Source organism: Astatotilapia calliptera, chromosome 3, assembly GCF_964374335.1.
Source record: "Astatotilapia calliptera chromosome 3, fAstCal68.1, whole genome shotgun sequence".
In the NCBI taxonomy this organism is placed as follows: domain Eukaryota; kingdom Metazoa; phylum Chordata; class Actinopteri; order Cichliformes; family Cichlidae; genus Astatotilapia; species Astatotilapia calliptera.
In genome coordinates, this window is record NC_137424.1 from 5,041,807 (window position 1) to 5,330,164 (window position 288,358).

The 288,358-nt window shown below is 42.4% G+C and overlaps 7 protein-coding genes and 9 long non-coding RNA genes across 32 annotated transcripts in view; 8 read left to right on the forward strand and 8 right to left on the reverse strand.

The window, feature by feature from the left end:
* Window positions 1-713: 713 nt before the first annotated feature.
* LOC113033045 (phospholipase D1-like) lies at window positions 714-15,626 on the reverse strand. 7 transcript variants are annotated; one of them, XR_013905546.1, is made up of 7 exons: window positions 15,238-15,626; window positions 11,909-12,103; window positions 11,651-11,756; window positions 2,977-3,093; window positions 2,105-2,687; window positions 1,922-2,015; window positions 714-1,583 (listed from the first exon to the last, which is right to left on the reverse strand). XR_013905546.1 is itself a non-coding variant. In XM_080297823.1 (6 exons), exons 2-5 carry the CDS (start codon window positions 11,666-11,668, stop codon window positions 1,962-1,964), a joined length of 438 nt encoding a protein of 145 aa, XP_080153949.1. In that variant the 5' UTR covers window positions 11,669-11,756; window positions 15,238-15,621; the 3' UTR covers window positions 714-1,583; window positions 1,922-1,961. The 7 variants fall into 7 exon arrangements, 3 of the variants coding, with proteins under 3 accessions (XP_080153949.1, XP_080153944.1, XP_080153939.1); XM_080297823.1 differs by lacking the exon at window positions 11,909-12,103 and having other exon boundaries at window positions 2,439-2,687; window positions 15,238-15,621; XR_013905548.1 differs by lacking the exons at window positions 2,105-2,687; window positions 2,977-3,093; window positions 11,909-12,103 and having other exon boundaries at window positions 15,238-15,522.
* Window positions 5,816-8,653, reverse strand: LOC145424586 (uncharacterized). The gene is made up of 2 exons (XR_013905669.1): window positions 7,275-8,653; window positions 5,816-6,949 (listed from the first exon to the last, which is right to left on the reverse strand). It is a non-coding gene; the product is annotated as an uncharacterized LOC145424586 (long non-coding RNA).
* Window positions 15,627-18,908: 3,282 nt separating the features above from the next.
* On the forward strand, window positions 18,909-23,015 carry LOC145424889 (uncharacterized). Its single transcript, XR_013905732.1, has 2 exons — window positions 18,909-22,192; window positions 22,343-23,015. It is a non-coding gene; the product is annotated as an uncharacterized LOC145424889 (long non-coding RNA).
* LOC145424620 (uncharacterized) lies at window positions 22,896-25,614 on the reverse strand. The gene is made up of 2 exons (XR_013905702.1): window positions 24,648-25,614; window positions 22,896-24,025 (listed from the first exon to the last, which is right to left on the reverse strand). It is a non-coding gene; the product is annotated as an uncharacterized LOC145424620 (long non-coding RNA).
* A 41,447-nt stretch (window positions 25,615-67,061) lies between these two features.
* LOC145425139 (uncharacterized) lies at window positions 67,062-68,687 on the reverse strand. Its single transcript, XR_013905807.1, has 2 exons — window positions 68,555-68,687; window positions 67,062-68,272 (listed from the first exon to the last, which is right to left on the reverse strand). It is a non-coding gene; the product is annotated as an uncharacterized LOC145425139 (long non-coding RNA).
* Window positions 68,688-79,022: 10,335 nt separating this feature from the next.
* Window positions 79,023-121,812, forward strand: LOC145419314 (uncharacterized). The gene is made up of 10 exons (XM_080299655.1): window positions 79,023-79,708; window positions 79,805-79,900; window positions 88,598-88,845; window positions 100,808-100,886; window positions 102,862-103,066; window positions 103,218-105,015; window positions 105,511-105,684; window positions 114,493-114,666; window positions 117,803-117,849; window positions 117,998-121,812. Exons 1-10 carry the CDS (start codon window positions 79,379-79,381, stop codon window positions 118,525-118,527), a joined length of 3,681 nt encoding a protein of 1,226 aa, XP_080155781.1. The 5' UTR covers window positions 79,023-79,378; the 3' UTR covers window positions 118,528-121,812.
* A 4,068-nt stretch (window positions 121,813-125,880) lies between these two features.
* Window positions 125,881-163,015, reverse strand: LOC145424914 (uncharacterized). The gene is made up of 2 exons (XR_013905735.1): window positions 162,339-163,015; window positions 125,881-126,455 (listed from the first exon to the last, which is right to left on the reverse strand). It is a non-coding gene; the product is annotated as an uncharacterized LOC145424914 (long non-coding RNA).
* On the forward strand, window positions 130,474-131,476 carry LOC145425129 (uncharacterized). Its single transcript, XR_013905797.1, has 2 exons — window positions 130,474-131,148; window positions 131,242-131,476. It is a non-coding gene; the product is annotated as an uncharacterized LOC145425129 (long non-coding RNA).
* Window positions 163,016-169,402: 6,387 nt separating the features above from the next.
* LOC145426132 (uncharacterized) lies at window positions 169,403-195,474 on the forward strand. Its single transcript, XM_080299656.1, has 9 exons — window positions 169,403-169,497; window positions 169,585-170,184; window positions 176,560-176,638; window positions 176,800-176,986; window positions 177,115-178,915; window positions 179,829-180,002; window positions 187,744-187,917; window positions 194,441-194,487; window positions 194,636-195,474. Exons 1-9 carry the CDS (start codon window positions 169,403-169,405, stop codon window positions 195,172-195,174), a joined length of 3,696 nt encoding a protein of 1,231 aa, XP_080155782.1. The 3' UTR covers window positions 195,175-195,474.
* Window positions 195,475-205,033: 9,559 nt separating this feature from the next.
* LOC145424487 (uncharacterized) lies at window positions 205,034-212,841 on the forward strand. Of its 3 annotated transcripts, none has more exons than XR_013905585.1 (3): window positions 205,035-207,324; window positions 207,680-208,059; window positions 208,165-212,841. XR_013905585.1 is itself a non-coding variant. In XM_080297858.1 (3 exons), the coding sequence occupies exons 2-3, from the start codon at window positions 207,730-207,732 to the stop codon at window positions 208,267-208,269; spliced, it is 444 nt and encodes a 147-aa protein (XP_080153984.1). In that variant the 5' UTR covers window positions 205,035-207,324; window positions 207,680-207,729; the 3' UTR covers window positions 208,270-212,841. The 3 variants fall into 3 exon arrangements, 2 of the variants coding, with proteins under 2 accessions (XP_080153990.1, XP_080153984.1); XM_080297858.1 differs by having other exon boundaries at window positions 208,156-212,841; XM_080297864.1 differs by having other exon boundaries at window positions 205,034-208,059; window positions 208,156-212,841.
* A 5,177-nt stretch (window positions 212,842-218,018) lies between these two features.
* The window catches only part of LOC145424529 (uncharacterized), a 192,386-nt gene continuing 122,046 nt past the window's right edge, over window positions 218,019-288,358 (forward strand). The window contains exons 1-5 of one of the 4 annotated variants that reach the window (XM_080297933.1): window positions 218,042-218,135; window positions 221,147-221,287; window positions 223,269-223,394; window positions 223,479-223,580; window positions 225,916-227,404. In XM_080297933.1, coding sequence (XP_080154059.1) covers window positions 223,306-223,394; window positions 223,479-223,580; window positions 225,916-226,129 — 405 coding nt within the window. In that variant the 5' untranslated portion in view covers window positions 218,042-218,135; window positions 221,147-221,287; window positions 223,269-223,305 and the 3' untranslated portion in view covers window positions 226,130-227,404. Of the gene's footprint in view, window positions 218,136-220,170; window positions 221,288-223,268; window positions 223,395-223,478; window positions 223,581-225,915; window positions 227,405-288,358 lie in introns of those variants that run through there. The other 3 variants (XM_080297936.1, XM_080297927.1, XR_013905619.1) reach the window with 3 other exon arrangements.
* On the forward strand, window positions 235,116-251,976 carry LOC145424159 (protein NLRC3-like). Its single transcript, XM_080297132.1, has 6 exons — window positions 235,116-235,190; window positions 242,767-242,962; window positions 245,324-247,118; window positions 248,036-248,209; window positions 248,486-250,983; window positions 251,132-251,976. Exons 1-5 carry the CDS (start codon window positions 235,188-235,190, stop codon window positions 248,679-248,681), a joined length of 2,364 nt encoding a protein of 787 aa, XP_080153258.1. The 5' UTR covers window positions 235,116-235,187; the 3' UTR covers window positions 248,682-250,983; window positions 251,132-251,976.
* LOC113011587 (phospholipase D1-like) lies at window positions 255,995-268,506 on the reverse strand. 6 transcript variants are annotated; one of them, XM_080297802.1, is made up of 6 exons: window positions 267,161-268,506; window positions 266,903-267,008; window positions 258,253-258,369; window positions 257,714-257,962; window positions 257,203-257,296; window positions 255,995-256,864 (listed from the first exon to the last, which is right to left on the reverse strand). In XM_080297802.1, exons 2-5 carry the CDS (start codon window positions 266,918-266,920, stop codon window positions 257,243-257,245), a joined length of 438 nt encoding a protein of 145 aa, XP_080153928.1. In that variant the 5' UTR covers window positions 266,921-267,008; window positions 267,161-268,506; the 3' UTR covers window positions 255,995-256,864; window positions 257,203-257,242. The 6 variants fall into 6 exon arrangements, 3 of the variants coding, with proteins under 3 accessions (XP_080153928.1, XP_080153925.1, XP_080153922.1); XR_013905535.1 differs by lacking the exons at window positions 257,714-257,962; window positions 258,253-258,369 and having other exon boundaries at window positions 267,161-267,338; XM_080297799.1 differs by lacking the exons at window positions 266,903-267,008; window positions 267,161-268,506 and having other exon boundaries at window positions 255,995-256,860; window positions 258,253-259,246.
* On the reverse strand, window positions 262,015-263,788 carry LOC145424594 (uncharacterized). Its single transcript, XR_013905676.1, has 2 exons — window positions 263,378-263,788; window positions 262,015-263,052 (listed from the first exon to the last, which is right to left on the reverse strand). It is a non-coding gene; the product is annotated as an uncharacterized LOC145424594 (long non-coding RNA).
* Window positions 272,844-275,395, forward strand: LOC145424688 (uncharacterized). The gene is made up of 2 exons (XR_013905710.1): window positions 272,844-274,608; window positions 274,759-275,395. It is a non-coding gene; the product is annotated as an uncharacterized LOC145424688 (long non-coding RNA).
* LOC145425116 (uncharacterized) lies at window positions 274,303-277,663 on the reverse strand. Its single transcript, XR_013905782.1, has 2 exons — window positions 277,059-277,663; window positions 274,303-276,434 (listed from the first exon to the last, which is right to left on the reverse strand). It is a non-coding gene; the product is annotated as an uncharacterized LOC145425116 (long non-coding RNA).

Sequence of the window (288,358 nt, forward strand, 5' to 3'; positions counted from 1 at the left end):
GAGCGCACACACAGAGAGAGAAACACAACTGAAGCATCTGTTTGCTGTTTCTGCTTTCATCATCTCTGCTGCTGTGTCAGGCTGGGGTCTCTCAGTGACGTGGTTGAGGTGAAGTATGACGAGTATCCCTGATTCAGTCCATCGAGACAAAGGGCAAAGAAAGCTGTTGTTAACAAACTCTATGGTGATGTGGCATTTAGCTCTGACTCTACGCTCTGCTGAATCCTTTGAACCTGCTGATCAGTAAAGCTCTACGTGCTGCAGCAGATTGACCTCATCTGTGTTCACAGGTGTGGACCTCAGCGCTGAGGTGCAGGAGACTTTCATTCAGTTCTCCCTGCAAACAGCATCCAGCCTGGAAATACTGTCATCTTTCCCAGAAACGGTGCTCTTATCTCAGAGAAGAAGTCTGATGTAAATAACTGCAATCAACATAACTGCAATCAATAATGCCAACATGATGACTGTTCATAGCTCCTGCTTTGAAATACTGAACTTAAACATTGACCTGATGAAAGATCACAATTCACAGTGGCCCACTGTCAGAATCATTCTGAATATAAACTCATCGAGTTAATCTGAACCTTTCTCAAATGTGCTGTGAATAAATGCTGCTGCAAGCCACTGTGGGAAAGCTGTGTTATTATCATGGAAACATCTGTGACACATTCACAGAGGACGAGGACACAAAGGGACGACACGCAGAGGCTGTGTTAAAGTCAAAAATCCAAATCTTTAGTCCTAAACAGGCAGTGGTTACAAACAGGAAGACGAGCAGTCCATTAAACAGTCTACAGGGTCAAACATACAGAGAATTCAAACAGCTATTAAAAACAAATAACTGGACACTGAAAAACTTCAGTGATGTGTGAGGCACCAAAGGGAAGCAGCTGAGTATATTCAATGAATTATCTTCAAATACAAAGACAGAAACTCCTACAGGCAGCATGCAAACTGAGCAGGATACACAAAGATCAGAGATTACAAAATAAATCAGAAAAGGATTTCAAACTTACTGAGAGCAAGGCCTCTGTTACAAATCTGTCTAATAGAAAAACATGCTGTACAGATACAATACGCTCAGTGTTCATGGTCATTTAAAAACTGGCTCTACCTGAACCACTTCAATATTTTATGAAGTCACTGAGTCGACCATTTCTACAGTTTGTTTCCTTCATTGCAGTTAGAGTGCAGCTGGTAAGGATGAAAACACACACAGAGCGTAAATTGTCTTTGTTAGTAACAAACGTCAGCAAAGAAAAGACAAAACACACAAACACTCTCATGATATTCATGAATCATTAGAAAGCATCCAAACATTCTGCTCGTGGACTTTTACAGTCTTATTTGCACTCGCTCATCTTCATAATCATCCTGATCAATACATGACAGGGGAGGCTTTGAGGTAGGCGGGGCTCTCTGCTGATGTCAGCATGAAAGGCAGGACCAGCGTCTGCCACATGTTGGTGAAACATCACAGTACACTGGCGTGGTTTCCTTTCCAGATGTTGGACGTTTGACACTTCAACGTTGAGGCCAACAAGAAGACACAGTTTTGGGTCGGGTTGCTGCAGGGTTTCTAACTGAGCAAAAGCAGAAGCACACAGACCAACAGGGATCAGATGCTGAGTGTTAGAGGAACATCTGTGCTGATCACTGAATGCTGCTGTGGTCTCTTGTTGAAGTTGGCTGGTGGGACAGTCTAATAGTGATATCCTGCCCATCGGAGGAACACTTTTAAAAACACATGCAATACTTTGTTTGTATTACAGTCACAGTTTATCTTATTTTTGTCCTTTAAAAGTGTTGCTGTACTATAAAGTCCTATAATTTGAGGCTAAAATGGCTCAGAGAGTCTCTCTCTCAGAGGATCTCCTTTGAAAGTGGAGACGGCTTTATCCGCTGATCCACGTCACTTTACCTGGATGTTTTCTTTGAAGCTGGATGAAGACTCCTCTCCCTCACTCCTGCTGCAGCTGTGTGGTCCAGTTGGCCTCTGAGGTCACAGTCAACATCTGTAGCAGAAGAGGGGAAATAAAAGTCCAGGTCACCAAAACTGGGAGCTTTTCCAAAATAGAGCGTAACTGGACTTTTTCAGCCTTACAGGCAGATAGTCGTCTGAAGCTGCAGCTTTTTCTTTTTAGCTTTTTCCAATCTCTGCTCTCGGCTTTCTTTGAGAACAGGTCTGCTTTCTTGGCATGGGTCTGTCTGCTGTTGGTGAAGAGACTAAATCCACATACTCGCTACTAAGATCTCCTCAAGTAGTCTCAACCAGATTACAGTTTAAGAGTAAATGTCTCCTGAGAGTTTCACCTTGGGGAGATGCTGTCTTGCTAACATGCAATCATGAGCATTAATCTATGAGGTGAAAAAGTCATTTTAAAAGCTCCAGCCACAAGTTTTATTTCATCTGTGTTTTGGTCAGAGTCCCATCAGACCTCCAGAATGGTGTCAGAGTGTTTTCTATCCACGTGATGAGCACAGGCCTCAGGTCCAGACCTCCACGGGCACCATAGCCTCTTTGGAGCAAATAGGTGCAAGAAGGTTTTGTTGGGATAGGAACTGAAGAGGAAACTGACGAGGAAGGCAAGGATCTTCTTCAGCTCCTCCGAGCCGGGACCTCTTTGTGTAGGCCAGCATTGGCCAGGTAGCCCTCCAGCATCGCTGGATGGCCGACAGTGGAAAACCTAGAGGAGGAGGAGAGAAACAGCAGCTTGGAGCATGTCTTTATACTGTTTAGTTTTTAGAGCCACAGACTTTCTTTTAATGTCATTGTTCAGGATCTATGACTGATTATGTATTTATTGTATTCCTCCATGACTGTGTGACAGCAAGTGGAAAAAACCAGCTTCACCTTTGTTGATATGCTTGTAATTTTAATATTGATTAAATGGCCATGAAATAATAGAAAGCTCATATATGAAAATGTATTTTAAGAAGTAAAATGTTAATCTGAGTACAAAGGAGTACACTCACCTTCTGGTAGATGGAGGTGTAGCGAGCGCTGGTGAACATCCAGGCCTCCTCGTAGAACTGATCACTGATTGGATCCAAAACATCGATGGAGGATCTGTGTAAGCGCTGAGGATCGTCCTGATGGACAGAACAGAAGGAGAGTGAGACAAGTGAAGATATACTAAACAACACTGTGACATGAACTGAGCCACACACAGTTTGATTCACAGGTGATTGACACATTATTTGACCACGAGCAATCTTTTCTGGTTTGACGCCGTCTTTGTAGCCAGAAACCAGCTCTCTCCTCGGCTTCCTCCACTACACGCTTCCCCCACGCCAGTCTCCTCCGTCACTATAAAGGGGAGAGTCATGAGCTCCATCACCCTCACCTGTGCCGTCCAACGTCCCGCCAGCAGCCTCCACTGCAGCAGGCCAGAGACCACACCCCTGCCACAATAAGTAAAAGTATATCCTTGCTGTACCCTTAATGCTAAATATGCTAAATTAACCGCTGCCTTTGCCCCTTTGGGATTATTCTTATGTCACTGGGATGTTGACCTTTGACCTTCACATTAGAGAGATGGGCAGACATAATTAGTGTATGAATTTTAAAGTAACAGGTAATAAAGAGAGTGTAGCAAATGTAGTCAGGTTTATTACTCTGTATCACACATGAGTGCCCGAGGGAGGCGGGGCTGACTGGGGAGACACAGGAAACAGAGAGACAGGGCTGACTCGACATGAAACGATGAAACGTGGGACACGGGAACAGAAACTAAACACAGGCTGAAATGAACACTGAGGGAGGGAGAACTAAGATTACTGAGAGCCTGATAAATAAGAAGAACAAAAACCAAGAAAAACAAGAGTCAAAGAAAACCAAAAACACAAAGCATTGGGCCAGGACCCACTGCTGTGACATTTATATGTGATAAAAACATTAAAAACTGCTCAGATGTTGAAATCTTTCTACGTATACTTTAGGTTCAGCTCTCCAGCCTGGCATTTGGTTAAGCATGATTCAAACATTTGATTTTGTTTAACTGGTTTTAATTATAGTTACTTTTTGTGAACATTTGTTGCAGCATTTAAAAATACATCATTTATTTTCAAACTTTTATTTGATTTAGAGCATCATATTTGACCAACGTAAATGTTTTAATTTCATATAAAATAACTGAAACAGTGAACTAAATATCTGAAATCTTTCCTTCCTTAAAAGTTATAATCCTACTTAAGTTATAGTGCAAACGCTTAAGCAACAAATATACTTGATGCTAATTAATTCATATTTCCCTTTGATGTTGCAACTATGCGGTCTCTTCTGTCTTTAAACAAAATAATATTTTCCAGTTACAGAAATCATAAAGTCCAAACTAAAGTGCTACTGTTGCTATATGCATTTTATATAAATCATGGATGATGGTCCTGACATGAAGGAAGAGAAAGTTACAGGTTGCATCCTTTGACTTTGTCTCCGTGCCTTTGGGCGATTTTCAGAAGGACAGATGTTTCTGTTCAATTCTTAAATCAATTTTTTCAAACACAAACACTATTTTAAAGCTTCTAGAGAGTAAAATATTAATGATAATTATAATAACAATAATAAAAACAAAAGCTCTCAGCTCCATCAAACCAAGCAGCAGAAAGAACAATAACTGAAGAGAAAACTTTAACCTTGTAGACTCCATTATGTTCCAGCTGCTCTACAGACGCTGTGACCTCGAACTTAAGCAGGTCGTAAAGTATGTGCAGCTCAATAACTTCATAATCAGACCCTGTGGTATTTAGGCAGCAGAACAACTAAGAATAACAACTACAAATAATGTTTTTAGGTTTCTGTTGTACTGCAAGGTTCTGTACAGGAGAACCAAACCAAGAGCAAATATTACGTCTCATTTACACCTGAGCACGAAGAGCCATCAACATTTAGCAAATTGAATCATCTTTGTTTAGATGCAAGAAGAATCATATAGAAATGAAAAAGTAGAAATAGAAATCCAGAGCAAAGATATCCTCTAATTCAGCGTAGCACATGTGCAGCTGCTGCGATTCACGTAAGCATTCGGCTCGTCGCTGTTGCAGATTTTTCTCTCGCTGTTCTGGCTCACAGCGCTGCAAACACAAAAATAAATATCCCCAAAGGTGTGAAAGGGAGCTAATTAGTAAGAGTATTGTTACTCTCCGCAGGAGTAGTCCAGCAGTAGAAATCAGTCCAATAACAAGGTGTGTAACATCTAGCAGGGTGACAGAAAAACCCAGGGTAACTTCTAAGGACCTCAACGTCTCTCTCACATTGTGTTTTTTAAACATGCTTCCATTTGTCACTTCAGTCTTTACTCTGAAATACAGGAAGAGAAATTATGGCTGAAACAATTTCTCATGAAACCAGGGGTGTGGTCCAACAGTCAGTTTGGTGAGGAAGGTTCCTAACTGAGAGAAGTGACCCAGAAGTATCTGTGTAGCAGCCACAATGAATCCAGATCATGAGCTTTATTAACTGATCAAAGTCTCTTCTTTCATCTTCTGTATCATTTAGTTTGCATTGGTAATGCCCATTATTGTAATGCTTTTTTAAGACGAGCAAAACTTTATTTCACTTTGGGTTAGCTGGGATAAGTGATGGATGGAGGGAATTTTACTTCAGCCACAGAAATCCTAAACAGGAAGGAGGAGCAGAGTTACAGTGGATCACTATCCAGCAGGGAAACAAGGTTTATTTCAATTTCTTGGCCATGAGTGAGATTTACTGAGTGGGCAAATTAGGGAGACGACACCATCAGATCCCGAGCCCTCCATGTGTTAATCAAGAGACGGCTGCTGTGCTACATCCATAAATAATGAATAAATTAGGAGCTAAAGCTGAAAGGACAGTTTATTTGTACCATCTTCACGTGAACACATTCAAGAACATCACAGATGAAGAAACATTAAAAACTTCCACACTACATAAAGCAAGAAAAATAGTTTTTCTTTCAGGTGGTTTCAGAAAAACAGAAACATCAAACATCTCCAAGACTCTCTTTGAAAGAACTAAAAACCTTTGTTCTCATGGTCCAATCATGAGTGAACTCCCCGATGAAGCCTTGTGTGCTAAAACATGTCAGAGTTTTAAAGGTTAAACATGAGTTTCCAAAACGTTTTGCTGGAGAACAATGAACTATTTGACTGAGTTTCAATCATTTACAGACGAGCAAAACCAGGACAGAGAAAAAAGGACAAAACTGACTCAGTAAAAAACAGAAAAGAAGATCCCATGTAGATCTGTATTATGTAGAAGTTCAGCCCAGCAACCAGTTCAGTTCAACACAAGTTTAAATGATTCTATCTGAACTCTGTGGAGCCTGATCTCAAGCTTTTTGAGTCTGACACAGAAACCAGAGGATCTTTCTGTGTCTTCAGATTCACTGTGATCCAGTGATGGGAGTGATTTCAGCCCTGAGTGATCGCGCTGATGTTTGCACAGAGCAGACAATGAGGTGAATGTTTGGGCACATTGGTAACAGTGAAACAGTTTATTAGTAACGTGGGATCGTTTGTGTGCAGAGTATGAACTGAGATTCCTGAAGCTCTTGTCACACTGGTCACAGCTGTAGTTTCCTTCCATGTGTGTACGTTCATGAAGGTTACGACTACCTGACTGTGAGAAGCTTCTCTCACAGTGTCTGCACTTGTGTGGTTTCTCTCCTGTGTGGACTCGTTTGTGTGTTTTAAGGTCCCTTGCAGTGGTGAAGGATGACCCACACTGATCACAGAGGTGCTTTTTAACCCCACTGTGAATCAGTTCATGTCGTTTTAAGTGATTTGTTGTGGTGAAGCTTCTCCCACATTCTTTGCAGTATTTCAGTTTGTCTCCAGTGTGTCTACGTTGATGTACTTTTAGGGTCTTTTGCCGACTGAAAGTTTTTCCACAGAGGTCACAATGAAAGTCTTTCCCACCACCACAGTGATGACAGGGTTGAGAACTGGATCCATCTGTGTCGCTCTGCTTCTAAACAAAGACACAAAGACAGTGTAAGTCAGTCCTTCAACATTTGTATCCTGAACGTCGCCTGAAATAAAGAGCATCTCTGCAGACGTCCAACTACATTTGACTGTTTCAGTTAACACACTCAGTTTACTGGGCTGCAATAACTACAATACTACCACCATAATACTACAGTAACACTAAAATCATAACTGAAAGGAAAATCTGAATAATCACTCAGAGCTGCTTTTCCATGCAGTAGAATTGCTAACATGCTAACACAGTTTAATGAGCAGAGTTGTTCCAAACAGTCAGGCTAAAATGACAAGATAACAATATAAATACATACCTCACAGTAGCTGCACTTGTAGAGTCTCTTTCTGGTGTGGATCTGTTGGTGTTGTCTCAGGTGATGTGGAGATTTAAAAGTCTTCTCACACAGGTCACATTGATAAGGTCTCTCCTCAGTGTGGGTAAACATGTGTCGTTGTAAGTGTGCGTCTGTTGTAAAGTATTTGCCACACTGTTCACAGCAGTACACATCATGTCTGGTGTGAATGCGTAGGTGTGCATTTCGGTACCCTCTCCGGCTGAAAGTTTTTCCACACTCGTCACAGCTGTATGCCTTAATTCCAGAGTGGGTAACTAGATGACTCTGTAAGTGGCTACTTTGAGTAAAAGCTCTGCCACACTGATCACAGCAGTATGCCTTAATTCCAGAGTGGGTAACTAGATGCCTCTGTAAGTGGCTACTTTGAGTAAAAGCTCTGCCACACTGATCACAGCAGTATGGCTTAATTCCAGAGTGGGTAACTAGATGACTCTGTAAGTGGCTACTGTGAGTAAAAGCTCTGCCACACTGATCACAGCTGTACGCTTTAACTCCACTGTGGATGAGTTGGTGTTGTTTTAGGGAACGCTTCCAGGAAAAAGACTTCCCACACAAGTCACAGCTGAACGGTCTCTCTCCAGTGTGGATGACCTGATGCCGTTTTAGTTTAGCCCTCACAGTAAAACCCTTCCCACACTCGTCACAGGTGTGTTTTTTCTCTCCCTTTCTTCTGTGAGGTTTGTCGGCCTCCTGAGAGCGCTGACTTCTGGCTCCATGTTGGTCCTGCAGTGACAGAGATACAAACAGAGGCAGTGAGTGAAATGCAGTCGTGGAACAAACTCAACCTTCAAACTCCATTAACACTAGTTTTAAACCTGAAGGTGGAGCGTGGCACCAAACACCTTAAAGGTCTCTTATCCCCACCTGCTGGTAGTTCTAACACATTACATCCAACCTGCTGTTAAAGATAATTCATGACTGTTCAAACACTAAAATCATGCACACACACACACACACACACACACACACACACACACACACACACATTATTTTATAATTTAGATTATTTTGTTGTTTCCTATTACATATTTCTATAATTTGTATAGATTTATACAGAATTATTCAGTGATAATAAATCCTATGTTTGTTTATTCTAAAGGAACCCCGTTAGCTTCCACAACAGATGTTGCTCGTCTTCCGTCAAATACTCACATAAAATATTACACAATAAAGTGGATTCAAGATATCCACATAATTTCACTCTTACATCCACAGTGAGGTTTCACAATTGTTCAAATATAAGCAATCAATAATAATAATAATAATATCAATAACATTGAGGCACATTACACAAGTTTCAAAAACAAATCATGTCTTACAATATTTACAACAACTAAAAGCTCTGTAAATCGGCTTTTAAGTGTTCATTGAAGTTTTGAATAATTCTCTAATTTTTTAAGGCAACTTATTCCACTTAAAAGTTGCTCTAAATGTAACAGTTTTACAAAACGTTACTTTTAACTCGAGCATTTACTAAATTGCAGCTTGTTGAAAACTGTGTAATATGATGATGTATTTCATCTGGATACTGCAGCTGAGCAGAATAAATGTGGTGTGTTTAACAGAATTGCTTTCTTTAGAACTACAAGTAAGCCATAGAATATTTTAGCCTGTACAGGAAGCCAAGAAAGGTTATTATGCATTTGATCAATATTAGTATAGTATGAACATCTTCACACTAATCTGGACGCCTTATTCTGGACTAACTGAAGTCTGTTAAGATCTGTCTTATTAGCTGCTGACCAAATGATTGAACAATACTCCAGATGAGACATTACTAGTGCATTAATGACATCTTTCATAATGAAGAAGTGATACACAAAGAGCATTTCATAGCCATAGCTATGCCTTGTCGGCAGAGTTATGTGACATTAGTGATGTTTGTACTTTCAGCGTTAACTTGGTTTTAAAGCCTTTAAAATATACGCCGTTCAATAGTCGACCTTCATCTGACAGAGAATGTGATGATTTTGTGGATAATTAAAGTCAGTCATATATCCACAAACACAACAAGCTGAAAGTCAGTGATGCTGCTCGGTTTGCAGTCCTGAACATCACGGCACAAGCAGGATTCACTGCACTGTTAATGTTAGCTGTGTTATATTGCTGCCTCTGTTCGGCGCACTTTAACGTGTGTTTGAACGAGCTGACGGTTCACTCGTTAAGCTGAAAGAAAGATGCTTTAATCACAGCAGTCACACATGTGTCCACTGCACCATCTGGAACTCTTCTTGTTTACACTCGTAATAACACAAACACTAAATCCTGCTTCTCTGGTGCTGTTGTGTAGCAGTGTGTACACCTGAGACTGTCACCTGTCTGTCTGTCCTGCACTCTCTCTCTGTTTCTTTCTCTCTGATTGTGGAATAAAAGTATGAACATGTGTTTATAAGTTACACTTGTGTTTGAATCCTGCAGCTTATCACACATTTGATTTCCATGTGTGACGACTGCAAGTGTCCAGAGTGAGGACAGACTGAGGGAGCCACTGCTGCACATCATCTGTGAGGCTTTGCAGCCCTGATGATCCACCAGGACAAACTCAGCAGTGTGTGAGGAAGAGGAGGAGGAAGAGCCAGCAGCAGCTGACAGATGGAGAGAATAGACAGACTGTTCCCTGTTTGTGAAGGACTGCTAGGAAAGTTTAACATAACTGTCTGTGCTGAATCAGTCTTATTAGGTAATGTTCACATAATGTTATCATCCCAGTGTTTCCAGTGTGGGAGAAAGTACTCAGAGTACTCAGGGCCTTCAAGTTACACACTATGAAAGGCAGCAACAAGTTTAATGTTCAGAAACCTAAAGTCTGTATCAGCAGCAGAATGGAGCTAAAAATAAATGTTGGTTTCAGTTCTATGAAGCTTTGAGTATTTTGGATCAGTAGCTGCTGTGTTTGTTGCATCATATTGCTGTAACTGTTTATATGCTTTATATATTCTGAGCTAAGTTGATCTATAGTGTTACATCATATTCTATAAGGATGTTATGTGTTTGTAGACTTTCTGCCCAGTTTGACCCATTTAGCAGAAGTCAGCCTGTTTAAGGCTCTGATATCTATTCTGTGTGACTTACAGCAGTTATGACATGGTCTGATTTTCTCACCCAATAAAGGAATATTTCATATATCAGTCGACTCTTCATTCTATCAGACACAGTTATCACAGCTCCTACATTTGCTTTTTACACATATATGTAAGCACTGAGCCACATTTAGTACCAACATATTAAATGAACAATATTTGTCTCTTATATATGATACATCTGTATACACACTGTCACAGATACTTGTCTGTGAGTGAAGTGATTAATATAATAACTATAATATTGGCCATATTATATTTACATTACCACAGTGAGGTGACTTTAGTCTCATGAACAACATCAGCTAATTGTTATTTACAGCTAATCTTAAACGACTGTTCAGCACAGAAATGAAGCCCAACAATCATGTTTCACAGTCCTGTGGTCTCAGCCTCAGATACTCATCAAATCACACAGAGCTCATGTAGAAACAAATGAACTAAATATGTTCTCCTTCATTTCTGTCAAACAAAGCTGTATGAAACGTTTCCAGCTGTTAGTATCATGGTTGCTAGGCAACCTGGGCAGCGCGACGGAGGCTAGACGTCCCATTTCACGAGCCTACGAGCCTCGCACTTCGGCCTTAGCGGTCTTTGAGTACGCGGCCCTTGAGGACTTTAAAGCTGCAGAACCTGAATCGGGATACAGCCATGATGATCTCCAGCCTCGTGCTCGCCAACATTCTCACCTGAGTTAAGAAGACGATCACTGAAATGGTCTCAGCAGGTCCTTTGATGACAGCAATGAAATGCAGTGGTAAGGCTTTTTGGGGATTAAGTTCGTTTTCATGGCAAAGAAGGACGATGCAGTTCATCTGATCACTCCTCATAACATTCTGGAGTGCAGGCAAAATGCTATTATAAAAACTTAAGCAGCAACTTCTCCAGGTTCCAATATTTATGCAATTCTCAAACCTTTTGGCCACGACTGTATAACCTCTTCTGAAGTTTAGTGGATATTATACATGGTTATGCTCAGGATGTGTCGCCCAGTTTCCACTGGAAACGCCTTTTGGTTAAACTGTCAGCGAGCAATTTGCATTTGCACTGTTACATTTTTATATAACTTTAATGCACATAAACAACAGCTGCTTGTTTCAGTGAAAATACATTGATGGCTTTTTAATAAAGTTGTGCAGCTGTAAAGTATTTTGTCTGGTGTCAATTCTATCGTCAGCTACATCGTTATGGCAAATGTTCAAATGTATATGGTGATAAATATCTTTGGTCATATGGTCCTGCTCTGTCTGTCACCTTCTGTGTTGAGCTCATTGTTTCCTCTGTAGTGGCTGAGCTGAGTCCAAGTAGCTGAAAATGTTCCTCTGCTGCTCCGTCAGACTCTCCTCCTCCTGCTGATCAGCTGGGACACAAAACAGATCTTTGTTAGGCTCCACACTGCACTGAAGAGTCAAAGTGTCTCATATGTTCATCTGACAAGTAAAAGAACACATTTTTGTTTCCCGAGGTGGGCAACTTGTTGGAAACAAACACAAAAGCTTTGAGCACTGATACCTGCCATTGCTGCCATTGAAAGATGCAACGCCAGCAATGTGGATTGTCAAGACTCAAACCAATCATCAAGCAAAGACAACAGGGATCATTTGTTTCTGTTTATTTAGCATTCACAGCATTTGTAGTTGCCTTCTGTGCAGGGGAAGTCCACGCACACTGTGTGGTACCGCCATCCGCAGAAGGTGCATTCAACCTCTGTAAGAGAAACGAGGTTGTCTGAGACTGAAATGATATTCACTAAAGAAGTGGTGATTTGTAAAACTTCAAGTGTATGATAAGGTGAAAACAAATACACAACTGCATGTCATGTAGTTGAAGGTTTTTTTTCTTTTGGAAGACCGGAAAACACTGAAAGTTACAAATTAGTCCTTTATTTATCCAGGTAAAAAAAAATCTCATTGAGATTAAAAATCTCATTTCCAAGAGAGACCTGGCGTCATGGTAACACAAGTCACATACCACACAGGTATATAACATTTAAAACAAACACAATATCCCAACATGTGTAACAAATGTATTGTGCTTGAAACAAATTCAGAATAGGTGATAAAGCAGCTGCACATGTGTGTCACGAGTAAATCTGGCTGTATAACAAACAGAAACAAGTGATCCTGCTGTCTTTGCTCAACGGTTGGTTTGAGTCTTGACAATCCACATTGCTGCCATCTTTCAATATGTTGAATGCACCAGTGTAAGTGCAGCCACTCAGACTCAATGTGTTCATAGAAACAGGCGCAGATGTGTCACGAGTTCATCCAGCAGTAGCTATGGCACTTGGCCACAGGGGGCAGCAGTGGACTGACCTGCATTCGAGACTGCTCCAGCTGCTCTGTGACAGTCAGTAGATCTGCTACAAATTGCAGATCATATGCAAGTTTTGGAAATGACATTTTAAATATTCTTAACTTAGCCACGGCAGCATTGTTGATGTATTACCTATATACTACAAATTATTCCACCTGCTGAAAAGTGGATCTAATGTGGGCGGACTCACACTTAGCAAATAAACTTGTGATGTGAGAATGTAATCAAACTGTTGATCAGAGGCAAAGTAATTTAAAGTTTATGATGCTATCGTCTAATGTTAGCTGACTGTTGATCATAATATCCTATTAGAGCGATTAGAACATGCTGTAGGTATTACAGGTACTGCACTGCAGTGGTTTGTATCATATCTATCTAATAGACTCCAATTCGTGCATGTAAATGGAGAGTCCTCTTCACACACTGAGGTTAATTATGGAGTTCCACAGGGTTCAGTGCTAGGACCAATTCTGTTTACATTATACATGCTTCCCTTAGGCAGCATCATTAGAAGACATAGCATACATTTTCACTGCTATGCAGATGACACCCAGCTCTATCTGTCCATGAAGCCAGATAACACACACCAATTAGTTAAACTGCAGGAATGTCTTAAAGACATAAAGACCTGGATGGCCGCTAACTTTCTGCTTCTTAATTCAGATAAAACTGAGGTTATTGTACTCGGCCCTGAAAATCTTAGAAATATGGTATCTAATCAGATTCTTACTCTGGATGGCATTACCTTGGCCTCCAGTAACGCTGTGAGGAACCTTGGAGTCATTTTTGACCAGGACATGTCCTTCAACGCACATATTAAACAAATATGTAAGACTGCTTTCTTCCATTTGCGCAACATCTCTAAAATTAGAAATATCCTGTCTCAGAGTGACGCTGAAAAACTAGTTCATGCATTTATTACTTCCAGGCTGGACTACTGTAATTCATTATTATCAGGATGTCCAAAAAACTCACTGAAAAGCCTTCAGCTAATCCAAAATGCTGCAGCAAGAGTCCTGACAGGGACTAGAAAGAGAGAGCATATTTCTCCTGTTTTGGCTTCCCTTCATTGGCTTCCTGTTAAATCCAGAATTGAATTCAAAATCCTGCTCCTCACATACAAGGTCTTAAATAATCAGGCCCCATCTTATCTTAATGACCTTGTAGTACCATATCACCCTATTAGAGCGCTCCGCTCTCGCTCTGCAGGCCTACTTGTTGTTCCTAGAGTATTTAAAAGTAGAATGGGAGGGAGAGCCTTCAGTTTTCAGGCCCCTCTTCTGTGGAACCAGCTTCCAGTTTGGATTCGGGAGACAGACACTATCTCTACTTTTAAGATTAGGCTTAAAACTTTCCTTTTTTCTAAAGCATATAGTTAGGGCTGGACCAGGTGACCCTGAATCCTCCCTTTGTTATGCTGCAATAGATGTAGGCTGCCGGGGGATTCCCATGATGCATTGAGTTTTTCCTTTCCAGTCACCTTTCTCACTCACTATGTATTAATAGACCTCTCTGCATTGAATCATATCTGTTATTAACCTCTGTCTCTCTTCCACAGCATGTCTTTATCCTGTCTTCCTTCTCTCACCCCAACCGGTCGCAGCAGATGGCCGCCCCTCCCTGAGCCTGGTTCTGCCGGAGGTTTCTTCCTGTTAAAAGGGAGTTTTTCCTTCCCACTGTCGCCAAAGTGCTTGCTCATAGGGGGTCATATGATTGTTGGGTTTTTCTCTGTATCTATGAAGCGCCTTGAGGCGACTTTTGTTGTGATTTGGCGCTATATAAATAAAATTGAATTGAATTGAATTGAATTGAATTGTTAGCTTGTAAACTTATGTTGTTGTCTGGGTCTCATGTCTGATCTGATGATAATAACTGTGACAACACAGAGATTAAATAAAGGACGTTGGTGGGACTTCTTATGTTAGAACTACAACTTCAGTTAAGGAGTGAGACGTAAGGTGACAAGGAGAATGAAGAGAATGAGAAAGAAGTAACTGGGAAGAGAAAATGAAAACACAAATTTGAAATGATCAAATTTGTGTTAACAGATGATGGTGATTTTAAAAATTCAAGTAATTTAAAGGTTTTATCCTATTTGTTGTTGTTTTTTTCATATTCTTCTATTTGCAAGAGGTTATTAATAAAACAGGTTCTCTTTCTGGTTTCTCTTTTTGGACGCACTCTCTACAGCTTATCACATCCAAAATGGCAGATGTCAAGTACAAAACCTCGACAGAAACAATCAGCAAGAATTTTAGCATCAGTCCAAAATAAAACTGTCCAACTACAGAGTTTTAAAATCCAACTAAACTATGAACAGAGATCTTTTACAAATAGGCTATTGATGAGATGACAGTGGTAACAAAAACATACACATCCGCGCACACAGACAAAATGGCGGGAGAGCGTTTAACGGTCGACCTCATGAGTCCGTTACCGTGAACTATGGAGCGGCAGATTTGTGCTGGAACTGAGCTGCACACAGCTGATGTTAGCCAGGAAACATTACACACTGCTAACGTTACCTTCACACGGAGCTCCACACGGAGACGATCAGCGTCAGGCACAAACACCAAGTTCAGAAAAGAGGAACTTTGAGCAGGAAGGAAAGAGTCAGAGCGGCGTTTGAGGACACGTTTACAACCACGAACATCAGAATCTGTCTGTGCTGCATTCAAGTGCAAGTTGGAAACTCACTAATCTCTGTCATGTTGTCCAAAGATGATTTATTTCTGCTGGTTTTCTTGTTTGAAACACAAACATGTGTCAGCACTTTGTTGTTCTTCACCCTGCAGCATTTGAATATTTCAGGAGTAAACTGATCATAAATTCATGAAGTCATGAATGAAAGTGCAGACTGAGAGTGGATCACATGATGTTTGAGGTGTGTCATGTGACATGTTCAGTATTGTCACACATGTCTAGATTGTCCCTGATATCATAACTGCTCAAACACTGATGATTATATTTGAAGAATTATTCCTGATGGCAGCAAAGTTTGAATGGAGCTCTCTGTCTGTGCTGATTTGTCGCCCTCTGGAGGTCAACGCACAAACTGCATGATGTCACTGTAACCACCACGGTGACAGGAAGTGTTTTTAAATGATGAAATATGTCAGTGATGCTGATAGTGTGTTCATCACAGACGTTCAGGCTTCGTGTTGACATGAATCAAAGTTAATGTCATTATGGACCAAGGACAGTACTCTGGGTCTCCTGCAGAACAACTCGAGCTGTGATACCTGAATGAAGAGCCTCTGCTGCTTTAAAGAAGGAGGCTCAAGGCAGAGGTGAGGTGCAGACCAACCAGCTTTTATTCAGCAACTTTAACAGAAGGATGAGAAAAATAAAACTATACAGCACAGTGATGCTGACTGAAGCCACAGCATTAAACTAAACAAGCATCTGATCATCTTTAACAACATCTAATAAATAATGACAACTATTTAATCCTGTATTTCCTACAATAAAGCCTGTTCAGATATTTGTTGCTGATGGAAATGTAAAAGGCTCCCAGGAACCAAAGGACAAAAACAGAGGCAACAGTCACAACTGCAAAGGATCCCCTAACACATAAACTGGTTCGAAGATATTTTCTAGCTCTGCAGAGGAGCTTGATTGCACGGACAGTAAAAAGTGGATTCAATAACAGCAGCGAGCGCTGAGTGATATAACGGTGCTGCGAGCAGCAGTGCAAAGGCTCACACAGAGACAGCAGCTACACTGTGTGTGGATGTGATCCACAGTCACAGCTGTGGGTTTCAGTCAGTGTGTCTCTAACTTCATGGTCACATTTCAAAGCTTATTGGAGCCAGAAGATGTCCAAGTAAAAGATTTATTGCTGTACTCGTCTACCAGGATAACAGGAGGTTCATAAAGCTGTGTAATACTTCAGCTTTCCATCATGGAGTAGTAGTTGTGTCCCTTTGTGTTTATTAGTGTGTTCACACGTCTACTTTAACTTCACTCTGTAATGAAAGGATTCAAATCCCTGATAAATACATACATGCTGACTCTGAGTCTCAGTGAAGGAGGAAAGGATGGATGAAGGCAGCCTAGTGTGGGTCATGTGTGTCCAGCAGTCATCCAGGGCCTGGATCCATCTGTAACAGGAAGACAAAGTCCAGCCTGTAATCATCCTATCAGGCACAGCGTTTCCATCCAGCATCCTGACGACGCTAACAACCCGTCAAACGTCTCCTCTGGTCCACAGAAGTCACACTTCCTGTGTCATGTTTACCTTTTTAAGTGTGCTATTCAAGCCTGTGTGACCAACTCTGACTCTCCAGATTCCATCCTGGTCTCTGCTGCAGCTTCTTCTACACGACTGTTTTCTGTATAATAATATCTGCCTTTCCCGTCTCTGTCCCAGTGTGCCTGCCACTCGTCCTTCATCTTTACCTTCATTATACTCTTCACCTCACTTTCACTGTATTTTATAGTCAAACCTGCACGACTTCTTCTTGCTGCACCTTTTTAAACTTATCGTCCTGTTCATTGCATCAACACCGATATTCACAGGGAGCCATAAGAAATCCACTAGCACGCTGCTAGAGTCCCAGCAAACCACATACCTCCATATTAGTGCGTCCTCCACCCAGTTCAAGCCAGTAACATCACTACCAGCTCCCAGTATAAACTGCCACATCATCTGTAATTCTTTTACTCATCACCAAACTTATTTGTGGGAGAACAAATGCAGCAGCCGTTCTTTTATCTGACAGTGTTGACGCATCAGTAAATATCCTCACATGACCTGAGGACTTTCCCACTATATGAACCTGCTTTTAGTCGCCCCTCCTCCCTCGCCACAAGCTTCCTTTACAACATAACTTATAAAAAACAACTTTATTGACAATCAGCAATAACAATTACAGACAGTCTAGAAGAAGAATCACATGATCAAGGAGCAGAAGTTTATGGTTTTAATAGCTTTTACATTTTGGGAAAGTTTTAAAAACATTGTTTGGTTTTCTTTCTAAAGCGTTGAAAGGACGGCTTTGCATCAGAAAAGTAAGATCAGCAAATGAATCCATTAAAGTTCTTTTGCCTTGTTTGCAAAAGAAGCCAAACAACATTTGTGTTACAAAGAGAGACTTCAGAACAGATCAAAGATCACAAACATCAGGCACTGATGGAAACAGCCAAACACAGAAACAGAGGCACCAGCAGGTGAAGGAGGCCTGTTGTAGAAATGACTCTGAGTGCTCAGGTAGAAACGCATGAAGAACCAGTGCGTCTAATATTTGGAGACCAGTCTGTGTTTGAGCGTCCTGGATGAAACACAGATCATGTTGCAGAGCGAGGACGTCGTCTTTCCTCCCGAGTGTGTAACTACAGGACGTGTGCAGAAGGTTTAATCGTCCTCCTGACAGTTACTGATGAACGAGTCCTTCAGGGAGGCTCCAGGATCACTGTGGCTTTTACCAGCTGCTGCTAAACTGAGAGGTGTTGCTGCTTCATGTGTGAAGATGTTTGCATGGCTTTAACAGTGCAGACGTTCCTCATGTGCACCCATTTCATATGTGAAGGAAATTGCCTTCCCGGGTTTCCTCCGTGGCGTGAGCGATAAGCAGAGTTTGTCCTTTCCTTATAAGACTCCTAATTATTCAAAGTAACACTCAGGTATGCCGTTCAGCGGGGTTAGTTACGATATCGGGAGCAGCTAGGAGAACAAAGTGATACAGAAACTGTTCAGATTGCTTTCCCAGAATCAACTCAAAGGTTTATTTGATACACAGCAGTTTATATAGAGAAAAAAAAGGTTCGTGTGTCAGCTTTCCCAGTTCAAACCGGTACAGACTAAATAAGGAAACGTCTTCCTGCCTTCTGAGCAAAGTATCCCTTGTGTAGTTTATCAGTTCAGCTATAATTTATGATCATCCCAGCAAAATACACTCCTAGACATAAAATACAGAGTTCTTTCATTAGTGAATTCTGAAACAAACCACCTAGCCTTTAACGAGCCTTTTCCAGGAGATAAAAGAAAAAGGGAGGATGGGAGTAAGGAAGTGGTCTCATCTCTGTGGTGTTTTCGACCTTGGGGTACCAGCTCGTGAGTCCTACACATTGATTCTTGGGTCACAGAGAAAGAGAAAAACAACTAGTAGATCGGCCTTATTGAGTAACAGTTTTCCTGTATAAAACAATATCCTGTAAATGCTTACCGTGGTATCAAAATATCATAACAATATGTTTTATTGTGATGTTTAGTAACATCTGCTTCCCTCCTTCAGGCAGACGATAAAGTGAGCTCAGCCTTAAACATGTGGAGAGAACGTTTGACCGACAGTCCTGGGACGACTGCAGAACAATGGTTTGTTTTTAATGATAAAGTTTCATAATGGAAATAAATGCTGAGCCTGTTTCATGATGTTGGCCCTGCAGCATCAGGCAGGATTAATACTGTAACAAACGTGTGTCACAGTTATAATGACTTTAAATGAAGACTTGGGTTGGATGGAGATGTCAGCTGGATTTGTGCTGACTGTCACTTTAAATGTTTTCAGTTCAGCTTCTAAATCTACTTTTGTATAATGTTTGCTGAGTTTTGCACTTCATGACGCTTTTAAGAAGAGCCAATAAATCCTGACTTTACACAAAAATAAAGGTTTAATATGTTTAGTGTGACAGTGGAGGAGAGCGCACATAATAAGAGTCATTAACAGAATGGTGACAATTATAATCTGTCTCATTTTAGGAGCAGCTCACAGGCACAACAGACTACAGAGCAACCAAAGCACCAGTTAAACGTCCATGTGACCGGCTTACAGCCAATGAACAATCAGTCCCCACTGTCCCCACCAACATCACTGTACTGGAAAGACTGTGCTGCCATGGTCAGAGATGAACTGGTACTAAAATGTAAGGCAGCTGATGTGTGTGGCCTTAGCAGCACAAATGCATCACGGCTGCAACGCTGCAGTGTGTTTAAACATTTGAACATTTCTGTGGCTTCAAACCAGCAGCTGCTCTGTACTCAGTCGTGTTTGTGTGTCTGTCAAAGTGATTGTTGTCTTTAAAAAGCCTTTTGTGTTGAGTTTTGTGAGCCGAGCTTCTCTGTAGTCTAAGCCGAGTCGATATATTTGATTCCATGTTTGGTGTGATTTTCAAAGTCAGCAGCAGCAAACCCATACGGTAAAAAAATACATTTTTCCTGGCCAAAATATATTTCAAATATATGGTAAATATATTTTGTATTTGTGATGCTCCAAAAAAATATATTTTTGAAATTGAAAATATATTTCTTTCAAACCAAAATACATTTCAAAACATATTTTAGGGTGAAGAAAATACATTTCCAACCTTACAGTAGAATGTATATCAAAGTATCCTTTATTTAAAATATATTTAGTGCAATAATGATGATAATGATAACAATACTAAAAGTAACATGTTTTATGCACATCTGCAAAAAACAGTTGGATTCAAACAAAACAGAGTCAAAGGTCTATCACGAATTAGGTTGTTTATTCATTTGCTTACAGTATTTCACATTACACAATATCTCACTATAATGTAGCGTTCATTGACTTTGAAATTATCTGTCAGTGATACAGTAAACAAGATACAACAACTGCTATGTACACTTTAGTTTTTGACAATATATACAATTTAGTACTTAAAGGAACACACTCCACTGTTTTGGAAATAGGCTCATTCTCCATCTCCCTCAGAGTTAAAAATGCAGCGTCTTCTTTTTTTATTTTTTATTTTTTTATTTTTTTATTTTTTCCTAAATGACATCAGAAACAGCAGTATGCAACATTACGTGATGGCAGAGCTTCAGTTCATCCTTTGTCATTTTTTTATTTTTTTATTTTTTTTTAATAAATAGGACAGGGGGAATGAATGAGAGAAAGAGGGGGAGAGAAAGAAAGAAAACCAAAGGGGAGAAGAGACGGTGAGAAGGGGGGGGAAGAGAGAGAAAAAAAAAAAAGAACTCCTGGGTCACCTGTATGGAGAAAAAAACGAAAAAAAAAAACAACAAACAAAAAAACAAACAAACAGAGGAGACAGCAAACAACAAAGAGCAACATAATAATAGAGAAAACAAAGCACCATCACAATAAACTAGCTAGTCATAGATATCAATATTTACTAAGTAATAAACGATATTGTGCAGCACGCAAGATAGACAGCGCACAGTGTGCTTTGAGGCAGCAGCCAAGAAAGCTTTAGTCCGCGTCTGTGAATACCCATGTGTGCATACCTGTGTGGATCAGCATGCTTGCATTCCAAAGGTTTCTCCATGTAATGATCTGCTAGGGAGTGTGGGGGGGCCACAGCCCCGTCCTCCAGGGTGTGAAGCGGGTATGGAGGAGATCAAAACTCCAGACATCCAGAGGCCCCCAGAACACAAGAGACCATGGAAGACCAACAGAGGGGCAGCCGCGCCACTGTCCCAGTAAGAGCTGAGGAGAGTCCCAGATGCAGCGTCTTCTTTCTAGATCCGTACGTTAATAGGGCTCTGGAGCGTGATCTTACGGGATGGGGCGTAGCCAGGATTTTTGGTCAAGGCGCCATATTAGCAGGCCAAACAAATGCTTGCTGTGTGGTCGGTTGTAATGTTAGATTGCACTACCGACAAAGGAATAAGCTTGAAAACAGGCTCTCTTTTCATTGTTTCCTCACCTGGAAACATCATGAGGGAGCTTATGTGTTGGATGTTACCAAAAGAAGGCGTCTAGCCTGGATAGCAGCTGCGAGACGAGCTGATATTCAGTTCTCTACCAGCCACAGATATCTGTTGGTGTGCTCCAGTATTTTCATTCAGGTAAGTTCTAAATAAGTTCATATTATTATTTATAGCCTGTTAATTTTATTTTCAATAGCACAAACTTAGAACAAACATGCAGAACTACCTTCTATTTATAGAGTTGCTAATTATTTGGCATTATTGCAACAAACCAGCCTATGAAATGAATGAAACAAATCCTGACTGGGTTCCAACACTACACATGGGGCACTACGAAATCCCTGCTTCAAACTACATGCTACATACCACCATGCCAATCAGATTACTTCTTCCATGTGAGGGTAAAAAGGTGACCTTCCTGGATAAGATGGCAAAGGTTTGCTGCGTTTTGGTGAACATGTGCCCCAGTGTGGTAGTAAAACCAGGGAAAATGCTCTTGTTAAATACTCTTAAGTCTTGTGCTGTTTATGTAGTGATAAGTTTTCTTTTTTTTTTTTTCCTTTTTTCTCTTCTTTTTTTTTTCTCCTTCTCTTTTTACAGTTGCAGAAACATATAGGTGATTGCTGTAACGTATGTTTTAATTTTGAAATTAAAGCAGCCTTTTTTCCGTTAAAAGGTTCTTTGTGAGGATCAATCCAGACATGGGAACAAAATGCCCTGCAAAACTTGGTACAAGCCGCAAGACAGGTCGTGTCATAAAGAGGAAGGTTACAAGAATCAGCCCTCGGATCACCACCTTCCTCCAGCTGCTCTCTGAGTTTGAATGGAGGACTTCCAACTAGGTAAGAACAGAGATGATAATATCTTTTACATAGCTGATAATTATATACATACTGTACACACATCCATACAACAGTATGAATGATCTCAGACAGATGTGAACAAGTGAATAACCTGAGCAAACATGAATATTGATGATGTGTCTTTGACAGGTGGTGATAAAGACTACGCTGAACCCGACCATCCTGGTAACGGAAATCTAAATCCCATGTCACATTCTATTTCCTGGGACCCACTGATAATTATTACATTTTGTAAATGAGTTTTGTTTTACAATTGTAATAGTTTATTTAATGTTCATGCTGGTGGGTTTGTCCTGTTTTTAGTGGAATGAAAAACTGTTTTCCTTAAAAAAATCAGACAGAAAGGTGAAGGACTGTGTAGTTTTCATGTACGCTTCTATTTATTTTGGTTATTGGCATTGTTTTTATTCAGTTGAAAAATGTTTTTCTTGTTAAAAAAAAAATCAACAATAAATGTTGGTTTAATTCACTATTCTGAGACTACTTTATTATTATTTTTTTTTTGTCCCGTTTGGATCTTTAGCCATCAGAATTGTTGTCTTGAGGCCAAGAAAGATGGCAAGCGGATTTATTTTACCAAGTGGATCATCATGGCCTTGCCATATTGGTCCATTTGATTGACCTTTATTATAATTATGAATTTATTTTATTTTCAGTTGCAAACGGGACAGACATGACTGGGGGACAGGACAGGGGGAAAGAATGAAAGAAAGAGAGGGAGAGAAAGAAAGAAAACCAAAGGGGAGAAGAGACGGTGAGAAGGGGGGGAAGAGAGAAAAAAAAACAAACAACAAAAAAACAACTCCTGGGTCACCTGTATGGAGAAAAAAAACAAAACAGAGGAGACAGCAAACAACAAAGAGCAACATAATAATAGGAAAAAAAAAGCACCATCACAATAAACTAGCTAGCCATAGATATCAATAGTTACTAAATAATAAACGATATTGTGCAGCACGCAGGATAGACAGCGCACAGTGTGCTTTGAGGCAGCAGCCAAGAAAGCTGTAGTCCGCGTCTGTGAATACCCATGTGTACACCTGTGTGCATACCTGTGTGGATCAGCATGCTTGCATTCCAAAGGTTTCTCCATGTGATAAGTGATAAGTTTTCAAAAGAGACAGTAAATTACAGAATGCTAGTAGTGGGTGATATTATACAAATGCTGTCATGATTTTATGTGAACATTTTGTCATTTGTAAACTATACATAACATTTTTTCTACATTGTAACTGATGTGATGTTCGACAAAGTGCTTTTAATTAAAAATAGGCAAACATTTCTTTGTTTCTTTATTCAACTTTTGAACAGTGGTATTTAGTAAGTACATATTCAGTAAATGCAAAGTATTTACATGGCCCCCTAAATTAAAACACTATGGGTTATTCAGAACAGAACTATGCTTGGAAAAATATTGTCCCATCAGTTGATCCAACTCCTCCACAGTAGCAGGTGGAACCTTTCTTTTTTGAGGATGGCTTCTTTTACCTGTCACTACAGATGGTCTGTCTATGTTTTGATCAAGAACCTTTTTTTTGGGCAGCTGAAGAGGAGAAGTCTATCTTATGGCCAACCTCTGGCTGTATCTTGGTCATATTACCCAGCAAAACCCAGTATGCAGGTTCATCTGTAACAGTCCTTGTGCCACAGATCCTCACTGTTGCTTCTACATTAAACAGAAGAGCAGTGACATGGCTGCAAGTCTCCACGACTCTAGCCATACAGCTGCAGTGGGCGGCTTCAACCTTCCCTGTGATGCTCACAATGACCTGTGGCTGCAATGCTGCAATTCAGTCTTTAAGAGTGCAGGACCTGAAACACACACAAAGTTCATTTAAAGACAAGAACTTTAATAAGCCAAGGCCGACACAAATGTGTTTATCTACTTTCAAATCCATTTATCATAAATGTAACAAATAAAGTGTTTTTATGTATCCATCTATAGAACGCTGCATGTTATATTCTAAATCTGCATGTTTCTTTTTAGAAACCTATCAGCAAAAAATGAACCTAAAGTATGTAATGCAAGGATGTAATCACTTTCAAGAGGGAGAAAACATAAAGTTCGACTTTAAGTGACAACTATGGACACCTAATATGACAAGCAGATTCTGCAGGTCATTAATCAATGTATAAAACTAAAACAGAATGTATTTTTAGTGACACAGGACACAAACAAGGAAGCAAGATGTGTAATTAGGATTATTTATAATAAATATGAATTAATTAGGGCAATTTCTTTAACCATAAAGAATAACTAAATCCTTCAGGACAATGTCACATCAATGCACTGAACTCACTATGTTATCCCTCTAACAGAGCCTCTACATGTTCTCACTGTAATTTCCCCCTCACGAATGAATTTTTGCTAGCACTAATTTGAATGTTGGGGGGAATCAAACGCATTTTACTCGCAGTACTCAAGCTGACTTACCTTTGCTTGAATGACGGCGTACTCACAACGTGGAGGCTTAAAAATAGCCAAATCTTGTACCCAGTCCTTGGTGAATTGGATGTGCGCCTCCAGAGATTTATAATTGCGAAATTGGTGCGCCGTGTATGCTCTGACTCCACAGACAAGGTATGAGAGTAGATCATGCTAAGTCAATAGCGGTTTGGTCTTCAGGGTTTCTACTCCACGGCTATATTTCATACGGGTCCACATTTCAACAATCAAGTACCGTCTCTTTGCATCTGGACAGAATCTGTCTCTATACCGTCATTTTCTTTTGAGCTACGTTTCAGAATGGTTCGTAGCAATCTTGTTTTGATTCGTGACCTGCCAAGATGGTGCTGCGCTCCCACAATGCATTGCGACATTACGTCAACTCCAAAGCCCTTTGCGTGCAGGAGTGTATGCGCATGCGCATTGCCACGGTGGTTTAAAAAATAAAGATATAATGAAAAGTAATTAATAAAAATTAAATATTTAAACATTCCCACAAATGTGCAATGAACGTGCAAAAACTCTCTTTAGTAGTTGTTGCTGTTTCTTTCTTTCTTCTTTTTTTTTTTTTTTGAAAAATAACGACGTCTCTGAGGCGCGAAATCTGACAGCGAGAGGAACGGCCGGATACAGGAGACGGGAAGAAACAAGCCGATTATGTTCGCGTTAATTAAGTGGTTGGAAGATGTAAAATTCTCAATTCTGCCAACTGAACATATACGAGATTTTAATGAGGATGAATAATTAGCCGGCATGGAGGAAACGGACCTTTATTTCATGGAGTGGCGACAAGAAGCCAAGGCGGGTGGCCAGTCTAAGAAGCCTCCATCATCAAGCTAGCAGGTGCCTTTTCCCATATAATATTACTTTATTCTCGTGTATTTGGAACGGAAGCGTAGAGCTGCCACCCAGGCAAAAGAGAAATATAAGTATATCACGTTATAACGTGAAAAGTTTATCGTTCTAACAATATACTATCATGTTTGAACAACATGTTTGAACAACATTGTACGAAAAATGTACATAATTATCACGTCCGTACAATATTGTGCGAACGTGACAATTATGTATATTATAATAATGTGATATTATATTATACCAGTGGTTCTTAACCTGGGTTCGATCGAACCCTAGGGGTTCGGTGAGTTGGTCTCAGGGGTTCGGCAGAGCCTCCGCTGTGACGTGCACGGCTCATTTTGTGCACCAGTAAAAAACATATCTACGTCTAATTTGAAAAAAAAACACACTTTATTTTTCACTAAAGAGGGGTTCAATGAATGCGCATATGAAACTGGTGGGGTTCGGTACCTCCAACAAGGTTAAGAACCACTGTATTATACAAACATGAAAAGCATAATGTTAGAACAATAAACATTTCACGTCATAACGTGATATAGCTCTATTTTTCTTTTGCCTGGGTGGCAGCTCCACGCTTCCATAATTTGGTAATCAAAATATGTAACTTAATTAATTATATTGTGACGTACTTTTGCCTTTTCTTATTATTCTGCCTTCTCAATAACTATCAAAGCCTATTCACATTTAATTTGGCTTTCACAGAAATCCTACCTCTCCTTCTGGCTACAGAGTACTTACCAAGGTTAGAAACAAAGAACAGTTATGCTTTATTAATGTTCGCTAATTACAATGTTCCACATTTCCTTGCTTTTTAAGTCATTTTTAGGCTTTTTAGAGTTTTTGTTTTTTATTTTTTTTAGCAGTAATGTTTCTGCCTATTTATTTCAGCCCATGAAATCGAATGCAGATCTTCCTAATGTGAGATTTACATAAATGTAAGTAATTTTGTTTGTCATTGTCATTAATGTTGTTGCTGTTGTTGTTTTTGTGCAGTTTGCAATCATATAAACCTAGCAAACATCAGTCAGCACAGTGACTAACCTAAACAGATTCTTGCTTTATTCACATATATTATATGTAATTATATATACCTGCACATTGTACCTAGGGTTGCAGCCACTTGGCCCCACCCCATTGTTGTGACAGCCCTGATTGTACTTATACACTGCATCTGAACAGGGAACAGTCTGCCACATTAATGTATTTTTAAGTGACTTGTTTGTAATACATGAATTTGTTTTTTACAGATGTCAAAGTCTCAACCTCATGCTGCCCTCCCCCATCCTCCTAAAGTAAGTATTTGTTGTTGTGGTTTTTTATGCGGTGTCTGTGTCACATGCTAATCATAATTATTGAAATAACTGTTTTCTAACAGATTTTCCAAAACACTAGTTATGTTTGTTGTCATTCAGACCAGTACTACTGCTTAGACATTGTTTAGTGGTCATGCATGTTTGACAAGCTCGTTATGATACCAAAACAGTAGGCCTATCACAATAATCGATATATCGACTTAACACACAGTACATGTACATGACCTCAGTAATTGTTGATGATGTAATTTATGTGCCATTATATTTACAAAAATAAAATATAATGATAACAAAACAATAACATTAAATAACATTGTTTTCTATTTGTTAGAAAATTTACTATTTATTCAAGTTTTTAAGGTATCTAATATTTTGATTCCTAATTTCAATGATCTAAATACTTTAAGAATTAGATGTCGGTTTGTCAATTGAAAGTGTGTAGATCTTGCATTATTATGGTGTTATATTATGATTATACATTCAAAGACATAAAATGGTCTTAAAATGACAATGACATAACTTGTCGCAATTGTTTATGGGGCAATATACCGACCAACAAAAAGTCGTTATCGTAACAGGCCTTCAAAACACACAGTTTTATGATTGATAAATTCAAAAAATAAATACATTTAATTTCTCTGAGATTCTCTAATATTCAGTTACAGTTCACAACACAGTTACCCGTACATGCAGTATTATACTGTAAATATAAATCTCTGCATTTAGCATCCCACTAGAAGCGTCACAGTTACTGCCTCTTTTTTTTTTTTTTTACAAATACCTGTACTATCACTAACACATTTACTGTTTTACTTTTAGCCTGTGGATACAAATGCAGATTTCCTTAATGTAAGTTGTGCATTTTAATTACATCATGTTATTTTTATTATTATTTATTTATTTATTTTATTTTACATTCAAATATTTCAAGCTTCTTGGTTAAAGAAGCTTGATTGCTAGTAGGTAAAGAATAGTTCACCTATAATTCATATTCCCAATTAATTTCTCACCTCTGATTGAATGCCTTTGTTTGTTTTCCTATAACAAAACATTTTTGCAGGATATATATGGTGAATTTATATGCATAGATACAGTCGTAGTGCTTGACACATGCAAACAGCAGTAGATGTACTAAAAAGGAAATAATTACAATCATGATGTTGATTGCTGATGTCAGTATATATATTTTAGAGGAATGTTTTGTTTTTCACCCAAAATAACTATATTGCTTCAGAAGAGATTTATTACCCTACCGGACTCTTATATATTGTTCTGTTTTTTGTTTGTTTTTGTTATTTTCAGGTTCAATGGTGCGTGTTCTTCTAATGGCCGCCTTCCCACTGGAGGTTTTGATCCACAGCAATTTAAAAGGTAATCAGCTTTGAAAGTCAGTTCAAATGGTTAGCTAATAGTACTTTAAAAAGCCTACAACTCTGTCACCAGTTTCTTTACCAAAAATTACCCATAAAAGTATCGCTCAATAGCATATAATTGTAGTTCAAATGTTTAGTTGTACAAATATCAAATTTTTGGAAATCTAAAACTAGTCAAACACTCAAATGTTCATGCTTTTTATAGGAGGACAGAGCAAAACGGACATCGGCGCAGAGTGAAGAACTGCCCTTGATAAGGACACTATGACAGCCATATATAGTAAGTGAAGACTTTCTGTGTATCTAAAATTGCATACACCACAAGTAACTTACTTTGCAACCATTAAAATAGGTTGTAAAGTAAGTTACCAATACAAATAGGTGATGATGCATTGTAGTGGTTGGTCTCAGACAAAGAAGGTCAACAGATTTATGAATGCTGGAAGGTAAGGAGAGACGACCAAAAGGGGTGTTAGCATTACTGTAATGTGAACTGGATAGACTTCCCATCTAGGAAAAAAAAGAGGTAAAATTATGCGTAAAATATATCTGTATTAATATCTGTATCTGTATAAACAGAAATATCTGTTTGCTAAATGAAGCCAGCTAACATAAATCACATTTTTATTTTAACTCTGATAAAAGTAATAGAACTGTGACTTTTGTTTGTTACAGTGGCGGTAAGGAAGGGGTTTCCCAGCGTGTCCAGAAGGGCTTTGAGGATTGCCGTGAAAGCTGGGGGAACTGAGACTGTGTGTGTATATATATATGTATATATATATATATATATATATATATATATATATATATATATATATATATGTAACGGTGGACCCAAGAAATACCAGCCGGAGCGACTTTGACAATGCAGAACTTTTTATTAAACTCGGGGTTGTACGTGGACACATATACTCCGCGCTCTCTTTCTCTGCTGTCACCTCCGTCTCCGTCTGTCACTGCCAACATATAAAGAGACACAATCACTGTCAGATCCCAGCACACCTGTTCACCCCGCCCCTGCGCCGCCCCGGGAGCTCACTGCGTCACGCCTCCTCTGCAGCTGGCCAAGGACCACACCCACGCCACAATATATATATATATATATATATATATATATATATATATATATATATATATATATATATATATATATATACATATATATATATACACACATATATGTATATGTGTGTGTGTTTCTTTTAGAATGTTTAAGTATGTAATGAGAATAAACTTATAAAATGAATATTCCTTGCTTGACTGATATGCTATATGTATGTTTTAAACATCAAATAAAGATTTCTTTCAGATGTTACATGTGAATGTGTTTTCTTAGAAATATATGAAGGGTTAAATTTATATTTTTTTGAATGATTTTAAATACATTTAAATTGTATTTTGAAATATATTTTATTAATATATTTCAAAATATACAAAAAATGGCCAAAAAATATATGTGCTAAAATACATTTTAAATATATAAATATATTTTAAAATGTATTTTAAAATATATTTTTTTACCGTATGGGCAAAGCTACACCAGAGGGTTGTGCTGTGTAACAGGTTGGTGCAGGTGGTGTTATCTACATTTGAACATTAGGCAACAGTCTCATGAAGACACTTTCTATTGTTCACTAAAGACCAACAATAACAGAGACAAAGGGAGAGCAGCAGAACTAGTGCTAACAATTAGCACTGCTAGCCTGCCCACCAACACCAGCTAATGTTCTAAAAACGATGATCAATGATTTTGCTGTAACGGCTCCAGCTGTCTGTGTCAGGGACACGTTGGAGATGAAGTGAGTGATCCAGTGACAAAGGTTTGGAAAGCTGCAGTCAGCTGAGACTAAAGGAGTCACCTGACCGAGAGACCAAATGTTTCACTGAGAACGTCCAGATGAACAGAATCAACCTTTGGGATAATCTGTTCCACACATCCATGTTTCACTTACTGCATTATATTTCCTCATTGCTGTGCACACAGGCCTGTGGCTTATAACCAACTCCAAGTTCAGACTCAGAGGCTGCTGAAGCTGTTTTCTGGAACAGAGACGTGTTGGATATAAAAGCAACTCTTCTTTATGTGTCAGCACTGAGGAAAGGAGCAGCTTCGTTTCTAAGTGTATGAAGGACTGTAGCAGTGTGTGTGTGAGCTTTATTTCACAGACAGAACCATGTCAAAAACACAACTTCAGGTAAAAACAATACAAAATCAAAGAGTCTGATCAGAAGGATTAAACAGAGGAGTGTGGGACTGTTTTTAACAGACAGCAGGTTAAGCCAGGCTGGAGGAGTAAACTGAGCCTCGGTGTGAGCAGCAGTGTGTTTGACAGGAAGCTGAGATAAACAGTCTGGAGCCCATTTAGTGCTTCATATGAAAGTGTGAGGATTTGAAAGCAAATCTAAAATCAAGCAGGAGTCAGTGTGAGAATGATTTGTGCTTTTCCTCAGTCAGATGCTGGGAGTTTCAGTTCATCCATGTTCAGCGTGCTGTGCTTTGTGTAACAGGAGAATATGACAGTATAAATCAAGTCTTCATGTCACTGAAAGCCTCCACAGTCTGCTATGGAGGTGCATCAGTTTGGATTTACAAGAAGAACATTTCTTAAACCTGCCACAAGATGGCGCTCCAACAGAAGGGATGTCCACAGTGTAACACAGACACACACATACTGTGTGAATGTGTGAGTGAATGGGCTTTCAACACAAGGCTTCTGCTGCTACCTTTAATGACATAATTAGCTAACAAGAACAAACTGTTAATTACCACCAAAGAACGGCTCCAGATTTTAGCTGCTGACCATTTTGTGAAACGTTGATTACATCAGCTTATTGTTGATTTTTCAACCTTAATATCAGCTGCTTTAAAGGAGCCTCGTTCTCTCGCAGTAACACTTTTCTTCACTAGATGCAGTGCAGGCACAGTCTGTGTTTCTAAACTACACACTAATGTTCATTGTTGTGCAGCTAAATCCTCCCTCTGGATGGGAAGAATCCCTGTCAGGCTTCAAACACCTGGCTTGGTGTTCTGGAGCTAATGTGTCACCTGTGAGGACTCTGAGATGAACACACAGCAGACACTTCAGTTCTCCGTCTGTGTGTCCTCAGTTTCCCAGCATGCCTTGGCTGTGGTGGTGGAGGTGAATGAGGGGGAACATGCTGCTCTGTCAGCACTCAGGTTTCATACCTGGTGATCTCAGAGGACAAAGCGGCGTTACAGCAGCGCACGTTGATGAGACCTGATGCTCTGAACAGTTCAGACTTCAGCCTCACTCTGAGAAAACAAACGACTGACTGTCAGCAGCAACTACACCTGCTCCATCAGTGACGGAGAGAAGAACTGAGACTGAGAGACATACAGCTGCAGGTCAAAGGTCAGAAACGCCCGCTCTTTGTACGGGTCAGGAGTTAGTACTGCAGAGGTCAGAGGTCAGCTTGCTGACAAACCATTTGAAACAGTTTGGAGCTAAAAGCACAACAGCAGAGGAAAGAAGAGACACTGCAGAGATGATGCAAAATATTGTGTTTTGTTCTCAGCTGTCAAAAAGTGTAACACACGTGTTCCAGCACAGCCTTTGTGTACTTTCACTTCTCCATACTGTCCATTGGAAATCCTGTTTGTTACTTTTTGATTTCAGTCCATGTGTCCAAAGCAAACTTCTGTCCCACACTTTCTCTGCTGACTCTTCACCGATGCTCAGATGATCTCAGATGATTTCACCAGAACTCATCAAAATTCGGGCTCCACAGAAACCCAGACGTCACTAAACAAGCGTAACAAGCAAAGTGAAAACTGGTCGTTCAGCTTTATTGACCAAAGATAAGCTCACATGTCACCTCATGACACAGACACTTATTTCCACAGCATGCACGAGGACTGACAATAAGTGTCTATAAAGCCACTTCTATCTGCCACACCTGTGCTTCTGTCATGGTTGCTCTCCTCTCACTCTGTCATTTATCCACAGTCTGCCTCCCTCTGCTCCGTCAGCTGACGTCCTCTCTACACCACCTGCTGTGTTTTATCCTGCAAAAACACATTTAAGAAGCGTTGCACCGAGTAACGGGAGGAACTGCTATAAAATCCATTTAAAGGAGGTGGTGCTGAGTGCTGTGACTGGGGTCCCACCACTGACATCACGGGTGGAGGACATGTTGGAAAACTGCTACAAAGTGCTGTGCAGCCAGCAGAGCTTACAGTCTGTCCTGTGTGTCATACAGGCTCTCACACTTAGTGTTTCTGTGACACATTGAAGAGAAGTTTGTGTTGTTCACAGTTGTGCTTGTACTGAGTGACAGCTGACATGACCTAACAGGAATAATGTGTCTGTGCTGAATGAGAAGTAACACACAATGAAGTCTTGATGCATCTCAATCATCCAGGAAAGTGAGTCTGTTGCTTCTGTTCATCTGGACGCAGCGTTTTGTGGGAGAAACGTGTCGTCATCATCAGGTGACGTCTTCAGTCTCAGCTGCAGGTTTCAGTCTTACAAACAGGACATTTGCATAAAGACTGAAAGCAGCTGCAGGAACGATGGGCTGGGAGCTCCGTTCCTTCATCTTAATTATGCAGATTCTCAGGACCATTGATCAACAACCACTGATCCATGTCCATGAGTCCCATTCACAGAGATGTGGGAATGGCTGCAGTCACAGCATGTAAGATGGAAATAAATGAGAAGTATTTAGCTGAAGTGGATTTGATTTATGTTACTTCTTTTTTAACTTGTAGTTCTACATTGGAAGATTATTGTGATATTGAAATATAAAAATACATTTATATTCTATTATTTTCTCAAAATAAGCGTCACACTCGTGGAAGCCGGTGTAGCCGCCGAAACGCCTGCATTTATGGAGACTTTCAGCCCCAGGTAGGCCAGTTATGGATCTTGGGATCCACATTATGTCAGCAGCTGTTCTCCACCGTGAACTGTGTTCAAACAAACACGCTCACGCCTCACAGACGACAGCTTACAGTCCTGTAGAGATAAAGTGACTTCGTACAGCCCCGACCTGCAGACGCTGTGCGCAGAGGTTCAGGAGCAGAAGTCCCGTTGTAAACATATCACGGCAGACCCGACGATGTTTGCATGAAGGTGCTTTTTTTAAAAGTCAGGTCAAGGCTCCAAAAGCCCAAAGGCGATATAACAGTTTGTGTTTGCTACATGGATCATTGGAGTTCAGCTTTCCTTTGTTATATTTCTTTAAGAGCTCAAAATGTGTTCATTACATAAATAAAATGTAATGTAATGTAAGCTCAATGTCCTTACAGCGTAGCGTCTCTTTGATAGAGAAATGCCCAGAGTTACACCATCTATCGTTCACAAACACAGCCAGACCCCCTCCTCCCTTCTTACCACTCTCCGCTGTTCTGTCATAAGAGGCTCAGCAGCTAAAGCAGCACACCTGGGTCTCCCAGCCTATTAAAAGCAGCCCTTTGCTTCACCTGCTTCACTAAACATTATTATTTTAAGCAGAGTGGTGTGATTTATGTAGGCATTGCTGTGTGACAGGATGACTTTTCTTGCACACCCACCAAATGAGGGCGCACATGCTTCCACGCCCACTGGTGACTGCACACATCCTTTCAAGGAAGCATTTCATTCATCCCTAACAAATGGAACAAAACACTGTGCAGCGTGTTCAGGTTTGAACGTGGCCCTGGCCTCTCTCTGCATCCACCTGGCACATGCAACACACATCCACTCCCTGCTGAACTGCTTGTATTTGATGTGTTGAAGTTTTGGTAAAGTTTGAATAAATTCCACTTTATTTATAGGAACATTTCATCTGTGGACTCCTGCTTCCCCTCTCCTTGAGCCAGTTTGTGACGGGAACATGACATAAGAAAAGTAATTTATCCCTTTTTGATTCTGTGTATCTGGCGCTCATCCAGTGAGTTCACACTTGGCAGAAACAGACTGAATTTGTCTGGAGAACTTTGGCTTCAGCCAAGTTAGATAAACACACTGTGTCTCTGTCAAAACAGCAGTGTAGTTGTGGCACCCCTGTGAGGGAATGACCACATGAATATTATTTTGTGTAAAACACTCATGTAACGGGACATTTTTCATTGCTATATGTATTTATTTTCAGTTTCTTTAAGAGGATAGAAAATCCATGTAACAGGGATTCATTTTATGTTAGAAAGCAGTGAGGGCGGAACTTTGGTGCTTGCTCCGGGGTTTCGGGGAGCAGTAAGTGGAGCCCACCTTCCGCTGCTTCCTCAGACACGTTCTGGAGGAAAGCAGAGACGCATCGTGTCTTCCTTACTCTGCTCTTCACCTGCTTTTACAGGTCGGTACACGGTGCTCGCACCGAAAATGTTGTTTATTGTCACCATGGTTACCCACGTTAATGTGAATGGGAGAGTTAAGGCGGTCCGCCAAAGTTATTTATATGTAAACACGGGAGAAAACCAGAGGAGTGTCCCGCGCGACCGCACCGCGAGCCCGCTCGTTAGGTGGAGCGCTCGTGAAGCAGAGTCAGTGCGCTCCTATGCTCTGTGCAAACGTGTTGTAATGCTCCAATCAAATCAGTTCTGTGAGATGTGAATGTTAATAGTTCTGTTAAAGTGACTGAGTAGATTAGCTAGTGTAACACAAGCACTCTGAGCAACTCTGTGTAGCTAACAGAGGCATTCATGGGTTGATTCAACAAGCTGTGTTTCATGATGCACTAAATAGTGATTTTGCCAGTAAATTACTGGAGGGAACAAATGTAATGTATTTACCAATGCTGTTATTGAATAGAACTGTTTAGCCAGTAAGACACTGCAGAAGACAATGTGATGTGTTTATTGATATGATAAAAGGATGTAGCTGTTATGGAAAGAAGTGTGAACTTGAGAAACTGAACCAGTTAAAAAGAGTATATTTCACTGATGTTGTGAAATAAGTAAATGTCATTGATGTGAATGAGGAACCAGCTGAACAGTATATTGAAAGCTCATGTTTAGTGTTTTATAGCATTTATTTGTGTGAAATAAATCAGACTCAGACACGTTCTGGAGGAAAGCAGAGACGCATCGTGTCTTCCTTACTCTGCTCTTCACCTGCTTTTACAGGTAACATATTTGTCATCGAGGTCTTCATCCTTGGGACCCGTAACATAGTAACTTCTTCATTGTTATACTTCTATAGTTTTCCCATTTTGTGAGCTGTGGATGTGGAAAGTGTCTCAGTGACACATCCACATGAAAACGGCGTTACCTTCGTTCATTTGCACGTCAAATGAACGAGCTGTTTGGACTTTAACGTCACAGCTGATGCTTCGATACTCGAACTCAAGAGTTCAGCTTCCACTCAGAGGTACAAGTACACACAGCAAAGATAAACGTGTACACAAGGTGGAACCCACAAGTGCACAGCTCCAACCAGAGATGGGCAGTAATCCCATTACTTTTTTCAAGAAACGAGTAAAGTGAGGGATTACTATTGCAAAAAAGGTAATTAGATTACTGTTACTTTCCCGTAAGCACGCTGCGTTACTGCGTTACTAAAACCGCAGCTGTGTGCAGATGAACAATGGATAATCTATCGAGTGTGGAGAGAGTGTGAGCGTGCAGCGTTTAAAACGTAGACGCACTGACCTTACTTTGAGTTTGACTCTGTAAAAAGTGACAAAAACATTAGCGTCCGCTGTTCACTGCGTGGGAAGACAACATGCTCACTCACTATGTGTTAATGGGCATGCTTATTTATAACTTTGATAAAATGTCATAAAAATAATTCCATGCCAGCTCACCATTGGTGATCAGGTAGTTTCTGTTCCAGTTCCAGTCCCATAAATCATGAAGCTTGCTGCCAGAAAAGCTTCAAATCTCCTTTGAAAGCTGTTTGTGGTCTTGATTGTGGGAGCTTCAGTTGTCTGACTCCAGCTGCCACACAGTGCTCACTGATATCATTTGCAAAAACCCCAGTGTGACAATATTTATCAGTGAAGCAGAAATCAGGAAGTGACGACTTTTCTTTGAACATTTGCTCAGGCTAAGCTGTGCTTTCTACCACAGTTGGGAATTTCCTGGTTTACAACAAATTATTGTGTCAACACCGCATAAGATTTCAAACTACAGGAAAATCACTGGAGTTATAAGAGGCAGACAACGACACACACACCACATGCATGCTGTTGCTATTTATTGTGGATTAACCTGTCAAGGGCAAGAACAAAAGAATTCTGCCTCAAATACAGGAAATCATAGCTTTCCTGTATTTCCTCCATTGTTGGCATGCTGGTTAGTGCTGTTGCTCCACAGTAAGAAGGTCCTGGGCTAAATTATCCATGAATGTAAACGGCTGTGTGTTTCTATCTGATAGACTGGTGAGCTGTCCAGGGTGTACCCTGCCTGGTAACCTATCACTTCAGGGTTATTTCCCAGCCCTGCTGCAACCAGGATAGAGATAGGAGGATGGTAGTTGTTGTAGACCCATTCAATTTCAATTGAAGGATTAAAATGTTCCAGGAGCTCAACTTACTCCATCTGAACATGTTTCAATCGTGTTTTATGAACACAACATGCAGGTTTACTGAATATGAAAAGGTTGTGTTGATTTAACTCAGTTGTTTAAGTTTCTGCCAAAGCAAAACCTTTGTGTGCAACCAGTGTCCACTATTGAATCAAGTCAATCCAACATGTTTTTGTCAGTGCAAAAGGAGTTACGGTGCCTGTATTCCTGCACAATATTGTCCCGGGAGGGAGGAAAACTTTCTGGTGAAGTTTTGGTTGATTTTTGGGTTTTGCTTGACACTAGGTTGATTTTATCAGTGAGGTTTGGATTGTTTTCTTTCTCTAAGAGAGAGAAAGATGGTTTTATGCTTGGACATGTTTGCAATGGCCCCCAGTATTTGTTACTTTATTAGTATTTTATTGGTTGCGTTTGTTTGTGCTTTTGTTACAGTGCACTGAGATAAGAACATCTGAGAGGTGTGATCCACCGGTGGTGATATTTTGGTATTTTGTGAGTTCCCGATTTAACAAATCAGCTCTTTAATCCAGACCTGAGAGGTTGAACTTTAAAGCGCTATAAAATATTCTTACTGGAAACAGTCGCAAAGTGTTTTTCTCCATGATTATAATGGGCTTGGGAGAAATTCACTTATATGTGACATTGATCACATGAGAAGTCCTGAGCCTAAAAGGATTGCAGCGAGTCAATCCAGTCCAAAAACAAGGAGCTGTTTTCCTTTAAAATGATGACGTCATCTTGCTGGTGATGGAGGCTCGAATAGGCTGCGCGTGAGACTCCATTATCAGCAATATCTGGTATGAATGTGTGTGGATGTATGCATGTGACTGGACTGTGACGGACTGACGACTAAAAGTTTAACTGACTTGATACTGAGACAAAAACGGTGCCGACTTTAGGATTAGTGAATGTCCACAACAATTCACCCAGCCTGTAGAAGAAGGGTGGAGGTTTTGTCTTGCTTTGTTTGTGCAGGAGCAGAAGGATGACAGAGACTAAAGGGGGAGGCTGTAGCTTCACATGAGTGTGAGCTGCAGACTGAACCCTTTGGTTGCTAATGTTGAGTCACTGATGTTTGCATTAAGAAAATTGTGTTTTATTAGCCTTGTTTTAATTAAGGTATCACATTATATTGTTGGGAATGTTAAATGCTAAAGTGAAGAAAAGCTTTGATTTCACTCATGACTGAACATGTTATTATTAACCATAGCAGGCCACTGTAAAGAGTCAATTAACTGTTATAGAGGAAAAAAAGGCCAAAAACTCTGTTAATACCTATGAATAACAGGCAATGATAGACTTGTCACATTCAAAATAGAGATATGTAATAACAAACACGGGTCCGTGTCATTTAGGTTCTCCATTGAAATAGTCAATCATTTAGAAAAGTAGAATATATATATATATATATGTCTCAACGCTGTTTCTCAATAATATTAAAAACCTAAAAACTATTGTTGTGGAAGATAGAAGTCACTGTGACAGCCCTCTGACTGTGGAGGACGTTTGTAATCCTATTTCTGCACTTAAGGCCAACAAATCTCCCGGCACAGATGGTTTAACTGCAGAGTTTTATGAATCATTTTCTAATCTCCTGGCTCCGTTCTTACTGCAGCTTTTCATAGGAAGTGTAGAGAATAACATCCTCCCTCCTACTCTTACTCAGGGTCTCATAACACTTATTCCAAAGCCAAACAAAGACTTACTTCTTATTGATAATTGGAGACCCATCTGTCTGCTCAATGATGACTATGAGATTATGGCTTTAGTACTTGCTAACAGAATGAAAGAGTTCTTGGACACAATTATCGATGAGACACAATCAGGCTTTATGAGAAACAGACACCTTTCTAAGAACATGAGACTGGTTTTAGATCTACTTGATTACTCTGATTTGGTATCTGACTATAGCTTCATTCTCTTCCTGGATTTTTAAAAGGCTTTTGATACAATTGAACATCAATTTATTTTCCACTCTTTGGAAAAATTTGGCATTTTTCTGTAAAGCTATCAAAACCTTGTACACGAATGGCAATAGCTCAATTAAAATGATTAAGACTCCACCCCGAGATTTGACCTGTTATACAAGGAATCAGCACAGCTGATAAGGAGCTCATCATCACCCAGCTAGCTGATGACACCACACTCTTCTTGAAGAATGCAAATCAAATCCGTCCAGCCCTTAGTGTTATTAGTGATTTCTCTGAGGCATCTGCTTTATGTCTAAATCTAAAAAAATGTGAATTACTAGCAATTAAAGGCTGCACTGCAAATGCTCTCTGTAACATTTCTGTTAAACAAGAAGTCACATACCCAGGACTGTTAATATCCAAAGACCAAAAGTCAAGATGCTCGTCAAACTTGTCAAACAGTGTTGGGGAATTCTCAATGGTGCTTGGTGCCATACCCTCAGGGACTTTAATGTTATATAAAAACACTGACAGCTCAATATCTGCCTCAGTCACTCTCCCTGATCCAGCTGAGTCAGCAGTGGGAAAAATCTGCTTTTCACAGGAACTTGGTAACAGCAATAAGAGAATACGTAGTTTATTCCAAGAAGATATCATGTCTCTCCCATATATAGAATATCTTACTGGAACCGACATGTTCCAGATATCACCTGGAAGACAGTCTGGATGATCCCATAAATATCTAATTGTGAACAAGGTGAAGGAAATCTCATATAAAATTCTTCATAAATGTGACCCAGCCAGTCACTATATGGTAACATTTAAAAGAGACATAAATACTAATTGAACTTTCTGTGGGGATCATCCAGAAACTGTGGCACATCTCTTTTGGTTCTTCTACACAGAGATTCTGGAAGAATTTAGCAGTTTTGTTATTGTCCATATTTTAAGGGAGTTTTCTTTACGATGGAAAATGTTTTATTCTTTTTCTTTAAGTTCCCCAGGAAGAATGATAAATGTTTTTTTTTATAAAATATTTGTTAATACTTTTAGCTATTTTATATCCATAAATGTAAGTTTATTAATAAAACACCATATTTCTGCCTTTTTATAAGGATATGAATTGTACATACAATCAATTTCAGACTCAACCAACAAAAAGCCTCTCAGAACAATATTTATATTGTAACAGTTGCTATTGTAATGCAGTGTATCACCACATGGCGGCGCCTCCTGTCTCACGACTGGTGTCACCCCCTTTTTGTTCTTCTTCGCACTCCTCCTGTAATGGATGCTCCCGTGTGTACGCGGACTAGTGTGCTCTTTAGTAATGTGTGGTAGAGGTAGCACTTTTATTTTTGATATTGTAAATAAATGAGTACTTTTTGGAAAGTCAGAAGCTGTTGCTCATTCGCTATCCACCTGCACACTGCGGCTGGCTTCATCTCCACTGCACGTTACAACTGGCGCCCGAACTTTTTCCCCTTGGACTTCAGACGATTTTTGCATCCCGCCGAGGATTCTTCTCTTCTAGCACGTGAACTGTCTCGGAAATCCCCCCAGTTTTGCGGACGCTCGGACGTTTTCTCCAGCCATGGCCGCAGCCTCAGCTCAGGTTGGACCCGACTAATTTCTGGATACCGTGATGTGCCGCTGCTCCGCTTGGGAGAAAGAAAAAGAGAGAAGCTGACTCCGCGACGCGAATGGACCCCGTGGATTTGTTATTTGTTGTTGGTTTCGTCTTCTAAGGATTAATTCTTCTGTGGAGAGCCTGGACATGAACATTTCTGCTGGCTTTTCATTCCCCTTTCCCTCTGCTGAGACTGACTGTAGCACATGTAAGTGATAGCTTGGCCGACTACAACCGTTGGTGCTGGTCTTCGGCTCAGTATAACGAAACAACTTAAAACTAATCTTGCATTGAGCTCTAGTGTTGCAGACATGCTATTGTAATAACATGGTTCTGATCACTCCAGTCTAATTTCAGTTGTTGGGCGAAATTTTATATGTGGTTTTTCTCAATTTAATCTTGAACGCATTTTTGCAGTTTTGTCTTTCTAGTCTGACCTAACTGACTCTTTTACTGCTATATCAATAACTGCGCTGTGCCCTGGAGCGGCTTAATTTTTTTGAAATCGCAATGGCACACTGCCCAGACGACTCTGACTCAGACATGGAACTTACCTCGTTACCTATGTGCCAGATAGTTGAAAATGTGACTCCTAGCCTTAGCCAACAAGTGGTGGAGTTAAGAACTGAGGTGAATAAGCTTAGTGATTGTTTACGTGACTCACTGAACATACAGCAGTTTACTAAGGCAGTGGGACCAACTCACAACGGGGAACTCTCCCCCTCCTGCAGTCCCACAGTCTCCTGTTTTCCCAATGGCCACATCGACACCTCATGTTCATGTGATGGACAAAACTGAACCCACCAACAGTACCAATCCGTTCCTGCCCAGCAACCCATTTCAACCTACAAATCCTTTCCTCCCATCTCACTCAGTTGAACTCAGCAGCACTTCCAGAGTGATTGCGGCAGCTTTACATCACGCAAAGCTGGAGCCTCCTGTGTATGCTGGGGACGGAAAAGTGCAACCTGAGGACTGGTTAAATGCAGTTGGCACATACAAAGCCTCATTGAACCTAACTGATGGGCAATTGCTAAATGAACTGCCACACTTTCTTGCAAAAGAGCCCTGGAAATTAGGGGTGCAACGATATTCGTATCGATATTGAACCGTTCGATACAGTGCTTTCGGTTCGGTACGCATATGTATCGAACAATACAATTTTTTTCAATTTTTTTTTTTTTTTTTTGTGTCCCGTTTGGATCTATAGCCATCAGAATTGTTGTCTTGAGGCCAAGAAAGATGCCAAGAGGATTTATTTTAAGTGGATCATCATATTGGTCCATTTGATTGACCTTTATTATAATTATGAATTTATTTTATTTTCAGTTGCAAACGGGACAGACATGACTGTGGGATAGGACAGGGGGAAAGAATGAAAGAAAGAGGGGGAGAGAAAGAAAGAAAACCAAAGGGGAGAAAAAAAAAAGAACAATACAAAATTTGTAATTTATTTTATCAACTTTCCTTCTGACGATGCTGTCTGTGTTGAGCGCTCAGTGAATCTGCATTTGACTACTCCGCCTAGGCTCGAGAGTGCAGCCTAGGCGGAGTAGTCGAACGCAGATTCACTGAGCACTCAACACAGACAGCATGGTCAGAAGGAAGAGCGCAGGGCAAGCTAGCGAGACAGAAGTGGACCTCCCCACCCTCATTCAGATCTGGCGTTTGGAATTATTTTGGTTTTCATGTGACGTATGACCCTGAAGGTAAGCGAGTCATGGACTAAAGTAAAACAGTATGTTGGATGTGCCATGCAATGCTCAATTACATGGGTGGGAGCTAGTGTGTTAGCGCAGTTAGCTCGTTAACGTGTTGGCCGTCTAGCCCCTCTGTATAGGGTAGCTCGTTAACGGAGATTTGCCGTGTTGTGGCGTTAAGGTTATTTCAACGAGATTAACCTGAAAGCACTAGTGGGAACACAACGAATATGACTGCACATTTACACCGACATCATCCTAGTGCAAAGACAAAAACAACAAGCATGCATGCTACAAACTTTAGCCGAGTCATTTAGACAGCTGTTAGCACAGGATTCTCCTTATGGAGACCTGATATGTTTAATATGCTGCTGAGAATATAGCCCAGAAGAAGCGGATAGTATAGCTTTTATTTTGGAAAGAGACATTTCTCTGTAATAAACTCTCTTTTCCAAAGATGAGTGATTCCTCAATCAGATACAGGGCTCGCAATATTGCTAGCCCGACGTCCCGGGGCTATCTCTGCCCTGCCTGTCGGGCTATTGTAGGAAGGAAAAATATATGTCAATGCTTTTGCATTCTTTCAGAAATGTAGCTGGGTAATTATGTCATTGGGTGAGCCACTGTCAATATGTGACATATTGAAATCGTGTTTGAATTTGCGCTTGTTTTTTTGCTTTCACTTTGCAATCGCGCGAACTGTGTATAGAGAGCGACAGCACTGATCTGTGAGTGATGATAATTTGTGCACCAATTCCTCTGACATCGTCTTATTAATTGTTAGCTTACTATGCAAACATGACAAGTGAAATCTCCCGCAGCTTAAACATGTGAGAGGTTGATCGCGCAGAGAATCGCTGAGCTTATGTGAGTGCGGCAGGATATATATTTCACTACGATGACCTGGATGACTGAGAACCTTCACAGACAGATATATATTTTAGTTCTGCTGAGCCAAATAAGACAGGTCAGGGTGAAGAAGTGACAGCCAAAGAAAAGCTTACCACAAAACGGAGAAGTTATGACAAATCAGACTATAAGGCAAAAAGAAAGTGCAGCTTTATGGTTTCATGGACAAAAGAATTTCTGTGGCTGCAATATGACGAGCTAAAAAACAACACGCACAAGGGTTAGGGTTAAATTTAAAAACTGTACTTTTGTGTTAAAATATATATTTATAATTTTAATAAATGACAAATTAAAAAGGCATGAACATTTTTTTTTTGTATCGAAAAAATATCGAACCGTGACACCAAAGTATCGAACCGAACCGAACCGTGAATTTTGTGCATCGTTGCACCCCTACTGGAAATGGTTCAAGGCACTGAGCTCCCACATCACATCATGGGCTCAATTCTGTCAACTGTTTAAGACAGTTTTTCTGCCCTCCGACAACCAAGAACGCATCCTGAGAGGAATTTTGGATCGTGTTCAGGCTCAGGACGAGCCGCTCCCAACCTTTGTCGCCCACATGCTGAGTGAGCCCCCCACCTGAAAAAGACAGAATTGACCTAATTAGTAAACATGCTCTCGAAAAATACAGAGTTGCCCTGTATGGAGCTAATGTCACTTCTGTAATGGACCTGCTGCTACGCGCTCATGAGCTTCACTTAGTGCTTGGACCACAAAGACCACAGCCTGCTTTATGTAGCAAAGACAACTATAAGCCTGAACCTTACTGCTTCAAATGCTCTCAGCCAGGGTTCACTACACGCACCTGCCCAAACTGTAACACCCAACCTCATTTGCCACAACGAGCCTCGAACACCGCTAGGCATGGCCCGGTCCAGCCATTGCCAGCACCTGGCCCCTCTGACCCTGGCCATGAAAAGGTGGAATTAAGCAGCACCACATCCCAGCCACAATACAGGCAGTCGGGAAACTACGGCGGGGGGGGGGAGGACATTTCACAGAGGCCAACCTTCCCCCAGTTACTAACGGAGCCTCACACGCCCGATTCACTACAGGGTGGACACAGTCTTGGACACTTGGAAGACAATTTTTCACAAGTCCACTGGAATACCCCACTAAGAACGAAAGTGAACTTCAATGCCTCGACAAACCCTCGACACAGGTGCTTCCCTCTCGGCTGTACGAACAGATCTCATTCAAGTAAATGACTCTTACCCTAGAAACACAAGTGAGTGGAATGGTCCTGCACTTAACCTCGCCAATAATGCTCCCTGTATCCCTGTTGGTGTTATTTGGCTCAATATTGGAGTCATGAACAAGAACTTTTACCAGCGTTTTGCCATAATACCAGATTTGTCCTCTCCTTTCATTCTGGGAATGGATTTTATGGCAAGAGCTTCTGTTTCTATTCACATTCCCACTAGAACAGTCTACATTGAGGACATCCCCTGCCCACTCGCAGACAATGAAGAGGACCTTCAAAATGATTACTCACATTCACCTGGAACACTGATGTCTTTGGACTTGGTTCGCTCAGACTTAACAGCCAAACTGTCTGAAGCAAGTCTCTCAGAGAACAACAAGGATGCTTTACTAAATCTGCTCAGCAAGTTTAGCTCCTTGTTTGATGGTCAACTTGGTCGAACGGCTCTCACTGAGCACGCCATAGAGACTGGCAATACAACACCTGTCAATCTCCCACCCTATCGCACGTCACCTGCTAAGAAACGTGTGATTGAAGAACAAGTGCAACAAATGTTGAAGGACAACATCATTGAACTTTCCACAAGCCCTTGGGCAGCTCCTGTAGTCATTGTAAATAGAGCGGCCACGGAACCAAGGTTTTGTGTGGACTTTCGAGGGCTCAATCAAGTTACCCGAAAAGACTCTTATCCCCTGCCTCGTGTAGATGAGTCTTTGGACTTTCTGGCAAGAGGAAAGTTTGTCTCGACATTGGACTTAGCGCGAGGCTATTGGCAGGTTGCTGTAGCAGAGGACTCGAAGCCTAAAACTGCCTTCATCTCTCACTGCGGTCTCTTCCAGTTTCGGGTGCTGCCCTTTGGGCTCTGCAACGCACCTGCAACTTTTCAGAGACTCATGAACTCTGTGCTTGCTGGCCTCATTTGCAAAACGTGCGCGGTCTACCTGGATGACATTGTTATCGCCTCACCTACCTTTGAACAGCACTTAGTGGATCTTGAGGAGGTGCTGGGCAGACTCCAGGCTGCTGGCTTGTCATTGAAGCTCAAAAAGTGCCAATTCTGCCTCGATGAATTCACCTTTCTTGGGTACCGCATCACATCATTAGGTGTTAAGCCCGATCCGGACAAAGTAAAGGCGGTTAAGGAGTTTGATACCCCAACCTCAGTGAAACACGTCCGTCAGTTCCTTGGCTTGACTGGCTATTATCGACGCTTCATTCAGAATTATGCCCACCATGCTGAACCTCTTCACGCCATCACCAGAAAGGACAATGCTTTCCACTGGGACGACAGCTGTCGAAGGGCCATGGACACTTTGAAGGATCATGTCACATCAGCCCCAATCCTGTCATTTCCAGACTTCAACCATCCCTTTTCCATTCACGCCGATGCATGTAACATTGGTCTTGGGGCAGTGTTGATGCAAAAGGATGACAAGGGTCGTGAGTACGTTGTGGCTTTTGCTAGTCGCTCCCTTCACAAAGCTGAACTCCCCTACTGCACTTCAGAGAAGGAGTGCCTCGCTGTGATATGGGCTCTGGAACACTTCCGCCCATATGTTGAAGGTGTTCATGTTACTATCTTCACTGACCACAACAGTCTCAGGTGGCTCATGTCTCGTCAAAACCCAACGGGCCGACTCGCCCGCTGGTCACTTCGTTTGCAGGACTTTGATTTCACAATAGTGCACAAACCTGGTGCACAGAACAAAGTTCCTGACGCACTGTCACGCAACCCTTTGCCTCTGACCTGTGACAGGCCGACTGATCTTTTACCAGATCATGCTGTTATGGGCAGCCTGGACATTCGTACTCTGCCCCCCGTCATTCTGGCTGACCGTTCACAATTGAGGCAGCTGCAGTTAGACGATCATGTCACAGGTCCACTCCTCAGAGACATTGAAGCAGACTCTCTGAACAGCTCGGACAATGCCACCTTGTTACAGTATGTTGTGTATGACTCTCTTTTGTATCACAGAGAACCCAAGTCCACATGTGCTTTGCACCCTTTGAAAGAGCTGAAACGGTTTGCCCCTACTTCCATGAGAGGCACCTTGCTGGACTATTACCATGACCACCCCACAGCAGGTCACTTGGGTGTTTCTAAGACATTGGCTAGACTGCGTTTTAGGTTTTTCTGGCCCAAAATGGCAGCTGATGTGAAACGCTATGTGATTTCATGCTCAGTGTGCCAACTCACCAAGCCAAGTCAGAAAAAAGCAGCCGGTCTTATGGTTCCCATTGTCCCCCAGAAACCCTGGGAGTATGTGGGTGTGGATTTTGTTGGGCCACTTCCCCGCACCCCCACTGGTAATGCTTATTTAATCATGTTTGTTGACTATTTGACTAAATGGGTTGAAGCCAGTGCTGTCAAAGAAGCTACATCTCAGGTAGCAGCTGGTAAATTCGTCACTGACATTTTTGCTAGGCATGGTACACCCACTTACCTCATTTCTGACAGAGGGTCTCCTTCTGTGAGTGAGCTTTTTGAACATGTTGTTTCTGCCTTAGGCTCGGTGCACAGACTCACTACGGTATATCACCCTCAGACAAATGCTACTGAACGCGTCAACCGGACTCTGAAAACTGCAATCCGCGCTTATGTAGGTGATAAGCACACATCATGGGACAAGTTTCTCCCTCAGATTTGCTTTGCTCTGCGCACCGCCCCCCATGACAGTACAGGTATGACTCCTGCCATGATGCTTTATGGTCGTGAGTTAGACACCCCGCTTGACCTTATCACTCAGCCTTCTACAGCAGGTGTTGATGAACCGGGTGTGCCTTACCCTGAGACTCTGAGAGCCTCCCTGCAGGAAGCTCACGACCACGCCAAAGCAGCTTTGGACTATAGCCATGACAGACAAAAACATTACTATGACTTGAGTAGGGATGGGTATCGAAAACCGGTTCTTGTTGAGAACCGGTTCCCACTGTTTCAATTCCTTGGAATCGTTTGCCATTTTTGCAAACGATTCCCTTATCGATTCCAGTCGCCCCGAATGACGTCACCACGTTGCGGAGTGTCATTTACCTGGCAGGAAACACGGCGCCTAAGCGGCTCAAACGCTCAAAAGTTTGATTATACTTTATGAGAACCGATGACAACAGGGCAACTTGCAAAGTAGATATTGCATTTAAGGGAGGAAACACTACGAATATGCAAAAGCATTTGCTCACAAAACACGCGATGACACGTGTTTTTAATTCCGCTCTGGACTCGTGACTCTCAACCCAGCAGCAGCGGTAACGTTTGCACGTCCTCTCCCGTTAATGCGGCAGGTAAATAATCAACTAACAGTGCATATTATGTTAGCGCGATCTGCCTTATTACAAGACCTGCCATTACTGTACATGTAGGTGACCATGATGAGAGAGACAGACAGAGTCTGGCTAGCGCTCGCTGGCAGTTCTCGCTGCAGTCTACCGGTAGCGTCTCCTTTCAGGCCAGGATAGACGAATGTCACCGAGCAGTGTCTAAGTTTGTGGTCAAAGGCTTGAACCCATTTGCCACAGCAGATGCCCCCGATTTTTGGTAAGTGAATGTGTTTAATTGTAGGCAGGGACATTACTGGATATTCTTGTGTAATTGCCACAGAACAATTTATGTTATACTTTGTTATTGCTACAGAAGAATATTTATTTTATTATTTTACATTTACAATTTTTTTTCCTGGGGACCCTGTGACACCCCATTGAAGAGCCGTAGGCTGGATCTCTTAAGATCTCACTGTTGGGTTTGTAAGGCCATGTCACTCCTAAATTTCTATCTTGTTCAAAGAGAAGATATAAAACAAAGTTCTAAGCTAATCGACCTTAGTGTTCTCCTTTTTAAAAAATAAAAAAAGAATCGATAAGAGAATCGATAAAGAATCGAATCGTTAAACAGAATCGAAAATGGAATCGGAATCGTTAAAATCTTATCAATACCCATCCCTAGACTTCAGACATCGACATGCCACGTTTCGTGTTGGTGACCTTGTGAGAGTTAAGACGCACCCCAGGTCAGACGCTCAGTCTAACTTTACTGCTAAACTTGCACCACTGTTTCAGGGACCATTGTGTGTATCTCAGAGACTCAGTGATGTTAATTACAGGCTCACTTGGGTGGACTCCGGTGTGGATGCAGGTGTTTATCATGTTGTGAACATGCAACCGTTCCATACCTGGGACTCTCTCACTTCCAAAGAACATTCTGTTTCATTGCCTGCTGAGAGAGAGACCGCAGAGGGTCTGAACTCTGACTCTCAGGCCCACCCTGGCCCCCCTGCAGACACTGACATTGACTCTGAGCCATTCCCCTTTGATTTACCGGACATTGACTCTTCTTCTGGTGTGGGCGCTGTTCCAGAGAGTGTTTCACCCAGATCTGTCCAGCACCCAGCTGCTGGTGGACATTACAATCTCAGGCCCAGACGTTGCCCCAGAGTTACGTCTGGCTGGAGCAACAAAAGATGGACTAATGATTTTCACACAACCAGGCTTGATTTGAAGTGAAATGTTTTGGTTAAACCTGTTTGATGCTGTCTTGTTGCATTGCTACTTTGAGTCATGATATGTAGATGTTTTTGTTTGCTCTACTTAATCCAGTTTTATGGCTCTTTTGTGCGTTAAGGTTCATTCTTGGCATTTACTTAGAAAAAAAAAAAGAACAAAAGAAAAAAGTGAAAAAAACTAAGAAAACTGATTTTCCACTGTACATATTCGTCTTATTTTCACCAATTTCATTTTTAAATGGTCTTTTGCCCTGTGTGTGTGCACCAATCTTAGCTGTAACCTCTATGTATAGGGTACTGTTAGGTGTGGTGTGTGCTTTTTCAGCTGTGTACGGCTGAGGACAGCCTTTTTCTCACCAGGGGGGGACTATGTAACAGTTGCTATTGTAATGCAGTGTATCACCACATGGCGGCGCCTCCTGTCTCACGACTGGTGTCACCCCCTTTTTGTTCTTCTTCGCACTCCTCCTGTAATGGATGCTCCCGTGTGTACGCGGACTAGTGTGCTCTTTAGTAATGTGTGGTAGAGGTAGCACTTTTATTTTTGATATTGTAAATAAATGAGTACTTTTTGGAAAGTCAGAAGCTGTTGCTCATTCGCTATCCACCTGCACACCTCCGCGGCTGGCTTCATCTCCACTGCACGTTACAATATGTTGATTTTTTTCGCCTACTCATATCATAATTTTTTTACTCCTGGTTCTGTATGTTCATGTTCTGTTCTTTTGTAAACTTCATCTGTTTGTATGTTGTATACTCATTGTGTTTCAATAAAGTTCGATTTAAAAAAAGGTACGTTCTAAACGAAGCTTCAGACGTCACTGATCACGTGACTCTGGCCAAACGAATCAAGCCTCGACACGGTGCTTCTGAAGCAGCGCGTTGATCTTTCTGACACACGCACCGGAGCGTCAGCTTCAAGCGGACCATCACTACGTCTCACATCTAAAGGTGTCAAGGTAACTTTGAACTGAGTTCAGTCAATCTGGAGTTTTTCCAAGTTTTCTGTTGCTCTCTGTGAGAGAAGAGCGTTAAAGGCGGGGCTCTCCAGAGCCAGTGCATATTGGGAAATTCATAGGCACCGATCGGTTTTCTATCAGCCATTTGCTGGGAGTAAGGGCGCCCTCCGTTTGCGAGGTGCGCCTGCTGCTGGCGGCACAGGGAGGAGAGGGCAGGGCGGCGGGGAGTCTGGCTGGCTGGAGCGGCATCTAATAACCAACTCGCAAAACAAAATAAAAACAACACAACAAACAGATATTATGATACAGACTTATAATCTGCACCGATGTTTTTTCTAAATTCTATAAAGTGAGCGCGAGAGCCCTCGGTGCGCCTGCGCGCTGCTGAAGTCAAAGTAAACTTTATTGTCATCTCCGCTACAGACAGTCCAGCATATAGAGAGACGAGACGACGAGGCTGCAGTTACAGCGGTGCAAGTAAACAAACAATAAATATAAGAAGAGTAAGAAAATAAATCTACACTTTAGGACTCGGGGTAAAGGATCAATAACAATTTAAATTTATAATTTACAGTTTGATGATTTAAAGTCTCACACAACCCATCAAAAGGGGCGGGGCCGGCTGCTTCCAAGTAGAGCGCATTTCATTTATAATGATGTAAATCCAAGCCCATCATGGATTCACGATCTGAATCCTGGGTTGTGTGAAATCCCAGAAATCAACCTTAGACAAAGTGAATCTGTGAACTAAGGTGTAGGTCTGTTAGGTTAATTGTGCTGATCCTCGGGTTGGGGGATTTGTGTTTGTACTGGAGCGCAAAATTCAAACCAATGGAAGATGGACAACAAAAGTTCAAAGCCATCAGGTGCTCAGGTTAGAAAAAAGAGAAAAGATGCAGGTAAGCAGACGTGTGATTGGATAATGGCAGGTCATCCTGAACCAGTCAGACTAAACTCCAAACAATACATTATGTTACAGATTTTAATATTGTTACTTGTTGATTTGTCCTTTTCTCATTGTGTGACGACTGTTTGGTAGCTGTTATTGTCTCTCTCTCTCTCTTGTTGAAATCTCCCAATTCTTTGAACCTTTGGGCTGAAGGAGGGACAATACTCGGTGTATCAATGCTCAATCAACAATCATTTATTTCCATACAATTCAACAGTCAGAGCATTACAACGTCCGGACGGGAGAGATGCTACCAGAGGGTCAGGCACATGTCTCAAAATGGTGACGGGTTGCTCAGCTTTTTATAGTCTCTAGTGGCCCCCAGCTAGTCGTAAAAGCCAAAACATCACATTCTTTCTCTGTTACAGCGCCCAAGTTATGACCTCGGCAGTTGTTTCTCTGCTTTCTGTAAGGTGGGGGTGTGGAATGTGGTCTATCTATTTCCCCTGTCTTTAGACACAGAGTCTCCTGCTTACAACCTTCTCTTCATGATTCAACAATTAAGCATGTCAAGAAAACAGTGTAACACATTCCCAGCAGATCAAGGATACAGAGTGATGCACATTTATCTAATGAACTAATATGTGAATATGTTCTGTTAACTCAAAAGTATAATGAGAACTAAACTACATACAGCTCACACACTCTATATTAAAGGGTATAATATGATCTACAGCAGTATTCTAATTCAACTACTTTGATTACATATATAAGGTAACATATAATAACAGAATAATCTAACAATTCCCCCTTTTGATCTCTGAAAGAGATCACTTACAACATGCACTCCAGCATTTGCAAGGTCCAGGTCTTCTTGATCCTGAGGCCCTCTGTCCCCTTTAACGGGTTGACCATCTGTGGGATGACCTCTGTGTTCACGCAGTTCAGATGCAAGCAAAGTTAGATTTACAACCATAACAGCAGTTACAGATGACACTCCCATCATTCCCAATTTTCCCACAGCTTTATTTTGGTGCTCCAGTTTTCCACTCCCATTTTAATGCCCCCTTATACCTTTCAAATGTACTTAGACTAGAACCTCTGTCTAAGGAGCTTTTAACCTTCATTTTTATTGCTGCAGCTACCAGTGTCTTCCAGTTGGGTGATTCTCAGCTTCTTTCTTCGACCTCCGGGGTTAGACCACCCTTTAGTCATTGCACAGTTCTGGGGATTATTCTGCCCCGATTTCAAACAAAGATCTGTGTGTTTTGGGGTCACCTCCGTGTCCCCCTTTTTTCCAAGAGCCTCTTGAACCTCGTTGGTCTGGTGTTCCTGGTTTTCGCCAACCCCTTCATGGTTATTGCTGTGTTTGTGGGATCCATCTTCTCCAGGAGCCCAAACGTTATGACACTTGACCCCAGTTGCTGTCTCGGCAGTCCCTACATCTGTCTCTGCTGTGAAGGGTCCTCACATCTCCGTGTCCCCGTCTGGTGTCTGTTCCTTTCTCTGCAAGAGACAGAAAACCAAAACACCTCTCTCCCTAGGCTTAATAATCTAATATTGTTATCCATTGTTCTTCTAATGATTCAAATTTGGTTTAAAATATTATGTTCAGGACTCTCTGACCCAGGGACTTATTCTAATCATAATCTATGTGTATGTAAAAGAAATCAAAAATTAGTGAACCCTTTCTAAGTCTAACACATTATAAGCTTAAGTTTTACCATAGCTAAATTATTAAACACAGAAATAACGTCATAAGATGTTCATAAAACCATTGTTTGATGTTCGGACTCAACTCCCCCTTTTTGACACACTCCCATGTGTCAATTCATTGGAGCTAGACAATTAAAAGAGAAGGTTAGTGACATCATATCTCAGAAAGTATCAGAAATTCTTCTCTCGAGTACCGTTGCTCCAGCCTTGTCATCCCAGAGGATCCTCAATCCCGGAAATTTCCCTTCTCCTCATGTAATAAAGTCTGTCATCCTTCCATGCCCTGGTAACTGGTCCATCCAGAGCTGTAACATTTTGAAATGTACATACAACAAGCCAAACCACACCTTGGTCACACCAAGCCTTTTCTGCCCTGGAGATGTCCAACGCCATCTTAGTCTGGACCAGGGTTGTAATAGTTTTGCAATTTTCATTAGTTTTTATTTTTATTTAGCTTCGACTTCAGATTTTCAATTTTATATCAGTATAAATCAGTTTTTACCAATTGTTTGCTAGTTTAGTTTAGTTTTGATTAGTTTCAGTTATAGTTTTAGTTGTGTCTGCAATAATTAAGTGTAGCAAAATCCCAGTCCCATCATATCAGTCATGCTCTTGTGCTTATTCTTGGGTATTGTGACTATTAACTCTTGCAGCACCGGGTGCTCCCAATTTTGGTTCAAGTGAATTTACAAACTTTGTGAAGGGAATTGACTCCTCTGCACACTGGAATAAACATAATCAACATGATCCACATTTTACTGCGTGTTATTTCACCATCTTATTGATTCAAATGCTCCATCCTTATGTGGTTTGTGACATTAGGTTTATCCACTCCGTCTCTAAATGTTTGAAGAATTTTCAAGTTTGGGGTCAAATTTTAAGAATTTGACCATAAGTGAAAGTTATGGTGTCATCACCCCCTTCGGGGCTTACCTTTCCCAGTTTTGATGATATTCCTCCCTATTCTTTGCAAATACCCCCTGTTGGTGGCGAGAAACTGTTGGTGTGGTCAAGTGGGTGCTATAGAAACAAAAGCTCAGGACAGAACAGTTATCAGTCATGTACTTCATACAAATTTTGCATATGTTTTATTTCGTATTGATCCTCTGAGCATAATGGTACATTTTAATCTGAATTTATCCAAACTAAACACAATAGGTTTTCTTTCTTTACTTTGCTCTTGTTCTTTTGCAGTACCACATCCTATCAAATGTCCCTGTCAATTATATTCTACATCTAATAACTTACTATTTCAAATGAGAACCTAAATCACGTGGACCAATGTTTGTTATGGCATATCTCTATTCTGAATGTGGCAAGCCATTCATAGGTATTGTTAAGGTTTTGGCGATTTTCCTCTATAACAGTTAATTGACTTTTTACAGTGGCCTGCTATGGTTAATAATAACATATTCCAGTCATGAGTGGTATCAAAAGTCTTCTCCACTGTAGCATTTGGCATTCCCAATAATATAACATGATACCTTAATCAAAACACAGCTAATATAGCACAGTTTTCTTAATGCAAACATCAGTAACTCAAAATCAGCAACCACAGTGTTAAGTCTGCAGTTCATACTTATGTGAAGCTACAGTCTCCTCCTCCAGTCTCTCTTATCCTCCTGCTCCTGAAAAAACAAAACAAAACAAAGCGAAGCATCCACCCTTCTCTTGTCGGCTGGGTGAATTGTTTATTGGCATTTACTAATCCTACAGTGGGTGCAGTCATTGTCTCAGTATCAAGTCAGTCAAAGCTTCCAGTCCGTCCATCACAGTCCAGTCACATGCATACATCCATACACATTCATACCAGAAGTTGCTGATAATGGAGTCTCACGCGCAACCTATTCGAGCATCCATCACCAGCAAGATGACGTCATCATTTTAAAAGGAAAACAATTCCTTGTTGTTTTTTGGACCGGATTGACTCGGTGCAATCCTTTTAGATCAGTGTTCCCTATAGGTGAATTTCTCCCAAGCCAATTACAATCATGGAGAAGCACACTTTGCAACTGTTTTTGTAAGAATATTTCATAGCGCTTTAAATCTCAATCTTTCAGGCCTGGTTTAAAGAGCGGATTGTTAAATCATGAACTCACAAAATATCAACATATCACCACCGGTGGATCACACCTCTCATTTGTTTTTCCTCAGTGCACTGTAACAAAAACGAAAACAGACATAACCAACAAAATACTACTAAAATAACACAAACTAGGGCCCGTTGCAGACATGTCCAAGCATAAAACTATCCCTCTCTCGCTTACGAGAAAGAACACAAGCCAAAGCTCACTGATAACATCAAGCTAGCGCTAAGCAAAACCAAACAATCAACCAGAAATTCACAGGAACGTTTTGCTTCCTGCCGGGACAATATTGTGTGGGAATGAGAAGCTCAGGTGCCGTAACACCTTTTGTTCCTCCTTGAATTAAATCTCAATCACAGAAAATGCCGTACTCCAACCTAAACTTACACTATTAATTCATCATTTTCACTCTGTGCCACTGTTCCTCATCAGGGCTGTGTGAAGCACAGCAAAGAATTCAGTCAAGGCCTTGAGCCATAAACAGACATCACGCACAGACATTGTTTTCATAACCAAACCGTTTTAGAGCTTATTCCTAAAATCTACATAAATGCCCTCTGGGTGACATATAACACATTCTAAGTAATCAATGGCTCCTCATAAAAATTATGCATTGGGATGTTTGTGTGCAGCATTTTGCATATCAGCATAAGCAAAGCATTCTTCATTGCACGAGCATGTGTGTGTGTGGATCACTCTTCATTGCACAAGCGTGTGCATGTGTATGTGTGCATCACTTCTCAGTGAATCAGCATTCCAATGTGTGTGTGTATGTGTGTGTGTGTGTGTGTATATGTGTGTGTGTCATTTCTCACTCAACGAGTGCACGTGTTCATGTGTGTATTTCACTTCATTCTGAATCTGTGTGTTTTGAGACGTGTGTGTGTGTGTGTGTGTTCATCACTTTCCTGTTCTGGTGTTCTGGGTAAACCACAGCCTGAAGCATGCCCTGGGGTCCTGCCCCCCTCCTTTTCAGTTTGTTTGCGACCATTGCTGCTGCTGCTGCCCAAAGTTCTGTCCGTCCTGGTTCTGACCCCAATTGGGGCAGTCCTTTCTCCAGTGTCGATGTTCACCACAGGTGAAACCTGCATCTTCTTCTGTGTTTTTTGTCCATTCTGAGGTGCCTTCTGACCTCAGTTACTCCTCCTGTCTCGGTCACGCCCTTTTTGCCGCCCGATCATCCGTGTTGGTCCATCACTGTCCTGCACAGTGTGAATGCAAAGTTATCAAGGTCAGCATTCTTTCGCTCGGCCTTACTTTTCATTCGGGCTTGGCGGGCGTCTCGTCACAGCTGAGCTCTGTCAGCTGACGCAGTCTGGGAATTTTCCCCCGTGTAGTGAAACGGGCCTTAGGTTTAGTGCTCTCCGTCTCGGCTGCATGAGATCACATTCCTGCAGGTCTGTTGACATTCTCAGGTCGTTGTTGTGGGTCCAGCTGTTGCAGCATTTGGTCAGTGTCACGTATGGGGGAGAGCAGGAGTCCAGTCAGCCTCGGCTTTCAGGGCCGGCAAAGCAGCCTGTAATTAAATATGTATAGAATAAACAAAAACAAAACAAAACAAAAACAAACAAAAAACAAAAACAAACGATCAGGAAAATGATGTTGTGTTGGCTGTGTTATTCAGAGGGGAGACAACGGGGCCAGGCCCTGTGTCAGCCTTCTCTCCCCCTTTTTTTTGTTTTTTCTCTCCCGATATAATCAACTCCTAACCCACCAAGTTGACAGGACAACATGCACCTGTTAAAATTCTTAAGATCATGTTTAAAAGCCCAAAAGGAAATTTTCTTTCATTCAGTAATCACTTGTATCAATCAATCAGCAGAAAACATGTCACAATTTGAATCTTTTACCACTAAATTTGTCGTGTCTTCACTGGTTGGTCAGACCAGTGTCTTTTTCTTTGAAGTTAAATTGTTGTCCTGCAACCCAGAGAGTTTATTTGTCAGTAATGTATTTATCCTTTAACAACAGATGTATGTTAAGTTTCGCTGCTTTAGCCTTGCTGGAAAATCTTCACGTGTTCATGAGTGTAAGCTGTTTCTTCATTGCGTGTATGTGCATTTGTAGGCAGGCAGGTTAATTTTATCTTTTCTCAAACTAGGCGTTACCTTAAAAGGAGCCTTTCTCTCAGATTTCTCTGCTTGTGTGTGTTTTTGTTTCACCTTTTTGTTGTGATGCTCCGGACGCCTTCCCAACCTCCACAAGTCCGTTGGCCCCAATTTTATGTGTTAAAACTTCTCTTAATTCCTCCTCTAATTCTCTCCTTGCTGCTGTCTGTTTCACAGCTGCTGATTCGTGCTGGGTGTGGTTCCCATTACCTATAATTTTGCTTCGGCCGCTGTGCTTGTGGGGGCAGTTGGTCCAGGTCCGCAGCTTCCTGTATTAACACACTAAGAGATTTATTTAATTTCATTTTCATCACATGTTAAACAGATAAGCAGGCAACCCGCCTACCTTGACAGCGTAAACTGTACGCCAGTCTCCCAACACATTCCTCTCTGTACTCCTCCATAATTCTCCACTACACACCTCTTACTATCTCTCCTTTTTATTTTTATTACACCACAGAGTAATACACCCAATTATGCCCGTCTATCTCTATGTGGCTCCAAATTCCCTCTTTATTTTAATTTCACACTCGTCAGGGGACAGGCACACAACAATTTCAACCACTGAAACAAGGAATTCAACCTTTTTATATTTCTTTACTAATCTAGACTCAACCTTTGTTCGCAAAATGTGTCTTGTTCTAGTCCGGAATAAATGTGAACCCGCGATTACGCTGCGGTCCCAGTGTTATTCCGTAGCTATGCGGGAGTCCTCAGTTCCCAAGTCGCCACCTCGGCACTTAACCTGCCTGCACGTCTACAGACAGGGGGGTTGCCAAACCATGAACAAAATTATTTCCACAGGTACACTAGGCATCAACCTTTGATCCTAAAATGTGTCTTTGCTCTAGCGTCCTCCTAATCAAACACATCAACCGTCACTGTCACTGTGTTCAGACTTCACACACAGAAACACACTCAGCGCGCGCCTCACCCACAGCCAGAGCGCGCCTTACACACACAGCGCGTTACACACACAGCGCGTTACACCATCAGTGTGACACACAGAGAGCGCCTCTCATCAGCAGAAATTTGCACAGAAACCTCTGAGCTCAACTATTAGGTCTTCTTAAAGCACACTGCACCATAGACCAAAATACCCCTTTCTCTGCGCTTATGACCACCACAACGGGGCAAAGTCGCATCATAAAAGTGATGCTTGCATCCCCGAAGTTATACCTGACATCATAAACCAGGTTTTGCTCTATGTACTTCTTGGCAAGTAAAATTTTACTTTGTTTTATGACCGCAGCCCTTGAGACTCGACTGATGCCACAAACCACCGTCAAACCTCTATCCAATGTACTAAAACTAGCACCAACCACTACTGCACTCCACGGCCGTACCACCGGAACACGCCGTATCATAAACCAAACCTACGGACGTGTTTCGCTTCCGCGTTGCCAGTGTTCAACTGCACCATGAGCCAGCATCTGCTTTTCCTTAAATCAACTTCTATTTCATAGCCGGCAAGAGCCAGGACTTTACCGACACCATAAACAACTTCAAAACCTCGACTTCAATGTACTGAACTAATGGCCGCGTCTTCAGAAGAAATTCTAATGTATTATTGCTACAGAAGCCAGTATTAGACAAAATTAAATGTGGAAGGTAAAGTGGCTGCAACTAGCTCAACGTAGTATCTTATTAGTTTCTCGGTAGAAGCAGTTTACTGCAACTAGCTCAACGTAGTGTCTTATTAGTTTCTCGGTAGAAGCAGTTTATTTAACACACTGGAATTCAGCCTCAACTTATGTTGTTAGTATCTTGCGCCAAAAACCAGACACCGACAAATTTACTGTGAAAATACATGTGACTCAGCGAACAGATTAATTTGGAAAGCCCAATATGCACATTTGGTATTTATAATACAACAGGCTGTGCTTACCTTTCTGTTTTAGGCCGGCCTTCTGTTCACTTTGCCCCACGATCTCACCAAAGGCCAAATCTACACCTCCTCAGCACACCAAAGATCCGGGTCACACGGCACCAAGTTGTTGAAATCTCCCAATTCTTTGAATCTTTGGGCTGAAGGAGGGACAATACTCGGTGTATCAATGCTCAATCAACAATCATTTATTTCCATACAATTCAACAGTCAGAGCATTACAACGTCCGGACGGGAGAGATGCTACCAGAGGGTCAGGCACATGTCTCAAAATGGTGACGGGTTGCTCACCTTTTTATAGTCTCTAGTGGCCCCCAGCTAGTCGTAAAAGCCAAAACATCACATTATTTCTCTGTTACAGCGCCTAAGTTATGACCTCGGCAGTTGTTTCTCTGCTTTCTGTAAGGTGGGGGTGTGGAATGTGGTCTATCTATCTCCCCTGTCTTTAGACACAGAGTCTCCTGCTTACAACCTTCTCTTCATGATTCAACAATTAAGCATGTCAAGAAAACAGTGTAACACATTCCCAGCAGATCAAGGATACAGAGTGATGCACATTTATCTAATGAACTAATATGTGAATATGTTCTGTTAACTCAAAAGTATAATGAGAACTAAACTACATACAGCTCACACACTCTATATTAAAGGGTATAATATGATCTACAGCAGTATTCTAATTCAACTACTTTGATTACATATATAAGGTAACATATAATAACAGAATAATCTAACACTCTTCATGTGTGTTTCTCTGGTGAAACAATAGTTTTGTGTTAATGTTAGGGCTGCACGATTTTGTATAAAATGAGAATCACGATTTTTTGGCTTAGAATTGAGATCATGATTCTCTCATAACAATAAATAAACATAAAACAACAAATGTCTCACGTTTTGTTGTTGCAGCAAAATGTTGTCCTGCTTGAAATTCCGTCTCCACCGTTGCTCGACGCTGCGTGTACAGAGCAGGTAGTGCAACAATGCGGGACGGCACTGTGTAGCGTTTGTCTAGGGTGTTGATCGTTTTCCTAAATCCCTCGTTTTGCACAGTGTTGATGGAGCCATATCTTTGGTCAGGTGATAAGTGATAGCCTCCGTAATGTCTTTGTGCCTGCGGGAGTTCGACGTGTATAGGGAAGCGCTGTATAAGGTTCCCGTTATTGATGTTTGGGTGGTTGACCGGGACGGATTTTCTCCTGTCACTTTCTCGTCATCCCTGACGTGCTCTCCGTTGTTTTTTCCCTGCTAATTTTAGCATCACACGGCTAGGGCTGAACGATATATCGCATTTGCGATAATATCGCGACATGATCAAGTGCAATTTTCTAACCGCAAAGGCTGCGATTATACTCTGGACATGTCCAAATTCATGGGCTGCATCCTCCTGAGGCCGCATTTGTAGACCGATTACGTCACAGCGACGCGCCGAAGGCTGTCCAAATTACTACCATATCCCAGAATTCATAGCGCGGCCCAGCCAAACTCCAGTTTCCAGCAATGGCGGCCGCTACTGAGTTTTAAAATTACTCATACTAATCTTTCTGGGTCACAAAATAAACTTTTAACATATTTTCAGGCGAGAAAGTAGTTGTGTAAACATCAAATATCTGCTCGGTTTATCAAGATATCCCATATTTGCAAAAGTGCTTCGACGTTTTCAGAGGCGTCTGCTACCCACCAGCTCGACAGCTAGCGGGAGCTCGAGGGTTACTGATGCGGCCGAGAACGGCACAACTCCCGGCACATCATTTTCAGATCACCGCGGAGTTTCGCTGCTCGGGTTAAACGTAATATATAAGTCACTTAGACAACCTAAAAATGTTATTGTTGGGCTTTTTTCAGTGTTTTGTTTGTTCGTGAGTAAATCGGTTTGGCTGAGATTAAAGTTATTAGATTAGATAAAATAAAACTTTATTAATCCCCGGGTGGGTTCCTCCTTGGTTTTCACACAGCTGACTAAACGTCAAACAGAAGACTTATTAAACAGAAGTATGAGACAGTCGAGAATTTACACCAGTGTCTGGTTATATTTTAGATAGCAAGAAGCAGACGGCCGAGTTTATTAAACTCCACCGAGACAGCGGTGACGCTAATCAGAACTAGCCTTCTGATTCAGAAGGCTAGACCGTCCAATTTCACGCCTTTAAACTTTAAAGGCGTGTTTGTGTGTGTGTTTATACAATTGCTATTATGTTTGCACTTTGTGTAATGTTACTGACTGCAGAGATCAGTAAGATGTGTGTATTTTTTATTTATTAGTTTTATTTATTTAATATTATTTTTTAATTTAATGACTGTCTAGTAGTTCACAGATGTCGAAAAACTGAGTGTGGTAAAGCCACTGATTTTTTTTTTTTTATGTATATTTCTGCAATCTGCACATTGTACTGACTTTCATTTTAATGTTTACACCAGGGTTCCTTGTCAGCACTTTATGCTCAGATGTTTGTAAGCTAAAAATAAACTATTGTGTATGTTCAAATATACTGTTGTGATTGAAGAAGTTAAATAAAAATGTCAGTCATCAATTCATGCATCACCTCATGTCATCATAACAGAGGTCTGTCTTCCAGGAAAGAACAGTTTAAAATTAATGTAATATAGTATTGGCCATACTATATGATGTATTGCTTGTCTTTGTTTAATAATACAGAAGACAAAGACCTTAAAAAATAATCGCATATCGCATCGCAATCGCAATATTGGGGGAAAAAATTGCAATTAGATTATTTTCCATAATCGTTCAGCCCTACACACGGCACAGCTTCTGTATCACGTGGTATAAGGCTCCGCCCTTGTCATTTGTTGAGCAGGAAGAGTGAGCGCTTGTTTTCATGCAGAGTACGTCCCGGATCAAAATGCGGTACATTTGATCCCTGTTGTCTTTGCTTGATGATTGGTTTGAGTCTTGACAATCCACATTGCTGGCGTTGCATCTTTCAATGCCAGCAATGGCAGGTATCAGTGCTCAAACCTTTTGTGTTTGTTTCCAACAAGTTGCCCACCTCGGGAAACAAAAATGTGTTCTTTTACTTGTCAGATGAACATATGAGACACTTTGACTCTTCAGTGCAGTGCGGAGCCTAACAAAGATCTGTTTTGTGTCCCAGCTGATCAGCAGGAGGAGGAGAGTCTGACGGAGCAGCAGAGGAACATTTTCAGCTACTTGGACTCAGCTCAGCCACTACAGAGGAAACAATGAGCTCAACACAGAAGGTGACAGACAGAGCAGGACCATATGACCAAAGATATTTATCACCATATACATTTGAACATTTGCCATAACAATGTAGCTGACGATAGAATTGACACCAGACAAAATACTTTACAGCTGCACAACTTTTTAAAAACCCATCAATGTATTTTCACTGAAACAAGCAGCTGTTGTTTATGTGCATTAAAGTTATATAAAAATGTAACAGTGCAAATGCAAATTCCTCGCTGACAGTTTAACCAAAAGGCGTTTCCAGTGGAAACTGGCCGACACATCCTGAGCATAACCATGTATAATATCCACTAAACTTCAGAAGAGGTTATACAGTCGTGGCCAAAAGGTTTGAGAATTGCATAAATATTGGAACCTGGAGAAGTTGCTGCTTAAGTTTTTATAATAGCATTTTGCCTGCACTCCAGAATGTTATGAGGAGTGATCAGATGAACTGCATCGTCCTTCTTTGCCATGAAAACGAACTTAATCCCCAAAAAGCCTTACCACTGCATTTCATTGCTGTCATCAAAGGACCTGCTGAGACCATTTCAGTGATCGTCTTCTTAACTCAGGTGAGAATGTTGGCGAGCACGAGGCTGGAGATCATCACGGCTGTATCCCGATTCAGGTTCTGCAGCTTTAAAGTCCTCAAGGGCCGCGTACTCAAAGACCGCTAAGGCCGAAGTGCGAGGCTCGTAGGCTCGTGAAATGGGACGTCTAGCCTCCGTCGCGCTGCCCAGGTTGCCTAGCAACCATGATACTAACAGCTGGAAACGTTTCATACAGCTTTGTTTGACAGAAATGAAGGAGAACATATTTAGTTCATTTGTTTCTACATGAGCTCTGTGTGATTTGATGAGTATCTGAGGCTGAGACCACAGGACTGTGAAACATGATTGTTGGGCTTCATTTCTGTGCTGAACAGTCGTTTAAGATTAGCTGTAAATAACAATTAGCTGATGTTGTTCATGAGACTAAAGTCACCTCACTGTGGTAATGTAAATATAATATGGCCAATATTATAGTTATTATATTAATCACTTCACTCACAGACAAGTATCTGTGACAGTGTGTATACAGATGTATCATATATAAGAGACAAATATTGTTCATTTAATATGTTGGTACTAAATGTGGCTCAGTGCTTACATATATGTGTAAAAAGCAAATGTAGGAGCTGTGATAACTGTGTCTGATAGAATGAAGAGTAGACTGATATATGAAATATTCCTTTATTGGGTGAGAAAAAATTTTGCAGATGATGTGGTTCTGTTGGCGTCATCGGGTGAGGGCCTCCAGCTCGCACTGGAACGGTTCGCAGCCGAGTGTGAAGCAGCGGGAATGAGGATCAGCACCTCCAAATCTGAGGCCATGGTTCTCAGCCGGAAAAGGGTGGAGTGCCCTCTCCGGGTCGGGGATGAGTTCCTGCCCCAAGTGGAGGAGTTCAAGTATCTCGGGGTCTTGTTCGCGAGTGATGGGAGAAGGGAGCCGGAGATCGACAGACGGATTGGGGCTGCAGCTGCAGCAATGCGGACGCTGCACTGGTCAGTCTTGGTGAAGAGGGAGCTGAGTGTAAAAGCGAAGCTCTCAATTTACCGGTCGATCTACGTCCCTACCCTCACCTATGGCCACGAGCTGTGGGTAGTGACCGAAAGAACGAGATCGCGGATACAAGCGGCGGAAATGAGCTTCCTCCGAAGGGTGGCTGGCCTCTCCCTTAGAGATAGGGTGAGAAGTTCGGCCATCCGGGAGGGGCTCAGAGTAGAGCAGCTGCTGCTCCACATCGAAAGGAGCCAGCTGAGGTGGTTCGGGCATCTGACAAGGATGCCCCCTGGGCGCCTCCTGGGCGAGGTGTTCCAGGCATGTCCCACCGGGAGGAGGCCCCGGGGCAGACCCAGGACACGCTGGAGAGATTATATCTCTCGGCTGGCCTGGGAACGCCTTGGTGTTCCCCCGGACAAGCTGGAGGAGGTGGCTGGGGAGAGGGAGGTCTGGGCCTCTTTGCTTAGGCTGCTGCCCCCGCGACCCGGCCCCGGATAAAGCGGATGAAGATGGATGGATGGATGGGTGAGAAAATCAGACCATGTCATAACTGCTGTAAGTCACACAGAATAGATATCAGAGCCTTAAACAGGCTGACTTCTGCTAAATGGGTCAAACTGGGCAGAAAGTCTACAAACACATAACATCCTTATAGAATATGATGTAACACTATAGATCAACTTAGCTCAGAATATATAAAGCATATAAACAGTTACAGCAATATGATGCAACAAACACAGCAGCTACTGATCCAAAATACTCAAAGCTTCATAGAACTGAAACCAACATTTATTTTTAGCTCCATCCTGCTGCTGATACAGACTTTAGGTTTCTGAACATTAAACTTGTTGCTGCCTTTCATAGTGTGTAACTTGAAGGCCCTGAGTACTCTGAGTACTTTCTCCCACACTGAAAACACTGGGATGATCACATTATTTGAACATTACCTAATAAGACTGATTCAGCACAGACAGTTATGTTAAACTTTCCTAGCAGTCCTTCACAAACAGGGAACAGTCTGTCTATTCTCTCCATCTGTCAGCTGCTGCTGGCTCTTCCTCCTCCTCTTCCTCACACACTGCTGAGTTTGTCCTGGTGGATCATCAGGGCTGCAAAGCCTCACAGATGATGTGCAGCAGTGGCTCCCTCAGTCTGTTCTCACTCTGGACACTTGCAGTCGTCACACATGGAAATCAAATGTGTGATAAGCTGCAGGATTCAAACACAAGTGTAACTTATAAACACATGTTCATACTTTTATTCCACAATCAGAGAGAAAGAAACAGAGAGAGAGTGCAGGACAGACACAGGTGACAGTCTCAGGTGTACACACTGCTACACAACAGCACCAGAGAAGCAGGATTTAGTGTTTGTGTTATTACGAGTGTAAACAAGAAGAGTTCCAGATGGTGCAGTGGACACATGTGTGACTGCTGTGATTAAAGCATCTTTCTTTCAGCTTAACGAGTGAACTGTCAGCTCGTTCAAATACACGTTAAAGTGCGTTTGGCTCGACACCACCGAACAGAGGCAGCAATATAACACAGCTAACATTAACAGTGCAGTGAATCCTGCTTGTGCCGTGATGTTCAGGACTGCAAACCGAGCAGCATCACTGACTTTCAGCTTGTTGTGTTTGTGGATATATGACTGACTTTAATTATCCACAAAATCATCACATTCTCTGTCAGATTAAGGTCGACTATTGAACGGCGTATATTTTAAAGGCTTTAAAACCAAGTTAACGCTGAAAGTACAAACATCACTAATGTCACATAACTCTGCCGACAAGGCATAGCTATGGCTATGAAATGCTCTTTGTGTATCACTTCTTCATTATGAAAGATGTCATTAATGCACTAGTAATGTCTCATCTGGAGTATTGTTCAATCATTTGGTCAGCAGCTAATAAGACAGATCTTAACAGACTTCAGTTAGTCCAGAATAAGGCGTCCAGATTAGTGTGAAGATGTTCATACTATACTAATATTGATCAAATGCATAATAACCTTTCTTGGCTTCCTGTACAGGCTAAAATATTCTATGGCTTACTTGTAGTTCTAAAGAAAGCAATTCTGTTAAACACACCACATTTATTCTGCTCAGCTGCAGTATCCAGATGAAATACATCATCATATTACACAGTTTTCAACAAGCTGCAATTTAGTTAATGCTCGAGTTAAAAGTAACGTTTTGTAAAACTGTTACATTTAGAGCAACTTTTAAGTGGAATAAGTTGCCTTAAAAAATTAGAGAATTATTCAAAACTTCAATGAACACTTAAAAGCCGATTTACAGAGCTTTTAGTTGTTGTAAATATTGTAAGACACGATTTGTTTTTGAAATTTGTGTAATGTGCCTCAATGTTATTGATATTATTATTATTATTATTGATTGCTTATATTTGAACAATTGTGAAACCTCACTGTGGATGTAAGAGTGAAATTATGTGGATATCTTGAATCCACTTTATTGTGTAATATTTTATGTGAGTATTTGACGGAAGACGAGCAACATCTGTTGTGGAAGCTAACGGGGTTCCTTTAGAATAAACAAACATAGGATTTATTATCACTGAATAATTCTGTATAAATCTATACAAATTATAGAAATATGTAATAGGAAACAACAAAATAATCTAAATTATAAAAGTGTGTGTGTGTGTGTGTGTGTGTGTGTGTGTGTGTGTGTGTGTGTGTGTGTGTGTGTGTGTGTGTGGGCATGATTTTAGTGTTTGAACAGTCATGAATTATCTTTAACAGCAGGTTGGATGTAATGTCTTAGAACTACCAGCAGGTGGGGATAAGAGACCTTTAAGGTGTTTGGTGCCACGCTCCACCTTCAGGTTTAAAACTAGTGTTAATGGAGTTTGAAGGTTGAGTTTGTTCCACGACTGCATTTCACTCACTGCCTCTGTTTGTATCTGTGTCACTGCAGGACCAACATGGAGCCAGAAGTCAGCGCTCTCAGGAGGCCGACAAACCTCACAGAAGAAAGGGAGAGAAAAAACACACCTGTGACGAGTGTGGGAAGGGTTTTACTGTGAGGGCTTTACTAAAACAGCATCAGGTCATCCACACTGGAGAGAGACCGTTCAGCTGTGAACAGTGTGGAAAGTCTTTTTCCTGGATGCGTTCCCTAAAAAAACACCAACTCATCCACAGTGGAGTTAAAGCGTACAGCTGTGATCAGTGTGGCAGAGCTTTTACTCAAAGTAGCCACTTACAGAGTCATCTTGTTACCCACTCTGGAATTAAGCCATACAGCTGTGACGAGTGTGGGAAGGGTTTTACTGTGAGGGATAAACTAAAACAGCATCAGGTCATCCACACTGGAGAGAGACCGTTCAGCTGTGACATGTGTGGAAAGTCTTTTTCCTTGAAGGGTTCCCTAAAAAAACACCAACTCATCCACAGTGGAGTTAAAGCGTACAGCTGTGATCAGTGTGGCAGAGCTTTTACTCGCAGTAGCCACTTACAGAGTCATCTAGTTACCCACTCTGGAATTAAGCCATACAGCTGTGATCAGTGTGGCAGAACTTTTACTCGCAGTAGCAACTTACAGAGGCATCTACTTACCCACTCTGGAATTAAGCCATACAGCTGTGACGAGTGTGGGAAGGGTTTTACTGTGAGGGATAAACTAAAACAGCATCAGGTCATCCACACTGGAGAGAGACCGTTCAGCTGTGACTTGTGTGGAAAGTCTTTTTCCTTGAAGGATTCCCTAAAAAAACACCAACTCATCCACAGTGGAGTTAAAGCGTACAGCTGTGATCAGTGTGGCAGAGCTTTTACTCACAGTAGCAGCTTACAGAGGCATCTAGTTACCCACTCTGGAATTAAGCCATACAGCTGTGACATCTGTGGAAAAACTTTCAGCCAGAGATGGAGCCAAAATACACACGTACGTGCACACATGGAAGGAAACTACAGCTGTGACCAGTGTGACAAGAGCTTCAGGAATCTCAGTTCATACTCTGCACACAAACGATCCCACGTTACTAATAAACTGTTTCACTGTTACCAATGTGCCCAAACATTCACCTCATTGTCTGCTCTGTGCAAACATCAGCGCGATCACTCAGGGCTGAAATCACTCCCATCACTGGATCACAGTGAATCTGAAGACACAGAAAGATCCTCTGGTTTCTGTGTCAGACTCAAAAAGCTTGAGATCAGGCTCCACAGAGTTCAGATAGAATCATTTAAACTTGTGTTGAACTGAACTGGTTGCTGGGCTGAACTTCTACATAATACAGATCTACATGGGATCTTCTTTTCTGTTGTTTTACTGAGTCAGTTTTGTCCTTTTTTCTCTGTCCTGGTTTTGCTCGTCTGTAAATGATTGAAACTCAGTCAAATAGTTCATTGTTCTCCAGCAAAACGTTTTGGAAACTCATGTTTAACCTTTAAAACTCTGACATGTTTTAGCACACAAGGCTTCATCGGGGAGTTCACTCATGATTGGACCATGAGAACAAAGGTTTTTAGTTCTTTCAAAGAGAGTCTTGGAGATGTTTGATGTTTCTGTTTTTTCTACATAAAGGAATAAACTATTTTTCTTGCTTCATGTAGTGTGGAAGTTTTTAATGTTTCTTCATCTGTTATGTTCTTGAATGTGTTCACGTGAAGATGGTATAAATAAACTGTTGTCAGAGATTTACAGTTATCAAACAGTTAGGTGAATAAACAACACTGAGACACTTGGAGACGGTTAACGTGCTGCACGGGTGAGGGCTCAGAGAGGACTCACACCGAGCTGCAGTAGTCGTTTATTATTTATAGCAGGGTGAAACAAGTGTAGGAAGTACATAAGCTAAAATATTTTAAGTTGGTTATGAGTAGTTGGGCTAATTCAGAAGATATCAGATTCGGCTCTAGGAGGTGAGTGAAGTACAATAAACATACAACCACAGATATTGTGATTACAGTTATTATTTATAGTGAAAATAAAGTGCAATTACCAAATACCAATATTTACAAATTCTGCAGACAGGGAAAAGATAAAACAATTCAAGCTTGTAAAATATCCGCTGCACAGCGGTGCAGCAACCTCGTCCAACCTCTGGCAAACAATGTCCATAAAGTTTATTTCATGATTGATAGAAGTCCAACGCGTATGACAGTCTAGACAGGTTGAAATTTGAAGTATGATGATCAGCACTAAGATTCCAAGACGGAAATCTCGGAAGTGAGATTTAGGGGACTGAAAACCAAGAGAGGAGAGTGTAGGCCGCAGCAGCCTCCTACCAGACCGCAGAAAGTTGTAGCTGGGGTTCTGGCTCGTTGGGCCTAGCTCGCCATCCAAAGTAGTGGTGTCGCTGTGGTCTCTCCAGGGCACCACTAGCCTGCACTATAATCACAGGACCACTATTAGCAAAATTCATCTAAATTTCCCAAGCTAGCTTTAGTTCCAGTGTACACAATAAAGTTCATGAGAAAATACCAATATACAACAAATACAACCATTGTAATAAATTAAAATAAATGACAATCTCTAATAACAAGACTACAGCCACGTAGAGTGAGAGTAGTAGTAATGTAGTAGGCCTCAGCCTTAGCTATCCCATCATCTAATAGCACTGGCATACTGATACAGGTTACAAATACAAACAGACATTCAGACTCAACTCACCATTCACTACGTGCGATGTCACATACGAGCCCCCCACACATCTACCCACGGCGGTATCAAAGTACTGTTGAACGCAATCCACAATTAATTCAAAGCCAAGCCAAGATAGTAAACAGCGAAAAGCGCTCGCCCCACGTACCTGTTGCTTCCATCCGCTAACGCCTCTCCCCCGCGTCGTTTCGAAGGCATATGATAGGTTTGTAGCATAAACCTATTCGCTGGAACGTTGAAGACAATATAATTACACCGCAAAGCAAGACACAAAGTAGGCGAATTTCTTCATGTTACTCGTGCACGGGAGAGAACCGGACAAACGCCGTTCCTTCGCTTGGCCCCAGTTGCTCTCGTCCATTCTCCCGTACCGCTGCCCTTTTATTGAGGTTACATGAATATGCATAGGTTCATTAACATATGACGTCTACATACACACAAAGAGTACCTTGCTTGTGTGTGTGTGTGTGTGTGTGTGTGTGTGTGTGTGTGTGTGTGTGTGTGTGTGTGTGGTCAAGATGTGACCCTGTGAAGACTCCCCAAAGCTGGTGCCAGGACGTCTAGGTCCATCTAACAAAAGGCTCTTATATTTAAACAGATATACATGCGCTTGCTATACCATAAATCAAGGATAAACTCTCCTAGGGAGTATGTGATTTATACCAAGGACACTCTGAGGAATGTATGCACTCCCTTCTACAGCTACACAGAGTTAATACAGACCTCTTTAGGATGAGACATTCTTTCAATCCACCAATGATTATATACTTCTAAGCATATATGAGTAAATATTTCTAAGCATAAATGACAATCAACAATACAAACCTATCAGCATATAATAGTGCCTCGCGAATAGGATTGGTCATGACGCGTCACGATGCCTTCACGGACACGCTCCGGTTGGAATTTAAGATTCCAATTTAGTTATAGACGCAGTTCTTTTTATTTTTATGTGGGTTACATCCTCCCCGCCTTAACCATGCACGTCCCGTCGCATGTTAAACGCTAGACAACGTGAACAGACGAAGGACGGCTAGCATTATGGCCCAATGCATCGGAAAGACTATGCAACATCGTTTGGACCACGGAAATCAGAGGATTACCACGAGTGAAATAGTGAAGTCGATCAGGTGGTGCTCTTTGTCGTTGTGAACGTCTTAGCCCGTCACTTATGTCAGTGTCCTGCTCAATAACACTAGACTCTTCAGGAGAATCTTCAACAGCAACGACAGGAATGTTGACAAGTATGTCTCCATTTCCAGGTAAGTTTTCAGGTAAGCCATTTCTGTTTTTAGCGTGACTTTCAACAAGTTCAAGTAGGATGTCTTCCACATCAGAGTCAGATTGCTCACCACCAGACTCCACTGCTGGAGGAAGAACACTGGACACAGAGGCTGGTTCTCCTTGCACTTCCACTTCAACTGAAGGATCCAAAATCAGTGGTCCTAGGCTCCCACCGTCAGATGAATCTGGAAATTGATTCTGTTTTTCCACAGTGAAGTGCAACGTTGGAGGATTAACATACAATGAAACCAAGCTTCCTGTGTCCTCATCCTCAACCAGAGGTTCTGTGAGGGAATTTAAATCCGGGTTCTGCTGCCGAGTTCTTGGTCTATGAGGAAGTGATTGCTCTGGTAATTCCAAGTTAATCTCACTGCCCGTGAGGAAGCCGCATGGAAGGAGGAGGTCGCGGTGAAGGGTCCGCATAGGTCCATTGCTGTTCTCAGGTTTTACCTTGTAGACCGGGAGGTCCCCAGCCCGATGGACAACCACATAAACTTCTTCCTCCCATTTATCTGAAAGTTTATGCTTCCCTCGAAGGCGGACATTCCTCACAAGCACACGATCACCTGGTTCCAATGCTGATGGTATCACACGGTTGTCAAAGCGTTTCTTATTTCGGTCGGCAGCCTTTGTAGCGTTACTGGAGGCAATACTGAAACTTTCCTCCAATCTCGATTTGAGTGACTTAATGTACTGTGAGTGACTCTTTTGCTTGGATTCCCGCAGTGGCAGATTGAACGCCAGGTCCACAGGTAGACGAGGTGTTCTACCGAACATGAGTTTGTAAGGAGTAAACCCTGTAACCTCGTTCCTGGTACAATTATAGGCGTGAACCAGCGGTTTCACATGCTCTTTCCACCTTGTTTTTTGTTTTGTCTCCAAGGTCCCCAACATTGCCAGCAACGTCCTGTTGAATCGCTCCACTGGATTTCCCCTCGGATGGTAAGGGGTTGTACGGCTCTTCTGAATGCCTGCAAACTCACACAATTCTTTTATTAGTCTTGACTCAAAATCTTGCCCTTGGTCGGTATGGATTCGCTCAGGAATGCCATAATAAATGATATAATTCTCCCATAGACACTTCACCACAGTTCTTGCCTTTTGATTGGGTGTTGGAATGGCAACAGCGAATTTAGTGAAATGGTCCGTCAGGACTAAGATATCACGAGTGCCACTAGTGTCAGGCTCAAGAGCAAGAAAATCCATACACAAAAGCTCAAGGGGTCGAGATGTTTTTATGCTGACAAGTGGAGCAGCTTTTTCCGGCAGGGCTTTTCGGCGCACACAGCGGCCACAAGTCTTAATCTTCTGCTCAACATCCTTTGCCATTTTGGGCCAGTAGAATCTCGTATGGACAAGGTCAAGTGTACGTTCAATCCCCATATGGCCCATATCCTCATGGAGGCTTTTCAGGACTGATGGTCGCAACTCCTCTGGAAGGACAAGCTGGTATGAAAGGTCTCCATTGTCCCGTCTCCTCCTGTACAGCACTCCATCCACCAGCTCCAACCTGGACCATTCTCTGAGCAGGAACGGAAGTTCAGGGAGCTCAGCTCTTGCTGTTGGTGGAACCCTCTCCCCCGTCTCAAGCTGGTGAATAAGCTCTCGAATGCAGGGATCTGAGTGTTGTTTCTCTTTGATGTTAAGAGTAGAAACGACAGGCAGCTGATGACAGTCCTCGGAACAGTAACTGTCAGGGATGGTATCCATTTGAACTGACAAAGACTCGACAAGTGTGAAGCCAACCTCACCGCAGTCACCCGGCCGTGTGGCTCTGACCAAATGACTTTGGCAGATTGCTCTCACAGTCTCTTCTGGGAGGACATCAGAATCAGCTGTGTGTTGAGAAATGAACTGACGAATGAGTTCATGGTCATTAGAAACTTCATCATTGGAGCAGGAGTAAGGTCGCCGCGAAAGCGCATCAGTGTCACAATTCTGTTTGCCAGCTCTGTACAGAAGTTTAAAAGAGTACGTTGACAATGCAGCCAACCAACGGTGTCCAGTAGCGTCCAGTTTAGCTGTTGTCAAAACGTAGGTCAGTGGATTACTGTCCGTCACCACTGTAAAATCTGCCCCGTACAGGTAATCTTGGAATTTCTCGGTCACACTCCACTTAAGGGCGAGGAATTCCAACTTGTGGGCTGCATAACGGCTCTCACTCTGCGACAATCCGCGGCTAGCATAAGCTATAACCCAGAGTTTCTCCTCTTGCTCTTGATACAACACAGCTCCAAGTCCGGTCACACTCGCATCGGTGTGCAGAATGTATGGGCGAGACGGGTCTGCAAACCCAAGGACCGGGGCAGTTGTAAGCTTCTCAATCAGGGTCTCAAATGCAACTTGACAGTTGGTATTCCACCTCTCACCGAAGGGTTGATTTGGCCCGTGTGTGGATGTCTTGCGAGCTTTCAGGGTCTTTGATCTTTGAACTGGAGAATATCCACGAGTCAGGTCATTGAGGGGTTTGGCAATGACGGAATAGTCTTTTATAAACCGGCGGTAATAACCAGCGAAACCCAGAAAAGACCTCAATTGTTTCAAAGTCTGTGGAACCGGCCATGTCTTGATGGTCTCTATCTTCTCAGGGTCTGTTTGAACTCCTTCCTCAGAGACAATATGACCCAAGTACTTTACAGACTTTTGGAAGAATCGACATTTCTCCGGTGCCAGTTTCAGCCCATATTCCTTCAACCGGTTCAGGACTCTCAGCAGCCTTCGTTCGTCTTCCTCAAGAGTGTCCGAATAGATGATTAAGTCATCCAGGAAAACGAGCACTTACTTTAGGTGCAGGTCCCCCATGCATCGCTCCATCATTCGCTGAAAGGTGCTTGGGGCGTTGGTAACACCTTGAGGCATTTGGTTAAACTCCCAGAACCCAAGAGGAGTCACAAAAGCAGTCTTTGCCTTGTCTTCCTCCTCCATCTGGATCTGGTAGCAACCGGACTTCAGGTCGAGTACTGAAAACCACTTAGAACCAGTGAGTGCTGAAAAGGATTCCTCCAAATTAGGTAAGGGGTATGCATCCTTGATAGTTTGAAGGTTTAGTTTCCGGTAGTCTATGCACAGCCGGACCTCACCGTTCTTCTTCCTGACCACCACGATAGGCGAAGCAAAAGGAGACGATGATTCCCTTATAATGCCGGCTTCCAGAAGCTCACGCAGGTGACGGCGGACAGCTTCGAAATCTTGTGGATGGATTGGCCGGGCACGTTGCTTGAGCGGTGTATTGTCATGGAGTGGAATATGATGTTTGACAGCTGATGTACATCCAAAATCCAAGTCATGATGCGAAAAGACCTCCGAGATGTCATTCAGCTTGCCTATGACTCGCGTCCTCCATTCAGGTGACAGTGGGGAATCACCAAAATCAAAATTCAGGCTGGTGATAGTGTTCCTGACTGGAAGATGGGTCACGCGGTGTTCAGACAAGATACAGTGGTAGGTTTCCAAATCCGCAATGACACTGTGAGGTGGAATGAAGGTATCTTGCTCCAACTCATTCGTAATAACCACAGGAACCTTGTATGGAGAAAGAACTGGGAAGTTGATGAGACAACTGCTGACGCACAAACCCCCAGGTAAGGTGGAAGCAGGATGCTGTAGGAGAACACTCTGGCTAAACAATGGGGTGGAAACTTTGGCAGAGCCCTGGATGACAATAGTGCGGCCGGCCGGAACACGCACTGGAGCTTTGCTTAGTAGCCTCACATTCCCAATGCTGCCATTCTCCTTCTGCTTGTGTGACAGCTGTAGTGTTTTCAACACCGCTCTGTACCCATGAGTGCTAGGCTGATAGCTCGGATGCTGGTTAAGATGCTGTTCATACAGGGGTTCCAGGGTGTTCATCCCAATTAGCACAGTAGCGGGGACGTCAGGGTGTACGTCCGGAACAACTAGAGCCAATGTTGTTACTTCATATTCTTCAACAAAATCTCTGGGGAACTTGACAGAAATCTCAATGTATCCAAGATATGGAATGGTTTGACCCGCAGCACCTTCCACCTGGAGAAGATCATGGAGTGGTTGAATTTGTTGTTCATGAAGATGATTGTTGTAAAAGGATACAGATATTGTAGTAACCTGTGATCCTGTATCAAGCAGGCATTTCTGTGGATGGCCTGCTAGGGTCACCTCTGTTGTGCATCTTGACCCAACTAACCCATGAGGTAGCATTGTGGTTGCCTTCAGACAAGTGTGTAGGTCTACACAGTGAACAATTTCCTCCTTGTTCCTTTCCTCCTTTGCGGGACAATGTGGGTCCTGCACAGTTCCTGTACGTCCCATTACAGGAACGGTATCTAGTTTAAATGTCCAGTTGATGAATTCCACTTCTGCCATTTTGGTTTCCTTTCACTGAACTGTTTGCGTTTTGTATTGACCAATGCGGGATTGGGTCTGTTCTCACACTGTGGTCTAATGTGTCCATCTTCCCCACACCTGAAACAGAAACCAGGCTTGGGGTTAGGTGATATATTCCCCTGTGTATCCGTTCTTTGCTTCTGGTGCTGCTTAGGAGCAGGAGTACAGAGCTGGTGAGACTGGGAGGCAGTTAAGGCGGCAAGTTGCTTTTGTATCTCCGCCATCTGCTGGGTGAGAGTGGACAACGCAGCACAGACCCCCTTTTCTTCTTCTACTGCGAACTGAGCTTGAGCTGCAACTCTGTGTCTTGGTGTTCCCAGATGTTGCTTCATCCTCAGAGTTTTGCTAGCTTCTCTGTCTTCTTCAGTTCTTAATAGGAGTAACAGTTCTGCAAAAGAAGGTGGGTTGGATTTTCTCTGCTTCAGCTGGAGCTCAGAGATAAGGTTACTATCCCAACATCCCCTACAGATTTGGCTGAGCAGGTGCCTGTTCACTTCACCCTGCTTGACCCCTCCCTGCTTAACAGCTAAACTCAGGGCCACCTGAAGTCGCTGTAGGTAGCCGGATGGCTTCTCACCCGAGTTCTGCAGCGTGTCCATGAACTTTGCATAAAGTTCTTCCCCGTCCTGTACAATTCCATAAGCAGAATCAAGATGTTGAATATAAGTCTCTGCTGGTAGGTCGGGGTTAAGGTGCTTGATTATGTCCGCTGCAGGTGGTAAAAGACTATCAAGGATGTGTCTGGATCTTCGCAGTTCTGAAATGGCTGGATCCTTTAAGATGAGATCCACTCCAGAGCGACATGTACAGTGGGGCAAAAAAGTATTTAGTCAGCCACCGATTGTGCAAGTTCCCCCACTTAAAATGATGACAGAGGTCAGTAATTTGCACCAGAGGTACACTTCAACTGTGAGAGACAGAATGTGAAAAAAAAATCCATGAATCCACATGGTAGGATTTGTAAAGAATTTATTTGTAAATCAGGGTGGAAAATAAGTATTTGGTCAATAACAAAAATACAACTCAATACTTTGTAACATAAGCTTTGTTGGCAATAACAGAGGTCAAACGTTTACTATAGGTCTTTACCAGGTTTGCACACACAGTAGCTGGTATTTTGGCCCATTCCTCCATGCAGATCTTCTCAAGAGCAGTGATGTTTTGGGGCTGTCGCCGAGCAACACGGACTTTCAACTCCCGCCACAGATTTTCTATGGGGTTGAGGTCTGGAGACTGGCTAGGCCACTCCAGGACTTTCAAATGCTTCTTACGGAGCCACTCCTTTGTTGCCCGGGCGGTGTGTTTTGGGTCATTGTCATGTTGGAAGACCCAGCCTCGTTTCATCTTCAAAGTTCTCACTGATGGAAGGAGGTTTTGGCTCAAAATCTCACGATACATGGCCCCATTCATTCTGTCCTTAACACGGATCAGTCGTTCTGTCCCCTTGGCAGAAAAACAGCCCCATAGCATGATGTTTCCACCCCCATGCTTCACAGTAGGTATGGTGTTCTTGGGATGCAACTCAGTATTCTTCTTCCTCCGAACACGACGAGTTGAGTTTATACCAAAAAGTTCTACTTTGGTTTCATCTGACCACATGACATTCTCCCAATCCTCTGCTGTATCATCCATGTGCTCTCTGGCAAACTTCAGACGGGCCTGGACATGCACTGGCTTCAGCAGCGGAACACGTCTGGCACTGCGGGATTTGATTCCCTGCCGTTGTAGTGTGTTACTGATGGTGACCTTTGTTACTTTGGTCCCAGCTCTCTGCAGGTCATTCACCAGGTCCCCCCGTGTGGTTCTGGGATCTTTGCTCACCGTTCTCATGATCATTTTGACCCCACGGGATGAGATCTTGCGTGGAGCCCCAGATCGTGGGAGATTATCAGTGGTCTTGTATGTCTTCCATTTTCTGATGATTGCTCCCACAGTTGATTTCTTCACACCAAGCTGCTTGCCTATTGTAGATTCACTCTTCCCAGTCTGGTGCAGGTCTACAATACTTTTCCTGGTGTCCTTCAAGAGCTCTTTGGTCTTGGCCATGGCGGAGTTTGGAGTCTGACTGTTTGAGGCTGTGGACAGGTGTCTTTTATACAGATGATGAGTTCAAACAGGTGCCATTCATACAGGTAACGAGTGGGGGACAGAAAAGCTTCTTACAGAAGACGTTACAGGTCTGTGAGAGCCAGAGATTTTCCATGTTTGAGGTGACCAAATACTTATTTTCCACCCTGATTTACGGATAAATTCTTTACAAATCCTACCATGTGGATTCATGGATTATTTTTTCACATTCTGTCTCTCACAGTTGAAGTGTACCTCTGGTGCAAATTACTGACCTCTGTCAACATTTTAAGTGGGGGAACTTGCACAATCGGTGGCTGACTAAATACTTTTTTGCCCCACTGTGTATATATATATATATATATATATATATATATATATATATATATATATATATATATATATATATATATATTTTTTTTTTTTTTTTTTTTTTTTTTTTTACATACATAGTTTTTTGTTGCCTTATCGTTCCAAGTGCTGTCACCAATCTTTGCATTTTGTTATTATCTCATGACACTTGTTTAATCAGCTACCATCTCTCCTGTGGACTTTTTAATGTCTACAGTCTCAGACCAACACAGCCCTGCCCTTCCCATATTAGATTCTTGATGAATGTGTGTTGTTGTTATTCAGCCTGGTTCAATGTGCCCCTTTTTAACTTTGAGCACCCGCCCCTTTAAACCTCTCTGCACAGCCCTGCACTGAACTCACTATCTTCTCCCTCTAACAGCCTCCACATGTTCTCACTGTAATTTCCCCTCATGCATGAATTTATGCTGCACTAATGTGAATGTTTGCAGGGAAATCAAACGCATTTCACACGCAGTACTTGAGCTGACTTACCTTTGTTTGAATGACGACTTGTACGCGCTGACTCCACAGATAAGGTACGAAAATATATCAGGCTACGTCTTCAGGGTTTCTACTCCACGGCCGTATTTCATACGGGTCCACATTTCCACTGCACGCTATTTTCTGCAAGTACCGCCGCTTCGCCTCTGGACGCAATCGGTCTCTATACAGTCCGTTCTCTTTTGAGCTGCTTTTAAGCATCTTGTAATCGTCGTTCCAACACAGTGTGTTTGTTTTGATTCGTAGACCTCAAAAATGGTGTCGCGCTCCCACAATGCATTGCGGCGTGACGTCAACTCCAAAGCCCTATAGAACATGTTCTTTTTCATTGTCAAAATTATCAGGAATAAAGAATAAAACTGATTCAAAACCTGTGGAACCTGCCAAAAAACACTTTTTACTGCAAAGGATTTCTAGATGTGAAGGTTTTGTGGCTTTTTTCAGTTTCTAAAACAAACTCATTTGTACAGAAGGATATGAGGATGTATATGTCCGGTGGTGGGTTTTTTTCTTCTTGATTTAATGTATTCATTTAACTCTTCACTTAATCTTTCTTTATGTTTTTTTTTTTTGATTTGGCATGAGCGATTTCCGGTCCTCACTCCAAGCCAGTTGGTGGCGGTAATGCACCACATGTTCTATCACAGCTGCGTCCGAGAGGACAGGAAACGTCTGTATGCGTCTGCAAACCAGGTAACTACACTCAGCTGAGCCTCTCTGCTAGTCGTTATTAGTTGGAGGGTTTTGCGTCACTTTCTCTCGGCTTGATAAAGGGCTGTATAGAAATCTCTGGTACGTAACACGTAACGTCATTTTTAGGGAGCGTCGCAGAGAAGTGAGGCTGTTTCTTTGTTTTTGTCGAGTTTTGATTGAAGACATGTTTCCAGTCCGTTTTTTACTCGTTTGTTTTTTCATTAATAACTTTACATTATCACAGAGAACAAGAAGGCGCTTTGTTTGTCACATTCACCTTATGTCTGTGAAGGTTCTCAGTCATCCAGGTCATCGTAGTCAAAGGAGCTTGCAAAGAAAAGCGTCTGGACTTCTTTAAGTTACTTGAAGACGTTTCACCTCTCATCCGAGAAGCTTCTTCAGTTCTAAGGTCAAATGGTGGAGAGTCCCAGATATAAACCTAGTGGGAGTGACCCCCCACAGAGGGACAAAAGGACCCCCTGATGATCCTCTAATCACCTGAGCCAAGGTGTGAAACTGGGTGTGGGTCCCAATCAGCCAGAGTTTCGGGTGTGTTCATTGTGAAACCTGGCCCCACCTTATCATGCGAATTCCTGAGGTCAGATGGCCCAGGATGTGAGTGGGCGTTAAGGCGTCTGGGAAGGGATCTCAAAACTGGATTATAGATGGCAGAGAGTTGGTGTCGTAAACCCCGCCTCTGTTCAAAGATGGTCGCTCACAGTGGACATAGATGCTTCTTTCACTCCTCTTTCAAACCATCTGTCCTCTCTGTCCAAAATGTGAACATTGGCATCCTCGAAAGAGTGTCCTTTATCCTTAAGATGCAGATGGACTGCTGAGTCTTGTCCTGTGGAGGTGGCTCTTCTATGTTGTGCCATGCGCTTGTGAAGTGGCAGCCACTTGGCAGCCACAGTGATAAATGGCTGAGATGGCTGCAGCTGTACGTGTGAGGTACCTACATGTTTCAAGATGAATTTGCAGAGATGTCATGTTTGGTGCTTACAGACATCACACTGCATTTTGTGATTTCGTAGCTATTGTTGTGATATTTCGGAGCTTCCCATGATCACCGTGAGAGTCATTCATTTTAACATAACCTTTCTATTCCTTTCAGGGATCCTCATTTTTTTGGTGAGGAAGATCAGCAGCTGTGTCGACAGGCAACAGGTAACGGCATGTTTTTCTGTTAGTACTGTAGACCTTGGTCTGGTGCTCTTTTTTAGTTTAACACAGTATTTTCATTTGCCGAAGTGTAAAAAGCTTGTTCCAGGAGAAACAAACTTTAGTGAGTTCTGCAAAATGATTCCCACCATTGCACACTCTGTCAGCCTCCAGTGTGCCCTTTTTTTGTCCTTTAACTGAAGAAAGTCGGTAGTCAGAACATATGAGATAAGTGAGATCCTCATTTTGCCTGCTTATTTCAAGATACAACATTTTCACAAACTGCTGTAGGATAACCTTGCTATTTGTCTTTTCCAACACTTCTACATTCATCCATATTTCCTTGTCTGCTTCTTTCCAGGTGAAAAGTACCTGAAATGGGTGAAAGATTTTGTTTCCAAAAACAAAAGCATGTGCGTTCACCTGAAGAAGCCAAGTGGTGCTGACCTGTGGATAGAAGAGCTTGAGAACACCAAATACAACGGGGATGATGATGAAGTTAACGCCTGGGGAAAATTCTACCTTCCCGAGATTGTAAAAATGCAGGTTATTGGTGTGGTAAAGGGCACCTCATGTCCATGTGACGAGCTTGTGCTGATGACGCGTGAGGACAAAAAGCTGTACGGCTATGACGGAGAGGAGCTGCATCTGGTGGCTTCCAGTTTCCTGGAACTATGTGACAAAACGATAGAGTATCCAGCATCCAAGCGCTACTACAATGGAGAGGCCTTCAAAGATATGGTGAGAAGTTAGACTGCTAAGAATAAGACTGGGGATGCCTAGTGTTAGAGATCAATCACCTGAGCTTTTCTTTGTATTGTTGTGTGTTCTGTTTAGACTGAGGAGGACTGGAAAAAAGTTAAGATGAGTGATGTGGGGAGGAAACTGCAGGAAGAACATAAAAAGCTGGTAAATGAAACCCAGTCAGCGTTCGTAAGCCTCATATCATAGGTGGGTATTGGAGCTGAGTATCATCACTGATTTCTAGAACCTGTTCAATTCCAATTCACAAGGTCCCAATTAGATTCCATTTAATTCTTACTCAGAGAGTCAGAAACATTATAATTCTGATCATTTATCAGTACTGACACTTGTGAAACTTCATCAGAGGTGTGAGCATCACAGCAGATGCTTTTGTGTCAAAGTAACTGAGGATAAAACACAAAACCATGAAGCAGATTTTCCTGGCCTAGCTTTTTACAGTAGATAACCTTAAAAATATTATTCTGCAGTAGAACAAAAGCAGACGAGAACCACGACTCAACAAATGTACATTGGCTGATGCTGCTGAAGTGATTCAGAGGTTTTAATAAGAGGTTTTAATAGAGACACAGCAGAGCATTTTGCAGTTTCACTTAATTTGAAAAAAATAAATAAAATTTGGTATTGAACAGCAGAAATGAGGCTGTCTTGTCGGAAGTCATTAAAAAAAATGGCTGTAAACAACGGTAGACTGCTTCATAACAAGCAAGCGAATAATGCCAAAAACAGAGATTTGAGATGGGAAACGGTGTTCTTAAAGTACACTGAGAGAGGCAGAGAGCTGTGCTGTGTTGTTTTTCTGTGTGTGTTTTAATGGTGGTGGAAGCAAACCAGCAAAAGTAAGAGGGAATTCATGACAATGTTTATGTCAAGCGAAATGTGTCTTCTTTTGCTGCTGGTTTGGTTAGAGAGAGACAAAACGTGCAGCTTCAGGATCTGAGCAGCTTTCAGCACCAACGGCATCACAGCTCAGACTTGGATTCAGGATTAAGCCCTTTATGTTTGACTGTAGTGATTGTAGCTCTGTCCTTGTTATTAATCGCTTTAGTCAAACACAGCTATTGTTTGCTGGGATGTGTATATACTTGACAGTTTGTATCTCAGAGTTATCAAAGACACTGTGGATAATCATCAAGAGATTGTTGTTCTCTTAATAATGACCTATTTGATTGTTTTTTCTTCTTCTTACAGATTCTGGTATTTGGCCAAAAGAGAGCTTCACAATTCTTGGCTTCACCTGTGGTAGAAAAATGACTAAAGTTATGCAACACTCTCTAAAATTAAAGCTATGCAACGCTTTAACATGAATGGCAAAGGAGTGCATCTCTTTCACTGTCTCTTCCTGTCCTCTTCTCAGTCTTTGTTGTGGCACCTCTGCTATGTGTTATAGAAAGCACTTGGAATCATGTTCAATACAAAAACACCAAACTCGTGGGATTGCCCTAGCAAGCAGTTGGTAAAAACTAATTAAAACTGATATATATCAGCTTCACTTTCTAGCTGCAAAAGCACGTTTCTGCAAAAGCATGCAGTTTCCTGTCAGCACTTTTTGGCACAGAGTGTACTCAGAGTTAGGCCTTTCTTATATAAAGCAATATAATCAGCATATAAACATTTAAGATGATAAATTTAAACATCAACAGTAACTGCTATAAATATTATAACTACACATGTAGTGCTTTTGCTTAAGTAAATTATAGTTGGGATCATAATAAGAAAACGTGTTTTTATTTTCTGTGTACCCTGGGTACAGACCAGTATAAACATGGGATTCTTCCCAATAAATGCTGTCTGATAATGCTTCATATTGCATTAAACACTAGATATGTAAGCAAACAAACAAAAACCCATAGAAGCCAGTTTTAATTATTAAATGTGACAATTACATGGAGATGGAAAGTAAACATGCTTATACACGTCTCTGTGATTACAGAAAATCCACACAGATGCTGTCAGAGCAGAGAATCTTTGATTTATCAGAATGATGAATGCAAATGATTTCATGAAATCTCACTCTTGTTCTGGGTTGTAAAATTCACCTGTCCAGTTAAACCGAATCCTTTGCAACACGGTTCTAAGAACCCATCAACCTCATCCTCAGCTCTCTGCCTGTTATCCTTTTCAGCTGAGTATTCATCCACATGTGTTTCAACTTCTCTCTCATTTTCAAGCAAATTGCTCAGGCTCTCAGCTTCAGCACAGTTACCATATGGCCACTCTCTGAGGTCTTCTGTGTTCAAGCCAAACAAATTCTTACATGATCTGCAAGGCTTCATTCTGGCACCATCACGGAGACAAAAAGCCTCACACCTGATATTTCCAGGTACTTCAATTGTTCCATCAAAGTAATCTTTCTGGACTGTGTTTGGATAATAGGTCATCACCGCACCAGATACATATTTATGCCATTTGCTAAGACAGGAGGCAGCAATCATAATTTTCCCAGCGTTAGGACCTTTGGTGGACATGGAGACTCCGCAGTACCTTTCTGATTTGTTGGTTTGGGATTTTTGAGAAATGCAGATGGTGGACGAGACGAAAGCTGTTTTTTTATTATTCTCTTCTAAGTCCAAGTCTGTGAGGAGATCTTGCAGACTCTGCTTTATTTGCTCTTCATTCTCTGAGTTATTTTGCAGGACGATCTGAAAACAGTTACAGATCTGGTCAAAGTGTTGCACCTGATTATATAGTTGTTTTTCATAGAAAGTTGATCAACATGTTTGTTTCGCTGCTTGACTTGTTTAACTATGCAGGACCATTGGATGCTTTTGATTTAGACATTTTAAGATAGGGGTGAAACAAGTCACAAAAATCTATTTAATTTTAAATCAATAAGCAAAAATCCATCTTTGTTCTCACTAATTTATAATTAAATTTGCTAATTGACCTTTTTTTTTTCTATTTTGCTATGCCGGGCTGTCAAAACACGCTGAATTTAGAGTCTTTGAGCTTAACAGATCCAGCAGCTACACAGTGACAGCATCATATACGCCTTGAAGACTGTAAGCATCTCCAATAATGAGTCTGTTAGACATTATTTAGAACTAACAAATTCTGAAGCAAGTCTCCAGCTCTCCTGCAGTCTCTGTGTTTGGTGGAGAAGTATAGCTAGAAGCATATGTTGAAGTATAAGGTACAGTATGGATTTTCTTTGGATTTCTCAGTAAAAAAGCACTTTGCATTATACTTTCCTAAAAACTGGAAGTTTGTCAGATTGACTGAAAATGTGAGAAGAGTTATCTTACCATGTCGAGCACACAGGAGAAGGGACTTCGCCTGGGAAGCTGAGTCGAATACAACTTAAAAGGCCTGGGATATCTTCTCATTAAAGAACCCAAAACAAAAGGATTAGGGAAGATTTCTTCTGGAGAAAAGGGGATGTTGTTGATTTTGCCCAGAAACAACATGCTGTGAAGGATCTGTTGAGTGAAAACATATTTGCTTATTGTTAGTAGTGATAAACAGGACTGTCTTAAAAGTGTCAAAGGTAACACACCTCATCCACCAAGTGTTGACTTCCCGGAGTCATGTAAGAGCCCCGAACCATCCTCTTGGTAATCTTGTAGGCATTAGTTTTGAACCTCCTTTGAGAAATTGTTGTCTTCTAAAATGATAATGATCGAGCAGTTAGGGATTTAAAGACACAGGAGATCTGATAACTTTGGCTACAGCAGAGTCTGCAGACATACCTATTTTGCTCTTGGTCGGCCTATTTTAAACATGAGAGAAAACATAGTTAGTGAAATGTTGATAACATACAATGACTATCATTGGTGGCTGAAAAGATGCCAGGTAACAAGTGAAAAGCTGCTACTTACCATCGCCACAGTCTAAGAATGAAACAGGAAACACTGAGCGAGTTGCCTCCATCTTAAAGCTGTTGATCATGTGATTTAAAGGAAAGCCACACCCAGCTCTTTCCTGGAATTTTACTCGACTGTAGAAAACTGCTCCATTTGCCCCGCCCACCCATGATCTTTAATATCTACCAAAAACAACCTTTTGGTTGTCAGTAACCAGTCGATCGTTTTCGCGATTAAAAAGTGGCTTTTTGCGGCGGCGTTCCCACCGCGAGCAGAACTCCGGCTCAAAAACCGCTGTTTTTGAACACTTTTATTTACTTAAGCACTTTAATGGGCTTACTTTGAAACAAAGTGCGATTGAATGATTATTGTTATGTGTTGCCTTGAATTCGGCTATGCTGTCTGTTAGACAGCTGTTTTCCTTTATTGTTGTTTTTGTATTGTTTGTAGCGAACGCTACTGGAATGTATAGATTAAGCTACGTAGCCAAGATGATTAATAATTTAACTGTTGTACATTGGTTGATGATGATTTGCATTGTTACATAGGCTTGCAGAAAAATATTTGTTTACCAGTAAACTGAATCGAACTTGATGTGCTAATGGACGTTTTTCTGACCTACAGGTCAGGTTTTGTTCCCTCCCTTTGAATTAATCTTCTTCATATTGAAGTGGCGAGCCGGTAGGACCATTCTTTGTTTCCCCTCTTTCCCCCACTTAGCCGTCTTTGGATTACGGACATATTTCCCCATTTGTATGAAGCTGGACTCTAAGGAGGAATACCTTAAAAGTGAACTTTAAAAAGAAGAGGACCAAAAAGGACTTTTGCACAGAAAGATCACAGCATTGATTTATTATTTAATTGTGGGCATTTATGTTGTGTGTTGTGTTAATTATTTTGTTCCATTTCCCCTTTCCTCCATTTATTCAATATATTTTTGGTACAAGATATTGCAGTCTTTGGTCTCATCATTCACACCATCTAGGCTCCATAAAGAACTATTTCTTCTGCGCGTCAGTCAGTAAACTCATCCATTGAAATAAACTAGTCCTTAAATAACTTTGAGTTACACAGTGGCAAATGTAATAGAGAAAGACACAGGGCCACCTGAAATCTGTCGTCCTATCTGATTCAAAACCAACCAATTGAGCATTGCGTGGCACATCCAACATACTGTTTTACTTTAGTCCATGACGCGCTTACCTTCAGGGTCATACGTCACATGAAGACCAAAATAGTTCCAAAGGCCAGATCTGAATGAGGGTGGGGGATAGTGATGGCCCGCTTGAAGCTGACGCTCCGGAGCATGTGTCGAAAAAAACAACACACTGGTTCAGAAGCACTGTGTCGAGGCTTGCTTCGTTTGGCAAAAGTCACGTGACCAGTGACGTCCGAAGCTTCATTACGCACGTAACTGCTTCGGTACCTGATTCAAACGGATATGAGGAAGTGAATCATCCACGGGATTCGTGGAGTGTGTTGATGGTGACAGAGAGCGAAGAGGTGATCATTCCACTGACAGATATGGAGCCAGCGAGGAAGAGAGGACGTTCTGGCGTGTGGGAATATTTTGAGTTGATTTTGCTCAATTTATTTTATCTGCCGAAGTGAAAAACCTGAAATGTCCAAAATCATGTTTTCATAATGTAAATATCATTACAGCATATGACTTCAGGAACACTTCCATGTGAATTAAAGCTAATGAAGACTACAAAAATGTATTTGACACTATACGTACATTACATTGCTACAGTTTAGAAAATCATTTTGTTTATTGTTTTTAGGTGATAGTCTGCAGGACCCAGGAATACCTGCATATCTACCAGCTTGCAGTGTGGTTCCTGCACTCCACAGCCTCTTCTGTTCCATGCAAGTGGATTTTCTCCAGGGCAGGAGAAACTATTTCTAAGAAAAGAAACAGACTCAGCCAGCGCACAGTAACACTAATCCTCTTTTTAGATGTAAATAACAAAAGGGCTACCTTACATAGATCATGTTTTTACTTTGCAAGTTCTTGATTAGGGGTGGGTTTTGATTATCGCTTTTCTGATTACAATCCATGCTAAATTGAATAAAGTGATATTGATTCATTAAAATCCCGTGTCGATTTGTAAATTAACGTTATCATGCCTGAAACGCCAGCATCTCAGGTTAAACCTCACAACATGTCGTCAAACACCATGCAGCTAAAACAGTAACTGGGAGCAGGTTTACGGATTCTGCATACAAACGTGAACACAGACGTGTCAGAATCAGATTTTGATGTGTCGTCGGGTCCGCGCTGTGTTTGCCTCTTTTTTTTTCGCTGGCTTCTGCAGCTGCAGGTTTCATAACTCTCTGTTTACATCTCTAATTAAGTCTCACGTGTGTCAGCTTTCTTTTAATAGATACGAAATTATGGATATATACTGTTAAATGATCAGAATTGTAATATTTCTGACTGAGGCAAAACTTTCCAGATTCCAATCAAATTGAATCGGATCCTGTATCGAATCAAAATGATTCTACAAATCAGTGACGATGCAGCCATACTCAGCTCCCTAAGCATTTTCCCTTTCCAGTTCACAATCAATCCCACCCCTAGGTCAAAAATATGTATAGGACAATTGGTCTAATCTAATATTTTGTATGAACCTGTCCAGCTGTCCAGTGATTAAATGACAAGTAGATGGAGGCAGGACTCCACAGCAGGGGCATACTCCATAATGTGCTGTGCAGTCTCATATGTATATTATATATATTGCTCACTTATTGTATTTACCAACATCAAGGAGTTATGAGCAAAGAAAGGCCACACCATAGTGCATGTTTAAATAGGGAAAGTTTATTGATCAAAATGTATTACGCAGATACGCATTACATTTTTTTCAACCCCCCAATCGAGAAAACAAAACCAATTACATGTTCAAAGCAACGGAACGGTGGCCCAATATCAGAGAGAACTCCACTCTTGAGTGAGCAGTGATGATTGAGCAGTCCGTTTTATTTTGCAGATTCAAGCTGCTCTTCAAAGTTTTCACCACCAGATGTCACCGGAGAGGACTGTGTTGAAAAGCTTCGAGTAATGAACCGTTTTTCAATACAAGCTTCAGTGCTTCGGAAAGCTTCATTTGGCCATCACTAGTGGGGGAGGTTCAGTTTGCCATGTTGCAACGAGCTTAGCTTCTGTCTGCTAGCTTGCGCTGCGCTCAGTGGATCTGTGCTCGACAGTGCAGTCTAGGCGGAGTAGTCGAACACAGATCCACTGAGCGCTCAACACAGACAGCATCTGCAGAAGGAAAGTTGATAAAATAAATTAAAAATTTTGTATTGTTCGATACATATGCGTACCGAACCGAAAGCACTGTATCGAACGGTTCAATATTGATACGAATATCATTGCACCCCTAATATATATACATATATATATGTGTGTGTGTGTGTGTGTGTGTGTGTGTGTGTTTCTGTGGTTCAGCATTATGATGCTGAACCACATCATAATGAATACATGGATAAATTTCCAAAATCCCGGAGCAATGCAAATTAGCCGGTGCGAGGTAAGGAGCTCTGTCATTGGTTAGACAGTCTTAGCTTTGCACCTATACCAAAGGCCATTCAGCCTCTGTGTTTACACTCTGCCTACACAGATGTTGGACATGAGACGACACAGGAAAAGGATTTTTGATGTGAGGTTTTTATTGAGATTTTATTTCTTTTTTTTCTGATTTGAAGTATTTATTAATGGAATAATTATTTATTTTCAAATACTGATTTATAAATATTTTTATTTTCAATTAAATTACTAGATAATAAATTACTTTTGTATTGAATAAATAAAATAACTTAAAAATGAATTTGTAAATTAATATTTTATCGCACAATTCATTGTTTAAGCAAAGAACTTTTTATTTCGATGCGCTGGATCTTCTGGTCCTCTGCACATAAGTGGATTTCCATTTAGACTTTATATAGACAACAACTCAAAGTGCTTTACAACAAGTCACATTCACCCATACGATCATCTAGTGCTGTACTTTAAACACTTTAAACACAAACACGGATACTGTGGGGAGAGGCCACAGAGGCACAGGGAGAAAACTCACACAGAAATCCAACAATTAAAGAGGAACCTTCTCGATGTAACACTACCATCCTGCAAGATGACCTGGTCCTGGGCCATCTTAATAAGCATGCTGTGCACAGTAGTTTCATATTCCTGCCAGAACAAACACCAGACAGTTTGTACACAAGGCTCAGATTCTCGCTTTGCCAGATACAGACAATAGTTTAAGATCCTAATGTCTCTGCACAGCTCTGTATGTACTGAAATATCCAACCTCAGATATTTCCTGCTCACTCTCTGCACCGCCTTAGACAACAAGTAGTTCATGCTATACATAGCATTGACTTTTCATTCCAGCCATGTGCACTCATCAGGGCATCAGTGCTGCCGTAGTAACCACACTAACACTTCCTTGCACCTGTTGAAATGGCCTCAGTCTGATCGTGCCCTGAACAAACTCACCTTTAACATCCCACACACGGACTAAATATGTGCGTGTCAATAACACGTGACAGGAGAACATGCTGGTTGTCTGTCATGGGGCTGAATTAGAAACAGAGCAGGAACTACAGTTTGTCAGATTAAGACTGATCAGGTCCAACATCCGCTCCCAGCACTGATTTACACGTTTGGTGTCACATTGAAGGAAACGCCTACTGGCACAACCTGCATGTGTTAAACTGCTCCTGCGTGTAAACAGCGTGTCACTTACGGCTTTTTGCATCACAAGGACGCGCACTGGCGTCTCAGGGTGACTCAGATGTTTGCTGAATGAGGTGTAGACCGGACTAGGCGGGACTCATTTCACCAAAACACGAGCTTTTCCACCCACCAGTGTTTATCTGTGTGCTTATTTTAAAGAATTATTCCATCGTTATCAAATACGAAGCATTACACGCACGTCGCGCCGTTTCTGCTGAGTCAGACACCAGTGCTCCCGTGTGCTGATTCTCGGGTCCATCTTAAACTGGTGTGTTTGCGAATGAACTTCGGTAAAACGTTACAACGTTACCGGGCGCGCAGAGGGTCTCGGAGGCGTGTCGTACCTGTCGGGTGGTCGCGGGCTCCTCGTTCCCGGTGGGTGAAGGTGTTTCTCCTTCAAGCGATGCTGGGGTGACCGGAGAAGAAGCCATGTCCCCCCGACATCACCTCTCACTAAGCGCCGCTCCTACTGTGACTTTCCTCGGTGTCCTCCAGCGTGCAATACGCTGCCTGGCGCAGTTTGCATGGACGGTGGACCGGTTGCGTCGCTCGTCTCCTGTGCGATCAAAGTGAGTCTTCGGCTGCACAGTGCAGCCACTGTCCCTCCTCCGGCCGGGGGACTAGTCCAGGCGAGGCGGATGACGTTGTCCCGGGTCTCGCTCGCTCTCGCACATGCAGGACTTGGCCCAGTCTGTCTTCTTCTGCCTCACTCTGCGCTCTGCTTTTCACTTCATGTCTTTTTGTTTTGTAAGGTGGCTAACACGATCACTCCTCTTCTGCCTGCAGGACTCTGTGACTGCTCTGTGCTGTGGCAGCACACTCCAGCCTGATAGTTCATTTTACAGCTTTTGGCACTGCGACGCTCTCCTCGGCTCGACAGACACAATCTCACCATGTCGGCACAATATACTGAGTGCAATCCATAACATGATTTTATCTCACTGTAACTTTGAAATCGACCAAATGTTGCGTAAATGACGTGTCACGTGACTTGAGCACACGCACACCCCCTGTCCTCACAGCAGACATTCATCTTAGCCCCCCCCCCCCCCCCCCCCCCCGTGTTTTGAGATCATTGCTGCAACAAAAGGTTGCCACACATATTTCTACATGAAACGTACTGATTCAGTTGGCACATATTTAACTATGGTTGGATGAGACCTGCATTCTGTTTTAATATAATGTTGTTTTGTTTGAGTGGCTGAAATAAAGCTAATAAAATAAATGAATACTAAAATAAAGCTGAATCACATCACAGGAACGACACAGCCCTGTTCCTCCGGGCTGTCAATCTGTGAATCAGCAAACATGTATGATTTATTGTCATTCATTTGCTAAACAAACTTACCTCTGAACTTTGACCCTGACAATTCAATTTTATTTATATAGCGCCAAATCACAACAAAAGTCGCCTCAAGGCGCTTCATAGATACAGAGAAAAACCCAACAATCATATGACCCCCTATGAGCAGCACTTTGGCGACAGTGGGAAGGAAAAACTCCCTTTTAACAGGAAGAAACCTCCGACAGAACCAGGCTCAGGGAGGGGCGGGGCCATCTGCTGTGATTGGTTGGGGTGAGAGAAGAAAAACAGGATAAAGACATGCTGTGGAAGAGAGACAGAGGTTAATAACAGGTATGATTCAATGCAGAGAGGTCTGTTAACACAACAAGGGAGATCCAGGTTTCCCAGCTGACGAGCAGAGGGCAGCGGCTTCCACTCGTTTGAGCAGTTTGTTGCGTGACCTCCTGTCTCTCACTGAACTAAAATGCCTCCAAACAACAGCAAAATAGATGGCACTCACTCCAACGTCTTGCAGCAAAAACATTAAGTGATGGGAAGAACAGGTGATGGATGAGCTGCAGATGTAACCGGTGTGATTCTGCGTTGTGTCTGATAAAAAAGGTAAAAGAAAGAAAGACCTCCCAGTAAATAATTTGCCCACTCCAGCTCCTACGACCAAATACAAACAGTGGGGAAGAGGGTTAGTTCAACCCACCACAGCTCCCAAGCTAGCAAGGAGTATATATTCATGCTAGCATTTATGGCGCCTAAAACACATTTATGATACACACATACGACACACTTATAACATCTAACAAAAACAGGCTTAATAATGACAATAATCGAACTAAAATTGCAACCAGAAACATCCAGGTGGCTAAATATGCATTATATGTGTGTTTTAAAGTGTTGGAAAGAAATGACACCCACCTCTCCCACAGGGGGATTGTAGAAAAGGGGAGAGGCAAAAGGGGTACACTGTATTTATAGGATTGCACCGAAGAAGAAGAAAAGAACGAGGAGGGGCTCTAACTGATAATGAACACAACTACAGGCTTGGAGGTCCTAAAAGTCAGGTATAAAAGGAGCAGTTTGGGGGTTTAGAACACATTATAACAATGTGATTTATGACCCTGTTACACAGAGCCAGCAGAATGAGCTGCTGCCACCACCACAATCAATGGTGACGCCAATTTAGAAAGAGCCCCAGTTGATTCCACTCTTGCCAGATGCTGAATACACATCGTCTAAAAGTGTGTGCCATTGACCAAAGGAGGAGTGGGCTGTTCACACATGCCTGTGTTCTTATGGAGCAGTCTTTGAGGATGGCGAGTCCAGAGCTGGAGGTTTAGATCTAAGAGAGTGATCCAAAGTCAGGAGAGGATTACACCCAACCTTCAGAGATCTTCCTATAAGCCAGAACTGGAAGCAGAGCCACCTTTGGCTATGATATCTTTACTGGACCCAGTAAGTCCAGTCAAGGTCAAAAACGTGGTCAGTCCCCCATTTAGTGCCATAGATCTGAAACATAGTAAACAAAATGCTAGTAAAAAGTTACAAACATGTTCAAGTTACATGTCTACAACTCCACAACAGACATACTTTGCTACTGGTGCCAAACAGTACTGCAGTCTGTAGCTTTCCAGCCATCCTTTGAACGTCTTTGAGTTTAATGTAGCCAAAACTGGATTCAGTAATCAGTGTTTATTTACAGAAGCCGTAGAGTATGGCTGCCACATGTGAACATCAGTGACGGCTCATTTAAACTGTAGGAACGATTAACCCAACATCAGAAAAATACTTCATTTTACATTAATGTGACAAATTAACACTGCTGGGACTTTTCTGGTCCTACACTGTTCATGTCCAAGTCAACACATTGTAAGATTTACACGTGGAAGGTCATCTAAGCTGCTTATGTGGAGATTACCTTTCCTTTAACAACGACCAGTTTCTTCTTTTCAGTTTTCAGTTTTATTTGTCATATGCAAGTTAGCACAGGGTCAACATTGCAATGAAATGTGTTTGACGAGCAGCAGTCACTCGGCAGCTTGATACAGTAGGAGAAAATATAATAAAATAAAATAATAAAGAAAATAGAAAAATAGTAAGGAGCAAATATTAGAGAGACATGGTAAAAGAGAAAAGATGACTAAATATATTTGTATCTATAAATATATGTACACTAGTGATTAAATAAGAAAATCTTGAAGAGAAATATGACGGGAGGGCAGATGGGACATTGCACAGGAATGAGCAGCAGAAAATTTCAGTATTGCACTTTTAAATATAAATATCAATGACAATAAAGTGGAGTGACCAGTGCAGATTAAACAGAGTACTTGTGAAGCTGCAGGTAGCTTCTGAGTGCTGTGTTGTGTGTGTTTAAGTGTTGTGGTTGAGGTGTCGTACGGCTTGGTGGTAGAAACAGTTTTTGAGTCTTGTAGTCCGAGCAGACAGACTCCTGTAACGATGGTAACAAGGAGAACAGCTGATGTGCTGGGTGGCTGTGGTCCTTGATGATGCTGTGTGCTTTATGGAGGCACCGCTGGAGATAAATGTCCTGAATGGCAGGAAGCCTCGTGCCAGTGATGTGCTCTGCTGCCTTCACCCTCTGTAGTGATTTACGGCTGCTGGCAGAGCAGCTTCGTACCAAACTGTGATGCAGCTCGTCAGCAAGCTCTCGACTGCACACCTGTAGAAATTTGAGGTGATGTTGGCGTTCATGCCAAACTTCCTCAGCCTCCTCAGGAAGTAAAGCCGCTGGCGAGCTTTCCTGATTGTTCTCACCTCAAACACATTATTTACCCATCCAGGTGGAACATGTAGCTGTGCTCGGTTTGACAGCTTTCATCCTGGCAGCAGCGTCAGCTGAAGCATACAAGGCACACATAGATGTCACTGAGCTGGAGCTCTGGGAGAGACGTCGCCACTTTCAGGCCTTTAAACAAAGCTGTTGGAGCACAAGTCCCAAAGATTTATAGTTTCTCTTCATGTCTTCATTGTTCCTCCATGGAGAGATGTTCCAAGTAGCCTTGGCTCGAGACAGGCGTCCTGCAGGACTACCTACCAACTGTCCACTGTTTGCAGTCGTGGTAGAGTAATGTTGCCCACCAGTGACTGAAAACCATGGATTGGAGAAGAATGACAGAATTCAGTGACCTTGTGGGGCCATAACAGAGAAATGACAGCAGTGTAGTGGATCAAATAAAGAGTGATGATGTTATATTTGTGACTGTAGCAGGACCAAGGCTCAAAAGGTTGCAGGCGTTGTTAATTGAGCAGAAGATGGACGGCATCAAGCCCTCTCCTCGACAGCTACAGGATCACAGTCTGCAGGTTCAGTTATGCAACGTTTTAGCATCGATGCGTGAAGTTAAGAGCAGACAGGGAGGTTATTTTTTGCACTGGGCTGGAATGACTCAGTTTACCTGTCAAAGGCTATCACGGCTGGGAGAAAACCCTCAGCATTAGTAAAGAAGGACCACGGTGGCCTCTGGGTAGAAACACTGCAGAGTTCATGTGGATACGCTGCTGCATTAGGTCAGATAGAAATATCATAAAGCATCATTAAGTAAAAACGTTTATTAAGAACAAATGTTTAAATATTGTTAACGTGTTTCCCAGAAACATCTGTAGAGACAAAGAGCTTTCTGTTGTTGCTTCGAGGAAACAAGCTCTTCTTTTTAGTTTTGTCCTGGTATTTATTCCAGGACGGACTCATCCACTGAGCAGTGTTTGGGTTTCTTCGTTTTCCTCGTTCTGGATGCAAACTATTACAACTTGGGCTTTATTTCAGTGACAATGGCCTTAAGCTGCAATACAACAGGAAGTTACTCATATATAGTAATTTCCCAGACCATATTAAAAATCCATTAACAGGAAATACAAATGATGGGACAATGCCACAGCATGGACATTAGAACAGTTGGGAAAATTTATCTGGAAAAAGGTGAAAATGAGGCTTCATTGAACTGGAATTACAAAGACCAGGAATGTGAGATCCACCAGCCACGACTGAGGGTTTTTACACGTCATATCCTCAAAGTAGAACTACAGTGATCAAAAGAATCGACTTTAATGTTATTCTTTCTTTATTTATGTCAGATTTAACCCCCCAAAAAGCTTTAATCTTTAACTAGTCTTTGGACGTAGCTACAGTACGGTCAGGTTGACAGTTTATGGGTAACATGTGGCCACCAGGCACTGCGACACACTTCCATGTTATATTACCTTGGCGTCCCGTAGGAATACAGGAGAATCATGTGAGGAATCTAAGAGTTGTTTCTTAATTCAATTCAGTTTTATTTACACAGCACCAAATCACAACAGCAGTCGTCTCAAGGTGCTTTATACTGTAAGGTAGCTCGTACAATAATACATACAGAGAAAAACCCAACAATATGACCCCCTATGAGCAGCACTTTGGTGACAGTGGGAAGAAAAAACTCCCTTTTAACAGGAAGAAACCTCCAGCAGAACCAGGCTCAGGGAGGGGCGGGGCCATCTGCTGTGATTGGTTGGGGTGAGAGAAGGAAGACAGGATAAAGACATGCTGTGGAAGAGAGACAGATGAACCGCTGAGTGTTGTCCCGTCGAGGTGGCTCTTCTATGTTGTGCATTTATGGCACCAAACCACAAATGCAAAGGAAGAAAGGGTCGAGGCACAGCACCCAGCTGCCTGACAATATTCAGGCAACGTCCAAAGCCCCACAAAGGACCTACCCACACCCCACTGGCCCCGCCCAGATCAAGGAGCTGTCACAGCAGACAAAAATGTGAAGTCCGCACATAGTCGCCATGGCACCCACCAACCCACTACACCATCCCCCATGGAGCTACCAGGAGAGGCATACTGGCCCACTGAGGATCACAGAGGAGCAGACCCAGGGGGGCTGACAGCACAGCCCCCACCCACCAGTCGTGCAGCTTATTTTATCTTGTCAGCGTGAGCCCCACCTAAAGGGGACAGAGGGATTAGTGAGTTGCATTAGTGGGGCAGGAGAGAGTGAAGCAGGGGAGCCAATGTCACTGCGATACGACTCCTCAACACCATCCAGCCTGCCCCACCACTCATAATGAGTCCTGCTGTGCTCTGTAGCAATGATGCATTTTATGTGTGTGTGCCAGGTTAGTGCTGTGGATTCAAAGGAGCACAGTTCCACTAAACAGGAGATCAGGATAAACCCCAGTAACCAACCCTGCCCCCGCCATCACATATTCTCAATCCCAACAGAGGCCAGCCCCACAATGACATGCCACACGTGATACACAGCCAACATTACTGTTATAATTACATGTTTCCTTTATTACTTTCCTTTCAACCTCTTTATTTTGCACCTTAAACTTTCTTTGGTTGCTACAAGCCACAAAGTCCTTTATGGTTTGTCCCTGTTGTGTGGAGGGCTGTTTTTAAGAGCTCAAAAATGGGTGTATCAGAGTCAAACAGGCAGCACAGTGGAAAAGTGGTTGGCACTGTTTCCTGACAGCAAGAAGGTTCTGGGTTCAAATCCAACATCTAAGCTGTTTGCATGCTCTCCCCATGTCTGGGTCCTCTCTGGGTTCTCTGGCTCCCACAGTCCAAAGACGAGCAGTTAGTGGGGTTAGGTTGATTGGTGTATGTGCCCATGAGTATGAGTGTACACGGGTGTTTCTCTGTGTTAGTGACAGTCTGACAGAAGGCTGCATCCCTCAGCCTCATGTGGGCTGTGTAGCCCCTTTACCACTGCAGTGAGAGCTCAGACCTGTTTCTGGTGGGTGGTGGACTCCTCCAGGGCTTCCCCTGATTCCCCTTCTGCCACAGAAGACTGTGGCCTCAGAAACTCATATCTGCTTTTTGCAAATGAAGCGAACCTGTTGGCTTCATCAGCAGGGGCGGATCTAGAAGGGTGGCATGGGGTGGCAAGTGCCACCCTAAAATGATCCCTTGCCACCCCAAGTGCCACCCCAGTTTTGCATATGACAGTGTTGTTTATTAAAATAAGTTTAACAGTTTGAGCGTAGTTACAGGCAGCAGTGAATATAAATGCTAGAACTGGATATATTCCATAGTGTCCCCCCCCTCCACATTAACAAATGGTTCAGCCCATAGCAGGACGGCTTTCTTGTTGTTTTCAGTAGCAAGTGATGCTTATGATTGTGCCAGAGCACATTTTGAACAACACCATGGGAATTTCTGATTTTACACAGGTGGGTGGATGTTACACTGTGGAAATGAAGGAAGGTGAGTGCTATTTTAAATGGTTGTAGAAAATGAAAAAACAGCAGGTGTATTGGCTGCATTTTTAGATAAATAGTTGTATCTGTTTACAAAATGTACAATTTATATTTGCATTTCAAGTTATAAACATTTACCCAACACGTCTGTGGTTTTTTTACAGTAAAAAATACTGCTAGGATTTTAGGTTCTTTGTGTGATTTCAGATCAGTAATAGTTACATTAATAGTAATAGTAATACTAATGCAGTATGTCAGTGAAAAAACAACTAAATTCAGTTGAGCTGAAAAGATACCAAACAAAGCAAGAGGAGGAAAAAATAAAATGAAACAATCTGAGGGTGAAATACAAACGTAAACTCAAAGGAGTCACAAATGTCCGGTTGTGTTTCAGACCTCAGAGGGTGAATCCAACAAATCATGAAAAATGAGGTTTACATGTTTGTTCATGACAGTGCAGATTTCTGACATTTTGTGTCATTTAAGCTGCAACAATGTGACTGTTTTCTAACAAAAACAGTGAAACTTAAGTTAGACTTGTGTTTGTAAATGAAGCGCCCCATGTTGTGTAGCTTTCTGGAGTTTATACTTATTGGGCTACATATGTATTTAATATACAGGCTGTACAGTACATAACATCAAAACTCACATGTTTCATGTAACTAAAGTGTGTAATCATGTGGGTACAGACAATAATTAAGTTATAGACTATATTTATATGAAAAACGTGCATACTTACTGCATTTGAATCATTTTAACCACATGTAACCACCTGCATATGTGTTTGGGGGGAAAAGGCTTTGATTTTGCCACCCTAAGAAAATTTCTCTAGAGCCGCCCCTGACCATTTCACAGGATTTGCATTTAAAGATGCAACAAGACTAAAATGGTTAGGGTCAGGAGGTCAAAGGTCAGAGCTCCTGTGGGTCTGAGGGCGGCCTCACGCTGGAGAAGGATGAAGGAGTCTGACCTGAGCCAGTGTTTGACATGAACACATCAGCACTGCTGTCAGTGAGCCTAACGACAGCCGTTAGCATCATTTCAGTGTTTCAGTCATAAAAACACTTCCTGTCACTGTGGTGGTTACAGTGACATCATGCAGTTTGTGCTTTGACCTCCAGAGGGCGACAAATCAGCACAGACAGAGAGCTCCATTCAAACTTTGCTGCCATCAGGAATAATTCTTCAAATATAATCATCAGTGTTTGAGCAGTTATGATATCAGGGACAATCTAGACATGTGTGACAATACTGAACATGTCACATGACACACCTCAAACATCATGTGATCCACTCTCAGTCTGCACTTTCATTCATGACTTCAACAGGTTGAAATGAGCTTTGAAGAAACATCAGTGAAATAAATCTTTCATGGATTCATGTGAGCAGCAGATGAACTTTGTACCAACAACATCTTCAATAACAGAGTCTGAATGAAGCTCAGGTGTTGATGCTGCTCACTGATTGGACGCTTGGTTTCAGCTCTGCTCTCAGTCTTTACTGCACAGGTGAAGGTAGAAAGTGTGACTGGATCTATAGACTGGAAACAGAGAAACATGCTGAACATTTGAAGCTTTGCAGCAGAAATGTTCATGTTACAAATACAGCAGAGCTGATCTGGGATCAGTGTGTTCACACCTGCAGCTACAACAAGGTTTCATGTCTCCACACGTCAGCATGTGAACTTTACTCTGACTCAGTCTGAGCAGTCAGATGGCATATTTTTAAAGTTAACACATCAGCACACACAGAGCTGAGCCCCTCCCACCTGTGCTGAGTTTCAGGTGGAGCCCCGCCTCCTTCCAGGAAGCAGCTCACCTGTGTGTCCGTGTTTAGTGTCCAGGTGTGGAGTGGAGCTTGTTGTTGGTGTGTGAAGAAACTGTAAGTTTGCTTTGTTTCCTCCTTTAACAGTTTGTCTTTAGGAACTTTACTGTTTGTTCAGCTCGTGTTTGATTTCTTCACACAACAAACTGTGTGTGTTTGTATTTCCGGTCTCTCCATTAAAGTCAGTGTGTAATGTTTCCTGGCTAACATCAGCTGTGTGCAGCTTAGTTCAGCACAAATCTGCCGCTCCATAGTTCACGGTAACGGACTCACAGCTGGACCAACGAGGCCGAGTGTGTCCGCCACTCTGAGCTACGTTCGTGTTTGTGTACTTGTAGTTTGTACTTTGAGTTCACTCAGAGCCCACAGAGGACGCAGCGTACGTGATGACGTCACAGCCCTTTACCTCCTTTACTGTCACTGTGATTAATATTTACACACGAGACACCTGCAGAGCTCTGACGCTGAGCTAGCACACAGCATGCTAACACTAAGCTAAAGCTAGGCTAGCCAAGAACCCAGAGTGAGGTTAAAGCTGAGTAAACACTGACCCCAGACCAGCACCGTGATAAAGTGAGCTGCTGCTGCTGAACTTGAACAGGTAACAAAGTGATGAGCAGTCAGGCTGCAGGTTTCTACCTGTTCATGTTTCTACAGTAGAATCACTTTGAAGTGTCTTTGTGCTGTTTCATCTTTGATTTGTGTTCATAAACACTCAGAGAAACATCACGTGACCTCATCAGGATCTGTGTTGGTGTGTGGGGCTGTACCTCAGCTTTATGTTGTTACATGCTCATTTGTTCATTTTAACATCAAAGTAATGTTATGAGGAGTAATGAAGTAACGTACTCCATTACTTTTAATCAAAGTGTTCTGTGTAATATGTGTAATAATGACTGTTTTGAGTAATGACCAACACTGATCACAACAAAGAGGAAATGCCTCCAACATGCACAAACATTTGAGCCACAACATGCAGTTAATGTGCACAAATGTCTTTGATATGCTGCTCAGTGATGGTGGTGACTGTCAGAGCAGAGCTACTGAGAATCAATAAGTAATATCAATGATGGGATCAGAATCACTAAATTCTTCTCATCCCTGTCAGTATCATACATGTGCTGTATAATGTGATAAATGTAGAGGTGCTGGCTGTTCTCTCACTCTGCTGTTTAGCTGTAAAGGACGCCTCCCTGCCTTTGTCTCATTCATGACCTTTAATAGTCTCTTCTAACATGCAGAGATCTGTATGATCTGTTTCATAGAGTCTAACCAGCCTGTACAGGTAACAACAACAGTCACTGCATCACTGACACACAAACGTCATCTCTGTCAATAACAACATTCATACATGGAATAAAAACACATCAGTGGATCATTGCTGGAGCTGATGTTTGTGCTCCTGGTGCAAAGGCTCTCAGTTTCCTCCTTGAAATAACATCAGTGGTGGGTCAGCGACATGCTTTCTTTCCCTCTCAGGTTTAAATATCTGGGACTCTCCACCGTTTGGTTTTAGAGCTGAAGAAGCTTCTCAGATGAAACGTCTTCCAGAAACTTAAAGACGTCTCTTTTCTCTCCAAGCTCCTTAGATCACATGACCTGGATGACTGAACCTACAGACATATTGACCTGGTTTCATGGTCACATGACAGGTCAGAGGTCAGCGACTGTAACTCAGTTCCTCCTGTTAATGTGAACTCACTGAGTGTTTGTGGTTTACCTCTCAGACTGACTGAAGACGATGATGGAGGAAGAGGAGGACAGAGCAGAGTCTGCAGGGTCCAGCTGTCCGTCTGTGAGGAGTGACGGGTCCAAAGGTCATAATCCAGACTTCAGTGGTGAACCTGGAGCAACGAGGTCAGAGAGCTGAACTCACTGAGCAACAGAAATAATTCTGCACTGACATTATAATCAGTGTTGACTCTGGTTGATTGTCTGACTGTGTTTGTGAGCTGAGAGGAAATGAAAATGAGTTTGTAACAAAAATCAGTTTTGTCCAGTTTTCCTGTAAAAAGCTGAACTCTAATCTAAGAGGATGTTACTGACAGGAAACAGCTGCATTATCTGCAGTCTGTGTGATCACAGCTGCTTCAATCATGTTTGTGTCTGCAGAGGTCAGAGGTCACAGTCTGCAGGGTCCAGCTGTCCGTCTGTGAGGAGTGACGGGTCCAAAGGTCGAAATCCAGACTTCAGTGGTGAACCTGGAGCAACGAGGTCAGAGAGCTGTGATGACTCCTTTACATGTTTGTGTTTCCTGGATAAATATGACCTGAAACATCCTCAGATTGTTACAAAGATTCATTAAAAAGAAAACAATGAAAGAGAAAAGATCCAAATGTTCGACTTGGTCATTTGCTGTTTGAGGACAGTGATGCTCATATCTGTGGGGAAAGTGTGACCTGAGTGGGTTCATGTTTGTCTTTAAAGAACAGAGCTGCTCTGATTCTCTTTGTGTCTGATCTGTTAAACAGTCTGAGAGGTCACACAGAGACCCAGCAGCTAAAGCCTGGATCATACTGGCTGCTGTTACTCCATCAGGACAACACTGAACCACAGTGGTGTGGATGTAGTGGATAAATCCCACCATACTGATGCTCAGAGTTAACCACAGGGAACAAAACCAGATGTTACCTTCAGATTGTGACCTTTGGAGTGGACGATGCAGATTTCAATAGAGAATAAATGTTGTTGTTTTTCAGCTGTGAAGAAAGAATCTAATTTTCTGAACTTAAGAATTTATGATGCTGGAAACAACATGGAGACTATAACACAACATTTCCACTGTGTTCATAGAATGAATGTAAAACTGTCAGACATTCATTAAATATGCAAAATGTCTACAGAAGCATCAGAGGGTCAGACGTGAAGCACTCAGTGATTTTGATCAAATGACTCATCAGTTATTGATCTGTACTACACTGATCTACCACGTTAGTAAAGCTGGTGTTCTGGTGGTGGAGGGAGACTCGGATCATGTTCTGGTTTTGGAGCAGTGATCTGCTGATGGTTCAGTTTGATGAGCTTCTTCAAAATCATCCCTGACATCACCACTGAAAGGACGTCCATGAAAACAGACTGAAAATTACTGATATGTTCACAATCTGAGAGTTTAAAACTTGACAGACTTGATTCAGATGAAGTTATTTGAGCAGAAACTCCTGGATCTTTATCCTGTGTTGATCTAATCCTTCATGGTTCCTCCACAGAGTGGACCAGCAGAGCTCAGAGGTTCCCAGTGGTCAGTCTGCCCAGCAGCATCAAACACAGCTGGACTCCATATTTATGGTCTGTACATGTACAACAACTACTTTATTATTAATAATAATGCATTTATTTATAGGTCCCTTTCAGAACACCAAGGACTCTGTGGACTAAACGACCAAAAGAAACAAACTTTGAAATCAGACGGTGCAAATGTGATCACAGGGAAACGTTTTAAACATCGAGGCTTTAAACAAAAACCAAAGTGAAACAGTTTGTAGTCGAGATCAGTGGGAATGAAGCTGAATAACTGTTTCTTCAATAACTTTGAGCTCTTAAAAAACAAAAACTAGCTGAAAGTCTGGCTGCTCTTATGAAAAGTACAGAGAAATTATGGGTCGCTCAACACTTGTGCACAATATAAGAGTTTAAATAAATCTAAAGAATAACTCAAAGTCCTACAATCATACTGATAAAGTCATCTACAGCTAACTATCCAAGTGGATTTGTTTAAGACAGCGCCATCTGCTGGTGGCCCTCTGCAGGTGCATGAAAGGGGCGTGTTTATAGTGAAAGTAGTAGAGAAAGTAAACCCCACGGGAAGGAGGAGGACTCTCAGCAGCTTCCAGCTCATATTCAGACATTTGACTTCTCACTGAAAGCAGCAAGTTTGAGTGTCTGTACCTTAGTTAGAAGAGATAACATGTCAGTAGTAATTAGAGTTGATTGAGCAATGCTGTCCTTGTAATGTAGTTTATTATTTTTATGGACAAGTCCAGTTTTTCTGTAGAGCCTCTCAAGTTGGTGACAGCAGCAGTGGAAGTTCACGTGTAAACCAGAGCAGCAAATCAGGTCCAAATGTGTTGTTCACAGTGAGTGGGATCATCATTGGCTGCTATGTTAACCTCCTGCAGCAGGATGTGTTTGGTCAGAGAATGGATAGATCACTAAGTCATTGTTGAGTTTAGGGAGACAGTAGACAGTTGGAGGAGGTTCAGCCAGTTGACACACAGTAGATAAAATAACTGAAGGCAGGAGCAGACACCTGTATGACTTTCCACCTCTCACATAGATTATTGTCCCTGGGCAGCGCCACAGGGCTGGTAGATGTAAACAAAGCTGGAGGAGAGGATTTATTCATCTGAGAAAAGTCACAGAGTTGTGTCTTGATGCTCAATCATCCAGGTACGTAAATCCCAAAAAGCTTGATTCTGTTCATCTGGATGTTTTCAGTGGGAGAAACGTTTCATCATCATCAGGTGACTTCTTCAGTCTCAGCTGACTGCAGGTTTCAATCTTATAAACAGGACATTTGTATGACTGAAACCAGCCCACTGAAGGAACAATGGGCTGGGAGGTCAGTTCATTGATCATTGGTACGCATATTGTCAGGACCATTGATCAATGGTTGTTGATCAATGGTCATGAGTCCAGTTCACAGAGAGCTGGGGAATGGCTGCAATCACAGCATTGTAAGATGGTGACAAATGTACCCTTAGGCCCCTCCTCCATTCAGAGATGGTCTTTTCACATAAATGGCCTCCTTGACTCCGCCCTCAAACCAGCGTTCACATTTACTCAGGACCTTCTTGATGTGAAGTTCTTCTGCTTCGCTGGCTGCTGTGTCTGTGGGGATGGTGTTTGTTCTGTGTTGTAGTGTCCTGATGACGCCCAGTTTGTGCCCCAGTGGATGATGAGAGTCAAACCTTAAATACTGATCTGTATGCGTAAACAGAGTGAACCTTTAAGACCAGTTGTCTGTACGATCAACTCAGTCACCTGAAACATCTCCAAGTTTCTGGCTTTGATCATCAACCTGTTGGTAGTTCAGCTCTGAACACCAGTGAAATGTTTCTCCCACTGAAATCGCTGCATTCATATGAACAGAATCAACGTTTTGGGATCATGGAGTTGTGGACAAAGTCTCAGTTAATCAGATAAAGTCAAACCTATAATTGGTAAAGAGTTCGTGGATGATATGCCCCTTGATCGTAAAGAAGTGGATGTTGTGTGGACTAAAGTTCAGAGTGGTGGGTCATTCATAAATATTCTGTTCCAGCTGCTGGAGGACAACATCATCACTTTTGTGAAGAACGAGCTGAAGAAGATCCAGAAGGCTCTGAATCCAAATAAGCCCCAGTGCTTGGGGTTTCAGAGGGAGGATGATGAGCAGAGGAGAAACAGCAGAGAGGCATTTGTGAAGATCACAGTGGACTTCCTGAGGAGAATGAAGCAGGAGGAGCTGGCTGACCGTCTGCAGAGACGTAAGAGGATTTATCTAAAGATTTAAGCTGCTGGATAAATGAGAGACTTGTGACACCAGTGTGTTCAGTCATTTCTCAGTGGGTCAGAAATTGTCATCAGCATTTTGTAAAATATGATTGTTAAAGTTGTATTTTTATTATTATTATTCAGAACTTCCAGCTGCTGTTTGTCATCGTAAACTTAAGTCTAAGCTGAAGAAGAAGTTCCAGTGTGTGTTTGAGGGCATCGCTAAAGCAGGAAGCCCAACCCTCCTGAATCAGATCTACACAGAGCTCTACATCACAGAGGGAGGGACTGCAGAGGTCAATGATGAACATGAGGTCAGACAGATTGAAACAGCATCCAGGAAACCAGACAGACCAGAAACAACCATCAGACAAGAAGACATCTTTAAAGCCTCACCTGGAAGAGATGAACCAATCAGAACAGTGCTGACAAAGGGAGTGGCTGGCATTGGGAAAACAGTCTTAACACAGAAACACACCCTGGACTGGGCTGAAGACAAAGCCAACCAGGACATCCAGTTCATATTTCCATTCACTTTCAGAGAGCTGAATGTGCTGAAAGAGGAAAAGTTCAGCTTGGTGGGACTTGTTCATCACTTCTTTACTGAAACCAAAGAAGCAGGAATCTGCAGCTTTGAAGACTTCCAGGTTGTGTTCATCTTTGATGGTCTGGATGAGTGTCGACTTCCTCTGGACTTCCACAAAACTACAATCCTAACTGACCCTAGAAAGTCCACCTCAGTGGATGTGCTGCTGATAAACCTCATCAGGGGGAAACTGCTTCCCTCTGCTCGCCTCTGGATAACCACACGACCTGCAGCAGCCAATCAGATCCCTCCTGACTGTGTTGACATGGTGACAGAGGTCAGAGGGTTCACTGACCCACAGAAGGAGGAGTACTTCAGGAAGAGATTCAGAGATGAGGAGCAGGCCAGCAGGATCATCTCCCACATCAAGACATCACGAAGCCTCCACATCATGTGCCACATCCCAGTCTTCTGCTGGATCACTGCTACAGTTCTGGAGGATGTGCTGGAAACCAGAGAGGGAGGACAGCTGCCCAAGACCCTGACTGAGATGTACATCCACTTCCTGGTGGTTCAGGCCAAAGTGAAGAAGGTCAAGTTTGATGGAGGAGCTGAGACAGATCCACACTGGAGTCCAGAGAGCAGGAAGATGATGGAGTCTCTGGGGAAACTGGCTTTTGATCAGCTGCAGAAAGGAAACCTGATCTTCTATGAATCAGACCTGACAGAGTGTGGCATCGATATCAGAGCAGCCTCAGTGTACTCAGGAGTGTTCACACAGATCTTTAAAGAGGAGAGAGGACTGTACCAGGACAAGGTGTTCTGCTTCATCCATCTGAGTGTTCAGGAGTTTCTGGCTGCTCTTCATGTCCATCTGACCTTCAGCAACTCTGGACTCAATCTGCTGGAACAACAACAAACAACCTCCCAGAAGTCTGAAACAGGAGAATCTGCAGAGAAACACTTCTACCAGAGTGCTGTGGACAAGGCCTTGCAGAGTCCAAATGGACACCTGGACTTGTTCCTCCGCTTCCTCCTGGGTCTTTCACTGCAGACCAATCAGACTCTCCTACGAGGTCTGCTGACACAGACAGGAAGTAACTCACAGACCAATAAGAAAACAGTCCAGTACATCAAGAAGAAGCTCAGTAAGAATCTGTCTGCAGAGAAAAGCATCAATCTGATCCACTGTCTGAATGAACTGAATGATTGTTCTCTAGTGGAGGAGATCCAACAGTCCCTGAGATCAGGACGTCTCTCCACAGATAAACTGTCTCCTGCTCAGTGGTCAGCTCTGGTCTTCATCTTACTGTCATCAGAAGAAGATCTGGATGTGTTTGACCTGAAGAAATACTCTGCTTCAGAGGAGGCTCTTCTGAGGCTGCTGCCAGTGGTCAAAGCCTCCAACAAAGCTCTGTAAGTACATTTGTATTCATATGCTTGTTGACAAAAAGCAGGTGTGATCAACTAAATCCACTAACAAAATAACCCCCAAAACCACAGTTATGAGTGCTGGTGTCTGAAAAGTGTATACAACTGTTAAGTGATAATCAGTACTCACTTTGTTCAATACTGAATACCTGTCGGCATTTCTGAAATTTTTCTGGGTGTAACTGTCATCAAAGTTACACCCAGACCTGGCCTTGAGTTGTTATCTGAGTTTTAATCATGAACTCTTCTTAAACGATGACAAAATAAAGAAATTTGGCACGTTTTGTTGATACCAAAAGCCTATTGAACTATCCACTGTTCTTTTACTGCTCTGTTCTCTGTTCTCTCTCTGATTGTTTCCACATGTTGCTCGTTACTTTCTTGACAAAAAGAGAATGGAATATTGCTAAATGTTATGTAATCTCATTACACTTGTTCAAAAGTAAGTTTTTTTTAAATTGTTTTTCTGTTATTTTTCAGACTGAGTCTCTGTAACCTGTCAGAGAGAAGTTGTGAAGCTCTGTCCTCAGGTCTCAGCTCTCAGTCCTCTAATCTGAGAGAGCTTGACCTAAGTAACAATAACCTGCAGGATTTAGGCGTGAAGTTTCTGTCTGAAGGACTGAAGAGTCCACACTGCAAACTGGAAACTCTCAGGTGAGATCAAGCATTTTGTAATCAACTGGCAGAATTAGCAAATTAATAATAAGGTAATCCTTTAATAAGAGGAGATATGGGGGTGTTCTGATGTGCAAAGTACTCTTATGTTGAAAGATTCTAAAACAAGAAGTAGTTCCTGGGAACTGCTTTCTGTTTTATTGCTGTCTAAGTAGAAACTTGCTGATGAAATTACTGATGAGTTTGCAGAGTTGAATCCACAGAACACAACACAAATATTCTTACACCCGACAATATGTACATAGTCATGGTGTTGGGTGCTGAAGATCATAATTAGAAATTTAATTATAAATTTCTTTAAATGCACATTCAGGTCTGTGACACTCATTCAGACCGTGAGCACTGGCTCTGTGCTACATACAGACATTTCTGCATCCTTGCCATTCAAAGGCACTTTGTTATATACAGTTTATATATGTAGTATTCAAAACTGAACTGTAAGCTTGGTGTTTTTAAAGGAAGCAATTTTAATTCAGTGTTTTCATTAGTCTTAATTTTATACATTTACTACCACTAAGAAGAGAACGGACATGACCTTAAGGCCTGGACAAGTTTGAAACCTTTTGTCCTTCACAATGGAAAATGGGTATCACTTTATCCAGCTTCTAATTTATAAATTCTGCACTCAGCTTTGCCGTCTCCAATATCACTGAAATTCAGCCAGATGCTGCTCATTTTATGCTTTCACTTTTTCCTGACACGCTTGAATTTAAACCTGTGTCTGTGTGTACCAGGCCTGTACCACTAGGCTTGCTTTCTTCTGAACGTTTGCCCCCATCCCTTTCTTTAAATAGTGGCATGATCCCAGGCTGTCTCTTAATGTGATTGGCCACATGATGTGTCCATCAGAATAAAGTCCCAGCCCTGCTGCCATGGAATATCAGCAACCCTGAAAATTCTTTAATAACTGATATATGAAATTATCTCAGGGGCTGAATTTGGCCGACGGGCCATATGTTTGACACCCCTGGTTTAGACAGTTTAGCATTCTATGTTCTACTGAGTTAACTCCAAGCTGAGTAGCAAATCAGCTAACTGCAGCCACAAGCTCCGACTGGTTTTCTTTGTGGATGATGATGTATTCTCCCTTTACTAGGTTCACTCAGGTGTTCCACTCATGGTTGTTATTAACTTCCTGTTTTATTTTGGTAGTTTTCATCTCTGGTGTCAAAGGTTTAGTTTTACTTCCTCCCCTGACATTGTCTACATGAGTTTCAGCTGTACAAGGTTTTATTGCGTGTTTATTGATTTGACGCTTCTTTTTATTTAACTATTATTGTTGACTTCTAAACAATTGTTAAAAAGTATTTTCATTGAAATATCAAATAATTTATTACTTTATCAGCTAATTCATTATACTTCTCTAAATAAGGGTGATAGTGTGGCCTGTGTGGGTTGTCTTCAGATACTCTGCTTCCTCCCACAGTCCAATGTGAATGAGGCCCAGCTGTAAAGTCACAGCAGTCACACTGTATGTGTCTCATTGTCACTGGAGTTTAGGCTCCATGCATCCAGCTGGTGCTGCAGAAAAAGTAGAAATGTTTCTGTTTGGTTCTAATCTGCTGCTGAGTCTCTTTTACAAAGATAGAACTGCAGCTAATCATGCTCATGTAGCCAGTTAGTAAAAACCCAAGTCACCGTCAGACTAGGGTTGCCAACTTCCTGGGACACCTCGTGGCCAGGGCCGGGCGACCCAGTTGTCTCCACCCTTCCAAGTGTGGTGAATTTTTTAGCTCTTTTTTGTGTGTGTGAAATTATTTTTTTAACCATTTGACTTGAAGTTGATTTAATGATGCATATTCTTTGTGATATGAACACATGGGAAACAAATGATCATTTAGCCATTTATTTGTAGCGCAAAATGACAACATTAACACAATAAAACAGGTCTCTTTCTTAAACAGAAGCCTGTCATGCTTAACTTTAAAGAATATAAGTTAATCTTTCTTTAAAAGAACTCTGTCCTGCTTAACTTAAAATTATATAAATTTATAGAAAACAATAGAAAGAAAAACATTCTTATAACAGTCCACATGAAGTGCATTTAGTGCAGCTGGCTTCAGTTGAGGTATTATTTCAGCTTTTCTAATGCTAATCAGCTGCTCGTGTTTGTAAAAATGCATCTATCGATCACCTGGATCACCTGCTGAGAAAGAAAAAGGAAAACAAGCAGAAGAGAACAAGAGTAATAGAATAAACAACATCACAATGATATATGGGAATATGACAGTAAATACTAAATGTTAAACATTATTGTGCAGCACATAAGATCAACAGCACACAGTGTGCTTTGAGGTAGGAGCCAAAAAGGGTGTAGTTTGTGGGTGTGATCACCCGTGTGTACACCTGTGAGCATGGACGCGCTTGTTTTTTTAAAAGGTTCCTTCATGTAATGATCTGCTAGAGGGTGTGGGGGGGGCCACAGCCCCGTCCTCCAGGGCGTGAAGCAGGTGTGGAGGAGATCAAAACTCCAGACATCCAGAGGCCCCCAGAACACAAGAGACCAAGGAAGACCAACAGAGGGGCAGCCGCGCCACTGACGTGTACTTTTCTTTCTAAATACGGGACGATTCCGTTATTCAAGGGACGGTTGGCAACCCTACGTCAGACACAGCAGACATTTAGTGATGATCTCACTGTATGTGGTCTTTTAGCACCTCCTAGTGGTGAATTTGTGGAGTGGTGTTAGTCTGGGTGAGGAGTGTAACTATTGAGTGACACAGACCGAGCCTGCATGCTGGTAGCACCTTAGCCACAGCTCGGGTGTGGAAAAGCTGAAAAAGAAGGTTTTCTAGTTTGTAACGAGGAAAAAACTGAGAGGACTGAGTTAAAGAGAGGCTGGAGAGTAACACAGAGCAGCAATGAAAGCTGTTCACACAGTTTAGACAGTTTAGCATCAAATGTTCTAGTGAGTTAGGTTAGCTCCATGCTAACGAACAAATCAGCTAACTAGCAAGCCAGCTAACTAGCAGACCAGCTAACTAGCAAACCAGCTAAATGTAGCCACAAGCTGCGACTGCGGTTTTATAACGAGAGCATCAGACACTCAGACTGGTTTTCTTTGTGGATGATGATGTATTTTTATTCTAATCCTTCATGGTGATGCTGCCATTCACCCACTGCTCCTGGCAGTGTTGCCAACTCCTCAGTAAGGAAAATTGCTATTGGCTGTCCTAAAAGTTGCTGGAAGGAGGTCAGTGTGAATGGACTGTTGTCATTGGTCTGAATGTGTCACTATAAACATGTGCTCTTCATTATTGTGTGTGTAGAACAACAAATAAAACCAAATCACAAAAAGCTTCAAGTCAAAAACACATGAAACTTTGAGGGTTTTTCCCTAGGATGAGGAAGCAGACTCGGCCCCAAACAGCTGGATATATGGATGGTTACCACAGCAACCACAGCAGTGCGCTCTGAGTATATTTAGTTGTATAAAGGTGTTTGTGGTGTGTTGCAGCTGAAGCAGCCTCATGTATGTTGACACAGGGAGAAAATAGTGTGAGAACACTGTTCACAGCAGTCACAGCTCGCTGCCTTCAACAGTCTCTTCCTTCCTTGTTTAGATGTCACTGATATCACCGCTCTCACACTGACCACCTGTTGGAGCTAACATGCTAACATGGCTAACAGCAGGATCACTACATGTAGTCCTTAGTGATGGAAACTGGAACCATGAAGTCAGTGATGCTGGAATAAGCATCTCCACAGTGACACTAATGGTAACTATCATGACTCTTTGATGATATTCTGTGAAACACTGACAGAGAAAAGTGTTGGACAAATCTGAACAAGTCTACTTAATATACACGACTGTCCATAATTTTGATGGACACATGTTTTGGAGAAACGCCCTCCCTCCTGCTGCTCAGTTCACTCCGCTGTTCCACTCATGTTTGTTCATTATAACCTGTTTTATTTTGGTAAGTATGGTCTCTGGTGTCAGACGTTGTCTGGATGAGTTTCAGCTGTGTCACATGACCCTCCTGTGTTGACCTCAGCTGTATAGATGGCTCTGTCCTTCCCTCAGTCTTTATGTCAGTGTCAGTTTCTCCTCCTCATGTGCTGCCGGCCTCTTTTAGATTCTCTTTAGTTTGTTCCTCGTGTCCTTTCATTCCTCAGTTTAAGACACCAAACTCATCAAAGGTTCAGTCTGCCTCCTGAAACACTCCCATTCATGACATGAGACCAATACAAGATGTCCTTGGCAGCACAAACACTGTTTTAAAAGCAGCGATGGGCAAAGCCAGGCTTCGTCAAACTGAAACACTGGAAGCATTTGTGCCATCTTGAAGATGCTGTTCTGTGAAACGGGGACACAGACGAGCCCAGCACAGTTCACAACACAACTACAGACACACAATACATCAGTTTAGTCAAACATAACAGACTGCTGTGTTTACTGTAATAGGCACACAGGTTTACAGCTGTTTGTTGGCCTCATGTTTTGCTCCCAGCCGTGAAGCTTTGGATGCGTTATGTTGACTTTGAGGTTTTCTGGGAGTTTGTGTCATCAGTTCTACACACTGTCAATCAAAGTTACAAGCTGGCGTGGCGTTAGCTTTGATTTGGAATCACTTTGAAAAAGATACATTTCCATGAAAAGATTAAATGTGTTTTCTTTCTTTATACAAAGTTTGTCCCATTTTCACAGGCTCATTCTGACCAATCAGAAGCCTCCATTTCACGCACATCTTTAAGTCGTCCTCAGCTGAACATCTTCTGAACCATTAAGAAACTTTCCTGAACTTTACCTTCTAACACTGGCCTGATGTTTCACTGTCAGTCTGGAGTTTGGCTCATAGTGAACCTGCACAAGTCCTGTTGGATTTGACAGACTCAAAAAGGAAAATAGAGCCTGGAATCAATGTGTTTTTCTAGCTTTCCTTTTTATAGGATCAGTATTTTCTGTATTTCTACACACAGTCTGTGAGTAACAGCTGACAGTGAGGATGATATCCCTGAATGCAGTACATCCTATTTTCTGTTGTAAGTAGAAAAAAGTAGAGCGCAGACAGAGCTGAAAACTGGGGCCCGTTCTTCGTACCTCGCTTACTACATCCAAGATCAAATGACACATCCAAGACCAAATCATCGCGCTAACCGTGAGCTCGCTGTTCCGGTTCTCCGAACACACCTGTTGTTGACGATTAGTACAGCTGGATGAAGTAATGTGAGATCACTGGGTGTCGTAAAAGGGGCTACGCATCGATAGTAGAAACATTGATCAGCAACCCGCTGATTGGTCGGCGAAAATGTCGAAGGAGCGCGCTCGGTATTTTTCGGCAGCAGAGCAAGAACTCTTGAGTGAGGGATTTCAGGAGTTTCAGAGTTTAATCAGAACGCAAGGGAACACTGCAAAGGCTGCAAAAGCAAGGAGAGAGGGCTGGCAGAAAGTTGCTGACAAATTAAACTCGTAAGTAATTTAATAATAACAATAATAATGGAGTGGATTGATATAGCGCTTTTCAAGGCACCCAAAGTGCTTTACGATACCACTATTCATTCACTCTCACATTCACACACTGGTGGAGGCAGCTACAGTTGTAGCCACAGCTGCCCTGGGGCAGACTGACAGAAGCCAGGCTGCCATATCGCGCCATCGGCCCCTCTGGCCAACACCAGTAGGCGGTAGGGTAGATTTATCATATCACACTATATTATCCAATATTATATTACATTATATTATATTGTTATATTATATCCTCTTTCACATTAGAGCCACAACAGGACCCACTAGAACATGGGAACAAGTAAAAGTGAAATATAAGAATATTCTACAGAATGGTAATATTTATCATTTATATTGCTTTTAGTCTCTAGGAAAGAGACCCTGAAATAATCTGTTTGTTTGTTCATAACAGCAACCAAGAAAAGGGCAGAGCAAAAAAAGACAGGTGGTGGTCCTGCACCCCCTCGTCAACAAGTTGGTTAAGTAAATAATACCCTCACGGGAATATCGATATCTCTCAATGAGCACACTGTCGCGCTGAGCTAAAGGATCCTGTCTGTCCCGCAATATACGCTGAATTCTGAGGACTATCCTTATCAATCTTGCACCTTCCGCAATGGGTTGGTCGCGTAAACGGACAGGACATGGCTGCGACAGACTTCCCAAATCCACCTTCGCTTTTATAGCCGTGGTCTCCCATCTTGATTACACGAAGTAATTTACAATTACTACTCTGAAATATGAATTACATCTGTAATAATCACATACATGTAATAGAATGTTAATAGTACATTTCCCTTTTTTAGGGAATGACCTGTATGTATCTGTGTGACATCAATAAAAGGATCAGGTGCTGCATTATCTTTAGTTACATTGATGTTATTTATTTATGGTGAAACAGTGGTGGAATATCGCTGTTGCTTTCGTATAAATGAAGCGGACATACCTGCGTGGCCGCGATCTAATCCTGTTTACATAAAGTAAACCTGCTCCCGAGCAGGTTTACGCTTACGGATCTGTTGCTATGACAGCAAGTCCCGGATGAGCTTCGGGGAACCGAACGATCCAGGATCACGCGAAATCGTCAACAATCAAATCCAGCTAACTTACTTAGCGAGGTACGAAGAACGGGCCCCTGGTGCCTGTTTGATTTAGTCCTTGAAGCAGTTTTTACTGTTTTTACTGAGATCTTCTAATGATGTTACAGACAGTGTGTGGCTCTCTCTCTGCTGATAGGACTGAATGTGTGTGGAATAAACTGAAGCAGTGATATAAAAGCATCATTCAGCCATTAAAAGGGTCAAAAAGACCAGTCAATGAAAAATGGGAATTCCCGAGACTGGCAATGCCTGGAAGCAGCAGGTATGCCACCTGTGGCAGCTGAGGTCACGTGATCTGAGTGTTTGAACCAGACGTTGGAGCAGCGTTTCCAAACATCTGCACTTCAGAAGCTCCAAAGTGTGGAAACGTCACTGTGGAGCATCTCATCCCTATCTAAGAGATTTTCTTGCCTCTGCAAAGCGAAGCTTGCAAACAGCACCATAGTTTGTCAATCCCAACCAATCAGAGCGCTCCTTATGTCACGTCACATGACTCGTGTGTTTTCCTCTTTGCTTAGCACCCAAAGAACTAAAGAAAGGCTAAAAGGACATTCAGCCAATCAAATCCCTCCTAGCAACAGGAAGTCTAGAGAGGAAATGGAGCAGAGAAGGAGAATCACCAGTTTAAATGTCTGAGTTTTAAACTGGTGACCCTCTAAAGAGGCTTTTATTGACTCTTTCTGTTTTCTTTACAGCTTTTTCCACCATTTAAACTGTTTAATATCAGATTTAGAAATAACTTTTGGACAGTTTTTCTACATTTGCACTAAAATGAGACATAAATAATGACTTTCTGACTTTACGTTGGACTAATCTAACGACTCAGCCTGGCTATGTTGGACTGGGTGTGGCAGCAGCTCCCAGTTTGAGTTCAGGAGACAGACACTCTCTCTACTTTGAAGATCAGCTGCAAACTTTCCTTTTTGATAAAGCTTATAGTTCGAGCTGGATCAGGTGACCCTGAACCATCCCTTAGTTATGCTGCTATAGGCTCAGGCTGTTGGTGGACTTCCCATGATGCTCTGCTTTCTTCTCCCCTCTTTTCACTCCTGATGCTTTTATATGTCACTACTGCATGTCCTTAACTTTTGTCTCTCTGTTTTGTTCTTGTCTCTCTGAGCTCATCTCTTCTCTTTCCCCTCACCCTGCAACCAGTCATGGTAGATGCTCCTCCTGGAGCCTGTTTTCACTGGGAGGATCTTTGTGTCAAAGGGAGTTCTTCTTCCCACCATCACCAAGTGCTGCTCACAGTGGATTGTGTCGCGAAATCTATCAATGTAGAGCAGTGAGACAAACCACGGAGGCCCCAGAGAAGTGCAATCAAACGATGAGTTTATTAACACACAGGAGAAAACATCAGCCTATGTCTTCTGACAAAAATACATGTTGTGGACACTTACAAAGCAGTGGGGTACACGCCCCCCCTTGGCGTCAATAAAAATAGTCAGAGTAAAATATGTTCCAGACATTAGTCACAGTTAATGGTACATCTTGTACATGTTTAATGGCTATAAACAGACACAGAACTTCTCTTTTCTGTAACACCTTCCATACAAGGTAATAAACTTCAAGCCCTCGGGGTCTCTGGGGCTAATTATTGACTCTGGTCATCTGTTGCCAAGTAGAGTAAATATAGTGAGACACCAAATGAGTTAAGGCCTCAGGCCTGACACATTCCTAGATTATATGTGTTATATGTATTGTAAGCATCCATGCAATCATCCTGTTCTAGTTTCCCTCAGCATGGATCACCTGGACAGTCACGCCAGTGAAGCTTAAGACCCTTAATGAACCGAACATCAACTCGACATAAGCACAAATATGCAATGTGTATGAAATACTTCTGACCGTACTTGTAATAAGAGTTAACATAATGGAAGGATCCTCAAATGAACATGTTCAATAGACAACTTTAATGCAATATCAATACTGTGAGAAATATTATTAGATGGAATAATGCTGTAAAGAACATTATTAATGCAGTTATAATGATGCAGATTATATGGCAGCAATAAAAGAATTTCTGTATCTCCACAATTGTCTGATGTTTGGGGCTTTCTCTCTAATATTGGAGGCGGTTACCTTACACTGTTAAACAGCTTCAGATGACTGTTGTTGTCCTTTGGGAATTGTCACTTATAAATAAAGTTACATTGAATGGATGTAAATGGATAGATGTTATTGTGACAAAGAGAAAACGATTGTTGACAGATAGATTGTTGTTTTGTGTGTCTGCAGTCTGTCAGGCTGTCTGATCACAGAGGAAGGCTGTACTTCTCTGGCCTCAGCTCTGAGCTCCAACCCCTCCCATCTGAGAGAGCTGGACCTGAGCTACAATCATCCAGGAGATTCAGGAATTAAGCTGCTGTCGGCTGGACTGAAGGATCCAGGCTGGAGACTGGACACTCTCAGGTATGGAGAGAAAATCTGATAGAGGAGGAAGAGCTGGAAACATTTCCTGTGTCCTTCACTCACTTCCTGTTTGTTTCCTGCAGATGACACATGAACAATCACACATGCAGGAATATTTTCAGGGACAGACACACTAGTCTAGCTGGATAGTTCATGGATATTTATGTAGGGGTCTCCAAGGAGTCTGTTTGCAGGAACATTTAGGTCACAGGTGTACCTGAGATAGATACCAGTGTACCTAATAAAGTGTCAGCTAACATTTGGAAATGGAAGCTTAAATAATGACAAACTGTACATTCACAGCTGAATTCACAATAAATTTGTTCTCAAGTGCACATTTTTCTGTTATTGTTCTCAAACAACAGAATGAGAATGAAATATTGATTCTAACAGGGCCCATAAACTTTACTAACTAAACATTACTGTGAGCAGCTCCTCCATCACTTCAAAACTGTCATCAACACCACGGACATACATTGGGAGCTGGGCAGTGTCGGTGATGTCTGTGGTCTCATCAAGAGCGACTGAGTATACACTGAAACATTTGGCTTTCTCACACAGTTGGTCATAAATGTCACTTGACAGGTCAGAAATGCGATCTGCTGCGGTGTTGGCAGAAAGGCTGATGTTGCTAAACTTACCTTTCTTTCCCGGACAGACTATATTTGCAGCCTGCAATATGCACTTTTAGACAAATGCACCTTCTGTGAATGGCTTCCCTGCTTTAGCAATCATCTCACTAACCACGTGGCTCCGACTGCTGCATTATTCTCTTTGGTTGCTTTCTTGGAGAAATCTTGCTGCCTCAGTAGATCTGTTTTAAGACTGGCAACCCGGTTCGCTCTCTCGTCTCCCTGGTATTTTGCATCCACCTCAGCATGTCTAGTTGTGTAATGACGTTTCAAATTGTATTCCTTGTGCAGCGCAACTTTCTCTGTGCAAATAAGACAGGTCGGGGTGCCCCTGTGCTCAACAAAGAAATATTGCATTTCCCACTTTTCCTGAAATTGTCGGTGCTCATCACCAACCTTTCTCTTCACCGCAGGCTTTGAAAAAGACATGTTTGGGGCTATGTGACATTTATAATTCTACTTGGTGTCACTGTCGCATTGAAGTTTCAATCAAGCGTTTAGCCGACGGACGGGGAACGTCTCAACGCGTAGAGAACGTCATTTCTGCTTCTTTTTCTTGCAACCGTAGCACGGCGATCGGCAGATAAAAAGCCGGTAGCAGTCTCCTTTGTTTTTACGCTCGATGTTCATGTCTTTCATGACGACACGAACACCGTGGCGTTTGCAGATGGTAGAAAGTGCAGGGATAGCGAGCGCAAAAAAGGCGACTGCTCACGGCGCCGGGCTGTTGTTACAGGAGAAAGAAGCGGAAATGACACCGTGACATATAACAAATAACATCAGCTGTTTCTGATGTTAGTTGTTTTGACTGCTTTTACATTATATTGAAATATATGTAATGTTCATGTTTGCTGCAATGCAAACGCAGTGATGCAAATAAAAACATGGAGCCACAAATTACGGTGCGACCCTATAATTAGTCCGGGTTACCGGGGACTGTTGTTGCCGATGAACAGGTGTCGCTATGTGACTGCAGACTAAATTGGGCTGCATTGAGTTCATGACTTTTCTTTTATCCCGCCGCCTACGCATCACTGTGAGAGTTAATATGAGATCTCTCTCTGTGGAAAAATAACTTTAAATCCCACTGACGTGTGTATAAATCTATATACGTATAATGTCCCGCTGGGCAGCAACTTAAAAAAACAACTTTCTTTGAAGTGTTGTGAACGCAGCGCGCTGGGGCGAATGTCGGCGTTTGCCCAATAGAAAGGAGGAAGCCAGCCAGGCACAGAAAGAAAGAAACACTCCAGGGCAACGCTGCTGGAACTTTGACTCATTGAGAAATGTTTCCCTGCTTGCATCAAGCCCGGCTGGTGTCCCCTGAGATCCATATCCCACCCTGATTGGTGGGTTAATTCAGCTCCGCCCACAACACTGTAAAGTGTCATACATTATCAAACTAACATTACATTTTCATATTAAGGTGGGGCCAAAAACTATCGTCCTGCGGGCCGCAATTGGCCCGCGGGCCGCGAGTTTCAGACCCCTGGTGTAGGAGGACACCTACTCTGTGTCTGGTTAAGTATAAGAGCCCTTTGTTAGGGGGACCGCTGGACTCTTAGCACCAGCTTTGGGGTCACAGGGTCACATCTGGAACACACACACACACACACACAGACACACACACACACACACACACACACAGACACACACACACACACAGACACACACACACACACACACACAGACACACACACACACACACACACAGACACACACTCACACACACACACACACACACACTCACACACACACACACACACACACACTATGCACAGACTGGTACTCTTTGTTCATACCTGTGTAAGACGTCATAATGAACTTGTGCATATTCATGTAAGCTCAATAAAGAGCAGTGTTACGAGGGAGCAGACGAGAGCGACTGAGGTCAAGTGAAGGAACGGCGCTGTCACAGTTCTCTCCCTCATCAATTGTCTGGTTCCAGCGGTGGGTCTGTGCTAGACGACCCATCACCAGCTTTTTCCACTGGTTACCAGTACGTGGTAGAATCCACTTCCAGATCTGGTTGTCTTTAAATCTGTGAATGGATTGGCTCCATCTTATCTCTCTTTAACAAAAGAATCCAAGTGGAGCCCTCAGGTCTGCAGATAAGCAGCTTCTGACCAGAACTAGACGTAAAAACAGAGGTGAGCTTTATCGATGGCTGCAGCCAAACTCTGGAACAGTCGCCCTTCACATCAGGTCGTCACCAACACTGGACATTTTTAAAAGCCGGTTGGAAACACATTTGTACTCTGTAGCTTTCAATCCTGACCAGTCTTTATAGTCATTACTGTGTATGTTTCCTATTTTCTCTCTACTCTGTGCAGCACTTTGGCTCAAGCTGTTTTTAAATGTGCTGATAAATAAATGTAGATTTCTTTGAATAAAACAGTGGAGCCGAGCTTTGAGCTCAGTGTGTAACAGTGTGTGTGTGAGAGCCATGTAATGTCCATGTGTGCTTGCTGACTGTGCTGCTCTGACCCCCCTCCTCCTTTCAGGGTGGAGCCTGCTGGAGTCCGATGGTTGAGACCAGGTCTGAGGAAGTGTAAGTGTGTTTTTAATGGGATTCATGAAAACAAAGCAGCACACATTCAACCATCTTCATCATGTCAGGAGTCATCATCAAAGTGTCAATCAATGAACAGATGATGGATCAATAACTGCAGCTGGATTGTGTTTGTTCTCTCCATCAGATTCCTGTCAACTCACAATCGACACAAACACAGTGAACACAAAGCTCCAACTGTCTGACAACAACAGGAAGGTGACACGTGTGGAGGAGGTTCAGTCATATCCTGATCATCCAGACAGATTTGATTATTATCAGCTGCTGTGTAGAAATGGTCTGACTGGTCGCTGTTACTGGGAGGTCGAGTGGAGAGGAGACGTTTATATATCAGTGAGTTACAGAAGCATCAGAAGGAAAGGACGCAGTGCTGACTGTTTGTTTGGAGGAAATGATCAGTCCTGGAGTCTGATCTGCTATAATGATGGTCCTCAGTCTGTCTGGCACAATAACAGAGAAACATCCATCTCCTCCTCCTCCTCCTCCTCTGTCTCTAACAGAGCAGCAGTGTATGTGGACTGTCCTGCTGGCACTCTGTCCTTCTACAGAGTCTCCTCTGACACTCTGATCCACCTCCACACCTTCAACACCACATTCACTCAAACTCTTTATCCTGGGTTTATGGTCTGGTCTGGTGCCTCAGTGTCCCTGTGCTGAGTGGAGTGTAAAGAGTGTCTCCTGTTACAGAAACACTCTGACTGTTGAACAGATAGTTCAGTCTGTACATGTCTGTCTCTTTCACTCACAAACACGTTTTCAGATTCATGGATTCAATCAGTTGATGTTTGAAACTCTTCTAAATGATTCCTTGTAAACTTCTTCAGTCACAAACAAACAGGAAGTGATGTCACATGTGTTCCTGTCCACACAGCAGAATGAGTCTATTGCTGACAGTGATGTACAAACAGAGTGAGCATTTCTGAGGCCCAAAATAAACTGAGTAGTTCACTGAATGAACAATGGACTGTGAGCTCAGTTCCTTCATCATTAGTATGGATTATATATGTATATGTATTATATTAGTATCATATATATCAGGTGCTGCTGCTTTCAGTCATTGTGCAAATGTGCTGTTTGTAAGCTTGTAAAGCTGCAGTCAGCTGAGACTGAAGAAGTCACCTGATCAGTGAGCAAACGTTTCTGAAAACGTCCAGATGAACAGAATCAACCTTTTGGGATCAGCCAGCAATGCAGCATCATTGTTGTTCAGCTTCAGAGGTTTGCAGGAATGAACTGATGACCAGAAACAGCTGCAAAGTCCAAGAAAATACCAGCTGGAGTTCAGCTGCATTTGAAGAAGTCAAAGAAAAGTAAGGATGGCAAAGGGCGACGTTTTCTTCCAAAGAGCTGCAAACATGGTCGACGCCTCATTAGAAGAATCATCTGGACATTTGTGAGGAACTCTAACCAAGAAAGCAACGTCACACAGATCCAACAGACAGTTTCCATGACTGCAAGTGTTGAGTGGAAAAATGCTACATTGCATTATTGCATCCTCTCACCACAGGAGGCGCTGTTGGCACCACTGATTGCTGATCAGCTGTTCTCTGATGATCTGATTGATACTGTGAATAACGGGACTCACTGAACTCTGTGACACAGTGAAGATTACAGAGTTTAACTTCACCCTTTAAGACTGACCACAGAACCAAGTCCGCCAGAGCTTTTGTTATATTTTTACATGCTGTGGAGCCATTTGTGGGAGCATTTCAAGTTGCTATACATCAATACAACTGTTATAGCCCTAATTTTAATAATATGTATGCATTAAGTCCATAGTAACTACATAAACTGCAAAAAAAACCTCTGCTCATCCATCTCTGTGTGTATCAGGATACATTTGGTTCATAATACACAGAAAAATCAGAGTTATTACCTGTAATAAATGTGAAAGATTCCTGCAGTGATAACCAGGCAGGACTGAAACACATCCAAGCTGTCACCACGGTAACAGCACCGCCCATCCACAGGTGAGGGGAGGAGCAAAAAGAGGGACTTTGACCATTTTATACTAAAAACACTCAACTAATGTTTCTAATATGAAACAAATAAGCCCACATTAATGTGAGCGTTTATTAAATAATAATAATGATGATTTCCTCCTGATCTCATTTCCACAGCAGAGAAAACTGTGGTGTATATTGAGGTGGAGGGTGTGGTCTGTGGCTCAGGTGTAGAGTGAGGGTGGGGTGCACCACAGCAGCATGCTGGGACTGCTGAGGGTGGAGGAGGGAGTGATGATGACATCAGAGCTGCAGCACAGAGACCAGTGAACACACAGTCTGTTCATCTTTGCATAGATACAATATACAGCACAATATTGAATGACAGACACGCTGTGGGAGCTTCCACAGATACACTGACGTCAGCATCCAGAGTCCTCCTGCTGCTCCCCCCTCAGAGCCCCGTGATCAGCACCAACACATTCAGTTAGATGACAGAGTCCAGCTGCAGCTAGAATCAGCTCCCCTCTGTGAACAACAGCACAGCGTCAGTGTTTCACACTCAGTGAAAGGAGGAAACAGCAGAAGAACACCATGTGTGCTACGTTTCCCAGGACACACTACAAACTGCACAAATACAGAGCAGCACGTGGAAGGACCTGGAGCTGCATTTACAGAGCTGCAGACAGCGTGATGTCCTGTATGGACAGGTGGAAGGAACCAAGTCCTCAGCTGGAACACTCGTGTTTGTCCACAGACAGGAAACACAGCAGGAAACTTCCTCACAGAAGTGCAGCTCATGGATAACACACTTCCTGTCAGTCAGAATGAGGCTGCAGCCAAACACAGAAAGGTGTTTTTGTCCAGATGAGCCCAGAGAAGAAACACGAGTGTTCACAGACATCAGAAGCTCAGAGAGGTGAAACATGAGGTTGGAGTCCTCGTCAGCATCCAGAAGAGCTGCTGTGAAACCCTGAGTACTCATGACAGACTCTGATGGCACAAACACATCATGATTCAAACAGAAAGACAAACATGGAGCTCCTGATCCTCCTGCATGAGAACAAGCTGACATGAGCGCTGTGTCTGAGAGTGTCTCCCTGTCACAGTGACAATAACACAGCTGCTGCTCACAGTCATTAAACTGACCTGAGGTCAGCTGTGCTCCTTACATATGAACCATGTGACCTCACATCAGTGCTGTGGATGACTGTAGTCATAGAAGAGTAGAGCTGTAGCAGGTGGTGTGAGGAGGAGGTGGTGTATTCTAGTTAACGCAGTACTGAAACACTCCAGCAGAGGGCGCTGTTAAGTCCTTATTGTAACACAGTTACTGTGTGCAGTTAGACTTCATACATAATCTGCACTTATTTCCATCAGACATGCTGTCAGGAAATGATTGGTTTCTATTGATTCTACTTCCTGTTGACTCGTTTGATGACAGTGAAACAATCACAGCTGATTGTGTGATGATGTAAACTGTCACTGTTACATTCAGTGTGTGTGACATAATGTTAGTGCAGGCTGATAACAGCCTGGTTCTGTTAGAAACACATGAACGTGTCCATAGATCAGTGTGTGTTTAACATGAGAGCTTCAGCCCTGCTGATGTGTTAAATAAAGACATGCAGGAAAACTGATGAGACTCTGAAATAACTCTTTATATTTATAATGTAACTCTGCATCAAAAGAACAACAAAGGATCCCAGACAGGTTTCTGTGAACAAAGACCATTCTGATGTTTCTGTGTTTCTAACACTTTGACATTATTAGTAAACAGACTGCAGTGAGCAGCATTTATAAAGAGCTTCTATATAAAGATATGACAGCTGTTTGACAAGTTTATCACTCTGTGTTTGGACCTGATCAGTCCAGCTGTTTACTTGAAACATGTTCATTTACCTGTTCTGTTATATTCATGTTCTTGTCTCTGTTGAAAACACATTTTAATGTCCCTCAGATTTTTCTCCCAGATGAATAAATATAAAAATGACACAAACTGACTGCAGCTACTTTTTGTCCTTTCTGTCAAAAACCTTCATGTGACTCATGAGAGACACGTTTCAGCTGTTTGTGACAGATCAGAGGCCAACAAGTCATTTATAACACTTTCCATCATTGTTTAAAGTTCTCAGTGTTTCTGTGTTGCTGCGTATAGGATCTCCCAGCATCATCACTGTGCTGTCCAATCATTGTGTGCGAGGTTACCCTTATAGTGCGATGTGTGTTTGCACAAAGAGAAGCATGTGTGTCAAATATAAATAAGCACAGAACAGAAACAGCTGCTCGTTTCTTCTGTTTAGAGTCAAGTTAGTGTTTTGTGTCTTTGTTTGAGGCCTGATGTCGAGCAGAGGTGTGTGTAACTGCACTGGTCTGTTATATGTGTGAAGTGTGTGCTTCTCTTCAGCATCATCTTTGTCACTGCTGATTCCTTTGTGTCATCATGTGTTGAGAAGAGAGAACAGTTATAACGGAGGAGCAAAAGGAAGCCCTGAAATCTGCATCAACAAGGAAGTGTTGGCTCACCAGTGATCCCAGCAGAGCCACTGGTTTGGCTCCAGTTGTTCTAGATTCAATGATGTTGTTGCTACAGATACATGTCAGCATCTTTATTGAATTTAATATGAAGCAGAAATGGTGTCATTAGGAGAAGAAGAGGAGAACAAGTCCGGCGAGGAGGCAGCAGCTCTTAAAGATGAAACAGCAGCTCAGCCCTGAGCTCAGAGAGCTGCACATGAAAAAGCTCCTCAAGCAGATCCTGTCAGAGGTTTGTCATCAACAGGAGGAACTGTTCACATCATAGGATGAAGATGCTGTCAGCTGGATGAAGAAGGTTATTTAATGCAAACGTTCACACTGAAGTCAAATTGTTGTCGTGTTGAACAGATTCATGTACTGATCGTCTCCAGAATGTTAGAAGAGCTTCAATGAATCATTAGAAACAACTTACAGCTGCACAGCTGTGTCAAACACATCTGTGTGTCATTGTGGGATTGTTGTGTTTCTACATGTGACACACGTCTAAAACATGCACACAATCTGAACACAAACAGGGACTCATGTGTTCCCACAGCCAGATGCTGAGAGCCATTTCCTTGTAGTCCTGTGTCTACATACATGAACCATTAGATGTTATTGGAATGATTGTCAGCTCTGATAGTTTCATGTGTGTTTAGCTGGACGCTGTTTGATCCTCGACATGTTTAAAGGTGTCCAGTCCTGAGACACTGGGGCTGGAAACAGCTGTGATGTCATTGGACTGTCACACAGACAGAAGTGCATGAAGTGAGCAGCCGAGGAGCCGCTGATGTTTTGGATTCAACAGCATTTGAAAGGTCGACACAGACACATTTGCACACAGAAAGCTGAATCTGTCATATGCCACAGTGAACTCACTGTTCAGTGTTTTTCAGGAAGCTTCTTAACTGCCTCTGCTGCCAAACAAGCAGCTGATGTCCTTGAGAAGAAGCTGAAGAAGTCTTCAACAACAAATACAGGAAGTGGACTTTCAAATACTAGATTCACTTTAGACTCACAGAGAAATGACTCAACCAGCTGTGTTTGACTATATGAAAGGTCAGTGTGTGTCTGCACACAGACTGTTGTGTTGGACTGTTATTCAGTTGTCTGCTGAATGTTTTCAAATGTCTGCATCTCAGCTGTGATGAGGCTGGGGGTCATGGGAGGCCACCGTAGCAGCCTCTTCAACATCATGACATCATCATAAATGCTGCTGGACTGTCTGATGGGCTGACGGTGAAAAAGCCGTCGGGAAGGAAACAGAAGACATTTCAGAGGCTGCAGCAGATTTCTTTGATTCGGGGCCTTTTTCAGCTTTATTGGACAGAGCAGTGAAGATAAGTGACAGCAAAGCAGAGAGAAAGGGGGCGTGGCCCGGGTCAAAGCCAGGCCAGCTGCTCTCCACCTCGTGGTCACCTGCTCATCCTAGTGAGCTCCACCAGCAGCCCTTTCACACACTTTACACTGTCAAACACTGTGTGTGGACCTCAGCTAACAACAGGCTACATTTAAGTCTGGACTACATGCTTTTATATTGTTTTTATTCCATCAGCAGCTCAACATCATGAGCAGCTTTGACATAAAGACATCAAACTCAAGCTGACTTTAAACTACTTTTAATACAGGGGCTCAAAAACAACAACATCTTTATTATATATCAGGACACAAAGTCATTTCATCTCAAAGGGAAACAGCTTTATTTGGAATAACCAGCACTATCAACTGGTTTGGGATCTCCACCAGTTTCATGTCTTTGCAGCTTCTCCAACAAAGTTCCTGTAAAATCAGCATGTTTGTCTTTATTGGTTTGATAGTGATTGATTATTCAGTCCCAATCTGCTGTCATCTAAAGAACAAAATGATGTTTCTATGAGTCACAAAGCTCCAGATGTTGTCGGCTTCACAAAGAAAACAAAGAACTTAAACACAAAGTGTTTGGAGCCAAAATGTTCCCAAGCTGCTCTTTTTGAAATGGCAGAGGTACAGTGGTGTCTAACAGCACACTGTGGAAGGCAAACATGTTATTGTTGGATGAAACTTCATGAATCCTTTGTAGATTTGAGCTGTTGGAGCCTTTCTTTTCTCTTCAGGTGTACAGATGCTGAGGAGGCAGGTGAAGCAGGTGGAGCTGTTGCGATGCTGGCAGAGGGTGTGTCTTAGTAACTCTGTGAGGCAGAACTGGATCCAACATTGTGGATGTGTTGATGTTGGAGCCATTAAGAGTCTCTGGCCACACTGTAGGATTTCCCTTTGATCCACTGTGGGGGCATTTTGGAGTCTGTCAGTGAAACTCTTCATGTTTGTGTTTGACTCCAGTTTATAGAAACAGAGAAATGTGTCATGCTTTTGTTCGGCCTCCACAAATACACACATTTGTTCATTGGTTGGACTTTTTGGAAGGAGACACATTGAAAACCATGTTAATAAGATCTTGTTGTTTCCTGTGGATCCGACACAGAGAGTGGACTTCAGACAGAAAGCGTGGAAGAGATTTTAGAGGCCGTGTGTGGCAACAGGAAGTTTCTGTGTGTTTGCTGATCTTACATGTGGAAAACAACACGTGATGTTTGTGAAGTTCTACAATGATCATTGTTCTCACAGCATTTTGAGTGGGAACAGTTCAAACTGGGAGTAGTGGGAGTTATTTACTGATTGAAACAAGCTGAATGTTTCTGTGACGATGAAGATCAGCAGCTCAGCTGATCAATGAACTGACATCTATCAGTCGTTTCATGAGATGAAGTCATCAGCAGACATTTGTTCTGACTGTGTGATGAATGTCAGAACGTCAGGGCTCTGCTTTAGTCACTGCTTGATGATCATTGGCTCATTGTTGAATCCAGGGCCCAGTCTGACCTCTGACCTTTGCTGCAGGTCTTCTGTGTTATCTCCACTTTCATGTCTGATCTTCTGCTGTATCGTCCAAAATAAACATCTGGATCATTTCCAACACTTCAGCAGATCTTTAGTTTGGGCAGTGCAGCACAGAATAACACATATTGTACTATACTGCCCACTTCCTGATCTTATTGGATCTGTGTGTGAGGTTGGTGAAGGAAACACATGTTTACTGAGTGAGTCGCTGCCATTAGGAACTAGTTTTTATATCACAGCCTGGAAATCACACAGGACCATTTCTGCAAGTGAAAAGTCGTCATTGGAGGAAAATCATTGTGTAGTTTGTGCGACTGAAGACTTGTCCCAACTACATGTGCTGCTGACCCTTGACCTTTTCTTTAGGTGCACAGAGGAGTCTGTGGAAACATCCAGAACTGAGGCATCTTGTGTACAAACGTGTTCAGACCAGATGTCAAATGATGTCAGATGTCATCCGTGAATGGATGCAACTGTGGATCGTTCCAATAAAATGAGGCAGTTTTGTAAGTACAAGCCCACTACAACCCATCATCAACATTTTAAATTACATTATACATCTTCACTGATATAAAGCACCACTATTTTAACCTGATTCACTTTTTCCACCCTAACAGTTCATTCCTCAAATCAAACAAGATATTTGACCCTAAAAAAATGCATCAACAAATAATTTTGTAATAAAATATTTATTCTTCAACTTTTACAAGTGAAATCAAACAAGTGTGTTTAAGAGTGAAACCAGAGTGGAAGCTGCTCATATAGAGTCCAACCCAGGCTAAAGTAAGCTGAGTAGAGCAGCACCATCAAAGTGTCGGCTCTCTGAACACGGTGCAAGATCGCCATCTGCAGGACAAAACTAGTTTTTCTCGCCCTCCTCGTCAACATCAAGATGATGTCATCGTACAGCAACTGATTCCCTGTCCGTCTGGAACAAAGCATTTACATTAAAAAAGACATTTACAGAAAATACAAACACCAACAACACATCTCATCATCACATGATATTTTATTATTTATTATATTATATATTTTTATTGTACCATCAACATCAACTAATACCAGCATATTTTCTTTGAGATTGAGTAGAGTGGACCTTTCCCTTGGTTCACTTCCTGCTCGCAGCATCAGCTGACCTCTGACTTCCTGGTTAAGGTCTCTCAGCGTTGACTGGAATATCAAATCGGACTCACACCATGTTCTTGTAATGTGGTCATGTCTGTCCGCTGTTTGAAGAGCATCTCTGGCCTAAACACAATAGGAAGAACAACAACACGGCAAAAAAAAACAACACATTTCCATATTAGATGAAGGGCACCGTAACTGGAAATGGTAACATTCATCTGATGCTGCTTTGGATTTATCTTCTGTTTTAGATCAACTTTGATCACTTCGAGCCATCTTAAGTCCGTTTGTTCTAACTTCTCACTAACATCTCGTATGATTTCAGATCCCTGCTGTTCCCCAGCTGCCCTGTAGGTTTGTGCTTTGACCTCCAGAGGGCGACAAATCAGCACAGACAGAGAGCTCCATTCAAACTTTGCTGCCATCAGGAATAATTCTTCAAATATAATCATCAGTGTTTGAGCAGTTATGATATCAGGGACAATCTAGACATGTGTGACAATACTGAACATGTCACATGACACACCTCAAACATCATGTGATCCACTCTCAGTCTGCACTTTCATTCATGACTTCAACAGGTTGAAATGAGCTTTGAAGAAACATTCAGTGGAATAAATCTTTCATGGATTCATGTGAGCAGCAGATGAACTTTACAAAGAATCAGTGGATTTATCTTCTGTTTTAGATCAACTTTGATCACTTCGACCCATCTTAAGTTCTTCTCACTCACTAACGTCTCGTATGATTTCAGATCCCTGCTGTTCCCCAGCTGCCCTGTAGGTGGCCTCAGTGTGTCTCACACCATTTACAGATGATTACAGGTCGTTTACAGTTCAAACAGGTCCAACATAAGAAATATGCAGAAAATATCCTGCTATAACAGTTTGGGTCAAAGTGCAGATGTTCCAGATGTTCTGAGTCTGTCTGTGTTTCATGTTAACATGTAGATGTTGGACCAAAGTGAAGCTTTTTGATGTGACAGCAGGAATGTGAAGTGTAACTCTGAGCTGTAGGAAATGAAACTAAACGGACTTTTTCTCCTTTATTTATAGGAAAGTGTAGGAGAGCAACAGATGAACAAGCGTTACTGTAACAGGAAACATCAGAGGACCTTTATGTTCATCATCATCACTGTTTCCTTGTTCTGTCACAAACACACAACACTTCCTGCTCTCTCTCTGATGGATCTGATTGGCTGTTTCATTCCCAGGAGGTCAGGGCGTCACACCAACAGCTTTAACTGCACAACGACACACTTTAAATCATCTGCAGACAAACCTGTGTGTTTGATTTATGAAGAAATAATAAAGACGTGTGTACAGCTGTCCATGAAGCAGCTTCTCACACAAACTCTGACACTTCAGCCACTTTAATTCCTGCAAAGCTGCGTAATAAAGAGCTGTGACTGCTATGAGCTGCTGATGATGACTGCATGAAGCTCTCAGCTGAAGCTTCTTTCATTTATTTTAATGTTAATGTCGCCTTTTTAAGCCTGTGTGAGGATTTTAATGACACACATTAAAGGAGCTTCTTTGATTAGAACCAAATTCATGTTGATTTTCAGCCTGAAATGATAAAAACTTTAATAATTCTGTTTATAATCATCAACCTGGAGACTAATGAAAAGTATAATAGTGAAAGAAAGCCTTTATTATTTGAGTAATGCCTGAATCTGCTCAGAGACGGAGACAACACAGAGGTGTTGATGACAGTTTGACATTAACTGAATTAAAAACAAAGTGCTCTTATTGTGAAAATCTGCCTCCTACTTCTTTAAATCATTTTTATGTATTTTTTAACCTCACAGTGAAACATTGAGGCATTAATCTGACACAGTTTGATCAGCAGCTGTGTTTTCACTGACGTTTCACTTTGATTTGTTCAGACTGAGCAGAGAGGATCGGTTCTCTGTGTGCGCACTGCTGAGAAACACAAGCTCATTTCTGCTGTTTCATGAAAAGTGTTATGGAGGAACAAGAAGTTCAGCCTCTAAACTCTCAGCGTGAGGACTGAGTGAAGAGTTTCAGAGCAGAGAGTTTTGGCTCACAGCTTTTAGCGTCTACACAAAGAGACGATTACGCACTTGATCTGAGAACATCTCCACCTCCTACAAACAAACTCTCCTACGAGCAGCTGTCACAACCACAACAGGCAGAAGACTGGATTTCTTCAGGTCAGATTTCATGCAGTTTGCATAAATTGTGTGTCACAGACTTTGTAGTTCACATTTGTGTGACTCGTTTAAATCTTCTCCTCCTGAAAGTGAAACTCTTACAAACACATCAGGCCACAACCTGCTGCAGGTTAATGATTGATCTGAAGGCAGCTGACCTTTGAGCAGGAACTTGTGAGTCTTTTATTGTGTTTAGCACTGCCAAGTGCTGGCCTCTGCTTCCACCATCACATTTACACTGGTAGGTTCAGCACTGCTGCCTGCTTCAGACTGAATCCAGCAGCACAAAGACACAAGTTAATAAAATCAGCATCTATTCCTTTATCACTGCTTTGTTACAGAGGAGAACAACGCTCCAGTAATGCGTAATCCGATTACTTTTTTGAAGTAACGAGTAAAGTAAGGGATTACTATTGCAAAAACAGTAATTAGATTACCGTTACTTTCCCGTAGGAACGCTGCGTTACTGCGTTACTAAAACCGTGATTTTTTTGCGAGAATGTCTCACGACAGTGACGTAAGCGAGTGCGCCGTTAGTGACAACAGCTGTGTGCAGATCAACAATGGATCACATATCGAGTGCAGAGAGAGTATGAGCGTGCAGCGTTTAAAGCGTGGAAGTACTGACCTTACTTTGAGTTTGATTCCATAAAAAGTGACAAAAACATTAGTGTCCGCTGTGCGTGGGAAGAAAACTTCTTTTTACAGCGAAAAAAACCCCTAAACTTCCAACAAGCACCGAGTAGCTACGACGTAATGGGAAACTCACAGAGAAACTCGCGGATTCTTCCACTGACCGCGGCACACCTGCACCAGGGTAAACCTCCGCCTACCCCACTCCTGCTTTACAGGTGAAAATAGAGCAACAGGACCGCTGAGTCTTTGACTTTATTTATTTTCTGCTGTGTTTTACTTGCATCTATTTGAAAGACTGAGTGTAAACACAAAAAATATTTTATTTTATGAGCTGGAATGTGCAGAAAATAGGTTTAAATGTTAAACTAATTTCTTCCAGTCAGAGAATGTTGCAGATAATTAAATGTTTGCTCGATGCATAAAGTTAAAAGATTAAATCTAATAAAACAAGTTTTAAAAAGAGACTTTTCCATTTGATTACATTTTGTATGATGGATTATGCAGAAAAAGTAGAATTGGGCTGAAAGATCTATCACTTTATCACCTACTCAGGTTGGAAATCGTGTTTTTAACAAGTAACTAAGTAATTAATTACTTTTGAAAATAAGTAATCAGTAAAGTAACGGGATTACTTTTTTTGGGAAGTAATTAGTTACTGATTACTGTTTTCAAGTAACTTGCCCAACACTGGACAGAGTGTTGGCTTCATCACCGACACACGTCACCACATCAGGAAACAGCTGGTTCAGTGAGTATTTAAGGTTCACTGCAGACAAACTGGAGAAAAACGAATCACATGAAACATTTGTTACTGGTTTCTGACCTCGTCGTAGAGACTCACATACCTGTGTTCTGCTATCAGTGTGATCACATGTGCTGGTACAGTTTGCCAGGTTGACCCATGTAACCTCCACTATCCTGTAGACGTGGAATATGTTTCACATATGGATCGCTTCCTTACTCGACTATGACTGTGTGCTTCACAGGTGCTTACTGAAGTGCTGCTTTACACAAAACCAGACAGTAAAAATAAGAACTGCAGGTCCAGACCACAGGTTTATGTGTTGATAATGATGATGTGCAGTCACTCATTGTCACAGGATACTTCCTGCAATGATGCTACAGGTCACGCAGTTCTGCAGAAGTGGAGGAAACAGATGCTTTTCCTAACAGAGACACTTTAATGACTTAAAGAATCTAACTGACACACAAACCTCAGTTTGTCTGACATTCATGAGAGTAAATGCTCCTGAATGTTCTGTTAGTTCACTGGATGATTGCTCCTGTTTACCTGACTTCAAATGTAAAGATCCCTGAGACAAACTCACGAGTTCAGCGGCGACACGATCGCACAACCAGCCGCGACGTTAAAGGCCGACGCGCTCACTACCTTTGGTTACAGCTCTCAGCTCACACGACATACACAAAAATAATGACAACACGAGTCCTCTGTAGGACGTCACTGTGGTTTACTGACAATGTTCTCAACAACAGACGCACAACCCTGGTTTGGTCTGGTTATTTGTGTTGTACGGCTTCGTTGGTCTGACGAGCTTTTAGGGATGTCAGCAGAAGGATTTCACGTGCTGAGGTCATATTTATGAATCAACCTGAACAGCTAATACTTTACCTCTTTATTTTATAACACATATGAACACGTTATAGTAGATTTGTGCAATGTGTGTTTCACGTCTTTATGGGCGTATAGATCTGTAAACAGGCTGATGGGTGTGTGTCTGTTTATTGTAGCGGTGCAGAAATGTTAAAAATGATGATAATAACAACACTTCTCACATCAGGCTACAACACAAACCTCCTGATAGCTGCAAACAGCAAAACCCCCAACGACAGGCACACAAAGAGCGAGCAGGGACCCACCCTGACAGCATGTGAGCCTCCTACTACGACTCACTGTGGAGCAACACAACACCAGGAGACGGAGGATATGAGAGAGGATACAGCTGCTGTGGGGGAGCAGCCACACACTCCACAGGAGACGACGGGGTGAGAGATGGTTCGGTGCTCCTAACATCATGTGGACGCTCGTCTGCACATAAACAAACCTCACCTAACCCCACCTCCTTTCTCTTTTTGCAGGGTGGGGTGCTCCATCCTTACACACTTTGCACCACGTGGCTCTCCATCTATTCGTTTACCTTCTTGGGTCTCTTCCTCCTCTGTCCCAGCCCGTTGAGGCGATCGCTGGGGTCCAGCATGTAGTGGGAGTGGCTGTCCTCGCTCATCCTGTCCCCGTCCACTCCGGGTTATTCCTTTCTTCTTTCTGTCCTCTGAATCGAGCTGACCTCTCTCCTCTCTGGTCCTCGCTCTCTGAGCCGGCGGAGCATGAGAGAGAGGAGTGGTTGGGGAGAGGGAGGGGAGACGAGCGAGGGAGGGAGGGAGCACAATGGTGTTGCCATGGCAGCAGCTGCCACCAGTGTTTATCTGGAAACGTCGCTGGCAAACCAGAATAGTTGCCACACTCGCACACTCGGCAGCCACACGTTTGTGTGCGACCTGCCCGTGGCTTCCTCGTTACAGACACACCGAGAGGAAACGCTCAGACACAAGGCCGAACATGAACGAACACTCGTGTGTGGGAGGAACAGGGCACAGACTCCACGCCGTCGTTAAAGATGGCGTGTGTGCTAAACGGAGCTGTGCGCTGATTGATTAGTCAAGTGAAAAAAACAAAGGAAGCTGTCTGGATGGAGTTTGCTGCTCCCACTAATCAAAGAGATGCATCACAGCTGGAGCTGATTGATGCACGAGCCACCGTTTGCACAATCCCACCGACTCCACGCTTGTGTTTCCTTTCTGCACCATGTTGTTAACACTGACCCCACACGGTGTTCATGAGCTAAAGAAATCAGGATGATTTCACGGACCCACACAGACCCACACACACACACACACACACACACACACACACACGTCCTGCATGCTAAGAAGTGAGTGAAGGATGCAGAGGTGCTGAGACGGACACTGAGGATGTGGGAGCACAGACACCGTTCAGCCTGTGTTTGTGTATCAGAATGAATCAGGCAGAAAAACATTAAAAGCAAACTGGTTGTCCTAAAGTGAATCAGGCTGCAGTCAAACTTCAGCTGATCTCTCATCAAAGCTCCCAGATCGATTCGTGCTCCAGTTTCACCATTTCAGCAACACTGTGGGAGAACGGGGTCAGCTTCCAGCAGGGGCCACGATTATGCACAGAAGGAAGACGGGACACGGCCGGTCCTTCAACCATCGTATGGATGTAAGAGCCTAACACAGGTAACACAGGTCACAGCAGCAGAGCTGGTAGCAGCTTTGTGCGCTTGTAGAAAACTCAGCGGTACTGCAGAGGTTGTGTACTTTACCAGGGAAACGTATGTATTTTGTGTGTGGTTGAAGATTTCCAGGTTGTGTGTTCTCCTGTTTTATTCAGTTTATCAGAAGTCAGCAACTAAAATGTAAAAGCAGCTAAAAAGAAAAGACAATGATAGCATTGTGTGCACAGTGTGTTACAGAGCTGTTGGTGGCAGTCCAATCCAATCCAATCTTATTTATAAAGCACTTTAAAATAGCCAGCACAGGAACAAAGTGCTGCACGGAAAATAAGTTAAAACAATAGAACAACAGAAAACAGCAAAATAAATAAATAAAACACATAAAACATCAAATGAAAACAAAACAAGATAAAACAGCATCGAATCACCTAAAAACAACTGAAATAAAAACCAACATCTCACGTGGTGTCAAAGCTCAGGGTAAAGAGGCGGGTTTTCAAGACTTAAAAACAGGTAAAGAAGAGGCCTGTCTGATCTCCAAAGGAAGCTCGCTCCACAGTTTGCAGCTGCTACAGCAAAAGCAGGATCTCCTCTAAGTTTACGCCCAGTCCTGGGTACATGCAGGAGCAGCTGATCAGCTGGCCTGTATGAGGCTGTCGCAGCTCAGAGAGATGAGATGGGGCGAGGCCATGGAGAGCTTTAAAAGTAAATAAAAGAATTTTAAAATGAATCCTAAAAGAAATGGGCAGCCAGTGACGTGAAGCTAAAACAGGGGAAATGTGCTCAAACTTTCGAGTGCCAGTTAAAAGACGAGCTGCAGCATTTTGACTAATATATGATGCGCTGACCCCAACATGAAGGTCATCACAGTAATGCAGCCGAGTGCTGACAAAGGCCTGGATCACTGTCTCAAAGTGCTGCCGTGAAAGAATTGGCTTTGTTTTTGCAGCTGCCTGAGCTGAAAGAAGCTAGATTTGACCACTGCCTTGATTTGACCACTGCAGGTAGAATGAAATGCCAGCATGTTGTTCACACTTCTTACCCGAGCTGTTCTCCAGCGCATCCGTGAGTGTGGCTGTGAACAGAGGAAGCACTCGAGCAGAAAGTGCTCGTGTGAATGAGTTCAGAGTAGAGCAGCTCGATGTGGGAACAACTCGTGGCGTTCATTTAGAGAACGAATATGTTCATGGTTACTGTATCTCCTCAGCCGAGCCGCCCTTCGTGCCCCTCCCACAGCCACGTGCTCCGTCAGTCTGCCTGGCAGAGAGGGAGGGGGGCGTCTGGCCTAGTGCCAGGCTCTCTCAATATTTTATGAGAGGGAGGGGAGGGAGGAGGTGCAGCGGGTTGGTTGGGGGTTAAGAGACTAGCTACACTGAACTACGACGGGGAAACAATTATCCTCCCTGCTGAATTTATAAGTTTGCTCACTTACAGAGAAATGAACAGTCTCTGATTTTTACCTGAGTTTAGAAACATCGAACAAAAAACATATCAGTTATGAACAGATCTGCATGTCCCTGAATGAAGTGTGTGATCCTCTACAACCCTGGATCCCACAGACTGGCTGTGGGACTCTCAGCATATAGATGCAAAGGGCGTCAGCATGAAGCTCGGTGACTGTGGGTGCAGCAGTTCTGACCATGATGTGATCAGTCAGCCTCATGGGCGGAGGATGATCATAGGAAAGGTGCTGGATGGGCCCAAACTCACACAGGAGGAGCTGGTTAATGGTGAGAAGGCAGGTGGATGACAGTCACCACATACTGGTAACACTGGTACAGGATTGAACTACTGCAGCACCCACGCGGTTTAGCATGTACAAGCCCGTCTGAGGTTTGACCGTCTGGATGATTGGCTGAAGGCTGAGAAATGCTGAGTGTGACACACCAACATCCCCACAGTCAAACACACAGTGGTGGCCGTGGATGGGTGCAAACAAAGCAGGGGCTGAAGAAGAAGTGGGCTAGCCAGCCTCCAGAGCCTCCTTTACTAAATCTGTGGAAGCAGCTGTAAAGAGGAGTGGGCCAAAATCCCTCCGGACATGTCGGCACTTTTTGATCAGTTCAGATTCTGGGAGATGCTCTGATATAAAACATGTATAGACCAGAAACGAACAGAAACATCCGTTATTGTCCTGATTGGGGAAATCCCGGTGCTCCAGCAGCAGAGTGACGGGCAGGAGCAAAGCCTCACACAAATAAGAACTACGAGACTTACAGTAACAATAAGAGCTGAACAACATGGAACAGCAGCAGCGATGGAAACAACCTCGTGTTTGTTGGAGCAGGGATGGTTAGAAAGAGACGACGCTGCTTTGTGCACGGACCATATTTATGAGTACGAGTAGTGAGTTTAATGATATGACAAATATCCAGTGTTGGGGATATTTGTACTGTAACAGAATACATGTACGAGTAACTGTATTCTGTTACAGTTACTGTTTAAACAGGTGGTATTTAGAATACAGTTACTTTGTTGAAATAAATGGATTACACGGCGGTACTTTCCTGTTTCATATTGTGGCGGGTCAGGACTGTTTGGGTTTGTTTGACATGTTCTGTTGTTCCAGGCGGCAGCGTTGTGGTTGCCATGGTTACAGGGTGACACGCTGCGTGTTTCCTGGGTGAGAGAGGCCTTGTTGTTGTTGTTGTTGTGCTAAGCTAACAGGCAGAATGTAGCATCATGGGCAGTGTAGTCCGTGCTGCAGGGAGGATGGACTGCTGTACCCGTGATGTGTCTGTGAGCGAGGGAGGGAGAGAAAGGAAAAGCACGAGCTGTCACCGAGCAGAAACGGGAGCTGGAAGCATGTAAATATAATAATAACCACTGCAAGAAGAGAGCCTGACGAGCCCAGCTGTAAGCTGTTAAGACTCGACCGTACACCGTGTTCCTGTTTTCCTCCGAAAACAATAAGTTCTGTTGTCTGTGAAGGTTCTCAGTCATCCAGGTCATCGTAGTCTGAGGAGCTTGCAAAGAAAAGCGTCTGGACTTCTTTAAGTTGCTTGAAGACGTTTCACCTCTCATCCGAGAAGCTTCTTCAGTTCTAAGAACAGAAGGTTTGACTCTGTTCTGCTCCTTTGACAATAAGTTCTGTTGGAGCAGCCTTTCAACGCCTCTCTGTCTCTGCTAGCAAAGTCGACCCAGACAACAAAGTAAAGCTCGTTTTCGGCTACGAGCCGACACGAACCCGACGTGTTAGCCAGAGGTCCCTTTACTACGGTTCGGAGCCGCTGACCTTCAGTAATAAATCACAGCAACAGTACATTCATGTAGTTGTAAACAGCATGATAATATATTAAGTAATCCAAAGTATTCAGAATACATTACTCTCATTGAGTAACGTTACAGAATACATTTTGGGGCATGTAATCTGTAGTCTGTAGTGGAATACATTTGAAAACACTGCAAATATCCAGCACACTGACAGCTGTGACCTTATACACATGCCCAGTGAAAGGTTGATTGAACACTGTACATGGTATATAGCTGATCTGGGGTCAGATTCTGCCAACCAGGCAGCGCTGCCTCATGACACGGGGCTGGATCAGCCATCTATTGATCCATCCCAGAGAAGATGAAGGACACGTGATGATGACACCACTGTGCAGTAGGGCTGCCACAAACGATTATTTTGATAGTCGACTAATCAGATCATCATCCATTGGACGTACAGCTTATTGCACCAGCAGCATCTGGTCTTATATAACTATCATTAGCTTACAGCTTTAAGTGTTTGTGCTAACTAAAAATAAAGACAAGATGGTAGTTTATTAATTTTTAATGAAATTTGCAGATTGTTTCGGTGAAGTTTAATAAACTTTCTAAAATATAACTTTCTAAAATATAACAGGACACCGGAGTATATTCTCCAGTGTCTCACACTTCTGATAATCAGCTGTCTGCTTGACAGTTTTAGCTGTGCAAAAAACTATAACTTTAATCTCAGCCAAACCGATTTACTCAGGAACAAATAAAATACTAAAGAAAGCCAAACAATAACATTTGTAAGTTATCTAAGTGACTTATATATATGTTTAACCTGAGTAGCGAAAGACGGCGGTGGGTTTGAAAACGATTTGCTGGGAGTCCGGTGTTCTCACGGCTCTAGTTAGCCTTGCCCCCGCCTAGCTAACGAGCTAGTGGGTAACAGACATCTCCGAAAACGTCGGAGCGCTTTTGAAAATATGTGGTGTCCTGATAAACTGAGCAGATATTTGAGGTTTACACAGCTACATTCTCCCTGAAAATATGTTAAACGTTTATTTTGTGACCCAGAAAGAATAATAAGAGTAAAGTTAAAACTAACTAGCTGCCGCCATTGTTGACAGCTGCGCTATGAATTCTGGGACACAGCTTCTTCTTCTTCTTCGGGGTTTAACGGCAGCTGGCATCCTTTGTACATGCAGTGCTGCCATCTTCTGTTTCAGTCCGTTATTACACTCTTAAATCCTGCTACTCATTCCTGCGTCCTTTGTGATCTTACAAAGCTTCAAACGATGCGTCGACTATTAAATTAGTCGTCGACGATTTTAATAGTCAACATAATCGTGACTAGTCGACTAATCGTGGCAGCCCTACTGTGCAGTTCACATAGAGGGCTTTATTCCATCCACTGAGTCATCAGAGCTGTGGGCCTTCTGTGAGCTCTGCAGTGTGGCTGACAAAGCTGACATTAAGTGTCCAACTTTCAGGATTTTTGCTAAGCTGTCACTCACTGTAGCTATCGTCTCACACACTTGGCTACTTTTCTCTGTAAAGGTGTTTGATGACAGAGTCTTAACCCCTGCATATGAAGATAATGTGTTTGATATATCTGTTAATACCTGACACGACTTCTTTCCTTTCAAGTCTGTTTCACATCCAATTGTAGAGACAAGTGTGTCAGAGGATCGTGTGAAAGGATGTTCTGTCTTTCTTCAACATACATATCTGTGTCACGTATTTACATAAAGAGAAATCGTATCGATGGCGAGGCTGGCGAGGAGGGCCCGCCCTCACCGATCCACCGTTTATATGCAGCCTGTGTCTTTCATGTGTCTCCACCTGGATCCCTGCTGAGCCACTTCCTCCCCAGCCCTCAGAAACACTGTTGCTATAGTAATTGTATCTAAGTGAATAACCATAGCAACCACAGAGATGTTTTGGATGGCACAATGGTAGCTGCTGGTTTTAAGTGCTGGAGATCAAAGGGGCCTAACGTTGTTAGGGAAGAGGAGGGGGGTTAATCAGTGTCGGGGAAAACGGAGACCAGCGGGGTCGGCAGGAGCAAGCAGGAGGCAAAGGGAGGAGCGAGGAGAACGACGGTTTTCCCTCATGGCACCAACACCCGTCCCATTTCCCTGCGGTCCAATAATTAGCTGTTTGGGGTATACTGCGACAGGAAGACGGCTCCTGCTGTCGAGCTTGCAGTGATGGTTAGTAGCTGTTCCACCCATGCTGTGTGAAACTTAATACACGGCCTCATTAAAGATGGAAATTAGCCTTTGGCTATAATCTGGCATGTTTACATTCATGTAATTTTTCTTTTTACATTTATGTTCATTAACATGCACGGTCCTAAATAAATAAATGAAATAAAATCGCTTCCTAAGGAGGTTTGGTTTCAAGGTCAAATTTATTTCTATAGCACATTTCAAACAGCCGATGCTGCACAAAGTGCTTAACAATATAAAAATGGTATTAAAAAGCAACAATGTAACACAATCATAACAGTAAAAACAATAATAGGACAGTAAAAGAATTAAAACAATAACTAAACTAATTCAAATAAGACCAGAATGCTTGGGTCATAGTGTGTTAAAAGCCAGGGCATAGAAATGTGTCTTTAGTAAAGATTTAAATTGCTCAAGTGTTTGTGCAGATCTAATATTTAAGGGGAGACTATTCCAGAGTCTGGGACCTGCCACAGAGACGGATCTATCACCACGGGATGTGAGGTCAGTCCGTGGGATGGACAGCATTAGTTTTGAGCTGGACCTCGTGGTTTGTCCTGGAGCATAGGCAGAGAGGGGCTCAGACAGGTAAGGAGGGGCTCGGGCATTAATGACTTAAAAACAAAAAGTAGAAGTTTAAATTGGATCCTGTAGGAGACAGGAAGCCAGTGTAGAGAAGCTAAAACTGGGGTTATATGCTCTCTCCGTTTGGTACCAGTTAGCAGGAGAGCAGCAGCATTTTGAACCATCTGAAGACGATGGATGGAGGCCTGATCTAGACCATAACACAATGAATTGCAGTAGTCTCATCTGCAAGTAAGGGAAAGGTGAATAAGACGCTCAAAGACGTTAGGAGGTATGGCTTTACCTTGGCCAGCTGTCTTAACTGAAAGAAGCAGGACTGAACACTGCACTCACCTGCTTCTTCACTTTAAAAGAACCATCAATGTAGACACCGAGCTTTTTACACGTGTTTCAAGTAGCGGTGCTTTATCAGGCCAGTACAGGTCAGCCTAATCACTGGTTTCAAACTCCCAGTAATGAAACTGGGGAACACTGGTTGTGCTCAACCTACAAAATATTTCACGTTCCTGCGATATGTGCTGAGCACGCACGACAGACATGAAGCAGACAGGATCACAGCTGATCTTCTCTCGCTCACGAGTGAGCTAGTTAATGTTGGGAGTCACAGAGGGAGCGCTACGATCAACCTTTAAATCAAAACGGTTCACCTCCGACACAAGGCGTCCAGTCGACGCAGAACCCAACGCAAGGCATCGTCTGAGGGTTCTTCCATCCATCACTGAAACCATTCTGTGTAGGTGCAGAGACACCCCAAGAATCCAGGTGTTATGTGGCAGGTTCGTGCACAAATGTTATTAATAAGTAGCTGTTATTAGAGCGACGCTGAGGGTGCTGAGTGGTTGGGATGTCCCCCAGACCATCACTGAAACACCAGAGCAGCCGTGCTGACGAGGTTCCAGCAGCACGATGCTCTGCAGCCTCTTCCACATGTGCTCAGCATGCAGCGGCTCTCATCTGTGGTAAGCACAGTTCTGGTCTTTGATGGGAAATGTTAATCAGACTGCATGATGTCAGTTCACCCTGCATCCACAACAAAGAAGAAGAAGCCGTATGTAAACATAACATACAAACTGACCGAGGACAAGAGGGAACAGTGCTGCTGTCAGTCCAACGTGTCCACGTCCTCTGGACTAAGAAGGGGAGAAACCGTCCAACTGTCATAATCACAGCCACACACCTGCATCAGTGATGGTCTGCATGACTTATATGTAAACTTTAAACTTCAATAAGGATGCCAGCAAAAGCAGCTTCTTTCCACTGCTGGAAAACTGCAGTGTTTGATGTGAAACAGCAGTAATCACATCAGCGATGGCTTCACGGGGACACTGACAGACGATTTCTGTCCCTGCTCCTCTAACCTGTAGCTCCTTAAATCCAAACCCAGACAAAGCTCGACGTGTCCTGTGAGGCTGGACCGCTCACAGCCGCGTGCTGTGAAGCACACACATCCCCAGGTTTGGCTTTGAAATCACATCTTACACTCTGTGCTACAGTCACAGCGTCCAAGCAGGAAACTGCCCCGTCGCCAAGGAAACCTAGGTGTCTGTCTGTTGTCAGGGCAACAGGGCAGAGGGGATGGGGAGCAAAAACACGGATAACGACAGGAAGGCTGGGCAGAGACAACAAAGGCAGGCGGGGCCGTCAGCTGACATCTTTGGATCCACGATTGTGCCGAGCAGGAAACTGAAGCAGTGCATAAACAGATCTGATGCTCACGATCTGTTTACATGTTTTTCTCTTCACGTGGAGTAAAAATGACGTCATTCACGAGACCTGGTTGTTCCAAATATGTCAGATTCATGTGCTCATCCATCGTATTCCTACTGATTCTCCACACAGACAGTCAGCCTGTCGTCATCTACTTTTCAGTGGCTTGTATGCAACGCTTGGGAACATGCTGGGGAGGGTTACCCATCACCTGCCAGCATTTCAATCAGAGAACTTCCTGAGTCTTAGTTTATGACAGCTGGAGCCATTTACATATGTAACACTGCTGTATTAGTCCTATTATATAAAAGGAGGAGCAAACAGTGATGTGTTCTGCTTCCTGCTCATTTCTTTTCTTCTTGTCTCAAACTGACTGAAAACAAACACGAGTCACTGAGAAACATCCGTGTTTCCTTTATTATGAAGATAAATTACATTTAATCTGACATTATGCTTTTCTTGCTCATGAGTCACAAATCAAAGGTAAGTTGTTGAAGGGCGCCCCCTTGTGACGGCTTGCCAACAACACATACACTACACGCCACGATCGCTCACACAGGCCACGACTTTTAGGAAAGAGCCCCATTAAACGCTGTTCTTCTGCTCAGTGAATTAGCAGTAAATCAGGAATCCCAGGCTGCTGCGAGGCGGCAGCGGCGTGTGCACTAACAGGCAGCAGCTCACATGACCGGCTAATGTGTCCAAGTTTTCTATGAGCGACACTCACAGAGAGAAGAGGGGAGCCTATCAGAAATAGCACGGCTGACTCGTAAAAGCTGCAGTGAAATCAGATATTGGAGGGGGAGGGGCTACTTCAGGCTTCACCTTTGAAGACAGTGACCTTGCAGGTGACGTATGGTGAAGGTGGAGACTGTGAGGGGGTACTAGCAGAAGAAAACGCTCAAAAACACAATAATAAAGTGAGCAGGTTACTTATTTTATATATATATATATATATATATATATATATATATATATATATACTTATTTTCCACCCTGATTTACGAATAAATTCTTTACAAATCCTACCATGTGAATTCATGGATTTTTTTTTTCACATTCTGACTCTCACAGTTGACGTGTACCTCTGGTGCAAATTACTGACCTCTGTCATCATTTTAGGTGGGGGAACTTGCACAATCGGTGGCTGACTAAATACTTTTTTGCCCCACTGTAAAACTCCCTGTCTGAATTACTTCTATGATTTATCGTGCAGTTTAGTGCAACTATAAGAAGGCTCTTATTACTAATAGGGATGGGTATCGTTTAGGTTTGATCCGATACCGGTGCCAAACCGTTACTTTTGAAACGGTGCCGGTGCTTAAACGGTGCTCAAACCGGTGCTCAAACCGGTGCTTAACGAATGGAGAACACAAAATTGGTCCAAAAACCTCTCATGTTCATCTGTTTTTTTGTAAAAAGATAACAATGTTAGCCTTTTCTGCAGCTATGGGGCATATATGGTATCACTCTTGGCTGGAAGCAGTGCTTAAACAATGGAAAAAACACAAACTTTGTCCAAAAACCTCTCATGTTCAGCTGTTTTTTGTAAAAAGATAACAATGTTAGCCTTTTCTGCAGCTATGGGGCATATATGGTATCACTCTTGGCTGGAAGCAGTGCTTAAACAATGGAAAAAACACAAACTTTGTCCAAAAACCTCTCATGTTCATCTGTTTTTTTGTAAAAAGATAACAATGTTAGCCTTTTCTGCAGCTATGGGGCATATATGGTATCACTCTTGGCTGGAAGCAGTGCTTAAACAATGGAAAAAACACAAACTTTGTCCAAAAACCTCTCATGTTTAACTGTTTCCCACTTTTTCTTTGGTCATTTTAGCCTTTTTGGCCAGGGTGAAGGGAGTATCTGCCATCAAACAAGAAGACAGCCGCATGTAGCTATGATGATGTTTGCTAGTTCACCTTACATGCATTAATGTAATAACGTGGTTAGCCTACTCAACGTAAATTACACACGAACAACATTAAGCTACTCACGCAGAGAAGAGCTGCTGCTGCTGCATCATCATCCTCATCATTTCTGCTACACTGGCAGGGCTAGGGGCCAGGACTCTCCTCTTCGGGTTTTTGGGGATGTTGCTAACTCCGGGTCCGATAACAGGCACCACACCCGCAGTAGATGTGCTCGGTGTGAGGTCTCGCAGCAAGCTATCAAATACGGCGCATTTCTCGGCTTTTAAAAAAAATGCTATGCGTCGCCAGGTGTGTCATCAGATTCGAGGTGTTACCTCCTTTGACAGTATCAGCTTAAAGCACTTGTTGCTGCTGAGTTTGCATCTTTTGCTGTGAAGTACAGCCAGACTTTGACCGCTTCGCCTTGGGCATTTTTAATCTGTAGCTCTGCTCTAAAAGAACGTACGTACCTGGGCCCGCCTACTATCCTCGGAAACGTAAAATGATTGGCTAGAATCTAAAGTGTATGACAGCTCAGGAAAAAAAAAGCACAGAAATAAAGCACCGAAATGTGCGCTGCCTTTCAGTCTGGTTACTACCGTTTATGTCACACCGGTACCCATCCCTAATTACTAATCGGTTCTCAGTAAACTTTATGCTTTATAAGTGTTTGCAGTGCTATGAGATGTAAAAAAATAAACCGAAATACACTTAAATACAAGTACTGTAATAACTATTATGTAAAATAAACTACAGAGTGCACTCTGCAAAGTGTGCTTGCAGGCAAGAGATGCAAGAATGCATGACAGAGCAATAGAATAGAATAGAATAGAATAGAATAGCTTTTATTGTCACTGTTACAAGAACAATGAAAGGCTGTTTGACATTTCTCCATGTGTGTGAAGTATTTACACAATCACAGACAAATTTACATTTACACAAGAACGATATGTACAAGTTATACATGCACCTGCAAACATACAGATACACCCATACAAACATACACGCACATGCATACATGTATGTATAAATACATGTATGCATGCGTACATACAGACACATGTCTCCACATACACATACATACATGCCATGGCTCGCTGACTGGGAGTGCCGACCTGAGCTCCACAGGAATGAATCCAAAAATGTTACATTTTAATGTTTCAGATCATCAACAAAATGTTCATATTAGACACAGACAACACAAGTAAACACAACATGCAGGTTGTAAATGTAGCTATTTATTCTTATTAGATTTATAATTCAGCCCATCGGAGGGTTTTCAAGTCTGAACCACCTTTTTAAGTCACAGCATCTCAGCCAGTTTGAATAGACCAAAGTCCCTCAGAGGTGAACTGGCTGATCATTGAACACATGTTGGTGACATTGATGGTCAGGGATGCAGAGCAGATGCAAAGCCACAGCAAACCACAAAGAGAAGCCCAACAAAGAACCTGGTGTCTGTATTTTTAGATTTTAAGGTTTTTTGATGAAGACAAAAACAAGGACAGCTTCCTCCAGGGAGAAGCTAGAAGCTGCCTCCTGCAGCTATAAATAGCAAGGCTTCAGGAAATCTCACTCTATGTCAGGAGTATGGACACTGATGGGATGGCGTGCACCCTGCTTAATATTTTGGAGGACTAATTGCAGCATCTCAGTCATCAATGAGGAAGTAAAGCAGGAAGCCGATCGATGCACTGTGATCGATGATCTAGGTATAAAGTAAACTGCCTTTAATGGTAAATATTATTAATGTATATACAGACCATAAATATTTAAACAGGCACATAGTTTTGTTCTTTAAGGTTAACAAAACCATGATAACGGCGTCTACGTTACAGGACATTTCAATGTGAATGTAAGTGCTCTATTCTTAGGAAACCGTGGCCTTTCTGTCGGTTTGGATCTGCTGATGAGCCTTTGGTCTATATAAATAGACTGACTATGGCATAATCATGACTTTTGTCATCACAGAAGTGATGGGAACATTCAAAGACTAAAAAATAAAGCTGTGGAAGAGCAAATAGTGTGCACAATTCATCTGATCGCAGAGAAGCAGTGAAAAACCCACAGAAAGTAAAAGATAGACGTCCTAAAAACTGGTGCAATTCAGTATAATATCATTGCATGTTTTGTTGCAATGGAGCAAACAACAACAGTACACTACTTTGCTGGGACTAAAGTATCTCTAATATAACATGGATGCTGTAAAATGTGATTGTGACATCCTTGACGTATGCACAGGAGTACAGAAGTAAAACAGCAGGAGTGTTAGCTCTACAGAGGAAAAGACACGCCTGTTACGTCGCTTACTACCTGCTTCTTGTCACCACATCGCCCGGTAGGATGGTTTCGACTCTCTCTGTAAGTGTACATCTCACTCTAGACTCTGGCTAACCCATTCTCTCCTCCCTCCACAGCTTTCCTACCAGCCCACCTATGGCTGTGCCACATTATACTGTTCATGGTAATACTGGTTTAATGTTGGGCAACGATAAAAAAATAAAATATCGCGATAGAATATGGGTAAAGTGCGCATGCGCAGTGCCTTTGTTTTCATACCCACATGGCCAAAAAAGCTTGGCGGTGACAGAGAATGAGAAGGGGGAAAGCGGATCGTTGAGTGAAACACATGAACCAGAATTGGTTTGTAAAAATGGTGCAGCTTCAGTGGTGTGGAACTGGTTTGGTGTTTGTCCGTCAGATACACAACAAAGCACCATTTTTTTTGTAGAACATGCAAGCGGCCGTCGTTATTGCCATATTTTTCGGACTAAGGTGCTCGTAAATCTGGGAGTAATCTGGGTGTCATGAATCGCTGTGCGGCAGGCAGGAGTTGGACCCAAAATGCAGGACTCACAGACTCGGGGAGGTGAACTCAAAACACAGCTTTATTTGCTGGTAGAACAAACATACAATCTAGACTAAACTGGGAAACCATAAACTAAGAACTCACAGGGAGATCCACACACAGCATGAGGGACGACGTCACGCCGAACAGAGGGAGACGCAGACAGAAATACACAGAGGGTTAACGAGGAAAGTGGGAACACACGGGGAACACAGGTGACACTGATAATCATAATGAGACAGGGCGGGGTGAACTGAACATGACATGTACGGGCGTGAGAGTCACAAAGTAAACAGGAAGTGCACAGAGGTTCAGACAGGAGGAGAGAGAGCACGGGGAAAACACAGACATAACGGGCTGGGGAAACATGAAACAACCACAAAGGGAGACAAGGGCTCATAAATACACAGGGCACACAGGGGGGGGGGGGGGGGGGGGGGAGAGAGAGAGCACGGGGAGAACTTGGACATAATGGGCAGGGGAAACATGGAATAAAACATAAGGAGAGACGAGGGCTCACAGATACACAGAGGGGCACACAGGGGGTAAAAGCCATGAAGGGAAAACACTTAGGGAACAACACAACAGGGCAACTCAGAAAACATGGCCTAAATAAGGAACAAAATACAAACATACAAGAAAACTAAGAACACTGGGCCAACATGGCCCAGGACCATGACACTGGGTCCTAAACTCCGTCCTTCAGGACCCAAAGTCAAACGAACACTGCGACATCACTGAGAGTTAAAAACGGTCTAAATTCTTTCATCTTTAATAAAACAATCAGTGTTGCTGCTTTACCAGGTGTAACTATGAAGTTTAACATCCAGGCATCCATGAAAACAGAATTTATTATATTTAACGGACTTAGAAGTTAACAGGAAGTTAGCAGGAAGTTAGCGGAAGGTAGCTCACTGGTTTTGCTAGTGCCTAAGCATGATATAGCATGTTCTGACTGAGAGATTTCTGAAAAAATTAAAACGTACAGCTCTGCTGTCACTTCCAACATAAATGAAGACAGAAAACTAAACAGCAGTGACGTTTGTAGGGTTACTGAAGTTGGGCTAGCTGCTATATAATGATGTGCTACGTGATCGCTAGCGACACAGCTATGTTAGCATAAACACAGTGAAGCTGGAGGATGAACACTAACACTTTTCCACTCGATAAAAGTTAACGTGAGGGTTCCTGATGGTTAGAGACAAATGCAATCGCATGGCAGGATGCTGTAAACCACAGGTGACGAACTCCAGACCTCGAGGGCCGGTGTCCTGCAGGTTTTAAATGTGTCCTTGATCCAACACAGCTGATTCAAATGGCTAAATGACCTCCTCAACATCTCTTGAAGTTCTCCAGAGGCCTGGTAATGAACTGATCATTTGATTCAGGTGTGTTGACCCAGTGTGAGCTCTAAAACCTGCAGGACACCGGCCCTCGAGGCCTGGAGTTTGACACCCCTGCTGTAAACCATAGGTGTCAAACTCTGGCCCGTGGGCCAAATTTGGCCCGCAACCTAATTACATTTGGCCCGCGAAGCCATACCAAATTACTATTAGAGCTGGCCTACTGGTATTATACAGCTAATATATATATTGTTTAGTATTAAGCTTTGCTTGTTCCATATTCAGTTTTTCAGCAAAACGTGTTTGAGTCCATAAGAAAAGATTCATTCTTATATCTGGAGGAATAAATATATTTCAATAAATATTAACGTTAGCCCGCGACTTTGTTCCAGTTTTGAATTTTGGCCCACTGTGTATTTGAGTTTGACACCCCTGCTGTAAACGGACCAAACTTCAGTCAGGAGAACAACTGAGATAATCCATCCACAATACGAGGTTAGTCATTAATATACTGCAACAACATGGGAATAGAGCAGCTGCCAGAGAATTCAACATTAATGAATCAATGGTAGAGAAGTGGAGGAAGCAAGAAGAATGAGTTTAATAAAGTTTGATTTATCTGACTGCTTTGTTTCGCTTAATGTGCCTTATAATCCCCTGCAGCTTATGGTCTGAAAAATGCGTACTGCACACTGCAGTTTAATGTTGCAAAGCACCTCTTTTTAACTTCAGTGGATATTACACATGGTTATGCTCAGGATATGTCAGCCCATTTCTACTTGAAATGCCCTTTGGTTAAACTGTCAGCGAGGAATTTGCATTTGCACTGTTAAATGTTTATATAGCCTTAATGCACATAAAAAAACAGCTGCTTGTTTAAGTGAAAATAAATGGATGGGGTTTTTTGCACTAGTAAAGTTGTGGAGTTGTATTTTGTCTCGCATCAATTATATTGTCAGTTATATCGTTATCGCAAATTTTCAAATATATGTCGCGATACATATTTTTGGCCATATCGCCCTGCTCTAAGCAGCCCACTTAATCCAAGCCCATATGTATTTCTCTGTAGTTTGTAAATAAACATTTTCACTGCACCATCTGCTCCTGAATCCAGAATCCTCCTATGCCATGACAGAACATCTAAATCAGCAACATTTTGGACTCTTCTGAAGCACCTTCTATCATGCTGTAAGCACCTGAGAGATGAGTTGGTATCTACGGATGAAACGAAATCATTTGAAGAACTTGTTACATTAGCCTTGAGAATAGTTAGCTTCATAACTTGGCCAGCTCCAGGCCTCGAGGGCCGGTGTCCTGCAGGTTTTAGATCTCACCCTGGGTCTACACACCTGAATCAAATGATTAGTTCATTACCAGGTGTCTGGAGAACTTCAAGGCATGTTGAGCCATTTAAATCAGCTCGACACATCTAAAACCTGCAGGACACTCGTGGCCTGGGTTTGGACACCACTGCCATAACTGAATACTGAAAGAAACTACAAGTCACGATCAGCTTCCTCATCAAGAACATCGTGAGAAGTCAGTGCAGCTGAGCAGACTTACTCAGGAGGAGTGGTAGAGAAGGACTGAAGAATGGCCACATCAATTCTCCCTGTGCGATAACACAGGTGGATCCTGCAAAACGAGTGTGTTGTCTCTAGTACAACACATAACAATTCTGGGTTTATCTCTGGACTCCATCTCTTTTACATCACTCTGTCAGAGGCCATAGCTGTGAGTGCCTTCAATCGGGCATACTGGGCATTTGCCTGGTGGGCCGACAGTGATTCTTCGTATTTATGGGTTGATGGGTTTTGTTTTGTTTGTTTGTTTTGTAACGGCATGAGCAATGAAAGGTGGTGGATTGGCCAGATGCTAGCCGATGTGTAAAAATAACTCAGTTGTTTGGTGGTGGCTATGGCAGAGCTTCCACAGCCCTGCTCACAGCATTCCTGACTCTTTTTCGCCTGCACAAAACAGTCCCCTTTAGATTATACCTTCGGCTACTGGGTATGATGGCTCAGCCATCCTGGTGGTCTGGCTTGGCTGTTTAAGAGGGTTTCAGCGCTGGGTGGTTTCTTCAGGCGCTTCCTACTGTTCTTGTGAGGATTGACAATACCACCATGGGGGCTTATATTAGCCATCGGGGAGGGATGCATTCACGCTAATAGCAGCAAACATTTCCTCTCTCTGAGTGCAACACATCCCAGAGTCAGAATGGGGAATGAATCTGCGAGGCGTTGTGTTATATGGTGATTGGGCTTTGCATCCAGCCACTGTAGAACAGCTTCAGCTGGAGCTTTTAGCCACTACATAGAGCAATAATCTTCACTAAGCTTGATCTTAGAAACACGTTCCATCTGGTGGACATTGGGGAGGTGACGAATGGAAAACTGTTTTCAACACTTGGACATTTCAAGCGTGCCGGGCTGACAAATGCCTCAGTTGTTTTCCAGGCTTTAATCAATAATGTGCTCTTTGTATGTGCACCTGTTTGACCTGCAGATTTTTTTCCAGAGAACAACTAGAACAGGAAGCAAGTCAGAGTTCTTCAATGACTATGAGACACTAAGTCTAGTCTTGGTCTTGGTAGCCGGGGATCCGTCCGCCATGGCCTCTGATCCTGGCTGCCACGTGGCACACATTGCATGCGACCCCTATGGCGCCCACTGCAGGTGGTGGGCCTGCATAAGAATGGGCCCATGTCCCTTTTTCGGGTTGTGCCCAGCCAGGCCCCATGGACCAGTGCCCGGCCACCAGATGTACAGCTTCTGGCACCCTCCCCGGGCCTGGCTCCAGGGCAGGGCCCTGGTAACACTATCCCAGGCAGGGTGAACTGTTTCCTTGATCTTGCACTCATAGGGGTCTTCTGAATTAAATTGAATTGAGGAGCAGACACAGACTGTTTTATATGAGATCCTTCTCATGCACTTCAACAGTCTTATTCATCATCCAGTCTTAAATGATCCTGTTATGACCAATGACTGCTCGACTGTGTCAAAGAGCTACTTCCACAGTGTGGAGAAGCCATAATTCTGACTCCACGCCAAATAAAAGGGGGAAACCCTCCCAGGGATTGACACCTAACAGTTAAATAGTTAAAGGATTAAACTTCTCTTTCCTTTCTTTAAACAAAAAAATATTTTCAAAAAACTATTCAAAGGTCCCAAATATCTTATTTCACTCAGGGGAGGAAGGCAGACGAGAGGCAGCTGTGTCATTATGGCGTTTGTATCCTGCTGCTACTGGGACCAGTTACAGTTCCTTTCACTAACACACACACACACATTCTAGTTTTGATATCTTAGTGAGGACACCTAGTTGACATGATCCTTTTCCTAGCCGCTCACTGTAACCATCAATAATGGATGGTTAACGCTCAACCTAAACCTAACCATAACCTAACTGTAACCCTGACACTAGAACCACATTGTGAGTCTCAAACTCGTGAGGCACTTTTGTCCTCATAAATGACTGTTGGTCCCCACAAGTATAGTAACATTCCAATTCTTGGTCCCCACAGAGACATCTAAACAGGTACACACACACACTTTCATGTATTTTTGTCCACAGTATAAAAGCTGTTTGGGGCTGGGAGGAATCAAGTCCGTCCATGGCAACTTTCCCCGACTGCCTTCCACATTCTTTGAGTGCTTGCCTTGTCTGCTCGCTCTGGTGCTTTAATGACTTCCTTCAAATGGTACCAACACTTCAGCAACGACTGCAACATCATTTTTTCCATCTTCACAGCCCTGGAAGCATTGGACAGTATCATCTAATACATGGAAAATATTAAAACAGCTCAGCTCACAAAAGCAGGGAAACCTTGGGTGCAAACATGTGGAGACCACTAATTCATTTACTGCATGTTGCCTCTGCTCAGTGTCTGCTCAGTAGAACATGGATCTACATGTTCAGTCCTGCACTGGCCAAAGCTGGTAGTGGTACTGCTTAGACTCTTTGAGTGCTAACATTGGTGCTCCAATCATTTGGTCTGGCTCTAACGGTGTGATTCAGACTGAGCAGACCTGGTGCATTTTGAATCAAAACTGCAGAGTCATTTTACTATTATTTAATAAGGAAGAACAGAGAAGAGTCCATGACCACGTTATATCAGTAAAGATGTTGTGTCTGCATGAGAGTAGACTGTCTCTGCAGGCAGCATCACACCCAAACAGAGCAGACAGCCTGTTCATCCTGAGCTCGCCAAGGTCACCAAAGGTCAGGCGGACAAAAACCTGCAGTCTTAACAAAGCCACAGGCAAAGACACTCTTTATTATCAACTATCTAATAAAACGCAAAACAGCCAAGAAGTGAATCTGCCATGAATTTCACAACTTTACAAGCTAAGAAATAGACACTGAGCTTTATATTGATTAAATATGTTAAATAGATATTAAATTAAATATAGATCCTGATAAATGCCTCGTTAATTTTCCATCATAGAATTACTGTTGAAACAACCCCTTATCCATGTTTGATGCCCTGCAATGGACTCACAGCCAACTGTAGAAAGCAGCCCAATCAGAGGCACTTTTTCTTTGACCCAGTTTATTCTAAGTGGAGATATTATCTGAATTTCAGGAGTGGGACCACACCTCATTCTCGCCGCCTCAGTTTATATATGTCCCCTTCACCAATACCCTCTGTTCTCATTTTCATGCCCCCCTGGAGCCCAGGAGCCGCTGCCGGTCCTCTTTGAGGCCTTCCCCACATTGCAGCACCAGTACACGCTCCCTCATCCATCATCGTTCATCGTAACTGAGGATGTGGTCCCAGCTAGTGAAATTGCTAGTAAAAATGTTAATGTGATAAACTCACCAGCTACTGGCTCACTGACATCCAGTACAAGAAGGCCAGGCTTACCAAAACATACAGTTTGATTTGTGCGCTCTGCTGCTGCTGCACACAAATACTGTCCAACACAAGGAATTCAGCCTGGATTTACACTCGTCCCAGTGTCCTATGGCAGGTCAGCTCTATCACAGGCAAGGACAGCTCTGATGCTTCAGAAGTGTTATCAAAATAAATAAATAAATAAAATAGAAATAACATAGTAGTTTGGATCAAAAGCCAGACTAAGTTTTAAGATGCAATTTAAAAGACTGCATGGACTCGGAGAGACGAATATAAAGAGGGAGGGTACTCCAGAGTCTGGGAGGTACGACAGCAAAGGCCCGATCCCCTCTGGACTTCAGACGAGACCTCGGTTGCGTCAGGAGCATTTGATTGGAAGATCTAAGTGCCTTATTAGGGATGCACAAATGGAGGCGCTCGCATAGATAGCTGGGAGCTAAATTGTTTAAAGTTTTAAAGGTAAGCAAAAGAATTTTGAATATTGGTACGATAATCAACAGGGAGCCAACGTAGGTTGGCTAAAACTGGTGTGATGTGGGCATAATTTCTAGTTCCAGTTAAGAGACGTGCAGCTGCATTTCAAACTAACTGGAGCCGGTGAATAGAGGAAGGTGGGAGGCCCGAGTAGAGGGAATTACAGTAGTCTAATCTGGAAGTGATAAGACCATGAATGAGTTTTTTAAGGTCCTTCAAAGGGAGGTATGGCTTTGCTTTAGATATCTGACGCAGCTGGTAAAAACAGTTTTTTACCACAGGGACCGATAGTGTGCAAAGCTTCCTTAAGAAAACGAGAGGGAACGATATCACGGGGGGAGTTAGAGATGATCACTTATAGCTGTTAAATGAGAATAAGACAGTGGATTGAACTGTTGAAGGACAGTCAAGCATTCAGGGACTGGAACAGAGTCAGAAACTAACAACGACTCAAGATGAGAGAGACGCCCTCAGAACTTAAATTTTGTCAGTGAAATATTTAAAAAAATTATCACGAAGTACAGGAGAGGCATCCCTACAAGTAAAGGGGCAAGGGTTTATCGAGGAATTACAAATACTAAAAAGGGCTCGGGGATTATGGCAGTTAGACCAAATAATACCAGAGAAGGAGGCAGATTTAGCAGCTTTAACAGACTTTTGATACCTAGATAGACATTTACGAAGCATGTCCAGAGAGACATGGAGTTTATCTTTTTTCCATTTTCGCTCAGCGCGCCGACATCCACGCCTAAGGGCGCCGGTAGGGTCATTACGCCAGGGTTGGCGTAACAATTTGGCACTTTTTGTCCTCAGAGGTGCCACCGAATTAAGAATGTCGGCGCATGTAGTATTAAGAAGGTTGGCAAGTTCCTCCGCTGATAAATCTGCAATACCATTAACATCAGAAAGAGGAGAATCAAGAAAAGCAGCAGTGAAATGAGCAAGTGACTGAGAGCTCATCGAGCGTGTTTGCCGTAGAGAACCATCACTATACAAATCAACATTGTTAATAACAGTATTAAACAAAACCGGAAAATGGTCCGAAATCCCGAAGTCCTTAATGTCCGTGATGCAGATATCCAAACCACGGGACAGTACCAAGTCGAGTGTGTGACCTTTTGTGTGAGTTGGATCACTTACGAACTGGGTGAGATTAAACGAATTCATAAGAGCAAGGAAGTCTTTGACTAGTGAGCCGTCATCGCAACAAACGTGGAAGTTAAAATCACAAAGAATTAAAATACGATCATAGCGTAAGACGACACTCCCCAGTAAGTCAGCAAATTCAGAAATAAAATCCGTAACAAATTTCGGGGGGCGATACACCACAGCGCAAAGAAATGAGGTTCAGTTCAGTTCCAATAACTGCACCTCGAAGCTGGGGTACATGATGACAGCGGCCGACATCGAAATTTGTTTTTAAAAACTGAAGCTGGCCCTCCACCTCTGTCAGTGGACCGGGGTGAGCTCAGAAAGGTGAATCGGGTTGGTTCTGAGAAAGAAAAGAACTCACCAGGGCAAAGCCAAGTTCAGTCAAGAATAAGAAGTCCAGCCCGGATGAAAGATTCAGCATACAGAGTCCTGAAGCTGGCAGCATGGTGTTCAGAAAACAGCCTGGGACTGAACACTAAGAAAACCAAAGAGGTCATTGTCAACGTCAGGAGGCACTGACTTGGCCCCCCTCTACATCAACGGGGAGCGTGTGGAGAGGGTCCACACCTCCCGGTTCCTTGGTGTCCTCATCTCTGCTGACATCTCCTGGACAGACAACATCTCAGCGGTCGTCAAGAAGGCCCAACAGCGGCTGCACTTCCTGAGAGTCCTCAGGAAGTACAAGCTGAACTCCAACCTGCTGCTGACCTTCTACCGCTCGTCCATTGAGAGCCTGCTAACCTACTGCATCACAGTATGGTACGGCAGCTGCACCAAGGCGGATAGAGTGAGGCTTCAGAGTGTGGTCAAGACAGCACAGAAGATCATCGGCTGCCCTCTCCCCTCCCTGAAGGACATTTATTCCTCCCGCTGCCTCAGCAGAGCAGCAAACATCATCAAGGACAGCTCCCACTCTGGTTTCAGCCTGCTTCCCTCAGGGAGGCGCTACAGGTGCATCAGCAAGGAGACCCACAGACCCATAACCAGCCTGAACTCACACATGATAAACACAGTTCCACCCCCCAATGTAGGACCTCTACACACAGACTACACAACTATCATCACCACAGTGCAACACTTAATTTAGGTGCAGTAACCCACACTGTAATATATAGCACTATGTTTTGTTTCTATATTTGTAGATAGTGCTGCAGAACTGTGCAACTCACCCCTCTTTCTTTCCCACATCTGCACTGAATAGGAGATGCTCTGAAGCTTATTGTGCATGTGTGTCGTGACAATAAAACGCATTCTATTCTGTTTTTGTTCACATGCTAAGTTCAGCATTCAAAGTCTTGGTGTAATGTTTGAGTCTTCTCTGAGTTTCAACTGTGTAAAATCTTTATCTCACTCCTAACATTTCTAAATTGTGAAACATGGTCTCCTCTGCTGCACTGGAAGAAATTATCAATGTGTTTGTGTCACTGCATTTAGATTAATGTACTGGCCTCTGTGCTGGATTAGAGAAACCACCAAGGCTCTGCACCAGTCTACAGCTGACTCTGTCAATTCTTTTAAAAAGCACTTCAAAACCTTTTTGTTTAAACAGATTTTCTGTTGAGAAGTTTTTTAAAAATTTTAAAACTACAGGTTTATGTCATTTTGGCACTTAATGGGGTTTTTTGTGACGGTTTGTCTGTGAAAACTTCTTTACAATCACTAAAAACCAAAGAACACCACCCCCACAGTAAAGCGGTGGAAACATGGGTCATTTTTCTGCTAAGAGCACAACATGACCTCCCTGCATGGAGGGCCAATAGACAGGACCGCGTATCGTACTGTGACGAGGAACCTTCGTCCCATGAAGATGGATGTTCAAGCATGACGATGATCCAAAACATCGTGTCGAGGTAACAAAGCAGTGGATGAAAATAAGAGTGGCCTATCGAGTCTTCCACTCATCACCTCCAGCTGGTGACGGCAGATGGCTGCCCCTCACCGAGCCTGGGGTTACTTCTTCTTCTCTGTAATGTTGTAGGGTATTTACCTTATAAATATGAAATATATAAATATGAAACATGTCAAAACAAAGCAGAGACAGCGATCAGTGATAACTGATTCTCAGTGCTGGAGATAAGGATGTACGGTAACCTTCAACATTACACATCCTGTGGACACATACTGTTTGATCTATTGTTAGCATAAAGACGCTGACAGGTGCAGATGAATGAGCCCCTGATTTCTTCAGCCTACAGCAGACAGACTGTCAGGAGTTAGCTGCAGGACTGCAGAGCGTATGCTTGGTTTTATGTTGCGTTGTTGTTTTTAGCCTGACAGATGCCAAATGATCTGTCTGATCAAACGGGCGATTGTGGAAGAACACAAGCGCTTTGTCCTCTGGAGGCTGCTGACCTTCTCTGGCCACACAAACTGCTACACACACTCACACTGACATTAACCTGTCACTGTGGTACACCACTCTATACTTCACATATCTTGGTTGTCCTCATTTACACGACAAACACTTAAATAGACACACACAGTGACACTGTACGCCACCCCGAGAGGCCCAGCGTGGCACGCTACTGGTGTGTCACATGCTCAGAGTCCAAACAGCCTCTGTGAACCCACACTGCTGCAAATGTGTCGCCAGCGCCTTCAGATTCAAATCAGTGTGTCATTGAGCAACAGAGGTTAGCAAAGGTGTCCCAGTCCAAATATGGTGTAACAGCAGGAACATGTGGGACATTCCTTTCTTATGACTTCATAAACTCAGCTACTGGGAGATTAATCCAGCGTAGTGTGGCAGCTTTGATCGTAGACCAAAAATGTGCGCTCCAAAAAGATCCCAGCGTAATCAAAACAGGCCGTCCTTTGGCGTCCACCGGGCAGTGTTTTGTAAATAATGTGTGTTTATCATTTATATGGGAATATAAAGAACTAGTTTTAGCTGTTCTACATAAACAGCATATCCCAAATATCATCAAAACAGAAAATTAGAATAAGAGCTTTCAAATCCAATTTATCGGCACAATTATTTCAATTTACTTAAATGTGCTCCGAGGGCTAACAGGCTGTTTAGATCACATGTTACATAATGAAGTAATGAATGTCATTTCTAACTGTTTGATTTTAAAAAGTATGTTTGATAAATGTGGGACAAGGACAAGCATGTAATGGGATTAGTGGGGATACATTCATGGAGGAGAGGAGAAGTCCTAAAGCTAGCTAATGAAAGGACAGCAAACTAACACAGAGGAAGAGGTCAAGGCAGAACAACAAAGATTTCTTTGCAGGGTGAGATGAGGAAGGGAGGAGAGTAACCACTGTGATCACCCAGAAGAGAATGACTCAGGTCTGTGTCCAGTCTCCCCAAATCAGCATGACACAGCAAACTAAGCTACATAAATCTCTGAATTACCAGCTGAGCCACTAATCCAGGCGGTATGACACTCGCCAAACTGCTAGTTCTGTGATATTTTACCACCGAGCATAAAAGTGCTTACAGGAAAGGCCAGGAAAGAATAAGCCATGAATACAGAGTTTAAATCATAAGAATATTTTATAACGTTTAACATTACGCAGAAGCATTTCATATTCATGAAACGCTTTCAATTAAAAGAAAACATCGAAACAGGTAATAAGGACACACCTAACATGCTCAACACCCACTTTAGTACTTCCTACTCAGCAGTTTCAATTACTGGTTAAAGCAAATGTGTTAGAAACTTAAAGCACGTAAAGAATCTGCTCAAGTCAAACAAGACATCAGACACACATCACCAAGAAGGCAAGTTTAAAGCAGTCCTACAGAAAGGTTTCAAAACTCACTCCCACAGCTTGATTCCAAGGATGTTAGATTCCTATCGGGCCTTTTCTACTGTTAATGTTTAAGCTAAATGACAACTTTGTTTGTCCACTGTCAGCATTCGAAACAACTTCTACAGGGTTTAATGGAGCACACAGATTTGACTTTTTACAAAAGCACTCAATGAGCTGTAGTAATGAAGAATTGTATCACAGTACGTTTTGTCATATCCTGTCTAAGATGTTTTTTCTTGCATGAGCCTAAGCACTCATTTATACTCGTATCCAATACAACTGATTTCGGTTTTATGCTTCCTAAAACCCTTAAAATTCCTTGTCAACGTCTTTTAGTTTAACCAATCCTAAAGAAAATCAAGCTTTGCTGCTCTACTCTATTTCCCGTTCCCTGCAACATGTATGTGGATGCTGAATGAGACGGGTGGAGGGATGAGCGCTACATGGTTGTGTTTGAGCAGGAGGGCCGGATGATGAATGGGCTTTTATAGACATGCTGTTCGTTTACGGAGGCTTGTAGGCGATGATCTCTTTAGTGTAATATGAAAAGGAAACAGACACATCGTGATATCACAAACACAATCCTACATTTGTGCCAACCTAATAAAATAATATGCAGTACTGTGTGAAACTCATCAAGTGGCCTGAACTAAAAGTTCTCCAGCAAGTTTAGTAGCATTGCTACTTGAGATTGTTCATGTTGCAGCCAAGAACTTCACTGATAACTGCTGCCATGGTGTAAATCAGCTGGTTGGTTCCAGCGATGGTCACACTAGGGACTGTCCACTGCAGTAAAAACTCTGCATTATCACTCCGTTACCTGCTGCAAGCACTGCCACAGTCTGATTTTCTTTCATCACTACCTGAATTGTTTGACTAAAAGGAAAAAGAAATGGCAGATGTCCTTCTCTACAGGGGAGAACTGTTGGCAAACTGTTCACCACCCCCCAACCGCCCTGTCTGTCATCACTCCACTAGCATTGCTGTTTGTAATTATATTCACTCCACTTTTACACACCTGTACATAATATCCTAAAAGCCACAAATCAACTAGAACCCTGCTCTGTTTGGTAATGAACTGTGATAAAACAAATATCCCCTGCCTATGAAAAACCATAGGCTTCCCAAGGGAGTCATGAGTTCATAATGTTCATGTTCATAAACACTGAAAGCTGACATGGAGTAGGTCCCAGGCCCTGAACTCCATAAGCAAGAAAATGGATAAATACACACTCACACATATATTAGGGGTGCAACGACAAACAAAATTCACGGTTCGGTTCGGTTCGGTTCGATACTTTGGTGTCACGGTTCGATATTTTTTCGATACAAAAAAATGTTCATGCCTTTTTAATTTGTCAGTTATTAAAATTATAAATATATATTTTAACTCAAAAGTACAGTTTTTAAATTTAATGTTGCTGAAACAACAAAGTAATAAAAAATAAATAAATCTATCTGATGGAGGAATCACCCATCTTTGGAAAAGAGAGTTTATTACAGAGAAATGTCTCTTTCAAAATAAAAGCTCTACTATACGCTTCTTCTGGGCTATATTCTCAGCAGCATATTAAACATATCAGGTCCCCATAAGGAGAATCATGTGCTAACAGCTGTCTAAATGACTCGGGTAAAGTTTGTAGCATGAGTGCTTGTTGTTTTGTCTGCTTCCACTTGTCTTTGCACCAGGATGATGTCGGAGTAAATGTGCAGTCATATTCGTTGTGTTCCCACTAGTGCTGTCAGCGTTAATCTGAAATGACCTTAACGCCACAACACGGCAAATCTCCGTTAACGAGCTACCGCGGATCGCCCCGTGCGTGGGGCTGGACGGCGTCAGCACGTTAACGAGCTAACGGCGCTAACACACTAGTTCCCACCCATGTAATTGAGCATTGCGTGGCACATCCAACATACTGTTTTACTTTAGTCCATGACTCGCTTACCTTCAGGGTCATACGTCACATGAAGACCAAAATAGTTCCAAAGGCCAGATCTGAATGAGGGTGGGGGATAGTGATGGCCCGCTTGAAGCTGATGCTCCGGAGCATGTGTCGAAAAAAACAACACACTGGTTCAGAAGCACTGTGTCGAGGCTTGCTTCGTTTGGCAAAAGTCACGTGACCAGTGACGTCCAAAGCTTCATTACGCACGTAACTGCTTTGGTACCTGATTCAAACGGATATAAGGAAGTGAATCATCCACGGGATTTGTGGAGTGTGTTGATGGTGACAGAGAGCGAAGAGGTGATCATTCCACTGACAGATATGGAGCCAGCGAGGAAGAGAGGACGTTCTGGCGTGTGGGAATATTTTGAGTTGATTTTGCTCAATTCATTTTATCTGCCGAAGTGAAAAACCTGAAATGTCCAAAATCATGTTTTCATAATGTAAATATCATTACAGCATATGACTTCAGGAACACTTCCATGTGAATTAAAGCTAATGAAGACTACAAAAATGTATTTGACACTATACGTACATGACATTGCTACACAGTTTAGAAAATCATTTTGTTTATTGTTGTTAGGTGATAGTCTGCAGGACCCAGGAATACCTGCATATCTACCAGCTTGCAGTGTAGTTCCTGCACTCCACAGCCTCTTCTGTTCCATGCAAGTGGATTTTCTCCAGGGCAGGAGAAACTATTTCTAAGAAAAGAAACAGACTCAGCCAGCACACAGTAACACTAATCCTCTTTTTAAATGTAAATAACAAAAGGGCTACCTGACATAGATCATGTTTTTACTTTGCAAGTTCTTGATTAGGGGTGGGTTTTGACTATCGCTTTTCTGATTACAATCCATGCTAAATTGAATAAAGTGATATTGATTCATTAAAATCCCGTGTCGATTTGTAAATTAACGTTATTATGCCTGAAACGCCAGCATCTCAGGTTAAACCTCACAACATGTCGTCAAACACCATACAGCTAAAACAGTAACTGGGAGCAGGTTTACGGATTCTGCATACAAACGTGAACACAGCGCAGACCCGACGCGTCAGAGTCAGATTTTGGTGCGTCGTCGGGTCCGCGCTGTGTTTGCCTCTTTTTTTTTCGCTGGCTTCTGCAGCTGCAGGTTTCATAACTCTCTGTTTACATCTCTAATTAAGTCTCACATGTGTCAGCTTTCTTTTAATAGATACGAAATTATGGATATATACTGTTAAATGATCAGAATTGTAATATTTCTGACTGAGGCAAAACTTTCCAGATTCCAATCAAATCGGATCCTGTATCGAATCAAAATGATTCTACAAATCAGTGACGATGCAGCCGTACTCAGCTTCCTAAGCATTTTCCCTTTCCAGTTCACAATCAATCCCACCCCTAGGTCAAAAATATGTATAGGACAATCGGCCTAATCTAATATTTTGTATGAACCTGTCCAGCTGTCCAGTGATTAAACGACAAGTAGATGGAGGCAGGACTCCACAGCAGGGGCATACTCCATAATGTGCTGTGCATTCTCATATGTATATTATATATATTGCTCACTTATTGTATTTACCAACATCAAGGAGTTATGAGCAGAGAAAGGCCACACCATAGTGCATGTTTAAATAGGGAAAGTTTATTGATCAAAATGTATTACGCAGATACGCATTACATTTTTTTCAGCCCCCCAATCGAGAAAACAAAACCAATTACATGTTCAAAGCAACGGAACGGTGGCCCAATATCAGAGAGAACTCCACTCTTGAGTGAGCAGCGATGATTGAGCAGTCCGTTTTATTTTGCAGATTCAAGCTGCTCTTCAAAGTTTTCACCACCAGATGTCACCGGAGAGGACTGTGTTGAAAAGCTTCGAGTAATGAACCGTTTTTCAATACAAGCTTCAGAAAGCTTCATTTGGCCATCACTAGTGGGGGAGGTTCAGTTTGCCATGTTGCAACGAGCTTAGCTTCTGTCTGCTAGCTTGCGCTGCGCTCAGTGGATCTGTGCTCGACAGTGCAGCCTAGGCGGAGTAGTCGAACACAGATCCACTGAGCGCTCAACACAGACAGCATCGTCAGAAGGAAAGTTGATAAAATAAATTAAAAATGTTGTATTGTTCGATACACATGCGTACCGAACCGAAAGCACTGTATCGAACGGTTCAATATCGATACGAGTATCATTGCACCCCTAATATATATATATATATATATATATATATATATATATATATATATATATATATGTGTGTGTGTGTGTGTGTGTGTGTGTGTGTGTGTGTGTTTATCCATTTATTCATCATAATGAATAAATGGATAAATTTCCAAAATCCCGGAGCAATGCAAATTAGCCGGTGCGAGGTAAGGAGCTCTGTCATTGGTTAGACAGTCTTAGCTTTGCACCTATACCAAAGGCCATTCAGCCTCTGTGTTTACACTCTGCCTACACAGATGTTGGACATGAGACGACACAGGAAAAGGATTTTTGATGTGAGGTTTTTATTGAAATTTTATTTTATTTTTTTCTGATTTGAAGTATTTATTAATGGAATAATAATTTATTTTCAAATACTGATTTATAAATATTTTTTTATTTTCAATTAAATTACTAGATAATAAATTACTTTTGTATTGAATAAATAAAATAACTTAAAAATGAATTTGTAAATTAATATTTTATCGCACAATTCATTGTTTAAGCAAAGAACTTTTTATTTCGATGCGCTGGATCTTCTGGTCCTCTGCACATAAGTGGATTTCCATTTAGACTTTATATAGACAACAACTCAAAGTGCTTTACAACAAGTCACATTCACCCATACGATCATCTAGTGCTGTACTTTAAACACTTTAAACACAAACACAGATACTGTGGGGAGAGGCCACAGAGGCACAGGGAGAAAACTCACACAGAAATCCAACAATTAAAGAGGAACCTTCTCGATGTAACACTACCATCCTGCAAGATGACCTGGTCCTGGGCCATCTTAATAAGCATGCTGTGCACAGTAGTTTCATATTCCTGCCAGAACAAACACCAGACAGTTTGTACACAAGGCTCAGATTCTCGCTTTGCCAGATACAGACAATAGTTTAAGATCCTAATGTCTCTGCACAGCTCTGTATGTACTGAAATATCCAACCTCAGATATTTCCTGCTCACTCTCTGCACCGCCTTAGACAACAAGTAGTTCATGCTATACATAGCATTGACTTTTCATTCCAGCCATGTGCACTCACCAGGGCATCAGTGCTGCCGTAGTAACCACACTAACACTTCCTTGCACCTGTTGAAATGGCCTCAGTCTGATCGTGCCCTGAACAAACTCACCTTTAACATCCCACACACGGACTAAATATGTGCGTGTCAATAACACGTGACAGGAGAACATGCTGGTTGTCTGTCATGGGGCTGAATTAGAAACAGAGCAGGAACTACAGTTTGTCAGATTAAGACTGATCAGGTCCAACATCCGCTCCCAGCACTATTTACACGTTTGGTGTCACATTGAAGGAAACGCCTACTGGCACAACCTGCATGTGTTAAACTGCTCCTGCGTGTAAACAGCGTGTCACTTACGGCTTTTTGCATCACAAGGACGCGCACTGGCGTCTCAGGGTGACTCAGATGTTTGCTGAATGAGGTGTAGACCGGACTAGGCGGGACTCATTTCACCAAAACACGAGCTTTTCCACCCACCAGTGTTTATCTGTGTGCTTATTTTAAAGAATTATTCCATCGTTATCAAATACGAAGCATTACACGCACGTCGCGCCGTTTCTGCTGAGTCAGACACCAGTGCTCCCGTGTGCTGATTCTCGGGTCCATCTTAAACTGGTGTGTTTGCGAATGAACTTCGGTAAAACGTTACAACGTTACCGGGCGCGCAGAGGGTCTCGGAGGCGTGTCGTACCTGTCGGGTGGTCGCGGGCTCCTCGTTCCCGGTGGGTGAAGGTGTTTCTCCTTCAAGCGATGCTGGGGTGACCGGAGAAGAAGCCATGTCCCCCCGACATCACCTCTCACTAAGCACCGCTCCTACTGTGACTTTCCTCGGTGTCCTCCAGCTTGCAATACGCTGCCTGGCGCAGTTTGCACGGACGGTGGACCGGTTGCGTCGCTCGTCTCCTGTGTGATCAAAGTGAGTCTTCGGCTGCACAGTGCAGCCACTGTCCCTCCTCCGGCCGGCGGACTAGTCCAGGCGAGGCGGATGACGTTGTCCCGGGTCTCGCTCGCTCTCGCACATGCAGGACTTGGCCCAGTCTGTCTTCTTCTGTCTCACTCTGCGCTCTGCTTTTCACTTCATGTCTTTTTGTTTTGTAAGGTGGCTAACACGATCACTCCTCTTCTGCCTGCAGGACTCTGTGACTGCTCTGTGCTGTGGCAGCACACTCCAGCCTGATAGTTCATTTTACAGCTTTTGGCACTGCGACGCTCTCCTCGGCTCGACAGACACAATCTCACCATGTCGGCACAATATACTGAGTGCAATCCATAACATGATTTTATCTCACTGTAACTTTTAAATCGACCAAATGTTGCGTAAATGACGTGTCACGTGACTTGAGCACATGCACACCCCCTGTCCTCACAGCAGACATTCATCTTAGCCCACCCCCCCCCCCGTGTTTTGAGATCATTGCTGCAACAAAAAGTTGCCACAGATATTTCTACATGAAACGTACTGAATCAGTTGGCACATATTTAACTATGGTTGGATGAGACCTGCACTCTGTTTTAATATAATGTTGTTTTGTTTGAGTGGCTGAAATAAAGCTAATAAAATAAATGAATACTAAAATAAAGCTGAATCACATCACAGGAACGACACAGCCCTGTTCCTCCAGGCTGTTAACCTGTGAATCAGCAAACATGTATGATTTATTGTCATTCATTTGCTGAACAAACTTTCCTCTGAACTTTGACCCTGAAAATTCAATTCAATTTTATTTATATAGCGCCAAATCACAACAAAAGTCGCCTCAAGGCGCTTCATAGATACAGAGGAAAACCCAACAATCATATGACCCCCTATGAGCAGCTCCCTAACCATGGATTGGAGAAGAATGTGAGATGGTAACAATGAGAGCTCAGGAGATGGCAAATACACTAGAAGAGCTACCTTTATATCACGCTGAGCTGAGGGTTTGTCAAGCCCAGCTCAGATTTTCAGGAGAAAGGTGATCTGAACCAAAAGCAGGAGGAGATCATCACTGCTGGACCGAAGGCTAAGAAGGAAGAGCTTCTGCTGTTTGCAGTGTATACTGCTGTGGATGCTGTATCGTGTGACATGCACAAGATGTTTCATTCAGACTGAACTCTTTCTTTGTAGTGTTTACCTGGAGAAGATCGGAGGGGCTGGCTAAAATGATGAAAGCTCGAAGCAGATTAGAACACCGCTTTGAAAACTTGTACGTGATGCTGTGGGGTTGATTCAGTGACCTTGTGGGGCCATAACAGAGAAATGACAGCAGTGTAGTGGATCAAATAAAGAGTGATGATGTTATATTTGTGACTGTAGCAGGACAAAGGCTCAAAAGGTTGCAGGCGTTGTTAATTGAGCAGAAGATGGACGGCATCAAGCCCTCTCCTCGACAGCTACAGGATCACAGTCTGCAGGTTCAGTTATGCAACGTTTTAGCATCGATGCGTGAAGTTAAGAGCAGACAGGGAGGTTATTTTTGCACTGGGCTGGAATGACTCAGTTTACCTGTCAAAGGCTATCACGGCTGGGAGAAAACCCTCAGCATTAGTAAAGAAGGACCACGGTGGCCTCTGGGTAGAAACACTGCAGAGTTCATGTGGATACGCTGCTGCATTAGGTCAGATAGAAATATCATAAAGCATCATTAAGTAAAAACGTTTATTAAGAACAAATGTTTAAATATTGTTAACGTGTTTCCCAGAAACATCTGTAGAGACAAAGAGCTTTCTGTTGTTGCTTCGAGGAAACAAGCTCTTCTTTTTAGTTTTGTCCTGGTATTTATTCCAGGACGGACTCATCCACTGAGCAGTGTTTGGGTTTCTTCCTTTTCCTCGTTCTGGATGCAAACTATTACAACTTGGGCTTTATTTCAGTGACAATGGCCTTAAGCTGCAATACAACAGGAAGTTACTCATATATAGTAATTTCCCAGACCATATTAAAAATCCATTAACAGGAAATACAAATGATGGGACAATGCCACAGCATGGACATTAGAACAGTTGGGAAAATTTACCTGGAAAAAGGTGAAAATGAGGCTTCATTGAACTGGAATTACAAAGACCAGGAATGTGAGATCCACCAGCCACAACTGAGGGTTTTTACACATCATATCCTCAAAGTAGAACTACAGTGATCAAAAGAATCGACTTTAATGTTATTCTTTCTTTATTTATGTCAGATTTAACCCCCCAAAAAGCTTTAATCTTTAACTAGTCTTTGGACGTAGCTACAGTACGGTCAGGTTGACAGTTTATGGGTAACATGTGGCCACCAGGCACTGCGACACACTTCCATGTTATATTACCTTGGCGTCCCGTAGGAATACAGGAGAATCATGTGAGGAATCTAAGAGTTGTTTCTTAATTCAATTCAGTTTTATTTACACAGCACCAAATCACAACAGCAGTCGTCTCAAGGTGCTTTATACTGTAAGGTAGCTCGTACAATAATACATACAGAGAAAAACCCAACAATATGACCCCCTATGAGCAGCACTTTGGCGACAGTGGGAAGGAAAAACTCCCTTTTAACAGGAAGAAACCTCCAGCAGAACCAGGCTCAGGGAGGGGCGGGGCCATCTGCTGTGATTGGTTGGTGTGAGAGAAGGAAGACAGGATAAAGACATGCTGTGGAAGAGAGACAGATGAACCGCTGAGTGTTGTCCCGTCGAGGTGGCTCTTCTATGTTGTGCATTTATGGCACCAAACCACAAATGCAAAGGAAGAAAGGGTCGAGGCACAGCACCCAGCTGCCTGACAATATTCAGGCAACGTCCAAAGCCCCACAAAGGACCTACCCACACCCCACTGGCCCCGCCCAGATCAAGGAGCTGTCACAGCAGACAAAAATGTGAAGTCCGCACATAGTCGCCATGGCACCCACCAACCCACCACACCATCCCCCATGGAGCTACCAGGAGAGGCATACTGGCCCACTGAGGATCACAGAGGAGCAGACCCAGGGGGGCTGACAGCACAGCCCCCACCCACCAGTCGTGCAGCTTATTTTATCTTGTCAGCGTGAGCCCCACCTAAAGGGGACAGAGGGATTAGTGAGTTGCATTAGTGGGGCAGGAGAGAGTGAAGCAGGGGAGCCAATGTCACTGCGATACGACTCCTCAACACCATCCAGCCTGCCCCACCACTCATAATGAGTCCTGCTGTGCTCTGTAGCAATGATGCATTTTATGTGTGTGTGCCAGGTTAGTGCTGTGGATTCAAAGGAGCACAGTTCCACTAAACAGGAGATCAGGATAAACCCCAGTAACCAACCCTGCCCCCACCATCACATATTCTCAATCCCAGCAGAGGCCAGCCCCACAATGACATGCCACACGTGATACACAGCCAACATTACTGTTATAATTACATGTTTCCTTTATTACTTTCCTTTCAACCTATTGATTTTGCACCTTAAACTTTCTTTGGTTGCTACAAGCCACAAAGTCCTTTATGGTTTGTCTCTGTTGTGTGGAGGGCTGTTTTTAAGAGCTCAAAAATGGGTGTATCAGAGTCAAACAGGCAGCACAGTGGAAAAGTGGTTGGCACTGTTTCCTGACAGCAAGAAGGTTCTGGGTTCAAATCCAACATCTAAGCTGTTTGCATGCTCTCCCCATGTCTGGGTCCTCTCTGGGTTCTCTGGCTCCCACAGTCCAAAGACGAGCAGTTAATGGGGTTAGGTTGATTGGTGTATGTGCCCATGAGTATGAGTGTACACGGGTGTTTCTCGGTGTTAGTGACAGTCTGACAGAAGGCTGCATCCCTCAGCCTCACGTGGGCTGTGTAGCCCCTTTACCACTGCAGTGAGAGCTCAGACCTGTTTCTGGTGGGTGGTGGACTCCTCCAGGGCTTCCCCTGATTCCCCTTCTGCCACAGAAGACTGTGGCCTCAGAAACTCATATCTGCTTTTTGCAAATGAAGTGAACCTGTTGGCTTCATCAGCAGGGGCGGATCTAGAAGGGTGGCATGGGGTGGCAAGTGCCACCCTAAAATGATCCCTTGCCACCCCAAGTGCCACCCCAGTTTTGCATATGACAGTGTTGTTTATTAAAATAAGTTTAACAGTTTGAGCGTAGTTACAGTCAGCAGTGAATATAAATGCTAGAACTGGATATATTCCATAGTGTCCCCCCCTCCACATTAACAAATGGTTCAGCCCATAGCAGGACGGCTTTCTTCTTGTTTTCAGCAGCAAGCGATGCTTATGATTGTGCCAGAGCACATTTTGAACAACACCATGGGAATTTTGGATTTTACACAGGTGGGTGGATGTTACACTGTGGAAATGAAGGAAGGTGAGTGCTATTTTAAATGGTTGTAGAAAATGAAAAAACAGCAGGTGTATTGGCTGCATTTTTAGATAAATAGTTGTATCTGTTTACAAAATGTACAATTTATATTTGCATTTCAAGTTATAAACATTTACCCAACACGTCTGTGGTTTTTTTACAGTAAAAAATACTGCTAGGATTTTAGGTTCTTTGTGTGATTTCAGATCAGTAATAGTTACATTAATAGTAATAGTAATACTAATGCAGTATGTCAGTGAAAAAACAACTAAATTCAGTTGAGCTGAAAAGATACCAAACAAAGCAAGAGGAGGAAAAAATAAAATGAAACAATCTGAGGGTGAAATACAAACGTAAACTCAAAGGAGTCACAAATGTCCGGTTGTGTTTCAGACCTCAGAGGGTGAATCCAACAAATCATGAAAAATGAGGTTTACATGTTTGTTCATGACAGTGCAGATTTCTGACATTTTGTGTCATTTAAGCTGCAACAATGTGACTGTTTTCTAACAAAAACAGTGAAACTTAAGTTAGACTTGTGTTTGTAAATGAAGCGCCCCATGTTGTGTAGCTTTCTGGAGTTTATACTTATTGGGCTACATATGTATTTAATATACAGGCTGTACAGTACATAACATCAAAACTCACATGTTTCATGTAACTAAAGTGTGTAATCATGTGGGTACAGACAATAATTAAGTTATAGACTATATTTATATGAAAAACGTGCATACTTACTGCATTTGAATCATTTTAACCACATGTAACCACCTGCATATGTGTTTGGGGGAAAAAGGCTTTGATTTTGCCACCCTAAGAAAATTTCTCTAGAGCCGCCCCTGACCATTTCACAGGATTTGCATTTAAAGATGCAACAAGACTAAAATGGTTAGGGTCAGGAGGTCAAAGGTCAGAGCTCCTGTGGGTCTGAGGGCGGCCTCACGCTGGAGAAGGATGAAGGAGTCTGACCTGAGCCAGTGTTTGACATGAACACATCAGCACTGCTGTCAGTGAGCCTAACGACAGCCGTTAGCATCATTTCAGTGTTTCAGTCATAAAAACACTTCCTGTCTCTGTGGTGGTTACAGTGACATCATGCAGTTTGTGCTTTGACCTCCAGAGGGCGACAAATCAGCACAGACAGAGAGCTCCATTCAAACTTTGCTGCCATCAGGAATAATTCTTCAAATATAATCATCAGTGTTTGAGCAGTTATGATATCAGGGACAATCTAGACATGTGTGACAATACTGAACATGTCACATGACACACCTCAAACATCATGTGATCCACTCTCAGTCTGCACTTTCATTCATGACTTCAACAGGTTGAAATGAGCTTTGAAGAAACATTCAGTGAAATAAATCTTTCATGGATTCATGTGAGCAGCAGATGAACTTTGTACCAACAACATCTTCAATAACAGAGTCTGAATGAAGCTCAGGTGTTGATGCTGCTCACTGATTGGACGCTTGCTTTCAGCTCTGCTCTCAGTCTTTACTGCACAGGTGAAGGTAGAAAGTGTGACTGGATCTATAGACTGGAAACAGAGAAACATGCTGAACATTTGAAGATTTGCAGCAGAAATGTTTATGTTACAAATACAGCAGAGCTGATCTGGGATCATTTTTTTTCTCTCTCTGTTGGCAGAGGTATAAAAATGCGCAGGAAAATCTGACGTGCATGGCGAACTTCACCGACGATATTTAGGGAGGAATAAACACACATCAAACATAAATGAACCATTTGTCTGTCTCCATAATTGAGAGCATTTTCTCTTCTTATGTCAACTCTCTCTCTCTCTCTCTTTTTTTTTTTTTTTTTTTTTTTTTTTGCTTTTTCGGTCATGTTATGTTTACCTGTCAAAGGCTTGTTACAAACTATGAAACACATCGTGCAGACTTCTGGATGTTAGAAGAAAACTAATACTGCTCATGAATGAGACTAAAGGCAGGAAGGTGTCCTTTAAAACTAAACATGTTAATAGGACCTCCCTGTTTATATCATAGTTTATGATATAGCACGTGTATTTCAGTAATAGCCTGCTGAGGCCACTATACGTGCTGGCCTCATATCAAATGTGAAGGCAGACTGAGTCTATGTTTGACGTTTGTTTATATCTAATCTTCCTTTTCAAACATTTAAACAGCAGCGAGTCTGCAGCTGAGGGAATACAAATTCAAATTGTCGGAACAGGTTTGCTCGTTTCTTGGATTCATTTGGTGATTTATTAAATGTATAACTGTGTGGTGGGGCGTGGTCTGCGGTGCCGTGCAGGGAGGGCGGACGCACCTGCACGGCATCCTTAATCACGCCCGCCTAGTTAAAAACACGGGGACTGAGGGGTTTGGGGGTGTTGTGGTGTGGTGAGATGTAAATAAAGATGACTCTGAACGTTGCTCCGTGGTCCCGCCGTGTCTTATTCACGCCACATTGGTGCCGAAACCCAGGAGGCAGCACGGCGGGTCCATATCGGAGCCAGGGAATGGAGGAGCTGGCCCAGAGGGTGGCCGAAATGGCGGCCGCCCAGCGGGAGCAGGCGGCGGAGGTGCGTCGCCAGCAGGAAGAGCTGCAGGACCAGTCCGAGCGGCACCTGGAAAGGATTGGGGAGCTGGCGGCGCTGCTCTGGGCCTGGGCGCCACCCCCACAGGTGTGTCCCGAGGACAGTGAAGCGGTGGAGGAGCCGCGTGAGGCACCTCAGCAGCCGGAGGTGGCAGACGAGGCGCGCGGGGATCTGCGCCTGCCGGAGGAGGGGGAACAGCCAGGTGAAGGGCTGCTCCTGCCGGGAGTGGTGGATGAGCCGCTCCAACCGGAGGCGGCAGACGAGGTGCGCGAGGGTCTGCGCCGGTTGGAGAAAGAGGAGCTGCACGAGGGGCTGCTCGAGCCGGGAGTGGCGGCGGAGGGAGCAGTAGTGACGGAGGAGTCGCGCTATGGGCTGCTCCAGCAGGGAGCGACAGCGGTGACGGAGGGGCCGCGCAAGGAGCTGGAGGTCCCAGTGCCAGGGGAGCTTGCTCGAGTGGAACTGGCGAGCGAGGCGGGCGCCACGCTTGAGATCGCCGTGCTCGCCAGACCGGCCTCACCACCACCAGAGGCCTGTACACGCCACACCTCTGCCCAGCCACCTGTGAGCTGGGGCTCACGCTTGTGCCGGCCGCGCCGGGTGCACCTGTCACGTGTCCGACTTCCGAACCAGCTTTGCCTGCGCCGCTGGATTCGCGGGCGGCCGCCTGAACTCGCACCTCCCCGTCGCTTGGCCGGGGCCTGGGGGTGCCAGCTGTCCGGGCTGACTCCCTCTCCCACTGGCGGTGGGGGAGTAGGTTCGGCCGGATGGCTCCCCGGCCTCAATCGGGCGATGGGGGTATGTGGTGGGGCGTGGTCTGCGGTGCCGTGCAGGGAGGGCGGACGCACCTGCACGGCATCCTTAATCACGCCCGCCTAGTTAAAAACACGGGGACTGAGGGGTTTGGGGGTGTTGTGGTGTGGTGAGATGTAAATAAAGATGACTCTGAACGTTGCTTCGTGGTCCCGCCGTGTCTTATTCACGCCACAAACTGTTATTCTAATCTGCTGCTGAGTCTCTTACACTTTTCTTTATGCTGTATATTTTCACGTCTCTGGAATAGTTGGCAGTTAGATAGTCAGCTGGGAAACTTTGTGTTAACTCATGGAGCTGAGGATATCGTGGATATGCTGACCTCGCTGCGTGGTGTACAGAGCGAGGTCAGCATGATTAATATTCACAATAAAAATATTAGCCGAACATCATGAAGTCTGTATGTGTTTCATAGTGTCGAACAACCTTCGTACAGTTAAAGCCAGCAGTTACTACATGACGGAAACACCAACGTTATCTCTTTTATGTGTTTATACACAGGTCACGCTGATTACTGAACAAAAACCCAAAGATCAGATGTTAAACAGATTTATTTGCTCTCTCTCCTCCTTAAACATGTTTTTAATGTTAGTTATAATTCAGACTGAAACACGTAGGACACATAAGAACATCAGGAAATAAAACACCGATAAATATAACCTCAGTAAAAGAAGTCAGCGGGGGTTACTACAGCTGTGTACCGGGGCCTGCGCTTTGTCGGTGGGATTGCTTGCGAGGCGAGCGGGTCTATCCCACGCTTTGCCGTGAGACTGGGACGACATCTCCGAAATCATCGAAACACTTTTGCAAAGAGGCTGTATCTTGACAAACCGACCAGACACATGAAGATTAAACCGCTACATTCTCGGCTAAAAAAATATTAAAACGGTATTTGGTAACACACAAACAGGGTTTTTCAAAGCTCAGTTCTGTTAGCTTCCACATGCCGGTTGTGTGCTAGAAACAATGGCCACCAGGCCAAAGCAATGGTTTTGACTCGATCAGCGTTAACCCCGCCCCCTGAGTTTGATGGGTGAGGCTGACAGATAAAATTATTTCATGATGAGAGCCAGGCGCCAAGACTGCCAAAATGAAATAAATAAATATACCATTAAATAATTAATTAAATGTGTCAATAATTAATTAAATGTGTCAATAATTAATTAAATGTGTCAATAATTAATTAAAATGTGAAATACATAAATAATTAATTAAATATGTCAATAATTAATTAATTAAATGTGTCAATAATTAATTAAAACGTGAAATACATAAATAATTAATTAAATGTGTCAATAATTAATTAATTACATATATCATAACTATTTATTTAATTAATTAATTCCAATTTTAATTAATTATTGCCACATTTAATTAATTATTTAATGGTGTATTTAATTAATTCATTATGGCAGTCCTGGCGTTCCATATCCTCCGGGGTTTTCACACAGCTGAATAAACGTCAAACAGAAAACTGATTAAACAGAAGAGTTTACGTCAGTGTCCGGTTATATTTTAGACAGCAAGGAGCAGACGGCAGAGTTTCACTCCACCGAGGGAGCTCGTGACGTACTACCCGGCTTTCTTTAGACCGCGAAGGCCGGTCCTCAGGTGGAAGCAGCCTCTGAATTTGGACACCCCCGCTGTTTCCGGGCCGGCCAATAATAACGGTGACATTTAACGTATTTTATCCGATAAATAAACCCTGTAAAATATATTTATCCGCCCAAACAGCCCTTTTGAATGTCTCCCTAATTCTGAGGTGTCAAGGTTGGCAAGTATGGCCACAACACCTCACTTTTTTTGCCACATTTATTGCAAACCACGGCTCAGCTGTTTGTGGAGGTAAAATACATCCGCACAATTACGCTCAGCCATTGTTGTGAGTGCGCACGCCAAGGGGCTGCGAGACATTTATACAGCCGTATTTCGCACATGACTATGAAAGGCGGAAGAGGAAGTAGTTCCTTTGAATGTAGGCAATCCGAATGTTATAGTTTCTTTCCACTGTGTTCCTGTTAATGATAAACTACAAATTTACTCTAAATTACTAAAATATCGATATTTTAATGTGAGAATCGATTCTAGAACATAAATGATTGGTATCGGAGGAATCGATATTTCAGGATCGATCCGCACATCACTAGTGTTCACACCTGCAGCTACAACAAGGTTTCATGTCTCCACACGTCAGCATGTGAACTTTACTCTGACTCAGTCTGAGCAGTCAGACGGCATATTTTTAAAGTTAACACATCAGCACACACAGAGCTGAGCCCCTCCCACCTGTGCTGAGTTTCAGGTGGAGCCCCGCCTCCTTCCAGGAAGCAGCTCACCTGTGTGTCCGTGTTTAGTGTCCAGGTGTGGAGTGGAGCTTGTTGTTGGTGTGTGAAGAAACTGTAAGTTTGCTTTGTTTCCTCCTTTAACAGTTTGTCTTTAGGAACTTTACTGTTTGTTCAGCTCGTGTTTGATTTCTTCACACAACAAACTGTGTGTGTTTGTATTTCCGGTCTCTCCATTAAAGTCAGTGTGTAATGTTTCCTGGCTAACATCAGCTGTGTGCAGCTTAGTTCAGCACAAATCTGCCGCTCCATAGTTCACGGTAACGGACTCACAGCTGGACCAACGAGGCCGAGTGTGTCCGCCACTCTGAGCTACGTTCGTGTTTGTGTACTTGTAGTTTGTACTTTGAGTTCACTCAGAGCCCACAGAGGACGCAGCGTACGTGATGACGTCACAGCCCTTTACCTCCTTTACTGTCACTGTGATTAATATTTACACACGAGACACCTGCAGAGCTCTGACGCTAAGCTAGCACACAGCATGCTAACGCTAAGCTAAAGCTAGGCTAGCCAAGAACCCAGAGTGAGGTTAAAGCTAGTGATGGGCAGATGAAGCCTCATGAAGCACTGAAGCTTTTCATCCAATTGGTTCACCCCAACGCGAAGCTTCTTGAAGCTTCATTTGCTCTAGTAGGACACCTACTGGACGTAAAAATATTAGTTGGCATGAATTTGAAGAGTGTGGCCTTTTTGCACACAGCCTGTAAATGTCAACAACAAAAGGAGTGTGTAAAACATGTATATTGTAGTGATGCAGTGTACTGTGTATATTTATACTGGCAGTATGGAACATGATTATTTGGAAATGCCTAAAATGGAAATGATCATATACTGTGAGGTGAGGTGTGGACAGTGGTTGTGCTTTTGTAACATTGAGGCAAGGACAGTGATTAGTGTTTAGGGGACACATCATTGGTTTTTGTTAAAAAGAAACAGTTTCTCCACTGTGGCAGGTCGTAGGCGATTTTTTTTTCTAAACTGTCTCTAACTCTCACTAACCGCAACTCTCCATCAAACGCCCACATTTTGTCTGAGGGGTTTATATCGCTGTCATAGCTCGCGGCAAAGTTCGAACCGCTTCCTGAACCAGTCACGTGGTACAGCCGGGCAGCGAGGCTTCGGACGTCATCATTTTCAGCTCCTCCCATAAATGAAGCAAGCCTGGATACGCGCTTCGCGGAAACGCCCCCTCCATTACTCGACACACGCTTCGAAGCCTCGATACAGAACGTCACATCACTAGTTAAAGCTGAGTAAACACTGACCCCAGACCAGCACCGTGATAAAGTGAGCTGCTGCTGCTGAACTTGAACAGGTAACAAAGTGATGAGCAGTCAGGCTGCAGGTTTCTACCTGTTCATGTTTCTACAGTAGAATCACTTTGAAGTGTCTTTGTGCTGTTTCATCTTTGATTTGTGTTCATAAACACTCAGAGAAACATCACGTGACCTCATCAGGATCTGTGTTGGTGTGTGGGGCTGTACCTCAGCTTTATGTTGTTACATGCTCATTTGTTCATTTCACACAGTAACATCAAAGTAATGTTATGAGGAGTAATGAAGTAACGTACTCCATTACTTTTAATCAAAGTGTTCTGTGTAATATGTGTAATAATGACTGTTTTGAGTAATGACCAACACTGATCACAACAAAGAGGAAATGCCTCCAACATGCACAAACATTTGAGCCACAACATGCAGTTAATGTGCACAAATGTCTTTGATATGCTGCTCAGTGATGGTGGTGACTGTCAGAGCAGAGCTACTGAGAATCAATAAGTAATATCAATGATGGGATCAGAATCACTAAATTCTTCTCATCCCTGTCAGTATCATACATGTGCTGTATAATGTGATAAATGTAGAGGTGCTGGCTGTTCTCTCACTCTGCTGTTTAGCTGTAAAGGACGCCTCCCTGCCTTTGTCTCATTCATGACCTTTAATAGTCTCTTCTAACATGCAGAGATCTGTATGATCTGTTTCATAGAGTCTAACCAGCCTGTACAGGTAACAACAACAGTCACTGCATCACTGACACACAAACGTCATCTCTGTCAATAACAACATTCATACATGGAATAAAAACACATCAGTGGATCATTGCTGGAGCTGATGTTTGTGCTCCTGGTGCAAAGGCTCTCAGTTTCCTCCTTGAAATAACATCAGTGGTGGGTCAGCGACATGCTTTCTTTCCCTCTCAGGTTTAAATATCTGGGACTCTCCACCGTTTGGTTTTAGAGCTGAAGAAGCTTCTCAGATGAAACGTCTTCCAGAAACTTAAAGACGTCTCTTTTCTCTCCAAGCTCCTTAGATCACATGACCTGGATGACTGAACCTACAGACATATTGACCTGGTTTCATGGTCACATGACAGGTCAGAGGTCAGCGACTGTAACTCAGTTCCTCCTGTTAATGTGAACTCACTGAGTGTTTGTGGTTTACCTCTCAGACTGACTGAAGATGATGATGGAGGAAGAGGAGGACAGAGCAGAGTCTGCAGGGTCCAGCTGTCCGTCTGTGAGGAGTGACCGGTCCAAAGGTCATAATCCAGCCTTCAGTGGTGAACCTGGAGCAACGAGGTCAGAGAGCTGAACTCACTGAGTAACAGAAATAATTCTGCACTGACATTATAATCAGTGTTGACTCTGGTTGATTGTCTGACTGTGTTTGTGAGCTGAGAGGAAATGAAAATGAGTTTGTAACAAAAATCAGTTTTGTCCAGTTTTCCTGTAAAAAGCTGAACTCTAATCTAAGAGGATGTTACTGACAGGAAACAGCTGCATTATCTGCAGTCTGTGTGATCACAGCTGCTTCAATCATGTTTGTGTCTGCAGAGGTCAGAGGTCACAGTCTGCAGGGTCCAGCTGTCCGTCTGTGAGGAGTGACCGGTCCAAAGGCAACGTTCCAGACTTCAGTGGTGAACCTGGAGCAACGAGGTCAGAGAGCTGTGATGACTCCTTTACATGTTTGTGTTTCCTGGATAAATATGACCTGAAACATCCTCAGATTGTTACAAAGATTCATTAAAAAGAAAACAATGAAAGAGAAAAGATCCAAATGTTCGACTTGGTCATTTGCTGTTTGAGGACAGTGATGCTCATATCTGTGGGGAAAGTGTGACCTGAGTGGGTTCATGTTTGTCTTTAAAGAACAGAGCTGCTCTGATTCTCTTTGTGTCTGATCTGTTAAACAGTCTGAGAGGTCACACAGAGACCCAGCAGCTAAAGCCTGGATCATACTGGCTGCTGTTACTCCATCAGGACAACACTGAACCACAGTGGTGTGGATGTAGTGGATAAATCCCACCATACTGATGCTCAGAGTTAACCACAGGGAACAAAACCAGATGTTACCTTCAGATTGTGACCTTTGGAGTGGACGATGCAGATTTCAATAGAGAATAAATGTTGTTGTTTTTCAGCTGTGAAGAAAGAATCTAATTTTCTGAACTTAAGAATTTATGATGCTGGAAACAACATGGAGACTATAACACAACATTTCCACTGTGTTCATAGAATGAATGTAAAACTGTCAGACATTCATTAAATATGCAAAATGTCTACAGAAGCATCAGAGGGTCAGACGTGAAGCACTCAGTGATTTTGATCAAATGACTCATCAGTTATTGATCTGTACTACACTGATCTACCACGTTAGTAAAGCTGGTGTTCTGGTGGTGGAGGGAGACTCGGATCATGTTCTGGTTTTGGAGCAGTGATCTGCTGATGGTTCAGTTTGATGAGCTTCTTCAAAATCATCCCTGACATCACCACTGAAAGGACGTCCATGAAAACAGACTGAAAATTACTGATATGTTCACAATCTGAGAGTTTAAAACTTGACAGACTTGATTCAGATGAAGTTATTTGAGCAGAAACTCCTGGATCTTTATCCTGTGTTGATCTGATCCTTCATGGTTCCTCCACAGAGTGGAGCAGCAGAGCTCAGAGGTTCCCAGTGGTCAGTCTGCCCAGCAGCATCAAACACAGCTGGACTCCATATTTATGGTCTGTACATGTACAACAACTACTGTTACATCTGTTCTGTTCACAGTCATCTCCATGCTGCTCTTTGTAGACCAGTGGATCGTCAGTGTGTCCAACATGGATCTGATGTTTGGCTCCATGATTTCAGTCTGATTGGCTCATTCATAAATATTCTGTTCCAGCTGCTGGAGGACAACATCATCACTTTTGTGAAGAACGAGCTGAAGAAGATCCAGAAGGTTCTGAGTCCAGATTACCCAGAATGCTTAGAGAGTCAGAGGAGCAGCAGCAGAGAGGCGTTTGTGAAGATCACAGTGGACTTCCTGAGGAGAATGAAGCAGGAGGAGCTGGCTGACCATCTGCAGAGCAGTAAGAGGATTTATCTAAAGATTTAAGCTGCTGGATAAATGAACATTTTCCAGAGATGGAAGATGGAGCAACATATTTTAAAGATTAGTTCTTTTTGGAATTGAGTGTTTATTTTTCTTCTCATTCAGAACTTCAAGCTGCAGTTTGTCATCGTAACCTTAAATCCACCCTGAAGAAGAAGTTCCAGTGTGTGTTTGAGGGCATCGCTAAAGCAGGAAACCCAACCCTCCTGAATCAGATCTACACAGAGCTCTACATCACAGAGGGAGGGACTGCAGAGGTCAATGATGAACATGAGGTCAGACAGATTGAAACAGCATCCAGGAAACCAGACAGACCAGAAACAACCATCAGACAAGAAGACATCTTTAAAGCCTCACCTGGAAGAGATGAACCAATCAGAACAGTGCTGACAAAGGGAGTGGCTGGCATTGGGAAAACAGTCTTAACACAGAAATACAGCCTGGACTGGGCTGAAGACAAAGCCAACCAGGACATCCAGTTCATATTTCCATTCACTTTCAGAGAGCTGAATGTGCTGAAAGAGGAAAAGTTCAGCTTGGTGGGACTTGTTCATCACTTCTTTACTGAAACCAAAGAAGCAGGAATCTGCAGCTTTGAAGACTTCCAGGTTGTGTTCATCTTTGATGGTCTGGATGAGTGTCGACTTCCTCTGGACTTCCACAAAACTACAATCTTAACTGACCCTAGAAAGTCCACCTCAGTGGATGTGCTGCTGATAAACCTCATCAGGGGGAAACTGCTTCCCTCTGCTCGCCTCTGGATAACCACACGACCTGCAGCAGCCAATCAGATCCCTCCTGACTGTGTTGGCATGGTGACAGAGGTCAGAGGGTTCACTGACCCACAGAAGGAGGAGTACTTCAGGAAGAGATTCAGAGATAAGAAGCAGGCCAGCAGCATCATCTCCCACATCAAGACATCACGAAGCCTCCACATCATGTGCCACATCCCAGTCTTCTGCTGGATCACTGCTACAGTTCTGGAGGATGTGCTGGAAACCAGAGAGGGAGGACAGCTGCCCAACACCCTGACTGAGATGTACATCCACTTCCTGGTGGTTCAGGCCAAAGTGAAGAAGGTCAAGTATGATGGAGGAGCTGAGACAGATCCACACTGGAGTCCAGAGAGCAGGAAGATGATGGAGTCTCTGGGAAAACTGGCTTTTGATCAGCTGCAGAAAGGAAACCTGATCTTCTATGAATCAGACCTGACAGAGTGTGGCATCGATATCAGAGCAGCCTCAGTGTACTCAGGAGTGTTCACACAGATCTTTAAAGAGGAGAGAGGACTGTACCAGGACAAGGTGTTCTGCTTCATCCATCTGAGTGTTCAGGAGTTTCTGGCTGCTCTTCATGTCCATCTGACCTTCATCAACTCTGGACTCAATCTGCTGGAACAACAACAAACAACCTCTACATGGTCTAAACTATTTAACAAACTAAAACTTCAATCTCTCCACCAGAGTGCTGTGAACAAGGCCTTACAGAGTCCAAATGGACACCTGGACTTGTTCCTCCGCTTCCTCCTGGGTCTTTCACTGCAGACCAATCAGACTCTCCTACGAGGTCTGCTGACACAGACAGGAAGTAGCTCACAGACCAATCAGGAAACAGTCCAGTACATCAAGAAGAAGCTCAGTGAGAATCTGTCTGCAGAGAAAAGCATCAATCTGTTCCACTGTCTGAATGAACTGAATGATCGTTCTCTAGTGGAGGAGATCCAACAGTCCCTGAGATCAGGACGTCTCTCCACAGGTAAACTGTCTCCTGCTCAGTGGTCAGCTCTGGTCTTCATCTTACTGTCATCAGAAGAAGATCTGGATGTGTTTGACCTGAAGAAATACTCTGCTTCAGAGGAGGCTCTTCTGAGGCTGCTGCCAGTGGTCAAAGCCTCCAACAAGGCTCTGTGAGTAAATCTGTGATCATGTTTATTTTTAAAATGTTGATTAAAAGTGGTCATAGATTTCTTCCATGACAGATCCATGTCCTAAAACCATGAGACAGCGTAGTTGTATAGTATAAAAGAAAAAAGGAGAACTTTTGACCACAATATTGTAACTTGAATGAACTTTTGATACAGCCTTTAAACATAAAATTTATGAACAGAATCGGTGACAAAGGGCAGCCCTGGTGGAGCCCATCACCCACCGGACTTATTACTATCCAACGTATTGCCGGCTATGCCAACCAAGCTCTTGCAATGGTTGTAAAAGGATCGAATGGCCATAAAATGTTTCTCAGTTTTATTATTTTCAGTCACATCTGTTTTTGATTATTAACTGAATATTTTAAAATTCAAGCTTTTTATGTTATACAAAACATCATATTTTCTTATGATGTCTTGTATTGATTCTGAAGGAATAGTTTTCATCAGTATCGCAGATACCAGCCTGAATTTTACTTTGTATTGGATCAGGAAGGAAATCAGTGGCATCACACATCACTTACAGCAACTTCAGTACCACTCCATTTTAATAAACTGGGGGGAGGTTCACTAAGATTCAGTATGAGATAAAGAATTATTTTTAACTGTAAGGTTGGAGAAATCTGTTGTTTGAAATTGGAAGAACAGGTCATCTTAAAAATCACTGCATTGTAGTTTTATTCAGGCCCCTTCAATCTGTGATCGCTGTTGCTTTGCATTGTAAATGCTACTATTACAAAAGTCACAAATATTAGTGTATGTGTGTGTTGTTGGGTAATAAACCAAAAGAACAGAATCTACCAGCACCTCACTGATTTCTGCTTAAAAACAATAAAAAAGCAATAAAGCTCTGATTTGTTTGGTTGATCTTGTCTCCCTTCCACCTTGATTTCAGACTGAGTGGCTGTAACCTGTCAGACAGAAGCTGTGAAGCTCTGTCCTCAGTCCTGAGCTCCCAGTCCTCCCATCTGACAGAGCTGGACCTGGGTAACAACAACCTGCAGGATTCAGGAGTGAAGCTTCTGTCTGCTGGGATGAAGAGTCAATACTGCAAACTGGAAACGCTGAGGTCAGATCAAGCAATATCGATTTTTTTTTCATCAATTAACATCATTTAATCAATTTCATTTGGAAAAAATTAACAGTGTTTATGTTTTGTTTTTTTAATGAATCCATGCAAGTCACAGTAAACTGCCACATTTGTCTTTTGTAACATGAGGCAATAAGGATTCCAGCATGTCCTGAAACAGTGTTGAAATATTGTAAATGTAGTAGCTCCTCATGGCACCATGAATATACTTTAACACAAGTGTTTCATGTCTTCTTGTCATCCTTTCTTCAGACTGAGTGGCTGTAACCTGTCAGACAGAAGCTGTGAAGCTCTGTCCTCAGTCCTGAGCTCCCAGTCCTCCCGTCTGACAGAGCTGGATCTGGGTAACAACAACCTGCAGGATTCAGGACTGAAGCTTCTATTTTCTGCAGTGGAGAGTCCAAAGTGTACACTTGGGATTCTCAGGTCAGGATTCAGTCTTTTCTGATGATGATTTAAAACCTGAGTCAGGTCGATAAATGGCTTACTCATTTACAACAGACATGATTTGTCAAATCACCTTATATCTAACCCAAAGGTCCTGTGTTTTACTACTTTGATTTTTTAGTAAAACACAGGACCTCTTAATATTTATCTAAGAGACCATATATAATTTTTTTCCCTGGATCATGTGTGTACCCTCCTGGTTGGAGCTCCAGCAGCCTGTATCAGTGAATGGGACTTTAAATGAAATTGCTGCCCCTGTCAGGAAGAGGTCTGAGTGACACACAAAACAGAAAATATGAGCACTGCATGTGTCTGAGGCTACTCAGATACAGACCTGAATGAGACACTAACTTTGTCTCTGAGAGATAACTTTTATTATTAAATACACTTCATTTCTCATCTGTGTAGAGAATGTAGAGTTTGACATGCTAATATTACAAAATGAAAAATCACACTGAGTCACAAAGAAATTGTTTTGGAGTATTTATGGTTCAGCTGATGAAATTGTTCAAACAAACCAGTAATTTACACCGAAACAGCACAAGTGAAACTTTTTCGAGGGACTTACACTAAGCTTGTCCTGGTACACCTGTAGAGCCCAGCTTCTATGGACCATGAGCTTAAGTTCTGTGCTGCTCTGATTTATTGCTCGTGCTGTCTTTCAGTTCAGCTTTGTCGAGTCTCTGGTAGGATTTCTTTTACATGACCTGTGTAAAAACAAAACAGGAAACACATTAAGCTGAAGTAAGATGCACAATTTGAAAAATGGGGCACAAAAAATGTTGCTGCTTTCTGGAAAGTGCATCTAAGAAGACCCAATGGAGAAAGTGAAGAGAAAAATCAAAGATTAAGAAGAAGAAAATGGCAGAGGCAGTTTCTCTTGGACTGCCTGCAGATGGGGTGAGACTCTAGAAACAGGGATGATTGGAGAAAATGCAAAGAGGCCATAGGATAAACCAGGAGATGAATACTCTGGTGTTCTGGGGATAGTGGGAGTGAGAGGGAGAGATGCCAGTAAATGATTTCAAGGATAAATTTGAGAGAATCAGAGCTAAGAAACCATTTGTTCATTTGTCTCTTTTAATTCTATTTTTTTTTATATACTTTTTCAACATGTTCAAAATAAAGATTCAATCAATCAATCAATCAATCAATCAATCAATCAAAGCAAGTGGGGAACTACAAACATATGGACAGACTCATAATTAGGCCAAAGACACATTAAAGCAATTATTACAGGTTTAGAAACAGGGATGGATATGAAGGAGCTTAGCATGAATTTGCATTGAGGAAAGAATAGCAACGAGCATCAGAGGAAACAGTTAGGAAAACTAAAAGGATGTACTGGCAGGAATACTGCAGTACTTTAGGAAGAACTACCGTATTTCCCGGACTACAGAGCGCACCTGAATATTAGCCGCACAAGCTAAAATCAGGGGAAAATCCTGTTTTGTACATACATTAGCCGCACCTGACTAAAAGCCGCAGGTGTTTCAATGTTGACTTATCATATGTAAGAGAATATGCACAAAGCGAATTGTCAGGAAAGAGATGGCTGTTTGGAGACACACCCCTTTTATTAATATTTTGAAAAACAAGTTATGGGTACATATTTGCATAACTTTTTAGGTATATGTACAAGTAGCGGTAATTACAAGTACAAAACATGTACTGTGCTTCATAAATGAGTAACAAATGTAGTACATAACAATAACCTACAGCACACCAGAACAATTGATTCGGACTACCTTTTAGGCTCAGGTGCAGTGACACGGCTTTAACAAGAAGAAAAGTCAGTCATTCACCACCATCTTCCTGCGCACTAAAACCACCAAAGTCCTCTTCTCCAGTGTCGGAAACAAACAGGCTCAGGGTGGCTTCGTCATCCACTCTTCTTCTCTCCTTCGTTGTCACTTTCAAAACCAAAGAAATCCTCGTTGTCAGTGTCAGAGTCGAACACCCTCAGAAGGGCCGTGGCGGTGTCCTCCTCTCCATCATGCAGCATTCAGCCCTTCGAAATCTGTTGGTGATCGTGGATGTTTTCACACTTTTCCACGCTGTCAGAATCCAATGGTGGAGTTGGGCATAACTTGCTTTTTGCAAGTTTATCGCCACTCATCATCCAGGCCTCCAGCTGAACGGGTAGCGCTACTTTGAAGTTTGTTTTTCGCGCTACCTCGTACTGCACTACGTTGCCTGACGGATGGACATGTGACCAACATACCACTCTTGAACCCCGATCCTTCCGCCAGGCAACGTAGTGCCGTACAACAGCGGAACAAACAAAACAAATCCGCTCATGGACAATCCATAGAAAAGCCGCACCTGACTAAAAGCCGCAGGGCTCAAAGCTTGTGCAAAAAGTAGCGGCTTATAGCCCGACAATTACGGTACACCAGTTCAGAATGTGTGGAGTACAGTTAAGAACATGAATGCAGACAGGAAACAACAGCAGCTGTTGTAAAGTAAATTCAAACTCCTTCATTAAATGCAGCTGGTTGAGTTGAAAACAATGGAGAATGATTGTGTTACGTTGTTTATTCTCTATAGAAATGGAGCAGGAGTGCATGCAGAGCTGGACGTGGGCTGTATATACATGCGTGTATCTGTTTTGTCTGTGAGCAGAGAAAACAAAGCGCTGGAAATGTCATATTGAAATGTTAAATCAGGAAAATCCTGGAGAAGAGGATAGTTCTAATGTTCAGTTTGTAATGTTGAATTCAACACAGCTCTTAAATGCATAAAAATGACTTCACCTGACGTCAGACTGAACAATCGGATTAGCTACTGATATTGATTTAACCCTTTAAGACCTACCATAGAACCAAGTCCGCCAGAGCTTATATTATATTTTTACATGCTGTAGAGCCATTTTTGGGAGCATTTCAAGTTGCTATACATCAATACAACCATTACAGCCTAAATTTTAATAATATGTATGTATTAAGTGCATAGTAATTACATAAATTGCAAAAAAGTGCAATAAACTACAAAAAAATTGAAAATCGTTTTTGTTTTTTTAACATATATTTCTAGTTAGAGAAATTTAAGAGGCTTATCCCTCAAAACTGTAAATACAAAAAAGTTGCACAAAATAGTTTCCCACCTCAGGAAATTTATTTTGAGTGCCTTCATAGTTTTATTTTTGAAATACACCAATTTTTATATACTGCAGGAAAAACGAAAATAAATATTATAGTGCAAATTTGCAAAATAACAGCATATGCATCAAAATAAACTATTTCCAGCAGTGCAATATGAGTCCTAAGCATATGTGGAAGGAAACTGTAACCTAGGACAAGCTGATGGCATAAGATGTAAATACAACTCCTCAGGTTTCATATGCAAAAAAAATTATTGCGCTAGCTCACGTGATTACAGTGCTACCGGGATTTAAAAATAGTTGCGCAAAACGGAGTGTGCCCACTCTGACCAGTTTTAAAGGGTTAAAGCAAGAAAATATGGTATTAGCATTAGATGCCAATTCCTATTAACCTTAAATTAGCATTACCTGCTAATGGCAGTCTAGTTAGCATTAACTCCTCACTAATGTAATGCTAATTCACATCAAATTATCTTTAGCTTTAGCATTAGCTGCTAGCTTCAGCCTACCTAGCACTAGCTGCTCACATTGTTAAAAGGGAAGAGAAAACGATATTAGCATTAGCTTGTAATAATTATTCACCCCTAATTAGAATTAGCCACTAATGGCAGCATACTTAGCATTAACTCCTCACATCGTTATAATGCAAATGATGCTAACTTGCATTAAATTAGACTGCTGTTATTAGCTAATGCTATTTAGCAGTAGCTGCTCACATTGCTATAAAGCAAAGGAAAACGATATGAGCATTAGGTTCTAATGCGTATTTGCCTTAAATTAGACGTAGGTGCTAATGGCGGCCTACTTAGCATTAGCAGCTCAGATGTTGTAATGCTAGGGAAAAGAGTGTTAGCATTAGCCGTTCACAATGTTATAAAGTTAAGGGAAATAGTGTTAGCATTAGCTACTCACATTGTTAAAAAGTGTTAGCATTAGTGCATAATGCTAATTCACATCAAATTAGCATTAGTTAATAACGGCAGCCTATTTAGCATTAGCAGATAATGTTGACCTTGGCCCACTGGAAAAGTTAAGAACTAAAGATTTAGGAGTGTTTCTCGATAGCTCTTTCTCATTTGAGAAACAAATGAATTCTGTTATTAAAACCAGCTGTAAGGTTTATATTGTTGATTGATGCTTAGAAATATTTACTCATATATGCTTAGAGTTTTATAATCGATTGCATGATGATAGAGGTTTGATCCTGAGTAGTCTGTAAAGACTCTGTGTGCCTTCCAGAGTGCTCTGGCATGCACACACCACTTGGGGCCATGAGAGAGGTCGTACCCTCTCTTACTGATTTATGGTGTAGGACAGGGGTCTCAAACTCAATTTAGCTGGGGGCCGCTGCAGGCAGAGTCTGGGTGAACTGTTCTTCTGAACATGGCTTCTCTTGCCTACTCCTTGCTGCTAGAGACCTGGCAGCGTTTCCTCTCGCATAGCCGAGCCAGATTTGGCCTGAGGGAGGAAGCAGTTGCGGCCCTCAGTATTAGTTTGGTATTCAATGTACAACTGAGCTAGCTCTCAGCTAACTAGCAGACAAGCTAACTGCTGGGACTGCGTCTTTCTAACAAGAGCGTCAGACACTCAGACTGGTTTCCTTTGTGGATGATGATGTGTTCTCACACTGATCCTTCATGCTGATGCTGCCATCCACCCACTGCTCCTGGATTCCTCATCATCATCTCCATGATCTGCATGTTTGAGCAGCACTCTAATGGACAGGCCTCTGTACTGATGGTGGGCTCTGCTCTGTATCCACCACACTGTTCTCAGCTGAGTCTTCCTCCTGTTCACACTCTGATGAAGCACCAACAGGGCCAACTTCTTCTCTGGTGGCTCGGATGTTGTTGCTTCCACAGGTTTCCCTCCAACAACCCTCTGTTCCTGCAGTGAGTTCAGTAAGATCTGGGTAAACACTTGAGCTCCTTGAATCTGGCTCCAGCAGCAGTTTTCACATATACAATGTTGGCATTTTGCTTGCGTGTCTCCAGGTCTGTTCTGAATGTAGACTTGAATTTGACCACGTAGGCGGGGTCATCATCTGAGCTCTGCATCACCTGAGAGAGATGACAAAACACAGAATCACAGAGCATGAAACCAACGTTTCTCCTCCCAGAAGTTCAGTCACAGACCTGCAACAGAAACAAGAAGATTCAAATGACGCAGAGCTTTCATTTACTTATATCCACAAACATGTCCTCTACATATTCATGCTGTATTTACACACACATACAGAGGCTGTTTGTCTCTCACACACCGACAGGACACTGAGAAATACATCATGTTAAATATACCTGCAGGCTTCCAGCTGTGCACTTTGTCCCTGTCAGCTGTGATTGCCATGGCAACCTTGGTGTTGTGCGCGATGCAGGGACGTGTTCAAAGGCAGACGTCTGGCAGCAGCATCATATTTGATGCACTATCTGTACTGAGTGTGCTGACTTTATTTCAAATGTCCCACTGCTGTGCAACATGAATCACATGTTCTGCACGTTTCTGTAACTCCCAGGTAACCATGGTTACCCAGCCACGCCCAGTAGTCTCCAGAGAGACCAACAGCAGGTTCATGTTGTAACGCCGTGGCTTTCGTAGTCTCTCCTTTTTCTACAGCTCATGTGTTCTTCTTGTGATGCTGCGTCTTGAGGCTCATACATGCCGTCATTTGTTGATCCTAAGAACGTTCCTCAGACCGACTTCTTCAACAACAGATAACTTTAGTTGTATCAACACTGCCTCCTGGAACAGTTTAAAATGAACATTTCAAAGATCTGTACCTGTCTCCATGTTTCTGTCCCCGCCCCTTTCTCTCTGTCCTGGGTCATGTGAGCGCTGCAGTAGTATTAGGCCCACCCTCAATGCTCCCATTGGCTGAGACGCATAATGACGCCCATTTCAAGCCAGCACTGATCAACATCCCTCCTGTGACCCATGGCTGTTATATTCAGAGCCAGTGAGCACTTTCACAATAATCATGATTTTAAAAACTGTGATTAAAATAATTGCTGACGTTAATCAGTTAATGAGTTAACGAGATAATAACAGGTTAAGTTGCCCTAATAATTAGACTTTGATGACAAACTGATGTGATCTCCATGTTTCCTTTGTTGGACTGTGGGCGAGTGTCAGAACTGAATGTACTGAGTAACATGTAGAGTTTAAACATGTGTCAGTTCCAGTTTTAGAGCTCTAAAGTGCAGCTATCATGTTAGGAATATGTGAGGAATAGACAGGAACACTGAGCACACTGAGGTCAAATCTTTATTTTACCACTCGCTGCATTCTTGATGTTCATGAATTCAGCAGCTTCATGATTGTCTGCAGCATTAATCTCATATTTCCATTAAAGTGTTGAATTTGACTGTTTGATGTTCTTTATGATCTCTGGCACCAGTTCATCTGTAGGCTGAGCTCAGTCCATCCAGTTAGTGAAATGATGTTTAAAGTTCTCCTTGTTCTGTGAGCGTGCACAGATCCTGAAGCAGAAAGCCTGGGTTACAGAGAAATGATCATCACTGTGATGATGCTCATCATCTCTGACTGGGATTTGAGGTTTTGTCAAAGCAGCAAAGAAAGCCTGGCTATGTTGGACTGGGTGTGGCAGCAGCTCCCAGTTTGAGTTCAGGAGACAGACACCCTCTCTACTTTGAAGATCAGCTTCAAACTTTCCTTTTTGATAAAACTTATAGTTCGAGCTGGATCAGGTGACCCTGAACCATCCCTTAGTTATGCTGCTATAGGCTGAGGCTGTTGGTGGACTTCCCATGATGCTCTGCTTTCTTCTCCCCTCTTTTCACTCCTGATGCTTTTATATGTCACTACTGCATGTCCTTAACTTTTGTCTCTCTGTTTTGTTCTTGTCTCTCTGAGCTCATCTCTTCCCTTTCCCCTCACCCTGCAACCAGTCATGGTAGATGCTCCTCCTGGAGCCTGTTTTCACTGGGAGGATCTTTGTGTCAAAGGGAGTTCTTCTTCCCACCATCACCAAGTGCTGCTCACAGTGGAGGCGGTCACCTTACACTGTTAAACAGCTTCAGATGACTGTTGTTGTCTGTTGGGTATTGTCACTTATAAATAAAGTTACATTGAATGGATGTAAATGGATAGATGTTATTGTGACAAAGAGAAAACAACTGTTGACAGATAGATTGTTGTTTTGTGTGTTTGCAGTCTGTCAGGATGTCTGATCACAGAGGAAGGCTGTACTTCTCTGGCCTCAGCTCTGAGCTCCAACCCCTCCCATCTGAGAGAGCTGGACCTGAGCTACAATCATCCAGGTCCCTCAGGAACGAAGCTTCTGTCGGCTGGACTGAAGGATCCAGGCTGGAGACTGGACACTCTCAGGTATGGAGAGAAAATCTGATAGAGGAGGAAGAGCTGGAAACATTTCCTGTGTCTTTCACTCACTTCCTGTTTGTTTCCTGCAGATGACACAGGAACAATCACACATGCAGGAATATTTTCAGGGACAGAAACACTAGTCTAGCTGGATAGTTCATGGATATTTATGTAGGGGTCTCCAAGGAGTCTGTTTGCAGGAACATTTAGGTCACAGGTGTACCTGATATAGATACCAGTGTACCTAATAAAGTGTCAGCTAACATTTGGAAATGGAAGCTTAAATAATGACAAACTGTACATTCACAGCTGAAGTCACAATAAATTTGTTCTCAAGTGCACATTTTTCTGTTATTGTTCTCAAACAACAGAATGAGAATGAAATATTGATTCTAACAGGGCCCATAAACAGCATTAGCTTAGTAGCATTAGCTTATCAGAGTTTCCATCATGGTCACACAAATCCTTAGCAGAGAAAAGTGGCCTACTTAGCAATAGCTGCTCAAGTTGTATAAAGAAAGGGAAAACAGTATTAGCATTAGCTGCTAATGGCAGCTTACTTAGCATAAACTGTTCACATCTTTATAATGCAAGGGAAAGGAGTCACTCATGGAAGCCTATTTAGCATTAACGTCTCACATCATTATAACACAAGGGAAAAGGGTATTAGTGTTAGCTACTAATGCTTATTCACCTCAAATTAGCTTTAGCTGCTAATGGTAGCCTACTTAGCATTAACTCCTCACTAATATAATGCTAATTCACATCAAATTAGCATTAGCTGCTCATATTGTTATAAGGAAAGAGAAAACGGTATTAGCATTAGCTACTAATAATTATTCAGCCCTAATTAGAATAAGCCTCTAAAAGCAGCCTACTTAGCATTAACTCCTCACATAGTTGTTACCCAACGGAAAAGAGTATTAGTATTAGCTACTATCATTTTTAATAAGTAAGAGAAAACAGTGTTAGCATTATTGAATAATGCTAATTCACACTAAATTAGAATTAGCTATTTACAAGAGCGTACTTAGAATTAGCTGCTCACATTGTTAAAAAGTAAGGGAAAACAGTATTAGTATTAGCACATAATGCTAATTCACGTCAAAGTAGCATTAGTTAATAATGGCAGCCTACTTAGCATTAACTGCTCACTAATATAATGCTAATTAACATCAAATTAGAATTAGCTGCTCACATTGTTAAAAGGGAAGGGAAAACAATATTAGCATTAGCTGCTAATAATTATTCACCTAATTAGAGTTAGCCCCTAATGGAAGCCTAGTTAGCATTAACTCCTGACATAGTTACAATGCAGGGGAAAAGGGTTACCATTATCAGATAATGCTAATTTACATCAAATTAACAATTGTTAATAATGGTAGACTTCGTATCATTAGCTGCTGTCATTCTTACAAAGCAAAGGAAAACAATATGAGCATTAGCTGCTAATGCTTTTTCATCTAAAATTAGCATTAGCCACTAATGGCAGCCTACTTACCATTAACTCCTCACTAATATAATGCTAATTCACGTCAAATTAGCATTAGCTGCTAGCATCAGCCTACCTAGCACTAGCTGTTCACATTGTTAAAAGGGAAGAGAAAACGATATTAGCATTAGCTACTAATAATTATTCACCCCTAATTAGAATTAGCCGCTAATGGCAGTATACTTAGCATTAACTCCTCACATTGTTATAATGTAAGGGAAAAGAATTAGCATTATCTAATAATGTTGACCTTGGCCCACTGGAAAAGTTCAGAACTAAAGATTTAGGAGTGTTTCTCGATAGCTCTTTCTCATTTGAGAAACAAATGAACTCTGTTATTAAAACCAGCTGTAAGGTTTATATTGTTGATTGATGCTTAGAAATATTTACTCATATATGCTTAGAGTTTTATAATCGATTGCATGATGATAGAGGTTTGATCCTTAGTAGTCTGTAAAGACTCTGTATGCCTTCCAGAGTGCTCTGGCATGCACACACCACTTGGGGCCATGAGAGAGGTCGTACCCTCTCTTACTGATTTATGGTGTAGGACAGGGGTCTCAAACTCAATTTAGCTGGGGGCCGCTGCAGGCAGAGTCTGGGTGAGGCTGGGCTGCATTAGGTTTTCCACAAGAAAGGCATGGTTAAAAAATTCCAATCTTCTCAAATCTCTTTATTTTTATTTTTTAACACAAAATATGAAAAATAAATAAACAAATTAAGAATTAATAAGAAAATAAATCAATCTGTAATACATAAATAAAATAATAATAAGATATTTTTAGTCAGTGAACTTGTGTTTTTCTTTCAGTCTTCTATATCTGCTGTATTTAGATTGAAATGTCTGTATTAACAGTTCTATAACCTTCTTCTGAACATGAATGGAACACTGTAGAAAATGAACTGTTCTTCTGAACATGGCTTCTCTTGCCTACTCCTTGCTGCTAGAGACCTGGCAGCGTTTCCTCTCGCATAGCCGAGCCAGATTTGGCCTGAGGGAGGAAGCACTTGCGACCCTCAGTATGTCTTGAAGATGATCATCCGTAAGTCTGGACCTGTACTTGGACTTATTGAAGTTCAAAGTGGAGAAGAGCTTTTGGCACAAGTATGTGCTACCAAAAAGGCACATGGTCCGCTTGAACATTTGGGAAAGCCGAGGGAAACTAGGGCTCAATCCTCTCAAAAATTGTCCAAGCTTGTCTGCTTTTCCACTCACCTCCCTGAACTTTGCTTTGAGTTCAGAGTTGCACTGCAGCTCAATGAGCTCCATTTGAAGCACAGAAGGGGCATCTTGCACATCAAAGGAGAAGGGGTCCGCAAAAATGTGAAAGGTGGCTCTGTGTGTCTTGAAGTCAGCAAATCTGTGATCAAATTCCTCCTGTAGCCTCAAAATGACATCAACATACTCGTCAGCACTGAATGGTGTGCCTGCATCCACGAGTGCCTTGCATGCTGGGAAATGGCAAAGGTTTGTCTGAGAGAGCTGAGCTTTCCAGAGCGCCAGTTTTGTGGAGAATGCTCTCATGTTGTCATAGGCAGCACTGACAAGTTGCCCCTGGCCTTGTAACGTCTTGTTCAGTACATTAAGCTCATGTGTCATATCAACAAGAAAAGCTGAGTCCATGAGCCATTTGGGATCAGTTAGCACAGGAACACTAACTCCATCCTTCTCCATGAAGGCTTCACTTCTGCTCTCAACTCAAAAAGTCTCTTTAATACATTTCCCCTGCTGAGCCAACGTACCTCAGTGAAGTCGAGCACATCCCCATATTCTGACTCCATTTCCTCTAAAAAAGCACAGAACCTTCGGTGCTTTAAGCCCCTGGATCTGATTTGGTTGATGCATTTCACAACAATAGACATCACATTGTCAAACTTCAGGCATTTGCTGCAAAGGACCTGCTGATGGATGATGCAGTGCAGAGCAATGGCCTCCTCCACGCCTTCCTCTTCCAGTTTGTTTTGTGCCACCAGTCCATGTTTCCTCCCTGTCATTGATGGCGCTCCATCTGTTGTTATTCCAACAAACCTCTTCCATGGCAAACCAACATTCTCAATGGCATCACACAGCTTGTAAATATCTGCTGAGCGGTGGTCTGGCCATGCATTGGAATTACTGTGAGCAGCTCCTCCATCACTTCAAAACTGTCATCAACACCACGGACATACATTGGGAGCTGGGCAGTGTCGGTGATGTCTGTGGTCTCATCAAGAGCGACTGAGTATACACTGAAACATTTGGCTTTCTCACACAGTTGGTCATAAATGTCACTTGACAGGTCAGAAATGCGATCTGCTGCGGTGTTGGCAGAAAGGCTGATGTTGCTAAACTGACCTTTCTTTCCCGGACAGACTATATTTGCAGCCTGCAATATGCACTTTTAGACAAATGCACCTTCTGTGAATGGCTTCCCTGCTTTAGCAATCATCTCACTAACCACGTGGCTCCGACTGCTGCATTATTCTCTTTGGTTGCTTTCTTGGAGAAATCTTGCTGCCTCAGTAGATCTGTTTTAAGACTGGCAACCCGGTTCGCTCTCTCGTCTCCCTGGTATTTTGCATCCAGCTCAGCATGTCTAGTTGTGTAATGACGTTTCAAATTGTATTCCTTGTGCAGCGCAACTTTCTCTGTGCAAATAAGACAGGTCGGGGTGCCCCTGTGCTCAACAAAGAAATATTGCATTTCCCACTTTTCCTGAAATTGTCGGTGCTCATCACCAACCTTTCTCTTCACCGCAGGCTTTGAAAAAGACATGTTTGGGGCTATGTGACATTTATAATTCTACTTGGTGTCACTGTCGCATTGAAGTTTCAATCAAGCGTTTAGCCGACGGACGGGGAACGTCTCAACGCGTAGAGAACGTCATTTCTGCTTCTTTTTCTTGCAACCGTAGCACGGCGATCGGCAGATAAAAAGCCGGTAGCAGTCTCCTTTGTTTCTACGCTCGATGTTCATGTCTTTCATGACGACACGAACACCGTGGCGTTTGCAGATGGTAGAAAGTGCAGGGATAGCGAGCGCAAAAAAGGCGACTGCTCACGGCGCCGGGCTGTTGTTACAGGAGAAAGAAGCGGAAATGACACCGTGACATATAACAAATAACATCAGCTGTTTCTGATGTTAGTTGTTTTGACTGCTTTTACATTATATTGAAATATATGTAATGTTCATGTTTGCTGCAATGCAAACGCAGTGATGCAAATAAAAACATGGAGCCACAAATGACGGTGCGACCCTATAATTAGTCCGGGTTACCGGGGACTGTTGTTGCCGATGAACAGGTGTCGCTATGTGACTGCAGACTAAATTGGGCTGCATTGAGTTCATGACTTTTCTTTTATCCCGCCGCCTACGCATCACTGTGAGAGTTAATATGAGATCTCTCTCTGTGGAAAAATAACTTTAAATCCCACTGACGTGTGTATAAATCTATATACGTATAATGTCCCGCTGGGCAGCAACTTAAAAAAACAACTTTTTTTGAAGTGTTGTGAACGCAGCGCGCTGGGGCGAATGTCGGCGTTTGCCCAATAGAAAGGAGGAAGCCAGCCAGGCACAGGAAAGAAAGAAACACTCCAGGGCAACGCTGCTGGAACTTTGACTCATTGAGAAATGTTTCCCTGCTTGCATCAAGCCCGGCTGGTGTCCCCTGAGATCCATATCCCACCCTGATTGGTGGGTTAATTCAGCTCCGCCCACAACACTGTAAAGTGTCATACATTATCAAACTAACATTACATTTTCATATTAAGGTGGGGCCAAAAACTATCGTCCTGCGGGCCTCAACTGGCCCGCGGGCCGCGAGTTTGAGACCCCTGGTGTAGGAGGACACCTACTCTGTGTCTGGTTAAGTATAAGAGCCCTTTGTTAGGGGGACCGCTGGACTCTTAGCACCAGCTTTGGGGTCACAGGGTCACATCTGGAACACACGCACACACACACACACACAGACACACACACGCGCACACAGACACACACACACAGACACACAGACACAGACACACACGCACACACACGCACACACAGACACACACACACACACAGACACACACACACACACACGCACACAGACACACGCACACACACACACACACACACACACAGACACACACACACACACAGACACACACACACACACACGCACACACACACACACACACAGACACACACACACACACACACAGACACACACACACACACAGACACACACACACACACACGCACACACACACACACACACAGACACACACACACACACACACAGACACAGACACACACACACACACACACACACACACACACACTATGCACAGACTGGTACTCTTTGTTCATACCTGTGTAAGACGTCATAATGAACTTGTGCATATTCATGTAAGCTCAATAAAGAGCAGTGTTACGAGGGAGCAGACGAGAGCGACTGAGGTCAAGTGAAGGAACGGCGCTGTCACAGTTCTCTCCCTCATCAATTGTCTGGTTCCAGCGGTGGGTCTGTGCTAGACGACCCATCACCAGCTTTTTCCACTGGTTACCAGTACGTGGTAGAATCCACTTCCAGATCTGGTTGTCTTTAAATCTGTGAATGGATTGGCTCCATCTTATCTCTCTTTAACAAAAGAATCCAAGTGGAGCCCTCAGGTCTGCAGATAAGCAGCTTCTGACCAGAACTAGACGTAAAAACAGAGGTGAGCTTTATCGATGGCTGCAGCCAAACTCTGGAACAGTCGCCCTTCACATCAGGTCGTCACCAACACTGGACATTTTTAAAAGCCGGTTGGAAACACATTTGTACTCTGTAGCTTTCAATCCTGACCAGTCTTTATAGTCATTACTGTGTATGTTTCCTATTTTCTCTCTACTCTGTGCAGCACTTTGGCTCAAGCTGTTTTTAAATGTGCTGATAAATAAATGTAGATTTCTTTGAATAAAACAGTGGAGCCGAGCTTTGAGCTCAGTGTGTAACAGTGTGTGTGTGAGAGCCATGTAATGTCCATGTGTGCATGCTGACTGTGCTGCTCTGACCCCCCTCCTCCTTTCAGGGTGGAGCCTGCTGGAGTCCGATGGTTGAGACCAGGTCTGAGGAAGTGTAAGTGTGTTTTTAATGGGATTCATGAAAACAAAGCAGCACACATTCAACCATCTTCATCATGTCAGGAGTCATCATCAAAGTGTCAATCAATGAACAGATGATGGATCAATAACTGCAGCTGGATTGTGTTTGTTCTCTCCATCAGATTCCTGTCAACTCACAATCGACACAAACACAGTGAACACAAAGCTCCAACTGTCTGACAACAACAGGAAGGTGACACGTGTGGAGGAGGTTCAGTCATATCCTGATCATCCAGACAGATTTGATGTTTGTGAACAGCTGCTGTGTAGAAATGGTCTGACTGGTCGCTGTTACTGGGAGGTCGAGTGGAGAGGAAGAGTTGATATATCAGTGAGTTACAGAAGCATCAGAAGGAAAGGAGGCAGTGATGACTGTTTGTTTGGATACAATGATCAGTCCTGGAGTCTGATCTGCTCTGATGATGGTCCTCAGTCTGTCTGTCACAATAACAGATCAACATCCATCTCCTCCTCCTCCTCCTCCTCCTCCTCTGTCTCTAACAGAGCAGCAGTGTATGTGGACTGTCCTGCTGGCACTCTGTCCTTCTACAGAGTCTCCTCTGACACTCTGATCCACCTCCACACCTTCAACACCACATTCACTCAAACTCTTTATCCTGGGTTTATGTTCTGGTCTGGTTCCTCAGTGTCCCTGTGCTGAGTGGAGTGTAAAGAGTGTCTCCTGTTACAGAAACACTCTGACTGTTGAACAGATAGTTCAGTCTGTACATGTCTGTCTCTTTCACTCACAAACACGTTTTCAGATTCATGGATTCAATCAGTTGATGTTTGAAACTCTTCTAAATGATTCCTTGTAAACTTCTTCAGTCACAAACAAACAGGAAGTGATGTCACATGTGTTCCTGTCCACACAGCAGAATGAGTCTATTGCTGACAGTGATGTACAAACAGAGTGAGCATTTCTGAGGCCCAAAATAAACTGAGTAGTTCACTGAATGAACAATGGACTGTGAGCTCAGTTCCTTCATCATTAGTATGGATTATATATGTATATGTATTATATTAGTATCATATATATCAGGTGCTGCTGCTTTCAGTCATTGTGCAAATGTGCTGTTTGTAAGGTTGTAAAGCTGCAGTCAGCTGAGACTGAAGAAGTCACCTGATCAGTGAGCAAACGTTTCTGAAAACGTCCAGATGAACAGAATCAACCTTTTGGGATCAGCCAGCAATGCAGCATCATTGTTGTTCAGCTTCAGAGGTTTGCAGGAATGAACTGATGACCAGAAACAGCTGCAAAGTCCAAGAAAATACCAGCTGGAGTTCAGCTGCATTTGAAGAAGTCAAAGAAAAGTAAGGATGGCAAAGGGCGACGTTTTCTTCCAAAGAGCTGCAAACATGGTCGACGCCTCATTAGAAGAATCATCTGGACGTTTGTGAGGAACTCTAACCAAGAAAGCAACGTCACACAGATCCAACAGACAGTTTCCATGACTGCAAGTGTTGAGTGGAAAAATGCTACATTGCATTATTGCATCCTCTCACCACAGGAGGCGCTGTTGGCACCACTGATTGCTGATCAGCTGTTCTCTGATGATCTGATTGATACTGTGAATAACGGGACTCACTGAACTCTGTGACACAGTGAAGATTACAGAGTTTAACTTCACCCTTTAAGACTGACCACAGAACCAAGTCCGCCAGAGCTTTTGTTATATTTTTACCTGCTGTGGAGCCATTTGTGGGAGCATTTCAAGTTGCTCTACATCAATACAACTGTTATAGCCCTAATTTTAATAATATGTGTGCATTAAGTCCATAGTAACTACATAAACTGCAAAAACAACCTCTGCTCATCCATCTCTGTGTGTATCAGGATACATTTGGTTCATAATACACAGAAAAATCAGAGTTATTACCTGTAATAAATGTGAAAGATTCCTGCAGTGATAACCAGGCAGGACTGAAACACATCCAAGCTGTCACCACGGTAACAGCACCGCCCATCCACAGGTGAGGGGAGGAGCAAAAAGAGGGACTTTGACCATTTTATACTAAAAACACTCAACTAATGTTTCTAATATGAAACAAATAAGCCCACATTAATGTGAGCGTTTATTAAATAATAATAATGATGATTTCCTCCTGATCTCATTTCCACAGCAGAGAAAACTGTGGTGTATATTGAGGTGGAGGGTGTGGTCTGTGGCTCAGGTGTAGAGTGAGGGTGGGGTGCACCACAGCAGCATGCTGGGACTGCTGAGGGTGGAGGAGGGAGTGATGATGACATCAGAGCTGCAGCACAGAGACCAGTGAACACACAGTCTGTTCATCTTTGCATAGATACAATATACAGCACAATATTGAATGACAGACACGCTGTGGGAGCTTCCACAGATACACTGACGTCAGCATCCAGAGTCCTCCTGCTGCTCCCCCCTCAGAGCCCCGTGATCAGCACCAACACATTCAGTTAGATGACAGAGTCCAGCTGCAGCTAGAATCAGCTCCCCTCTGTGAACAACAGCACAGCGTCAGTGTTTCACACTCAGTGAAAGGAGGAAACAGCAGAAGAACACCATGTGTGCTACGTTTCCCAGGACACACTACAAACTGCACAAATACAGAGCAGCACGTGGAAGGACCTGGAGCTGCATTTACAGAGCTGCAGACAGCGTGATGTCCTGTATGGACAGGTGGAAGGAACCAAGTCCTCAGCTGGAACACTCGTGTTTGTCCACAGACAGGAAACACAGCAGGAAACTTCCTCACAGAAGTGCAGCTCATGGATAACACACTTCCTGTCAGTCAGAATGAGGCTGCAGCCAAACACAGAAAGGTGTTTTTGTCCAGATGAGCCCAGAGAAGAAACACGAGTGTTCACAGACATCAGAAGCTCAGAGAGGTGAAACATGAGGTTGGAGTCCTCGTCAGCATCCAGAAGAGCTGCTGTGAAACCCTGAGTACTCATGACAGACTCTGATGGCACAAACACATCATGATTCAAACAGAAAGACAAACATGGAGCTCCTGATCCTCCTGCATGAGAACAAGCTGACATGAGCGCTGTGTCTGAGAGTGTCTCCCTGTCACAGTGACAATAACACAGCTGCTGCTCACAGTCATTAAACTGACCTGAGGTCAGCTGTGCTCCTTACATATGAACCATGTGACCTCACATCAGTGCTGTGGATGACTGTAGTCATAGAAGAGTAGAGCTGTAGCAGGTGGTGTGAGGAGGAGGTGGTGTATTGTAGTTAACGCAGTACTGAAACACTCCAGCAGAGGGCGCTGTTAAGTCCTTATTGTAACACAGTTACTGTGTGCAGTTAGACTTCATACATAATCTGCACTTATTTCCATCAGACATGCTGTCAGTAAATGATTGGTTTCTATTGATTCTACTTCCTGTTGACTCGTTTGATGACAGTGAAACAATCACAGCTGATTGTGTGATGATGTAAACTGTCACTGTTACATTCAGTGTGTGTGACATAATGTTAGTGCAGGCTGATAACAGCCTGGTTCTGTTAGAAACACATGAACGTGTCCATAGATCAGTGTGTGTTTAACATGAGAGCTTCAGCCCTGCTGATGTGTTAAATAAAGACATGCAGGAAAACTGATGAGACTCTGAAATAACTCTTTATATTTATAATGTAACTCTGCATCAAAAGAACAACAAAGGATCCCAGACAGGTTTCTGTGAACAAAGACCATTCTGATGTTTCTGTGTTTCTAACACTTTGACATTATTAGTAAACAGACTGCAGTGAGCAGCATTTATAAAGAGCTTCTATATAAAGATATGACAGCTGTTTGACAAGTTTATCACTCTGTGTTTGGACCTGATCAGTCCAGCTGTTTACTTGAAACATGTTCATTTACCTCTTCTGTTATATTCATGTTCTTGTCTCTGTTGAAAACACATTTTAATGTCCCTCAGATTTTTCTCCCAGATGAATAAATATAAAAATGACACAAACTGACTGCAGCTACTTTTTGTCCTTTCTGTCAAAAACCTTCATGTGACTCATGAGAGACACGTTTCAGCTGTTTGTGACAGATCAGAGGCCAACAAGTCATTTATAACACTTTCCATCATTGTTTAAAGTTCTCAGTGTTTCTGTGTTGCTGCGTATAGGATCTCCCAGCATCATCACTGTGCTGTCCAATCATTGTGTGCGAGGTTACCCTTATAGTGCGATGTGTGTTTGCACAAAGAGAAGCATGTGTGTCAAATATAAATAAGCACAGAACAGAAACAGCTGCTCGTTTCTTCTGTTTAGAGTCAAGTTAGTGTTTTGTGTCTTTGTTTGAGGCCTGATGTCGAGCAGAGGTGTGTGTAACTGCACTGCTCTGTTATATGTGTGAAGTGTGTGCTTCTCTTCAGCATCATCTTTGTCACTGCTGATTCCTTTGTGTCATCATGTGTTGAGAAGAGAGAACAGTTATAACGGAGGAGCAAAAGGAAGCCCTGAAATCTGCATCAACAAGGAAGTGTTGGCTCACCAGTGATCCCAGCAGAGCCACTGGTTTGGCTCCAGTTGTTCTAGATTCAATGATGTTGTTGCTACAGATACATGTCAGCATCTTTATTGAATTTAATATGAAGCAGAAATGGTGTCATTAGGAGAAGAAGAGGAGAACAAGTCCGGCGAGGAGGCAGCAGCTCTTAAAGATGAAACAGCAGCTCAGCCCTGAGCTCAGAGAGCTGCACATGAAAAAGCTCCTCAAGCAGATCCTGTCAGAGGTTTGTCATCAACAGGAGGAACTGTTCACATCATAGGATGAAGATGCTGTCAGCTGGATGAAGAAGGTTATTTAATGCAAACGTTCACACTGAAGTCAAATTGTTGTCGTGTTGAACAGATTCATGTACTGATCGTCTCCAGAATGTTAGAAGAGCTTCAATGAATCATTAGAAACAACTTACAGCTGCACAGCTGTGTCAAACACATCTGTGTGTCATTGTGGGATTGTTGTGTTTCTACATGTGACACACGTCTAAAACATGCACACAATCTGAACACAAACAGGGACTCATGTGTTCCCACAGCCAGATGCTGAGAGCCATTTCCTTGTAGTCCTGTGTCTACATACATGAACCATTAGATGTTATTGGAATGATTGTCAGCTCTGATAGTTTCATGTGTGTTTAGCTGGACGCTGTTTGATCCTCGACATGTTTAAAGGTGTCCAGTCCTGAGACACTGGGGCTGGAAACAGCTGTGATGTCATTGGACTGTCACACAGACAGAAGTGCATGAAGTGAGCAGCCGAGGAGCCGCTGATGTTTTGGATTCAACAGCATTTGAAAGGTCGACACAGACACATTTGCACACAGAAAGCTGAATCTGTCATATGCCACAGTGAACTCACTGTTCAGTGTTTTTCAGGAAGCTTCTTAACTGCCTCTGCTGCCAAACAAGCAGCTGATGTCCTTGAGAAGAAGCTGAAGAAGTCTTCAACAACAAATACAGGAAGTGGACTTTCAAATACTAGATTCACTTTAGACTCACAGAGAAATGACTCAACCAGCTGTGTTTGACTCTATGAAAGGTCAGTGTGTGTCTGCACACAGACTGTTGTGTTGGACTGTTATTCAGTTGTCTGCTGAATGTTTTCAAATGTCTGCATCTCAGCTGTGATGAGGCTGGGGGTCATGGGAGGCCACCGTAGCAGCCTCTTCAACATCATGACATCATCATAAATGCTGCTGGACTGTCTGATGGGCTGACGGTGAAAAAGCCGTCGGGAAGGAAACAGAAGACGTTTCAGAGGCTGCAGCAGATTTCTTTGATTCGGGGCCTTTTTCAGCTTTATTGGACAGAGCAGTGAAGATAAGTGACAGCAAAGCAGAGAGAAAGGGGGCGTGGCCCGGGTCAAAGCCAGGCCAGCTGCTCTCCACCTCGTGGTCACCTGCTCATCCTAGTGAGCTCCACCAGCAGCCCTTTCACACACTTTACACTGTCAAACACTGTGTGTGGACCTCAGCTAACAACAGGCTGCATTTAAGTCTGGACTACATGCTTTTATATTGTTTTTATTCCATCAGCAGCTCAACATCATGAGCAGCTTTGACATAAAGACATCAAACTCAAGCTGACTTTAAACTACTTTTAATACAGGGGCTCAAAAACAACAACATCTTTATTATATATCAGGACACAAAGTCATTTCATCTCAAAGGGAAACAGCTTTATTTGGAATAACCAGCACTATCAACTGGTTTGGGATCTCCACCAGTTTCATGTCTTTGCAGCTTCTCCAACAAAGTTCCTGTAAAATCAGCATGTTTGTCTTTATTGGTTTGATAGTGATTGATTATTCAGTCCCAATCTGCTGTCATCTAAAGAACAAAATGATGTTTCTATGAGTCACAAAGCTCCAGATGTTGTCGGCTTCACAAAGAAAACAAAGAACTTAAACACAAAGTGTTTGGAGCCAAAATGTTCCCAAGCTGCTCTTTTTGAAATGGCAGAGGTACAGTGGTGTCTAACAGCACACTGTGGAAGGCAAACATGTTATTGTTGGATGAAACTTCATGAATCCTTTGTAGATTTGAGCTGTTGGAGCCTTTCTTTTCTCTTCAGGTGTACAGATGCTGAGGAGGCAGGTGAAGCAGGTGGAGCTGTTGTGATGCTGCAGAGGGTGTGTCTTAGTAACTCTGTGAGGCAGAACTGGATCCAACATTGTGGATGTGTTGATGTTGGAGCCATTAAGAGTCTCTGGCCACACTGTAGGATTTCCCTTTGATCCACTGTGGGGGCATTTTGGAGTCTGTCAGTGAAACTCTTCATGTTTGTGTTTGACTCCAGTTTATAGAAACAGAGAAATGTGTCATGCTTTTGTTCGGCCTCCACAAATACACACATTTGTTCATTGGTTGGACTTTTTGGAAGGAGACACATTGAAAACCATGTTAATAAGATCTTGTTGTTTCCTGTGGATCCGACACAGAGAGTGGACTTCAGACAGAAAGCGTGGAAGAGATTTTAGAGGCCGTGTGTGGCAACAGGAAGTTTCTGTGTGTTTGCTGATCTTACATGTGGAAAACAACACGTGATGTTTGTGAAGTTCTACAATGATCATTGTTCTCACAGCATTTTGAGTGGGAACAGTTCAAACTGGGAGTAGTGGGAGTTATTTACTGATTGAAACAAGCTGAATGTTTCTGTGACGATGAAGATCAGCAGCTCAGCTGATCAATGAACTGACATCTATCAGTCGTTTCATGAGATGAAGTCATCAGCAGACATTTGTTCTGACTGTGTGATGAATGTCAGAACGTCAGGGCTCTGCTTTAGTCACTGCTTGATGATCATTGGCTCATTGTTGAATCCAGGGCCCAGTCTGACCTCTGACCTTTGCTGCAGGTCTTCTGTGTTATCTCCACTTTCATGTCTGATCTTCTACTTGTAGTCCTGTGTCTATATATACAGTGGCTTTCAAAAGTATTCGGCCCCCTTGAACTTTCCCACATTTTGTCACATTACAGCCACAAACATGAATCAATGTTATTGGACTTCCAGGTGAAAGACCAACACAAAGTGGTGCACACGTGAGAAGTGGAACGAAAATCATACATGATTCCAAACATTTTTTACAAATAAATAACTGCAAAGTGGGGTGTGCGTAATTATTCAGCCCCCTGAGTCAACACTTTGTAGAACCACCTTTTGCTGCAGTTCCAGCTGCCAGTCTTTTAGGGTCTGTCTCTGCCAGCTTTGCACATCTACAGACTGAAATCTTTGCCCATTCTTCTTTGCAAAACAGCTCCAGCTCAGTCAGATTAGATGGACAGCGTTTGTGAACAGCAGAAATTGAAATTGAAATTGCAGTGAAGTCAGCTAGAAACTTACAGTGACGTGGACATCATGCAAAGACTGCCAGACTCTGTAATACTGCAAATGATCAGTGACTCAGGTTAACACTAAACTTTAAACGGCACCTCTGTGTCTCTGTGTGCTGAACATCTAGGATTGAGTCAGGCTGCATCAGCTGAAGCTGTTATTTGTATATATCAGTATTTTTTTATTCAGGTGTGGGGAAAATACGTAAGACTGCAGTGAAGCGATGCACCAGATGAATCCCTGGCCAAAGGTATCGTACTCAAATCAGACTACTGATCCAGCCACATCAGCCTTTTGTGAGGTCTGTTTAAAGTAGACTAAAGTGAACTGCAGGTTCCTGAGAGGTGGACTGTGAGCACAGAAACACATGTTCATACATACAGCTGCAGCAAACTTACATTAATTTTAAATAGATTTGTTACTCTGATGTCTGTCTCTGTGTTAGTCCTCTGACAGACTGGTGACCTGTCCAGGTGTGCTCTACCTACTACTGGGACAGGTTCCAGCCTCTGTAATAGAAATGTTCTGTTATTCTCATTTAAAGTGTTTAAGTGCTTATGCATATGCTTAGTTGTGACACTGTTACTGTTCAGTGAAAGTTGCTAAAACTAGATGAACTTACTTCAGCAGTTTGAGAAAACAACTCCCTTTACAGGTGCTGATAAGGCCAAGGGCACAAAACAGCACAACCATTGATGCGTTAGGTTTCATAGCGAGACACGTGAAGTGTGGTAGGATCAGTTTGTAACTTCCTCCCTCTTCCTTGGAAGGCGTAAAGGAGGAGGAGCACGACCTCTGTGGCAGCGCTGACATGACTGAACTGTGATGTTTGATGTGTGTTGGCGCAGTAATAAATAGCTTGATCACAGCTCTTTCTGTGTTGCAGACTTTATTTAAAAAATTCCACGAAACCCCCCCCACTGTGAACCTGAATTGAATATTCAGAAGACATTTGTTTAAATAGTTCTACAAATCTGAGCTGTTGGTGTGTCCTTGGATTGTGTGGTAATAATATTAGAGCCTGCAATCTTTCTTACTGGATCTCTACTATGAGTCATGTTACCTGAGATTAGTTCTATGTTTACCTGTCAGCCTGGACGAATGTGCTGTGTGAAGAATGTAAATGACATCAGATCTGAACTGCTTACATCTAAGGAGCCTGTTCATATTTAATTGTAATATGAACCAATGATTTTCTGATTGATTGCTGATATATACAGTGGGGCAAAAAAGTATTTAGTCAGCCACCGATTGTCATCATTTTAGGTGGGGGAACTTGCACAGAGGTCAGTAATTTGCACCAGAGGTACACTTCAACTGTGAGAGACAGAATGTGAAAAAAAAAATCCATGAATCCACATGGTAGGATTTGTAAAGAATTTATCCGTAAATCAGGGTGGAAAATAAGTATTTGGTCAATAACAAAAATACAACTCAATACTTTGTAACATAACCTTTGTTGGGGTTGAGGTCTGGAGACTGGCTAGGCCACTCCAGGACTTTCAAATGCTTCTTACGGAGCCACTCCTTTGTTGCCCGGGCGGTGTGTTTTGGATCATTGTCATGTTGGAAGACCCAGCCTCGTTTCATCTTCAAAGTTCTCACTGATGGAAGGAGGTTTTGGCTCAAAATCTCACGATACATGGCCCCATTCATTCTGTCCTTAACACGGATCAGTCGTCCTGTCCCCTTGGCAGAAAAACAGCCCCATAGCATGATGTTTCCACCCCCATGCTTCACAGTAGGTATGGTGTTCTTGGGATGCAACTCAGTATTCTTCGTCCTCCAAACACGACGAGTTGAGTTTATACCAAAAAGTTCTACTTTGGTTTCATCTGACCACATGACATTCTCCCAATCCTCTGCTGTATCATCCATGTGCTCTCTGGCAAACTTCAGACGGGCCTGGACATGCACTGGCTTCAGCAGCGGAACACGTCTGGCACTGCGGGATTTGATTCCCTGCCGTTGTAGTGTGTTACTGATGGTGACCTTTGTTACTTTGGTCCCAGCTCTCTGCAGGTCATTCACCAGGTCCCCCCGTGTGGTTCTGGGATCTTTGCTCACCGTTCTCATGATCATTTTGACCCCACGGGATGAGATCTTGCGTGGAGCCCCAGATCGAGGGAGATTATCAGTGGTCTTGTATGTCTTCCATTTTCTGATGATTGCTCCCACAGTTGATTTTTTCACACCAAGCTGCTTGCCTATTGTAGATTCACTCTTCCCAGTCTGGTGCAGGTCTACAATACTTTTCCTGGTGTCCTTCGAAAGCTCTTTGGTCTTGGCCATGGCGGAGTTTGGAGTCTGACTGTTTGAGGCTGTGGACAGGTGTCTTTTATACAGATGATGAGTTCAAACAGGTGCCATTCATACAGGTAACGAGTGGGGGACAGAAAAGCTTCTTACAGAAGACGTTACAGGTCTGTGAGAGCCAGAGATTTTCCTTGTTTGAGGTGACCAAATACTTATTTTCCACCCTGATTTACGAATAAATTCTTTACAAATCCTACCATGTGGATTCATGGATTTTTTTTTCACATTCTGTCTCTCACAGTTGAAGTGTACCTCTGGTGCAAATTACTGACCTCTGGCATCATTTTAAGTGGGGGAACTTGCACAATCGGTGGCTGACTAAATACTTTTTTGCCCCACTGTATGTATGTATGTATATATATATATATATATATTTTTTTTTTATTTTTTTATTTTTTTTTTTTTACATACATAGTTTTTTGTGTCCTTATGGTTCCAAGCGCTGTCACCAATCTTTGCATTTTGTTATTATCTCATGACACTTGTTTAATCAGCTACCATCTCTCCTGTGGACTTTTTAATGTCTACAGTCTCAGACCAACACAGCCCTGCCCTTCCCATATTAGATTCTTGATGAATGTGTGTTGTTGTTATTCAGCCTGGTTCAATGTGCCCCTTTTTAACTTTGAGCACCCGCCCCTTTAAACCTCTCTGCACAGCCCTGCACTGAACTCACTATCTTCTCCCTCTAACAGCCTCCACATGTTCTCACTGTAATTTCCCCTCATGAATGAATTTATGCTGCACTAATGTGAATGTTTGCAGGGAAATCAAACGCATTTCACTCGCAGTACTCGAGCTGACTTACCTTTGTTTGAATGACGACTTGTACGCGCTGACTCCACAGATAAGGTACGAAAATATATCAGGCTACGTCTTCAGGGTTTCTACTCCACGGCCGTATTTCATACGGGTCCACATTTCCACTGCACGCTATTTTCTGCAAGTACCGCCGCTTCGCCTCTGGACGCAATCGGTCTCTATACAGTCCGTTCTCTTTTGAGCTGCTTTTAAGCATCTTGTAATCGTCGTTCCAACACAGTGTGTTTGTTTTGATTCGTAGACCTCGAAAATGGTGCCGCGCTCCCACAATGCATTGCGGCGTGACGTCAACTCCAAAGCCCTATAGAACATGTTCTTTTTCATTGTCAAAATTATCAGGAATAAAGAAGAAAACTGATTCAAAACCTGTGGAACCTGCCAAAAAACAAGTTTTACTGCAAAGGATTTCTAGATGTGAAGGTTTTGTGGCTTTTTTCAGTTTCTAAAACAAACTCATTTGTACAGAAGGATATGAGGATGTATATGTCCGGTGGTGGGTTTTTTTCTTCTTGATTTAATGTATTCATTTATCTCTTCACTTAATCTTTCTTTATGTTTTTTTTTTTTTGATTTGGCATGAGCGATTTCCGGTCCTCACTCCAAGCCAGTTGGTGGCGGTAATGCACCACATGTTCTATCACAGCTGCGTCCGAGAGGACAGGAAACGTCTGTGTGCGTCTGCAAACCAGGTAACTACACTCAGCTGAGCCTCTCTGCTAGTCGTTATTAGTTGGAGGGTTTTTGTGTCACTTTCTCTCGGCTTGATAAAGGGCTGTATAGAAATCTCTGGTACGTAACACGTAACGTCATTTTTAGGGAGCGTCGCAGAGAAGTGAGGCTGTTTCTTTGTTTTTGTCGAGTTTTGATTGAAGACATGTTTCCAGTCCGTTTTTTACTCGTTTGTTTTTTCATTAATAACTTTACATTATCACAGAGAACAAGAAGGCGCTTTGTTTGTCACATTCACCTTATGTCTGTGAAGGTTCTCAGTCATCCAGGTCATCGTAGTCAAAGGAGCTTGCAAAGAAAAGCGTCTGGACTTCTTTAAGTTACTTGAAGACGTTTCACCTCTCATCCGAGAAGCTTCTTCAGTTCTAAGGTCAAATGGTGGAGAGTCCCAGATATAAGCCTAGTGGGAGTTTCCCCCCACAGAGGGACAAAAGGACCCCCTGATGATCCTCAAATCGCCTGAGCCAAGGTGTGAAACTGGGTGTGGGTCCCAATCAGCCAGAGTTTCGGGTGAGTTCATTGTGAAACCTGGCCCCACCTTATCATGTGAATTCCTGAGGTCAGATGGCCCAGGATGTGAGTGGGCGTTAAGGCGTCTGGGAAGGATCTCAAAACTGGATTATAGATGGCAGAGAGTTGGTGTCGTAAACCCCGCCTCTGTTCAAAGATGGTCGCTCACAGTGGACATAGATGCTTCTTTCACTCCTCTTTCAAACCATCTGTCCTCTCTGTCCAAAATGTGAACATTAGCATCCTCGAAAGAGTGTCCTTTATCCTTAAGATGCAGATGGACTGCTGAGTCTTGTCCTGTGGAGGTGGCTCTTCTATGTTGTGCCATGCGCTTGTGAAGTGGCAGCCACTTGGCAGCCACAGTGATAAATGGCTGAGATGGCTGCAGCTGTACGTGTGAGGTACCTACATGTTTCAAGATGAATTTGCAGAGATGTCATGTTTGGTGCTTACAGACATCACACTGCATTTTGTGATTTCGTAGCTATTGTTGTGATATTTTGGAGCTTCCCATGATCACCGTGACAGTCATTCATTTTAACATAACCTTTCTATTCCTTTCAGGGATCCTCATTTTTTTGGTGAGGAAGATCAGCAGCTGTGTCGACAGGCAACAGGTAACGGCATGCTTTTCTGTTAGTACTGTAGACCTTGGTCTGGTGCTCTTTTTTAGTTTAACACAGTATTTTCATTTGCCGAAGTGTAAAAAGCTTGTTCCAGGAGAAACAAACTTTAGTGAGTTCTGCAAAATGATTCCCACCATTGCACACTCTGTCAGCCTCCAGTGTGCCCTTTTTTTGTCCTTTAACTGAAGAAAGTCGGTAGTCAGAACATATGAGATAAGTGAGATCCTCATTTTGCCTGCTTATTTCAAGATACAACATTTTCACAAACTGCTGTAGGATAACCTTGCTATTTGTCTTTTCCAACACTTCTACATTCATCCATATTTCCTTGTCTGCTTCTTTCCAGGTGAAAAGTACCTGAAATGGGTGAAAGATTTTGTTTCCAAAAACAAAAGCATGTGCGTTCACCTGAAGAAGCCAAGTGGTGCTGACCTGTGGATAGAAGAGCTTGAGAACACCAAATACAACGGGGATGATGATGAAGTTAACGCCTGGGGAAAATTCTACCTTCCCGAGATTGTAAAAATGCAGGTTATTGGTGTGGTAAAGGGCACCTCATGTCCATGTGACGAGCTTGTGCTGATGACGTGTGAGGACAAAAAGCTGTACGGCTATGACGGAGAGGAGCTGCATCTGGTGGCTTCCAGTTTCCTGGAACTATGTGACAAAACGATAGAGTATCCAGCATCCAAGCGCTACTACAATGGAGAGGCCTTCAAAGATATGGTGAGAAGTTAGACTGCTAAGAATAAGACTGGGGATGCCTAGTGTTAGAGATCAATCACCTGAGCTTTTCTTTGTATTGTTGTGTGTTCTGTTTAGACTGAGGAGGACTGGAAAAAAGTTAAGATGAGTGATGTGGGGAGGAAACTGCAGGAAGAACATAAAAAGCTGGTAAATGAAACCCAGTCAGCGTTCGTAAGCCTAATATCATAGGTGGGTATTGGAGCTGAGTATCATCACTGATTTCTAGAACCTGTTCAATTCCAATTCACAAGGTCCCAATTAGATTCCATTTAATTCTTACTCAGAGAGTCAGAAACATTATAATTCTGATCATTTATCAGTACTGACACTTGTGAAACTTCATCAGAGGTGTGAGCATCACAGCAGATGCTTTTGTGTCAAAGTAACTGAGGATAAAACACAAAACCATGAAGCAGATTTTCCTGGCCTAGCTTTTTACAGTAGATAAGCTTAAAAATATTATTCTGCAGTAGAACAAAAGCAGACGAGAACCACGACTCAACAAATGTACATTGGCTGATGCTGCTGAAGTGATTCAGAGGTTTTAATAAGAGGTTTTAATAGAGACACAGCAGAGCATTTTGCAGTTTCACTTAATTTGAAAAAAATAAATAAAATTTGGTATTGAACAGCAGAAATGAGGCTGTCTTGTCGGAAGTCATTAAAAAAAATGGCTGTAAGCAACGGTAGACTGCTTCATAACAAGCAAGCGAATAATGCCAAAAACAGAGATTTGAGATGGGAAACGGTGTTCTTAAAGTACACTGAGAGAGGCAGAGAGCTGTGCTGTGTTGTTTTTCTGTGTGTGTTTTAATGGTGGTGGAAGCAAACCAGCAAAAGTAAGAGGGAATTCATGACAATGTTTATGTCAAGCGAAATGTGTCTTCTTTTGCTGCTGGTTTGGTTAGAGAGAGACAAAACGTGCAGCTTCAGGATCTGAGCAGCTTTCAGCACCAACGGCATCACAGCTCAGACTTGGATTCAGGATTAAGCCCTTTATGTTTGACTGTAGTGATTGTAGCTCTGTCCTTGTTATTAATCGCTTTAGTCAAACACAGCTATTGTTTGCTGGGATGTGTATATCCTTGACAGTTTGTATCTCAGAGTTATCAAAGACACTGTGGATAATCATCAAGAGATTGTTGTTCTCTTAATAATGACCTATTTGATTGTTTGTTTTTTCTTCTTCTTACAGATTCTGGTATTTGGCCAAAAGAGAGCTTCACAATTCTTGGCTTCACCTGTGGTAGAAAAATGACTAAAGTTATGCAACACTCTCTAAAATTAAAGCTATGCAACGCTTTAACATGAATGGCGAAGGAGTGCATCTCTTTCACTGTCTCTTCCTGTCCTCTTCTCAGTCTTTGTTGTGGCACCTCTGCTATGTGTTATAGAAAGCACTTGGAATCATGTTCAATACAAAAACACCAAACTCGTGGGATTGCCCTAGCAAGCAGTTGGTAAAAACTAATTAAAACTGATATATATCAGCTTCACTTTCTAGCTGCAAAAGCACGTTTCTGCAAAAGCATGCAGTTTCCTGTCAGCACTTTTTGGCACAGAGTGTACTCAGAGTTAGGCCTTTCTTATATAAAGCAATATAATCAGCATATAAACATTTAAGATGATAAATTTAAAGCTCAACAGTAACTGCTATAAATATTATAACTACACATGTAGTGCTTTTGCTTAAGTAAATTATAGTTGGGATCATAATAAGAAAACATGTGTTTTTATTTTCTGTGTACCCTGGGTACAGACCAGTATAAACATGGGATTCTTCCCAATAAATGCTGTCTGATAATGCTTCATATTGCATTAAACACTAGATATGTAAGCAAACAAACAAAAACCCATAGAAGCCAGTTTTAATTATTAAATGTGACAATTACATGGAGATGGAAAGTAAACATGCTTATACACGTCTCTGTGATTACAGAAAATCCACACAGATGCTGTCAGAGCAGAGAATCTTTGATTTATCAGAATGATGAATGCAAATGATTTCATGAAATCTCACTCTTGTTCTGGGTTGTAAAATTCACCTGTCCAGTTAAACCGAATCCTTTGCAACACGGTTCTAAGAACCCTACCAACCTCATCCTCAGCTCTCTGCCTGTTGTCCTTTTCAGCTGAGTATTCATCCACATGTGTTTCAACTTCTCTCTCATTTTCAAGCAAATTGCTCAGGCTCTCAGCTTCAGCACAGTTACCATATGGCCACTCTCTGAGGTCTTCTGTGTTCAAGCCAAACAAATTCTTACATGATCTGCAAGGCTTCATTCTGGCACCATCACGGAGACAAAAAGCCTCACACCTGATATTTCCAGGTACTTCAATTGTTCCATCAAAGTAATCTTTCTGGACTGTGTTTGGATAATAGGTCATCACCGCACCAGATACATATTTATGCCATTTGCTAAGACAGGAGGCAGCAATCATAATTTTCCCAGCGTTAGGACCTTTGGTGGACATGGAGACTCCGCAGTACCTTTCTGATTTGTTGGTTTGGGATTTTTGAGAAATGCAGATGGTGGACGAGACGAAAGCTGTTTTTTTATTATTCTCTTCTAAGTCCAAGTCTGTGAGGAGATCTTGCAGACTCTGCTTTATTTGCTCTTCATTCTCTGAGTTATTTTGCAGGACGATCTGAAAACAGTTACAGATCTGGTCAAAGTGTTGCACCTGATTATATAGTTGTTTTTCATAGAAAGTTGATCAACATGTTTGTTTCGCTGCTTGACTTATTTAACTATGCAGGACCATTGGATGCTTTTGGTTTAGACATTTTAAGATAGGGGGTGAAACATGTCACAAAAATCTATTTAATTTTAAATCAATAAGCAAAAATCCATCTTTGTTCTCACTAATTTATAATTAAATTTGCTAATTGACCTTTTTTTTTTCTATTTTGCTATGCCGGGCTGTCAAAACACGCTGAATTTAGAGTCTTTGAGCTTAACAGATCCAGCAGCTACACAGTGACAGCATCATATACGCCTTGAAGACTGTAAGCATCTCCAATAATGAGTCTGTTAGACATTATTTAGAACTAACAAATTCTGAAGCAAGTCTCCAGCTCTCCTGCAGTCTCTGTGTTTGGTGGAGAAGCATAGCTAGAAGCATATGTTGAAGTATAAGGTACAGTATGGATTTTCTTTGGATTTCTCAGTAAAAAAGCACTTTGCATTATACTTTCCTAAAAACTGGAAGTTTGTCAGATTGACTGAAAATGTGAGAAGAGTTATCTTACCATGTCGAGCACACAGGAGAAGGGACTTCGCCTGGGAAGCTGAGTCGAATACAACTTTAAAGGCCTGGGATATCTTCTCATTAAAGAACCCAAAACAAAAGGATTAGGGAAGATTTCTTCTGGAGAAAAGGGGATGTTGTTGATTTTGCCCAGAAACAACATGCTGTGAAGGATCTGTTGAGTGAAAACATATTTGCTTATTGTTAGTAGTGATAAACAGGACTGTCTTAAAAGTGTCAAAGGTAACACACCTCATCCACCAAGTGTTGACTTCCCGGAGTCATGTAAGAGCCCCGAACCATCCTCTTGGTAATCTTGTAGGCATTAGTTTTGAACCTCCTTTGAGAAATTGTTGTCTTCTAAAATGATAATGATCGAGCAGTTAGGGATTTAAAAACACAGGAGATCTGATAACTTTGGCTACAGCAGAGTCTGCAGACATACCTATTTTGCTCTTGGTCGGCCTATTTTAAACATGAGAGAAAACATAGTTAGTGAAATGTTGATAACATACAATGACTATCATTGGTGGCTGAAAAGATGCCAGGTAACAAGTGAAAAGCTGCTACTTACCATCGCCACAGTCTAAGAATGAAACAGGAAACACTGAGCGAGTTGCCTCCATCTTAAAGCTGTTGATCATGTGATTTAAAGGAAAGCCACACCCAGCTCTTTCCTGGAATTTTACTCGACTGTAGAAAACTGCTCCATTTGCCCCGCCCACCCATGATCTTTAATATCTACCAAAAACAACCTTTTGGTTGTCAGTAACCAGCCGATCGTTTTCGCGATTAAAAAGTGGCTTTTTGCGGCGGCGTTCCCACCGCGAGCAGAACTCCGGCTCAAAAACCGCTGTTTTTGAACACTTTTATTTACTTAAGCACTTTAATGGGCTTACTTTGAAACAAAGTGCGATTGAATGATTATTGTTATGTGTTGCCTTGAATTCGGCTATGCTGTCTGTTAGACAGTTGTTTTTCTTTATTGTTGTTTTTGTATTGTTTGTAGCGAACGCTACTGGAATGTATAGATTAAGCTACGTAGCCAAGATAATTAATAATTTAACTGTTGTACATTGGTTGATGATGATTTGCATTGTTACATAGGCTTGCAGAAAAATATATTTGTTTACCGATAAACTGAATCGAACTTGATGTGCTAATGGACGTTTTTCTGACCTACAGGTCAGGTTTTGTTCCCTCCCTTTGAATTAATCTTCTTCATATTGAAGTGGCGAGCCGGTAGGACCATTCTTTGTTTCCCCTCTTTCCCCCACTTAGCCGTCTTTGGATTACGGACATATTTCCCCATTTGTATGAAGCTGGACTCTAAGGAGGAATACCTTAAAAGTGAACTTTAAAAAGAAGAGGACCAAAAAGGACTTTTGCACAGAAAGATCACAGCATTGATTTATTATTTAATTGTGGGCATTTATGTTGTGTGTTGTGTTAATTATTTTGTTCCATTTCCCCTTTCCTCCATTTATTCAATATATTTTTGGTACAAGATATTGCAGTCTTTGGTCTCATCATTCACACCATCTAGGCTCCATAAAGAACTATTTCTTCTGCGCGTCAGTCAGTAAACTCATCCATTGAAATAAACTAGTCCTTAAATAACTTTGAGTTACACAGTGGCAAATGTAATAGAGAAAGACACAGGGCCACCTGAAATCTGTCGTCCTATCTGATTCAAAACCAACATGTAGGAGAATCTGGAATCTTTGATTTTGAGTTAAAAATAAAATATGGGTAAAATGCAGAAATGTTTTTACTAACATGTACTAACAGAGACTTGGAGGAGAGAGACCTAATGTTTAATAATCCACATTTCACTGTTTTACTCTTTGGTTCAGATGTGGATACTGTATTGTTCTTTCTTTGTGACTGTTTATGTTTAAGTTGTTTGTTGCTGGTTTTTAGTTTGTTTTTTGTCTGTTTGGAAGCTGACACAGTCTCTATGGAGATGGGTTTTTGGGGGGTAGCAGGAGGAGAGAAGCTGCAGAGAGGCGTGTAAGACTGCAACTCTGCTTCCTGGTCCCAACTCTGGATAGTCATATTTTGGGGGGTTTAATAAACTACTACTGCATGATGTAAAGCTGAAGTATTACACAGCTTTATGAACCTCCTGTTATCCTGGTAGACGAGTACAGCAATAAATCTTTTACTTGAACATCTTCTGGCTCCAATAAGCTTTGAAATGTGACCATGAAGTTAGAGACACACTGACTGAAACCCACAGCTGTGACTGTGGATCACATCCACACACAGTGTAGCTGCTGTCTCTGTGTGAGGTCTGTGTATATATGTATATATTTATGCTTATATTCATATTCTCTTATTCCCCTTTATTTGATATCCTAATTCTGTGCTGTGTAAAGATTTGTCGGTGTTCTGCTGCTACAAACTGGATTTCCTGGAGGATAAACATGAGGGATTCATAAAGTTCTATCTCTCTGTTAAAATCCCCCAAAATAAATGAAATGTGAATTTCAGGCAGACGTGTTTTTAAAAGAGTCTCTTTAATGGAAAAATGTGTTTTTAAAACCAGCCAATAGGAGCGTCTGTGGATATCAGCTGAGGCTGAACTCAGGAACACCATCACATATAAATACACAGAATTAAATCACTAGATAAAAGACGTCATTAAATAAGGATCGAATCAACATGTTAGAGGTCAAAGGTCAGTCAGAAGAGGTGTGGTTAAACACTGGCAGTGCAGTGACATAATGCAGTTTGGTTACCGCCACGGGAAAAGCCCCGCCCCCTCTGAGCCTCCGCTGTGTCCTCAGCACATCCAGGAGCAGCAGGTCAGAGGGGGCGGGGCCATGTCAGGACTTATTTTAAGTAACATTTAAAGTGGAGCGACGGCAGGAGTCACACAGCAGTAACCAGCTCTGTCTGCCAGGGTCAAAGGTCAAACAAGTCCTGCAGCTGACCCACACACAGACTTACACTGATCCACAGACAGTGATGAATCCACACATCACTCGGCTGGAGGAAGCTGGGTTTTGTTAGATTATAATATTATTTTATGCCATGTTAGACCCCTAATTAAAGATTGTGAATTATTATGTAGTTTTAGTTTGCATTATTCTCCTGAATTAGAAGAAGCTGATAACTATTGCATTAGTTAAACTGATGTGCATTATATTAAACTGCTGACTTATTGTGAATGAATGATATTGTTTTATGATGCATTATACTGCTGAGTTATAAGAAATACTGTTTGCAGAAAGTCATCGCCTTATTTGTCTGATTAGAAGAGAACATGCTGGAGTTTTCTGCCCCATCTCAGCAGGAGCAGATAAACAGGGAGCCAAGGTCGTAGCTTAGGCGCCGTGTGAGAGAAAGCATGTGAATGTTTAGGCTTTTATGATAAGGTGGAGGCACCAGAGGCTATAAGAGTTTGAGCAATGCTCCACCATTTTGAGATCAGAGGCTGTCTGCATCAGTGTCCATCTCCCACGTGTGTGATCATTAAAATCATCGTTTGACTCAACCCGACCGGACCAGTGTTGTTATTGTGGTTTTTCTCTTGTCTCCATCCCCAATATTTTGAACTCGTAACATTTTCCACACCGTCCAATCAGAAACTAGTGTTGACGCTGAGACCCGTCTCTGTAACAGGAAGTCCATGAACAGGCAGACCCTCTGCAGCAGGCTGACCTGTGACCTCTGAGACAGAGGGAGGAGTTTGTGTCAGCAGGGGGCGCTGCAGCATCGCCTGAGAGCTTTAAGAACAACAGCAATAAACAGGAAGTGAAAGTCACACTTCTGTTGGTGTGCGTTATCAGCAGACCCCACCCTCTGCAGGAAGCTGAGATAAGAAGCAGCCAATCACAGAGCAGAGAGCATGTGACTTCCTGTTCCTGCTGTTACTGTGACAACAGCTCCTGGGACAGAGAGCAGCTTTCTAAAGAGGAAAGATGCTGCTGTCACCCCCGGGTGTCATGTGACCCGCCTGATGTACCGATTTAAGACTGTAAGAACAATAATAACAACATGTTTTAGTCAGGTGATCCATGCAGAGCAGATCCATGTGACCAAACACAGCTGGATCACATGTTTCCTCTCCTGGAAACAGAAAGCCTTCATGTATAAAGGCTCATGTACCCACTGAGCCCTGCTCTCAGATCTGTGAGGCTTTAACAAACAACAGTTTAAAGTCATGTTTAGCATCTTCTGTCAGTGTGGAAGGTCACACACTTTCCTGAGTGTTGAACCCTGAACTACTAGCTGTTCATGTCAGCCTGGACATAAATACAGACCTGCCTGCTGTCATAGACCCCAGCACTCACATGTTACTTATAAGTGACTCATATGTATGCATGTATATATTGTGTATGTTGTGCTATTTCTTACTTAGTGTGTTGTGTCTTTGTTCCTGTTTGTGCTGCAGCACTGTAACCTAAATAATTTCCCCTGGGATCAAAAAAGTCTTCTGATTGTGATTAAATGAAAGCAGTCAGAGCAGAGGACGGTGATGTAAGGAATGGGATTTTAATCAGCCAGTCTCCTTTAACTCTCAGCATCACAAAGTAATGTGGTAACATCTGGACTGATGTGTTTACTGTCAGCTAGTTTAAATGCTGTAGGCTGCAGCCGCTGCTCTAACACTATAACTGTAACAGGGCTCAGTGCTGCTTCTAACAGTCTGAGCTGCTTCAGGCTTTATTTGTGAGGAGCACAGCAGCTTACAAACACGTGGCTGGGCCTGGACCCAAAGGAGTGTTTGTTAAAGCCTGCAGTGAATCCAGCAGCAGAATGATGGAAATGCAACACAGCAATGATGAAGAGGAGCAGCATTAAAGCCAAAGTCCAGTTCATACAGTTAGGTCCATAAATCAAATAAGGGAAAATAAAATGTTGTTGGATGCACCTGTCTGCACCCTTAATGCTCTCTGGTCGCTATGGTAACGCGTAAACATTTCTTTCAAAATAAGACACACGACTACAACACGGGAAAAGACCCAGGGAAACGAAGATAACGATAAAAACCCTGAAAACCATTGTTGGATTTATATTTTATCATTGTCATTGTTATTGGGGAATATCTAACCATATATGCTTAGAGGTGTAGAACCAATTGTGTAATGATAGTAGTCTTTAAAGACTTTGTGTGACTCCAGAGTGTTCTGGCATTCACACCCACGTCCTGGGATCATGGGAGAGGTGCTACCTTCTTATTGTTTTGTGGTAGGATGTCTGTTTTAGTCTAAGTGCCTTTTGTTTAGATGAACTGCTGGACTTCCAGACCAGCAGGTTTAGGGAAGTCGTTTATGGGGTCACACACACACACACACACACACACACACACACACACACACACACACACACACACACACACACACACACACACACACACACACACACACACACACACCTACATAACATACAGACTGGTACCTTTGTTCACGTGTATGTTAATGAACCTATGTATATTCATGTAACCTCAATAAAAGAGCAGTGTTACGAGGGAACGGACGAGAGCGACTGTGGTCAAGCGAAGGAACGGCATTGGTCCAGTTCTCTCCCGTGCACGAGAAACATAAAGAACTACTCGTGTCTTGGGTGAACCCATTGTGAGATCTAGCCCCACGCTATCATGTGATTTCCTGTGATCAAATGTCCCAGGATGTGAGTGGGCGTTAAGACGTCCATGTCCCTCTTCAAGCAACTTAAAGAAGTCCAGATGCTTTTCTTTCCAAGCTCCTTCGACAACATCATTCATAGAACAGCTTCCAGCTTCTTTTGCTCGGCTACAGTTTGGATGGATTTGCATTTAAAGATGCAACAAGACTAAAATGGTTAGGGTCAGGAGGTCAAAGGTCAGAGCTCCTGTGGGTCTGAGGGAGGCCTCACGCTGGAGAAGGATGAAGGAGTCTGACCTGAGCCAGTGTTTGACATGAACACATCAGCACTGCTGTCAGTGAGCCTAACGACAGCCGTTAGCATCATTTCAGTGTTTCAGTCATAAAAACACTTCCTGTCTCTGTGGTGGTTACAGTGACATCATGCAGTTTGTGCTTTGACCTCCAGAGGGCGACAAATCAGCACAGACAGAGAGCTCCATTCAAACTTTGCTGCCATCAGGAATAATTCTTCAAATATAATCATCAGTGTTTGAGCAGTTATGATATCAGGGACAATCTAGACATGTGTGACAATACTGAACATGTCACATGACACACCTCAAACATCATGTGATCCACTCTCAGTCTGCACTTTCATTCATGACTTCAACAGGTTGAAATGAGCTTTGAAGAAACATTCAGTGAAATAAATCTTTCATGGATTCATGTGAGCAGCAGATGAACTTTGTACCAACAACATCTTCAATAACAGAGTCTGAATGAAGCTCAGGTGTTGATGCTGCTCACTGATTGGACGCTTGCTTTCAGCTCTGCTCTCAGTCTTTACTGCACAGGTGAAGGTAGAAAGTGTGACTGGATCTATAGACTGGAAACAGAGAAACATGCTGAACATTTGAAGCTTTGCAGCAGAAATGTTCATGTTACAAATACAGCAGAGCTGATCTGGGATCAGTGTGTTCACACCTGCAGCTACAACAAGGTTTCATGTCTCCACACGTCAGCATGTGAACTTTACTCTGACTCAGTCTGAGCAGTCAGACGGCATATTTTTAAAGTTAACACATCAGCACACACAGAGCTGAGCCCCTCCCACCTGTGCTGAGTTTCAGGTGGAGTCCCGCCTCCTTCCAGGAAGCAGCTCACCTGTGTGTCCGTGTTTAGTGTCCAGGTGTGGAGTGGAGCTTGTTGTTGGTGTGTGAAGAAACTGTAAGTTTGCTTTGTTTCCTCCTTTAACAGTTTGTCTTTAGGAACTTTACTGTTTGTTGAGCTCGTGTTTGATTTCTTCACACAACAAACTGTGTGTGTTTGTATTTCCGGTCTCTCCATTAAAGTCAGTGTGTAATGTTTTCCAACAAGGCCGAGTGTCTCTGCCATTTTCTGGGCTTGTGTGATCAGAGTCCGGGAATCAGACTAAACACACTGAATGTGGCCTGAGCTCAACCGGAGAGCCGCTGAGCTCCAGATGTTTTTATTTACACGCACAGCAGGAGACAGAGAGCGCACTTTGTAAATGAATACTTCGTATAGATGTGTGTTAGATACAGGTTCAACATGTCGGTCTTAAAAATACTGCGTCACAAACTGTTGGCTCCTCTCCAACAGGAAGAAGTGTTACAAAACACACAAAACTGAAACTCAACTTAGAACTACAGCTAGATCTGAAAAAAGTTAAAGTAGAAATAAAAACTGCACACACAAACTAAAACTAAATTATTGAGAATGATCAATGAAATGATTTTGTAAAACTGATTAACATTTTACAGGAAATGGCCTGTTAGTGTTGTTAGTTTGGCTAAAAAAAAGACTGAGTCACTGCTTTCAAAAAGTTCAGTTTTTATCATAAAATCTGCATTAATCTACGTCAGTCCAGCCTCTGACCCCGTAAATATATAATAAATAAAAAATCAAATATAAACTGAAACAAGTAAGCACGGTGGCACGGTGGTTAGCACTGTTGCCGCACAGCAAGAAGGTCCTGAGTTCAATTCCACCATCTTTCTGTGTAGAGTTTGCATGTTCTCCCCGTGTTTGCGTGGGTTCCCTCCGGGTACTCCGGCTTCCTCCCACCGTCCAAAGACATGCAGCTTGTGGGGATAGGTTAATCGGATAATCCAAATTGCCACTAGGTGTGAGTGCGAATGGTTGTCTGTCCCTGTGTGTTGGCCCTGCGACAGACTGGCGACCTGTCCAGCGTGTACCCTGCCTCTCGCCCTATGACAGCTGGGATAGGCTCCAGCGCCCCCCGCGACCCTGAAAAGGATAAGCGGCAGCGAATGGATGGATGGATGGATGGACAAGTAAACTCACCGTGGAAACTAACTGAAACTAAACAGAATTAAAAACACAAAGTGAAAAAGAAATGCAAATAAAAACTAATTAAAAATGACAAAACTACAACAACCTTGCTGTCTGTGGATATGTTTTGGGTGGAGGTTTCAGCCACCACAGACGTCTTCCTTCATTTGTCTGTAAGTCAGTGAGATCATTTAAAGATGGTTACATATCTGCCACAGTGTTAATTTAAAGTTCTCACCCTTCGTGTTCAGAGGCAGCAGGTGGAGGGACAGCAGAGGACTTTTTAAAACAAATTTGATTCAGCAGGTCGGCCTCTGTTAAAAATATCACGAACTGTCCGCTCAGACTGTTCACACTGAAACAAAGATGGAGGATAAAACATGTTTTACATTTCTCAGACTGAACAAAAGTTACTGTATTAAGTTTAAAACACTGTTAATAAATCGGAACATTTAAATATGCTTCAGTCACGGTTTTTATATTAATAGTAAGTCAGATGTTGAGCTTTGACATGTAAAAAGTTTTTCTTTTTTCCTGGTGAGGAAAAAAGTTTGAAAGAAATCAGTTTAAAGTTTTATATATACATATTTGATTTGTACGGGACTCATATTTTAATACTAAAGTAAACCTTTTGTCTTCTGTCTGTACAAAATACCAGATATTAAAGTGCAGATGTTACAGATGTTTATATCTATATTTTATTATGAAACAGAACAAATGAACAGTTTAGCACAAACAAACGTTAACATGTAGATATTGTACTAAACTGCAGTGAATATGAACTCAAACTCTGACTTTTAGAAGATTAAACTTTATAGTGACGTGTAGGAGAGGAACAGATGAACACGAACTTTGACATTTGAATACAAACGAGTGATTCTGAGGATTTTTTTTTCTCACCTCTCATCTTATATATTTGCTTATTCTTCATAAACAGTAAAAAAAAATCAGATCAGTGGATCTATTTTACCGTTTTAATGGCAGAATGGACAGAAGTTTTATATCTCTGTGTTTATTTTTGAGGGGATCACTGTATATCAGTACTGTTATAGTTTAATATTATTTCTGTACAACTGCTTCAGCAAAAAAGCTTAAAGTTTGAAACCAGGAGTTTAACTTTGATCAGAGTTTCCATAGTGAGTTAAAAATATTTGCACAGCAGCTCCGAGAACTTTTATCAATGTTTCTTTGAATCCTCTAAATTTCATTCATAGGTGTTGGACTGTTCATAGGTCTCAATAAAGTTTGTTTCAAAAGAAAAAGACTGACACAGACACGTCATCCGTCTGTGTTCATGTCACATGAAACTTAGTGGAAAATTCCTTCTTATGCTGCATTCAGGAGCACCAGTAAAACCTCGGTTCTCCAGAGATTAGAAACACTTTGGGTCACGTGAATGGCGGCCATGAAAACGACATTCTTGTATCAGAACCAAGAAATGTTGATTTCTCAGGGAACATTACTGATAATTAAGAATTTAGAGAAAGACATATTTATTTTAATAAAAGCTGAACCTGCTCAGTGGAAAAACAGAAATGTGTTACGGCCCTAGCAGGGCCTCCTCCTGAAGGTGCCTGTGTGGGCGTGTCCTTCAATGGCTTCTGCCTGAGGTGCCAGCTTTCCCTTTTACACAGCTGACTCTTGTCAGTAATCAAAAGTATTTAATCCCAGGGAAAGGTGAGCTCTGGGCCAGAGTGCCATGTGAGTGGTTACAGCTAGTGAGCTGCTCTCTTTCTTTCTGGCTTACATTTTACTTTATTGACCAACGCCTGAGTTTTGTTTGTTTTCTTAAATGGTGATAGCGGCTTGTCCGTCTCTTTTAGTTGAGCTACTTTAATAAAACTCTTTAATTTAACCCCTTTGCCTTCTTGTCTCCTTTTTCTGACCCGGACACTTTTTGTTACTTCCCCCTCACCGCCTAGACCCCTCAGGGGAACGTAACAAATGAGACGAGATTAAATCTGACATCACCAAGTTAAACTGTCAGAAACTCTTCTGAAAATCTGCCTCCTCCCCCCCTGTGCTAAGCTTCAGGTGGAGTCCTGCCTCCTTCCAGGACGGCTGTAAGTTTGCTTTGTTTCCTCCTATAACAGTTTGTCTTTAGGAACTTTAGGGGCTTTTTCTCTCCTCATGAACATGATGTGAGACAGAGGACAGAGCTGCTTGTGTTCTGCTTTTTTGGGTTTCCCTCAATAAGCTGCTCCCTTTATGTTCTCAGTTCTTCTGTATCTAATGTCAGCATGTGAGTCATCTTCAAACACAAGCTGAGCATGTTTTCATGGTAGCATCGGTAGGATTCATGGAAAAAGCACTGATTCAGGTCACTAACCAGGTTCAGGGGAATGACTGGAGTATTTCCCAAACAGAGACATCCTGCGGGGACCTTTGTTCTCTTGTAGACTCTGATATTGTTTCCAATGTTTCCAATAACAAAAGAGAAAATCTGTTTGATTCATTTTTCTTTCTTTCTTTTGTAGATATAGAGATATACCTCTAGGTTAGATTTATTTCTCTGAACCTCCACAGCTGCAGGTGGAGGAGATGGTGTCTCCATCAGCAGATTCAGTGGAAAGGCCGGACTTAAAGGAGGCTTCAAAAGGCTTCCAGACAGGATGAACTGGGCTAAGTGAAAGAGAGGATAGAAAGGATTGTTTTGAACTTTGAATCATATAAAATCATTCCTGTAGTGTATAAATGTATGTATAAAAACATTGTAACATTTGAATGTCACAGCATATCTGAGTGAAGAATAAGTCAGTGTCTTTAGCTTGTATAAAACAGCCTCAATTCACCAAAGACATCTTGCTTAACTATAGCTGAGAGCCAATAAGCAGATTTTTAGAGCCCAGATCTAAAAATGTCTAAGAACAGTTGGTTCATAGACTCTTGGTCTGAGGAACAGAATATAGCAACACACTACTTAATCTAGTGAGTAACTAAGTAATGTACTGCTTTACTTTTAAGAAAAGCAAGAAGAAGAACCCGAACAGAGCAAATCAGCATGTGAACTTTACCCTGACTCAGTCTGAGCAGTCAGACGGCTTTTTTTTTTTTTTTGGAGTAACACATAAAGGTGTGACACACACACACACTTAAATCCAATCTGAAGTGAGACTCAAAGTTCAGTTTGTACATAAACAGTAAAAGAAACTGCATTTACAGTATTTCACAGAACTGAGTACACTGATTTTCCTGCCTCCATCAGTCTGTGGAGGAGGTGGAGCTGCTGCTCTCACTGACACACTGACTGCAGAATGAGCTCAGCTGCTGTTCCACAGTAACTGCTGCGAGGTGGACACATCTGTTTGACCATAACCAGTTACTGTGTCAACAGCTGTTGGAGGTCAGGGGTGTTTATAATTACAGTGCAGGTGGATGCATATCCACCTGCATGAAGCGCCTTGAGGTGACTTTTGTTGTAATTTGGCGCTATATAAATAAAATTGAATTGAATTGAATGTAGTGTAGAACTGAATTAAACATGCTGACGTTATCTGTTTAAAAATCCTTCATTACAAATATTGGATCTGCTTCAACAGGAAGTAATTATGACAACAATACAAAGGTTTTTGGGTTTGATATTTAGACTGACTTAATTAGATAATGGTAAATGGCCTGTATTTGTACAGTGCTTTACTAGTCCCAAAGGACCCCAAAGCACTTTACACATCGAGTCATCCACACATCGGTGATGGCAGCTACATTGTAGCCACAGCCACCCTGGGGCGCACTGACAGAGGAAACATTCCACAACGGCAACACAACATCAACACAAGTACAGAAACAAACTGTCACTTCTAATTTTTCTTATTAATAGTGAATCAGTGTGTGTCAGTGAATGCATCGTGTGTGCTTCAGGCTCCATCTAGTGGACTGATAGCAGAGCAGCTGATGGCAGCTTCCTCTGCCTCACACTGCTGTCTGACTGCATCCAGCTGACACTGAGATGAAGCAGGAAAGAAGCAGCTGATATTTGGACAGCACACATGATGAAAGGAGGATTTCAGTTGATGTGCACATGAATGATTTGTGTTTCCTCTGCAGGTAGAAAGTGTGTGTGAGCTGATGTGAATTGAGCAGCATGGATCAGTGTGAGGACAGAGAGGAGGGAGTCCCTCCCTCTAAAAGCACTCTGTGTGGGGAACATGAGAGCCAGACCAAAGCTCAGAGGTGAGATGACCATCTCTAACTGTCCATGACTCTTCTCCATGTCACAGCTCAGCACTCACATCACTGCTCCATCATTATTCACAGGAACCAGCCTGGACCTCCACCCAGCTCTGTGTCCTTACAGAGTGATGCGTCTGCTGGTCGCATCATTGATTTTAAAGTCCAGCCTGTGTCTGCTGCAGAGAGGTGAGCTGTTAGCAACATGAACTCTTTGATTAAACTGCTTGATGTTGTTGGATATAAACTACAAACACGTCGTTCCCTCAGTCCCATTTAAACTGTCTTTTAAAACAAGCCTTTGGTTTCTAAACAACTGAAAACCCACTTCAGCAAACAGGAAGTGATCAGAGCGTCCGTCCACTTCCTGTCAGGCCCTGCAAACATTTCATATTGAAGAAAAGTAGCTGATATCTCACATTTTTACTCCACCACATTCAACCATTTTGACATTTTACAGCATGAAACTCTTGTCACATGACTCCTGTTATGTTATAGAGTCATGTGACCACCAGGGAGGGATTTGTATGGATGAAACACATTCAAATCAATCTGATTCATCAATGGAAACATTTTTGGTGTAAATGCAGCAACACTGAAAACGCTGAAGATAAAAACACAACAGATGAAATATGAACAAATCGAGGCTTTGAATACACGTGTGTGTGTTTGAGACACAGAGATAAATGGATTGTGTGTCTGTCCTATTGCTGCGTGAGGATTTTATTGTAGATTTTGTGCGTGTACACTTTTGACCACGAAGGTGTTGAAAGGGCGTAAAACAGTTGGAGGCACCAGAGTGAACACTAGTGCTGTCAGTAGATTAAAACATGACTAATTAATGACACAATCTTCTGTCATTAATCCTGATTAATCACAATTACTTGATCAATAGCTGCAGTTACATTTTTCCAACTTTATATTTAAGCCTGTAACAGACGTTTACACCATATAATGAAGTCAATGCAGAATAAACACAAAGAATGTTAAACGCTTCAATTCAAAGAGACTTTGAATAGTTTTCAGTCTTTAACTCAGCTTCTCTCCTGTAAATACAACTTTGTAACAAACATATATACTAAAAGCTAAGTGTGCACTAATATATAATAATATATAATCTATATTACTGCTGTTAATGAAAATGTTTAATCAGACTCATCACAGGGTTACTGTGGATTCATTTGGATTAATCACCATTAAACATCATTTTTAATGTAAACGAATCAAAGTTCATTTCATGAGCAAACAGACTCGAGAGAAAAGGGCAAATTTACACACTTAACATGTTTATTGAACATGTAAACATTGATTAACCTCCTGAATGAGCCGACCCCCCCAGGGACAGTCCTGCATGCTAATGATGGGCTCTGCTCTGCACCTGCAGGATTCTGTCAGCCACAAACTCCTCAGCTGATCCTGAATCTGAGCCCATCTGTCAAACAATCATTTTCTTCACAGGTCTGTGGAGGTGGCACTGATCCTGCAGCAGTCTAACACTCTCTGTCACTCTTCTTCAAGTCTTTGACACGAGGAACCAAAACTATGTTATTAACAACACTAACAGGTCTGCAGTTTGTCCACTTGGCAGTTGTGTCATCAGTGCTTTGCATCGTTGTGATATTTTAAGCTGGAAGTGCTTCGGTGAAAAGAAAATTCCTTCTGTCACGATGTGCAGAATCCTTCATGTTGGTCGGCTGGTCCGTCTTGTTATTTTTTTAATGCTCAAACTTTCTATCGAGAGGTCAGTGTGTGTTTGTCATCTTCTATATTGAGCTGATTGGTTCAGCTGCCCGTCACTAACAGATGTGCTGCACATCTGCACGTGTGCAAAGGTAACTCTACTCGGACAAACTGCTCGAAGTGCGTTGATAGAAACATTTCAGGGATTTTGAGTCGTTCTGCTCTCCAGATGTGTCGTGTTAAAGGTTTTTATCATGTTAATCATGATTGAATTGAATTGAATTGAATTGAATGAATGCTTTGTTGGCCATATGCAGTTTGCCCCACAGAGGAATAGGACCCCCCGCCCCCCCCCCGACTTACACATGATGTAACACATGATAACAGATGAACCCCTAACCCTAACCCTACATGTTAATTTTGACAGCACTGGTAAATCCTTTTTAATGTTCTTCTGTCAGATCATTGATTAGACTCGACTCCAAATACGAGACTCAGAAAACTCAAATGAAAACTCAAGGACTTCTTGTGTTAGAATGAAAACATATGGAAGTGGTCAGGTTTCAAACACTCGATGAATCTGCTGCACAGTTACATTCAGTGACCTTTGGCCTCCTGAGAGCATTAGTTGATGGTTCATCACAGTTTTCTCAAAGTTTCCTCTGAGCTTCTGCAACATCATCACTTCCATCACTGATGAAAGAAAGTTCATAGAAAACAGAAAATATATCTTCACAATCTGAGAGTCTAAAACTTGACAGACTTGATTCAGATGAAGTTATTTGAGCAGAAACTCCTGGAACTTTATCCTGTTTTGATCTGATCCTTCATGGTTCCTCCACAGAGTGGACCAGCAGAACTCAGAGGTTACCAGTGGTCAGTCTGCCCAGCAGCATCAAACACAGCTGGACTCCATATTTATGGTCTGTACATGTACAACAACTACTGTTACATCTGTTCTGTTCACAGTCATCTCCATGCTGCTCTTTGGAGACCAGTGGATTGTCTGTAGGGCTGAGAACAAAGTACAAATACTTCATTTGTTCTGTCCTCACTAAGCGTTGTCCTCGTGAACGTAGACTCAGCTATACAGACAGCTAAACACTCTCCTAATCAAAATCCAGGGAACAGGCCAATGTGTTGAGTTGGATGATTTAATAAGGAAAAAGTGTGAAACTGTTGACAAAACCAGAAATAAACCAATAAAAATGTTGCATCAACATACAGTATAACAAACACATATTCAAAAATATGAACACAATATTTATCTGCTTAGTGAGTGCCCGAATAAAACATCAAATGAAATCACACTCATGATCAAAACGTTAAAGAAACCACATGACATATGAGCTAGCTTAACCTTACTAGCTTAGGTTATACACGCATTCAAATTAAATTCTAACTACAAACTATATCACGCCTTCACAACAAGAAAGAAAGAAAGTGTGTACATTATTGTACTTTATTGAGCCCCGTGGAGAAATTGCTCTCTGCATTTAACCCATTCACTCAGTGAAGCAGTGGGCAGCCATTGGGCGCCCGGGGAGCAGTGTGTAGGGACGGTACCTTGCTCAGGGGTACCTCAGGGTAGCTGTTAAGGGGAATCGAACCCCCGACCTTCCGATCATGGGGCAACCACTCTACCTACTGAGCTATCCCTGCCCTATAATAATGCACACAAGTTGTCTCAGTGATAACAAACAATATTACTCACAGATGATGCCGTTTATCAACTTGTGAAGGCATGGATGGCAACAGATTAACGGAGGTGAAACTGCCTCTGGCTAGATCTTACAGAGTAAAAAAAAAAAATACACAAAAACAACCACTAGAGGGCAAACTGCTGCAGAACAGAAAATGCCTAATGCCAGCACACTCCCCACCTGACATCCCTAGGATGTCAAACTGCACATCACCTGACAGAGTTTCTCTGCAACAGGAGTATAACCTCAGACACTGGCCTTAAGTAAAGTTTTGGAACACTGTCTCTGAAAACTTTCACCTCGACCTTCCTGACCTTTCCATCGTCACTTGGAAAAGTCCTTGTGATCAGTCCTGTGGGCCAGTCATGTCTCTTCAGTGAATCGTCTTTCATTAGAACAACGTCTCCGTCCATGAGATTAGGTCTCTCCGTTCTCCATTTCTTTCGACCTTGTAGACTACTGAGGTACTCCCTTTTCCACCTCTCCCAGAATGTGTTGGCCATGCTTTGAACCTGATGCCACTGACGTCTGAAGATATTACTATCATCAAAGTTACCAGGAGGAACAGGGAGTACAGCAATCTTCTGAGTTAGCAGCATAGCAGGAGTGAGGATGAGAGATTCGTCTGGATCTGTGGACACTGAAGTAAGTGGTCTGGAAGTGACAATTGCAGTTACCTCTGCCATAAATGTTGTCAGGACCTCATGTGTGAGCTGAACAGACCCAAGCTTGAGGAACATTGCGTCAAGGATCCGACGTGTGACACCGATCATCCTCTCCCAGCTTCCCCCCATGTGTGAAGAGTGGGGAGGGTTAAACAGCCATACACAGCCCTGATCAGACAGGTAGTTGGACACTTCCTTGTTGTTACAGCCTTTGGGAGTGATCCCAAGCTCTCGACAGGCTCCAACAAAATTAGTACCACAGTCTGACCTTAGCTGTTTGACAGGCCCTCTAACTGCAAAGAAGCGTCTTAGAGCGTTAATGAAACTGGATGAATCCATTGATTCGATGACCTCGATGTGTATGGCACGCACGCTCATACATGTGAAGATGATTGCCCAACGCTTACTGTTGGCTAGCCCTCCACGTGTCCTCCTTGAGGTGACACACCATGGTCCGAACACATCCAATCCAACAAAGGTGAACGGAGGATCTGTACTCAAGCGATCAGCAGGCAGGTCTGCCATTATCTCCTCCTCCTCTCTCCCACGCAATCTTCGACATGTCACACAGTTGTAGACCAAACTGCTGACAGACCGTCTTCCTCCAACAATCCAGAAACCAGCACTCCTCAAAGCGCCTTCCGTCAAGTGTCGTCCTTGATGGCTGACTTGCTCATGGCAGTGTCTGATAAGCAAGGAGGTAACATGATGTTTACCAGGCATGATAACTGGCTGACCCTCTTCTGCTGTGAGCTGTGACTTTTTCAGTCGTCCTCCGACGCGGAGAAGACCTTCAGAATCAATGAAAGGACAAAGCTTGCTGAGAGAACACTGTTTAGGGACCTGACCTTCCTTTTGTAAGCAGTGTATTTCTTCTGAATAGACCTGCCTTTGGACAGCAAGCAAAATTCTGATCCTTGCATGATGCAGCTGGTCTGGACTGAAAAGCAGCTTGCAGTTGTGCCAACCGTGGCAAGGACCTTCTTTTGCTGCCCTTGTAAAGGAATAAGCAATGTGGCAGAGCCTGGCAATAGCTCTGGTGAGTGACCTCCAACTTGAAAACCGCTCAAAGCGTTTACTGCCCAACTGAAATGACAAATTTGTGGCACAAGTCACTACTTCTGGACGTAGTTCCACATCTGTTGCGGGTTCAACTAGGCTGAAAGCTTCCTGTTTTAAGTGACAATGTTGCTTGTCTACAAGAAAGGCTGGTCCAGACAACCAGGAGGAAGCTGCAAGCTGGTTAGCTGGAATCGCTCTAGTTGCATGGTCAGCTGGGTTGACATCAGAAGGAACATAGTTCCATTGGCTTTTGTTGGTTGAACGTCTTATCCTTTGTACCCTGTTATGAACATAGACGTAGAACCGTCTAGAGTCATTAAATATATACCCAAGTACTACTTTACTGTCTGAGAAAAGCTTGATGTCGTCTACCTGAATGTCCAACTCTGCAGACATAACCTCTGCTAGTTCCACTGCAAGAACGGCTGCACAGAGCTCAAGCCTTGGGATGGTGATGTCAGGCTTAGGTGCCAACTTTGTTTTCCCAAACAGGAATCCAACTTCGCTATGTCCTGCAGCATCTGTGACTCTCAGATAAGCAACAGCAGCAATAGCTTTGGTAGATGCATCACAAAAGATACAGATCTCCTTGCTCTGAGCTGTGGAGAGTGGGACCGTTGTGTAGGCCCTTGGGATCTTCAACTCTCTTAGGTCTTGAAGAGATGTACACCACCTCTGCCACTGTTCAAGCTTTTCTCGGGGCAGTGGTGCATCCCAGTCACAAGTCTCAGTGGTGAGTTCTCTCAAAATAAGGCGGCCCTGAACACTGAAGGGAGCAGCGAACCCCAACGGGTCAAATAAGCTGTTGATAGTATACAACACACCCTGACATGTAAAGGGTTTTTCTGCGCTGTCCACATGGAAAGTTAGAGTATCTGTAGCAAGGTCCCAACCAAGACCCAGGCTGCGCTGCATGGGAGGGGAGTCCTGACCCACGTCCAGGTCTTGCAGGTTGCTAGCTAGATCTTCAGCTGGAAATGCCCTCATGACCTCAACACTGTTAGACACAATCTTGTGTAGTCTGAGGTTGGATTGCGCTAGCATGTCTTGTGCACCTTTCAGCACTTTGATGGCATCTTCTGCACTGAGGAAAGATTTCAGGCCATCATCAACATAGAAATGTCTGTGCACAAAGCTCCTCACTTCGGGTCCATAGTCCTCTTCACCCTCCATAGCCGTCCTCTTCAGGCCATAAATGGCCACAGCTGGCGAGGGACAGTTACCAAACACATGAACCCTCATGCGGTACTCCAGCACTTTGTCATCAAGTTGGTGGTTACGAAACCACAAGAATCGGAGGTGGTCCCGATGATCCTCCCTCACTAGGAAACTGTGGAACATCTGTTGAATGTCTGTCATCACAGCAACTGGGTCCGTTCTGAAACGCATGAGAACCCCAATTAGGGTGTTGTTGAGGTCCGGGCCTTGTAAGAGCACATTATTCAATGAGATGCCTTTGAACTGTGCGCTTGAATCAAAGACGATCCTTATTTTTCCCAGTTTCTGGGTGTGATAGACACCAAAGGAAGGTAAATACCAATACTCTCTGTCAGGCTCTAGTGGAGGAGCTGGCTCAGCGTGTCCATTTTTGAAAATATCCTCCATGAAATCTATGAAATGATGTTTCATCTCCGGTTTCCTATTCAAGGTACGGCGAAGTGACATCAGTCGGCTGAGGGCTTGCTCTCGATTATTCGGTAAACGTGGTCTTGGACTACGAAATGGCAGGGGAGCCACCCAGCTGTTGGAGTCATCTTTCTTGAACTCCTTGTTCATGATGTGGAGGAAGATTTCATCTTCGATGGAGGGTGCCAGCTAATCATCCTCTTTTGAATGGCTGAAGACCAGCTCACCTAAGCTTGGCTGACTGGAAGTCAGTGTGTCGGAGGATATTAGCTGTTCCTCTATGAACTTTTCTTTGCAGATGATCCTGTTCTCACAAGGCTTGAAGTAGCTTGGTCGCCCATTCTCAAGGACATTGGTCTTGAATGTGTTGACAGTCGGCCGGTGAGCCCCACCGAGACAGACGTCACCGACTATTACCCAACCCAGGTCCACTTGTTGGGCATAAGGTTCGTTGTGACGGCCGTTACGCTGACTGCGCACTTTGTGAACTCGGATGATGTCCCTCCCAAGTAACAAAAGTATCTCAGCTGACGCATCAAGAGGAGGGATCCTTTCAGCAATAGACTTGAGATGCTTGTGGCTTTGGGCAGCTTCTGGAGTAGGGATTTCGTCCCTATTATTGGGAATCAGGTTGCACTCAATAAGAGTCGGCAATGATAAGTGCAACTGTCCATCAGCTGACTCCACCATAAATCCAGAGGCCCTTCTTCCAGCAGTCTCTGTGATTCCTGAGCATGTTTTGAGGGTATAGGGGGAAGCCTCACCCTGGATGTCAAACATGTCAAAGAATGCTGATCTGGCTAGCGACACATTGCTTTGGTCATCTAGCATCACGTATGCCCTCACCTTTTGGTCTGGGCGACCCTTCGGATACACACTGACCAGACAGATTTTGGAACATGATTTACCTTTAAGACCCTCACCACACACGGCTGTGCATGAAGAGGCTGCTATGTCAGTGACACACCCGATAGCCTCCCCACCATGCTCTGCAGAGGGTGGTCTGGAACTTGGAGCCCAAGGTGCCGGTCCAGGATGGAGTGCTGCGATGTGCCGGTCGCTGTCACACTCAGAGCAGTGGGTGTCAGCTTTACACTCTTTAGCTTGATGAGTTGCTGAAGCACAACATTTAAAACATATGGAGTGCTCCACCAGGAAGCGTCTTCGCTCTGCAAGTGATCTTTCTCGAAAGCCTCGGCATTTCCTGAGGGAGTGAGGTTTCTTGTGGAGAGGACACTCTCTGTCCAGATCAATGGTGAGTCCTTTGGAGGACTGAGAGGTGGGGGGGTTTCCTACCTCAGTTTTACTTACGGATAAAGGAGGTTTGGATTTCCATTGTTTGGAGAAGGATCCGTCACCTTTGAATGCAGCTGAACTAAAGTTAGCAAAAGCAAAGCTAGGATCATTTCTCATCTCTGCATGGTTATACACAAAGTCCACAAAAAATGAGAAAGGGGGATATGGAACTTGGTGCTCCCTCTTATAGCGAGACCCCTGAGTTATCCACTGTTCTTGGACGTTGTGGGGCAGTTTCTCCGCTATAGGGTTTATTCCCCTTGCAGTGTCTAGGAAGCTGAGCCCTGGCAAATATCCCTCTTGCTTAGCAGCTTCGATCTCTAGGAGCAGGTCTCCGAGTTCTTGAAGCTTCTGGTGATCTCTATTTGAAATCTTTGGGAAGTGGTTCAATCTATCGAAGAGAGAAGCTTCAATGGCCTCTGGAGAGCCATAGCACTTGTCCAGCCTTCGCCAAAGCATGTTCAAACCCATGAATGGATTGTTGACATAAACTGCCCTTATTCTCTTGGCGTGGTGTAGCGACTCCCCACCAAGCCACTTAATGAGCAGGTCCAGTTCTTCACTAGGTTTGAGGCTAAGTCCCTCCACAGCGTTAACAAAGCTAGATTTCCATGACAGATAACTAGCAGGCTGGTTATCAAACACTTTTAGTCCAGCGGTGACAAGGTCTCGACGCGCCAGATATACAGCTAACTCAGATACACCTTGAGCCTCCAGTGGTGAGCCGGGTGGAAGTTGGTTTGTTGAGTCTGTGCAGCGATGTGTGTGCATGGAGGGGACATCTCTATCTGTGTTAAAAGACAGAGGGTCAGGGCGATTCTTTCTCTGGTTGCCTGGGTGCAGGCCTTCAGCCGAGCAAGCAGAAGGATACGGCTGTTGTGTGTCACGTCTGACGCGATGAACTTCGGTATCTGGGAGGTGTCTGTGTTGTGGTACAGAAGCAGCAGCCTCTGTTTCTTTCTCATTTTGAGCTAAAGCATAACTCTGCCCTGAAGAGAAATGTGCTTGGATGAACTCACCAGTTCGCTGTAATGACTGCTTCATTGCTTGAGCATGACTGGCTTTACTCCCAAGGTCACGTGTCTAAATCTGCAGCAGCCTCAAACACTTGAGCCTCTGCTGAGGCAGCCTCAGCTTCACACTCTTCTTTTAGTGCATTCAATGTAGCCTCTATGCGTGCTTTCTCCACTTGCATGTCTATTTGACGTTTTGCATAGGCTGCTCGCGTGCGTGCAGCTTCCGCCTTGGCACGAGCTTTAGCAGCAGCGGCACTAGCTGAAGATTTATTTGAACTTTGCTTGGAAAATGCAGCTGAGGCAGCACACTCTGACCTAACCTCCAGGCTCTGAATATCGGCATCAATAGGGTTTGAGCTGGACATCGTCTTCAAATCCCGTAAAAAGATACAGAAGAAGCGAACGTAGCCTTTCAGTCCCATTTAAACTGTCTTTTAAAACAAGCCTTTGGTTTCTAAACAACTGAAAACCCACTTCAGCAAACAGGAAGTGATCAGAGCGTCCGTCCACTTCCTGTCAGGCCCTGCAAACATTTCATATTGAAGAAAAGTAGCTGATATCTCACATTTTTACTCCACCACATTCAACCATTTTGACATTTTACAGCATGAAACTCTTGTCACATGACTCCTGTTATGTTATAGAGTCATGTGACCACCAGGGAGGGATTTGTATGGATGAAACACATTCAAATCAATCTGATTCATCAATGGAAACATTTTTGGTGTAAATGCAGCAACACTGAAAACGCTGAAGATAAAAACACAACAGATGAAATATGAACAAATCGAGGCTTTGAATACACGTGTGTGTGTTTGAGACACAGAGATAAATGGATTGTGTGTCTGTCCTATTGCTGCGTGAGGATTTTATTGTAGATTTTGTGCGTGTACACTTTTGACCACGAAGGTGTTGAAAGGGCGTAAAACAGTTGGAGGCACCAGAGTGAACACTAGTGCTGTCAGTAGATTAAAACATGACTAATTAATGACACAATCTTCTGTCATTAATCCTGATTAATCACAATTACTTGATCAATAGCTGCAGTTACATTTTTCCAACTTTATATTTAAGCCTGTAACAGACGTTTACACCATATAATGAAGTCAATGCAGAATAAACACAAAGAATGTTAAACGCTTCAATTCAAAGAGACTTTGAATAGTTTTCAGTCTTTAACTCAGCTTCTCTCCTGTAAATACAACTTTGTAACAAACATATATACTAAAAGCTAAGTGTGCACTAATATATAATAATATATAATCTATATTACTGCTGTTAATGAAAATGTTTAATCAGACTCATCACAGGGTTACTGTGGATTCATTTGGATTAATCACCATTAAACATCATTTTTAATGTAAACGAATCAAAGTTCATTTCATGAGCAAACAGACTCGAGAGAAAAGGGCAAATTTACACACTTAACATGTTTATTGAACATGTAAACATTGATTAACCTCCTGAATGAGCCGACCCCCCCAGGGACAGTCCTGCATGCTAATGATGGGCTCTGCTCTGCACCTGCAGGATTCTGTCAGCCACAAACTCCTCAGCTGATCCTGAATCTGAGCCCATCTGTCAAACAATCATTTTCTTCACAGGTGTGTGGAGGTGGCACTGATCCTGCAGCAGTCTAACACTCTCTGTCACTCTTCTTCAAGTCTTTGACACGAGGAACCAAAACTATGTTATTAACAACACTAACAGGTCTGCAGTTTGTCCACTTGGCAGTTGTGTCATCAGTGCTTTGCATCGTTGTGATATTTTAAGCTGGAAGTGCTTCGGTGAAAAGAAAATTCCTTCTGTCACGATGTGCAGAATCCTTCATGTTGGTCGGCTGGTCCGTCTTGTTATTTTTTTAATGCTCAAACTTTCTATCGAGAGGTCAGTGTGTGTTTGTCATCTTCTATATTGAGCTGATTGGTTCAGCTGCCCGTCACTAACAGATGTGCTGCACATCTGCACGTGTGCAAAGGTAACTCTACTCGGACAAACTGCTCGAAGTGCGTTGATAGAAACATTTCAGGGATTTTGAGTCGTTCTGCTCTCCAGATGTGTCGTGTTAAAGGTTTTTATCATGTTAATCATGATTGAATTGAATTGAATTGAATTGAATGAATGCTTTGTTGGCCATATGCAGTTTGCCCCACAGAGGAATAGGACCCCCCGCCCCCCCCCCCCGACTTACACATGATGTAACACATGATAACAGATGAACCCCTAACCCTAACCCTACATGTTAATTTTGACAGCACTGGTAAATCCTTTTTAATGTTCTTCTGTCAGATCATTGATTAGACTCGACTCCAAATACGAGACTCAGAAAACTCAAATGAAAACTCAAGGACTTCTTGTGTTAGAATGAAAACATATGGAAGTGGTCAGGTTTCAAACACTCGATGAATCTGCTGCACAGTTACATTCAGTGACCTTTGGCCTCCTGAGAGCATTAGTTGATGGTTCATCACAGTTTTCTCAAAGTTTCCTCTGAGCTTCTGCAACATCATCACTTCCATCACTGATGAAAGAAAGTTCATAGAAAACAGAAAATATATCTTCACAATCTGAGAGTCTAAAACTTGACAGACTTGATTCAGATGAAGTTATTTGAGCAGAAACTCCTGGAACTTTATCCTGTTTTGATCTGATCCTTCATGGTTCCTCCACAGAGTGGACCAGCAGAACTCAGAGGTTACCAGTGGTCAGTCTGCCCAGCAGCATCAAACACAGCTGGACTCCATATTTATGGTCTGTACATGTACAACAACTACTGTTACATCTGTTCTGTTCACAGTCATCTCCATGCTGCTCTTTGGAGACCAGTGGATTGTCTGTAGGGCTGAGAACAAAGTACAAATACTTCATTTGTTCTGTCCTCACTAAGCGTTGTCCTCGTGAACGTAGACTCAGCTATACAGACAGCTAAACACTCTCCTAATCAAAATCCAGGGAACAGGCCAATGTGTTGAGTTGGATGATTTAATAAGGAAAAAGTGTGAAACTGTTGACAAAACCAGAAATAAACCAATAAAAATGTTGCATCAACATACAGTATAACAAACACATATTCAAAAATATGAACACAATATTTATCTGCTTAGTGAGTGCCCGAATAAAACATCAAATGAAATCACACTCATGATCAAAACGTTAAAGAAACCACATGACATATGAGCTAGCTTAACCTTACTAGCTTAGGTTATACACGCATTCAAATTAAATTCTAACTACAAACTATATCACGCCTTCACAACAAGAAAGAAAGAAAGTGTGTACATTATTGTACTTTATTGAGCCCCGTGGAGAAATTGCTCTCTGCATTTAACCCATTCACTCAGTGAAGCAGTGGGCAGCCATTGGGCGCCCGGGGAGCAGTGTGTAGGGACGGTACCTTGCTCAGGGGTACCTCAGGGTAGCTGTTAAGGGGAATCGAACCCCCGACCTTCCGATCATGGGGCAACCACTCTACCTACTGAGCTATCCCTGCCCTATAATAATGCACACAAGTTGTCTCAGTGATAACAAACAATATTACTCACAGATGATGCCGTTTATCAACTTGTGAAGGCATGGATGGCAACAGATTAACGGAGGTGAAACTGCCTCTGGCTAGATCTTACAGAGTAAAAAAAAAAAATACACAAAAACAACCACTAGAGGGCAAACTGCTGCAGAACAGAAAATGCCTAATGCCAGCACACTCCCCACCTGACATCCCTAGGATGTCAAACTGCACATCACCTGACAGAGTTTCTCTGCAACAGGAGTATAACCTCAGACACTGGCCTTAAGTAAAGTTTTGGAACACTGTCTCTGAAAACTTTCACCTCGACCTTCCTGACCTTTCCATCGTCACTTGGAAAAGTCCTTGTGATCAGTCCTGTGGGCCAGTCATGTCTCTTCAGTGAATCGTCTTTCATTAGAACAACGTCTCCGTCCATGAGATTAGGTCTCTCCGTTCTCCATTTCTTTCGACCTTGTAGACTACTGAGGTACTCCCTTTTCCACCTCTCCCAGAATGTGTTGGCCATGCTTTGAACCTGATGCCACTGACGTCTGAAGATATTACTATCATCAAAGTTACCAGGAGGAACAGGGAGTACAGCAATCTTCTGAGTTAGCAGCATAGCAGGAGTGAGGATGAGAGATTCGTCTGGATCTGTGGACACTGAAGTAAGTGGTCTGGAAGTGACAATTGCAGTTACCTCTGCCATAAATGTTGTCAGGACCTCATGTGTGAGCTGAACAGACCCAAGCTTGAGGAACATTGCGTCAAGGATCCGACGTGTGACACCGATCATCCTCTCCCAGCTTCCCCCCATGTGTGAAGAGTGGGGAGGGTTAAACAGCCATACACAGCCCTGATCAGACAGGTAGTTGGACACTTCCTTGTTGTTACAGCCTTTGGGAGTGATCCCAAGCTCTCGACAGGCTCCAACAAAATTAGTACCACAGTCTGACCTTAGCTGTTTGACAGGCCCTCTAACTGCAAAGAAGCGTCTTAGAGCGTTAATGAAACTGGATGAATCCATTGATTCGATGACCTCGATGTGTATGGCACGCACGCTCATACATGTGAAGATGATTGCCCAACGCTTACTGTTGGCTAGCCCTCCACGTGTCCTCCTTGAGGTGACACACCATGGTCCGAACACATCCAATCCAACAAAGGTGAACGGAGGATCTGTACTCAAGCGATCAGCAGGCAGGTCTGCCATTATCTCCTCCTCCTCTCTCCCACGCAATCTTCGACATGTCACACAGTTGTAGACCAAACTGCTGACAGACCGTCTTCCTCCAACAATCCAGAAACCAGCACTCCTCAAAGCGCCTTCCGTCAAGTGTCGTCCTTGATGGCTGACTTGCTCATGGCAGTGTCTGATAAGCAAGGAGGTAACATGATGTTTACCAGGCATGATAACTGGCTGACCCTCTTCTGCTGTGAGCTGTGACTTTTTCAGTCGTCCTCCGACGCGGAGAAGACCTTCAGAATCAATGAAAGGACAAAGCTTGCTGAGAGAACACTGTTTAGGGACCTGACCTTCCTTTTGTAAGCAGTGTATTTCTTCTGAATAGACCTGCCTTTGGACAGCAAGCAAAATTCTGATCCTTGCATGATGCAGCTGGTCTGGACTGAAAAGCAGCTTGCAGTTGTGCCAACCGTGGCAAGGACCTTCTTTTGCTGCCCTTGTAAAGGAATAAGCAATGTGGCAGAGCCTGGCAATAGCTCTGGTGAGTGACCTCCAACTTGAAAACCGCTCAAAGCGTTTACTGCCCAACTGAAATGACAAATTTGTGGCACAAGTCACTACTTCTGGACGTAGTTCCACATCTGTTGCGGGTTCAACTAGGCTGAAAGCTTCCTGTTTTAAGTGACAATGTTGCTTGTCTACAAGAAAGGCTGGTCCAGACAACCAGGAGGAAGCTGCAAGCTGGTTAGCTGGAATCGCTCTAGTTGCATGGTCAGCTGGGTTGACATCAGAAGGAACATAGTTCCATTGGCTTTTGTTGGTTGAACGTCTTATCCTTTGTACCCTGTTATGAACATAGACGTAGAACCGTCTAGAGTCATTAAATATATACCCAAGTACTACTTTACTGTCTGAGAAAAGCTTGATGTCGTCTACCTGAATGTCCAACTCTGCAGACATAACCTCTGCTAGTTCCACTGCAAGAACGGCTGCACAGAGCTCAAGCCTTGGGATGGTGATGTCAGGCTTAGGTGCCAACTTTGTTTTCCCAAACAGGAATCCAACTTCGCTATGTCCTGCAGCATCTGTGACTCTCAGATAAGCAACAGCAGCAATAGCTTTGGTAGATGCATCACAAAAGATACAGATCTCCTTGCTCTGAGCTGTGGAGAGTGGGACCGTTGTGTAGGCCCTTGGGATCTTCAACTCTCTTAGGTCTTGAAGAGATGTACACCACCTCTGCCACTGTTCAAGCTTTTCTCGGGGCAGTGGTGCATCCCAGTCACAAGTCTCAGTGGTGAGTTCTCTCAAAATAAGGCGGCCCTGAACACTGAAGGGAGCAGCGAACCCCAACGGGTCAAATAAGCTGTTGATAGTATACAACACACCCTGACATGTAAAGGGTTTTTCTGCGCTGTCCACATGGAAAGTTAGAGTATCTGTAGCAAGGTCCCAACCAAGACCCAGGCTGCGCTGCATGGGAGGGGAGTCCTGACCCACGTCCAGGTCTTGCAGGTTGCTAGCTAGATCTTCAGCTGGAAATGCCCTCATGACCTCAACACTGTTAGACACAATCTTGTGTAGTCTGAGGTTGGATTGCGCTAGCATGTCTTGTGCACCTTTCAGCACTTTGATGGCATCTTCTGCACTGAGGAAAGATTTCAGGCCATCATCAACATAGAAATGTCTGTGCACAAAGCTCCTCACTTCGGGTCCATAGTCCTCTTCACCCTCCATAGCCGTCCTCTTCAGGCCATAAATGGCCACAGCTGGCGAGGGACAGTTACCAAACACATGAACCCTCATGCGGTACTCCAGCACTTTGTCATCAAGTTGGTGGTTACGAAACCACAAGAATCGGAGGTGGTCCCGATGATCCTCCCTCACTAGGAAACTGTGGAACATCTGTTGAATGTCTGTCATCACAGCAACTGGGTCCGTTCTGAAACGCATGAGAACCCCAATTAGGGTGTTGTTGAGGTCCGGGCCTTGTAAGAGCACATTATTCAATGAGATGCCTTTGAACTGTGCGCTTGAATCAAAGACGATCCTTATTTTTCCCAGTTTCTGGGTGTGATAGACACCAAAGGAAGGTAAATACCAATACTCTCTGTCAGGCTCTAGTGGAGGAGCTGGCTCAGCGTGTCCATTTTTGAAAATATCCTCCATGAAATCTATGAAATGATGTTTCATCTCCGGTTTCCTATTCAAGGTACGGCGAAGTGACATCAGTCGGCTGAGGGCTTGCTCTCGATTATTCGGTAAACGTGGTCTTGGACTACGAAATGGCAGGGGAGCCACCCAGCTGTTGGAGTCATCTTTCTTGAACTCCTTGTTCATGATGTGGAGGAAGATTTCATCTTCGATGGAGGGTGCCAGCTAATCATCCTCTTTTGAATGGCTGAAGACCAGCTCACCTAAGCTTGGCTGACTGGAAGTCAGTGTGTCGGAGGATATTAGCTGTTCCTCTATGAACTTTTCTTTGCAGATGATCCTGTTCTCACAAGGCTTGAAGTAGCTTGGTCGCCCATTCTCAAGGACATTGGTCTTGAATGTGTTGACAGTCGGCCGGTGAGCCCCACCGAGACAGACGTCACCGACTATTACCCAACCCAGGTCCACTTGTTGGGCATAAGGTTCGTTGTGACGGCCGTTACGCTGACTGCGCACTTTGTGAACTCGGATGATGTCCCTCCCAAGTAACAAAAGTATCTCAGCTGACGCATCAAGAGGAGGGATCCTTTCAGCAATAGACTTGAGATGCTTGTGGCTTTGGGCAGCTTCTGGAGTAGGGATTTCGTCCCTATTATTGGGAATCAGGTTGCACTCAATAAGAGTCGGCAATGATAAGTGCAACTGTCCATCAGCTGACTCCACCATAAATCCAGAGGCCCTTCTTCCAGCAGTCTCTGTGATTCCTGAGCATGTTTTGAGGGTATAGGGGGAAGCCTCACCCTGGATGTCAAACATGTCAAAGAATGCTGATCTGGCTAGCGACACATTGCTTTGGTCATCTAGCATCACGTATGCCCTCACCTTTTGGTCTGGGCGACCCTTCGGATACACACTGACCAGACAGATTTTGGAACATGATTTACCTTTAAGACCCTCACCACACACGGCTGTGCATGAAGAGGCTGCTATGTCAGTGACACACCCGATAGCCTCCCCACCATGCTCTGCAGAGGGTGGTCTGGAACTTGGAGCCCAAGGTGCCGGTCCAGGATGGAGTGCTGCGATGTGCCGGTCGCTGTCACACTCAGAGCAGTGGGTGTCAGCTTTACACTCTTTAGCTTGATGAGTTGCTGAAGCACAACATTTAAAACATATGGAGTGCTCCACCAGGAAGCGTCTTCGCTCTGCAAGTGATCTTTCTCGAAAGCCTCGGCATTTCCTGAGGGAGTGAGGTTTCTTGTGGAGAGGACACTCTCTGTCCAGATCAATGGTGAGTCCTTTGGAGGACTGAGAGGTGGGGGGGTTTCCTACCTCAGTTTTACTTACGGATAAAGGAGGTTTGGATTTCCATTGTTTGGAGAAGGATCCGTCACCTTTGAATGCAGCTGAACTAAAGTTAGCAAAAGCAAAGCTAGGATCATTTCTCATCTCTGCATGGTTATACACAAAGTCCACAAAAAATGAGAAAGGGGGATATGGAACTTGGTGCTCCCTCTTATAGCGAGACCCCTGAGTTATCCACTGTTCTTGGACGTTGTGGGGCAGTTTCTCCGCTATAGGGTTTATTCCCCTTGCAGTGTCTAGGAAGCTGAGCCCTGGCAAATATCCCTCTTGCTTAGCAGCTTCGATCTCTAGGAGCAGGTCTCCGAGTTCTTGAAGCTTCTGGTGATCTCTATTTGAAATCTTTGGGAAGTGGTTCAATCTATCGAAGAGAGAAGCTTCAATGGCCTCTGGAGAGCCATAGCACTTGTCCAGCCTTCGCCAAAGCATGTTCAAACCCATGAATGGATTGTTGACATAAACTGCCCTTATTCTCTTGGCGTGGTGTAGCGACTCCCCACCAAGCCACTTAATGAGCAGGTCCAGTTCTTCACTAGGTTTGAGGCTAAGTCCCTCCACAGCGTTAACAAAGCTAGATTTCCATGACAGATAACTAGCAGGCTGGTTATCAAACACTTTTAGTCCAGCGGTGACAAGGTCTCGACGCGCCAGATATACAGCTAACTCAGATACACCTTGAGCCTCCAGTGGTGAGCCGGGTGGAAGTTGGTTTGTTGAGTCTGTGCAGCGATGTGTGTGCATGGAGGGGACATCTCTATCTGTGTTAAAAGACAGAGGGTCAGGGCGATTCTTTCTCTGGTTGCCTGGGTGCAGGCCTTCAGCCGAGCAAGCAGAAGGATACGGCTGTTGTGTGTCACGTCTGACGCGATGAACTTCGGTATCTGGGAGGTGTCTGTGTTGTGGTACAGAAGCAGCAGCCTCTGTTTCTTTCTCATTTTGAGCTAAAGCATAACTCTGCCCTGAAGAGAAATGTGCTTGGATGAACTCACCAGTTCGCTGTAATGACTGCTTCATTGCTTGAGCATGACTGGCTTTACTCCCAAGGTCACGTGTCTAAATCTGCAGCAGCCTCAAACACTTGAGCCTCTGCTGAGGCAGCCTCAGCTTCACACTCTTCTTTTAGTGCATTCAATGTAGCCTCTATGCGTGCTTTCTCCACTTGCATGTCTATTTGACGTTTTGCATAGGCTGCTCGCGTGCGTGCAGCTTCCGCCTTGGCACGAGCTTTAGCAGCAGCGGCACTAGCTGAAGATTTATTTGAACTTTGCTTGGAAAATGCAGCTGAGGCAGCACACTCTGACCTAACCTCCAGGCTCTGAATATCGGCATCAATAGGGTTTGAGCTGGACATCGTCTTCAAATCCCGTAAAAAGATACAGAAGAAGCGAACGTAGCCTCTTTGATGTTTTTCTTCTACTTACTGGTTACTGGTGGCGAAGAAATAGGCTGCCGAGATTCCTTCAAAGCTTGATGTGATGGTGCATCTTTTCACTGTTCTGTCTGTATAGCTGAGTCTACGTTCACGAGGACAACGCTTAGTGAGGACAGAACATCATTACATAACCTAATAACTGTTTTCAGGTATCTGTAGTTTACTTGAGTAGTAACTATTTTTTACTTCGTACATTTTTAAACAAATATCTGAACTTTCTACTTCTTAAAAGTAGAAACGTCCTCCAAAGACCTGCTTTCTTTTTTACTATCACTTTTAAGTTAAATGAGTACTTCAACTTTTACTGGAGTAGTTTTTAATAGTAGTAGTTTTCCTTAAACACAAGTACAGACTTGGTGTACTTTGCTGATTCTTACAATGATTCAGTTCTGATTCACAAATTCAGTTTTGACTCAGTCAGAAATATTATAATCATGATTATTTATCTTGGATTTCACTGTTGAAAGAACCTGTAAACCTTGTAAAGTAAAAACATTTAATTCCAAATGATTTGAGTCTTTCTCTGCAACTACAAATTCCATGTAAACTACTGTGGTATAAAAACAAAGCTGAGACTTCATCAGAGGTGGAAACATCAGGTTAAGGATCCACACTTTGTGTTTACATGTTTTCATGATTACATGATTTCACTCTGATTGGCTCATTCATAATTATTCTGTTCCAGCTGCTGGAGGACAACATCATCACTTTTTTGAACGAGCTGAAGAAGATCCAGAAGGTTCTGAGTCCAGATTACCCAGAATGCTTAGAGAGTCAGAGGGAGGATGAGGAGGAGAGGAGCAGAAAGGCACTTGTGACAATCACAGTGAACTTCCTGAGGAGACTGAAGCAGGAGAAGCTGGCTGAGCGTCTCTATTGCAGTAAGAGCATTTCTGTAAGCGTTTAAGCTGATTGATGACTACAACAGTCATTAAACAACCACTGCTGTCCTACCGAGAGACTTCAAAGCTCATGTGGGCAATGACAGTGAGTCCTGGAGGGGCGTGATTGGGAGGAACGGCCTCCTGGATCTGAATCCGAGTGGTGTTTTGTTTTTGGACTTCTGTGCAAATCACAGTTTGTCCTTAATGAACAGCATGTTTGAACATAAGGGTCCATAAGTGCATGTGGCACCAGGACGCCGCAGGATGCTGGACAGACCTGGCACAACTAAACGTGCGTGTGAACGCCTCACAGAGGCCCTGGTCTGCAAGACCTTGAACATACACCTCTGGCAGAGCTTCAGCTGCAGTCTGAGGCAGACTGGTGCTCTACTTGCACTGTGTATAGTGCGGGTGGAGCACTGCTGACGTCGACAGAGAATATTGTCGGGCGGTGGAAGGAATACTTTGAGGACTTCCTTAATCCCATTGGCTTCCTCCTCCTGTAGAAGAAGCAGAGGCTGTGGATGAGGGGATGACTCGCCTGTCTCCGGGGGCGAGGTCCCTAAGAGAGATAAACGACTCCTTGTTGGGTACACTGGAAACCCGAATAAGTCCAGTGAACTCAACATTTATGAGGAAACTGATTATATAATAGTTTTAAAGTTAACTTACAGTGAACTTGTAGTTTTTAAGTAAGTTAAAAAATATGACCTGAATAAGATCAAGGAATTGAACTACCTCCAACCTGTAACTTAGTATTTAAGTAACTTACAAAGTTTAATTTCACTAAACTTGTATATTTTACTTTATTTGAACTTTATTTCATTACTTTACTAACTTAAATATTATAACTTATATAAACTCTAATTACCTATTAAAGCGCATGCTAAGTCTAACCCTTCATAGACAGGGTCTTTCTGTAAAGAAAGAAAGCTGAGACAGATTTGCAATTGCAAGTTTATTTCTACAAAACTTTACATACTTCTGCATTTGGACATGTTTTTAGTGCTTATTGTACAACGTGTACAGTGAAAATGTTAAACAATATAGTGCTTCAGCCTTTTCTTTGGCTCTCTTTTAAAAATAATTCTGGAAACAACATAAAAAAAAAGTATCAGCCTGATGCTGTTATAATTTAATAAAAAACATTTTTATAAACATTTAAACCAAATAAATAGTCTCAGTCTACTCTTTAGCTTTTCCCTTAAACTTCAACATAAATAGTTTTTTTTATAACAAATAATCTTTTTTCTCCAGTTGTTCCCTTTTAAAACTTTTAAAAATAGAAACATTTAAAACAAAAAATATGTATGAGCATTTTCTTCCACGTTTTCATTATAAGACTAAGTTAAATAGAACACCCACCATATAAAAAAAGCTATCTAGAGGCATGTTTGTCTCAGTCTGTCTCAGGCTGTGGGGAACAGATAGCAGCAGATGTCCTAAACCTACAGATCTTTGTATGAAACTTTACTACAGTTTAGTGCAACTAGTCATGCGAGCCATCAACTTCAGTGGAACAGTTTGAATTTTGCCAGCAGTATAGTGCCAGCACCTGTACGTGCTACTCTGGCAGTAAAAGATTGTTTTTGAGGCGAAGAAGACATGGTTTCAACTGTTTACCATCCTCAAGGCCCATCATGAATTTCTGGATGAATGTGTTAACCAGGCTTTTTGGATAGTCCAGATGTAAGACATAAAACAATCGGAACAACAAGACAAATGCATCAGCCCACTTGGGAATGTCGCCAACCACAAGCTCATCTTCCACTACAGCTGCTGCACTGACTACAACATTATTAAAACACAATAAAAAAAAAAAAACTTACCTCGGAGCTTAGCGATAACTGTGTTTAATGCTCAAATCCCACTTCAAGCTGTTCGAACGAAAAGAAAAACCACAACTGAGACAGCTAGCTTAGCCCACATTTACACCGCAGCGGTTATTAGGTTAATATGTAAAACATATTTCGCCAAAACGTAACCATTACCATATCACAACGCTTATGGTGAAAATAAGTAAACCACTGGCAATAATAATTCCCAACAACTGGTACGTGGCTGCCACTGGCATTTTAGGCAGACCCAGGACACAATGGAAACATTATATCTCTTGGCTTGCCTGGGAACACCTTGATGTTCCCCCAGACAAGCTGGAGGAAGTGGTCATGAAGAGGGTTGTCTGGGCTAATCTGCCTAGGCTGCTGCCTCCTTGACCGGCCCTGGATAAGCGGAAAAATATAAATGGATGGATGGATGACTAGAACATTTGTTATTGTCTTAAGAGATTGACCAACATGTAGCCAAATATCCATGCTTTAAAGAAATGAGACGTAATGTTTTGCATTCTTTTTCCAGAACATTTTCCTACGGTATGTCAACGTAACCTTAAATCCACCCTGAAGAAGAAGTTCCAGTGTGTGTTTGAGGGCATCGCTAAAGCAGGAAACCCAACCCTCCTGAATCAGATCTACACAGAGCTCTACATCACAGAGGGAGGGACTGCAGAGGTCAATGATGAACATGAGGTCAGACAGATTGAAACAGCATCCAGGAAACCAGACAGACCAGAAACAACCATCAGACAAGAAGACATCTTTAAAGCCTCACCTGGAAGAGATGAACCAATCAGAACAGTGCTGACAAAGGGAGTGGCTGGCATTGGGAAAACAGTCTTAACACAGAAATACAGCCTGGACTGGGCTGAAGACAAAGCCAACCAGGACATCCAGTTCATATTTCCATTCACTTTCAGAGAGCTGAATGTGCTGAAAGAGGAAAAGTTCAGCTTGGTGGGACTTGTTCATCACTTCTTTACTGAAACCAAAGAAGCAGGAATCTGCAGCTTTGAAGACTTCCAGGTTGTGTTCATCTTTGATGGTCTGGATGAGTGTCGACCTCCTCTGGACTTCCACAAAACTACAATCCTAACTGACCCTAGAAAGTCCACCTCAGTGGATGTGCTGCTGATAAACCTCATCAGGGGGAAACTGCTTCCCTCTGCTCGCCTCTGGATAACCACACGACCTGCAGCAGCCAATCAGATCCCTCCTGACTGTGTCTGCATGGTGACAGAGGTCAGAGGGTTCATTGACCCACAGAAGGAGGAGTACTTCAGGAAGAGATTCAGAGATGAGGAGCAGGCCAGCAGGATCATCTCCCACATCAAGACATCACGAAGCCTCCACATCATGTGTCACATCCCAGTCTTCTGCTGGATCACTGCTACAGTTCTGGAGGATGTGCTGGAAACCAGAGAGGGAGGACAGCTGCCCAAGACCCTGACTGAGATGTACATCCATTTCCTGGTGGTTCAGGCCAAAGTGAAGAAGGTCAAGTATGATGGAGGAGCTGAGACAGATCCACACTGGAGTCCAGAGAGCAGGAAGATGATGGAGTCTCTGGGAAAACTGGCTTTTGATCAGCTGCAGAAAGGAAACCTGATCTTCTATGAATCAGACCTGACAGAGTGTGGCATCGATATCAGAGCAGCCTCAGTGTACTCAGGAGTGTTCACACAGATCTTTAAAGAGGAGAGAGGACTGTACCAGGACAAGGTGTTCTGCTTCATCCATCTGACTGTTCAGGAGTTTCTGGCTGCTCTTCATGTCCATCTGACCTTCAGCAACTCTGGAAAAAATCTGCTTGAACAGAAACAAATAACCTCCAAGAGTTTTAGCTTTTTAAACCAAAAAGAATCTTTTCACCAGAGTGCTGTGAACAAGGCCTTACAGAGTCCAAATGCACACCTGGACTTGTTCCTCCGCTTCCTCCTGGGTCTTTCACTGCAGACCAATCAGACTCTCCTACGAGGTCTGCTGACACAAACAGGAAGTAGCTGGCAGACCAATCAGGAAACAGTTCAGTACATCAAGGAGAAGCTCAGTAAGAATCTGTCTGCAGAGAAAAGCATCAATCTGTTCCACTGTCTGAATGAACTGAATGACCGTTCTCTAGTGGAGGAGATCCAACAGTCCCTGAGATCAGGACGTCTCTCCACAGATAAACTGTCTCCTGCTCAGTGGTCAGCTCTGGTCTTCATCTTACTGTCATCAGAAGAAGATCTGGATGTGTTTGACCTGAAGAAATACTCTGCTTCAGAGGAGGCTCTTCTGAGGCTGCTGCCAGTGCTCAAAGCCTCCAACAAAGCCCTGTGAGTAAATCTGTGATCATGTTTATTTTTAAAATGTTGATTAAAAGTGGTCATAGATTTCTTCCATGACAGATCCATGTCCTAAAACCATGAGCCAGAGTAGTTGTATAGTATAAAAGAAAAAAGGAGAACTTTTGACCACAATATTGTAACTTGAATACTTTTGATACAGCCTTTAAAAATAAAATTTATGAACAGAATCGGTGACAATGGGCAGCCCTGGTGGAGCCCATCACCCACCGGACTTATTGCTATCAAACGTATTGCCGGCTATGCCAACCAAGCTCTTGCAGTGGTTGTAAAAGGATCGAATGGCCCGTAGCAATGGCCATAAAATGTTTCTCAGTTTTATTATTTTCAGTCACATCTGTTTTTGATTATTAACTGAATATTTTAAAATTCAGGCTTTTTATGTTATACAAAATATATTTTCTTATGTCTTGTATTGATTCTGAAGGAATAGTTTTCATCAGTATCGCAGATACCAGCCTGAATTTTACTTTGTATTGGATCAGAAAGGAAATCAGTGGCATCACACATCACTTACAGCAACTTCAGTACCTCTTCATTTTAATAAACTGGGGGAGGTGCACCAAGATTCAGTATGAGATAAAGAATTATTTTTAACTGTAAGGTTGGAGAAATCTGTTGTTGGAAATTGGAAGAACAGGTCATCTTAAAAATCACTGCATTGTAGTTTTATTCAGGCCCCTTCAATCTGTGATCGCTGTTGCTTTGCATTGTAAATGCTACTATTACAAAAGTCACAAATATTAGTGTATGTGTGTGCTATTGGGTAAGAAACCAAAAGAACAGAATCTACCAGCACCTCACTGATTTCTGCTTAAAAACAACAAAAAAGCAATAAAGCTCTGATTTGTTTGGTTGATCTTCTCTCCCTTCCCGCTTGATTTCAGACTGAGTGGTTGTAACCTGTCAGACAGAAGCTGTGAAGCTCTGTCCTCAGTCCTGAGCTCCCAGTCCTCCCATCTGACAGAGCTGGACCTGGGTAACAACAACCTGCAGGATTCAGGACTGAACCTTCTGTCTGCTGGGATAAAGAGTCAATACTGCAAACTGGAAACGCTGAGGTCAGATCAAGCAATATCGATTTTTCTTTTCATCAATTAACATCATTTAATCAATTTCATTTGGAAAAAATTAACATTGAGCCAGTGTATTTTTTTTTTTAATGAATCCATGCAAGTCACAGTAAACTGCCACATTTGTCTTTTGTAACATGAGGCATAAGGATTCCAGCATGTCCTGAAACAGTGTTGAAATATTGTAAATGTAGTAGCTCCTCATGGCACCATGAATATACTTGAACACAAGTGTTTCATGTCTTCTTGTCATCCTTTCTTCAGACTGAGTGGCTGTAACCTGTCAGACAGAAGCTGTGAAGCTCTGTCCTCAGTCCTGAGCTCCCAGTCCTCCCGTCTGACAGAGCTGGATCTGGGTAACAACAACCTGCAGGATTCAGGACTGAAGCTTCTGTTTTCTGCAGTGGAGAGTCCAAAGTGTACGCTTGGGATTCTCAGGTCAGGATTCAGTCTTTTCTGATGATGATTTAAAACCTGAGTCAGGTCGATAAATGGCTTACTCATTTACAACAGACATGATTTGTTAAATCACCTTATATATGTGTGCTTAAGTTTTGTGGTGCTCTGATTTATTGCCCGTGCTGTCTTTCAGTTCAGCTTTGTCGAGTCTCTGGTAGGATTTCTTTTACATGACCTGTGTAAAAACAAAACAGGAAACACATTAAGCTGAAGTAAGATGCACAATTTGACAAATGAGGCACAAATAATGTTGCTGCTTTCTGGAAAGTGCGTCTAAGAAGACCCAATGGAGAAAGTGAAGAGAAAAATCAAAGATTAAGAAGAAGAAAATGGCAGAGGCAGTTTCTCTTGGACTGCCTGCAGATGGGGCGAGACTCTAGAAACAGGGATGATTGGAGAAAATGTAAAGAGGCCATATGATAAACAAGGAGATGAATACTCTGGTGTTCTGGGGATAGTGGGAGTGAGAGGGAGAGATGCCAGTAAATGATTTCAGAGAATCAGAGCTAAGAAACCAAAGCAAGTGGGAAACTACAAACATGTGGACAGACTCATAATTAGGCCAAAGACACATTAAAACAATTATTACAGGTTTAGAAACGGATGGATATGAAGGAGCTTAGCATGAATTTGCATTGAGGAAAGAATAGCAACGAGCATCAGAGGAAACAGTTAGGAAAACTAAAAGGATGTACTGGCAGGAATACTGCAGTACTTTAGGAAGAACTACACCAGTTAAGAACATGAATGCAGACAGGAAACAACAGCAGCTGTTGTAAAGTAAATTCAAACTCCTTCATTAAATGCAGCTGGTTGAGTTGAAAACAATGGAGACTGATTGTGTTACGTTGTTTATTCTCTATAGAAATGGAGCAGAAGGAGTGCATGCAGAGCTGGACGTGGGCTGAATATACATGCGTGTATCTGTGTTGTCTGTGAGCAGAGAAAACAAAGCGCTGGAAATGTCCAGTGTATCATAAGCCAGCCAGTCCTGTTACTGCAATTCACTTCTTCACCAGAAAGTGTCACCATCAGGCTTCAACAGCAGTTTCCAGTATTAATAGTGTTAATGAGCTCCAGGTAGTATGGATGGGAAAATGTAGAGATGCTGGGCAAACAATATGATCAAATCCACAGTGGGAATAATTGAAGTGATGACGGCAGGTGTAGAGAACAAAAATGAATCATATTGAAATGTTAAATCAGGAAAATCCTGGAGAAGAGGATAGTTCTAATGTTCAGTTTGTAATGTTTGAATTCAAAGCAGCTCTTAAGTGCATAAAAATGACTTCACCTGGGAAGGATCAGGTGTGTTACATCATGATGAAGCAGTTAGAGGAGGCTCTGCTGCTCTTCTATAATAGAATATATCAGGAAGCTGGAAAGAACTGTGAAAGCAGGGAAAGACCCCACTAAGACCACAGGTTATAGGCCTACAGCTCTAACATCTCATCCAGGGAAAGTCATGGAAAGACTGTCAGTGGACAGACTGATGTATGTGACTGAAAGAAGGCAGCTGTTTGCACCTTCTCAGCAGGGGGAGGAACACCATGGACCCAGCAGTCAGTTACAGTCAGAGATGAGGAAAGCTCAGTGCATTAGGAGATGAGGTGTGGTTTGTATCAGCCAACTTAAATGATGGAAATGAAGGAGCTGTTCCTGGTTAATATTCTGTGTTTGCTAACAGTACCACAGACCCAGGCCTAATCTGTCATCTGTTAACACGTCCAACATCTCCTCATTTATTGGTGGATAATCCACTAACTTGTTTTAATGCACAAGTTCATGTGATGTGTGTGGCTCGCTGCTGCTGATACAAAGTTGGAGGTAAACAGGTCGGCTAAAAAAGCTGAAGGGAGATGGCTCATAACAAATGACCGCCACTTTATTAGGTCACGGGTGAACTGTACCTGAGACAGTGGGCACTGTGTACCGAATAAAGTGTCAGCCATGGTAAATGTGTTTCCAAGAGGAGAAAACCAGCTGGCAGCAAAGGCAGGGAGGTGTCCTTTCCACCTAAACAGGAGAGGAATATAAAGATAATGAAGGTCACGGTTTGTATTTCATTCAGTACAGTGATGTACTGATCTAGGATCAGTCCAATCATCAGCAGTTTGATCCACGTATGGATTGAAGTGTGTTTGTGAAAATGTTGGACTGTTCCTTTATCAGTGTGTAACAGTGTGTGTGTGAGAGCCATGTAATGTCCATGTGTGCATGCTGACTGTGCTGCTCTGACCCCCCTCCTCCTTTCAGGGTGGAGCCTGCTGGAGTCCGATGGTTGAGACCAGGTCTGAGGAAGTGTAAGTGTGTTTTTAATGGGATTCATGAAAACAAAGCAGCACACATTCAACCATCTTCATCATGTCAGGAGTCATCATCAAAGTGTCAATCAATGAACAGATGATGGATCAATAACTGCAGCTGGATTGTGTTTGTTCTCTCCATCAGATTCCTGTCAACTCACAATCGACACAAACACAGTGAACACAAAGCTCCAACTGTCTGACAACAACAGGAAGGTGACACATGTGGAGGAGGTTCAGTCATATCCTGATCATCCAGACAGATTTGATGGTTTTTATCAGCTGCTGTGTAGAAATGGTCTGACTGGTCGCTGTTACTGGGAGGTCGAGTGGAGAGGAGACGTTTGTATATCAGTGAGTTACAGAAGCATCAGAAGGAAAGGACTCAGTGCTGACTGTTGGTTTGGATACAATGATCAGTCCTGGAGTCTGTACTGCTCTGATGATGGTCCTCAGTCTGTCTGGCACAATAAAATACAAACATCCTTCTCCTCCTCCTCCTCCTCTGTCTCTAACAGAGCAGCAGTGTATGTGGACTGTCCTGCTGGCACTCTGTCCTTCTACAGAGTCTCCTCTGACACTCTGATCCACCTCCACACCTTCAACACCACATTCACTCAAACTCTTTATCCTGGGTTTAGACTCGGTTCCTCGTCTCGTGGTTCCTCAGTGTCCCTGTGCTGAGTGGAGTGTAAAGAGTGTCTCCTGTTACAGAAACACTCTGACTGTTGAACAGATAGTTCAGTCTGTACATGTCTGTCTCTTTCACTCACAAACACGTTTTCAGATTCATGGATTCAATCAGTTGATGTTTGAAACTCTTCTAAATGATTCCTTGTAAACTTCTTCCTCTTCAGTCACAAACAAACAGGAAGTGATGTCACATGTGTTCCTGTCCACACAGCAGAATGAGTCTATTGCTGACAGTGATGTACAAACAGAGTGAGCATTTCTGAGGCCCAAAATAAACTGAGTAGTTCACTGAATGAACAATGGACTGTGAGCTCAGTTCCTTCATCATTAGTATGGATTATATATGTATATGTATTATATTAGTATCATATATATCAGGTGCTGCTGCTTTCAGTCATTGTGCAAATGTGCTGTTTGTAAGCTTGTAAAGCTGCAGTCAGCTGAGACTGAAGAAGTCACCTGATCAGTGAGCAAACGTTTCTGAAAACGTCCAGATGAACAGAATCAACCTTTTGGGATCAGCCAGCAATGCAGCATCATTGTTGTTCAGCTTCAGAGGTTTGCAGGAATGAACTGATGACCAGAAACAGCTGCAAAGTCCAAGAAAATACCAGCTGGAGTTCAGCTGCATTTGAAGAAGTCAAAGAAAAGTAAGGATGGCAAAGGGCGACGTTTTCTTCCAAAGAGCTGCAAACATGGTCGACGCCTCATTAGAAGAATCATCTGGACATTTGTGAGGAACTCTAACCAAGAAAGCAACGTCACACAGATCCAACAGACAGTTTCCATGACTGCAAGTGTTGAGTGGAAAAATGCTACATTGCATTATTGCATCCTCTCACCACAGGAGGCGCTGTTGGCACCACTGATTGCTGATCAGCTGTTCTCTGATGATCTGATTGATACTGTGAATAACGGGACTCACTGAACTCTGTGACACAGTGAAGATTACAGAGTTGAACTTCACCCTTTAAGACTGACCACAGAACCAAGTCCGCCAGAGCTTTTGTTATATTTTTACATGCTGTGGAGCCATTTGTGGGAGCATTTCAAGTTGCTATACATCAATACAACTGTTATAGCCCTAATTTTAATAATATGTATGCATTAAGTCCATAGTAACTACATAAATTGCAAAAAAAAACTTCTGCTCATCCATCTCTGTGTGTATCAGGATACATTTGGTTCATAATACACAGAAAAATCAGAGTTATTACCTGTAATAAATGTGAAAGATTCCTGCAGTGATAACCAGGCAGGACTGAAACACATCCAAGCTGTCACCACGGTAACAGCACCGTCCATCCACAGGTGAGGGGAGGAGCAAAAAGAGGGACTTTGACCATTTTATACTAAAAACACTCAACTAATGTTTCTAATATGAAACAAATAAGCCCACATTAATGTGAGCGTTTATTAAATAATAATAATGATGATTTCCTCCTGATCTCATTTCCACAGCAGAGAAAACTGTGGTGTATATTGAGGTGGAGGGTGTGGTCTGTGGCTCAGGTGTAGAGTGAGGGTGGGGTGCACCACAGCAGCATGCTGGGACTGCTGAGGGTGGAGGAGGGAGTGATGATGACATCAGAGCTGCAGCACAGAGACCAGTGAACACACAGTCTGTTCATCTTTGCATAGATACAATATACAGCACAATATTGAATGACAGACACGCTGTGGGAGCTTCCACAGATACACTGACGTCAGCATCCAGAGTCCTCCTGCTGCTCCCCCCTCAGAGCCCCGTGATCAGCACCAACACATTCAGTTAGATGACAGAGTCCAGCTGCAGCTAGAATCAGCTCCCCTCTGTGAACAACAGCACAGCGTCAGTGTTTCACACTCAGTGAAAGGAGGAAACAGCAGAAGAACACCATGTGTGCTACGTTTCCCAGGACACACTACAAACTGCACAAATACAGAGCAGCACGTGGAAGGACCTGGAGCTGCATTTACAGAGCTGCAGACAGCGTGATGTCCTGTATGGACAGGTGGAAGGAAGCAAGTCCTCAGCTGGAACACTCGTGTTTGTCCACAGACAGGAAACACAGCAGGAAACTTCCTCACAGAAGTGCAGCTCATGGATAACACACTTCCTGTCAGTCAGAATGAGGCTGCAGCCAAACACAGAAAGGTGTTTTTGTCCAGATGAGCCCAGAGAAGAAACACGAGTGTTCACAGACATCAGAAGCTCAGAGAGGTGAAACATGAGGTTGGAGTCCTCGTCAGCATCCAGAAGAGCTGCTGTGAAACCCTGAGTACTCATGACAGACTCTGATGGCACAAACACATCATGATTCAAACAGAAAGACAAACATGGAGCTCCTGATCCTCCTGCATGAGAACAAGCTGACATGAGCGCTGTGTCTGAGAGTGTCTCCCTGTCACAGTGACAATAACACAGCTGCTGCTCACAGTCATTAAACTGACCTGAGGTCAGCTGTGCTCCTTACATATGAACCATGTGACCTCACATCAGTGCTGTGGATGACTGTAGTCATAGAAGAGTAGAGCTGTAGCAGGTGGTGTGAGGAGGAGGTGGTGTATTCTAGTTAACGCAGTACTGAAACACTCCAGCAGAGGGCGCTGTTAAGTCCTTATTGTAACACAGTTACTGTGTGCAGTTAGACTTCATACATAATCTGCACTTATTTCCATCAGACATGCTGTCAGTAAATCATTGGTTTCTATACATTTCTAAACACAAAACCTCTTCACACTTCTAACATGCACATTTACACAACTAAATGGCAGTATTGATGAAAAGAAACACATTCAACAAATCCATTTAAACCTTAAAACAAACAAAAGGAAGCATCTCTATGGACAAACAAACCCCTCCACTTGGTTTGACCTGCTGATGTCATGTGTGGCATCAGCAGGACTTTAAAATGAGGAAATGCCGGGCGGGCGTTTCCCCACACCTGACCCTCATGAAGACTGAAAAGACAAACAAAGTAAGAACAAATGACTTAATCTGTAACATAATAAAATGTAAAGAAACATGTAACTGAGTATTCAGCTTCATTTGCAGAATGTTTGATTTGCCAGCAACTGAATGCTTCCACACACAAACCCGGCATAGTGAGTGAAGCAATGTTACTTAACAAATAGCAAATCATAGCAAATACATAGAAACAGAATAATGTGTTTAATATGCAAAAGAAGAAGAAGAAGTAAAGACATATGGGACAAATGGAGACCATTGCAGCTCATCCACCAGTGGGGTAAAAAGAGCAACCAAGAAAGTGGCAGCCTGCACGGCCACAGATGTGCTGGAGGAGCTAGAAGCTCTACCCATGGAGAAACTCCTGGAGAACCTTGCTAAGCCTAACAGGGGACAGGTACTTCTGCCCAACCTGGCAGCCACAAAGTGAACTGATTTAGGTAAAGATAACCACATGCACCTAACCAGCCTGCACCAGCCTGACATTTCTTCCTCCTAAGTAAAAACCAATGGATGGATTGAACTTAGAGTCTCAGCTCAGTTTTCTATTTTGACCACCTACACCCCAAGATACTCTTTTAAAAAGTGTTGTTTTCAGATCCCTTTGAAGTTCATAAAGGGCCTGTTCATTTTCATTCAGATGTTTTATTACATAAATGTTACTGTTTTCTTTTGATTTATGCTCCCACTACACTGCACCTCTACAAACAACAATGCCACGGACTGTCAGCTGCTTTTACATGCTGTGAACATGAGTAGGTTTGATCAGAGTTTCAATTATCAAAGAAAAGACAAACTGAGCAAAAAGAAGGAAAAAAAGACCAACTTCTTCCCAACTGACAAGAAAAATACTCGTCATGTTTTCATAATAAAGGATCAGGCTCCCCATTTATGACAGCTTGGACCAATAATGTATGTTACACTGATGCTACTGTAGAGACAGGGTCAACATCTCTATTTAAATATAATTAATATACAAAACACAATAAAAGTTATACATGAATTATTCATTATTTTTACTATTGATAAAATTCATGTATACTAATCAAAGTTATACATGAGTAACGACATTATTAATAATGATTAATAATAATAATTCTAATGCCAACATGATGACTGTTCATAGCTCCTGCTTTGAAATACTGAACTTAAACATTGACCTGATGAAAGATCACAATTCACAGTGGCCCACTGTCAGAATCATTCTGAATATAAACTCATCGAGTTAATCTGAACCTTTCTCAAATGTGCTGTGAATAAATGCTGCTGCAAGCCACTGTGGGAAAGCTGTGTTATTATCATGGAAACATCTGTGACACATTCACAGAGGACGAGGACACAAAGGGACGACACGCAGAGGCTGTGTTAAAGTCAAAAATCCAAATCTTTAGTCCTAAACAGGCAGTGGTTACAAACAGGAAGACGAGCAGTCCATTAAACAGTCTACAGGGTCAAACATACAGAGAATTCAAACAGCTATTAAAAACAAATAACTGGACACTGAAAAACTTCAGTGATGTGTGAGGCACCAAAGGGAAGCAGCTGAGTATATTCAATGAATTCTCTTCAAATACAAAGACAGAAACTCCTACAGGCAGCATGCAAACTGAGCAGGATACACAAAGATCAGAGATTACAAAAGAAATCAGAAAAGGATTTCAAACTTACTGAGAGCAAGGCCTCTGTTACAAATCTGTCTAATAGAAAAACATGCTGTACAGATACAATACGCTCAGTGTTCATGGTCATTTAAAAACTGGCTCTACCTGAACCACTTCAATATTTTATGAAGTCACTGAGTCGACCATTTCTACAGTTTGTTTCCTTCATTGCAGTTAGAGTGCGGCTGGTAAGGATGAAAACACACACAGAGCGTAAATTGTCTTTGTTAGTAACAAACGTCAGCAAAGAAAAGACAAAACACACAAACACTCTCATGATATTCATGAATCATTAGAAAGCATCCAAACATTCTGCTCGTGGACTTTTACAGTCTTATTTGCACTCGCTCATCTTCATAATCATCCTGATCAATACATGACAGGGGAGGCTTTGAGGTAGGCGGGGCTCTCTGCTGATGTCAGCATGAAAGGCAGGACCAGCGTCTGCCACATGTTGGTGAAACATCACAGTACACTGGCGTGGTTTCCTTTCCAGATGTTGGACGTTTGACACTTCAACGTTGAGGCCAACAAGAAGACACAGTTTTGGGTCGGGTTGCTGCAGGGTTTCTAACTGAGCAAAAGCAGAAGCACACAGACCAACAGGGATCAGATGCTGAGTGTTAGAGGAACATCTGTGCTGATCACTGAATGCTGCTGTGGTCTCTTGTTGAAGTTGGCTGGTGGGACAGTCTAATAGTGATATCCTGCCCATCGGAGGAACACTTTTAAAAACACATGCAATACTTTGTTTGTATTACAGTCACAGTTTATGTTATTTTTGTCCTTTAAAAGTGTTGCTGTACTATAAAGTCCTATAATTTGAGGCTAAAATGGCTCAGAGAGTCTCTCTCTCAGAGGATCTCCTTTGAAAGTGGAGACGGCTTTATCCGCTGATCCACGTCACTTTACCTGGATGTTTTCTTTGAAGCTGGATGAAGACTCCTCTCCCTCACTCCTGCTGCAGCTGTGTGGTCCAGTTGGCCTCTGAGGTCACAGTCAACATCTGTAGCAGAAGAGGGGAAATAAAAGTCCAGGTTACCAAAACTGGGAGCTTTTCCAAAATAGAGCGTAACTGGACTTTTTCAGCCTTACAGGCAGATAGTCGTCTGAAGCTGCAGCTTTTTCTTTTTAGCTTTTTCCAATCTCTGCTCTCGGCTTTCTTTGAGAACATGTCTGCTTTCTTGGCATGGGTCTGTCTGCTGTTGGTGAAGAGACTAAATCCACATACTCGCTACTAAGATCTCCTCAAGTAGTCTCAACCAGATTACAGTTTAAGAGTCTCCTGAGAGTTTCACCTTGGGGAGATGCTGTCTTGCTAACATGCAATCATGAGCATTAATCTATGAGGTGAAAAAGTCATTTTAAAAGCTCCAGCCACAAGTTTTATTTCATCTGTGTTTTGGTCAGAGTCCCATCAGACCTCCAGAATGGTGTCAGAGTGTTTTCTATCCACGTGATGAGCACAGGCCTCAGGTCCAGACCTCCACGGGCACCACAGCCTCTTTGGAGCTAATAGGTGCAAGAAGGTTTTGTTGGGATAGGAACTGAAGAGGAAACTGACGAGGAAGGCAAGGATCTTCTTCAGCTCCTCCGAGCCGGGACCTCTTTGTGTAGGCCAGCATTGGCCAGGTAGCCCTCCAGCATCGCTGGATGGCCGACAGTGGAAAACCTGGAGGAGTAGGAGAGAAACAGCAGCTTGGAGCATGTCTTTATACTGTTTAGTTTTTAGAGCCACAGACTTTCTTTTAATGTCATTGTTCAGGATCTATGACTGATTATGTATTTATTGTATTCCTCCATGACTGTGTGACAGCAAGTGGAAAAAACCAGCTTCACCTTTGTTGATATGCTTGTAATTTTAATATTGATTAAATGGCCCATGAAATAATAGAAAGCTCATATATGAAAATGTATTTTAAGAAGTAAAATGTTAATCTGAGTACAAAGGAGTACACTCACCTTCTGGTAGATGGAGGTGTAGCGAGCGCTGGTGAACATCCAGGCCTCCTCGTAGAACTGATCACTGATTGGATCCAAAACATCGATGGAGGATCTGTGTAAGCGCTGAGGATCGTCCTGATGGACAGAACAGAAGGAGAGTGAGACAAGTGAAGATATACTAAACAACACTGTGACATGAACTGAGCCACACACAGTTTGATTCACAGCTGATTGACACATTATTTGACCACGAGGAATCTTTTCTGGTTTGACGCCGTCTTTGTAGCCAGAAACCAGCTCTCTCCTCGGCTTCCTCCACTACACGCTTCCCCCACGCCAGTCTCCTCCGTCACTATAAAGGGGAGAGTCATGAGCTCCATCACCCTCACCTGTGCCGTCCAACGTCCCGCCACCAGCCTCCACTGCAGCAGGCCAGAGACCACACCCCTGCCACAATAAGTAAAAGTATATCCTTGCTGTACCCTTAATGCTAAATGTGCTAAATTAACCGCTGCCTTTGCCCCTTTGGGATTATTCTTATGTCACTGGGATGTTGACCTTTGACCTTCACATTAGAGAGATGGGCAGACATAATTAGTGTATGAATTTTAAAGTAACAGGTAATAAAGAGAGTGTAGCAAATGTAGTCAGGTTTATTACTCTGTATCACACATGAGTGCCCGAGGGAGGCGGGGCTGACTGGGGAGACACAGGAAACAGAGAGACAGGGCTGACTCGACATGAAACGATGAAACGTGGGACACGGGAACAGAAACTAAACACAGGCTGAAATGAACACTGAGGGAGGGAGAACTAAGATTACTGAGAGCCTGATAAATAAGAAGAACAAAAACCAAGAAAAACAAGAGTCAAAGAAAACCAAAAACACAAAGCATTGGGCCAGGACCCACTGCTGTGACATTTATATGTGATAAAAACATTAAAAACTGCTCAGATGTTGAAATCTTTCTACGTATACTTTAGGTTCAGCTCTCCAGCCTGGCATTTGGTTAAGCATGATTCAAACATTTGGTTTTGTTTAACTGGTTTTAATTATAGTTACTTTTTGTGAACAGTGAACTAAATATCTGAAATCTTTCCTTCCTTAAAAGTTATAATCCTACTTAAGTTATAGTGCAAACGCTTAAGCAACAAATATACTTGATGCTAATTAATTAATATTTCCCTTTGATGTTGCAACTATGCGGTCACTTCTGTCTTTAAACAAAATAATATTTTCCAGTTACAGAAATCATAAAGTCCAAACTACACTGAAAAAAATATGTTGTTGGATTTACTTAATTCAATGGTGGACATTTGTTGCACACAGATGTTTTGCTTCGGCAGCAACTTAAACAATTGAGTTAAATTAACACAATTTATTCATGTTCAATAAGCCTGTGCAATTTGTGTTGATAAAATGTGACTTAAACATGTTTTGATGAAGTAATTTGAGCTCTTGGAATATTTTAATCCTTCACAATTTTCTCACTTTATCCCAACACCATTCAATAACTTTTACCCAATACTACTTGGTCACTTAAATACTACATGTTATCTTCAAATTACATTTTGCTATTATATTCTAGTATCAAATACACAATTTTCAAATGGAGGCCTTATAACAGATTATATTGTTCTCTTCCAAGATGGTTGCTGGCATCCACCAGTAACCTTTCAAAACAAAATGTCTAATTTCACTGCATTGACAGTAGGTAAAGAATTAAACTGACATTACTCCTCCACTGAATCTACATAAATCAACAGTTAAATAATGTCAGTTCTTCCGTGTTCTCTGGAATCAATCACAGCAAAGAAATTAGACTGTTTCTTTTGAAAAATGTTGGGAAAGAACAAATCAAGATCAAAAATCAAGATTCAGTTAAACAACAATTATAACTAAACAATTTGAGATAATGTTAGTTTCCATTAACATTAAATTAGGTTACTGAATTGGCAAACACCTTCCTATTAACATTACCCATTTTACCCCAATAACTAAAGAAATTAGCACTTGCAGGTCAAAACCTTTATTCAAGAGATGCAAAAATAACATTGATACAGTGACTGTCAAAAATTACAGCACTGATCATACTGTGACATGTTGGTTCAAAACAGCACACTTAGAAATATTCAACGTTCCTTACTTCAACTGAATGAAACTGAAAACACCATTTCACACGACCCATATGGGATATTTAGACTGTATAACTGTTCACGCTACATCTCTTCACTAGTAAAAGAAAGAAAAAATACAAAGAGAAATTTAAAAATGCTGCCAAAATGCTGCACAGAGCAAAAGGAAAAACAAACAACAACAAAAAATGGCCCTGTCCTCATGGCAGTTGCAGTGTATATAAAAATGAACCCTGCGATCTGTTCCTGGAATTGAGCTTCAAAAATGCAGCAGAACAAGTGTGAGATTTAAATGTCTTCTCACCTAGAGCTGATCACCTTGCATGCATAACAGTGAGCTTTCCTTGCAGGAGCAGTTTTGTCTTAGTTGTGAGCTTTTCTTGTACCGGACTCTGCGCCCCAATTTTAGTGTCAGACCACACCTTCAGAGTATTCCATCAGAACCAACCACGACGCAAGAGGAACACTGATGACGTGCAACCCCATGACCCAATCTGGGGCAGTGATGTACCAGCGGAGTTCAAGTTGTGGACCACCGGACAGAAGGTCCTGCACTCACTGTTCCCATGGGTCCGAACTGGAAGAAACACGTTAAGAATTGAGACTCTTGACTACCGATTTGGACTTTTCCTGAACAGCTCAACAAAGATAAATAAGGCTCAGAATGAGGAAATCGACGCGATCAGAATAGTGGTCATGCAACACAGGGTCGCCCTGGACATGATTCTCGCTGAGAGAGGGGGCCTCTGTGTCTTGTTCAACACCACTTGTTGCACCTATATCCCGGACAACGTGCACTCCTTGACCATGACCACCGCCCTAGACAAGTTGCGACAACTGAGTAATGCGCAGCAACAAGACTATGTCACGAACAATGAGGACTGGCTGACCTGGCTGCTGAGTGGCAGCTGGAAGACCCTCGTGATCAAAGGACTCGTACTGATAGGAGTTCTGCTTCTATTATTGTGCTTGTTTTCTACATGTATCCTACCATGCATAAGATCCATGATTGACAAAATGGTACAGGCCACAGTAATTACCTATGTTGGACTGCCACTAGAAGATGAACCGGATGAAGAAGATTTAGTATAGAAACACACACACACATACTGAATGATGCTACAATTGAAAATGTTATAATCAAGTGATTGTTGGCTGATAATAAAGTATGATTAAGTGAAAAATATTAACATCAGGAGGGGATGTTAAAGAAGAAACGCTTTTATGAGTTTTATGTTGCATTAAAGTATATGTTCATATTTTACTCTTAATAGGAAAAGAACAAAATGTACTACTCGCTCTGTTTATAGAAAGAGGAAGTTCACCCTATGACATTTATACGAACTTACACACACACACACACACACACACACACACACACACACACACACATATGCAAAATTAGAGGAAACTGCTATGCTTGTTTCACCCTGCTATAAATAATAAACGACTACTGCAGCTCGGTGTGAGTCCTCTCTGAGCCCTCACCCGTGCAGCACGTTAACCGTCTCCAAGTGTCTCAGTGTTGTTTATTCACCTGTTTGATAACTGTAAATCTCTGATAACAGTTTATTTGTACCATCTTCACGTGAACACATTCAAGAACATAACAGATGAAGAAACATTAAAAACTTCCACACTACATGAAGCAAGAAAAATAGTTTATTCCTTTATGTAGAAAAAACAGAAACATCAAACATCTCCAAGACTCTCTTTGAAAGAACTACAAACCTTTGTTCTCATGGTCCAATCATGAGTGAACTCCCCGATGAAGCCTTGTGTGCTAAAACATGTCAGAGTTTTAAAGGTTAAACATGAGTTTCCAAAACGTTTTGCTGGAGAACAATGAACTATTTGACTGAGTTTCAATCATTTACAGACGAGCAAAACCAGGACAGAGAAAAAAGGACAAAACTGACTCAGTAAAACAACAGAAAAGAAGATCTCATGTAGATCTGTATTATGTAGAAGTTCAGCCCAGCAACCAGTTCAGTTCAACACAAGTTTAAATGATTCTATCTGAACTCTGTGGAGCCTGATCTCAAGCTTTTTGAGTCTGACACAGAAACCAGAGGATCTTTCTGTGTCTTCAGATTCACTGTGATCCAGTGATGGGAGTGATTTCAGCCCTGAGTGATCGCGCTGATGTTTGCACAGAGCAGACAATGAGGTGAATGTTTGGGCACATTGGTAACAGTGAAACAGTTTATTAGTAACGTGGGATCGTTTGTGTGCAGAGTATGAACTGAGATTCCTGAAGCTCTTGTCACACTGGTCACAGCTGTAGTTTCCTTCCATGTGTGCACGTTCATGAATGTTACGATGACCTGATTGTGAGAAGCTTCTCTCACAGTGTCTGCACTTGTGTGGTTTCTCTCCTGTGTGGACTCGTTTGTGTGATTTAAGCTGACTTTCAGTGGTGAAGGATGACCCACACTGATCACAGAGGTGCTTTTTAACCCCACTGTGAATCAGTTCATGTTGTTTTAAATCTCTTGGTGTGGTGAAGCTTCTCCCACATTCTTTGCAGTATTTCAGTTTGTCTCCAGTGTGTCTATGTTGATGTACTTTTAGGGTCTTTTGCCGACTGAAAGTTTTTCCACAGAGGTCACAATGAAAGTCTTTCCCACCACCACAGTGATGACAGGGTTGAGAACTGGATCCATCTGTGTCGCTCTGCTTCTAAACAAAGACACAAAGACAGTGTAAGTCAGTCCTTCAACATTTGTATCCTGAACGTCGCCTGAAATAAAGAGCATCTCTGCAGACGTCCAACTACATTTGACTGTTTCAGTTAACACACTCAGTTTACTGGGCTGCAATAACTACAATACTACCACCATAATACTACAGTAATACTAAAATCATAACTGAAAGGAAAATCTGAATAATCACTCAGAGCTGCTTTTCCATGCAGTAGAATTGCTAACATGCTAACACAGTTTAATGAGCAGAGTTGTTCCAAACAGTCAGGCTAAAATGACAAGATAACAATATAAATACATACCTCACAGTAGCTGCACTTGTAGAGTCTCTTTCTGGTGTGGATCTGTTGGTGTCGTCTCAGGTGACGTGGAGATTTAAAAGTCTTCTCACACAGGTCACATTGATAAGGTCTCTCCTCAGTGTGGGTAAACATGTGTCGTTGTAAGTCTGTGTGAGTTATAAACTCTTTGCCACACTGTTCACAGCAGTACACATCATGTCTGGTGTGAATGCGTAGGTGTGTATTTTGGTGCCCTCTCTGGCTGAAAGTTTTTCCACAGATGTCACAGCTGTATGGCTTAATTCCAGAGTGGGTAACTAGATGACTCTGTAAGCTGCTACTGTGAGTAAAAGCTCTGCCACACTGATCACAGCTGTATGGCTTAATTCCAGAGTGGGTAACTAGATGACTCTGTAAGTGGCTACTTTGAGTAGAGGCAGTGAGTGAAATGCAGTCGTGGAACAAACTCAACCTTCAAACTCCATTAACACTAGTTTTAAACCTGAAGGTGGAGCGTGGCACCAAACACCTTAAAGGTCTCTTATCCCCACCTGCTGGTAGTTCTAACACATTACATCCAACCTGCTGTTAAAGATAATTCATGACTGTTCAAACACTAAAATCATGCCCATCCCTCCTGATTGTACACACACACACACACACACACACACACACACACACACACACACACACACACACACACACATTATTTTATAATTTAGATTATTTTGTTGTTTCCTATTACATATTTCTATAATTTGTATAGATTTATACAGAATTATTCAGTGATAATAAATCCTATGTTTGTTTATTCTAAAGGAACCCCGTTAGCTTCCACAACAGATGTTGCTCGTCTTCCGTCAAATACTCACATAAAATATTACACAATAAAGTGGATTCAAGATATCCACATAATTTCACTCTTACATCCACAGTGAGGTTTCACAATTGTTCAAATATAAGCAATCAATAATAATAATAATAATATCAATAACATTGAGGCACATTACACAAATTTCAAAAACAAATCATGTCTTACAATATTTACAACAACTAAAAGCTCTGTAAATCGGCTTTTAAGTGTTCATTGAAGTTTTGAATAATTCTCTAATTTTTTAAGGCAACTTATTCCACTTAAAAGTTGCTCTAAATGTAACAGTTTTACAAAACGTTACTTTTAACTCGAGCATTTACTAAATTGCAGCTTGTTGAAAACTGTGTAATATGATGATGTATTTCATCTGGATACTGCAGCTGAGCAGAATAAATGTGGTGTGTTTAACAGAATTGCTTTCTTTAGAACTACAAGTAAGCCATAGAATATTTTAGCCTGTACAGGAAGCCAAGAAAGGTTATTATGCATTTGATCAATATTAGTATAGTATGAACATCTTCACACTAATCTGGACGCCTTATTCTGGACTAACTGAAGTCTGTTAAGATCTGTCTTATTAGCTGCTGACCAAATGATTGAACAATACTCCAGATGAGACATTACTAGTGCATTAATGACATCTTTCATAATGAAGAAGTGATACACAAAGAGCATTTCATAGCCATAGCTATGCCTTGTCGGCAGAGTTATGTGACATTAGTGATGTTTGTACTTTCAGCGTTAACTTGGTTTTAAAGCCTTTAAAATATACGCCGTTCAATAGTCGACCTTAATCTGACAGAGAATGTGATGATTTTGTGGATAATTAAAGTCAGTCATATATCCACAAACACAACAAGCTGAAAGTCAGTGATGCTGCTCGGTTTGCAGTCCTGAACATCACGGCACAAGCAGGATTCACTGCACTGTTAATGTTAGCTGTGTTATATTGCTGCCTCTGTTCGGTGGTGTCGAGCCAAACGCACTTTAACGTGTGTTTGAACGAGCTGACGGTTCACTCGTTAAGCTGAAAGAAAGATGCTTTAATCACAGCAGTCACACATGTGTCCACTGCACCATCTGGAACTCTTCTTGTTTACACTCGTAATAACACAAACACTAAATCCTGCTTCTCTGGTGCTGTTGTGTAGCAGTGTGTACACCTGAGACTGTCACCTGTCTGTCTGTCCTGCACTCTCTCTCTGTTTCTTTCTCTCTGATTGTGGAATAAAAGTATGAACATGTGTTTATAAGTTACACTTGTGTTTGAATCCTGCAGCTTATCACACATTTGATTTCCATGTGTGACGACTGCAAGTGTCCAGAGTGAGGACAGACTGAGGGAGCCACTGCTGCACATCATCTGTGAGGCTTTGCAGCCCTGATGATCCACCAGGACAAACTCAGCAGTGTGTGAGGAAGAGGAGGAGGAAGAGCCAGCAGCAGCTGACAGATGGAGAGAATAGACAGACTGTTCCCTGTTTGTGAAGGACTGCTAGGAAAGTTTAACATAACTGTCTGTGCTGAATCAGTCTTATTAGGTAATGTTCAAATAATGTGATCATCCCAGTGTTTCCAGTGTGGGAGAAAGTACTCAGGGCCTTCAAGTTACACACTATGAAAGGCAGCAACAAGTTTAATGTTCAGAAACCTAAAGTCTGTATCAGCAGCAGGATGGAGCTAAAAATAAATGTTGGTTTCAGTTCTATGAAGCTTTGAGTATTTTGGATCAGTAGCTGCTGTGTTTGTTGCATCATATTGCTGTAACTGTTTATATGCTTTATATATTCTGAGCTAAGTTGATCTATAGTGTTACATGATACACTCTCAGAAATAGAGAGAGAAGAGAAGAGAGAAGAACATTTTTGTACCTATAGGAACATTTTTTTTAAATGTTCCCTTAAAAGTACATTACTGGTATTTAAAAGTCCAGAAATGCCCCTTTAAAGGTTCAATTTGAAATAAAGTACAAATCTGTATTATAAAAAGAAGGACGATGATGATAGCGGTCTTTGAGTACGCGGCCCTTGAGGACTTTAAAGCTGCAGAACCTGAATCGGGATACAGCCATGATGATCTCCAGCCTCGTGCTCGCCAACATTCTCACCTGAGTTAAGAAGACGATCACTGAAATGGTCTCAGCAGGTCCTTTGATGACAGCAATGAAATGCAGCGGTAAGGCTTTTTGGGGATTAAGTTCGTTTTCATGGCAAAGAAGGACGATGCAGTTCATCTGATCACTCCTCATAACATTCTGGAGTGCAGGCAAAATGCTATTATAAAAACTTAAGCAGCAACTTCTCCAGGTTCCAATATTTATGCAATTCTCAAACCTTTTGGCCACGACTGTATAACCTCTTCTGAAGTTTAGTGGATATTATACATGGTTATGCTCAGGATGTGTCGGCCAGTTTCCACTGGAAACGCCTTTTGGTTAAACTGTCAGCGAGCAATTTGCATTTGCACTGTTACATTTTTATATAACTTTAATGCACATAAACAACAGCTGCTTGTTTCAGTGAAAATACATTGATGGGTTTTTAATAAAGTTGTGCAGCTGTAAAGTATTTTGTCTGGTGTCAATTCTATCGTCAGCTACATCGTTATGGCAAATGTTCAAATGTATATGGTGATAAATATCTTTGGTCATATGGTCCTGCTCTGTCTGTCACCTTCTGTGTTGAGCTCATTGTTTCCTCTGTAGTGGCTGAGCTGAGTCCAAGTAGCTGAAAATGTTCCTCTGCTGCTCCGTCAGACTCTCCTCCTCCTGCTGATCAGCTGGGACACAAAGCAGATCTTTGTTAGGCTCCACACTGCACTGAAGAGTCAAACTGTCTCATATGTTCATCTGACAAGTAAAAGAACACATTTTTGTTTCCCGAGGTGGGCAACTTGTTGGAAACAAACACAAAAGGTTTGAGCACTGATACCTGCCATTGCTGCCATTGAAAGATGCAACGCCAGCAATGTGGATTGTCAAGACTCAAACCAATCATCAAGCAAAGACAACAGGGATCATTTGTTTCTGTTTATTTAGCATTCACAGCATTTGTAGTTGCCTTCTGTGCAGGGGAAGTCCACGCACACTGTGTGGTACCGCCATCCGCAGAAGGTGCACTCAACCTCTGTAAGAGAAACGAGGTTGTCTGAGACTGAAATGATATTCACTAAAGAAGTGGTGATTTGTAAAACTTCAAGTGTATGATAAGGTGAAAACAAATACACAACTGCATGTCATGTAGTTGAAGGTTTTTTTTCTTTTGGAAGACCGGAAAACACTGAAAGTTACAAATTAGTCCTTTATTTATCCAGGTAAAAAAAAATCTCATTGAGATTAAAAATCTCATTTCCAAGAGAGACCTGGCGTCATGGCAACACAAGTCACATACCACACAGGTATATAACATTTATAACAAACACAATATCCCAACATGTGTAACAAATGTATTGTGCTTGAAACAAATTCAGAATAGGTGATAAAGCAGCTGCACATGTGTGTCACGAGTAAATCTGGCTGTATAACAAACAGAAACAAGTGATGCTGCTGTCTTTGCTCAACGGTTGGTTTGAGTCTTGACAATCCACATTGCTGCCATCTTTCAATATGTTGAATGCACCAGTGTAAGTGCAGCCACTCAGACTCAATGTGTTCATAGAAACAGGTGCAGATGTGTCACGAGTTCATCCAGCAGTAGCTATGGCACTTGGCCACAGGGGGCAGCAGTGGACTGACCTGCATTCGAGACTGCTCCAGCTGCTCTGTGACAGTCAGTAGATCTGCTACAAATTGCAGATCACATGCAAGTTTTGGAAATGACATTATAAATATTCCTAACTTAGCCACGGCAGCATTGTTGATGTATTACCTATATACTACAAATTATTCCACCTGCTGAAAAGTGGATCTAATGTGGGCGGACTCACACTTAGCAAATAAACTTGTGATGTGAGAATGTAATCAAACTGTTGATCAGAGGCAAAGTAATTTAAAGTTTATGATGCTATCGTCTAATGTTAGCTGACATGATGTTAGCTTGTAAACTTATGTTGTTGTCTGGGTCTCATGTCTGATCTGATGATAATAACTGTGACAACACAGAGATTAAATAAAGGACGTTGGTGGGACTTCTTATGTTAGAACTATAACTTCAGTTAAGGAGTGAGACGTAAGGTGACAAGGAGAATGAAGAGAATGAGAAAGAAGTAACTGGGAAGAGAAAATGAGAAAAATTTGAAATGATCAAATTTGTGTTAACAGATGATGGTGATTTTAAAAATTCAAGTAATTTAAAGTTTTTATCCTGTTTGTTGTTGTTTTTTTCATATTCTTCTATTTGCAAGAGGTTATTAATAAAACAGGTTCTCTTTCTGGTTTCTCTTTTTGGACGCACTCTCTACAGCGTATCACATCCAAAATGGTGGATGTCAAGTACAAAACCTCGACAGAAACAATCAGCAAGAATTTTAGCATCAGTCCAAAATAAAACTGTCCAACTACAGAGTTTTAAAATCCAACTAAACTATGAACAGAGATCTTTTACAAATAGGCTATTGATGAGATGACAGTGGTAACAAAAACGTACACATCCGCGCACACAGACAAAATGGCGGGAGAGCGTTTAACGGTCGACCTCATGAGTCCGTTACCGTGAACTATGGAGCGGCAGATTTGTGCTGGAACTGAGCTGCACACAGCTGATGTTAGCCAGGAAACATTACACACTGCTAACGTTACCTTCACACAGAGCTCCACACGGAGACGAGCAGCGTCAGGCACAAACACCAAGTTCAGAAAAGAGGAACTTTGAGCAGGAAGGAAAGAGTCAGAGCGGCGTTTGAGGACACGTTTACAACCACGAACATCAGAATCTGTCTGTGCTGCATTCAAGTGCAACTTGGAAACTCACTAATCTCTGTCATGTTGTCCAAAGATGATTTATTTCTGCTGGTTTTCCTGTTTGAAACACAAACATGTGTCAGCACTTTGTTGTTCTTCACCCTGCAGCATTTGAATATTTCAGGAGTAAACTGATCATAAATTCATGAAGTCATGAATGAAAGTGCAGACTGAGAGTGGATCACATGATGTTTGAGGTGTGTCATGTGACATGTTCAGTATTGTCACACATGTCTAGATTGTCCCTGATATCATAACTGCTCAAACACTGATGATTATATTTGAAGAATTATTCCTGATGGCAGCAAAGTTTGAATGGAGCTCTCTGTCTGTGCTGATTTGTCGCCCTCTGGAGGTCAAAGCACAAACTGCATGATGTCACTGTAACCACCACAATGACACGAAGTGTTTTTAAATGATGAAACATGTCAGTGATGCTGATAGTGTGTTCATCACAGACGTTCAGGCTTCATGTTGACATGAATCAAAGTTAATGTCATTATGGACCAAGGACAGTACTCTGGGTCTCCTGCAGAACAACTCGAGCTGTGATACCTGAATGAAGAGCCTCTGCTGCTTTAAAGAAGGAGGCTCGAGGCAGCGGTGAGGTGCAGACCAACCAGCTTTTATTCAGCAACTTTAACAGAAGGATGAGAAAAATAAAACTATACAGCACAGTGATGCTGACTGAAGCCACAGCATTAAACTAAACAAGCATCTGATCATCTTTAACAACATCTAATAAAGAATGACAACTATTTACTCCTGTATTTCCTACAATAAAGCCTGTTCAGATATTTGTTGCTGATGGAAATGTAAAAGGCTCCCAGGAACCAAAGGACAAAAACAGAGGCAACAGTCACAGCTGCAAAGGATCCCCTAACACATAAACTGGTTCGAAGATATTTTCTAGCTCTGCAGAGGAGCTTGATTGCACGGACAGTAAAAAGTGGATTCAATAACAGCAGCGAGCGCTGAGTGATATAACGGTGCTGCGAGCAGCAGTGCAAAGGCTCACACAGAGACAGCAGCTACACTGTGTGTGGATGTGATCCACAGTCACAGCTGTGGGTTTCAGTCAGTGTGTCTCTAACTTCATGGTCACATTTCAAAGCTTATTGCAGCCAGAAGATGTTCAAGTAAAAGATTTATTGCTGTACTCGTCTACCAGGATAACAGGAGGTTCATAAAGCTGTGTAATACTTCAGCTTTCCATCATGGAGTAGTAGTTGTGTCCCTTTGTGTTTATTAGTGTGTTCACACGTCTACTTTCACTTCACTCTGTAATGAAAGGATTCAAATCACTGATAAATACATACATGCTGACTCTGAGTCTCAGTGAAGGAGGAAAGGATGGATGAAGGCAGCCTAGTGTGGGTCATGTGTGTCCAGCAGTCATCCAGGGCCTGGATCCATCTGTAACAGGAAGACAAAGTCCAGCCTGTAATCATCCTATCAGGCACAGCGTTTCCATCCAGCATCCTGACGACGCTAACAACCCGTCAAACGTCTCCTCTGGTCCACAGAAGTCACACTTCCTGTGTCATGTTTACCTTTTTAAGTGTGCTATTCAAGCCTGTGTGACCAACTCTGACTCTCCAGATTACATCCTGGTCTCTGCTGCAGCTTCTTCTACACGACTGTTTTCTGTATAATAATATCTGCCTTTCCCGTCTCTGTCCCAGTGTGCCTGCCACTCGTCCTTCATCTTTACCTTCATTATACTCTTCACCTCACTTTCACTGTATTTTATAGTCAAACCTGCACGACTTCTTCTTGCTGCACCTTTTTAAACTTATCGTCCTGTTCATTGCATCAACACCGATATTCACAGGGAGCCATAAGAAATCCACTTCTATCCCTGTGTGTTTGATTCTATACAGTAAATGAAGTATATCAAAAACAATATGTTGCCTAGAGTCTGAAGACATATCACCTGTGCTCACTAGCACGCTGCTAGAGTCCCAGCAAACCACATACCTCCATATTAGTGCGTCCTCCACCCAGTTCAAGCCAGTAACATCACTACCAGCTCCCAGTATAAACTGCCACATCATCTGTAATTCTTTTACTCATCACCAAACTTATTTGTGGGAGAACAAATGCAGCAGCCGTTCTTTTATCTGACAGTGTTGACGCATCAGTAAATATCCTCACATGACCTGAGGACTTTCCCACTATATGAACCTGCTTTTAGTCGCCCCTCCTCCCTCGCCACAAGCTTCCTTTACAACATAACTTATAAAAAACAACTTTATTGACAATCAGCAATAACAATTACAGACAGTCTAGAAGAAGAATCACATGATCAAGGAGCAGAAGTTTATGGTTTTAATAGCTTTTACATTTTGGGAAAGTTTTAAAAACATTGTTTGGTTTTCTTTCTAAAGCGTTGAAAGGACGGCTTTGCATCAGAAAAGTAAGATCAGCAAATGAATCCATTAAAGTTCTTTTGCCTTGTTTGCAAAAGAAGCCAAACAACATTTGTGTTACAAAGAGAGACTTCAGAACAGATCAAAGATCACAAACATCAGGCACTGATGGAAACAGCCAAACACAGAAACAGAGGCACCAGCAGGTGAAGGAGGCCTGTTGTAGAAATGACTCTGAGTGCTCAGGTAGAAACGCATGAAGAACCAGTGCGTCTAATATTTGGAAACCAATCTGTGTTTGAGCGTCCTGGATGAAACACAGATCATGTTGCAGAGCGAGGACGTCGTCTTTCCTCCCGAGTGTGTAACTACAGGACGTGTGCAGCAGGTTTAATCGTCCTCCTGACAGTTACTGATGAACGAGTCCTTCAGGGAGGCTCCAGGATCACTGTGGCTTTTACCAGCTGCTGCTAAACTGAGAGGTGTTGCTGCTTCATGTGTGAAGATGTTTGCATGGCTTTAACAGTGCAGACGTTCCTCATGTGCACCCATTTCATATGTTTTATTGTGATGTTTAGTAACATCTGCTTTCCTCCTTCAGGCAGACGATAAAGTGAGCTCAGCCTTAAACATGTGGAGAGAACGTTTGACCGACAGTCCTGGGACGACTGCAGAACAATGGTTTGTTTTTAATGATAAAGTTTCATAATGGAAATAAATGCTGAGCCTGTTTCATGATGTTGGCCCTGCAGCATCAGGCAGGATTAATACTGTAACAAACGTGTGTCACAGTTATAATGACTTTAAATGAAGACTTGGGTTGGATGGAGATGTCAGCTGGATTTGTGCTGACTGTCACTTTAAATGTTTTCAGTTCAGCTTCTAAATCTACTTTTGTATAATGTTTGCTGAGTTTTGCACTTCATGACGCTTTTAAGAAGAGCCAATAAATCCTGACTTTACACCAAAATAAAGGTTTAATGTGTTTAGTGTGACAGTGGAGGAGAGCGCACATAATAAGAGTCATTAACAGAATGGTGACAATTATAATCTGTCTCATTTTAGGAGCAGCTCACAGGCACAACAGACTACAGAGCAACCAAAGCACCAGTTAAACGTCCATGTGACCGGCTTACAGCCAATGAACAATCAGTCCCCACTGTCCCCACCAACATCACTGTACTGGAAAGACTGTGCTGCCATGGTCAGAGATGAACTGGTACTAAAATGTAAGGCAGCTGATGTGTGTGGCCTTAGCAGCACAAATGCATCACGGCTGCAACGCTGCAGTGTGTTTAAACATTTGGACATTTCTGTGGCTTCAAACCAGCAGCTCCTCTGTACTCAGTCGTGTTTGTGTGTCTGTCAAAGTGATTGTTGTCTTTAAAAAGCCTTTTGTGTTGAGTTTTGTGAGCAGTGCCGAGCTTCTCTGTAGTCTAAGCCGAGTCGATATATTTGATTCCATGTTTGGTGTGATTTTCAAAGTCAGCAGCAGCAAACCCATACGGTAAAAAAATACATTTTTCCTGGCCAAAATATATTTCAAATATATGGTAAATATATTTTGTATTTGTGATGCTCCAAAAAAATATATTTTTGAAATTGAAAATATATTTCTTTCAAACCAAAATACATTTCAAAACATATTTTAGGGTGAAGAAAATACATTTCCAACCTTACAGTAGAATGTATATCAAAGTATCCTTTATTTAAAATATATTTAGTGCAATAATGATGATAATGATAACAATACTAAAAGTAACATGTTTTATGCACATCTGCAAAAAACAGTTGGATTCAAACAAAACAGAGTCAAAGGTCTATCACGAATTAGGTTGTTTATTCATTTGCTTACAGTATTTCACATTACACAATATCTCACTATAATGTAGCGTTCATTGACTTTGAAATTATCTGTCAGTGATACAGTAAACAAGATACAACAACTGCTATGTACACTTTAGTATTTGACAATATATACAATTTAGTACTTAAAGGAACACACTCCACTGTTTTGGAAATAGGCTCATTCTCCATCTCCCTCAGAGTTAAAAATGCAGCGTCTTCTTTCTAGATCCGTACGTTAATAGGGCTCCGGAGCGTGATCTTACGGGATGGGGCGTAGCCAGGATTTTTGGTCAAGGCGCCATATTAGCAGGCCAAACAAATGCTTGCTGTGTGGTCGGTTGTAATGTTAGATTGCACTACCGACAAAGGAATAAGCTTGAAAACAGGCTCTCTTTTCATTGTTTCCTCACCTGGAAGCATCATGAGGGAGCTTATGTGTTGGATGTTACCAAAAGAAGGCGTCTAGCCTGGATAGCAGCTGCGAGACGAGCTGATATTCAGTTCTCTACCAGCCACAGATATCTGTTGGTGTGCTCCAGTATTTTCATTCAGGTAAGTTCTAAATAAGTTCATATTATTCTTTATAGCCTGTTAATTTTATTTTCAATAGCACAAACTTAGAACAAACATGCAGAACTACCTTCTATTTATAGAGTTGCTAATTATTTGGCATTATTGCAACAAACCAGCCTATGAAATGAATGAAACAAATCCTGACTGGGTTCCAACACTACACATGGGGCACTACGAAATCCCTGCTTCAAACTACATGCTACATACCACCATGCCAATCAGATTACTTCTTCCATGTGAGGGTAAAAAGGTGACCTTCCTGGATAAGATGGCAAAGGTTTGCTGCGTTTTGGTGAACATGTGCCCCAGTGTGGTAGTAAAACCAGGGAAAAATGCTCTTGTTAAATACTTTTAAGTCTTGTGCTGTTTATGTAGTGATAAGTTTTCTTTTTTTTTTTTTTTTTCCTTTTTTCTCTTCTTTTTTTTTTCTCCTTCTCTTTTTACAGTTGCAGAAACATATAGGTGATTGCTGTAACGTATGTTTTAATTTTGAAATTAAAGCAGCCTTTTTTCCGTTAAAAGGTTCTTTGTGAGGATCAATCCAGACATGGGAACAAAATGCCCTGCAAAACTTGGTACAAGCCGCAAGACAGGTCGTGTCGTAAAGAGGAAGGTTACAAGAATCAGCCCTCGGATCACCACCTTCCTCCAGCGGCTCTCTGAGTTTGAATGGAGGACTTCCAACTAGGTAAGAACAGAGATGATAATATCTTTTACATAGCTGATAATTATATACATACTGTACACACATCCATACAACAGTATGAATGATCTCAGACAGATGTGAACAAGTGAATAACCTGAGCAAACATGAATATTGATGATGTGTCTTTGACAGGTGGTGATAAAGACTACGCTGAACCCGACCATCCTGGTAACGGAAATCTAAATCCCATGTCACATTCTATTTCCTGGGACCCACTGATAATTATTACATTTTGTAAATGAGTTTTGTTTTACAATTGTAATAGTTTATTTAATGTTCATGCTGGTGGGTTTGTCCTGTTTTTAGTGGAATGAAAAACTGTTTTCCTTAAAAAAATCAGACAGAAAGGTGAAGGACTGTGTAGTTTTCATGTACGCTTCTATTTATTTTGGTTATTGGCATTGTTTTTATTCAGTTGAAAAATGTTTTTCTTGTTAAAAAAAAAAATCAACAATAAATGTTCGTTTAATTCACTATTCTGAGACTACTTTATTATTTTTTTTTTTGTCCCGTTTGGATCTATAGCCATCAGAATTGTTGTCTTGAGGCCAAGAAAGATGCCAAGCGGATTTATTTTACCAAGTGGATCATCATGGCCTTGCCATATTGGTCCATTTGATTGACCTTTATTATAATTATGAATTTATTTTATTTTCAGTTGCAAACGGGACAGACATAACTGTGGGACAGGACAGGGGGAAAGAATGAAAGAAAGAGGGGGAGAGAAAGAAAGAAAACCAAAGGGGGGAAGAGACGGTGAGAAGGGGGGGAAGAGAGAAAAAAAAACAAACAACAAAAAAAAAACTCCTGGGTCACCTGTATGGAGAAAAAAAAAAAACAGAGGAGACAGCAAACAACAAAGAGCATAATAATAGAAAAAAAAGCACCATCACAATAAACTAGCTAGCCATAGATATCAATAGTTACTAAATAATAAACGATATTGTGCAGCACGCAGGATAGACAGCGCACAGTGTGCTTTGAGGCAGCAGCCAAGAAAGCTGTAGTCCGCGTCTGTGAATACCCATGTGTACACCTGTGTGCATACCTGTGTGGATCAGCATGCTTGCATTCCAAAGGTTTCTCCATGTGATAAGTGATAAGTTTTCAAAAGAGACAGTAAATTACAGAATGCTAGTAGTGGGTGATATTATACAAATGCTGTCATGATTTTATGTGAACATTTTGTCATTTGTAAACTATACATAACATTTTTTCTACATTGTAACTGATGTGATGTTCGACAAAGTGCTTTTAATTAAAAATAGCCAAACATTTCTTTGTTTCTTTATTCAACTTTTGAACAGTGGTATTTAGTAAGTACATATTCAGTAAATGCAAAGTATTTACATGGCCCCCTAAATTAAAACACTATGGGTTATTCAGAACAGAACTATGCTTGGAAAAATATTGTCCCATCAGTTGATCCAACTCCTCCACAGTAGCAGGTGGAACTTTTCTTTTTTGAGGATGGCTTCTTTTACCTGTCACTACAGATGGTCTGTTTATGTTTTGATCAAGAACCTTTTTTTTGGGCAGCTGAAGAGGAGAAGTCTATCTTATGGCCAACCTCTGGCTGTATCTTGGTCATATTACCCAGCAAAACCCAGTATGCAGGTTCATCTGTAACAGTCCTTGTGCCACAGATCCTCACTGTTGCTTCTACATTAAACAGAAGAGCAGTGACATGGCTGCAAGTCTCCACGACTCTAGCCATACAGCTGCAGTGGGCGGCTTCAACCTTCCCTGTGATGCTCACAATGACCTGTGGCTGCAATGCTGCAATTCAGTCTTTAAGAGTGCAGGACCTGAAACACACACAGACAAAGTTCATTTAAAGACAAGAACTATGAGCCAAGGCCGACACAAATGTGTTTTATTTACTTTCAAATCCATTTATCATAAATGTAACAAATAAAGTGTTTTTATGTATCCATCTATAGAACGCTGCATGTTATATTCTAAATCTGCATGTTTCTTTTTAGAAACCTATCACCAAAAAATGAACCTAAAGTATGTAATGCAAGGATGTAATCACTTTCAAGAGGGAGAAAACATAAAGTTCAACTTTAAGTGACAACTATGGACACCTAATATGACAAGGAGATTCTGCAGGTCATTAATCAATGTATAAAACTAAAACAGAATGTATTTTTAGTGACACAGGACACAAACAAGGAAGCAAGATGTGTAATTAGGATTATTTATAATAAATATGAATTAATTAGGGCAATTTCTTTAACCATAAAGAATAACTAAATCCTTCAGGACAATGTCACATCAATGCACTGAACTCACTATGTTATCCCTCTAACAGAGCCTCTACATGTTCTCACTGTAATTTCCCCCTCACGAATGAATTTTTGCTAGCACTAATTTGAATGTTGGGGGGAATCAAACGCATTTTACTCGCAGTACTCAAGCTGACTTACCTTTGCTTGAATGACGGCGTACTCACAACGTGGAGGCTTAAAAATAACCAAATCTTGTACCCAGTCCTTGGTGAATTGGATGTGCGCCTCCAGAGATTTATAATTGCGAAATTGGTGCGCCGTGTATGCTCTGACTCCACAGACAAGGTATGAGAGTAGATCATGCTAAGTCAATAGCGGTTTGGTCTTCAGGGTTTCTACTCCACGGCTATATTTCATACAGGTCCACATTTCAACAATCAAGTACCGTCTCTTTGCATCTGGACAGAATCTGTCTCTATACCGTCATTTTCTTTTGAGCTACGTTTCAGAATGGTTCGTAGCAAACTTGTTTTGATTCGTGACCTGCCAAGATGGTGCTGCGCTCCCACAATGCATTGCGACATTACGTCAACTCCAAAGCCCTTTGCGTGCAGGAGTGTATGCGCATGCGCATTGCCACGGTGGTTTAAAAAATAAAGATATAATGAAAAGTAATTAATAAAAATTAAATATTTAAACATTCCCACAAATGTGCAATGAACGTGCAAAAACTCTCTTTAGTAGTTGTTGCTGTTTCTTTCTTTCTTCTTTTTTTTTTTTTTTTTTGAAAAATAACGACGTCTCTGAGGCAGCGAGAGGAACGGCCGGATACAGGAGACGGGAAGAAACAAGCCGATTATGTTCGCGTTAATTAAGTGGTTGGAAGATGTAAAATTCTCAATTCTGCCAACTGAACATATACGAGATTTTAATGAGGATGAATAATTAGCCGGCATGGAGGAAACGGACCTTTATTTCATGGAGTGGCGACAAGAAGCCAAGGCGGGTGGCCAGTCTAAGAAGCCTCCATCATCAAGCTAGCAGGTGCCTTTTCCCATATAATATTACTTTATTCTCGCTTATTTGGAACGGAAGCGTAGAGCTGCCACCCAGGCAAAAGAGAAATATAAGTATATCACGTTATAACGTGAAAAGTTTATCGTTCTAACAATATACTATCATGTTTGAACAACATGTTTGAACAACATTGTACGAAAAATGTACATAATTATCACGTCCGTACAATATTGTGCGAACGTGACAATTATGTATATTATAATAATGTGATATTATATTATACCAGTGGTTCCTAACCTGGGTTCGATCGAACCCTAGGGGTTCGGTGAGTTGGTCTCAGGGGTTCGGCAGAGCCTCCGCTGTGACGTGCACGGCTCATTTTGTGCACCAGTAAAAAACATATCTACGTCTAATTTGAAAAAAAAAACACACTTTATTTTTCACTAAAGAGGGGTTCAATGAATGCGCATATGAAACTGGTGGGGTTCGGTACCTCCAACAAGGTTAAGAACCACTGTATTATACAAACATGAAAAGCATAATGTTAGAACAATAAACATTTCACGTCATAACGTGATATAGCTCTATTTTTCTTTTGCCTGGGTGGCAGCTCCACGCTTCCATAATTTGGTAATCAAAATATGTAACTTAATTAATTATATTGTGACGTACTTTTGCCTTTTCTTATTATTCTGCCTTCTCAATAACTATCAAAGCCTATTCACATTTAATTTGGCTTTCACAGAAATCCTACCTCTCCTTCTGGCTACAGAGTACTTACCAAGGTTAGAAACAAAGGACAGTTATGCTTTATTAATGTTCGCTAATTACAATGTTCCACATTTCCTTGCTTTTTAAGTCATTTTTAGGCTTTTTAGAGTTTTTGTTTTTTATTTTTTTAGCAGTAATGTTTCTGCCTATTTATTTCAGCCCATGAAATCGAATGCAGATCTTCCTAATGTGAGATTTACATAAATGTAAGTAATTTTGTTTGTCATTGTCATTAATGTTGTTGCTGTTGTTGTTTTTGTGCAGTTTGCAATCATATAAACCTAGCAAGCATCAGTCAGCACAGTGACTAACCTAAACAGATTCTTGCTTTATTCACATATATTATATGTAATTATATATACCTGCACATTGTACCTAGGGTTGCAGCCACTTGGCCCCACCCCATTGTTGTGACAGCCCTGATTGTACTTATACACTGCATCTGAACAGGGAACAGTCTGCCACATTAATGTATTTTTAAGTGACTTGTTTGTAATACATGAATTTGTTTTTTACAGATGTCAAAGTCTCAACCTCATGCTGCCCTCCCCCATCCTCCTAAAGTAAGTATTTGTTGTTGTGGTTTTTTATGCGGTGTCTGTGTCACATGCTAATCATAATTATTGAAATAACTGTTTTCTAACAGATTTTCCAAAACACTAGTTATGTTTGTTGTCATTCAGACCAGTACTACTGCTTAGACATTGTTTAGTGGTCATGCATGTTTGACAAGCTCGTTATGATACCAAAACAGTAGGCCTATCACAATAATCGATATATCGACTTAACACACAGTACATGTACATGACCTCAATAATTGTTGATGATGTAATTTATCCGCCATTATATTTACAAAAATAAAATATAATGATAACAAAACAATAACATTAAATATCATTGTTTTCTATTTGTTAGAAAACTTACTATTTATTCAAGTTTTTAAGGTATCTAATATTTTGATTCCTAATTTCAATGATCTAAATACTTTAAGAATTAGATGTTGGTTTGTCAATTGAAAGTGTGTAGATCTTGCATTATTATGGTGTTATATTATGATTATACATTCAAAGACATAAAATGGTCTTAAAATGACAATGACATAACTTGTCGCAATTGTTTATGGGGCAATATACCGACCAACAAAAAGTCGTTATCGTAACAGGCCTTCAAAACACACAGTTTTATGATTGATAAATTAAAAAAATAAATACATTTAATTTCTCTGAGATTCTCTAATATTCAGTTACAGTTCACAACACAGCTACCCGTACATGCAGTATTATACTGTAAATATAAATCTCTGCATTTAGCATCCCACTAGAAGCGTCACAGTTACTGCCTCTTTTTTTTTTTTTTACAAATACCTGTACTATCACTAACACATTTACTGTTTTACTTTTAGCCTGTGGATACAAATGCAGATTTCCTTAATGTAAGTTGTGCATTTAAATTACATCATGTTATTTTTATTATTATTTATTTATTTATTTTATTTTACATTCAAATATTTCAAGCTTCTTGGTTAAAGAAGCTTGATTGCTAGTAGGTAAAGAATAGTTCACCTATAATTCATATTCCCAATTAATTTCTCACCTCTGATTGAATGCCTTTGTTTGTTTTCCTATAACAAAACATTTTTGCTGGATATATATGGTGAATTTATATGCATAGTGTGACCAGGAGATATTTTATTTTGTATTCTTATGATCACAGTTATAATTAGAAATATCAATCATTAATCATTTACCATTGTGGAATCTGATGACAGTATAATCTTTGTTTTATATCTATGGTAATCTGAGTAAAGATTAATGTATGCAGGTTATCATCATTGTAATCAAGTCTCAAATGGTATCCACAGCATTGTATTCACCGTCCATAACTGGAGGGTCCAGCAGGACCTTGTTCTAATTAATTTGCAGGCCTACATCAGAACATGCACATAGAGAGTTATGTAAACACGCACGTTCACCCTTATTTACACAGGGAGGTCATGTCAGGACATTCTCTAGTTGGACACACAGGCTCACAGAACTGCACAACATGACATGTCACACACTTGTTTTTCTCTAAAGTATCATCTGATGTTTGTATAAGGAGAACTTTGGACCATGTCATCATGGGTTATATAAGGATGGGGAACGGTCCACTCTTTGGAGATCTGTGGCTGTACGCTTGTCTTCCCATGCTTCTGTCTTAGAAGTATGTAATAAAATCACTATTTTTGTCACCTACACGGACTCGGCTGTTTTTCCTTCTTACCCAAACTGAACCAGACGCAACAATAGATACAGTCGTAGTGCTTGACACATGCAAACAGCAGTAGATGTACTAAAAAGGAAATAATTACAATCATGATGTTGATTGCTGATGTCAGTATATATATTTTAGAGGAATGTTTTGTTTTTCACCCAAAATGAACTATATTGCTTCAGAAGAGATTTATTACCCTACCGGACTCTTATATATTGTTCTGTTTTTTGTTTGTTTTTGTTATTTTCAGGTTCAATGGTGCGTGTTCTTCTAATGGCCGCCTTCCCACTGGAGGTTTTGATCCACAGCAATTTAAAAGGTAATCAGCTTTGAAAGTCAGTTCAAATGGTTAGCTAATAGTACTTTAAAAAGCCTACAACTCTGTCACCAGTTTCTTTACCAAAAATTACCCATAAAAGTATCGCTCAATAGCATATAATTGTAGTTCAAATGTTTAGTTGTACAAATATCAAATTTTTGGAAATCTAAAACTAGTCAAACACTCAAATGTTCATGCTTTTTATAGGAGGACAGAGCAAAACGGACATCGGCGCAGAGTGAAGAACTGCCCTTGATAAGGACACTATGACAGCCATATATAGTAAGTGAAGACTTTCTGTGTATCTAAAATTGCATACAGCACAAGTAACTTACTTTGCAACCATTAAAATAGGTTGTAAAGTAAGTTACCAATACAAATAGGTGATGATGCATTGTAGTGGTTGGTCTCAGACAAAGAAGGTCAACAGATTTATGAATGCTGGAAGGTAAGGAGAGACGACCAAAAGGGGTGTTAGCATTACTGTAATGTGAACTGGATAGACTTCCCATCTAGGAAAAAAAAAGAGGTAAATTATGCGTAAAATATATCTGTATTAATATCTGTATCTATATAAACAGAAATATCTGTTTGCTAAATGAAGCCAGCTAACATAAATCACATTTTTATTTTAACTCTGATAAAAGTAATAGAACTGTGACTTTTGTTTGTTACAGTGGGGGTAAGGAAGGGGTTTCCCAGCGTGTCCAGAAGGGCTTTGAGGATTGCAGTGAAAGCTGGGGGACTGAGACTGTGTGTATATATATATATATATATATATATATATATATATACACACACACATATATGTATATGTGTGTGTGTTTCTTTTAGAATGTTTAAGTATGTAATGAGAATAAACTTATAAAATGAATATTCCTTGCTTGATTGATATGCTATATGTATGTTTTAAACATCAAATAAAAATTTCTTTCAGATGTTACATGTGAATGTGTTTTCTTAGAAATATATGAAGGGTTAAATTTATATTTTTTTGAATGATTTTAAATACATTTAAATTGTATTTTGAAATATATTTTATTAATATATTTCAAAATATACAAAAAATGGCCAAAAAATATATGTGCTAAAATACATTTTAAATATATAAATATATTTTAAAATGTATTTTAAAATATATTTTTTTACCGTATGGGCAAAGCTACACCAGAGGGTTGTGCTGTGTAACAGGTTGGTGCAGGTGGTGTTATCTACATTTGAACATTAGGCAACAGTCTCATGAAGACACTTTCTATTGTTCACTAAAGACCAACAATAACAGAGACAAAGGGAGAGCAGCAGAACTAGTGCTAACAATTAGCACTGCTAGCCTGCCCACCAACACCAGCTAATGTTCTAAAAACGATGATCAATGATTTTGCTGTAACGGCTCCAGCTGTCTGTGTCAGGGACACGTTGGAGATGAAGTGAGTGATCCAGTGACAAAGGTTTGGAAAGCTGCAGTCAGCTGAGACTAAAGGAGTCACCTGACCGAGAGACCAAATGTTTCACTGAGAACGTCCAGATGAACAGAATCAACCTTTGGGATAATCTGTTCCACACATCCATGTTTCACTTACTGCATTATATTTCCTCATTGCTGTGCACACAGGCCTGTGGCTTATAACCAACTCCAAGTTCAGACTCAGAGGCTGCTGAAGCTGTTTTCTGGAACAGAGACGTGTTGGATATAAAAGCAACTCTTCTTTATGTGTCAGCACTGAGGAAAGGAGCAGCTTCGTTTCTAAGTGTATGAAGGACTGTAGCAGTGTGTGTGTGAGCTTTATTTCACAGACAGAACCATGTCAAAAACACAACTTCAGGTAAAAACAATACAAAATCAAAGAGTCTGATCAGAAGGATTAAACAGAGGAGTGTGGGACTGTTTTTAACAGACAGCAGGTTAAGCCAGGCTGGAGGAGTAAACTGAGCCTCGGTGTGAGCAGCAGTGTGTTTGACAGGAAGCTGAGATAAACAGTCTGGAGCCCATTTAGTGCTTCATATGAAAGTGTGAGGATTTGAAAGCAAATCTAAAATCAAGCAGGAGTCAGTGTGAGAATGATTTGTGCTTTTCCTCAGTCAGATGCTGGGAGTTTCAGTTCATCCATGTTCAGCGTGCTGTGCTTTGTGTAACAGGAGAATATGACAGTATAAATCAAGTCTTCATGTCACTGAAAGCCTCCACAGTCTGCTATGGAGGTGCATCAGTTTGGATTTACAAGAAGAACATTTCTTAAACCTGCCACAAGATGGCGCTCCAACAGAAGGGATGTCCACAGTGTAACACAGACACACACATACTGTGTGAATGTGTGAGTGAATGGGCTTTCAACACAAGGCTTCTGCTGCTACCTTTAATGACATAATTAGCTAACAAGAACAAACTGTTAATTACCACCAAAGAACGGCTCCAGATTTTAGCTGCTGACCATTTTGTGAAACGTTGATTACATCAGCTTATTGTTGATTTTTCAACCTTAATATCAGCTGCTTTAAAGGAGCCTCGTTCTCTCGCAGTAACACTTTTCTTCACTAGATGCAGTGCAGGCACAGTCTGTGTTTCTAAACTACACACTAATGTTCATTGTTGTGCAGCTAAATCCTCCCTCTGGATGGGAAGAATCCCTGTCAGGCTTCAAACACCTGGCTTGGTGTTCTGGAGCTAATGTGTCACCTGTGAGGACTCTGAGATGAACACACAGCAGACACTTCAGTTCTCCGTCTGTGTGTCCTCAGTTTCCCAGCATGCCTTGGCTGTGGTGGTGGAGGTGAATGAGGGGGAACATGCTGCTCTGTCAGCACTCAGGTTTCATACCTGGTGATCTCAGAGGACAAAGCGGCGTTACAGCAGCGCACGTTGATGAGACCTGATGCTCTGAACAGTTCAGACTTCAGCCTCACTCTGAGAAAACAAACGACTGACTGTCAGCAGCAACTACACCTGCTCCATCAGTGACGGAGAGAAGAACTGAGACTGAGAGACATACAGCTGCAGGTCAAAGGTCAGAAACGCCCGCTCTTTGTACGGGTCAGGAGTTAGTACTGCAGAGGTCAGAGGTCAGCTTGCTGACAAACCATTTGAAACAGTTTGGAGCTAAAAGCACAACAGCAGAGGAAAGAAGAGACACTGCAGAGATGATGCAAAATATTGTGTTTTGTTCTCAGCTGTCAAAAAGTGTAACACACGTGTTCCAGCACAGCCTTTGTGTACTTTCACTTCTCCATACTGTCCATTGGAAATCCTGTTTGTTACTTTTTGATTTCAGTCCATGTGTCCAAAGCAAACTTCTGTCCCACACTTTCTCTGCTGACTCTTCACCGATGCTCAGATGATCTCAGATGATTTCACCAGAACTCATCAAAATTCGGGCTCCACAGAAACCCAGACGTCACTAAACAAGCGTAACAAGCAAAGTGAAAACTGGTCGTTCAGCTTTATTGACCAAAGATAAGCTCACATGTCACCTCATGACACAGACACTTATTTCCACAGCATGCACGAGGACTGACAATAAGTGTCTATAAAGCCACTTCTATCTGCCACACCTGTGCTTCTGTCATGGTTGCTCTCCTCTCACTCTGTCATTTATCCACAGTCTGCCTCCCTCTGCTCCGTCAGCTGACGTCCTCTCTACACCACCTGCTGTGTTTTATCCTGCAAAAACACATTTAAGAAGCGTTGCACCGAGTAACGGGAGTAACTGCTATAAAATCCATTTAAAGGAGGTGGTGCTGAGTGCTGTGACTGGGGTCCCACCACTGACATCACGGGTGGAGGACATGTTGGAAAACTGCTACAAAGTGCTGTGCAGCCAGCAGAGCTTACAGTCTGTCCTGTGTGTCATACAGGCTCTCACACTTAGTGTTTCTGTGACACATTGAAGAGAAGTTTGTGTTGTTCACAGTTGTGCTTGTACTGAGTGACAGCTGACATGACCTAACAGGAATAATGTGTCTGTGCTGAATGAGAAGTAACACACAATGAAGTCTTGATGCATCTCAATCATCCAGGAAAGTGAGTCTGTTGCTTCTGTTCATCTGGACGCAGCGTTTTGTGGGAGAAACGTGTCGTCATCATCAGGTGACGTCTTCAGTCTCAGCTGCAGGTTTCAGTCTTACAAACAGGACATTTGCATAAAGACTGAAAGCAGCTGCAGGAACGATGGGCTGGGAGCTCCGTTCCTTCATCTTAATTATGCAGATTCTCAGGACCATTGATCAACAACCACTGATCCATGTCCATGAGTCCCATTCACAGAGATGTGGGAATGGCTGCAGTCACAGCATGTAAGATGGAAATAAATGAGAAGTATTTAGCTGAAGTGGATTTGATTTATGTTACTTCTTTTTTAACTTGTAGTTCTACATTGGAAGATTATTGTGATATTGGAATATAAAAATACATTTATATTCTATTATTTTCTCAAAATAAGCGTCACACTCGTGGAAGCCGGTGTAGCCGCCGAAACGCCTGCATTTATGGAGACTTTCAGCCCCAGGTAGGCCAGTTATGGATCTTCGGATCCACATTATGTCAGCATAAAATACATACTTAGGCAGAATTTTGCAAATATCTATTTTTCATTTTGTAGCAGCATAGAGCTTTTTTCCAATTATTTTTTAAAAGTCAGGTCAAGGCTCCAAAAGCCCAAAGGCGATATAACAGTTTGTGTTTGCTACATGGATCATTGTAGTTCAGCTTTCCTTTGTTATATTTCTTTAAGAGCTCAAAATGTGTTCATTACATAAATCAAATGTAATTTTCTCTGTAGCACTTCATGGATTTCATAAGCAACACACTGTAGTTGTTCACACAAAGCATAAAGGTAAAAACAATATACACAGTGTTATCTTCATTTTAGATGTCACAAAGTATTTGCGGCTCCCAGTGTTTTCCCGAACCCTGACCCTTTGCGTGGAAACCGGGTCCAAAAGGCTCTTTGGGTGTTAAAGGTTGCTGACCCCTGCACTAGGCCCAACTGACACATATATTTGATTCCAAATACAAAAAATAATGTGTAACCTGCTGGAAGAATGTAGGAGGTTGAGACAGGATCTCAACACTTGGTGTCTGCAACAAAAGACAACAATATGTGGGCCGATCGTGGCTCAAGAGTTGGCAGCTCGTCTTGTAATCGGAAGGTTGCCGGTTCGAGCCCCGGCTTGGACAGTCTCGGTCGTTGTGTCCTTGGGCAAAAAAGCACTTTGGGGTCCTTAGGGACGAGTAAAGCGCTCTACAAATACAGGCCATGTAATGGCAGAAACATTCTCTAGTGTAAATCCTGACTAGTTCATTAACTACAGATCAGTTTCAGTGAACATTATTCACAGAGGGATCTGAGTTCCTTATACCAGACTCTACAGAAACTGTAACACTGTACAGCTCTGCGACTCAACAATATGACAACAATGTAACACACACTAGAATCATCAAATAAAGCCCCACTAACCACTAGAACTAACTAACTAGCACTGGACACTTGCATATTAGAGATTTCTACCACCATAGGAGGCGAGATATCATCCTTGAACCAGAGCATCCAGCCCTCAATTTCGGACATAAAAAGCGACGTGGCCAGGCATGATAACACTTTGACTGAACTGCAGGACTGTGCCTCGAACCACTCTGACACCATCGCCACTCTCCAGGCCACTGTGGAGCGTTTGTCTGCGGAGGTAAAGAAGTTAGATGAGAGATGTGGAGCTCTTGAGGCACTCCAGGAGGAATCATTTAAGAACTGCAGGAATACCAGAAGGCACAGAGGGACCCAAGATGACTGAGTTGGTTCACACCTGTTGGCGGAGGCGCTATCTCTCGAGGAGAAGCCACTCATCGATCGAGCACATAGAGCGAATCGCCAGCGTCCCAAACAAAGTCATCTTCCTCGGCCCATCATCTTGAGATTGCACTACTACCACATTGGTGAGGAAATTCTGCTGAAAGCTGCAGAGAACAAGAACCTGATGTATAAGGGTTTTTAAAATAAACATCCTCCCAGATTTCCCTCCCTCTGTTGGAAACGCAGAGCCGCATTTGCAAATATGAGAGGAAGACTACGTGGGATGACCGGCGTCAGGTACAGACTGCTATACCCTGCAAAGCTGTTAGTGACCCATGGTGATGTGAGGAAAAGCTTTAGCGATCCCAAAGAGACCGTAGACTACGCGGAGAAGCACCTCTCCCACCCACCTTCAAATGTATTAAAAGCAAGGATATATCTATATGTCTAACGCTGACACAGCACTGTGTTTCTTCTTTTCCCTTTATATTCCATGTAAAGGTGAATATGGAGCGTTTATGGCGATTTTCTGAATCTCGGGCAGATGAACTTCCCTGAAGTGTTTCCAGCTGGGCGTCGAGTGTTTGACCGACGCATGAAACGACACGTTTGTGAGTCTTTGTGAGTATTTATCACACGGCGTGCTGTGGGGAAAAGCCTGTTGTAACATTCATGTTTTAGCCCCTGACGGCTCTTTTTGGCTTTTCATCCCTAAACTCTCTGCATGCTCTTTCGTGTGATTCGTTTTATTTTGAAAAGTCTCAATAGGATCTTGAGCTTTATTGTGAAAGGTTTATGTGGAAAATAAAGAAGCGGACGGCGGAGCCACGCGATGGTTTTACCGGCGTTGTTGCTAACGAGCGTCCGTAGTGTGGTTATATTAAATATAAGAGAAAGAGAGAACTTTAATACAGACACTACAGTGAGCATCACAACCATGTAACATATTTTACACCATGAAACAAACGATGTTTCATATCATCATCTGATATATATGTTATATGGAACAGGCCCAGCGCAGGCTGCCTGTGATGCAGCACAGCGCCACCCTGTGGTCATCACTGCACTGGTGACACTACAAACAACAAGTATACAGGATGGACGGTGGCCCTGAGAGCTCACACACACTGCTGCTTCTAAAACACCATGAAACAGGAAAATGCTGTGAAAGCACAAAATAATCACAGTTCAAAGAGACAATAGTGACAGAAACAGAGGCTTCACTGGTGCTGAGGGAGAAATCCCAGAGAAGCTTCCTTCCTGCCAGTATACGAGCCCACCAACAGAGACAGGACCAGTTCATCCTCCATCACTTACTGTGTGCACACGTAGCAAATGTTAAAGTTCAAATGGTGGTT

Excerpts from the sequence above, each read along its gene's own strand:
- LOC145424487 (XM_080297864.1), top strand. The coding sequence starts at position 207,730 with ATGTGCGTTCACCTGAAGAAGCCAAGTGGTGCTGACCTGTGGATAGAA. Across the intron at positions 208,060-208,155 it reads GAGAGGCCTTCAAAGATATG|ACTGAGGAGGACTGGAAAAA; the intron begins GTGAGAAGTTAG and ends TGTTCTGTTTAG.
- LOC113011587 (XM_080297799.1), bottom strand. The coding sequence starts at position 258,474 with ATGTGTCAATCAGCTGTGAATCAAACTGTGTGTGGCTCAGTTCATGTC. Across the intron at positions 257,963-258,252 it reads ACACCTCCATCTACCAGAAG|GTTTTCCACTGTCGGCCATC; the intron begins GTGAGTGTACTC and ends CTACTCCTCCAG. Across the intron at positions 257,297-257,713 it reads ACTCTGACACCATTCTGGAG|ATGTTGACTGTGACCTCAGA; the intron begins GTCTGATGGGAC and ends CTTCTGCTACAG.
- LOC113033045 (XM_080297818.1), bottom strand. The coding sequence starts at position 3,198 with ATGTGTCAATCACCTGTGAATCAAACTGTGTGTGGCTCAGTTCATGTC. Across the intron at positions 2,688-2,976 it reads ACACCTCCATCTACCAGAAG|GTTTTCCACTGTCGGCCATC; the intron begins GTGAGTGTACTC and ends CTCCTCCTCTAG. Across the intron at positions 2,016-2,438 it reads ACTCTGACACCATTCTGGAG|ATGTTGACTGTGACCTCAGA; the intron begins GTCTGATGGGAC and ends CTTCTGCTACAG.
- LOC145424159 (XM_080297132.1), top strand. Across the intron at positions 247,119-248,035 it reads AAAGCCTCCAACAAAGCCCT|ACTGAGTGGTTGTAACCTGT; the intron begins GTGAGTAAATCT and ends GCTTGATTTCAG. Across the intron at positions 248,210-248,485 it reads TGCAAACTGGAAACGCTGAG|ACTGAGTGGCTGTAACCTGT; the intron begins GTCAGATCAAGC and ends TCCTTTCTTCAG.
- LOC145426132 (XM_080299656.1), top strand. The coding sequence starts at position 169,403 with ATGGAGGAGCTGGCCCAGAGGGTGGCCGAAATGGCGGCCGCCCAGCGG. Across the intron at positions 169,498-169,584 it reads CAGGAAGAGCTGCAGGACCA|TGAAGCGGTGGAGGAGCCGC; the intron begins GTCCGAGCGGCA and ends TCCCGAGGACAG. Across the intron at positions 180,003-187,743 it reads TGCAAACTGGAAACGCTGAG|TCTGTCAGGATGTCTGATCA; the intron begins GTCAGATCAAGC and ends GTGTGTTTGCAG.
- LOC145419314 (XM_080299655.1), top strand. The coding sequence starts at position 79,379 with ATGTGCGTTCACCTGAAGAAGCCAAGTGGTGCTGACCTGTGGATAGAA. Across the intron at positions 100,887-102,861 it reads AGCTGGACTCCATATTTATG|CTGCTGGAGGACAACATCAT; the intron begins GTCTGTACATGT and ends ATTCTGTTCCAG. Across the intron at positions 105,016-105,510 it reads AAAGCCTCCAACAAAGCTCT|ACTGAGTCTCTGTAACCTGT; the intron begins GTAAGTACATTT and ends GTTATTTTTCAG.